Genomic DNA, 288,358 nt, shown 5'->3' with positions numbered 1-288,358 from the left:
AGCCGCCGTCAGGCCGGCTAACGGCAGTGCGGGGCTCTCACCCGCTAACAAACCTCCCCTCTTATCAAGCAGGGGCCGGATCTAAGCCGTACCGTATGTACAGCCCGTGCATGATCACCCAGGCGCTCTACTATCGGAAACTTACAGTAAGACAAAATAACCCAGCAATTGCGACTCCTCCGGAAAAGGGGACGCATTGCTCCCTCCTTATAGCTAGTGTCCCGTTGTGGCGTATTCCTGCTAACCTATTAAAGAGTTAGCACCGAAAGGACTTCAGTGGACGGTCTGAAGGGGAATTACGTCGGGAGGACAGGCTTTATAAGCCTAGCCTTCCGCGGTCGGCCCATGAAATGGGTTCGATAACGCTGGTTTAACAACGGATTGGAATGCAATTAAATCCGTCTTAAATTCACTAAAATAATAATAGACAAAACTTGAAAAATTAGATCCGAGATTAAAAAATAACCCTTTTAAAAACAAGCCCGATTAGAATGATCCAGCAGCAAGGGACTCTGTCCAGGTTCTGCGATGGAGTAGGGAGTAATAAACTCCTGCCAACATTGCATTCCATTCCATTCCATACTATCGGAATACGGATGAACGGAAGGCGTCCACAAATCCCGCCGCCCGTCACGCCAAGCCGTGCAGAGACCGTCAGTTGCTTCGTTTCTGTCCCGTCCGGCCGCTATTGAAGCTCTCATTTGCGATTGTAAGTGGCTATAAACGTCTAATTCGTCACAGCGGTCGTCTACGTCACAGTGTATTTCCAGTTAGTATATCTCTTATTTTTGTAATAATCTTCCAGAGGGTTCTATTCTCATTCATTATTGATTCTGTTTGTCCATAAGATTTTTAACATTTGCCTATCGAGTTATGTCTCAAATACTTCTAAATTTTTTTTTTAGTTTATATGTGTCTGTGCATAGCACTCTCTCTCTCTCTCTCTCTGTGTGTGTGTGTGTGTGTGCATTTTTATGTAACTGATTAATAAATAAATAAAAAAGTTGTATTAGACTTATTTCTTCGCAAAAATTGGATGATTTTTGAACGAGTTCAGAAATTGGATCGGATTTAGTTCAATGTTTTTCCTTTTATTAAAAATGGTTTCGTAGATATTTTTCATATTTTATATACAGATACGGTTGGGGTACCCGTACGTAGAAATACAATAAGAGAGGTTTTCTCTAAAGGCCGTTTCATCGCAAAAAAATGTATTCTGAAAACATTATAAATATCTATTATTTCTCTTAAACTAAATACCTTATACTACTTCTCTATACGATCGCCGCATGCATTAAGACATTTATCGTAGCGATACACCGGCTTCATTATACCGTCGTCGTATTCTTCCGCCGCCGGTCCATTTAGCCACTGATTAACTACATTTTTAAGTTCATCGTCACCCGCGCGAATCGCTTACCGCTCAAACATTCTTACAATTTCCCAAACGAATGGTAATCAGAAGGAAGTAAGTCCGGACTCTATGGTGGGATCGTAAATTTCCCGTCCAGATGTTCTCAGTAAATTACGTGTCAGACCCGCAAGATGTGGACATGCATTATCGTGCAGCAGGAAGACGCCGTCGGTCAGCCGCCCACGTCGCCGATTTTGAACGGCGTGCCATAACTTATGTAGAGTTTCGCAGTAGGCTTCTGCATTTATTGTCGTTCCACGCGGCATGAAATCGATCACTTTTATGCCAAACCGATCCCAAAAGACTGTGGCCATCATTTTAGTACAAATGTCTGTGGCTTGACCTTTGTCGGTCTCTGTCTCTTTTCCTGTTTAGCCTCCGGTAACTACCGTTAAGATAATTCTTCAGTGGATGAACGAGGATGATATGTACGAGTGTAAATCAAGTCTTGTAACATTCTCAGTTCGACCGTTCCTGAGATGTGTGGTTAATTGAAACCCGCCGCCAAAGAACACCGGTATCCACGATCTAGTATTCAAATCCGTGTAAAAATATCTGGCTTTACTAGGACTTGAACGCTGGAACTCTCGACTTCCAAATGATCTGATTTGGAACCAGACCTTTGTCGGTCTGGTTGGTGATTAAGGATGACGCCATTCGCTTGACTGTCGTTTTCTCCTTGGCACGTAATACGAAATCCACGTTTCAATGCCGGTAACAATCGAATTAAGAAACTCGTCGCCTTTTTCTGCGTAGCGTATCTTAAATTCCAAAGCAGAGATTCCATTAGGATTTTTTTGTGATGTTTAACGTCCAGCAGTAATCGGCTAGCATGTTACCATTCCGTTTCCATTTATAGCAGCTTTTCATCACCAAATTGTCTCGGTGGAAACGTTCACTGTGTTCGTCACTTACGTCTCCGAGGTTGACCGGGGAAAACTCCAGATGCGAGTGGAGGAAATGTATTTTCAAAGACATATTACATCCCACAGCTCTGTACGAAGCAACAAGTTGATTAACAATATTGTGGTTATTGTCGAATTTTTATTTGCCGAGAAGAGTTTTGCAAACGTCTTTAAATGAAGCCCAAGCTGCACATTCTACATTATTTAACATCGAGTTAAATACATCATCTTTGACAGATTCTTTTATTTGAGAAATTTTTAATTTATAAAATTCATTATTTAAAAAAATCATTTAAACAAAAAAAATCAAGTAAAAAAACACTACTTTTTACGTAACATTACTTTCTAAAATCTAAACGTACTGTAAAATATCGTTCATTGCAATCTGCAATTAGGCCTGTGCCTCGCTGTGAAATTATTCAATTTCCTGAGCCACCTGTGAATGTATATTTTGAAAGCGGCGATGAAGAATCAGGCAGTACTGAAGAAGACAACAATGATTTTGATTTTGAATTACCTTCCGATACCGCATCTCATATCACAAGGTAAATTAAACGACTCGGTTAGGGACTTAAACTTATCAAAAAATCAAGCTGAATTGTTAGGATCAAAACCGCAAGGTTGGAATCTACTTCAAAAAAATACTAATATTTAGGGTTTTCGAAACTGACAAAAAGAATTTTTTCAATAGTTTATCGATGAAAATAATTCGGTTTACTGGATAAACATTGATGAGCTTATGTCACATTTAGGACAAGTGCGATTTCATTCCGTTCCATTCCATCATTAAGGCTATAAGATAGAAATCGATACGAGTCTATAAATCGATACGATATTTTATTCTAGAGTCAAAGATCAACAATATAAAGAACGATTGACAGCTGACGTCATGTTATAAGAAACGGGATTCCCCATGACGTCATCAGCGGTATATATAATAAAATACAATAGGTAAAACCTCATGGAGCATCTCAAGCATATGTTTTACGACGAATGTTTGTCACTAAATCAACTGTTTCAACATGTAAATTTAACGTGAACAGACATTCATTATTGAAAGCAACCGTTCTTTAATATATTCGAATAAACCCGTGAAAAAACACGTCCAGATTCAATCGTCAATTTCTTAGTTGGTTCTTTGCTGTAATTTTGGACGCATCTCAAAGCCGAGTTTTGCTATATATTTTGCAGTAAAACCATTCTTTCAGCGTGTAAATTTAACTACAAATAGACCTAGAAAAAGCTTTCGATAACGTAGACTGGAATAAAATGTTCAGCATTTTAAAAAAATTAGGGTTCAAATACAGAGATAGAAGAACAATTGCTAACATGTACAGGAACCAAACAGCAACAATAACAATTGAAGAACATAAGAAAGAAGCCCTAATAAGAAAGGGAGTCCGACAAGGATGTTCCCTATAGCCGTTACTTTTTAATCTTTACATGGAACTAGCAGTTAATGATGTTAAAGAACAATTTAGATTCGGAGTAACAGTACAAGGTGAAAAGATAAAGATGCTACGATTTGCTGATTATAGTAATTCTAGCCGAGAGTAAAACGGATTTAGAAGAAACAATGAACGGCATAGATGAAGTCCTACGCAAAAACTATCGCATGAAAATAAACAAGAACAAAACAAAAGTAATGAAATGTAGTAGAAATAACAAAGATGGACCACTGAATGTGACATTAGGAGGAGAAAAGATTATGGAGGTAGAAGAATTTTGTTATTTGGGAAGTAAAATTACTAAAGATGGACGAAGCAGGAGCGATATAAAATGCCGAATAGCACAAGCTAAACGAGCCTTCAGTAAGAAATATAATTTGTTTACATCAAAAATGAATTTAAATGTCAGGAAAAGATTTTTGAAAGTGTATGTTTGGAGTGTCGCTTTATATGGAAGTGAAACTTGGACGATCGGAGTATCTGAGAAGAAAAGATTAGAAGCTTTTGAAATGCGGTGCTATAGGAGAATGTTAAAAATCAGATGGGTGGATAAAGTGACAAATGAAGAGGTATTGCGGCAAATAGATGAAGAAAGTAGCATTTGGAAAAATATAGTTAAAAGAAGAGACAGACTTATAGGCCACATACTAAGGCATCCTGGAATAGTCGCTTTAATATTGGAAGGACAGGTAGAAAGGAAAAATTGTGTAGGCAGGCCACGTTTGGAGTATGTAAAACAAATTGTTGAGGATGTAGGATGTAGAGGGTATACTGAAATGAAACGACTAGCACTAGATAGGGAATCTTGGAAAGCTGCATCAAACCAGTCAAATGACTGAAGACAAAAAAAAAAAGGAGGAAATTGAAGTATAACATTGAAATATGTGAAGATGAATGTAAAGAATATTTATGTATAAAAATCATTCTACTCTTTGAGTAAAATTTAGAGAAATGGAACTTAAGGTGATCGTATCTCTCCACGACCCTGAGTTACTGTGCTAAAATGAATTGGCATCAATGCTCCATATACAAAACCATTCTCACAGATTTCATCCAAATCCCTCCCTCCGATTTAAAGATATCAACAAAAAAAAAGTAAAACAAATGAAATAAAAAAAAAAAACATTTATACATGTGTATGTAAATCTTTCTGAGAATTTTGAATGCTAAAATTATAGATATTTTTTTTTGTTTTTGAAATGTCGTGATCTGCCAAAACTCCGAGAAGTAACATTTAACCAGATTATCAAACATTCACATGCATTGTATAATGCAACACCAAATGCTGTTATTATTAGTTGTAATAATGTTATGACTCGTATGCTATTATAGGTAAACAGTTCAAGTATATAGCCAGGAAATGAAAAATATTAAAAAATGTAGATATACTATCTGTCAAAGCCAAGCCTGCTCTTAACTGGAGCGAGCAGAATACCTTACACTTTAACAATCGTTACCACAAATATATTGCTATTTCAGCAATCAAACAGGTTAAAAACGTGTCTGACAGTGATATCATTTTTTTTTTTTCCCACCGGGTTGGTCTAGTGGTTAACGCATCTTCCCAAATCAGCTGATTTGGAAGCCGAGAGTTCCAGCATTCCTAGCAGTCCTAGTAAAGCCAGTTATTTTTAATACTAGATCGTGGATACCGGTGTTCTTTGGCGGTCGGGTTTCAATTAACCACACATCTCAGGAATTGTCGAACTGAGAATGTACAAGACTACACTTAATTTACACTCACGCATATCATCCTTTGAAGAATTATCTAAACGGTAGTTACCGGAGGCTAAACAGGAAAAGAAAAGCGATATCATTTTATTAAAAACAAACTCCACATCATTTCAGTATAATCACGCATTTTATATAACTATATTAATGTGATGTTAACTGTTTGAATAGAAAATAACACTTTCTTGAATATATCAGTAATGCTCGGCGACTGTTCAATTTGTTTACCGTGATTTTATTATGACAGTGGGTCACTCGGGAACAACATATGAAATATATTTTTTTTTTTTATCTACGATACGTAGTTTAGTAAGGAATACAGTTTTGGAATGAAATTCGTTAATTTACTTGACTTGACACGGAAAAGTCAGTATTCTGACCGATCTTATTTTGTTACTAATGATTTCCTCGGTGAAGGTGTACTTTAGTACAACCAATAGAAAGGAAAAAATGTGCCAAATGCCGAACTGAAGGAGGTAGTATTAGTTGCAGTAGTTAAAGAAACCCGATTGTTCTACCCATCCGTACAATTGACCCTACTTATCTCACTTGTACAACGTTTACTATCGAATGATCCTTCAGCACCTTATGCAGGACAAAAACTTGGTTACAGTCAGCAATGACAGAAAATCGGCTTGTCGGTCTTTGCATGATAAGTGTGCATAAAAAGAGTGTTCTGGAAGCTAAAAATAAATTTGAGAAAGAAATTTTGTCAGGATTAACACAGAACTCTCATAGGCCAGTGCTGAGTTATGATTTAGATAGTTTCGAATAGCATTCCAATTATTACTTTTGGCGTTTTAAGATGTTCAAATAAAACCATTTTTTAACAAAAAACATTTTCATATTTTCCCCCTGGAGAAAATCCTGGCTACTGCTTATGTTATTATTCAACTACACTTGCCATCCTGTTCCCGGAGGTTTATTTTTTATAAATAAAGTAATAGTATCAGATGTTTTGTAAACAGTGAATGAGGATGTCTTGAAAAGATTCGTGTATTAAATGAGATAGAAAATAATATAACAAGTTACTACATAAATCTAATTTTATGGTAGTATTAAAGTAATATTTTAAACCCTTATTTATTAAGAACAAATTTTATTCTGTTTTAATTTCAAATATCAAAGTACCGACTAATGTTTAATAGTACTAATTCTAGTTGGATTTCATTTTCTCTCTCTACTTTCTTTGATAACTTTATCTCGCAACCGTATTTAATAAACATACTGCTACATTTAGCGTTTGGTTAAGTAGTTTATATTCAGTTTATGTAGTTCTAAAATTCTTCATGAAGCCGAAACCAGTCCTCAGCCGATTCCTTAGTATCTAGAAAAAAAGCATATATTTGAGGTGGTCAAAACATTAAATAAATAATGCATAAGATTTTTGAATGAGCTTGTATTGTGGTCAACGTGAGAACTTCTCAATCTAGTGTTCAGCCAGCCTGTTAGATCCAAACCAAGGACACTATGAGGATCAGCTTGAGTTGATGTATCCTGGTTTTTGGGATTTGATCAGTACATCTTTGACTATGGATCTATCCGTGACTCTTTAACATACTTTGTAGTTGTAGTATCTCAAACTAGGACTGTAGGGTCCTTAATTAAACACACATTACTTACATATATATATATATATATATATATATATATATATATATATATATATATATATATAGTGTGTGTGTGTATTTTATAAACACAACTTTGTTGTATGCAGTCATAAATTATTACATCAAATGCACCGATTGTTTAAAGAATGTATTTATTTATTTTATTAATTCCCATGACCGTTATTTTTTTTAGGTGCCTTATTTAATAACTTAATTTATGTTTATGTAAATATCCTTTAATTATTTATTTCTAATATATAAAACTATTCAGTTGTAGGTATTTTTAAACAAAAATATTTTACAATACAAAATATTAAACTTCACCGTCAGTGGTTATCAGTTTAAAGAATCTACATCTTCAAACCCTGAATGTATTGGTCTTAGGTACTGTTTGCAACATCAAAATATTCACGCATATGTAAGTTCTGAAATATCTAATTAGTGGTTCTTTATGGTTAATAGCATTACAAAAAAAGTTTTGCTTGTAATGATTTACAGTGTATATTTTGTGTAAAAGTATTTAAATATATTGTGTGTAAAAAGTTTACCGTTTATTAAACTATTTTATTTATATAGTCACCTATATATGAAAATGGTCAAAATTAAAAAAAAAAAACACAAAACCTTTTTATTTTCCCCATAACTTTAACATTTGTCTATCCTGATGTATATTTGTTCAGTCCAAAAATTTATTTGTCGAATAAAGTTAAAAAGCTGCTGTAATATCTTAGCTAAAGCCTGCAGCTGTTTTAATTTTTTATTTTATTTTATAAAAATTATTTACTTTGGAAAAAACCATTATTAATTTTTAAGATTATTAAATTTGAAGCTATATTCAAATAAATAATATTTCAAATTGACCCGACCGTTTAACCACTTATTAATTACTGAACGGTTATACTCGTGGCAGTAGCAGGGTCCAAATTGCTGGAATATAAGTTGTAAATGTTGTAGATGAGGAAAAGAAAAACTTTCCGATATATCGAGGTAAATGTTCATAAAAGAAAAAATGAAGTAATCTCACCAATGTCACTTGTCACACATTAATTTTCAAACTGTCCTGATGCGCTCAGCATTGTAATGGGGGTTTTCTGAACCCCAGAATCTGATGTTTTATTTACCTTTAAAAGTAAATGAAAAGTAGCCTCGTAAGATCGAGTTATTTCAATTAAGATAATTGTCATCATCAAACAATCAAACAGAATTCTTACAATTAATCCTATCTTGTTGTGCGATCGGTGGCACTATTTGACAAGAACAAATTTTAAAAGGTTCCTTAACACATTATGAGTAATTGAACGAGGAATGTTTAATTCAGGTGCTGCTTGTTGCGTTGACTTGTGTCGACTGTATAAGTCCTTAAATAATAATGAAATAATAAGTACTTCTTATGCTAATTCAACTTTTTTCCCTTCAAACCTTTCATATGTTCGACAGTTTCCAATGCTATTCACAGGCCGTAATTGTGGTGATCTTTAAATCACGTTTTGTAGTTACATTGAACCACAGTGTCCTATTGTTTCAAAAAACCAGTCGATACATTTTCAAATTTTCTTTAATCCATTGTCACTCGATAAACATTGATGTAGATATAGTAGCGTATTAATTAGAATTTGGTCGGTAAAGTTTAGTACTTTTTCATTCCTCCATTTATGTGGTATTACAATAAAATTATTGATTTTATTTGTGACTATTAAGAATTGTAATAAAATATATGTTGCGAGTAAATTGCAATTTACTCACAACATAGGTACCGATTTATCTATGCGGTATGAATTATAAATAAATTCTGGGAAAAGAAACAACTCCCGCAGTCCTTCAGAACTGTTATGGGAAACAAAAAATAACAAAACCAGTTGTATTAGTAAATATGCTGGAACAGGATAATAACAGAATAGCGTAGTGCATTAATGAATTCAATTCAAAGAAGATCGCATTAATGAATTCGAAAATAAAAGTACACGTAAGCAACTTAATATTTAAAAGGTTTACTATAACATGAATGATGCTACTTATACATCTATTGTGCACAATTCCTGTCAAAAAATTTAAGAGGCTCTTGATATCCATGTGCATGGTTTGGGAGCTGCTAAAGTAACAGATTTAGTATATCTCTCATATGCAATTCAGATGGTGGTTTGAATTATTCAAATAACAATTAAATAACCCATAATGACTTTTATCCAGATACATGGCAAGAAGGTCTTTCTTGTAGAACATGTAGGAAGAGATTAAGAAATTATAGCTCCAAAAGAAAGTATTGATAACGGATCGTTTAGTATGTTTTTTGTCAGTGATTGTTTATCAGTGAATAGAACAGTGTTTGCCTGATCGATAAATTAAAACTGCAGTTAAGTGGCAAGGACAGTGCTGATAAGTCATAACGGATGCTAGGGTATATAATAAGGGAGGTTTTAAAGAGGATACTGAAGAGAACTGAAAGTGGTCGTGGAAAAAGGAATTAACTATTTAATGAAGGTCAACTGGTGGATGAAGAGGAAGGAAGTATAAATATTCAATGATAGCATTTAATATTACGATGTACTTTTTGTATTACTTGCCTGAAAGTTAAAGATTATATTCCCTTTTTAAATTATTGAAGATTTTTATACTCACTAATACATGTGAAACATGTGAATTTAGAGTGGTTTATGCAGTGTTTTCAAGAAAATAACACTTTGTGAGAGCCAGAATATTAGAAATCACATATACTATAGAGCGCAAAAAGGAATTTTTAACAAATTATAAATAAGGATATGTTTTTCCTGATGTTTTTTTGTGTAACTTTTAAATGCGATAATGAATTTTAATGAATTAAAATTAATAACTATAAATATTATGTTTTATCAACCTGGTTTACGTAATCAGCAATTGGAAGTCAGAAAAAGATGGAAAGGAAATACGTACAGGTACATTAAATGTAGAAACATTTTTGCAAACAAAGAAGTTAGAAAATTTTAAAAGAGCGATGAACGTAAACATAGAAGTAATGGAACTGGAGTAAATAAAGTGAAATGAGAAAGGATGAAGTTATTAGAAGATGATGTTACAATTCAGGAAGTAAAAAAGTAGAAGTGATGTAGGAATAATTCTAAAAAAAAGAAATTTAGTTTACTAGGATAGTTTTTACTAATGATAGGAAAAGTGCAGTCAGAATGAGAATAAACCCAGGAACCTGCTTTCAATAAAAGTTTATATACCAACTAATCAATATGAAGATGGTACAATTGAAGTACTGTATTAAGAGAAAGAGAAAATTATGGAAGAGTAATATAAATATTGTTATAGAATAATAATATGGAAACTGGTGCTGTAAGGCACCCAAACGTACTTTGGAGGGATGAACAAGCGAAAGGAAACAACTGAGAACATGTAATGAAAGTGGAGGAAGGATAATAAATACTACAAAATATACTAATAATAATGGTAATAATATAAGGCTAGTAAAAAACCTACAAAAGAAGGCTGGAGATTTCAAAATCTCCAACTTCTTTGGTAGTTTTTTAGAAATCTGCTGGAGATGAAAACAGATAAAAAACTGACTATTTATTTTCAGAAGAGAAATTGAGAAATGCAATGAATCAGATATGTAGACTGCCAGGTGCTTTTATTGATAGTGATCATAACAGTGCATTCAAAAAGTCACTCTATATTTTAGAATCATGTGGTGCATTCTGGTCTTTTTATGTTAGGTTGGTTGCCCGTGGTTCATTGGGTATTGCTCAGTGATAAACTAAGACATTAGATGTGATTTATTGAATATTCCTTTTTTCATTTTGTGTTGTTTCGTTTATCAGAATCAACAGTTGTGAGAAAAGAAATGATTCTTTTAATATAGGAATACGCTTTTCACGAAAGACACTGAACATGCCTTTCAAGAAGGTGACAAGTATACTGAATTAGTGAAGCGCAATTTTTCTGAAAAGTTTTCAGATACTTGCTGTTCCTAAATGCAATGGATTTCAAACTCTTATCGAAAAATTTCGAACAACAGGCTCTGCTGAAGATGCTGATCAAAGTGGAAGACCACCTAAATTAACAAACAGATATTTCAGATGCTATGGCAGAAAGTCCATCAAAGCTAATGCGTAAGTTAGCGAAGCAGCAAGATATCAGACATGCTAACACACATAAAGGTGTAAGAAAAGATGTGAAACTCTTTTCCTACAAAGTAATGTGTATTCAAGAACTGAAACCAACAGATCATGCCAAAAGACTAAATTATTGTAAATAGTTTAAACATTTTATTGACCAAAATTGCATAGGTATACTGAAGGTTAGGTTTTTTACAGAAAGAGAGGTTTCAACTGGGAGGATATATTAAATTACAAAATATACAACTGTGGTTGACTACTAACCTCTTATGAATTGCATGAACAATCTTTATATGACGCAAAAATTGCAGACTGGTGTGATGTGAACAGAATGCGCATTGCGAGTTCAATTGTTTTTGAAGATACAGTTGATAGTGGTCATTATTGAACTGTTTTAATAACTTTCATTAATCAGTTAACAGAAGTGGAAATTAATCATGGCTATCCCAACAAGATAGTGCCACAGCTAAGAGGTCAATGATTTTTTATGAAATATCATTGGTAAACAAACCATTTTGAGGGGTTTTTGGCCTGCACAATTGCCTAGTCAGACTACCCCATATTACTTTCTATGGAGGCAGTAAAAATAACAGTGTATCGCAACAGAACACACACAATTGACAAACTAAAAACTACAATAACAGCATACGAGACATTCCAGTACATCAGTTAGTTAATGTGTAGGAAAACAAACTGAAACATGTGCAACGTTGTATTAATGTTTGAAGAGGTCATTTTCAACACCTTTTATAAACTATTTCAGTTATTGTAATATCCATTACTTTAAAATAATGAAATAAACATGCAAAGTAATAATTAAGAAAGTTTGTTTATTACACTCCCATAATTCCAGTGCACAGTAACTTGACAAATGTACTGTAATTATGGAAGTAGTAATAAAAGTAATATTAAAGGGAGTTAGTTAAAAGAGCTGAGAAATTAACTAAATGGAGGGTGGAAATGGTATCACAGATTCAATTAACTCTCTCTTTCTCTTCTGTTTAGCCTCTGGAACCATTGCAAGGTGGTTCCACCTTATTACAGTGGAACCACCTATATATATCCTGAGTCAGGATATATCATCCTGATTCATTTATATCAGGATGATATATATGAATGTAAATGAAGTGTAGTTTGCAGTCTTAGGTCGACCCTTCCTGAGATGTGGTTAATTAAAACCCAACCACCAAAGAACACTTGTATCCACAATCTAGTATTCAAATCCATACAAAAGTAACCGAGTTTACTAGGATTTAAATTTAACACTCTTAACTTTGAAATCAGCTGATTTGTGACAAGTTAACCACTAGACCAGCCTCTCTCTTTTTTCCCGTTTAGCCTCCGGTAACTACCGTTTAGATAATACTTCAGAGGATGAATGAGGATGATATGTATGAGTGTAAATGAAGTGTAGTCTTGTACATTCTCAGTTCGACCATTCCTGAGATGTGCGGTTAATTGAAACCCAACCACCAAAGAACACCGGTATCCACGATCTAGTATTCAAATCCGTGTAAAAATAACTGGCTTTACTAGGACTTGAATGCTGGAACTCTCGGCTTCCAAATCAGCTGATTTGGGAAGACGCGTTCACCACTAGACCAGGTGGGTTACTAGACCAGCCTGGTGGGCTACATTCAATTAACTACTCTTCATCATATTAACTCACATGTATATCTGATCTGTTTAAGGAACATTACAATACTTTCTTCATTGATTCATTGAATTAATTAAAATAAAAGAAAATAATGTATGTCTTTTATTATTATAATATAACTTTACATACAATTATTCAGCAATAGAATAATGAACGCTATGCTCTTTTATGTTGTAACGTTCCTTTCATTTGAAAAGCTGAAAAAGAAATAGTGCCAATGCAACGTTTATCAAATTCACTGTGCACTTCTATGCATACAAACGTAAATATAACAGTTGTGTTTACAAAGATGAATCAGTACAAATAAATCGTATTTCTAACGGAATTTATTAAAAAATAAACAATTGGGCACTTTTAGATTAAGCAGCAGTTTTAACAACAGACAAATAATTTAATGGCTTTTATTTGCACAAAGTATTTTTAGATATATTACAATAACGGTTTTAAAATGCTACATTAAAATGAATGAAAGTAAATAAGTTCTATAACATCCACTTTGGGCAAGGAATTTGTCCTGTAGTAGCCCCTTTAAATAACACCTGTATAACAGTTCTTTAGCTAACCTTTTTCCTTTTGTATACTGACATTGTACTTGCAGATTTAAATTTCTGACTTCTAATATCAGACAAAATTTTCAGTTACTTAAATGATGAAATTTTCAAAATTTACAACATTTAAAAATTTTTATTTCATCTGTAGTTTTGTGAAAAATATAATTTAACTTTTGTGAGGGAGCTGTTTATAATTGTAGCCCAAGTAAATGTTATTCTTAAAAGACCAAAAAAAGAAAATTAGGAAAAAAATTATAATTAAATGGATATAAAAATAAAGACAGGAAAATATTTATTTCAAACTGAATAGTTTTGGATTTCACAAACTTTAGTCCAGGAGAGTAATATTCCACACCTTATAAATAGTAAACTTTGTTGCTATTTTAACAGCTATGGATGATATAAGAAAAAGATTGAAGCAAAAAGATAAGGAAGAAATACCATCTTGAACATTACTTGCTACTGGCTTCATAATATGGACACTGTGAAAATCAAGGGGTACTGGACATCTGGAATATAGAAATTAGTACAAATATATTCAAGCTAATAGTGTATACAAATTGGTGCAATGTAAAAGGAATGCATATATTTGGATACAGTCATTACAGAAAGTAGAAGGTTTAAGGGGCAAGAATACAAAAGATGAGCCATTTCAAACATTCTTTATAAGAGTTGTTGTAGCACAGATACGTGCCTTTAGATTTCTAACTGCCTGTAAATCATACTAGTCACTGATCTTGACATAAAAATTAGGAACATAGGTTCAAATAAGTAGTAAAGATAGAAGTAAGCTACAAATGTCAAAATAAAGTTTTTGATGCGTGTAACAGGGAAAACTTGCAACCAAATGACTGCTACTTTGTTTTGTTTCAAATCATGATCCCCATTGGTGACATAAACACAGTAAGAATAATTTAATAAATATTTCATGGAAACTGATTCAGCATTCATAGAGAGTGGCAGCGATAAACAGAAATACAATACGATTACATTTAACTCCTCAAGGTGTAATCGATTTAAGAGTTATTAATTACATTATTATTTTTTTTTTTTTTAAGGTTTTTAGGGGCATCGACTACTTTGGTCATTAGTGACACTGAATCACTCCTTGACTCGACATTTCCTGTACTATTTCTTCTTCTGTACAGTTTAGAAGATCGCGGCAAACAACAACTCCTCTGCATGTGTTAAGGGTGCTATGCGGTTACATAGATACAGCAAATTCACCGATCTTCTTCAATGCCTGGACTTTCTGGCATTGACTGTCGTTAATAGTTTCGACGTGCAATCCATTAAAAGTCTTCCGGATTTCTTTAACGGGACCATCAGCACAATTAGCAATCTCTCTAGCGATTAAGAATGGACTGACCTTTTGGAAGTTTCCATTCTCCTTTAATTAAAAATCTTAGTTTGGGAACATTGTTTCCAAACAACAAGTTTCTCAATTCTCTACTGATTCTGTCAGCATCTTTCTTGATTTTATCTGACTCCTTACTCTTTTTCCTCTTTGCTTGAGGCGAATCGAAGGTTTCTAAACGAGGGTATTTACGTGCACCCTCTGCCACGATTGGTGTTCAAGTGTATTCATTTGAAATTATCCTTTCTGTAGCAAGGCTAGCCGCTGGGGTACACACCCACTCCAGGGCTACTAACCTTGGAGATCAGATCCGGTAACATAAGAAACAAAAAGAAACATAAGAAAGTAACATAAGAAACAAAAATAAATTTGAAATTATCTTTAATTAAAATAAAAGATAATAGGTCTCATGCGTTAAGTAGAAATATAATCTAACCTAACTTAACCTACACTCGCTTCACTTGCTAGTCAATGTTAGCGAGCATAACAAGTGTAGGCTAAGTTTGGTGGGTCTTATAATAATAAATATATATGTATATTTATTTGGTTATTTCATAACCGAACATGGACAGATATTTATAGTGTTGGTCATATAACCCATGATACCCAAGATAATTGCTTATCATTATAAAATCTTGAGAAATAAATGAATATATCTGCAATAATGACAAATATTAGTACAAAAGATAATTGGCATTTATTTCTAGAATTTTCTAGAGAATCATAGAAGAAAGAAATTGAATGTTGTAGATCTGAAAATGTGTGAATGTCTAGTAATATTTGGTTCAACAATTTTGTTTAAAAAAAGATTCTGATTTTTCTAGCGGGGAAAGACAATTTTTATAATCTGAAAAGAAAGATAAAATAACAAATTATACAAAATTAAAACTTCAACTATGATTAATTTTATGTAGCAATAATTCCAAATAATTCATTAACCTAATGAACAAGACACCCACATTCTCAAGGGCTACATTAGGCAACATTCCACTGGATCTGGTGTTCATGATCAGTTACTAGCATTTCTAAACTTATTTACCTTTTTTACTGTGTAAAATAAAATGTAAATAAAGTATACTAACTAAAAAAGAATGAGTGTATTTTAAATATGATATAGAACTGCACATTACTGTTGTTTTCCTAATTAAAAAGGAATTAAAATACATTTTTCTCTTTTAATACAGTTTTTAAAAAAATATTTCCTATTTCAGGAATAATAATTATAATATTCAATCCATAAAACAGTAAAATTAAGATAGTTCCTGTGAGATAGTCATTATATAAAGATATTTGTACTTATTTTCAGTAGGCCATTAATGGTAGCCAAAAGAAAAACAGACCTATTCAATACACATAAATTATATTTACTATTTATACAAATAATGTATCTTAGATGTAATATAAAAATTAGGCAATTCCTATAAAATTATAGAAAACATGAAAGACATTTTATACTCCTATCCTTTATAAAATTCATTTTAGTTCATACATAAAATTGATAAATTATTTTTATACAAAAATTTCTCCATATTGATGTATCACATCAAATAAAAAATAAAAAAATCAAATCACCCTTCTTTTTTTGATTAGAACAAATTTTGTAAACTGGAAGTTTATTATTTAACTAGAATAGATTTTAAATTTAAAAACGTCATTAAAAACGAGATTACATTTAAAAAAAGTTGATCATATAAATTCTAGCAACGTGTTATTAAAAACCATGTTGAAATTTTAATTTAGTTTTCATCAAACAATAAATGAAAAAATAAATATTTAATTTTAAACCGATATATTAAAAAAAAAAACTATGTTGCATACAATAAAATAAATGTTCCTCACTTTAAAATAATGTCCTAGACTGTGTGGTTTTTCCTTTCTAGACAATTGTTCAGTTATCAAACAAACGACACGCATAAAGGTAAGCTATTTTGACGAGACTGAGAGATGTCTCTTAACTGGCACGACGTTATAAGATTTACAAACAAGTTTATTACTTTTCTGTGTTTCTGATTGGTCGGTGATATTAGAGGAGTTTACTTGCTCGAGACTCGAGCGACTCGTTTGAGGGATTTGGTGCGAGTTTAAAATAATTCAAAAATAATTTAATTACTTTTCGGTGTTTCTGAGTGGTTATTAGTATTACAATGAGTGGTTATTAGTTATTAGTATTACAATTGTTTACTCGCTCTAACAACTCCCTCGTGACTAAACCCCTTGTTTAAAATATAAATTTGAATTTGAAATATATACTTTAAAATAAAAATTAGAATCTAATTTCAATATGATTTTATTTACTTTTTACCTACATTAAAATATTATTTAATAAAAACATTACGTCATCAGAATTGCTAATCTAGTTAAAAATTAACAAATTTGTTTTTTGAATAGTAATTTACAGAACTGAACTTTCGTTTTATACACCGATATTTATATTTTCAATTAGAAAAAGTAAGAAAGAAAATTTAATAAAGAGAATAATTTATGTTCTCTAAGACGGAAAACGGTATTATTTGATCAATTAATATCAATTAAAATTGGTAAATATAAAATGAATTTGGTTATAAATTATTTTCCAGACATAATATTTTATTTTTTTTTTTTTTTATTTTAATTGAATACCTTAGAATATATTATTCATAAAATACACTTTATTAAAACATTTGAAGAAATTCGAAAAATTCAAATTCGCTTAGTATGGTTTTAGCAGTCAGCTGTTGATCGCTGTTGAAAGATAAAGTTAAAACCGTGCGTAAATATTTATTTGATTTACTGATAATCTTTTTTTTATTGTAATGGGACAGTTTTTAATTTATTTAATAATACGTGTGCATGTGAGTAATAATACGTGCACTCGCGTACGCCAACTTTTAAAATAATATAAAACGAGGATTGATTTATTTCTTCCTTACAAAGCTGAACAATACAGTAAAACAGTTAAAAAGATTAAACGAGTGTCTATTGAGTCACGTCTGTCTGTCTATCTCCCACTTATTCGTTTGTCATTTTACCCCCTCCCCTCCAACATTATGTTTTTTATTGTAAGCTGTGGTGTGTGTATCTTATTTGTTATAGCACGTACTCATTTTTGTCCTTGAACATTAACTAAACGGCATTTTTTGTTTTAAATATTACCATCAAAACAACACAGATTTTATTTTATACTCTTGACCATAGGATAAGACATGTTTTTTTTCTGTAATTATAAAAGTAAAATTAACAACTATACTGCAGCTGCCTTTCTTTTTTTGTTTTTATCCCTCTCACATACAAACATACACACACACAGAGAGAGAGAGAGAGAGAGAGCAACAGATCAAAAGACTTTGCTTTAAAGGAAACACAGAAGCGACTGTAGTTGTAAAAATTGATAATCTATTCGATAATTTACAATAGAAAATAAATGTAATTCACATAAAAAAATTATGCTACCATATTTTTATAAAAAAAACTATTCTTCTGGAAACAAATTGTAGCCTGTATACGTATCCTTGAATATATTGTTACATTTGATACGTGCATATATTAATCTGCACATATCAAAAAATCAATCAATTTTTTTTTTAATTACAATTTAGATAATGTTTTCGGATATGTGTTTTTATACTTATTAGTACATTTATTAATTTTTGCTTTATCACTGACGATCGTATAATAATGGAAAAACGCATCCCGCATCTACTTTTACAAACCCTACTACGGAGAACTTGAAAATAGCGGATTTACCAAGAATTTATAGAAATCGCTATTGCTACTGTTATTGCAGTACTGCTACTGCTCAGATTTTCTAAGAGAATGTCGGTGGGTGAAAGGAAACAAACTTTTCTGTACGATTTGGAGTCTCCTGAAAACAATTCTGCAACGTTTATATACAGTTATAAGATTTTTTCATCCGCTCTACCATACGAAAATTTAAACCAATTTTTATGATACTTGATGGGGGTGATGTAAACCTGTTGGAAATAGATCCCTAATGATTTTCAGGCGAATCGGTTATCATAAACCGGAGTTAGAGGAACCAAAATTGGTTTTTGGGTACGTTTTTAAATATTTTCAAGGTTTTCACGTTGTAATTTGAAGGGTAATTTGTTATATAGAAAGGCAGAATTAGATTTCTGTAAGCACTACGTAGTGCGAAATAATATTGTACGATTCATATTCAAAATATATGATTGAAGCAAAAACGGTTTGTTTAAAGAAAAACAAACCAACATACTTGACATTTATAGACCTAGAAAAGGCTTTCGATAACGTAGACTGGAATAAAAGGATCAGTATTTTTAAAAAATTAGGGTTCAAATACAGAGATAGAAGAACAATTGCTAACATTTACAGGAACCAAACAGCAACAGTAATAATTGAAGAACATAAGAAAGAAGCCGTAATAAGAAAGGGAGTCCGACAAGGATGTTCCCTATCTCCGTTACTTTTTAATTTTTACATGGAACTAGCAGTTAATGATGTTAAAGAACAATTTAGATTCGGAGTAACAGTACAAGGTAAAAAGATAAAGATGATACGATTTTGTGATATAGTAATTCTAGCTGAGAGTAAAAATGATTTAGAAGGAACAATGAACGGCATGGATGAAGTCCTACGCAAGAACTACCGCATGAAAATAAACAAGAACAAAACGAAAGTAACAAGATGTAGTAGAAATAACGAATATAGACCACTGTATGTGAAAATAGGAACAGAAAAGATTATGGAGGTAGAAGAATTTTGTTATTTGGAAAGTAGAATTACTAAAAACGGACGAAGCAGGAGTGATATAAAATGCAGTATAGCACAGGCGAAACGAGCCTTCAGTCAGAAATATAATTTGTTTACATCAAAAATTAATTTAAACATCAGGAAAACATTTTTGAAAGTATATGTTTGAAGCGTAGCTTTATATGGAAGTGAAACTTGGACGATTGAAGTATCTGAGAAGAAAAGATTAGAAGCTTTAGAAATGCGATCCTATAAGAGAATGTTAAAAATCAGATGGGTGGATAAAGTGACAAATGAAGAGGTGTTGCGGCAAATTGATGAAGAAAGAAGCATTTGGAAAAATATAGCTAAAAGAAGAGACAGACATATAGGCCACATATTAAGGCATCCTGGAATAGTCGCTTTAATATTGGAGGGACAGGTAGAAGGAAAACATTGTGTAGGCAGGCTACGTTTAGAATATGTAAAACAAATTGTTAGGGATATAGGATGTAGAGGGTAAAACGAAATGAAACGACTAGCACTAGATAGGGAATTTTGGAGAGCTACATCAAACCAGTCTTTTTATAAAATTTTTTATAAAAATAAAAAAAAATGTTTGAAGCCAAAATCAAATTTTTCCAAGCACTGTCATATGCTAGTATCGCTATAATATTTTAATTTCATAATAATCCAAAATGTGATCTGATATGAAGAAAAGGGGTTAGTGTCAACAAAAAAAACAGTTTTGAAATTTTAATCGTTTTGAGATAATTTCATAATTTTCTTTTTTGTGAACATAGCTCCAAAACCACGTAACGGTATCAAAACAGGTTGATGGCAAGTAGCAGTATTAAGCAATTGATGCAGTCAAACTCAACAATTATGTAAGCGATCGTAGAAAATTAAGCTTTAAGTACGATGAAAGTCTTTACGTGATTTAAAACTTCATAGCTTAAAATCGATGGGATTTAAAAGCAGGAATATATCCAACATTATTTCTAAACAGTTTTTTCTGATATCTTTAAAACCTGTTTATGAAAATATTTTTTATGTATATTTAGGTTCGGCCTGATTTTCAACAACATTGAAAAAGGGGCGTTACATTACCCATACTGCAGGGTGTCCCATATAAAACGCAACCCATCAATCACTCATCTATGAAATTTCAAAAGTCAAGCTTACTCCCTTACTCGTTACTGAAATGTACTCGTCCAACATCTGAACATCGCGGCGACGCAATAGAAAACTACCGACAGTAATAACAATGCAATCATAACGTTCAGTGTATTGCTAGACACAAGATGGTGTTTTCGCTAGATGAACGTGTTTTCATTGTTGAGTCGTACTTCAGTACGAAATCAGCGATTGCAATGCAAGATTTGTTTCGCCATAAGTACCCGGATAAACCGGCTCCTAACAAAACATCAGTATTAAGGTTAGTTGGAAAATTGAGAGAAACCGGTTCTGTTAATAACAAGGAACACAAAAGATCTGCGTCAGTGTTGAATACAGATACAGTCGCTGAAATCAAAGACCGATTACTCGACTCGCCAAATAAATCGATCAGACGTTTGTCTGCTGAAATTAATTTGTCTAAATCAACCGTTCATCGGGCGACCAAACAATTACGACCTTATCGCATTCAAACGGTTCATCGACTTCTTGAGCCCGACAAAGAAAAACGGCTACAATATTGTCAACGGTTCCGTCGATTTCTGCGTGAGGGAATTAATGTTATGGATTCGTTATTTTTCATAGATGAAACACGGTTTCATTCGGATGGCTACGTAAACAGCCAAAACAGTATAATTTGGAGCGCTGAAAATCCCCACGTTTATGACGAAAAACAATTACACACGCAGAAGTCGGGCGTGTGTGCGCGATATCGCGGAAGAAAATAATCGGTCCTATTTTTTTTCGAGTACACCATTAATGCAGAACGATATCAGGATATTTTATTTCAGTTCATCGCACTCTAGGAAAAGGAAGACAGACACTGCTGGCTACAACATGACGGTGCGACATCGCACTACGCAGGTTCAACTTCTGATTTCGTCGAGGAATTCTTTGGTAATCGTGTTATCGGTCGAGGCTTGTGGCCACCAAGATCTCCAGATTTGACTGCGGCGGATTTTTTTCTACGGGGTTACCTCAAAGAAAAAGCCTACAGCAACAAACCACTAACACTTGAACGATTGAAAGTCTATATTGAACAAGCTGTATTAAATATCCGGCCACAAACTTTGAAAAAAGTTGCAAGAAACGCTGTAAAAAGAATTGAAGCTTGTATTCAAGAAGATGGCAGCCACTTCCAACATTTACTCTAAATGTAAGGTAATGGATGGTAATAATAAAAATTACATTTACATTTACACATGCCTTTTTATTATGTCAATACCTACCAATATAAGGTTGGGTTGCGTTTTATATGGGAAACCCTGTATATTAGTTGAAAATCTCTCAATGAAGGCTTATTAATGCAGTTAAGTAAAGCCCAAAATCCAAAAACTTTGAATTTTTTGGCCACTTTTGGTCCGGTCGATTGCAATAAAAATGGGAGGTGCACAACTAGATGTTACAACAGTCCTAAATTTAAAATTTCAACATACTACGGCTAATCGTTTTGAGTTATGCGAGATAACAAACATCTTACAAAAAATCTGATCTGGGCACCACATGACTTCCTTGTACGCTTACTAAATCACATATGCACATTTTTTTTTTTTTTTTAATGAAAAGTACATAAGTTTTTATTTCATTCATAACTGCTGATATATTTTTTTATTACTATTATTGAATTATTATTTATCGTAGTTTTTTTTTTACAATCAGAGGTTAATAATTATTATAAATCAAAATATTTAAATTAAAAAAAAGTTAAAATATATATACATACATATATATATATATATATATATATATATATATATGAAGTGGGATTCATCCCGATGTGCTTTCCCCTTGTAAGATCCAAATATGTCATTAATAAAAAATTTATTTGACTATAACTGTGGAACCAATAAAAGTTAGTACCACTTATGATATATCGTTGAAAGGCTCTCAATGAGGGCTTATTACTGGTTCAGTCGATTGCAATCAAAAGTGAAATTGCGCAACTAGATATTACAACAGTCCTAAATCCAAAATTTCAACATCCTACGGCTAACCGTTTTTGAGTTATGCGAAATAAATACATATGAACAGACGTCACGCGGTAACTAGTCAAAATGGATTCAGGGATGATCAAAATAGATATTTCCGTTAAAATCTGAAAACCGAAATTTTTCGCTATCACAATACTACCTCTACTTCGTACAAGGAAGTAAAAAAAGGAAAAATGTGGTACCCACTTACCGAAAAAGGACCTATATTTCAACTTAACATACTACAAACTTAACGAACGCTCGCTTTGCACGCTAACCTTGACTAATTAACAGTAATGATTTGATTATCATAAATAATTGCAATATTTACAGAATTTATTATTTAAATACTGAAAACATTGCTGTTAATTAGTCAAGGTTAACAAGTGAAGTTTGCCTAGGTTAACTTTGGTTAGATTAGGGGTCCGATACTACCGGGTGTCAAATGGGCAGAGTCCCGTCTGTCAAGCTAATTTGCATTCATATAAAAAAAAACCAGTAAAAGAACTTTGGTTAGATTATATTTATAAAATAAATACATATAAATGGTTATATTGTATTATTTCTCCAACCTGGTTGTTAATATTTCGTGTTATTTTGAGTTATTTCCAGGGGAAAAACTTGGAAACGTTTTTTTTTTGGGGGGGGGGGAGGGGAATAAACGAAAAAGTACCTAAAAAATGAATAATACTTCTTTTACTGGTGTTTCAAATTTGTCTATCTCCGCCTTTGTTTTCTAAGATTTCTTCACGTTTTTAAAAAGTTATTTACAACAATTTACTAATTCGTAACCGCATTTAAAAATCTTTGTTGACGCATCATTAACTTTTTAGCTGTCTGAATGAGATTTTAACTGTAAACTGCTTACCTTGGTACTGTTAATTCTTAAGCCTTCGCCTTTTTAAGGGAAGAATAGAATTTAGAAAAATAGAATAAATCGTGAAATTTCCGAACATAATCTTCACCAAAAATCGTGCTGCGATTACATGTAGGAAATCGTGGCAGTCCTCTTGCATCTGTAAGAGAAAAAATAAAACGGTCTAATATGATCAGTAACATTGTAAAGTGTTACTAAAAGTAAGTATTTCATTGTAACTTAAAAAATTACAAAAGTAAATTGGCACTTGCGCACTTTCGGTGGTACCGCAGTTTGAAAAAAATTTCAAATCGATAATTAATCGAATCTAGACCTATTTTAACATTTGAATGTATTTAAAATCTATTCAGATATTAAAAACCAATAACCTATACTCTAATTTTTGTTTAAATACACAAAAAAATATTACTCTGTTAATTAATCAAGGTTAGCGAGCAAAGCGAGCGTAGGTTAAATTTGGTTAAATTATGAGTATATTTGTATAATAAATAAATGGAAATGGTAATATCGGGTGATATAAATAATAACAAAAACGTTTACCGCTTATAATTATAGATACAAATTAACCAACTTACGATACGCATTAAGCACGACTAATTAATGATTAGTCGTGTAGGAACCCCATTTACGGGCGCCTAAGCAGTGTCGGGCTCGCTAACAGGTTCCCCCAGTTACAAACAAGGGCGCATGATGAAAGTAACAAAGTGTCGCACACCTAGCGTTGCGCAGTGGCTCGTCCCAAAATCCTTTTCCCGCCATGATGTTTAAATTCGTTTATGCGGTTGGCGCAGAAACAGAAGCAATACATCAATGTAATTAAAGGCAGAATTATCAAAAATAAACAAACTTTTGAAACAAAAAAATATAAAATTTATTGACGTATATGAAAATTGGCGTCGAAATGTGGATTTTTACTCTAATATTTATAAATAGGAAGTGCCAAACTCACGTGTGCGTGTACACGCACTTCCAAATAAATATGGAGTGTAGGTTTTTTTGTTTATTTTGTAAAAAAATTTAATTGACTGTATGTGGAGTCGAGAATTATGATCTGAATGATTAATTTCGTTTATTTCTTAACAATATAATAATTTTTCTTAATAAACAATTTACCTTGAATTAATTATTAATGTACTATTAGATACAGAGCGGTTCACAAGATAATTAACTTTAATTATTTTAATTCAGTGTTATAGTCATGAGTCATAGTCAAAAAGTGTTATAGTCATGATACCAAAGAAAGCAGAGGCAGATAAATGTGAAGAATACAGAACAATTAGTTTAACTAGTCGTGCATCAAAAATCTCAACTAGAATTCTATACAGAAGAATTGAGAGGAGAGTGGAAGAAGTGTTAGGAGAAGACCAATTTGGTTTCAGGAAAAGTATAGGGACAAGGGAAGCAATTTTAGGCCTCAGATCAATAGTAAAAGGAAGATTAAAGAAAAACAAACCGACATACTTGGCGTTTATAGACCTAGAAAAAGCATTCGATAACGTAGACTGGAATAAAATCTTCAGCATTTAAAAAAAAATTAGGGTTCAAATACAGAGATAGAAGAACAATTGCTAACATGTACAGGAACCAAACAGCAACAGTAACAATTGAAGAACATAAGAAAGAAGCCGTAATAAGAAAGGGAGTCCGACAAGGACGTTCCCTATCTCCGTTACTTTTTAATTTTTACATGGAACTAGCAGTTAATGATGTTAAAGAACAATTTAGATTCGGAGTAACAGTACAAGGTGAAAAGATAAAGATGCTACGATTTGCTGATGATATAGTAATTCTAGCCGAGAGTAAAAAGGACTTAGAAGAAACAATGAACGGCATAGATGAAGTCCTACGCAAGAACTACCGCATGAAAATAAACAAGAACATAACAAAAGTAATGAAATGTAGTAAAAATAACAAAGATGGACCGCTGAATGTGAAAATAGGAGGAGAAAAGATTATGGAGGTAGAAGAATTTTGTTATTTGGGAAGTAGAATTACTAAAGATGGACGAAGCAGGAGCGATATAAAATGCCGAATAGCACAAGCTAAACGAGCCTTCAGTAAGAAATATAATTTGTTTACATCAAAAATTAATTTAAATGTCAGGAAAAGATTTTTGAAATGCGGTGCTATAGGAGAATGTTATAAAATCAGATGGGTGGATAAAGTGACAAATGAAGATGTGTTGCGGCAAATAGATGAAGAAAGAAGCATTTGGAAAAATATAGTTAAAAGAAGAGACAGACTTATAGGCCACATACTAAGGCATCCTGGAATAGTCGCTTTAATATTGGAAGGACAGGAGAAGGAAAAAATTGTGTAGGCAGGCCACGTTTGGAATATGTAAAACAAATTGTTAGGGATGTAGGATGTAGAGGGTATACTGAAATGAAACGACTAGCATTAGATAGGGAATATTGGAGAGCTGCATCAAACCAGTCAAATGACTGAAGACAAAAAAAAAATTTAATTCAAAATGAAAATATAATGGAAACATTTTATATGAAATAGAAAATAAAATAGTTTTTATTAACATAAAAACCAAAACCGACCCTTTTGCAATTGTTCTTTTTATTGCACGCGTTTAAAATGGTTTACCTAGAAAATCCCTTGCATTTCATTTGACTCATTAGAAAAATATGTTTATCGAATATAAAATTATTTTTCACTAAACAACTTTTTATTTTATTTTTATTTCAGTATTATAAAGTAATATTCATTTTGGTATCCGTAAAAAAATAAGTAATATCTCATTTTCCCGTGTAAATTAGATTATTAAAAGCAATTTCTTTCAAAAATTGTTTTGCGATAATAATTTTAATTAAACTAAAAAATCATCAAATTCCGAAGATCGACCAAAATATATAATATCGGATCTTTAGTTATAACATTTTGAAATAAGTTATCTCCCATTTAGTTGATTTTCCATTTTAACAGCATTAAATAGTTTCACATAATAAATGGAAAATAATATTAGTAAAAAAAATATTTTATGAGCATAAAAAAAAATTATCGGTGATTCGATACCGAACCCCATGAATAGCAAAAGGAGTCGTTACCATAGAGCCACACACGCTACAAGAAGAGTAAGTGTCAGTTGCACTTCATAAGATGTCCCCTGTTTGTTTGTTTAGGTTTTCATTCACTATTTTGAATTTTATCTTAATTAACAATCAATTTCAATACTCTTAAGAATCAATAGACTTGTATAAAATATTTATTTTTATTAAGGATTATTAAAAAAAAATTTGTTATTATTTTTAATAAATATTACAACTTTATCAGTACCAAATAATACTAATTCATATTGAAAGTGAATAATCATAAGTAAATATTCGATTGTTAGCTCGTTTAATCATTATCATGTATTTAAAATTTTGTAAAATTTGTGTACAACTAAAAACTTTTGTCCCAAAATCCCTTACTTATATGTTCAAATAACCCGGTAGAATATACGCATGCGCGCCGAATACTGTGCGCAATGCTACACCTTGTTACATTCATCATGCAAGGGCGTATGTATTCCTGCGCACTACCGACTAACCTCCACCTAGGGCGGAACATGTACTCACGTCTCAGGTTGCCGAGCATCTCTCTACGCTCTATGGAGAATCGCGCGGAAAAACAATACATGTTGGGTGGTCTCTTCCACCTAGCACTCCGGACAATTTTCAGACAGATCAAGCAAAACAGAATAAAACTTTGTAAACCTCATAGTGAAAATTGAATTCTTACATAAAGTTACCGACCCGCCATGCAAATCCTAACTTTAGCTTTAAATATGGTTAAAGTTTGTGCGATCCACTTCTCAGTAAGAAATAACATTGCTAATTACATAAATATTATTCCCTTTAATAGTAACATTTTCTGTTGTACATTATGTAAAATGTTTGAACCGTCTAATTACGTAGCAAATTTTCATGAGATGACTAAACCGATTTCATTTACAAGCGAGTCTGTTTTAATAAAATGCTAATCTTGTATCATCGTTATCATTTATTACCTTTATGTATATCTTGTCTAAAATATAATACTATGTTTTGTGATTACTTGAAAAGGTAAAAAAATATACTAAAATGGGCTACCAGAACTTTGTTTTGTACCGGTAAATGTGATTCGTGTAAATTGTTTAGTAAATTAAATATTCTGATGTTTCCATGCATATATTTATGAATATATAACATTTGCTAAGAAATAAACGTTATTTTAATAAAAATTAAAAAGTAAAAATTGTAATTATCTGGTAACAGATTTCTCCCTTTGCGCGCAGCATGTACGTGTACGTGTGAATTCTTGCATTACTGATGAAGACATGTACACGTATAGTTCTATCAAGATGAAACATTACATTTGATTAAATAATAGAAAGCTTCATCACTCTCTTGTGTTTTGAAGGTAGAATTTTATTTAATTTATTGAAAATACATCATTTGCGCTAATTTAAAAAAAATAATAAGATTGTGATTAAAACAAATTGTTTAATGATAAATAAAAATTTAAATAAAATAAATAATTTAAATAAATAAAATATTTTTTTTATAGTAATAAATATTTTAATAAATACAAAAAAATACTTCAATAGCCGATGACAAATATGATAATTTATAAAATTGTATGGATCATACGCTGATGGAGGAGTATTTTGTAAAGAAAAATTTTAGAGGTAATTATTTTTTATTTTTTGTGGTAGCTGCATGACGTGTCAAGTTAAAAGATTTGTCAGTCGATGACTAATGCGAAGATGGTGTGAGTCACGAGAGGGGGGTGGTGAACAGAACGGCCAGCTGTCTTCCTTCGCGTCTATTGTCGGACAATTCAAATATAACCCTTAACATAACGGTCATTATTGGTATGAGAGTTAATAATTATGTAGTCCTTTTTTCTTATATATACATCTGACATAATTAAATTAAATAAAGATTAGTCCATTATTTTATAGGAATTACATTTTATTAAAATAATAATTAATTTCCTTTAATTTTAATAGGTATAATAAAAATATTACGATAACGTTTATCCGTTTTGTAAAGTAATATATAAACAAACATTATAATATTAAATAAACAGATCAAATTTTTCCAATTTTATTTACAATACGACCTCGTAATATCCTACACGTGCATTTTAACGAGCGAGAAATATGAAGTGGATGAAATTAAAATAACGAAATTTAATATTTCACAAGAGAATAAAATTAAATACAAAATACTGTAAGAATTTAGTATGAAAACTTATTTAGAGAACACAATTATAAAAATAGGAGTCGCTCTTGAAAAATAAATGTAACATCGCAAAGCATCATCCCCTCTTTTAAACCTCAGTCTACCTCAAACAGCGTGAGAATTCTCTCTCTCTCCCTCTCTCCTTCTCTCTTGGGTGCATATGGGCGCGCGAAAATTTTGAGGGGTAGAAACATCATGAAATTCCTTACCGAAGATGCACTGTAGTAATAATTTCGTTATCGGACCTAACTTCTCAAGGGTGCTTTCAATTTCCAACCTCCAGCATATTTATAACTACCTAATCATAGTTCTTTTAAATATTATAAGGAATAAATATAGACAAATCAAACTAAATTTTAATCTCTGATATATTTTTTATGTACGATTCTATGAAATTATTTCATAAAATAACAAAAATTATATTTTTCACTGTGAGAGGAGAGTAATCCCATCTCAATTTTTTAAACGTTCAAATTCATCGTCGCATCGTGTAATTTTTTTTTTATATTTTAATTTATGCAATTAAATATATATATTTATACACAAGATGATTTAGGAGGAAACAGAAATAGTTTGGGAACCGATACGAGAGCTTGAAATTAAGAAGAAAGGTTCGTACAAACATATATCCGAAAAAACAGTTTGTTATCGAGTTACGGCTAGTGAATTCGCTAAGGAGAATTAGGAAGAAGCCGTTTTCCGTTAGATTCTTTACTTAGCTAATATATGTTGTCGCGTAACAATGTACTAACCTACGGAAACGGAAATGATGTTCAGTCGTACAAATGACACCTTCACTTCTTTCACCGCAGCGAAGGCTGTATATCTACAGAAGGCTGTAGTTCTATTCGTAATGAATATCCGAGTATCACTATTAAAAAAATCTTAAGTGGAAGATCCTGGGTTCGGCTTTCATATCATAATCAAATTTCAAAAAAACAATCGCATTTGTAATATTTATAAAACACGTCGTTTGGAATCAATTTGGTCTCCAAACAGTTAAATTTATTTAAACCTACTTAAAAAAAAAAAAAAAACATATTGAAGAACCAAGGTTCGATATTATCGGCTTCGACACATCTTACATCCACGCTGCTTATACGTGTATTTAAAATATAAAATAAATAAATAAAAATTTTTTAAAATAAATAAATAAAAATTTTTAAAATAAATAAATAAAAATTTATAAAAAAAATAAATAAAAATTAAGAAAATAAATAAATAAATAAAAAGCCGGTGTATGAGAAAGAAATGAATCGAACGGTTTATTTTATTCAGCGTTATAACTCGTAAATAATTATTATAGTTAAAATGTGTTTTACGCAGTGGTGTACGGGACGGCATTGTAGTTTAACCTTGAACTCAGTTCAAGGTTAAACGTGTCATGTCAAGGCGGGAATTGTAGACAGCGCGTCGGCGAGCAGTTATGTCGAAGATTGCAGTATGATTTAAAAAGTTATCTCTCACTAAATTAAACGAATATTTATAACTAGTATTTTTTTTTTTTTTTATTAATTTATTTTACTCGTATTGACAACATACAAAGTATAGATTTTTTTTTTCATTTACTCAGGGCATCCGTTATGTATTGCTTCACAGGATGAGATCAAATGGCAATTTTGTAGTGTGTGAAAATGACATACCTAACCGGGATTCGAACCCGGGACCTCCGGATAAAAGGCCGAGACACGATCACTCGCGCTACGGAGGCCGACAAACGTCAGTTACTATCACGCATTTTTTTACATTGTTTTTTTTTATTTTTATTTTTTCATGTTATGAATTTTGATAATAAATGCCAAGCGTAACCGGAAATCGAACCTAGAATTATTTAATGTATAAAAAGAACGGAATTCAGACGAACTTCAGATGCAACGCCACCCTCACTGTTTTAACAATAAATACGAGTAAGAGTTACATTAAAAATATTGTGTGTGCGCGCGCCCTCCAAAAACTTAACAAAATACTTTTTGTACATCACAGATCCATTCTTTGATTTCACCGACCCAAAAAATGTACGGGAAGAATACTTTTTTTAGAGAAAATTTACTGCATTAGAAATTGTCAGGTCAATTGACATGCTTAACTAACAATCAACGAATAATACATATTGAAATGGCAGCAGGACTCAATTTTCTGGTTATTTTTTATTACTACCGTTCTGGTTGACAAAACAATGTACATTTCATTTTACTTAATCAGATTAAATGTATCACGAAATTGACTTATATCCAAAAGGTTCTGGATCCGAATTCAGTTAATTTTTACGTACGAAAATATTAAACTACCTCAGTGTCATATTTAAAAAAGAAATCTGATGTGGACACAACGTGACTTCCTTTCACGTCTATTAAATTACATATACACATTTTTTGCTGCATTTTATTTAAACTTATTTCGTTTGAAAGTGAGATACGATCCTCTAATTCTTTAATAAAGAATTTTTTGATTTTTTTTCATATATATATATTTTTTGTTATTATTGAATTATTTATTGTAATTTTTTTTTATTTATAATCACTGTGTTAATAATCACAATCATAGTGGTTAATAATTATTAATAAATCAATATATTTAAATAAAAAGAAATTAAAAAAAGGGAGATGAAGTCTGATTCGAACCGATGTGCCTTCCCCTTGTAAGATCCAAATATGTCACTAATTAAACCTTTATTTAACTATAACTCTGGAACCAATAAAAATAAGTACCACTTATGATATGTCATTGAAAAGCTCTCAATGAGGGCTTATTATTACAGTTAAGAAAATGTCCAAAATCCAAATTTCTTTGGATTTTGGGCTTTTTTGGACACTTTCGGTTCAGTTGTTTGCAATCAAAAGGGTAAGTGCACATCTAGATGTTACAACAGTCCTAAATCCAAAATCTCAACATCCTACGGCTAATCGTTTTTGAGTTATGCGAGATATATATGTACGTTCAGACGTCACGACGAAACTAGTCAAAATGGATTCAGGGACGGTCAAAATGGATATTTCCGTTGAAATCTGAAAACTGAAATTTTTCGTGATTACAATACTTCCTTTACTTTGTACAAGGAAGTAAACAGGTCTGAAATACTCCTTACCTGCGCATGCGTTCCCGCGCTCGTATGAGGTAAAAAAGGCAGTAACATTATTTTTTGTTTAAGATGCAGTCTAAGACAATTAGTTACCGTCCTAACTTCGCACGGGGTTGCTCTATGTTCAACCCTGCGGCACATTTATGCCTAATCATACCTTGGATAGATATAGAGATAAAAAATAATACGATTAAGTACAATTTATTTTTTTTTTTATTTCAAATGAAAATAATAAAAAATGTATAAAATATAATTTTTGAAGATGCTAATAAAATGATATGCATCAGTCTCCATAAAATGCTATTGACAGAGGCATCATTAATTTTGAAAGTTTAATTCATTTTTAGTAAAATGCCTATAAAACCTTTATGACTTCCAAATTACTTTCCTATAATTTTTATTTTTATTAAGGAGCAGCCTACGGGGATAAATACAGAAAAAACATTTGTGAACGGAACAGTAGAGGAATCGATAAGTATTTTAATTAACCGGTTTGCTGATTAGCTTTATTTTTCGATCGAGACGGGTAGAGAGCGGTATACGTAGATATAGCTAAAAATTGTAAATTATACATGTACATTAATATAAATCATTTTTAATGAATACGATTAGGATTCGAATCTGATATCCTTGGATTAATAACCCAAGCTGTGCAACTACACACAAAAATAATTTTTTTTAAATGGCAAACTCCAGACATCGTATTTAATCACTTTTAATGCACGAGATTCAATTAATTATAATATTTAATTAGGTGCCCCAATTAACCGCACTCCTAATTCTCATTTGTCCGAATACTAGAGTTGTTTTCTATTCCTAAGTAATTGTAATTATCTAAAAAGAAAGCTATTTTTATTAACCAAAATTTCGTTTAAATGTTTGGATGGAAGTAATTATTTTGGAAATAAATATATATTTTATAATCGATTATTCATACCTTCCCGATTCGTTTAATTTTAAAGCAATGACCTGAACATTATAATATTAATTCACTTATTTCTAGAAAATAGTTCATTATCTGATTCAGAAATGCAGTACCTTAAAATTTATTTATTATAGTATACCCTTTATTAGTGATCCTACGCTTTCTACAGACTTTATTATAATAACACAATGACTTTGAGTAGTTAATGAACACAAGCTGAATTCGAACCCAGGATCCGGTCTCTAATTTTCTTTTTGCGAAAAACATACCTTCTTTTTTAATCGAAAATTATTCTTTAATTTATTTTTTTTTAAATAAAAATAATTTATTTCTAACATCGGAATTTCAGTATTCTGCAAATCTCCCTTCAGCGATCTAGTCTTTTTTATACCCATTTATTATTAAAAAAAAAAAAAAGTTAAATTTTATTTCTGCGTAGTTAATGAGATCCAATGTGATAAATAGCCGCAAAAAAAGAACACAAGCTGGGAATCGAACTGAAAACAAGGTCTCCAATCCTCTGTTGAAATTACGTACTTTTTAAATTTATAACTCCTGTGAAAGTATTTACTTACGCGTAATTATTTATATAGATCTTGATTTGTTGAGGAAAGGCAAACCTATGCTTGGAATCAAACCGAGAACCTTCAGTATTTTAGTCGGTTTTCTAGCAATTGAACTACCACTGTAATCGTCCTTTTCGCTTAAATTTGTTTTTAAGGGGAAAAATCGTTTTTAGTAATAAAAAATTAAACATATAGAATTTTATTTAGAAAATAAGAGTACATCGATAAATTTTGCTACTTAAATTTTTTTAATTTCAGTGCTCCTTTGATCAGCTAAAGAAACATCGTTTTTTGTAATTTCTTTATTTCGCGTCGTTTATTATTGTAAGTAATGAATGAGATGAAATGGTAATCATATAAAAATGCCTAACCCAAGTTCAGAATCGAACTTCAGTACAGGACCTTCAGTACATCAGTCGATCGTTATAGAACCCAACTACTAATGTGATTTTTTTCTGTTAGATTCATTTAAAAAATCATAACGAACAATGTATAATAAAAAAAATTTCAGTCTACATAGATTTAAATTTAATTTACACCATTATAATTATACCATTATAATTTACACAATTAGTTTATACTGGATAATCTCAAGATCTAACAGGCCGATCACACAGAATCCTTCATAATTTTAGATTTTCTATAAAACCTAATAGTGCGGTCAGAATGCCTCAAAATGAAAAACAGTTTTTTCATATATATTTGCGATGTATAATTCCTTCTTAAACACATAATTAACTAGATGAATCACGGCTGATAAGAAGAATTATTGAACCCGTGTCTGGAATCAAACCAGAACCTTCGACATGTTAGCAGGTTGTTTGATCCAGTCACCTACTGAAGCGATTTTTTTGTGCCTTATAATACACTTTAAAAGGAAAATTCAATTAAAAAAATTATAGGTAAATATTTTTTAAATGTTACGAATAAAATTTTAAATATTTTAACGCTCGTTCCGAATATTTTAAAGGAAAAATTAATCTTCGTATAATTTACGAGTAATTTCTGTTTACATTATTACTTATGAGTAGTTATGAGATATTTTGTGACTGATAAGGAATGCCGAATGATGCTGGGATTCCAACCCAGAATTAGCGGTATATCAGTCGATTAATTTACCAACCGAACGATCTAAGGAAGGTCATTAAATTTTTCTTAAAAATCATTTTCTTCTAAAAAAATATCGATATACATTTTCAACAATTTTATGATTTTCTTTTTAATTCTTAAAAACAGATAAATTAAATATGGAAAATGATACAATATAAAAACTCATAATGAATTATTTGTTGTATATATCTCATTGTACAAATGAGTGTAAACTGGGTTCTAACATTTTTAATGTAATAAATATTTTAAAATTAGAATATTTGAGTAGACATTAATTCAGTATGTACAATGACATGCAGTTTATTTATTGTGTGTAAAGAACGGAATAAATACGGTTTTCGGATGTAATATTGCACTTAATAAAATCTTGGGAGTCTGAAATTTTATTTAAGGTAGCTTGAATTACATTTACGTTATATTGAAGTATGTTTCTTTTCAGTAATTCTAATCTTTTTACTAAAGAATTTCTGTTAAAAAGATTATTTAATTTACTCGTATATTATTTGAATAATACAAACAAAGGATAAAACAAATGCAAATTATAGTATAAAAAATTGTAATAATATTAAAAATATAAAATAAAACTCACCTTAATCAGTAATAACAAATATCTCAATAGAAATATGCAAATTCGACGACGTTACAAGTGGGATTAGTTTAGGTTAAACAACTGTTACATCGAAGCACTAATTGTACTGCGTATAAGTAATCTACCATGACTTCCCGCCGACAAGTACAACAGTGTTGCCGGATTTCATTAATTTTTTCTCTCATGATGCTTCGCCTCACTACGGCAACGATCGTCAGCGACAGACTTCTTCCACCGCTACTTTTATACAACAAAATTATCATGAAAAATTATTCCATTTAAAATTTGGTTCGCAAACTGTTTCAATCACCATCAGTTTTTTTTTTTTTTTTACATTAGACCATCCATTATACGTTGTCTAATATTAAATTATTTTTACTTTATTTTACGAAGTAAAAGAAGTATTGTAATTGCGATACGTTTCGGTTTTCAGATTTCAACGTACATATCCATTTTAACCATCCCTGAATCCATTTTGACTAGTTTCGTCGTGGCGTATGTATGTGCGATTGTATATCACATAACTCAAAAACGATTAGCCATAGGATGTTGAAATTTTGTATTTAGCACTGTTGTAACATCTAGTTGTGCACCTCCCTTTTTGATTGCAATCGAAATTAAAAATAAAATTTTAATTAATAAAATATTTTGATCTTAAAGGGAAGGCACATCGGTTTCAATCAGACTTCATCTCCATTTGTTTATTTTACCTTTTTTTTTTTAAATTTAAATATATTGATTTAATATATAATTAACCCGTGATTGTAAAAAAAAATTACAATACATAATAATTCAGTGATAATAAATAAAAAGTGACAAAAATAATTAGTGAAATAAAATGTTACTTTAAAAAAGTATAAATATAATTTAATAAGAATTACATACGATATATATACATGTATACGTATACGTATATATACACATTACTTGTATTTGTATATGTAATAGATGTTGATGAAACATCTGATTATTTAATATTAATTGAAAATTATAATTTAAAATCGTATTATTTTTTGGATTTTCTAGTTTAATTTCTGTTTAATTATTCTGGAATTTTCTGTTTAATTTTATCCACATTAAAGTTAACTACAGAGTGACTGAAAAATAGTCCCACACAAGAACAACATATACACTGAGGCATACGTGTCCGATCTTTAATAAATTGCAAATAATTCTAATTTTTTAGTTCATTACTCTTATATTATCGGACAATATTCTCCTTAAGTCGGAGTTGATCATCATTTCGTTTAATTGTTTTTTGTTGCCAATCATTTAATCTTGCTTTCGTTTTATATAATTTTTCCGCTCTTAATTAGCGTACACGTTCTCTATTTTTCAAATTTTCTCTCTATATTCATCATCCCTCTTAATATTTTTATTCTTTCCTTGTCTTAACATTTTCTTCCTCTTCATATTTACCATCTCTCAATCTTTTTTTTTTTTTTATTGTTTCTTTAGTTTTAACATTTTCTTCCTCTTTATATCTTTCATCTTCTCCTAATTTTTGTTATTCTTCCCGTATTCTAAACATTTTCTTCCCCTTCATATTCATTTTCTTCCTCTTTTTTTGAGATATATTTCTTCATGTTATCTTTCTTTTTCCTGTATGATTATTTCTTTTTCATTTTTTATTATTCAGCAAATAATTCAATAATAAAATGTGAATATTTTACACAGCTAGGTCGAAATTAACATTTGTAACCGGTATACAGGAGTTCACTAAACGGAATAGTTTAATTATTATTAACTTTTGTTTATACGACACAACAGAAATCTAAAACTTTTGTTAATCAGCAACTCACGAAGATACGAATAACACTGATGTAGTAATACGAATAATAAAAGGAATTTTACTCTGTCCTACTATTTCATGTAAGATTGTTGAATTAATAATTGTATGAATATTTGATGTGAATAAAAACGAATATTTCAGCAATTGTGTAACACTTCATTAATAAATTAGAGGATCGTACTCACTTTCAAATGAAATAACTTTATATGAAGTGCAGCAAAAAATGTGTATATGCAATTTAATAGGCGTACAAGGAAGTCATGCGGTGTCCACGTCAGATTTTTTAAATTTATTATTAATTCTGCACAAATTATAATTATATAAAATATTAAAGAGAATAAATTTTCACTTAAACTATAAATGGATGTATTATTATTATTATTATTACAGCCAACCATACACAAAGAACTTAAAACGAAATTTTCAATTTTTTTTAAATTACATCTTTACTTTCTTTTTCCTGTTTAGCCTCCGGTAACTACTGTTTAGATAATTCTTCAGAGGATGATATGTATGAGTGTAAATGAAGTGTAGTCTTGTACAGTCTCAGTTCGACCATTCCTGAAATGTGTAGTTAATTGAAACCAACCACCAAAGAACACCGGTATCCACGATCTAGTATTCAAATCCGTGTAAAAATAGCTGGCTTTACTAGGACTTGAACGCTGTAACTCTCGACTTCCAAATCAGCTTAAATTAAATCAGTTTAAATTACATCTAATAATCAGTTTATATACGTAATCAAGGTCAAAATATAGTACATGTAAATACAGACCCGCAATTGTATATATGCGCGCGCATATACAATTGTGTAATTATTACTCTATTTGTTTAAATATCAAATCAGGGATTAAAAAAAATATATATTAATTTTTTTAGATGTAACATGACCTCCACGCTGTTACAGAGGTAGCTTCTTACTTGCCAGACTAAAAGTTTCGAATTCGTTACCCGGTTAGGATCTGGAAAATTTTGTAACAACGCAGTCCTTTATGACTTTAATAGTCATCAGTAGAAAAAGGTAAATAACAGAGCCACCCCACCCACATTTTTTATGACAGATTATAGAAACCAGGAATGGTATGTAAGGAGGTAATAATTAGTATTATATCTAAATTTCAGTTATATCTAGTCGACCTCCATATTTTACGGTTAAGCCCGTCTATAATATTCAAATCAAATGTATGTTGTACGCGCGTACATACACTCACAGATCTATTTATTAATGCACTTTATTATACATGTAAAGCCTAATTTAACTTTATTTAGATCTTTTAAAATATATTTCGTTGTTTTTAAATAATACTTGGCTCTCAATGAATGAAACAATTTAATCCAAAAATTATATTGAAAGTCATTAAGCGACATGGAATTAAATTTTGTCGGATCTCGGATTTTGTTGGGGTTTTTTTAATCTATTTTGTCACCTCCGTAATAGAACAACCGAATCATATACTGAGAGTTTTGGGTTCGATTCTTGGCTTGGACGCTAGCTCATATGTTAAATGCTTATTTGGGTATTGTCAATTAAAAAACGTTAATCATAGTCTGAAGAGTTTTACTCAGCTTGGAGAAAGGTCGCAGCTTCGTAGCATAATATGGTTACGCGAGTATCATTTTAGAAAAAAAAACATTGTTCATAACGATTGACTGCGTCAACTAAGAAATTGACGCACAGAATTACTTGCGTAATGCTTCTGTTTCAGATCGCTTATATTCATATAAATACTAGAAACGGACTCGATTTATTCCTCACACAGTTAAATTTTACTTACGTAAGAATCATCTGTAAATAATTTGATAATAAAAAAATTGTAAAAAGAACCACGCTGGAAGTCTGGGGCTCGTTTTTCAATTTAGACGTAATCTTATAAATCTACAGGTTAACCAGTCTGCCGGCCTCCGAGGCGCGAGTGGTAGCGTCTCGGCCTTTCACCCGGAGGTCCCGGGTTCGAATCCCGGTCAGGCATGGCATTTTTCACACACGCTACAAAAAAAAAAGGTTAACTAGCCTCATTGTCGGCCTCCGTGGCGCGAGTGGTAGCGTCTCCGCCTTTCATCTGGACGTCCCGGGTTCGAATCCCGGTCAGGCATGCCGTTTTAACACACGCTACAAATAATTCGTTTCATCCTCTAAAGCAATACCTGACGGTAGTCCCGGAGGTTAAACAAAAAAAAATAAAAAGGTTAATCAGATTAAAAAAACTGAAGATACTGGGTTCCGCTTTGAATTAGATGGTTTTTCTTAATCTGCACATAAAAATAATTCTTAAGGCGACAACAAATTCAAAAATAAATAAAAACCATCAGACGGTTAAAAGTGAAAGTACAGTGTAAAGTTGCATGTTTTATTTTATATTTTTGTCTTTATTTAATTTGTTTTATAAGATAACAGTCAATCCTGCTATTGCGTAAGGGATCTATAAAAGTGATAGACTGTTAACCTTGAACGTCGTAGTGAGGAATGTTTACAAAATAACTGTGTCAGCAACGACACGCTGGCTAAACAACACGGCAACAACTTTTATTTTCATCACGTATTATTAAAACAAATATTCTTTATGTATTTTATCTTAAATAATTTAATAATTTGAACTAGCAGACTCGCATGCTTCACTATGCTAGATTTGAGTAAATATAGATTAAATTGAACACAATTGAAAGTTAGATTAAAGCATTAATAAAATGACCATTATGGAACTTCACAAAATTTAACCTTTCCATTTTATCCTTTTCCCCTTCCCTTCCCCATTTTCATTTTATCACGTTGTTTTTCCATTTGCCCCGTTTATCTTTCCCTTATTTCCCTCCCCTTCCTCTTTCTACTTTTCTTTTACTCCTTTCAATTTTCTTTTCCCGTTGTCCCCTTTTTTTGATTTTTTCCTTTTCCGATTTTTCCCTGTTTCCCTTTTCCTATTCTTCTCTTTCTTCCTTTTTCCCCGCGCTTAAATCGGTCCAGTAGCTTTTTTAGTCTATAGCGGACATACATATCGGAAACACTGAAATGGAATCGTAAAATATTTAGTACAGCGTAAACGATGGTAGATTGTCATTATTTAAGTAATCTTTTTACTACAGAATAAATTAAATACGGATAGGTTTTGTTTACTGAGAAATTTAACATTTTGTTTTTCAACAAATTTTGAAGAAGTTTCAGAACCAATTAATTTTTTTTTTTTTTTTTTAGTTCCCGATTCATCGAGGATATTTACTTATTATGTGAAATTATATATTTTCAAATAAGGTTATAAAGAGTTCCTAGACTACAAAATCATTAAACGCTACTTAATTCCAGTCAAGGTGGCAGTTAACAGCTTGTAAACTTGTAAAGCAACAAAGTTAAGTATACCTGATTATTTTTTTAATAGTCATAATTTCTTTTCCTCAGAAAACCATTAAAATTTATTTAAGATAATCCAATTCTAATTGAAGATTAAAAGCGAACCAAATCGAACTGTTAGTTTTAAATCCTATTATTTTTTTGTTTTTGTGTGATAAAATTATTAATTACATTTAAAAAATACATTATATTAAAAATAGTTTTAATATAAAAACTATTACCTTGAAAATTAAAACTAATTAATTCAGATTAATAAGGAAATATTAGTAAAAAAAAACCTAACAGTATAAAATAAAAAAATAGCTGAATGTGATAGTTATTGTGTACAGGGAATGGAACAGATAGCGGCGTAGTTGCTGTATGTATTCGATTAACTCGTCCATCCACCTGGTTCGCGCCGAATTCGTCAAAACAACTACGTGTATCAAAATGTGTATTATATTGATGAAAAATTATACTTTTTATAATATTATTAGCTTATTCCATTATATAAAGCGATGTAATGAAAATAAACAAAACTTACATAGTAATATTTTTTTCTGGTAACTTAATCTAAGTATTATTAATCATTAACGTTGTCGAATCAGTAGTAATATTGTTACTTGATTATTTATAATTAGCGTTTTCAGAAGTATTTTATATGAATCTAAACAACCCTTTAGAAAAGAATTCTACATGTGAACTAGGTAAGTTCTTTCAATAATAATATTTTATATTAAGACAAGTAGTACGCAAGTAAATAATGTGATTTGCATGTATGTATTATTATTTTTAGCTTCAACTAATATATTTTAATTCTTGTTATTTTAATTTAAATAAAATAAAATTTATATAATTACTTTATAAAAATACACAATAAAAATAATTTGCTTTCAAGTAAGTACCAACCACTAGAAGAGGGATTGCTGATTCATTTGTAGATTTGAATTGCTGAATATTTGATTGTAATATTTTTTATAGTATTAAGTTAATATTTTATAGCAGTAGAGCTTAAAAAGACTTTCTAAGGTGAAAATATGTTTTCTATTCATAGCCTGAGTATAAATTCCCCCTTTTGGATATATTATTATGTATAATAATGTTTCATGTGTTTTTTCATTACATGTAATTTTTTTTTTTAAACTGAAAATTTTCATTATTACATCTATATATATATGTCAGCGATTTTTTCATGTATCCTCTTCATATTCTTCTAAATGCAGTTCATTTAAAATTTTTCACATGACAGAATATATTCAACAAATATCCACTTCTCTTACAATCCTCACTCAAATAAGAATATTATATATTTCCATTTCCTTTACTCATCTGTCTTTCTTCTGCTCATTCTTTTCTTGGGTTTTTTTACAATTCTGTGTTATTATGAAATTTCTTTTAATTGGATATTGGATAAAACTTTTCTTATTGAGTATTTTAATCCCTCCTTCCATTTAAAGACCGAAATCACTTAATTTAAGAAAATTACACTTGTTATTGTAACTATTTAATTCTTTTTCTTTCCTTTTTTTCTTTTATAACATTTAGATATTAAAAACAAGTAAAATATCTTATGAATAAAATTTACACATTTAACTTGAAAAACTATGCAACCTAGAATACTGAATTTTGCATTCTTATATAAAATGACAAATGATTGTATACAACTATATTACACATTTATTTAGTGTTCACAAGTATGACAACTCTTAATTAAATTTTTACTCCTTAAACAGAGAAAAATAAGATTTAGTTATTGCTTTTCCTCAAAACAATTCAGAATAAGACCACCACACTTTGAAGCACTCAAGGGGCATATGATTTAATCAAAAAACTTTAATGGGAAGGGTAGGGTTATAATGCCTCATTTTAAAGAGCATTAAAAAAATAATAAAAATATGGCCATAAAATCATAAGGCTAGAGCAATTCTAATCAAAATGGCAGCCATTTAATGTTTTTCAAAAGTGGCCTACAGTATAATCTATTTCTGTGGTATGAAACCACCGCTTATTATGTTTATAAGCTACTATTGAAACTAGCTGTGAAAGGTATTAAATAGCCTCCATTTTGGTGAGAGTTGTATGATCATTTTTTATGTCAAAACTTTTGTTTTTCGATGCTCTTTAAAATGGTGTGTCATAACCCTTTTTCTTTACATTAAACTTTTTTCAATTATCCCCATTGTGGGTAGAGATGTGGTTTATGAAAATTTATTTAAAGTTTTATTATAATTTATGAACATATGTAATATATTTATTGTGTTTGTGTGTGTGTGTGTGTGTGTGTGTGTGTGTGCCCATGTGTGCACATTATAAACACACAATAAATGTTTCTGAGTGCGTCTGTATGTAATTAAAAGCAGCCTACATATTTATATGTAATAAAAGCAACTATTCTGTCCCTCCACCCAGAAAACACATCATAATTGAAACTGCACATTGATATAGTTGCTATCCATTTTAAGATCAGAATGTATATTTAAACATTTCTACCAGTGTAACTTCCTTCTTTTACTAAATAATTTTCTTCATGAAAATCTTTTTCTTTTCTTATTTTTTTTGCTTGTGATTGGACCTCCTAAGGATCTCGCATCCTGTCCTGACCTCTTTCTTTTATAAAATTCTTTCGTTCTTTCCTTTAATTTCTCTCTCCTTCTTAGGTTCTTCCATTATTTCCTTTTCTGTTTCTTTGAAAGTTTAGATTTATCTACTAGTTTTATTTGTCAAAAATTATTTCATTGGAAATATTTAATAATTTTAGAACTTTTTCAATTTCTTTGAACTAGCTTATTTTGGATTTTTCATAAAGTAATTTTTTTCTTTTACTAGATTTTCCTAAGAAATTTTTTAGGCCTTCTTAACTGCTTAAGACTTCAGGCAAAGCTATTGCTTTTTAATGTCTTAATTTTTGATTTTTTGGATAAGGATGTTTTATTGTAACTGTTTCTTTAAAATGATAAGCCGCTTCCATTTATTGTTTTGGCTTTTATTCCTTCTTTTTTAAAAAAGTCTCTTATAAAGTTAAAAAAGTTTACATAGTCTTATAAAATTATCAAACTTCATTTTACATGAGTGACTTTTTGACATTGTGTCAAGAAATCACTAGAACAATTTTCTTTTTAACTAATACACTTTAAAATGCTATTGTAAGTGCTAATTGAAATTTAGTCATGCTTTGTTACAGTTTGAGTCTTAAGTCATTCCCTAATAGTTTTAGACTAATTTAAACAATAAGAAATGATAAATTATTTTAAAACAAATAAAACATATTGAAATAATACTTTCTTCACCTACCTAACTTTACTTCACCTAATTTGATTAGATCATATTTAATTAAAAAACAAAAAAATTATTCTGTTATTTATGATGATAAAAAACTCATGAAATTAATTATACAGAATTTATTTGACAGAATTATAATAGTACTTCTGAAATAATAGCAATAAAAAGGATAAGTTGAATTACAAAAATAATATAGTAGAAACATCAGGTTGGATTTATATATAAATCATTTGTACTCCAATTTTAATGTTAATACTCAAATAGATTAGTCAACAGTATAAGTAGGATAAATAAACAAACTATCAACAATAAACAAACTGGAATCATTAATAAAACTATTAGCACAATATTTTGATCGGTTTAAAAACCAAACGTTGAGTGACTACATCAATCAACTTAAACTATTTGGAGTAGATGTATTAGAATTAATTACTAAATATGTTCAGTTGAAGTTTGATGAATGTAAACAGTTTCTTAATGCTACATTTGAAAGCCATCCTATTGTAAAAAATGCTATCGAAAGATTTCTTAATATAATTTCCAGTTGTAACATTTATTACAAGACAAAATGGTTTGGTAATAATTGAGGCACATCAGAAATATTGAAAGAAAGCTTACACCAGTTGTTTGATGGCATTAGTAAAATATTAGTAACATCTATAAATAACAGAAGAAGAATCATCTTTTCATATATCACCTGATTATAATTCTGTCAGTTCACTCAAGAGTTGCTTTTGTTATTAAGAAAAGTAGTACGCAAGTAAATAATGTGATTTGCATGTATGTTAATATTAATTACAAAGTTAGGTTTGGTAAGCACTAATTTGGGAATTTAATGAACTAAATGTTTATCATTTGCACATTTTTAGATTGGAATTTGTTTAATAGCTTTCCTAATTTTGATTAACTACCTGATTATCAATTCTCTCGCTGCTTCTAAAAATTATACAGCTACATCAGTTAATATAAAAACAAGAATGATGGTAAAGGTGTTAAAGATTCATTGACTATATTAATCTGTTTGAACCAATGAATTAGTATTAGTATAATGGAACCAGGGCAGTTTTGTTATTCGACAAACATTTTTGGCCTAGAGTATGCATATAATCATAATTTATTTTATATAAAATCAATTAAAATAGATTTATCAATAAAAAAGCAGATTGGTAATTGATGTTGTCAAGCTCTTAATGAAAAACTATTAATAAACCATAGTGTGCAGTATACTTTATTTTACGTAGAAGACATCTTACGTAATTAACAGTATCATTGTTGAAATTCTGCATTGGCAATATTATGTACTTTCAACATCATGACCCTCGAAGGAGATGACACCCAACGATCCCGGTCATCACACCACCCCCTCCATTCCTAGCCATAGGTTGATTTACTGGAGGTCATCTTTTAAACCCTCTAAACTTGATAACAACACACAGTCATCAGTTTGGCTTCTGTCAGGATGCTACCGATGCAAATGTCTTGGCAGACATTTTGATCAGTGTATTTACACAATCTACTATCACCTTAATATGTCCTCTTCCAACCACATTAGTGTAACTTACAACCCACAACTATAAAACTAACCGATTTGTGAAGGTGCAACCCCCGTGCCATCATCTAACATCGAAGGTTTCATATTAAAACTTTCCATAAACAGAATTTGTTTGCATGTTCTACCGGTTGTAGAAATATTTTATAGCCGACAATTGTGGGTATTTAATCAGTGTTTTTATTACACAAAAAGTGAAGATTCAGCAACATATATGTACAATTAATCTAAAGCAAAAAAGGAGACAAACGAGACAACATCATTTCTGCTACTTTTTACTGAAAATGTTTTAGACTCCAGTCTAAAAACTGTTTTCATATTCAATCACTGTTTTCAAATCGATAACACTGTGAAACTGAGAAAGGAAAAATAAATGGGAAAAGAGAAAAAATTAATGGTTTTTTTTAAGAAAGGCAACCTTTGTTTCTTTCTTTGTAGTCAAATCAGCCATCTCTTTTTTAAATGCATATACATTTCCATAATTAATAACTTTTATAGTAATGAATAAATTACTTTTTAATTTTTTCAGTGACTGGTTGGTGAAGATGTTTTATCAGTTTTAAAAGTAAAAAATAATAAGTCCCTGTTCCAGTCGTTTCTGAACACCTTAATGAAATAAAATCCAGGTAAAACATTTGATATTACATTGAAAGACAAAATAGTGCATTTTTTATTACTATCCAACATTATAACAAACATAATCTTTACTTTCTAAAAATTTCAAAGTTATTATTATTTTTCATATTTTTGTTGAGATACTTTATGAAAATAATTTTTTTTTTTAGATCTGTACAATTTAATTCTTTAATATTGTAATTAAATTTTAGTCTTTTTACTGAATTTCTTTAATTTAGATTTTTCAGATAATCTAATTTTGCTAATTTTTCAGGAGAGCATTTTTGTGGTTAGATTTTCTAATAAAAATCAACCGATAATATTCATTTTTGATTTAATAATAATAAAGTTTTAACTGTTGTTTTTTTTTTTTTTTTTATCTCTTAGTGCAGAAATATACACTATTTCAGTATGATAATCGAAAAAAAAAAATTATGGCCTAACCTCAAACTTTACTAAGGAACAACATGATAAGTCCAAGACTTTTAAGGTTCTTTTTGTGCATTATGCTTGCTTATCTTCATAGCATAGTTCAGGTAACATAAAGCAGCCAGGTTGCAGTTGTTCTCCTTCATATATTTCTCTAGGTAAATTTCTGGAAATAACAATTTCTACCAGGATTTTTTCGTTTTCTTCTTTTGGTTTTTGAATTTCTTCAGCTGAAAATTCATTTCTTGGCCTACCTCTTTTTGCTATTAGTTCACATCTGTGGGGTGATGGGAGTACTGGAGCTGTAAACCACGGTCCACTGTATGTATTTCTGAATGATATCAATACTGAATGGTCTTCAGGTACTTTTAACTCCTTAATAGGCCTTGAACGATATGAGTTTCTAAGACTCGTACTGTTTGTTAAAGTAATTATATTCTGATGTAATCCAATTACTTCATATAGCGATGGTTAGTGACAAGCTGTATGAAAAACTTCAAACTTCATACCACTCTTCTGGTACTTCAGTTCTTGTTTTCCGATTCACTGAACCAATGTCTTTGTCACACGCTAAATAGGAGTATCCTCTTTTAGGAAATATGATCTTCACCACTTTGAATCTTTTTACAATATGAATAAGATGGTGTGACACATTCTGATTACAGACGTTTTCATTTTGTCCTCCACTTGAGTCAAAAATATTTCTAATTCTCCGATGGATGGTTCAAGTACATTATTAACGAAATGATGAATGAATGAGCATATTTCATCACTTCTTTTCTTTCCTGACATTTCAGGGTTCATGTAAAAATAGCTTGAGCTATCAGGTAAGACACGAATATTAAAAATAAAAAGCAAAAACTGATGTCTGTAATATACATCATTCGTAAATATATTAGAACAATTAAAGTTTTTGCTGAAATTATACAAATAGCTTCTTTATTTCTGTTTTCACTTTTCCTCACAGAATTTTTTTAAATGCATTTTTCTTTTATGAAATACCTTTGGTTTTTTTAAATGTAGTTGGTGTTGTATTTCAAGTATATAGATTTACTGTAAAACCGGTTAAAAATCTAATTTTAAAAATTTTAATATTTAAAGGCCAATCTCCTTTGAGTAGTTTCAATTAACTGGTTTTTGGTTTCAATTTTCAAAGTTTCAGCTATGTGAACCTGTAGAATCTTTTCTTTAGCTTTGTAAGCATCACAGTAACTGCACATATCTGCCAGTGCATTTACATTGTCTGCCATTTATCTGTCTGCCAGTGCATTTACATTGTTGACATCCCAATGAGGCCTGACTTATTACTGTGAGATATAATCAGTTAAAGGGTCAAAAGACGACCTCTGTTACAGCCCATTTTACCATCACGAGGAGGGGTTGGTGTGGCGATTGGAATCGTCACAAGGGGGTGTCTTCCCCTATGGGGGTTGGGCTGGTCCCTGTATCCTAGTCCACTGGACTGGCCTAGTGGTTAACTCGTCATTGCAAATCAGCTGATTTCAAAGTCGAGAATTCTAAGGTTCAAATCCTAGTAAATGCAATTACTTTTATTACAGATTTGAATACTACATCGAGTATCCCAGTGTTCTTTGGTGGTTGGGTTTCAATTAACCATACATCTCAGGAACAGTTGACCTGAGACTGTAAAAGACTACACTTCATTCACATTCATACATATCATCCTCTTAAGTAATATCTTATGGTGGTTCCAGAGGCTAAACAGAAAATGAAAGGTCCCTGTATCCTGGGGCTTTTAAGTGTTTTAAAAATATTCTGTTTGAATTTGGTACTTGCGATAGGTGAATGATGTGAACATGTTTAGAAAGAAAATAAATGCAGTGTATTTTAATATATTATTGAAATACTTATTTTAGCTACTTAAAAAAATTATGATCTAAAAATATATAAACATGAACAAAATAAAGAATTGTGATACTACTTCACTAAACATAATTAGCTTTATTGTAGTAAATTTTGAAACAGTCAAGTGTACACAAAGCTACTGCACACTCAGAACACCACTAAGTAGTTTCCTTTCTTCTAGCTTTCCCTAAGGCTGCCCTTGTTTATTCAGACCAGACTTTACACACCTTTGCAGGGTGCACTTTCTTTTCAGCTTGGGGTATATTCTAAGTGAAGTGATGACCTGTAAGTCTTTGTTTTTACTGCTGTTGATGTGGATTCCTGTGCAAGAACTCCTGCCTTTTATCTTAAAGCCATTCCAATGAATATAATACATTTTTTCTAAATGACATTTATGACTCAAGGGTAATGGTTGTGATTCCAACTATAAAATAAAGGCATTGGCAATAGACATCATAAATAAATGGAAAAATAATTTTCTCCACTATATCATTTGCTTACATTTGAATGGTTAACATGAAATAATCTGGTCATTTCTATACACCAGTTTTATTTTTATTATAATTAATAATTATATCAGGTTTTTTGTTTTTGAAATCAAAAATTAACATATGTCCCCAAAAGAGCACAGACTTACTTCACTTTCAGTTATTCTGTGTACTGAAGATAAGGATAATACTGTGTCTTCCCATTTGACATACAGAAGATGATTTCTTATCATGTAAACATACTTTTAGTTTTTTTTTTTTACTAACTTTAATTTTGGCAGTTTTTTCAGATAGGACATCCAGCTTTAGTATGTCACTACCATTAAAAATCAAACAGCTGGTGAACTATAAAACCGGTCTGTGAATGTATGTCCCTTGTCAAGATAATCAGAAAGAAGTCTTTGGAAAAGAGAAATTATAGAATTTTTGTTATTTTTACCCGAGTAAATTTCAAATTGAAATTTACTTCCGCTACAACCACAAACAATAAGTAGTTTTATGCCATAAACACGAAATCTTATCCTGCCTCTAAATCCACGTACCCCTTCATCAACTGTCAAATTTTCCCTTTGTGAAAAGCATACTGAATAATTAGATATCAAATGGTTAAAAAAGACCTTGGTTCAGAGATTATTACTTGGTGTTCTTATTGTTTTGGGATCGTGAATATCCATACTTGAACAGAAAACGATATAACTTAGCAATAAAATATACACCAATATTTATTATTTTTACTTACGAAAAAATATATCGTTAATAATTACCTTGTTTACAACAAATTCAACACGGCACTACACAAAAATAAATCATAATTACCTTGTTTACAACAAATTCAACACGGCACAAACAGCACTTCTAACCCCAACACGAAAACAACACCAGTGCTCGAGACTTTATACTCGATATTTTTTTTAAAAATATCAGTCAGAGTGTGCGATAAAACAAACGAATCAATCCAATCCAAATAAACTAAAGAACGAACCGATGAAGCCTAACACCAAATGCAATCCGTACGAAATTAAATACGAATGCCCGTGGATTTCATGTGCTCCGATCACTACGAAAATGAGTACAACTTTACGCCGATAAACAACAATATTATATACTGATAAAAGAGTTACGTACGATAGGCCATCCTGTATTGATCACATTTTTGATCAATTTTACATAAACACACAATATTTCTAATGCTGTCATTCTGACACATTTTAATGATCATAGGGCTTTTGCCATAGCTATTTTTAAGGACTTAACTCAAAATAATTAGTAAAGGATTTTAAGGAGGTCCTGGATTAAGATCATATTTACAAGAATATAACTGGAGGGAAATTCTTGATAATGATGATTTTCAGTTTAATAACGTTTTAGATATTATATTAAGGTATATTAATCAATCAAAATCTGTTATTTATTTTAAGGCATGGATAAAATTGGGCTGTACATTACCAGTTCTCAAAGAGATGGGTTGTATAATGTATGGCATAAAAATTCTCACAGCCACAAAATTAAGACTGAATAGAATAAGTTGAATAAGTAGCGTGAATTATGGCAGCTAAACAACATTTTAAAAATTAAATTTTGTATAAAAAAAAGATATGTTTGTCTCTTTCAATATCTCTTTCAGTTATAAAAAAAGTAGCTTCAAAGGTATGATGGTGTACGGTCCGGCAACTCGACTAACACACCCATTGCCACTCTTATTGTGCGTATGACATGGCTGGTTACATTAAACTCCAGTTACTTAAAAAATAAAATGAAAATTGATAAATGAAATATGGTCTCCTTATGGTGTTTGTAGATAATGCTGAGAACCATACAAAATACTTTTTTACTCTCCGAAGGGAGGGTGCACCAGCTAAAACTACATTTTTAAGATGGGGCTGACTATCCTGAAACCCATATACTTCACATCACTCAAAGTTTCAAGTCCTGTGTTGACAAAACTGATGCTCTGAAGAAATTACAATGAGCTGATGATTTTTATAAATTGTTATTAAGCAGTATTATTTTCACAAGCACAGGGATAATGAATACAATGTGGATCTAGACGGTGGCTAGATGGGAATGTCTGTATTTAAATAAACACAAATGCTACCTTCCACGTTGCACTGAGTAGTTGACCCTCCACCTCTCAGTAGTTGATCAATGTGTCTTTTTAGGGAATATCCATCACCATCAACCTTAACTATGTAGTGAAGTTTTCCAAGGTTCTGGACTACAGTTCTGAGTCCCATACTGGTTTGCCTGTGGAGGGGTACCATTATTATAAACAATATTTATTTATTATAGTATAATGAACAACTACAAAAGGAACATTGAAATGCATACTGATAAAAACTGTCCATTCTTGATACCTCGTCGGCTTACATCAATATTGTTTGATCGTTGGGATACAACAGTCTTCCATTCTTATTGAAAAGGTACACTGAAAAATACATTTACATTTGATTATACATTGAAGAGTATTGAATTTAGATACATGTTTACCGATTTAAATCGTTAAAGTATAACAAGGATACATTGTAATGTTGAAGTCTTGTTGGCAGTTTATATTCCCCTTTCTGATCGTCTCAAAATAAGTTTTTGCTGCACTACCGGTTGCTCTTGAGGTTCCCGCATGGCCTTTGAAGGTATAAAGTGAAACACCTTTGGAGGATCTCTTCTTGGTTCGTCATATGTATTTGGTGACAAAGCAAATGTCACTGTTTTCTTTGGTTTAGAATCGATAGACACATATAAGTAGAGATCAATGTGTCGCTTCAGGAAATACCGTCACCATCAACGTTAACCGTGTAGTGACGTTTTCCAGCTTCTGGACTACAGTTCCGAGTCTCTACATTGATTTGCCAGTAGAGGGGTACCACCTTGCTTGTACTTGATTTCCCACACTTAGCTGATGCACACTGGAATGATGTTGGAAGGTGAAGGTGTATGTGATGGTGTCAGTTTCAGGTCTAATTTAATATGTAATATTTATTTTATTTATTATTCTGATGGAGATTTACCAGATGAGACAGGTGTAGATATATAATATATTAAGATTTCTTAAATTTTCTCTTGATTGGGTAGTTTAGATAAAGTCATTGCCTGTATTATTTGCTTAAAACTATGTATATTGCATTCAGTGAGCTCATTGGTAGCAGGATGATCTGGTGCTATAAACATTTGGTGTATATCAATATACGCAAACAATGTATCAAGAATGGGAGTGATGATTTAGACAGTTTTTATCAATATGCATTTCAAAGTTCCTTTGTAACTGTTCATTATATTATAATACATAAATATTGTTTATCATTTGAAAACACGTGTGTTTATTTAAGTAGACACATAACAATTGGCGACGAGGATGAGAAACAACAGGAAGGGTGAGTGAAGCGAACTCTTATCAGGTAGTTATTGATAAAACTGTTAACCATTGAAAAATAATTTTTTTTTTAACATAATATTATGTAGACTACAGGCAAAGAATCTTATAAGTTCATTTTTTGTTTTTTTCTTTCATTTTACTTATGGAATTCATTGCCATGTAATGGTAAAACAATATAGGGATAAAACTTTGTAAATCACAATATATGCAATGTTTTAAGGTTAGTATACAGGGAAAGACCTTATATGTCCATTCTGAACAAGGGAGGATTCTTTACAGGCCCATATGTTGACAGTCCAATGATTTGAGTGTATTGGTTTTATGAATTCACTGGCTACTTTTATTCTTTCTTGCTTTTACAATATAAAAATGGCTATATTAGTCTATTTTAACCTATTTAATAGAAACTTCAATATAATTTCTGATATCCACGTAATGTGGATATCAGAAATTATATTGAAGTTTCTTATTAAGAAACCCTTAATAAGTCTAATAAGTAAAAATGACTACTAAAATTTGATATCAAATAATAATAATAAATACCCTTTATACAGTTTAAATTTTGAAGGGGTGAAATATATAGATTTTTTAAAATTATTATTATTATTATTATTATTATTATTACATAAGCTACCATACTCACCATAACTTGAGTAAGAACTGTTAAGCTTTCCTTCTTTTTTATTATTTTAAAAAAATTTTAATCTTTTGAAAGTTTGAGCTTGTTTTCTCTGGTGAGGGGCTTATACGAATATGCAATTATATAAGAACAAACTACAGTAAACATTTCAAAATTTGATTCTGAACAAAGTTATGAATTTTCAAAATATGCACAAATCATGTGCATTTATGCCATTATCAGCCTCTCTGAAATTGTTACTCGCACACACATACTCACTCATACATGCACCACACACACACACACACACACACACGCACACACACACACACACACACACACACACACACACACACACACACACACACACACACACACACACACTCATCCTAAAGTGACTCGTATGTGTCTGATCCTTTAGTGCCTGGAATAGCCTGGTGAGTTGGGTCCTCTTCATCCTTGAGTCGGTGTTTTCTCTGTACTTGCTTGTCCCCAGGGGGGGGGGGGGACTGGTTCTTCTTTGCTGACAAAACCTTCTGAAAATACACTGCATTAAAACATCAAAGCTAAATATTTTGTGGTACTTACGTATTAACGCCACCGCAGCAGAAGTTGCGCTAATGCGCCAATAAAGAGCAATCTTTTGGATTCCTTATTGCCTTGTTGTTTGCTGATTTTTTATGCAATTTTTTAGTGCTACAAAGATGCGAATTTGGGATTTGCCAAAAACAGAACAAGATGCAATTTTATTTTTTCAGGAGCAAAATATTTTACCAAAAAAACGAAACTTTATTTTGGTAAACATAAGTTTTGGAAATGTAATTTAAGACTGTGTGATCAGCAAGTGGGACTTAGAAAAGACAACTGGTTAGGTTAGCTGTAGCTGCGGTGGCATTAATACGAAGTACATATTTTGTTATCAGTTTTTACAAAAGGTTTATCATAATTTTTATTTCATATTAAACTGTTTAGAATACAAGAAAGAAAATATACTCGTATGATAAGTTACAATTCATATTATACAATTAAAAAGCCATGTACTACTAATTTTCTGTTAGATTAAATGACATATATAGAGTTTATCATTTGTAAAAAAAATAACCAAAATTAAGTTTAAGAAAATTATTAATTATGTTATAGCCCAGTCAGGGTTTGTCACCTGAACCCCTGACACATTTGTTATTCTCATGGTGGTGAGAATATTAAATGTTTTATAGATATTCATTAAAGAAAAAAGAATTAGTCATTTTATTTCATTATATTTCTTTGCCATGATGACAGACAGTTAATGAAGTAAGAACTAATTTTTGTTTCTTTAATGAATATCTTTAATTCACAACTTCATCCCCGAGGAAGCTAGGGCCTGTACCTACGGCTTAAAACCATTCTGTTATTACTCGAATGTATTCTGAAATTTGAAAGCAATCAGTCAGTTAGTTCTTGCATGATGCTGTTGCAAACAAACTTTGCATTGCTGTTGCAGATTCACAAACTTTTGCATTTAGATATCAGATGAACCCTAAACATATTTAATAAAATAAAATATGGAATTATAAAAATATTATTGCCCTGAAAATATAAAATAAGTAGCCCGAATTAAATCTTTAAAATACTTTTTTACTTCATGTAAAGTATTCTCTTTTTATTTTTAGTTTTGCTGAAAATATCAATAAAAAAATTCTACATAAATTGTATTTTATTTAAAATTATAACCTGAAAAATGAAAAATAATCAACACAATATGTATTGAATTACAGCTAGCGAAAAATTTCCTTCAGTGAAATGAAGGTTTTATGGCGTTATATATGGGGTAAGCTTGGTGGTTTCTTATGTTTCATAAACTGAAAAATTAAATAAAATGGGTCCCAGAACTTAATCTCTCATAGTTTCATGATATCCTATGTAAAAAAAAAAATTTGATGGCAAAACACATTTTTTTTTAGCTTTTATGTGCAATAACTAATATATGATTGTAGAAAATTTAATTCTGAGAAGACTGATTTAATAAAGTCTATGAAAAATAACTCTCTCAGACATTCCTACACTCCTCTTATTCCTCATATGTCCCTCTCAGACTTCATTAAATTTTATTATGTTTATTTAAATTTGATATTTTTATGTTTGCTGTTGCTTTTTAAATAAAATATACATTAGTTTTTATTACATTCTTGGTATAGTAGCTGTAGTTAAGTTTTTTTTAAAATATAATTTATGATATTTAATTTATGTTTTAGACGATAATGCAAAACATTTTTCACCAAAAAAGAAAAAAAATTGTGAACACCTGTTTTATGTGTGAATTCTCTAACATACCTTGTAAACAGATCATCTTTACTGGAAATAGACAAAAGTGTGTTGAATATAAAAAAAAAACTTAATAAACTTAACTTATACACTTGTTATGTTACAAATATTTTTATGAATGTTTGGTACATGTAAACATGTGACTTAACACTTCATTTGCATGTTCTTACACATGTCCTTTTGAGTTAAAGTCTCAAGGACAACCCTGAAAAGAGGCAGGAATTGATCTAAGGGAAGACTGTTTCTTTCATGGGCAATTTTATGTATCATACTGTAGGGTCAGCTCACCCAGTAGTCTATTCAGAAAGATTAGTAATATAATTTACAAAGAAGTAATAAAATCTTCCCAGAATCTGCCCTAAACAGCACTGATACAATAATATGCTTATTCATTTGCATGTACGCATATGCTAACAACTGTACACCTACCATCCATTGTATGTGTCTATGTATACATTTTCTTTTTCCTAGAATATTTTTTTCAACGTGTGCACATTTTGTACTAATAGTATTCATCTCTTTTTAAAATACTTTGTACTTTTGAATAATTACACAATTTTTGTAATTAAATAAAAAAAAGCTTACTTGTTGAGAAATTAATCTTTGTATTTATATTAAAATTCTGATTAAGCATTTCATGAGCGAAATAAATAATCAGAATCAGCCGCGACAGGATATGCTAGTATATATGGGTTAGAGTATAGTATTTAGCATATGAAATCATTATTACTGGTATCTATTTCTGGAATAGTTATTCTAATTAATGTTTATTGCGTTGAAGCCTTTGTTTTGTATAATCTTCTTTAGTCTTGCATTAATTACGTTAGAATGAACATTTAATGTAAAGCCTAACATCATTGGTATGATGTTATATTAAGGTTTAATGTTATCTTAAAGCCTTGAACTTGGTTTATTGGATCTGACCTAAGTTTTGTTCCCATTCTGTTACGGAAAGATTATCTATATGTAAAAGAATTAATTTGTAAAATAATAAATTAACGTTTGTTTTTTTCAAAAATATTACTAATTTAGAAATAATTGGCACAGTCAGTAGGACGTCTTCAAGGAGAATTAAGGAACATAATACTTGGTTGGTATCTACTGTTCACCAAGGAAACAAGCACAACAGAAATAAAATAATATTATCTACGGAGTGCAGTGAATAACTATATATTATTCAAAACAGTAATTTTTATATTGTGTGTTATATATTCCGAGTAAGTTCATTCCCGACATTTTAGACAATCTAGCAAGAGCCCAATATTTTAGTACACTGGATCTCACCTTGGGATTTCGTCAGGTAGTGATGGATCTGAGTAACATAGAGAAAATGGCGTTCTCTATTGAAATAGAACACTACAAATTTTTTAGGATGCCATTCAAATTAAAAAGTAGCCCACAACCTTCCAACGAATAATGAATATTATTCAACTAGTTGAATAATATTATTCAACTTGATATTATTCAACTAGTTTAGAACATATATTAGACTTAACTTTTTGATGGACTTAAATCTGCTAACTTCAAAATTCAGTTAGATGAAGCACAATTTCTACTAAAATAGATAGCTTATTTAAGACACTTTGATCGCTGATGGAGTTAGCCCAATCCAGATAAGGTCAGTGTAATTAAACATTATCCAAACCAAGGACCACCAAAGAAATATAAGGTTTTTTGTTTTATTAGGATACTACAGAAGATTTATAAAAAGTTTTGCTAATGTAATGATACTGCTTACGAAATCTTTAAAAAAGAGCGCAAAAATAAATATTGAGGACCCAAATTATATAAAATGTTTTGAAATGTGTAAAAATATTTTATCAAATGAACTGGTCTCTGATATCCAGATTTTACAAAAGAATTCAACCTTTCAACAGATGCCAAAAGTTTTGCTATTGGAGCTGCATTGAGTGAGTATAAAAATGGTACAGATCTACCCATCATGTATTCAAGTTGGACCATCAGTGGAACTGAAATAGATAACTCCACCATAATAAAAAAAGGAATTACTTGCAGTAGTTTGGGCAACAAACCATCTTTACAGAAGAAGATTTAAGATATTCTCCGATCGTAAAACTTTACAACGGCAATTTTTTCTTAAGGAACCAAACTCCAGACTTTTAAGGTGGCAGTTAAATTTATAAGAGTCTGATTATGAAATAGTTTACAGAAAAGTAAAGAAAAATCAAAATGCTGATGCGTTATCAAGAATATAATTAAATATAAATGAAAAAAACAGAGCTTTGAAACCACGCCAGAAGGTACAAATGTACCCAATATACACCCCTCCTCTATCCCTACAATGCTCCATGTGAATTTTCCATTGTTCGAAACAGTGCTGGAAGTCTTCTGCGAGTTCTTTCATGACGTGTGCCGCTTTTTCTTTCACAGCTTCAGCGATCTGAAATCTTGTTCCTTTTAATGCAGATATGACATTGGGGAACAGATAAAAGTCACGTGATGCCAGGTCAGGCGAATAAGGTGGATGGTCTAACACTGGGATGTTATACTTGGCTAGAAATGTCTTGACAGATAATACAGTGTGAACCAGTGTGTTGTCCTGATGAAGAACCCATGACTTGTTCTTCCACAATTCGGGCCGTTTTTTTCTTATTTTTTCACGGAGTTGAGCAAGGACCTCAAAGTAGTAATGGTGATCATTGTCGCTCTGATTTTTAAGCAATTTTCATTGGCATATACTGTTTTTAATAAAAGATAAATTTCAGTAGTGGTTTTTCCAATTTTATATGAAATTTTATGACAATTCTTTATTCTAATAAAACACTTATTTCTTCAGCAAAACAAAAAAAACAGATGTTATCCAAACGAAGGCCACAAGACTAATATGTCCACAATCAAAAGAGAAAGCTTCATGCTACACAGCTGTCAGTTGTACAAATTTGGCGCATGTGCAGCTCTTCTGTAACAGCATGTCTTGTTATTTAATAGCCACACCCCATGCAGTTTGTATTTTGATTTTTTCTTGTTCCAGGAAAATTGTAATTAAATCCTGTTAACTAGGTTTAACCAAATTAGAAGCCTCTTGCCATACATTTATTCATTATTATAGTTTGGATAAATTATTTAATCATTTAGAAAAATGTTAATAAATGAAGTTAGAAATAGTTTTGTTAAGTGTTGAAATAAAAGAGGAATTGTTTCAATTCTCTGTTCAATTGTTAAATTCTTTATTGGTAATTTAGATGTATATGATGAGAAAAATTGTTAGAACAAATAAAATGTAAACAAGATGATATTGTAAGTCAGTACTCTGTACAGGCATTATAAATGAATTTATTGGGTATGACATTTACCCACAGAATTTTCTATAAATTTAAAAATATTAGATTTACATAAAATTAATTTAAATAATTTGTCACCTGTTAGAAATCAAAAAAATTATTACTAGTGAAATATCTATTAAAATTTTTTTATTGTATTTAATTATGGTAATTATTATTTATGTATTGTGTTGTAGAATATTTAAACAAACCTCACCTGAGGCTGCTGATCAGCTGTTCCCGGATTCTTTATTTGTGGATGAAATATAATATTTAGCATATGTAAGCATTATTACTGGTATGTGATACTGGAATAGCAGTTTTTCTAAGAATTGTTTATTATAGATGACGCCTTTTTTCGTATCTAATCTTCAGTTTTGAACTTGCTATGTTAGAATGAACATTTAATGCAAAGTCGTACTCACATCATTAGAATTAACATCCAGTGTTAATTCTTTTTCTTTCAGCAAATCAAGTCTTGAACTTGGTTTGCTGGAAGACATATTTGACTGAAGACTTGTACTTATTCTCTTGTACAAAGAATATCTATATCTATAAGTAAATTAATTTGTAAAGTAATAAATACGTTTTTTTTTTTTTAAATATTCATTACTAAATATAATTATATACACACATAAATATAAAATAATTATCTTATAATAATTATACACCTCTATCTCTATTGTGTTTATATTGTATTGGAGTTTATTTTAAATATCTCTCCAAATTATGAATTCATGCCTTCTACTTTCAAAATGATATAATGAGTGTGAATGTTTATTTTTTTAACCATAATTTTCTAATGATGCTATGATAGAGAATTTATGGATATTTAATTGTTACTTTAATTTTTAACTTTGTATATTTCAGTTTAACCCACCAGGTTAGTTTATTGGCTAACTAAATCAGCTGATTTTCAAAGTCAAGAGTTCTAACGTTCAAATCCTGGTAAAGGCAGTTGCTTTTATATGGATTTCAATCTAGACTGTGGATACAGGTGTTCTTTGGTGTGTAGGGTTTCAATCAATCGCATGTCTCAAGAGCAATCGACCTGACTCTGTTTCAGAAGTATGTTTACAGTTACATTTAACACTTGCAGCTGCTAGTCTAGCAAGCTGGTAGCAGCAGTTTTATTTGCCTATACACGCGCATGTGCACGCGCACACACACACACCCAGATCTGGCAGAAAACTGGATAAACTAATATATATATATATATATATATTTCAATTTTTTTTTATTACTATTTTTACTCACAATGTAAAATTTTTTACTTGTGTTGAAATGAAGTAGTTAAGATTTTGCCCTTGATAATTGCAGCTTTAGTTAATGATTTAGTCAAAATACTGAAAACTTTGTACTAGATCAAAAATAACAATTTTAAAACAGTTATTTTTTATAGAAAAAAAGAACTTTAAAATTTTGATTTGGATCCATTTTTGTGGTAGACATTTTTTAGATAAAGTAATTTATGGAAAATATCAAATCACTCTTATCATTATAGAAGAATAGATGAATGTAACAGATCATCCTTTAACGTCAAAAAAGAAGTTATCTGTAATGATCTAAAATATTTTTTTTAAATCCATTCAGTTGTATATCTTTGGATATAAAATTAATGAACATACTATTAGCTTCTTTTTGGCTAAAACAGAATAAACTTTGCTACATTAATAATGTTAATATTAATAATTTAATTTATTTGACCAACCGTTCAATGCGATGCAGATTGGATTTATTTTCCCAAAAGCAGAGAAAAATAAATGAAGCACAAGAAAAGCAATTAATTAAATTTAAAATCATTACATTTTTGGGGAAAATGTGATTTCATAAAATATAAAAACATGTTGAACGAACGATGTAGTGGGCATGCTGGCTTCCAAGTCAGCTGAGCTGGTCTTAGGTTTAGTTTTTGGTGAGGGTCTGATATTTTTTCACCTATCGTTTCCTTCACCATATATTTCATTTAAATATGTATAATTTTAATATTATATAACACAATTTCTTACTGAACATTGTGCTTTTCAAGGTAGGTTGGTCAGATTTGGTTTGATTAATTCAGGCTTGTGTCTGGAGTGTAGGGCCATTGATGATGTGCTGCATGTTATATATGTCTGTGCCAGGTACGAAGCTGAACATATCAAAGTACCTAGAGACCATGCAAGCATCAATTCTGGTTTTGATCTGCAAGTTAATTGGAAAACTGAAAGGAAATGGAACGTAGTTGCTGGCTGCCTGAGATTCTTAGCCCTGTGGAGGATGACCAAGGGGTCTGATGCTGTTATAAGTGTATAGATATAATAGCAACCCAGTTGGCAAGGGACCTGCCTGCGTGCTTACATTGTTCAGATAGATGTTTCGGCATCGATCTCTGATTAGCTGAGATATTTACTGTTAGGATGAGAACGGATGTGCGGAGAATGGAGCTGCAGTGTAGGTGGGTGTAGGCATAGACCGCACTCCCAAAAGCAGACCAGAACAGAGAAAGATGGGAGGTTATGTTTTCATTAGAGATTTATTAAATTTGTGAATCTGTTTCTTGATTTTTAAGTAAATCAAGAAAATTTTGAGTAAATTGAATTGTAGGATAAAATTGTCGTTTATGTTATTAACATTTGTTTTGTTCATATGAGGATAATATTCTTGTTTAAAGACTTGATTGAGTAATGATCTGAGTGCATAGCGTAATTGAACTAATACTTGTATTTTATTTTACTAGCTGCCTAATAAGTTCAATTTGATGAATTTCTAAACCATTGATATTTAGATTATTTGTAATTTAAAGAAAAAATAATAATATTACAATTATAAAAAATTTTTGAAAACGTGTTTTATACGTTTTAGTCATACTTTAATCAAATTATCATACATTGCAAGAGTTTCATTAGGATTGATAAGATATATTTCTTGATGTGCTTTAGTTATTGTATCTAATAATTTACAATTTTATTTTTTCCTTTTGCAGCAGAGTTGCCCAAAAATATTACATCTCTGGTATTCATTTAATTAAATTTTCATTAACTTAGGAAAAATCATATTTACAATTGTTTGTATTACTAGAATATAAATATTTGGAGTACATTTTATTACTAGATTTACCTTTCTTGGCCTGTCATTTTTGATTTTCCTAATTCTAATTTTTGTTTTAACAAATATTTTACTTTTGGTATTATTGTAACTAACTTTTAATAAATGTTCAAATTCTCTTATATTTTCTAATTTCGGTTCCAGTGGCAGTTGATTAACATAATATTTGGAAACTTTTTGTATTTCATTAAATAACTCTCTAGTTGATATATAATGTCGGGGAGCAGCATTCCTAATTTAAAAAATGTCAAAGAATCCTCAATATCTTGAACTAAACTTAAAAGTATTTAATTGATTAAGGGAATCTCTTAATTTTTCTAATTCAATAAAATCATTAAAAATTTTATTTTTTAACAGCATATTATGTAATTCTATAAAATAACTGTTGTTTTAATTAATTCATTTATAATATCTGTACCGAGTACCGACTTAACAATATCATTTGTTTAGGGTGTTTTTTTTAGAATGATAGAACTTTGAATTGAAATAAAACACATAACAAGATAACTTTAAAGCCAATTGTGTTTTTATCTTAGATAACTTTCAGATATTTAATTTTTTTAAATAAATTCTGGCATATGTCCACCATGACTAGCTTTGATGAACCAGATTCTATCAGTCCAATTTTGAACCATTTTTTCAAGTAACTGGTGACTTATTTCATTAATAACAAGAATTATGTTTACTTTCAAAGTGTCAATTGTTGCTGGTTTATCAGTATAAACCAGAGACTTCACATCCCAAAGAAAATAATCCACCGGTGTTAGATTCACTGGACCATTTCGTGAAATAATTTTGTCTGTAAATTGTTATTTCAATAAATCGATTGTTTCAGTAGCAGTATGAGGTGTGGCACCATCCTGTTGAAACCAAAACTGTTGCAGGTCGATGTCATGCAGATTGGGAAACAAATAATCAATTATCATTAATCTGTAATGATCTCCTTTGACAATAAGATGCGATCTGACCTCATCTTTAAAGAAATAAGGATCGATGATGCCTTCGGTATACCCACACTGTACAGTGCATTTTTCAGGATCCAATGGGAACTTGTAAATTTCCTGAAGATAGGTCTTACTCCATATATGGTAATTGTGCTTGTTGACATAACCATTTAACCAGAAATGATCTCTGACTCTAATCAGAATTTTTTGATAAAAAAGTGGATCAGTTTCCCATTGATTTAAGCACCATTTACCAAAGCAAAAATGTAAAGCAAACAATGTAAAATCTTACATGTAGTGGATGGACAAAGTCCAAGTTGTAGAGAACGGTGTTGAATTGACACATTTTAGATCTTCTTCAACTCTAATACTGACAGTACCAATATTTTCATCTGTATGCACAGATCTTTGTCTTGTTGGTTTTTCATTGAGTAGAGTAAATGTTTTTTGAAATTTATCTATAGTTCGATAAGCGCTTCTTAAATCTTTACTGATTTTATCAGCATCTTTTCTCATGTTATCACTCTCCTTACTTTTTTTCCTCTTCGCTTGTGGCGAATCGGCGGTTTCTAAACGAGGGTGTTTACGTGCACCCTCTGCCACGTTTGATTGTTCAATATTCATGAACAGTGGATCCCTTCTGTAGCAAGGCTAGCCGCCGGAGTACACCCCCACTCCAGGGCTACTAACCTTGGAGGTCCGATCCGGTACTCCGGTGGAACCGGCATATGTCCTGGCAGAGAGCGGATGCGCAGTCTCTGCACTGACTCCAGGCTCCTACTCACCGAAGCTTTCAGAGCTCCCATGCACCGACATACATGGGCACCATTGCTACATGCTTGCCATCGCAGGGGGCATGTGGACAACGGAAGGGTCTCCGTTACACCTGCAATAACATTGACCCTGGCCGCCACATCACCAGCTCTAAATATGGTGTGAGTCCATTTCCAAATCGTTTATTTGTCCATGTCCTACAGGTGGCCGAAAAATCCAGTCCGTCTGGTGATCTGAAGTTAGAAACAGGTCAAAAGTAAAAAAGCAAAACCGAGGAATTTACTCGGAACCCAGTTAGCCAGCTATGCGTATTGTACATAAGTACAGCTGTTGCCGCCCTGGACGTGGAACGTAGATGTTGTGTTCCGGACGTGGGGATTACCTAACTCAGGAGTTATTATTATTATTATTATTATTATTACTCTGCCAAAAAAAGGGATGTTATCCTCGCTGCCGCTGGTGAGTTGGTGGTAGCTGAGAAATTCAACTCCAGGGCGGTAGACTGGGATATGGCGCATACCAACTCCAGAGGGAAATACATTCTGGACATGGTGGCACGTACTGGACTCGTGATTCTCAGTACAGGGAACACGACGACGTTTCGCTGCCCAGGATATTTGGAAACCATTCCTGATATTTCCCTCGCCTCCGAAGAGCTGGTCACGCTCGATCAGGACTGGAGAGTTCTCGAGGATTATAGCGGTAGCAACCACCAATATATCTCATTTAGAGCCCTAGATGGTACACGAGAGCGCCCGGGGCCCCCACGGCTGGTGAAAAATAATAACGTCAACAAAATCGACGAGAATAAATTCAACAGAAAGATCTCCTCAGGGGTGGTAGCCCCTGAAAACTTCACCAACGGGGAGGACGGGGGGGCCGAAGCACCAGAAGCGACCCGTGTACTGGTGGACACCGGAGATTGCGGGGTTCCGCCGAGAGTGTCTTCGACTAAGACGAGTTGCGCAACGTGCGAGGAATCGCATAGACGCGAACGCCAGGTCAGCCGAGTATAAGACGGCAAAGGTTCGGCTCCGTCGAGCCATCAATGTGAGCAAGGCACGCTGCTGGAGCGAACTGACGGAGACCGTGGATGCAGACCCTTGGGGGCTAGGTTACAAGATAGTAACTCGGCGATTGGGGATTTCGCGGTCACCAGCTCCACTAGACGAGGCTAAAGCGGAACACGTCGTTAAGATGTTGTTCCCGGCCCACTCGGTCCGTGCCGAGCGGGCCTTCAGCGACATGGGCGACTTCCCGCTCTTCTCGATGGAGGAACTGGAAGGAGTCCTACGATCGCTGAAAAGCAAAAAAGCCTCTGGTCCCGACGGTATACCGGCCGAGGTACTCAAACTAGTGGGGCGCTGCAGCCACCGTCTTCTACTAGATATCTATAATGCATGTCTGAAGGCTGAGTCTTTTAGCGCCAGGTGGAAGACCGCGCGTCTTGTGCTAATTCCCAAGGGAAAGCAAAACCCAGAGTCGCCGTCCTCCTACCTCCTCCTACCGCCCATTGTGTATGCTTGACACAGCTGGGAAGGTATTGGAGAAGCTGTTAAAAGACCGGTTACGGCGATGAATCAGGTAGGTGGCCTGTCACCTAACCAGTACGGTTTCCGGCAGGGTCGGTCGACCCTAGACGCAATTCAGAAGGTTGTTGAGGCAGTGCGGCGAGCAGAGGACCACAATCATTTTTTGCGACGTGTTGGACGTAACGTTACGTTGGACGTAAAAAACGCGTTCAACTCCGCACGGTGGAGCGTAATGATTCGGGCCCTGGAGCATTCATTCCATGTGCCTCAATACCTTCTCAGAATGGTAGACGCATACCTGAGGAACCGCGGTCTCATTTACGAGACCGCAGCAGGCTGGCGTAGGACTACGATCACGTCAGGGGCGGCGCAGGGGTCGATTCTCGGCCCCGACCTTTGGAACGCCGTCTCCGATGGCTTGCTGAGGCTGGAGATGCCTAAAGAATCTGCCTTGGTCGGGTACGCTGACGACGTTGCGCTACTTGTCGCAGACCGGGACGTGGAATGCGCGCCCAACTGAGGCTCAGTCGAGCCATGCACAGAGTGGGTGCCTGGTTGGACGATCATGGATTGTCTCTAGCCCTCAGCAAAACGGAGATCGTGGTTCTCACAAAGAAGCGTATCGACAGCCTTCTCTCTCTGCGGGTCGGAGTAGAGGTTGTCGAAACTAAGCCGGCCACAAAGTACCTCGATATGATGATCGACTAGAAACTCAGCTTTGCTGAGCAGCTTCGTACAGCCGCCGACAAAGCTGCGAGAGCCGTAACTGCTCTCAGCCGGCTTATGGCGAATGTCGGCGGACCGAAGGCCAGCAGACGGCGATTGCTGATGTCCACGGTGCATTCCATCCTGTTATACGGGTGGGAAGTGTGAGCCAAGGCATTAAGAGTTGCGAGAAACCGGAAGCGGCTCTCGCAGGTGCAACGCAACGCAGCCTTGCGAGTCGCTTCCGCGTATCGGACGGTCTCCGAGCCTGCATTACTTGTGGTCGCCGGCGTCATACCCGTTGCTACTTTAGCAAGGGAGCGCCAGGCGATCTACAGGAGGCCACGGGCAGGCGAAGACCGGGTGACCGTTGCCAACGAGGAACGCACTCGCACGTTCCTCGCACGGCAAGAGACTTGGGACCACGAAACCAGAGGACGATGGACCGCATAGCTTATCACTCTGGTTTCCGCGCTTACCTCCATGTCATAGGGAAAGCGCCGTCCCCCGACTGCCTGTATTGCCCCGGTGTACGGGACGACGCTGAGCACACCTTTTTCAAATGTGCTCGGTGGGCGGCAGATCGAGGGACACTAGAGGTGGATACCGGAGCACTGAGTCCCCACAACGCGGTTGCGATGATGCTCCGTGACCTGAGTAGCTGGGAAAGTGTAGCCCGATTCGTCGGCAACATTCTCAGGGCCAAAAAGGTTGACCTGGATAGTCCTGAAAATTAGGTAGCACCTAATCAGGCTAGTATAGGACTCGACCAGAAGTAATGTGTTAAACGGTTCCGGGTCGAGTCCTGGTAGAAAGGGGGTGGTTTTAGTCGGTAGTCTGCTGATAGTGATTGGATAATACCATCAGCGGGAGCCCGACACTCAGTGCGTAAATGCATTTCCACCTCATTCCTCAAAAAAAAAAAAAAATTATTATTATTATTATTATTATTATTATTATTATTACTGGTCGACCTGAGACTATGCAAGAATATACTTCATTTACATTCAATCATATTATCTCCATCAATTCTCTGAAATAATACTTTATAGTGGTTCCAGAGGCTAAACAGAAATAAATATTCTCCAAGGAAATTTCCAACTCCAAGCGATCAGAAAAAAACCACCCGATTGAAAATTCCTAAAAACCTATAACATTAAAGGCAATGCAAATGGATTATAAATGATACTACTTCACATAAGGTGCACTAATTGTTACCTTACCACTATCAATTATGACCCCAATCTACATTTCATTATCACCAAATTATGGTCGGTATCAATGACTGCTCCAGGGTAAGTTTTGCAGTCGAGTTGATTTCTAAATCTTTGCTTAACCATGATATAATCTATCTGATACCTTCCAGTATCGCCTGGCTTTTTCCAAGTGTATATTCTTCTATTATGATTTTTAAATTGGGTGTTGGCAATTACTAAATTATACTTCGTGCAAAATTCTATGTTGGTCCCCTCTTTCATTCCTTTTGCCCAGCCCGTATTCACCCACTATATTTCCTTCCTTGCCTTTTCCAATGCTTGCATTCCAATCTCCAACTATTATTAAATTTTCATCTCCTTTACGTGTTTAATTGCTTCATCAATCTCTTCGTATACACACTCTACCTCATCATCATCATCATGGGCGCTTGTAGGCATATAGACGTTAACAATCGTTGTCGGTTTAGGTGAGTTAATTACTCTAAAATCACCTGACCAAAAGTCGCCTTCCTCTTCCCACCGAACCTCACTAATTCCTACTATATCCACATTTGTCCTACCCATTTCCCTTTTTAAATTTTCTAGCCTACCAACCTTTTTCAAGCTTCTAACATTCCACGCCTCCGACTCGTAGAATGTTATTTTTTAATTTTCTGGTGACCCCTTCCTTAGTAGTCCCCACCCGGAGATCCGAACGGGGGACTATTTTACCTCCGGAATATTTTACCAAGGAAAGCGCCTCCATTATTGCTATGTGAAAATGCAGAGAGCCACATTTTCTTGGAAAAAAAGCAGCTGTAGTTTTCCATTGCTTTCAGCTGCGCAGTACTCAGAGGACTGAGTGATGTTGATACGGCCGTTTAAGTCGTCCTGATTCACGCCCCTAACAACTACTGAAAGAGCTGCTGCCCTCTTTCTGGAATCATTCCTTAGTCTGGCTCTCAACAGATACCTCTCCGATATGGTTGCACCTTCGGTCGAGCTACTCTGTATCCCTGAGCACTCAAGCCCCCTCACCAACGGCAAGGTCTCATGATTCATAGAGGAGGAAAGGTATATTAATAAGAAAAGAATTTTGTTTATTATTAGAACTGGTATTTATTACTGCTACAGTTTAACATTAATGTTTTAAAATTTAAATATTTACATTCATTACATAAAGTGTATTAATTTTATTACAGATACTTGTAATTTTATAAGATAAATTCAGATGAATTTGTCTAAATATTTAGGAACAATTCTGTAGCATTTTATAAATATGTTCGCATCGGCCTAGTCTGCATGGTTTATATTAAGCCTAACTTATTTGCAGTGTTACTCAAAACTTTTTATGTTCATAAATAAATACAAATGTTGCTGTGGCAAATAATGTCGTGTTTTACTTATAAACTGTTATTGACCTTACCATGTTTTAAAAAAATAAGCCTCTATGTACATCATATATATATATAATTTTTTTTTTTTTTTGCCTAATGCAAAAAATACTCTTAAGCTAATAAATATGTTCTGAGCTCAAAGATCTTAAAAAAATTAAAGTTTTTGCTTTGTAGTTCAATTCTTTTTAGCGATAGTATATGTTGACTTGTTCAAAATCCTTTACATAATTCCTTCTTTGCTGCATAACTCAGATAATTGTGACTCGCATAGTTTTCTTAAGGGTTCATTGATAACTAAGATCGCCAAACCTATGAAATATTTTTTTTACAGAAGAAAAAAATAAAAAAACTGATATCAAAAATAAATTTATCTATTATAAACATTATTTTACGTGTTTTCACTCTGTCCACGAAGAAATTTTCTACTTATCATACAGAGCAGCCTAGACTTAATTATCTGATGAAAAAAGTATTGGTCTTTCAATACCTCCTCTGGCTTTGGGACATTAGAATTTGGATGGTTTCAAATCAAAGTTGTGTACAGCTGTGAAACAACTATGAATTTTAGGCCTTTTATTATCACAAAATTAACCCATGCGGCCTGTCTACAATTAACGTTTCTTGTGTGCTCATAAGGTTCTACAGTATTTTACCAAATTAGTCATTCCTCTCTTATGTAGACATTCTGTGTGGTTGTCCATGTGTTTGCATCTTAAAAAAATAGTAAGTGAGCGTGACTTTTTGTGTTGAGGGAACTGTTTTGAATTTTCTTACTTCTGCACAATCATGATCACATTTCATTGGACCCAGTTGCTTTCAGCCCAAACAAACACTGCCGTAAGCAACTTTCAGATGCCTGCGCAATTTCATGATCATTTACAATATTTAACTCATATAAATTCTATCATTGGTTGTTGCTATTTATGCAACCCTGGTTGATCTTGTAATGAATGACATTTATGCCGCATCAAAATGTGTACTTACATCTTAAAAGTAGACTATTCAGGTTACTAAATTCAGATTAGAACTTGTTTGTGTTCCATTACTCAGATAACATTGTTGGAATTGTCAGTTATCAGACATCTTTCATATTTTAGTATAGTTTAAACATAAAAGAAAAAGTTTGTTTTTAAAAAGTTACATTTTTTGATCAATCTGAATCGATCTAAAAAATAAAATGAGTTTTATACTGTGTTATATATAACTTTTTTTACACATAAAAAATATCCGTTTTTGCCTGTTGTGTAGCAAGTGTTATTCCATTATCTCCATAAAAAATTTGAAAAAGTTTTCTAATTGTGTTTTAATATGGCAACTACTTTTTTAAAAATTATTTCAGCTCTTAGTAAAGATAGAAATTTTTGCACTGATAAAAAAATTGTTTTGATATCACCACTGTACATAAATAATTTAATTATTTCAATTAGCAACAGGATAGACAAAGGGTTATAAAGTCAAGAAAAATTGCCATTAAAACTGCTCAGAATCGTAGTCTATGAGAAAAAATATGTGTCATTTCACTGACACACAATGAAACAGCTTGTAAGTAATCAAGTACAGACTCCTATACTATACTCTGTATATTCATGTCAAGCAGCTATACTTTTTACTAACAAATAGTTGAAACTGTTTTATGTAGTTCAGTGCAAAATAATATGCTATTCAAGAGGCTTAAAAGGATGTTTTTTTTTATGGTTACAGTATTGAAACAATTATCAGAAAAAATTGTTAAATATTTGAGCAATGGTGAAAACCTTGTTCTTAGATGTACCTAAACATTAATTTTTAGTATGGCTCTTAAGAAAATTGTTCTCTTAAATAGTAGCATTAATGAGAAACAGAATTGTACTAGATAATTTTTAGTCTTAATTTCTTCAAAGTTTCTTTAAATAACTTGAAACTCACTATAACAATGCTGAAAAGAATAAATTTCTAATACAGTACAAAACACATTTTTCTTATTAACACATTCACTGCTAGATCGCACTGATTTTTGTTTTAATAGATTGTATTTATAACACTAACATATATAGCTGGGTTTTTTTTTTAAGAATGAGTTTCATAGCCTTGAAAATATATATGTTGACACCATGTATGCATTGTCAGGAAGCAGCTTATAAACGACTATGTAACCTGCTCATTACATTGCTTCTTGGCATATATTTTTCCATTTGTTCTTGGATATTATTCAATGGTTATTAAAATCTACGGTTTAATATTCTGTCAGAGCAATGTTCGGCAGACTTCTTAGGTTATAATTTTCCAAAAAAAAGTTTATATATTTAAGTTGAATTTTTTACTCTTAGTAACAGTTTCTGATTTGCAATAAAAATTACAAAAATATTAGAATATAAATGTTAATTAATTTTCATTATTTAAAATATATATATGCTTTCCATTAGTTATGAGGAGATAGCTTTTATTAGAGCATGTAATTGTGATTACATAAATTCCAGTTCATGAAAATTAGAAAAATTGACAAAAATTATATTAACAAATAAAGTTTGTCACAAGTAGCTTGTTTGTTTATTGTAGAATGATAAAATAATTTCCTGTATTGCAAGTTATTTTTCAGCTTGTCAAAAAAAAATAAAGCCTTTAGGAAAAATTTTTAAAATGCTTTGTTATTTTAAAATAGTTAAATTCTAAGAAATGATCACACATTACGTATATTTAACCTTTTCAGGATTAACGTACTGTAAACCCTAATTCATGCTCAGACTAGGTTATTTTATCATCAGCTTGTTCATTGATATTATTTCAATTATTTATTATTTAAATTTAAATTATTTCACTCATTACATAAATTCCGTTATTTGTCCACACAGCAAGAAGGAATAAATTATGTACATGAATGCGATGAATCGACCAGGTTTACTTTACTAACAGAGTTCAGCAAAACTTGTTGTACAAAACCCAGTTTTAGAATGCTGATAACGTGATTTTATTCTATTTCCAGCTCTTAGCTGCAACCTATGGGCAATGCAAATAGTTCATTTTAAAACCAATATAAGTGAAAGAATTTTATTAGTCGCTTCAACACTGATAACAACAATAAAGTTCTAAAATGAGTTTATGCGACCATAGTCTGTGCAGACAGTTTACTGCAGTTGCATAAGCACCCAGTCGTGAAAAGGTTAAATTATAAAACATATTTTGAAAGAAATAGTTGTTAAAAGTAGAGTTGAAAGAAGTAGTTATTAATTTAATATATGTACCAGTTCATCAGATTCAATTTTGTCTAGTTTTCTTTTGCACAAACTGCTGGTTTCAGAAGTGGTGAAAGACTGCAGTTCAATTATGAAACAAATAAAAATCAAAAAACTAAAGTGTTACAATATTGATTTTACAGAATTATAAGAATTTCTAGATGCTAATAATACCATGTTCCATTTTTTAATTAAATTAAATTTAAATGTTTTTAATTATAAAAGTTCTCAAATCTAAAGAAAGCTGAACCAATTATAATTTTCATTTCAATATCAAATGAAAATTTAAATAAAATAAGCATAAAAATGAAGATGTATAATTCTTTACAAAAATTTTCTTCAAGATAAAACGAAAAGTTGTAAATTGTAAATTAGGGCCTAAAAATAAAAATAGGATTAAAAAATTCTACTAAGCTGATTTTCTGTAAAACAATCTACAAGAAGTTCTAAAAAATACTATGTATGTTGAACAAAGCTGTATGAGTATAAAACCACAAAAATGTAAAAACAAACAACACAACCAAACCAAACAATCGTTTTTCCATAATAATACACAGTCACAAGACCCTTGGATTTTGAAAAAGAATAGGAGAGGATAAAAAAATGCCATATCTTTTATGCATAACCAATATCACTCATGTAAATTATAAATAAACCAACTACATAATATCTGTAATTTAGTTATTAAACTATTTATAACAGTTTATAACTTCAGTCCACATCTATGATGCTATCTTGGTGTCATCAACAGTGAATGTGTTAATTGGTTTGAAAAAAAAATGTTACTTGATGTGTAATGCACCGCTAGATTGGTAGCAACTAAAGTAATTGGCGTTTCAGTTACTAAGAACAGAAGAGCATGCACACTTATTACGTAACACTGTATACCCCAGACCTATAATCTTCAATACATTCCATGAAATGTTAAAATTAGACTATGGAAAAGTAACAAAACAGATTTTTTGTTTAAATTTTAATTTCTAAATTTATGGGTATTTTGAAACTATTTTTTTTTTGTGGTATCTGGTTCTTGATAATTTTGTTAATAATTTTTTTTTTTTCATTATGCAATTGAAATGCATTGGATAATAGTAGTGTTTTATAAATCTGGAGAGCTGGCAATTCTATAGTTCATTATATAAATTCAAAAGAAGGCATTATAACATTACAAGTTTTTTTTTTTTTTTTTATAAAAATATTACACTAAATCTTTTGTTATAAGGTGGAGCTTAGATTCAGGCCTATATAGTATTTAAAAAAAAAAAAAATATATATATATATATAGTAGTAATTGTTCTCTAATATGTGATTAGCAGATACATGTGTGTATCTACTAATTATAAATATTAATATCTGTTCAAAATTCAATAAGTACTTTCATGCAGAACTATATTTATTTTTGTTTTAACAGATGATATATGTATAATTTTTTTTTACAGACTCAGAGAGTTTTATTCGAATGTTTATTAACTGCAATTTTATAGTTATAGGAGGATAAAAGTTTAAAAGATAAATTAAATCAAATTGAGAACTGATATTTTTTTTTATAATTGGCTAATAATGTGGTAAGGGCACCAATTGCTGTTTATATAATTTACTTTCAAATTTTTATTTATGTTATAAAATTGTACTCTCTAGCAAATGATAAGTCTCCTAATTAATTATAATATTCTATTACATTATAATTATATAGCTTTACAGTTTGATTATTTTGTTTACTTATCTTAAAAGTGTGTATACATTTTTTATAAAAATTAGATTCTTAAGGATTAAAAAAAAAATATTTTTTACATTTGTACAAATTAAAATTAATTTAGTTTGTAATGGTAATGTTGTGAAAAGAGAAAAAATATGTGTGCTTAATTCAGTATTAGTAATTATTGTAAGGTTTTATTTTTTCATGTATTTTTTTATTGCAATGTTATGTATAGATGTAGATGTGAACATCCTTCCTGTTTTTTTTTTTATTATTATCAATAGTGTATGTGTTAGATGTTGATCTCAGAATTGTTCAGTGAACAATATAATTGTCTAAAATCCTTGCTAGGTTATGTAAAACATCCAGAAAGCATTAATTATGATTGATTTGAATGGTTGAAAATAATTTTGAGTTGTTTACTCAAATTATGATTCTTTAATATAAACTCAGGGATATATTTATTCCGATTTTAATTACTCTGGACATATGTTTTAAAATAGATTAGTAATACAGTCTTATTACAGACAACTAATTTACATTATTTGACATATATCTGTCAGTATGTCTATTACTTTTTCATTCTTCAAGCACTTTTCCAAATAATGAATTGTCACTTTCCGTTGTGCAAAAATATGTTTTGAATAACTATTTTTGTGTGTGTACACTTGTCAACACTTATGCACTATGTACACGTAATCATTTAGTTCTAAACGATCTAATCATGCTTACTTTAAAATTTTGATTGGCAGTTATATTAAAAAAAAAAAAAGTAATTTATTGGTTGTTCTTTTCCTTTTATCGTTGGTATTACAAATATAATGAACTACTAACTGTTATTTTTTTACATTCCAAAAAAAATATTAAAAATATTTTCATAAAAAAAAGAATGAATAATGACTTACAACCAAATTGAGGACGTCACACTAAAAAGGTGTTTAAATCAAAATGGCCTTTCAAGAAAAATGAATTTTAAGTTTTTAAAAGCGTTTGACAAATTTAATCTTGATTAAGTAAATTATATATTAATACAGTTGTACGGTACAAAATAAACAATATAATTATTAAATAAAACAGAAAAAAGTATCAGCAAAAATAACAATATCCCTCATACGCCATTTTTAAGGTGAAACAAGAATTTATTCAGAAAAATCTTGGAAATATAAAATGTAATATTATTTTACTGTTAGTCACACAGAAAACTGATTACATTATTAAAAATTAGATTATTAACATTCACACTAGTCTATATAATTAAAACAGAATTCAAACTAGTTCTTAGTTTCTTCACTAATAAAATCATATAAATATAATATCTTTAACTTTAGCCAAATTTAGTGTAACTTCTTTCATTTGTACAGATTCTATATTTTTTACCTCAGAAGACAACATATGTTTCTTCCAAAAAGTAAATGGAATAAAACCACAATAGTGTGATTTAAAGCACTGATTGTATCAGAAGGCTGTCGATACAGCCTTATAATAATATCTGTCGATACTTTTGTATTTGAAATTTACATCCTTTAGCAACAGGTTTCTTAAAATAGTAAGGAAGCAGGTTCTGCGACCATTCTTTTAAAATAAATTTGTCCTAGAACACTCTGAAAGGCTCAGAGTTCACACGGCACATAGCTGTTACTTCAAGGTACTCCTTTGCTGTTTAAATGCACAAAAGCTTCTTCAACTTCATTGAATAAAGGCCAAAATTGCAGTCACACTGACAAAATAACTAAGGCCTCATTCGGGAAATATGTCTAATATTGATACATTATAAACCTTTGAAAACCAAGACCAAAACCATAGAAATTAAAAATTTTTGTTCTTATCCCCATCTACGTCAAAGAAAAATACAGTATTTTTAAATGAATTAGACTTAATTCAATTGATACACAAAAAATGATATCAGGATTTTTCTTACCTTCAGTTTCAAAAAAAGTGTATGTAAAACTTTCTCAATTTTCACTGTGAATGTCCACATTACAAACATTAAACCACAGTAATCGTTTGTAGAACTGAGCTGTGCAGTAAAGCTTTGGAAGTGGTAAATTTTATTTGAAGTTGAATTCAGTAATAATAAATCTGATCCTCTTGTTTTGCTTAAATTAATTTTTTCTTCTTTAAGTTCATGATAAGCATTAAAACAGTATTTGGTGAAAATTGTATTGAGTTTTACGTGGATCATTTTTATCAGCCTGAAGTATAAACTCAGATTTACAGCAGTAATCATAAACATCAGCACATGGCTTATGAAAACTGTAGGTGCCAGCACTCTATAAAAAAACTTATACTTCTTGTATGTAATACTAACATTAGACCCTGTCTTTGCTTTATAATAATCTTGAAATGAAATTTACAGGGACTTAACTCTTACATTTGAATTATCAAAATACATCAGTCCTGACTTTGCCCAAGTGTAGTGCAACTCAGAATGCGGTATGCTTTTCAAATATTCCTTAACAAGCTCCCAGACTCTGGACTCAATAATGCGAGGTTGATTTGAATGTTTGCCCCCTTTTGTCATCAAATGATTCTCCCATTAACAGTTGATTCTAAACAGTATGCAGATATTTTTCTGATATCTGTAATATACTTAAAAGAAAATTACGACATACATTACTTTATTGCCCATCGCTTGCAGGCACTAAATATTTACATATGTTAACTCATTTCTTTAAAGGTTCGTACAAATTTTACGTTATGTTTAATCAGACAACTTGCAAAGAATAAATTTTATTCAGCTTTGATGCCTATATCCCAAAATCATTTGAACATTTTTGATCATCAGTAGAAGTAGTTTTGTAACAAAAACTTGCACAACACTTTTGTACTGGTTTAAATGTCTCCTTGCATGATTATCTCCTTCAATAGTTACATAAGATTCACGTTTATTTCTATTCACTTTCTTTTTCCACTTTGATTTATCCACTGATTTTTCCTACCCTTGTTCGTGTTACTTTCCATTGTTTAACAAACTTTACTAGCAGACTGATAACATTACTAAACAACTCAGAGAAGTTGCAACAACATAAAGCTTACAATCTTATAGATTATAACAGGTTTCATTTTCCATAGAGGTTATGAAAAAGTGCTCACAAAAAGGGGGCATGACATCTGTTATTAAAATGTAAATCTAGCCATATTATATGAAATGCATAAATTCAGAATATTGAATCACATTAAAAAGGGCATTTAACACTATATGCCCTTTTACTGTGACGTCCTCAATTTAGATATTTTTTTAAATTGTGAATCATTCCAAATGAACTGAAGATTGATTATATGAACGAATATGCCATTTGGTATATGGCAATTATGCCTATGATATGTTTAGGCTTAGCCTTGTAATTATAAATTTAAAAAAAAATTATTATATAATAAATAGACTAGCTGTACCCGCCACACTTCGCTGTGGCACATTGTGGTTGCATGGATGAGAAATGAGAAACAAAACAAATCATACGTTTTATAGAAGTTTAATTTTACAATACTTGTGGATATACAATATTTTTTTTGTTTTCCACTGTCTGCGTAGATATAAAGGCTATCTGGTTTTCCGACTCGGGAACACGCTACATACAGTTGTCCATGAGAGAAGCAATCCGCATCTAAATCTAAACCACACAATTCTTAAGATTGACTGTGATTGCAAATGCTAATCAAATTGGGAATTGAAATGGTGTATCGGTCGGGATCATGGGTATTCGAGGAATGAGGACATCTTCACCTTTGAAGGGCCCCGTTAAAATCGTTGCTTCCACTACATTATTCATCAATTTCTTAACTGCAAGTCGCGTGCCGTTGCAGAGTTTTGGCTGATTAATATTCTGCAACAGGATAATTGACACACCTGTTTTCAATTTTAATATGTGTGGTGGCATCCCTGGCAGATCAATTGAGTTTAAAAATTCCGTTGGATAATTAACTACTTCATCTGCTTCCACAACGGTGTCTATCGACTTACATGTAATTTCCTCTCTTTGAATGCTGGATTGAATAACATTATTAAGTTGATAGACATCTTTATTCTTTGCGGTAAAGATAGCTCGTTCACTGAGCCAATCGTGATTTCTATGATTAATTTGAATATCAGGAAATGATATTCATCTAGACATCTCATCGACTGGCAGCTGTCCGTTTCCAATGTGAAAATACTCAGATACTCAAATACTTCCAAAATACTGTCGTGAAAATACCTCAGCTGATGGATCATTCTGCAACTGGACACGCATATTCGTAGTCAACTGCAATTTACGTATGTGTCGTCACAGTGTTGAATATTGCAGGCAATGTTTGCCTAAAATCTCCTGCGAGCAATATCAAAGCATTGATATTGCAATATCAAAGCAATGGTTGAACGTTTCCCCAAATCTCGTAACGATCGATCAAGAGCTTCAAGCGATTTTTTATGTGCCATCCTGCATTCATCCCAAACAATGAGTTTACATTTTTGTAATACTTTTCCCATACCGGATGCTTTGGAAATATTGCACGTGGGAGTCTCGATGATTTGCATGTTTAATGGCAACTTCAGAGCTGAATGCGCAGTCCTTCCACCTGGTAACAATGTCGCAGCTATCCCAGAAGAAGCAAGAGCTAAGGCTATGTCATTTTTTGAACAAACCGTTGCTAGAATCAATCTAATGAGGAATGTTTTCCCAGTTCCTCCTGGCGCATCCAAGAAGAAGGTCCCCCCAACTCTATCATTTATCATTTCCATTATGCGATCGTAAATGCCTTTCTGTTCACGTGTTAATTTGGGAATGTTTGATTGGACATATGACTGAAGATCACCAATGTTGTAACTCTGTTTACGGCATAAATCCACATCAAATGAAGCAATCGCAGCTCGGGTGGGTGCTGGAATTCCCAATTGACTAAGAACTTTATTTGCAATAGCTAACTAAGCACTTGTCTTCAATATTTATCAATGCTTCGTTGTAAATGCCTTCTATAAATTCCATGGTCATATTGGCATTTTCTAGGCGTACTCTATGCAAAATATCCTCAGCCATATGCAATCGATATCTTTCCCATAACTCTGTGGGAGATGAAGGGAAGCAAGCGGTCAATATAATTGTGAATTTGGGTTGGATGTGCAGTGTTGCACGCGTTATTGATACATATAACCCACTGTTGGTCGTTTTCTAATAAATTCAGAGCTTGGTGAAAGGTGCAGCTCAATCACGACACGATTACATAAAAGTACCTCGATTAAAGTGAATATTTAATTCAGATTGTATAATAATCTGAATCAGATGCAAGTGGATACGTTTTGTTTTTTTTTGTTAATTATTATTTCACATGTGACTGCGGTTGTCGTTAGCTAGTATGGCGAGTGTTCCCCTCGCTGCTGGCAGATGGTGCGGTCACTGGTACACAGCTGACTGTTAAAAGAACTGTTTTCTCGCGGTTGCGGGTATGTGAGTGATGCGAAAAATAGTTATAAACAATCTTTGATGCGGGTTATATATCGTGCTAAGATTTGAGCTCAATCGGTGCAGAACATTTTGAGTTTTTGAAGCGTACACAAACGAACATAACATTTTTATATATAAAGGTTTATACATATATTTCCTAACTAGTGTTATAAGGTATAACAAAGAAATTAATTATTAATAGAAGTACATCATTTACAGTAAAACAATCATGAGGACTGTTTTCAACTGTTTGTTAAGAACATTTTACACACAGAAATAACTCTTAAAAATAATAATAAGAGGAGGTTATCTACCGCCTCTCGACGGGTTTACTAGGCTCGCCTAGTAAACCCGTCCTGACTTCGGTGCACCACATCCTTGCGAATTGTATCTGTTATGTGACATTGCATCGCAAGTTTAAACTAGGGGCTAACATGCAAACTATTCTAGGAGATAATGAGATGTTATCTTGTGTTTTACAGTGTGTTAAGGCTATTTGTTTATATTTAAATATATAAATTACTGTAGTGTGTTTCATCTATTCAAACCATTTGCTATGAAACAGATGGTAATTTTATTATTTTAAGATATATAATGTTCTTATTTCTTTTTATTCTTTGTGTTTTTATTTCGCTTTTAGCATACATTACAGGCTTTTTACTTTGAAGATGTATTTTTGCATTTCTGGGTGTTTATTTTTTCATTAGTTTTTAATTGTCCTTTTTATTTTAACATTTATTTTTTATAACAAATATACCATGTTCATGCAATGATAACACAAAAGTGTTTTTCTCCCAGAAAAACAAAAAAAAATTCTACAGTGAATCATTCCACCTTTTAGCCCAACCTTCAATTAAACATTTAAAAAGGATTTTTGGTTACTTTTAGTTTAGCATCTTTACAGATAGATTTTTCCATTTGTTTTATCCAAGTGCAGTCCTGAACTCTTTTTCTTCATTGAAAACAAAGGAAATATACTACAATTGTAACCATTTCATTTTTGACTTAAGGATTGTGGATTTAGGGTTTAATTGAATTGAAATGTAATTTTACTAGATTTTATCTTACAGAAGGCTTTTCAAATTTTATTGAGTGACAATGTAACCGAGCAAATAATTGTTTATTGTCCAATAATCAAAACAAAAATAACATTTTTTTGTTCTATAAATTAATACTCCTCATTAGTTAATGTTTCCAAAAATAAATGTGCTTATGGTCAAATGAATATTTTTTTTTTTTTTTTTGTTCACAGATATAGTATTGTACAGGTATTAGAACATGAAAAAAATTGTGATCACAAAAGATTTTGGTTTTCAGATTTCAACGAAAATATCCATTTTGACTAGTTTCGGTCTATGTAGTCTTACAAATGTATCTCACATAACTCAAAAGCGATTAGCTATAGGCTGTTGAAATTTTGGATTTAGTACTGATGTAACATCTAGTTGTCCAAAAATTTGGATTTTGGACTTTTTCTTAACTGCGGTTAATAAGCCCTCATCGAGAGCTTTTCAACAATATATCTTAAGTGTTACTTGTTTTCATTGGTTTCAGAGTTATAGCCAAATTTTTCTTAATAATTAAATATTTTAATCTTACAAGGGGAAGGCATGTTGGTTTCAATTCGAACTCATATTATTTTTTTTTCATTTAAATATATTGATTTATTAATAATCCATATTAATTAACCAGTGATTGTAAAAAAAAAAGTAGAATAAATAATAATTTAATAATAGTAAAAAAAAAAATCAGAAGTTATTGGTGAAATAAAAATTTTATGTACTTTTCATAATGTGTATCTGTAATTTAATAGGAATACAAGGAAGTCATGTAGTGTCCACATCAGATTTGTTAATAATTGAATAAAATCTGTACAGAATAAAGTAACAGTTTTGTAGGCGTAATGGAAAAATATTTGATTAACATTTATAAAGAACTCATCAAAAGATTAATTTTATTTAATCTTTTAATTAAATCTGTGCGAGGACTTTTAAACGAATAAGTAATTTATTAGGAAAGGTTTTTTCTTCAATTAAAAGTCCTGGTAGCCTTACAATTTCTTTCACTCCATAACTAAAATTTGTTTTCACTTTTTTCCCCCTTTTGACATTATTTATAAAAACAAGCACATATAAAAAAGTTCAAGAAAGTATCGAGTCATCTAAAAAAAGGTTCAATAAGACTTCTTGATCAGCTTGTTGCATTGATTTTTTTTAATGAGGCTATAATTTTTGTAATTATAAATGTGTAAAGTATGTTTTTTTTAATCTGCTATCAGCCTTTATGATTTAAATTTATCCTCTACAAAACTATGACTAGACCAAGATAACTGACAACTCATTTTTTAAAAAACTTGATGTTTTAAACAGTTAATGTGTAATAAATTATTACTACAAGTTAAGCAGTTAATTTTTGTTATTATTTCCATGTATAAAATATGTCAATTCATAATATAGATAAAACGGTCAAAACTAAAGAATGATTGTGTACGTTTTTCAGATGCAGTTAAGATATGTGTATATTTTTCTATTAGTAGTGGTAACTTTATTCAATTTACAGTAAAAATTAATATCCCGTGACATGAATACTTACATACTAAAAAATATTAATGGAAGATTTTAAGTAGACAAAACTTAAAAGATTGCTTTTTAATTTCTAGAGAAATTTTTGTTACAGCATATATTAAAGCTTATAAATGAAAATTTGTTAATTGGTAACACACTACTTTTATTATTGATAAAAATTATGTAATCATAGCTTCTTGGAATCAGGAAGGCATGATCACATCATGAAACATGACCTGTACTATATATAAGTTTCCTGGTTAATCCTCAAAGTATCACAATAATGTTGCTGTTTTATTCTGCACTTTCTGTGTGAAGAAATTGTTATTTTTTACTTTATCATAACCATGTTTATGTTGATCAACTTCCTGTTTTCATTTTTACGGGCATAAATCAGACCCTGCTTTGTCCATTGTGAGATACGCTTCCTTGATATCTAGTAGGAGTAGTTACTTGTACTGAGTAAATGGCAAAATAACATGTTTTGTCTGCAGGAGTTAGCATTCAACCCCCTGTGAATAATTTTAATTTCACTATTAATTCATAATAAAAAATTTATTAAAATTAGATCTCCCATTACTGAGTGATGTACAAATAAATTTACTTCACAGCTAACATAAACAAATTTGTTAATTATAGTAAAGAATTTTATTATTATTATTATTATAAAGTACCTAAATAGAGATAAAAAAAAAAGCTGACAACACAGTTGTACAACTGTGGGTTGTTTCTGATGTATGACTTAAATACACAACTTAATTTAAAATATTTAATTCAATGATTCTAACTAATTCGCATGGGTGTGATGGTACTTATGGCGACAGTCGACACTAACTAATGTAATTACACATCTTACATTGAAAAAATTTTGCTTGTACAGTTGGCAGATTGGTGGTTGTAAGGCTTAATGCACCAGGACCGAGTCAAGTTTGAGACCTGGCCAGACCGAGTTACTTTTTTACACTTTAAATATTATTCATTTATATAATTCTACTACTTATCTGTGATGTCACAATGTAGCAGTAGGTTATACCAAGTTTTAGGGTAGGAGTGTGATTTTGCAAAAAAACTGTTGCAAATATTGTTATTTTTTAATTGTTAACAAATGTGCCTAAGAAATATATGACATTAATCAGGTGAAATCTTGAAATACTGAGGGTGACCTTGCTCTACAGCTTCACCAAATTTAAGCTAAAAATTTAAGTTAATTTAAGTTAAAAAATTATTAGACAAATTTAAGTTAAAAATTTATTGGCATCAATGCCCCATATGTAGAAGTAATCTGACCAAGTTTGGTCAAAATCAATCCAGTAGTTCTGAAGATATAAGCTGATTTAGAGGCCAACACTGAACACATGAACGTTAAAAATCTGGAAAATTTCTATCCAGCCTTTTGGTTTGCATCAAAATGTCAAGATCTGCTAAAAACCGCATATGCCCAAATTGGACCAATCATCCTAGTACGTTATTAGTAATAAGTAATCGTAGTACTTTTTTATACATTCCAATCTTTATACTATTTCTAGTGTTAAAAATATTGTTAGTGATGATACATCCAGAATGAATAGGAGAAATTTGTCTAGTGAACTGAATTTAAACAAACTTCATTTATCATCAAATCACACCTAGAGAGTTGTAACTTGGACTTATTCCCACGACAGGTGACCTCCAAGACAGTCAGCCATGAAAGGTCTTTTAAGGAATACTCCACCAGCTGAACCAAGAAACACCAGAGTTAAGAGAAGGCAGCATTCAGGATACGGTGGGCTGTCACTTAGAAGATAACATGCGATTGGAATTTCCCAACGCTACACACACATGAACAAAAAAAATACAAAGTCCAAAATCAGATCAAAGCAAATCACCTCCATTTCCACACACAATGTAAACTTGCTCATGCAGACTGGAAAACTAAAAATAATAACTGGCCTAATGGACCAACACATATTAATCAATATTTATAGGCAAGTCTATTAAATGGATTTCCCACAGAAAGTCTTATTATTTTTTTATTTCTTCTCCATTTTCATTGTTAATGTTATTTTCATGTGCAATATATTTTAAAGCATAGGAATTGATTAAATTTGGACTCTGTTTTCAGTATTTTTTTTTTTTGCTTGTTTTTACCCTTTTTGGAAAGAAATCATAAAAATGCAAAAACAGATATAACTTGAAAAACTACTGAACAAAGTTTTATGAATTTGGACTCATTTTAAATCCCTAAAAAGTACTACAAAATTTGATATGCATAACATTATAACTTTCTCCTTCATCAAATTATATAATTTATAAAAAGAATAAAAAATCATTAAATAATACTGATTTGGACAAACAGTGGCCCCTCAAATCTACAAAGTAACTTATTATACCAAAAAAATTTATTATAATATTATAAACAAGTATTCAAAGTTTCAAACTTGGGTTAATAGTTTTTGGGATATATCATATTTTACCTTTTAAAAAGTGAAAAATCCAATCTTCAGAAAACTGCATCATAACTTTTAGATCATTTATTTACTATTAAATACTTATATTTTGCACTTTCTCATTATATCTCCCACATGATAAAACATTATTATAAATTACTAAATATGTTTTATGAATATGCCTTATATAGAAATCCTAACTATACAAAATATATACTTACAAATTTTATGAAGGTTTTTAGGTAATGTTTCCTAAATTTTCCTCCTGTTCTAGCTGAGCAACTTTTAGTTTTTTCTGTAGGTATCTTATTTTAAATACTTATTATGTGCTTTAGGTAATTGTAATCTCTTCTTTTCAGATTGGTTGTGCTGTTGTAGCTATACTCACATGCAGCTTTATATAAACCAGTTTGTAACCTTATTTTTTAAGTTAGTACAGTTCTTGGACACTTGGTTCAGATGACATTATGTAACACTTTACTGGCATTTTACATTTTACTAGTCGCACATCTTTTTAGGATAGAATCTGAGCTCTTAATATAAAGGTAGAATTCTTCTTAGAGTTTTCTTTGTTAGAGCAGTTTTTAACATATCTTTATGCGATTTAGAGATTTCATTTTTCATTATCGCTCGTCGAAAGAAACACCAAGTATCTTCTCCTGTAGGATATTTTCTATGATTTGATTATTCATCACTGGACTGACAGCGAGAAAGAGTGGCAAATACTGCCTTTTTCATGTCACCAAAATTAACATTGTGTTTTTGAATACTATTGCGATAGCAGGCAGTTAATACTTTTTATGACAATTTCCATGCGTTCTTCATTCCATAACATTTCTATAACATACCCAGTCTGTTCCATGACCGGTACTGCGATCAAGATTAACTATCGCAGACTCGTTAGTCTTCGGCTGTTTGGGTAATGCGTCCAACATTAAGACTCCTCGAAAATCGGCTATATTTAGTTTTCTCGCGTACCACATCAGTTCTGTATTCGATAGCGGACGCATTAGTATTCCCTTTATTGGAGACGACGACGACGGTTTTTTTTTTACCACCCATCCCCGATCCGGTCAAAGGGCCTGCTTAAGGTATAATCCCTGTCTTGCAGTGCCCGCTTTTCTTTTCACAATTTCAAGACGTTTTATATTATTCCTTTTTGATCGTCTTCTTCTTACTCTTACACCACCAAATTTTGCTTTTAACTTCATCGCGTTTGTAACCGCCAATGCAGTAGCCTTTTCTGCGATATTCGAATCCTTAGCTTTACCTCTTTTCCAAGCGCTATCGGCTAATTTACGATCTGCTGCCGCTCTGTTTTCGTTATCACGGTACGTAGCGTATGCGATATCGTGTTCTTTACAAGCAGCGTCCAAATTTTTTTACACCGGGATCGCCTCTTTTAATTAGTTCCCGGTCCGCAGTACTGATATCCCGGAATATGTAACTCTATCGGCAATAAATCGATCCCTTTGTTTACAACCTTACCCACCACCTTTTTATGCTTTATCACCAATATAAGATGCTAACACCCCTACAGTTAGAGTTGGTAACAGTTCACTGCCTCGTTTAAGACTGGCTATTCGTTTAGATCTTCTCAACATACCCTTTTGAACAGGACGTTTTGATCTCCTCACTCTTGCCATGTTGGACAGACAATGAACTTGTTTACAACATTACACTATCTTACATTGGATCCGTGTTCGGTGGTCGTACCATATTTTTATTCACATCATCCTCCTTTGTATCTTTACTATTTAGATCTGTGTTTGCAGAATCGCATTGGTTATGTCTGTCAGTGGTTAATACATACATAAGCATTTTTTTTATCAAAGTGTCTGTTAGCGTCGATGTCAATGTTTAATAGAAATCTGTAAAACTTAAATAGCATGTCATCGACATATCCGTCAGTCGCGAGATCGGTCGGTTTTACAGGTGTCTTGCCCTTAAGTAATTTTTGTTGATGTAATTCCATATAATCCACGTTGGACTTTGTAGCGAGATCGGAGCTATTCTTAGGTATGCCAGCGTTAGTGATAACGCAACCTCTAGCGTCAACTATCTTCTTCTTTTCATCGAAAAGGTTTGTTCGTAAATAGTTGACAGTAACGACGTCTGTCGTTTCAATAGGATCACCGACTTTACATAGTCGCTTATTTGAAATAGAGAGTGCATTGTCATCTGATGGTTAAGTATTTATTATTGAAATCGACATACTTTACGAACGTTTTCTTAATAATATCAATATATCCTTTAGTCGCAAGATCAGTCGACTGTACAGGCATCTTGGCGTTCGTCATAACATTTAGTTTGATATCCACAATACCGTTTTTGCTCGACAAAATCCCATCTGTCATTTTAAACAATAATTTTCGTTGATTTGACCCCACATTGTCTACATATTACTTTGTAGTGAGATCCGTGCTATTAATTGGTGCACCACCATTTGCGATAACGCATCCTCTTGCGTTAGTTATCTCATTTTTATCGAAAAGGTTTTTCGGTAAATAGTTGACAATAACGACGTCTGTTTTTTCAATTGGTTCACCAATATCGCATAATCGCCTGTTTGAAAAGGAGAGTGCGTTGGCGTCCATCGGTGAGACTGATGGTAAGTATTTATTATTTAATTCGCTTTGCTTTTGTACATTTTCTTAACGTAACCAAATGTTGTACCATCGTCATTATCAACAAGCGATCCGACATTGCACAAAGGTCGTTTTTGAAATCGAAATTCCCGTCGTTGGTTTTGTCGAACATTTCAACAATTCGAGTTGGGTGGTAGCGCGTGCACCTCCAACGCGAGAACGTCTGAACTTGTCGATACTCATCTTCTGACTGTTTAAAATAAAACGTTTCCTCTACCACCCTCCTTTATGTATCTGCCTTCTTGCAGTTCTTCTATGATCGAAACTACTTTATATACTGATATAATAGAATATTGATGTAATAAAATTCAAGGATGGGAATCCAGGAGGAGCAAAAAAGAAAAGTTTTGCCCCATCTCTTTATGGGGATTAAGATCAAATACTTTTTTTTTTTTTTTTTTTTTTTCTTACTTAACCACCCCGGGGGTAACTGGCATCACCTTGCGGCATTACCTCACGTTACACCCGTAGTGACGTGGAAGCAGACTCCACCCCTAGCTCGGCTTGTTCAGGCCCCCATCGGGGTCCTCCGTGCATCCTCGAGTCACCCAAACCATCCGCTTGTGGACGGTCCCAGTGGCTCTCCGCAGGGATGCTACCCATCCCGTCCTTAACCTACCAGGGTCCGGGCACGCGTTTCACATGCCCTTCCCCTTGCAGCGCGCCCTCTCATACCGTCAGGGTCCTTCGTGCCATCATGAGAAGCAGCCCGACCCACCAGCTCTTGCGTGCTGGCAAGCCCGACTTAAAATATTAAAATTGTTAATAAAAATACAGAGGTTTTTTAATATTTTATTTTTTTATATCGTATTCTGTGAAATGGAAAATGATTTTTTAAAACGCTATGTTTTTTAGTCAAGTAACCAGAAGCTGGTAAAGCCATTCGCATCACACATACAATAAGAGTGCACATGCACGCATACACACACACACATACCAAAAATCAAGTAGATATCAGAAAAATTCAAAAAATAATAAATTACATTTAACTCAATTTGAACTTTTAAACTCAAAATTTAAAAGAATTCTTTCTTAGTGCTCACTTACACTGTAAGAAAGACGTGTATACAAATTTTCTTCATTTCAAATTAATCTTCATTAGTGATTTTTGGAAGTTTTTTATAAATGATTCTCATGCTATTTTATATTTATAGATAGATATATTTGGATACAGTTTTTAATATTCTTTCTCGATTAATTACTTCTACTATACTCTTAACTTAATGAATTACCTTTGTAACAATGTCTTAAACTTGTAGTTTTAATTTGCTATGCATTAATAATAGCAAGTCTAAAATGTAATGAATGTTTTGCACACTATATAGTTCAATGTCCTAAATCTCAGGGTATAAGAGTCGCAGTGGGTCAGGCCGAACATTATTTGACAGCTGGCAGTTGAAGCTACTAGATGTGCAAAAAATGTTGCAATTCTTATACTTGTATGTAAGGTATTGCGCGATGAAAATCAGTGTACGTTCAGCAAAACCGATGAACATCTTACAATTTTATTTCGATAAAGATGCAAATGCTACGCAGGACCGTGAAGAAACTTCTGCTGTTTATGGGCAAGATGTCTTCAAAAACAAAAGCCAAGAGATTGTTCAGTCGCTTTTGTTTTGGAAATTTTGATGTTCAAGATGCTCCTTGCAGTGGAAGACCAGCCACAAAATCACAGAGAAAGTAAATGATATTCTGGCAAAGTCTAACCATGCAAGCCTTCATGACATTGCCAGTGGCCTAACACCCATCACCAAACACTGTTAGTCCATTCAGAGAAAGCCGGTTACAAAAAGAAGCTTGACATTTGGGTGTCACATGATCTGACTGAGAAAACTTTACTCAATTGAATTTCTATCTGTGAAACTCTACTGAAACATAACAAAACTGAGCCATTTCTGAAGCCGGATGATCATCAGTGATGAAAAGTGGATAACCTAAGAAAAGTGGATCACAATATTTTTCACAATGGTGAAAAATATTGTGACTGAAGCAAGGAGGAACTCCATAGTCTGTGACAAAGCCCACACTGACGGCCAGGAAGATGTTGTATTAGGTGTAACGGGAGGGGCATCGTGTATCACAAGCTGCTGCTGCTGCCAAGCAGTATGATAGACTCAAACCTGTACTGTTGGCATTTAATGTGACTGCACTTAGCAATTAAAAACAAAACGGCCAGAATTAGTAAACAGAAAGGATGTCATACAACACACTGATAACCGCCAGAAGGCGCGATATCTTTAACAACAATTGCAAGAACTTGACTGGGAGGTTTTGATGCATCCATCATATAGCCGGAACCTAGCACCGTTAACATATCACTTGTTTCAGTCTCTGCAATAACTCCCTGAATGGTGATAAATTAGTTTCAAAATAGGACAAATAAACATGTACCTCAATTTTGAGAACGGAAAACTTAGTAGTTCTATAGTATAGGACTTATGGTGTTGACAGAAAAATGATAGAAGGTTATAAAAAATATGGTCTAGGTAGTCTCAAAATGTTATTTTTCAATAACAATAAATGTATTCTACTTTTTAGACAATCGGATATAAAGGAAATATGAATCATGTAATATGCAAATTATTACAAAGCTTTATTAACAGAATGTACATATATAATAAAAATGGTACCAAATGATCTTATTTATAAACTAATTATACAATAATTGTGTATACAATAATGTAAAACAAAACTAGCCACAAACTGACCCTATAACACAGACAACTTATACCAATCTGTAAACTTATTTGACTTTTAATAAATATTTTATTAAAATATTTTGAATAAATATTTTATTACAAAAGTTACAAGTGAATTTCTTTCCACCAGTATGAATAAAGAGATGAGATTTTAAATTACTCTTTAAACTAAATGTTTTTTTATAAAAATTGCAAGTGAACTTCTGTAACCAGTATTTAAATTATTCTTTTGTCTAAATGATTTCTTACAAAAATTACAAGTGAATTTCTTCTAACCAGTATGAATAGCGAGATGAGTTTTTAAATTTCTCTTTTGTCTAAATGATTTCTTACAAAAATTACAACTGAATTTCTTCTCAGCAGTATGAATAGTGAGATGAGTGTTTAAATTACTCTTTCGACTAAATGATTTCTTACAAAAATTTCAAGTGAATTTTTTTCACTAGTATGAATAGTGAGATGAATTTTTAAATTATTCTTTTGACTAAATGATTTCTTACAAAATTTACAAGTGAATATCTTCTCAGCAGTATGAATAGTGAGATGTTTTTTTAAATTACCCTTTAGACTAAATGATTTCTTACAAAAATTACAAGTGTATTTCTTCTCACCAGTATGAATAGTGAGATGAGTTTTTAAATTACTCTTTCGACTAAATGATTTCTTACAAAAATTACAAGTGAATTTCTTCTCACCAGTATGAATAGTGAGATGAGTTTTTAAATTACTCTTTTGATTAAATGATTTCTTACAAAAATTACAAGTGAATTTTTTTTCACCAGTATGAATAGTGAGATGAGTGTTTAAATTACTCTTTTGACTAAATGATTTCTTACAAAATTTACAAGTGAATATCTTCTCAGCAGTATGAATAGTGAGATGTTTTTTTAAATTACTCTTTCGACTAAATGATTTCTTACAAAAATTACAAGTGAATTTCTTCTCGAATTTCTTCTCACCAGTATGAATAGTGAGATGAGTTTTTAAATTACTCTTTCGACTAAATGATTTCTTACAAAAATTACAAGTGAATTTTTTTTCACTAGTATGAATAGTGAGATGAATTTTTAAATTATTCTTTTGACTAAATGATTTCTTACAAAATTTACAAGTGAATATCTTCTCAGCAGTATGAATAGTGAGATGTTTTTTTAAATTACCCTTTAGACTAAATGATATCTTACAAAAATTACAAGTGAATTTTTTTTCACCAGTATGAATAGTGAGATGAGTGTTTAAATTACTCTTTTGACTAAATGATTTCTTACAAAAATGACAAGTGAATTTCTTCTCACCAGTATGAATAGTGAGATGAGTTTTTAAATTACTCTTTTGATTAAATGATTTCTTACAAAAATTACAAGTGAATTTTTTTTCACCAGTATGAATAGTGAGATGAGTTTTTAAATTACTCTTTCGACTAAATGATTTCTTACAAAAATTACAAGTGAATTTTTTTTCACTAGTATGAATAGTGAGATGAATTTTTAAATTATTCTTTTGACTAAATGATTTCTTACAAAATTTACAAGTGAATATCTTCTCAGCAGTATGAATAGTGAGATGTTTTTTTAAATTACCCTTTAGACTAAATGATATCTTACAAAAATTACAAGTGAATTTTTTTTCACCAGTATGAATAGTGAGATGAGTGTTTAAATTACTCTTTTGACTAAATGATTTCTTACAAAAATGACAAGTGAATTTCTTCTCACCAGTATGAATAGTGAGATGAGTTTTTAAATTACTCTTTTGATTAAATGATTTCTTACAAAAATTACAAGTGAATTTTTTTTCACCAGTATGAATAGTGAGATGAGTTTTTAAATTACTCTTTCGACTAAATGATTTCTTACAAAAATTACAAGTGAATTTTTTTTCACTAGTATGAATAGTGAGATGAATTTTTAAATTATTCTTTTGACTAAATGATTTCTTACAAAATTTACAAGTGAATTTCTTCTCAGCAGTATGAATAGTGAGATGTTTTTTTAAATTACCCTTTAGACTAAATGATTTCTTACAAAAATTACAAGTGAATTTCTTCTCACCAGTATGAATAGAGATATGATCTTTTAAATGACTGCTATGATTAAAAGTTTTTTTACAAAAATTACAAGTGAATTTTTTCTTATCTGTATTAGTATCGATATGAGTTTTTAAATTACTGCGTCGAATAAACGTTTTTTTTGAATAATTACATTTTAATTTTTTTTTCACAACATGAATAGATAAGTGTGACTCTAAAGTAGAACTCTGAGTGAAAGACTCCTGACAAAAAACACGTGTGTGAGTAGGAAGATGAGACGATATGACATTCCTTTCTTTAACTGGTTTTTCTGTAATTGGCAAGCACTTTTCTTTAAAAGATAAACTGTTGAAATCATCATATTCTTCATCGATGACATTATCACATATGCACTTATATTTTAATTTATTGCAAACCACACAATTTGATGTCTGTAAACTCTTTTCTGTAATTTTTTTCTCCACATCATCAATAACTTCTTCAATAAGATCCTAGAAAAAAAACGTAGCTGTTGAGTTAAAAATCTATCAGAAAAATTTGTTATTATTATAATGCCAACTACAGATTGACAACTTATACTCTAATATTAAATTTCTTATGTTCATATTTAAGCAAGCACAATATGTATGTTCAAAATAGCAAAAATAAAAATTTCATTAGTATAAGCAGTTAAAAAACAGAGGACAAAATGTAACACAGTAAATGTAGTTTAGTTCTGTTAATAGTAACTAAAACTAGAAGCCTGGCAATAAATGTAGAAATTTTCCAATCTGTGAAGTGGTAAGTACTTGATGAAGACGTATCGACTATTATGTGATGTAGTCTTAACAAATCCGTGCAAAGAAAACAAATCCGTTAGCTTAACAGAAAACAACTGCAACAAGGGAATTTGTAATAAACTCAGTCTTGTCCCATATAAAGTGATTCAAAAGTTATTGGCCAGAGACTGTGCAAAGTGAATTCAATACTGGGAATGATTTCAACAGTTTCTAGTAGATGTTTGTGAGCTGCCAACAATTTAAGCACAAATTTAATTTATAGTACCATTAAAATATGAATTCAATTCTCTGTGAAAAGAAACTCTACGAAATTAACCGTGTTTTGAGAAAGCTGATGGCATCCATGGCTTCAAAAAGGCAAGTTTATTTTGCAAAAAAATTGTGATGTATCAATATATTCAATTTTCAGATTTATATCATGCAATAGTCATATTACATTGAATAATCATTTTATTATAATTACAGATTATAATTTAATACATATGAAAAAAAGATTCTAATCAATGAGTACTGAAAAACCCTAGAGAAATGGCATAAAACCACATTGAAAATCCCAAGGAACCCTCAGAAAACTCATAAATACCACACTAAAAACTATACATGAAGTACAGATCCTGGAAGAGTAGCCTCATGGCTGTTATCAAAGACCAATAGGAATGGTATTCAGAAGTACCATATTTCTTACGTTTATTCATTTCCATGTTTTACGGATGTTTTAACAGCAATAATGCAACATGATATATGTTGGAAGGTAAGCACTTTGTTATGTTACAGAATTTGTTATGGCTGTGCCACATTTACAGTACAATAAGAGACACAATGAAGTAGTTTCTCTGAGGACAACAATGTTCTTCATAAAACTGGTTTCTGTGAATAGATTATAAATTTACTTGCAAGAATATATCAGCTGCATTTCAGTAGGTTTGTTGTCTGATGGGGAACAGTATATTTTGGCACTATAAAGAAAGAAACAAGCCTTATATAAAACCTCGCACGGAATGTTTATTCTTTATGAAAAGCCATGAGTTTTCAGGAGTGACGTTTGACTTGTCAATTGTACAATCCTACACATACTGTTTTATCATTTCACATACAGTTTGGTATCACTTTTTTAAGCTTTTAATCAAAATATCTAGTGTTAAACAAGAATGCTAAATATTAGGTAAACCATCAAAAAGTAAATGAAAATATCTTACTTGTCTAGATGTTGTCGGTTTATCATATGTCATAGCAACAGGAGCAATCAAATGTTCTGTTCGCTCTGTTTCATGCTTGATTTCTTGTTTAATATTGGAAGTTAATGGATCTTCATCAAAAAATGAACTATCAGTTTGTGCATCCATACTCTGCAGCAAAACATATAGTAATAATAATTATTTATTATCTTCATATAATTAACTTCTATTAAAAATATATCTATTTTTCTTACAATGATAAAATAAATTGATTTTCATAGAAATAAATCGTCCGTGTGAGTACATCTATAATAATATTCATCTGGAACCTTTCATCAAATAATCACACATGATAGTGCCAGAAAAGAGAAATATTAGAGGCACTGGCAGTAAATTAATAGATCAATAGAAAAAATGTTTGCACAATCTAAATTGTTTGGTAAAAGAAATAAGTTGCTGGTACAAATATAAAGAAACACATCAACCTTGTTTGGAAACAAAATTGCAGTGACATAGAATAAGGATTATTGAAAGCTACAACAAAGTTTCTCGTAACTGAACATGCTTCATAAAGGCAAGGATAGATACTCTTTTAAAACATTTATATACAATGTTAAATGTCGGTATAAAATGAATGTTTAAGGCATGAGGCATCTGCTCACTGTATTTTATTTGTTACGTTGTTGTACAAAATTTTTATCTACCATAAAATGTTAGATGCAATTTATTAAACAAAGCTATTTATTTAACCCCTTATACTCCACTAATAAATGTTTTTTACACTATAAATCAAAATATCTCATGTCAGACATTAATGCTAAATCATACGTGGGCTATTACAGTAAATAAAAATATCTTTACGAATAGAAAAATTGAAAATTCTTAAAAATATGTTTTCTGTTTTAATGGGCAAGGAGTTATTCTTGCCCACGGATTGTATTCCAAAACTGAATCACCAGTTTGTGCATCCATAATCTACAAAAAAAAGTAATAATAATATTTTAATATAATAATATGACAATGTAAGAGTGGTTAATAAAATATTACTGAAATGTAACATCTGACGAGTCAAGAGCTTGAACCTAACTGTAATGTCAAAGATCCTTTAAGACATGTTATGGAATCAGAGCACGTTCAAAAGCGTCTACCTGTGTTGGTTATGTATGGAAATGACTTGCTATAAAAAAAATCTATGCTTATAACAAATATGACATGACACCAGAGTCATTCAGTATAACTGAATGTTCAGTGAATTTCTATATCTCCAAAAAATAGACATGAGTAAGCAATAACAGTAGAGTTCATTGTTTTTTATTACCTTTTATTTCTGCAAAAGAAAGGTTTTCACTGAGTACATAGACTTAGATGCTATATTAAACAATGATTATTACAGGTTTTGCAAGTATTAATGGAAGGCTATTCAATTATAAAAAAGAAGAAAAATTAATTTTTATAAACGCAAAAAAATTATAGACAAAAAAATAATTAAAGTGGAAAACACCAGTAACATAAAATAAAGCAGTCTTCCATATGTTCATAAAAATATAGAGTCAATAGAGGGTGTCCTAAACTGACCGTTTTCACAACTTCCTCACACAACCATCTTGGACTAGTAAATGACAGACTTGACAATATAAAGCAACATTTCAATGGTTACCGCGTTTTTAACACAAGCTTACTTCTCAACTTGCCTAATATCATTGATAAGCTTCTTTCTCTTTTCATTAATCTGACATAGTAACATTTGATGTGAAAACATGTAAAACTGCAGCCTCTGATAAGCCATTATACACCATTAATAAACACATTACTGATATTTGCAAGAAAATTTCAAGAGAAGCATACGATTAACTAAAAATCTAAATTTATTACAGTGTTTCTGGTAAAGCAAGACTGCATTAATTTTCTGTGGTACAAAGAAGCCATTGTGGAAAAGTTAAAAATTACTGTAAAAATAATTTTAATGACTACCAAACACCATCTGACAGAACACATTTCATATATATGTTACAGAGGGTGTCAACAGATGACAACACATGAAAGGAATGCATATCAGTTTTACTACTGTGCTATTGGGGTGTTTGTAATCATACATCACAGTCCAAAATATATATAAAAACAATGAAATAAGGTGGTAAGTTAGCAACCACCATAGATCCTTCTGTAACGAACAGTCACCTGGGGAACCACTGAGTTCCTTGTAGCAGCTAAATTATTTTATAATACTGGTTAGAGAAAACTTCAAAAAAGATACATCCAAAATACTGCTTAAAATTTTCTATACCTTCTTTTTCAACAATGTACAAACACAAGTGAATCGATTTATAAGAGATTATATGTTAATTAGTTACATCCTATAAATATTTTATTGCATCCTACATCCTTTATAGACTTCTTAATAGATAATTGGATCTAAGAATAGTTAAAAAATGTGTACGTCAATTAAAACATGTATAACACTGAAGTGTATTCACTACATGCTCTATGTGCACTTAACACTTACTGAATACAAAGTTTTCCATTTACTGAATTTTCTGCTACTCTTGTTTAATGTATTTGACCAATCAGTTTTATGTGAGTGTTCGAGGTGAAAGTCCGGACTGTTTTCTGATTGAAAAGAGAAAAAAAGCCTCATAAGTTTAAGAGGGCCATCATTAATTTATTGCCAAGCTATGAAGAATCCAAAAACTGAAAAACACCTATTTTTCTTATAGTTACAAAATAAATTGATTTTCACAGAAGTAACTCATCTGCGAGTGCTTTGGTAATAGTATGCAACTGGGATCTTTCAGGATTTATCAGTCCTGATAGTCCAGAGCACAGTGTAGGCATTGACATTAATTAATGTATCAATAAAAAGTTGTTTGCACCAACATAAAATCTAATTAGTTTGGTTAACCACACCGGTTATATGTGTAAATGTAAAAAGACACACCAATCTTGTTTAAAAAAAAAATGCAGTAACATAGAAAAAGGATTATTGACAATAATAGCAAAACTTCTCTTAACTAACATGCTTCATAAAATGAGGCTTTGTTTGTAGTGGCTTCAGCTCATTGTATTTTCTTTGTTGCGTATTGTTGTACAAAATGTTTATCTACTGTAAATTCTTAAGTGCAATCTGTTCTTCAAACCTTCCTATACTTTGTTAATAACTTTTTTTGCGCTATAAATCAAAATATCTTAAGCCATAAATTAAAATATCTTAATAAATGGAAAATGTTATGTGGACTATAAACATTAAATAAAAATATCATCATGAATAGAATAATTAAGAATTCTTACAATAACTAGGTTTATGTTTTTAACTTAAAGAAAGATAAAGAAGAAAATTGCTTACTTGTTTAAATATTGTCAGATCATCATCAGTCTTGGCAACATGTACAAACAAATATTCTTGCTGCCCTGTTTCATGGATGTTTTCTTTTTTAATGGGCAAGGATAATGGATTTTCTTCCAAAACTGAATCACCAGTTTGTGCATCCTTACTCTGCAAAAATTATCACGTAATATTAATATTTTATTACAAAAGTGTGACTTAAAGTAAGCATGTTAAATGAAACAAGTGATGATTTAACACATGTTAAATCAAATGTAACATAACAGATGATGTTACACTTCATGTAACATCTGATGAAGTCAAGAGCTTGGAACTAACTATATTTTTAAAGATAATTTAAGACATGTTATGTACAAAAGTGGGTTTTAAAGCAGTAACCTGTGTCGGGTAAGTATGGAAATGACTTGTTATACAAATAATCTAAAAAATAAAAGTTCTCACTGAGTAAATAGACTCTGATGCCAAAATAAACACGGATTGTTGCATGTTTTGTAAGTATAAATGGAAGCCAATTCAGTTGTATAAAAGAAGAAAATTTAATTTTTACAGAATCAAAAATTTACATATGAAAAATGATAATTAATGAGTTAAGGTGACAGTAACAAAGAATAAGGCTGTCTTCCATGATCTATTAGCAGAACTGGCGTCAAAAGGGAGTGTCCTAACCTGACCATTGTTATAAGTCTAACACTCAACCATCTTGGACTGAAAAATGCCAGAATTGATACTTAGCGATTAGCATAATATGACATATAACATTTCAATTTATACTGTATTTTTAACACAAGCATACTACTCGACTATTCTAATTAACAAACGTCTTTCTCTTTTAATTAACTGACATAGTAACATTTAACACGAAAACTTGTAAAACTGCCATCTCTAATAAGCCCTTATTCTCCATTAATAACATATCAATGTTATACTATATTTTTAACACTAGCATTCTATTCGGCTACTCTAATTGACAAGCGTATTTCCCTTTTAATTAACTGACATAGTAACATTGGACATGAAAACTTGTAAAACTGCAGCCTCTCATAAGCCCTTATGCACCATTAATAAACACATTACTGATTTTTTGGATGAAAATTTCAAGAGAAGCATACCATTAACTAAACTTCTAAATTTATTACACTGTTTCTGGTAATGCCTGACTACATTAACTTTCTGCGGTATACAGAAGCAATTGTGGAAAAGTTAAAAATTTAACAGAAAAATATCAGAATATCTTTTCTTATAGAAAGTTTACGAGAACTTTCTACAACTATCTTTCAGAGAACTGAACAATCACGACCAGTATATCAAATTTAATCAAAGATATAATTTATAGGTGGGATATGATTTTAATTGAAAAAACAGAAGCACATCAAAATCTGCCTATTTCCAAGTATATGTTTAATGTTTTTATTAACCTTGTTTCAGAATACTTCAAAGTATTTCGCCTCCAGAATAATACTGAATATATATATATTATATATATATATTAAAGGAAATTAAAATTCTTTGTTTGACGTTTTCATGGTCAATTAATATAATTTTGGATCTTCAGTATATAATTCTTTCAAGTTTTCAGAAAGTTAAATATTATCTCTTGTCAAATTTTTAATAAATTCTGGTTTCAACATAATCAAAAATACAACTAATGTAGAAAAAACATACATCATCCAACAATCTTACAACATTGTCACTTTCAAAACCACAAACAAAAGACATAAAATCTGAGTATGATTAGTTTCCAGATTCATATAAGAAATACAAGATTAATAAATAAGAAATTAAATTAGAATAAAAGTTTATTAATCTACAATACAAAAAAAGGGTACTAAAACAGTTGGTGTACACCTACCCAGGAGTATGCAAACACATAAAAAAGTAACAAAAACACTAATACTATCAATTCATAGAAACTGGGCACATACAGTCAAAGATATTAATGACAAACTTACAAGAAAAAAAAACTTTTTTCTTTTAGCAACTAAAACCCAACACCCAGTTACAATTATGTAAGAGAGACAAATTTTTTTAAGATCATGAAAAGTGATAATTAAGTCTGATCATGATTCTATGTTGGAATCTTCTGTATGAAAGATAGAAATGCAACTTAAAGATAGAAATGGGTTTCACAGACTTATCAACAAACAAGCACAGCACAGATCAAATATATTACTCAACCACACACTGTAGTATTTCCTAAATATTTTAAGACTGATGTCATTAATAGCAGCACAACTAGAGACTCAACTACTGCCAGCATATGCAACTCCCTCCAGAAAGTTGAGCGAATTGTATCCTCCCAACACTAAGGCTCCCAAAAGGCGCATTCCTGCTAGGTTGGAAGACTCTAGAAGCGAAAGGACTTCAGGAGAAGGAATGAAATGGAATCATGCCAAGAGAAAGAAGCTCATATGCAGCTAGTCTCCCTTGGCCAGCCCGGTCAAATAATTTCTCGCTGGTCTAAAGGATTGGAATGCAGCAAATAATTCTGTCCATAAATAAAACAAAATAAATACAACCACACTACTTGTAAATAAATAATTACCGCCCGATAAAAGAAAGACACAGCAGCAAGGGAGTTTTGTTCAGGTTCTGCGATTAGTATGGAGATACAAATTCTTCTTCTATCCTTGCATTCCATTCCAACTCAACTAATGAGGGAGCTCAATAATTAATTACGAAAAGATTTACAAAATTTCTGCATAAAGTAATCATTAAAAGTTAAATAATTTTTAAAAAGTGTTACCACATATTATCATGGCGACTAGCAAATCAAGTGTTAATTGAGTGCTGATTCAGGCAACATCCTGAAGTTATATTCTTATAACTTCTGGAAATTAAAATGTATGAAGGTAACTTTACCAACAACGAAAGCCAAATTTAATAAACTGTTTGCCAGCTGCATTATTATTATTGTTCATTAATTTATATAGCAACAACAGGTTAGAAATCCAATAACAGTTATTGATGAATAATAATAATTAATATTTCAATATGAAGAATGCCATATCTGACCAGGACTCAAACATGGAACTGTGGATGAAAGACGAGAGATGCTACCACTCTACCATGAAGGTGATATTTAGTATTTAAAAAAAATAGTTTTCTTCTGTTGGGAAGAATGGCAAATGAGTTGAGTTCAAAAATATGAGAAATACAAATATCAGAATCTAAAAGTTCCCATACATATTTTTCCTTTCAAATTTAAATAACAAAAACAAATATTTATACAAATTGTATATATGTAAGAACAATTTTTATAACATGAAATTATTGTGATTTAAAATGAATATCTGACACTGTGCAGCTTTGTTAGTTACATACATAATTTCAAGGATAATAATTGTTTGTGATTCCACATAATTTAATCTTAAATAACTGTATGAGCAACTACTACTACTAGTGTTAATATTCTCTTTAAAAAAGTAATTTAAATTGCAAATGATAATTCTTTGTTTTGAAAAAAAACAGTCTTCAGATCATATAACAAGTACAAGATTAAGAAATAAGAAATGAAATGTGAATAAAAGTTTATTAATCTACAAAACAAAGAAGCGGTACTTTAAAAACTCTACAATTAAATAATGAATAAAGTTCACAGAGAAATGAATATAAATGTACTTAATTTATTAAATTACACCACCTGTAATGTTAATTAACTTCGATAGAGAATGTAACATGTATAACAATGAATCAAAATAGTATTTGTAATTACTGTATAAATCAAAATGTACATTTAATACTGAGCAAATATACACCATCAATAAACATTAAATTAGTGAATAAAGTCAACTGGTTAGAGTTAATAACTTAAACAAAGATTTACAAATGTTGTATTTTAGACGTAGAAAAATGTTTTAATATTACAGAAAAACTAAAGAATATAGAAAAATCAAATCACAATTTTTATTTCTGCCTTTTTCTCTTTAAGTATATTACGAAAACTTGATAATGTATGTAAAATTCCCTTCACATCTCCCACCTGCAAATTAAGCTCAATGGTGGAACAGCCATCTCTAAGCCCTCAAACATGCATAGTTTTCATTTAGACATTTCCTTACCTTCCTTACCTTCTAGGGTCTATCATTTTCTTCTACTTTAAGGAAATAAATCCTACTTTATTTACTGATAATGATAGCCAGTTTTCATTTGTCATCCTTTGCAGAGTTTATAACTGGCTACTACAATTTAAAGTTCGATGCAATAAAAGTATGTTCAGAGTTGGGAATGAGTTATAGTGTAGTGATTATAATGGTAACGGGGAAAAAATTTATCCACAATTTTATATGTTTCAAGAAGACACCAAACAGTCAATATAATTTGAACAAATTTTATATAAGGTAGTGTAACACTAAATATGACAATTATTTTTATTATTATTGATAACAAGTAAAATTATGAACTTGAAGGAAAGATTAAATGCTAAATTTACTTTATTTTGGTATTGTGACTCAAAATATTTAATATGAACTTTAGCAAGTACGATAAAATGAAGGAAAGGTACTCAGGAAGTTTTTTTATTATTTTGGGATAATACAGATGAGAGTAAGAAAGAAGTAATGGAGATTGCCAAGAGAAATGTACTGGCCCAGATGTAGTAGCACATAAAGAGTGCTGATTACTTGAACTGGTAAAATCCTCTGAAAACCAGAGAATGAAATAATAAAGAGAGAATGGCAGGATTAACAAAAGGAAACTACTGTTCCATTGTAGTGGTGGGATGTTGTGAGAGAGCTCATACAAATGCTGAATGTTAGGAAGGTAGATGCATTTTTTAAAGGAGTCAGAAAATCTAATTTTACTTATAAGCTCTTTGACCATTAGGGCTATTGTGCAGCCACAGGGCAGAAAAGGAGTCCCTGGATCGGTCTGCAGGCATCCTGCTAACAGATACCAGAAATTCTCAAACTTACAATCTCAACATCATCAGTAGGAAGAACATAACATAACTATAGAATAGATCATGGAACAGAAGGGTTGATAGATAAAGAAACAAGGTGAGTGGTGACAATAAATAATCTCCCAATCAGGGTAGATCACATTAATTTGTTATCTTGTGTGGACCCACTGGAAAAAAACCATGAAAGAAATGGAGGTAGCTGATAATACAAGATCACAGATGAAATGTGATTTGAAGACCCATGGAAATATCATGAGATGGATGAAATGATATATATATATATAGAAAAAAAAAGAAGTTGCAAATTGTACTATAACAAAATAATCTAAAAGCCAGCATGCTAACCACTACTCCAACTGATTGGAAATTTATATTAAATAAGTAATACTTGAGAAATTAAATTAATTTAAGTAGGTTGCTGCTTTTCTTAAGTCTTTGTTAGTGGTTTAAAATCAAAGAAAAGAAATACATATTAATGTTCAGTAGAATTAGAAAAAGAATTGCAAGTCATTATATTGCAAGAAACAACAATAGTAATAAAGTTGTGTCCTAGTAATAAATGGGTATTGAAAAAAGAAGGATCTGAAAGCGATAAAAACAGCAGAATGACGCTGTCTAACCTCAAAGTAAACGAGAATGGTGCATCTTTATACCTTAGGTATATTATGAATCACAGCAAAAAAGAAAAAAAAAACAGAAACAAATATTGTAAATCAGTAAATTAATGCATTTAATTTATGCCTTTAAAAAAACAATCAATACATACACTGCCTCAATTCAGTACAGCAACATTAGGTTCTTTATATTCTATCAATAAATTTAAAAAAAATAATAATAAAAAGTTTTTAGCTATTTTCTGAACAGATAAACACGTCATAAATAACATGAAAAATTTAAGGAAATTGTTATCGCAAAAAAATAAAATTGTTTGTTAGGTACATTATTTTATTACAATGATAAGATAAATTTGTTTTATATATTACAATACGGTTAATAATAAGAGCTTAACTTAGAATATTATGAATAACAGTTTGATAAATAGAACATAAGTTAAACTTCCATATCAAAGAAAAAAAAATTATGAAAAATATAAAATGCAAAACATAAGATACCACATAAACATTAGCGTAACTGAAAAAACAGCAAAGGTATTACTAAAAGTTACTTTTCTCTTTTACCTAGAAATGTTTCAGGCTCTATTAATACATTTTGATGAGGATTTTAAAAGTACAAAGTACAAAATTATAAAAGATATTCTAAATGTTGCCTACCAGGAAACCTACTAACATTTTGTTAATACACATAAAAAGTAATAAGTTAGAATATATCAACAGAATACAACAAAGTAACAGGAGTGTTTTGTAGCTCCTAAAAAATATCCAAAAATACTAGTGCAGAGTTAATGAATTACCATCGTCTGTGTTAGCTCATATTTACCAGTAAAATAATATAAAATATTTAAATTCAAATGAATGCATCAAATATAGAAATTTTGATTTTTAAAATCAAATTTTTTTACACATCAACCTGATGTGTAGATTTATCTCATACCATCCTAACTTCAAACTTTTATGACTACCTTTTACAAAAGACATATCATCTTCAATGTAGTGTAGTTTCCATCAGAATGGGGCAACAGCTCACACTACCAGAACATTCATGGCAATTGTTCAAGATATGTTTCCAGTCCACAAAATTTCCCAAGGGTAAGATAATCCACAGATGGCACATACTCCATATCTCTCTTTTTCTGTTTCGCCTCTGGACCACCATAAAGTATTACTTCGAGGAAGAATGAGAATGATATGTATGAATATAAATGAAGTGTAGTCTTGTACAGTCTCAGGTCGACCATTCCTGAGATGTATGGTTAATTGAAATTCAACCACCAAAGAACACCGGTATCCATGATCTAGTACTCAAATCCATATAAAAAACTGCCTTTACTAGGACTTGAACCTTAGAACTCTTGACTTTGAAACCAACTGATCTGCAATGATGAGTTCACCACTAGACCAACCTGGTGGGATTGGGGGCATGCTTATCCAGATGAAAGCACTGCATCAATGCATTATGAAAGCATCATTGATCAATAATCAATGATTTTGCATCTCTAAACTTTTAATATATGATCAAAATAAAAATCTTTTTTTCTGTAATAAACAGAAATCAAAGAATAGAAATAGAGTTTATAAAGCAACAACCATGCCATCCCTGAGATTGTGCGGTTGTAAAAGTATAAACTGAATTATACATTGTTTGGCCAGACCTTTACTAGAGGTTTTATTTCTATTAAGAAATGTTTATTATATCTTGCCTTATTTATTTAAATTATGCAAATATCAGTTTATAGTATACTAAATCAATTCAATACGAACATAAAACATGAATAATACATAAAAGTCTAAATTCATTGTTTTACATAATTTTTATAAGGTAATTTACAATTGGTGCTTGATGTATTTTTTTCTTAGAAAACGAAATATATTATTTTTTTTTTAATAACAGCTAAATTTTTTAATTAGCTAAATTTTCAATTATAGTTTATTTCATTTTGCTGACTAATGCAAAACATACTATACTTCAACATTTCACTTGCACATAAATGAAAAAAGAATTATTCATTCTATAAATGTAATTATAATTAAATTTTTATAAATATTGTAGTAATCTTGAAAATTATCATACATACAATAATACTAGTAATCTTTCATTATATGATGTAATTCATATATGATGTAATTTAATTCATTATATGATGTAATTTCAGTATATGATGCAAATGTAATTGTTTTTTTCCAATCAGTTATAAAATGCAATGTAAATTACCTGAACAGTAAAGCAAATGCATTATTACATTTTTAGTTATATATGTTGTAGGCAAATTGAAAAAATCAGGTTTATGCAATGCACCTGGCAATTTGTAAATTATAATTTTAATCTAACCAAACTTAATCTATGTTAGCTAACCTTTGTTCTCTAGTTAAGTTAGCAAGCAAAGTGAGTGTAGTTTGGTTAGATTATATTTCTAATTATAAGCAATAATGCAGATATATTATATTTCATTTTCCATTTAGCCGAGCACATTGCAATAAGCCTGATTTTTCAATTTGGCCATTTGGGTTTGTGTACTGGGATGCTCTTAAAACATATACTGTAAGGTTCATCCAATTTTCACAATTCAAACAGGGAATGTGATAGTGCATTGAGGCTAACTATTATATACATTAGGTATGCTGTAGATCAACCAGATCGTGGCTATTTGGAAACCATATCAGATGAGAACCAACCAGACTGATTGCTTTAAAATTTGTAGGATACATTCTTGTTATCCCGAGCAAGGTTTTAAGTCATAGACCAAGACCATAGACTCCTTAGAGGTGTAGTTTTGAAGTAAAAATATTTATTAAAGAAAAAAAAAAGATTAATCCTTTTACTTCATTATTATATTATTTCTGTCACCATCGCAATAGAAATAATATGAATTTTTTTGGCATCAAAGGTACATGAACTTTAGTTTCTTTTTCAGGTTTTTATGAAGTCTGAATACTTTAATTGTTATTTATCAGTATTATTCTCCTAACCATGAGGGTAACGAACAGGGTGGGGATCCAGGAGGATCTGTCCCTTACTAGATGGGAGTGGCGAGCAAGGCAAGCTCTGTAACCCTGGGTTGGCTCCAGGGCTCACTTGGGCTGACCTAGGCCATGGGGGTCTAAGTGGCTCCATCTCTTGGCTAGACTAGTGTTCATATATATAATTAATTTAAAAGTAATATACATATTAATTTGAAATTTAAACTTTTTGTAAAAAATACACTTTACTGAATTGAATAATAAAACATTTCTAAAAAACTAACTTCAGAACATTTTCAGTTATCTTTGTTTTCAATCAAGGATACTGTACTTTATTTGTTTTTTAGTTTATGTGAGGTTTTGCTAACCAAACCCCACAAACATTGACAACAACCTTGATATTCTACACATGCACAAAATTTTACTTCTTAACAGACTTGAACATTAGGAAATATACAAACATATAGCAATTTTTATACTAAATGAACAGATCCATTCTAAATTCAACACACTTTAATAGGGCCTGCCTAATAAAAAAGAAGAAAAGTCAGCAGTAACATCAGTAAAAATTCACGAGCATTTTACCCCATTTATACAGGAAATAGACCCACCTACCATGCTGAGTCTGTATTCCTTTGAGTAGTACATGGGATTTGGTTATTCTGCTTTGTGGTCCATTCTCGACACCAGGCGTCAGTTAAGTCAAATCCGTCCTCTGTGACACCAATTGCTGTTTTGATAGGTGGCTTTCTAGACCGAAGGCGACCCCGATTGGCATCCTCAATGTCCTCATGTATTGGCAGGTTTTGATTATCCATAATCTTCTTGTGCTCTCTTACAAGAGCGTTCATACGGCGCAGGTTCGGGGGTGGTATGTGGCTCAATACCGAGAGCCATTCCACGGGAGTAGACCTGATAACCCCGGCAATCATTCTCATAGTGTCATTAAGTTGATCATCAATTCTATGAAAATAAGGGCTGTTAAGCAGCCGAGAAGACCAGGCTCCAAGCCGATGTGCGCAAAGTGGAAGCCGATGCTCCCCACGTCATTCCACAGAGCTTATGTATGATGTTGTTTCTCGCTCTCAATTTCCCTACAGCTTTCATTAGGTGCTCCTTAAATGAAAGCGTTCTATCAAGTGTCACCTAGGTATTTCGGTGTGCTATTGTGAAAGAGCCACGTATCCTCAAATAGAATTTTAAGCTCCCTATTAGCAAACTTGTTACTCAGATGGAAGCATGACACCTCTGTTTTACTAGCATTCGGTTGGAGGCGCCATCTCCAGAAGTACCTCCCCAGTTTCTCCAGGTCAGCCATCAGGACCTCCTCCGACTCTTCAAATGATCTACATTTTATTGTTAGCACCCAGTCATCGGCGTAGCCATGCTTTTTTAGATCTCGACTCTGGCATGTCCGCAACATAGAGGCTGAAAAGGAGAGGCGCAAGTACCGACCCTTGTGGCAGGCCATTCTTGAGTTTCCTAGGTGAGCTTATATCGGATCCCATGATAACAGAACATTTTGTCGTTCAACATGTTATTAAGGAGGAGAACTGTTAGTTTGCATGGGATTACACCGAGGAACTTAGAAATCATGCCTTCTATCCAGACAGTGTCGTAAGCAGCTGATAAATCAACGAACGCAGCAGAGGTTTTAAGATTTCTTTGGAACCCCGCTTCAATGTACGTTGTGAGCGAGAGAACCTGGTCGGTGCAACTTCGTTTTGGCCTAAAACCTGCTTGTTCAATCGGTATAACATCATATATCCTCTGACAGATTCTGTTGTAGATAAGCCTTTCTAGTAATTTACATGTCACTGATAGCAATGCTATAGACCTATAGCTCTTAGGTAAGTTTGCTGGTTTCCCCTGTTTCAAAATGGCTACTACTTTCGATCGCTTGAACTCTCTAGGCACGCTACAGGTCTGCATTATGTCAGTGAAGAATCTGGCCAGCCAAAGTTTTGCGTATTTTCCGCAGTTTAATAAAAATTCCGGATTGATACCATCGAACCCTGGTGCTTTCCCTGGAGCAACACCTTTGAGCGCCGACTCAATCTCTTCAAGCGTAAAAGGGCGAGCATACTCAGTCTCTCCTGCCTTCCTCCTCAAGTTCCTTAGTTCGCGTTTTATCTAAACTGTGTGCGCCCTGTCTCTTGGTGCTCTGGATGTTGCCACTATGTGGGATGCCACGGTGTTTGGGAGACACCTGCTTTTGGTCTCTGAATAGGAGATCCGCTTCCTAATTTTCCTAACAGAGTCCATGCACGACGACTCGAAGCCTGAAAGTTCAGGCTTCCCACCGTTTCCGACCATTTCTGTTGTCTTGCAGCATCGAGGCTATGGAGAAGCTCGTCTGCCACCTCTTAATCGCCCGTCTCGAGGAAGCTTCGGTAGAGAACTTCGCTATTTTGGGACCACCCTGGGATATATTCTCTGCGAAACCCTCTAGGGATGCACTTCTTAGCGGTACTTGTTACCGCTCCAATAAATCTGCTATAGTTTTTGCCTATCGGTGGTTTCCAGCCTAGGCATTTATCCAGATTCCTAGAAAAATTTTCCCAATTAGCCTTTTTGAAGTTCCATCTAGGGCGGGGTACAGAGATCACGAGAGAAATCCGACTACCTGCCTCTATAATAACTGGACGGTGCTGGCTGTGGGGAAAGTTGCAGAGATCTTTTCGGGTGACTAGCAGCGGCTGACTTGTGCTGTCATTCGAGGTGAAACATAGATCCGGGTTATACTCCCGCCTCCAAGCCGCTGATTTAAAAGTAAATCGGTCTTTAGCATCAAAGACAAGACCAAAATTCTCATCCTCAGCCCATCTCACCAGAGCCTCACCGTTCGCATCACAATCCTTATATTTCCATTGCTCTTGGTGGCTATTAAAATCACCAAGTAGACCGCAGGATGAGGTCGTATTTGGATTACCGACGTTGGCTATGATACAGCTGGTGGTTTATAGATATTGGACACTGTTATACCTCCGATTTTAACTACAACATTATGAATCTCTTCATTTTTTCATTTGTAGAACGTCGTAATGTGTGCTATTAAGTTCTTGTTCGACGTAAAGCATCATAGCCACATAAAAAACCTTTTCTAATTCCGTATGCTGTTCTGTTCAATGGCGGCTCGGAGCTAAAATTAGTTGGGGGGTGCTACACAAGAAAATGTTTTGCTGAGCCTTTTCAAGGCCACAGTTAAAGTTTTCTGTAAAATAAAAGAACCGAAAAAATGAATCGATACAATAGCTGGAGGCAGGATGATTTTCACATTAAAAAATATGGTACACGGTTTGTGACATTGCACTTAAAAACTGTATTCGGTTCAACCGAAAAAATAATATATGTCAATACAGATAATATTTTTTAGTATTATTATAACTTAATAAAATGTCCGCTTAAAAACTCTATACTCCAATGTTACTTAATTTAAATTTTTATGTACACAGAAACAAATACATAATTAGTTTTTACTAATTATCTTCTCTTTCGCCCTTCCAGCGTGTTTTTTGAACAGATTTGGCAAAGAGCCTTTTGCTTCCGTCATCTTTTGATCACTACTGAAAAAAAAAACAACTAAACCACTTTTATATTCTTTCCACCGACTAAACTAGAAAAGGGAACGAACAAGGAACGTTCCATACACACACGGAGTAAGAAAAATGTACCTTCCACCAGCACGCCAGGGTCGGCACTGCGGGAGTGACAGTGCCTTTTCCCTCGCAGCCTCGCGTGCAGCTTCCTATGTGCACATTCGCAGAACAGCTAACACCACGCCGTTGGAAATGTGAAGCGCACAGTTCCATACTAAGATTTTAGTAGCTTTTTCATAAACTGGGGGATGGGTAGTGGCATTAAGCTTAAGGATTATATATTGTACAAGTATAAAGAAAGAATTAAAGAAAAAAGGACTCATATTAAATGTTATCGATAATATCAAGTTTAAATATGGGATGCTGCAGTTCCAGTGCCTATACGCGACCCGCCACTGGTTTTGTTGTATCGTCTTCGTCTACATGCCATTCTTCTTCTTCGTCTTCCTCATTAGGTTGCTTTTCTCTTGTTAAAACTTCAATAATATCATCGTCGTTAATAATTTCGTTCTCTCGTCACTGCATATACATTCGTTCACGTCATTCGTATCTAATAACGCTGTACTTTCCATGTTTAGCTCCCTCAAATCGTTTAAAATTTCCAATATCTTCAGGATCAGGATTATACGTCTCATCCGCATCACTACTGCTACACGCGCCATGAATTTCTGTAGACGTTTCCAGCCCTTACTTATTGTCGCGGATAATATTTCATTCCGGCAACGGCTACGTTGTAAACTGCGTCACTAATTTTAATTTTTTAAATTAAATTAGGCAAAGTTACATTAGCGTCTTCTTTTTCTTCTACAATTAAAGATAAAAATCTCTTCCGGTACCGCCTCTTTAATAATTCTATAACCCCTTGATCAAGAGGTCAACGGTGTTACACTAGGCAATAGAAACTGAGCCTTAAAGTTATTTCTGCAAGCTCGTCGTAAGAAAGATGACACAAAGTATCGATCGTCTAGGAATAGCATAGCTTTTTAGGTAAATTTAATTTTCTTATTTGTCGTTTTACTTTAGAAACGAATTCGTGATGAAACCATTCTTTAAATAACGAAGAACTCATCCGTGCATTTTTTTGTGCTGTATAATACACTGGTAACGTCTTTTTATTAATGTTTTTCAGCGCTCTCGGATTTTTAGACTATCCTACTAAAAAAGTGGTAATTTACGAGTACCACTTGCATTACAGCAGGCAGCTATCCGGTCTTTTGATTTCTTATATCCTGGAGCAACGTGTTCATCACGAACGGCCATCGTTTTATTGGGCAGCAACTTATATAAAGTCCCGCCTCATTGACTTTTTTTTCTTCATCTATGAATTCTTTTTTATGAGTTCATAAATTTTTCTGCTGCGGCGTGGTCTGCAGATAATTTTTCACCAAATTTGACCAACAATTTATGTTTTACCAACGATGTAACCATCCTTCACTTGCTGTAAAGTAGTACTGCTGCTGCCAGAACCGTTCGGTGAAACGATTTTTCCATTCAGAATAATAATGGCTTTTTCTTTTAACAGAGGTCCACCGATAGATGTTCCTTTTTCTTGAAGGAACCGCATCCAAAGCGCCTCGTCTAGTAAATCTAAGACAAGTTTATTAAGGTGCACCTCGACTGAAGAGCCACTTGACTGGCCTTGCTGCGTGCAATAAGCTTCGATCTGTTAACGGGTTTTACCAGATCTTTAACCGTTGTTTCACCAACACCTAAACCTAATGCCACTGATTTTACCGATTGACCTTTATCTAATTGTTCTAACGCTTTCAGTTTAATTTCAATCGAAACTACCACACGTTTTCTTTCACAACTCATAACTGCAAGTACAAATAAAAAGTAAACTGTACGGAATTTTAAAGGTTACCTGAAACTAAAAAAATTGCAGCTATCGGTACGTAAGAAACATTACATTATACTGAGTAGATACAAAAATAGACGAAAATAAAAAGGAATCTTAAAAATTACTGTACTGTACTGAATTTAAACTAAAATTTAATGTACGCGTACTAAATAACCTACGCACTGTAAGTCCGTTACTTAAAAGACGGTTATTTTTCGCAATCGCTATAATATGTACGTACTGTATAATATAACTTTTCACTATATAGACGCCACTTTACATCATACCATTCAAAACTACACCGATGTGATGATTTATGCAAGATTATAACGCAGTTATGTTATCATCATACTGAAAAGGTTTTTAAATAAAACCGCTTAACGCTGTGCTTCTCAAACTTTTCCGAGTCGCGGCGCCCTTTTTCAATTAAAATTTTTCCATGGCGCCCTATCCTAAGTATGACTATTCGTAAGTAAGAAGTAAAAATAAATAAAATTCGTGTATGTTCATTATTTTTTTCTTTATTAACATTAAATTAATAATTAATATAAATGTCTCGGTTCAATTAATTATGAAGCTTTTACAATATTTCGCGGCGCCCTGTGAAGAGACCACGGCTGTCCGGGGCGCCGCGGCGCACAGTTTGGGAATCACTGGGTTAATGTATCGATGTTGTGAAATTAATGCGAGAGTTAACAGCGTAAATTGTCTGTTTATGTTTAGGCTAGCTGAGGAAATATACGAGTCAGACACGATGTCATACAGTAGTGTATAAAGTCTACTTGTGTACCGCATTTTACATTTCATAAAAATGTTTCCTCTGCATGCAGGTCTAATTATTATCCCGCATAACCAATACAGTACTGTACTTGTGTAGGAGCTAATTACATTAAATCATACAAATAAAATTATAAAAAATAAGTTGGAAAATTAATTATTTTATAAAAAATTAGAGGGTCGTTAAACAGCAATTTTAAAGGGTTCGACGGTTAACCCGAAAAGTCGGTTAAACGGGGGACGGATAACAGGGGGACTACTGTATATATCATCTATAACCAAGATGATCTGAGATATAAGTATGAAGGTAGTGAGAAAAATACGTGGAAGTATAATGCAAATATCGCCTAGACATTCATCAGTCAATAATGATATCGTTCCTGGAAATAGTAACTATTATATTTTCTCTTACGTACTGGCTAAACCTTCCGCAAACAAGTCGATCGTGAAAGGTTATTGTGAATGTCGAATTGTCGACCGATCGACAAGTCGACTTTCAGTCGGAAATGAATGTCTGCTGCTTACAAAATCACTAATTTATTTATTTTTTAATTTTAGTATTATGATCTCGGATATGCTGTACACGTATTTTTAATGTATTTAACAAAGTAAATAGGAAGAATGAAAGTTAAAAAAAAATACAACCCCTTACCAGGAATCGAACCAGAGACATATAATTTAAAAGTAGTACGCTAATAATACTGTAATAACTAGCTGACCTTCAATTCTTACTTCTGTTATAGACCCGTACCGATCATTTATACGTTACAGATTTCTCATCCTATCTGTACGGTTGCTGACCGTGGAAGGTGGTCCGGTCCGGATCGATGAATTGCAACTATAAATGCCTCCCGCTGTTAGACATTGGTTTTAAGGTAAGGTAAAAGTCGAAAGGTCAAAGAATGATGTTAAATTTATATTTTATAAATAATTTTTTGGCAACATACATTATAAAAAGAGTTTTATTTCGACATCTTTCAGCCGATTGGCAAATATGATGCGATACCCTATCTAAAATAAAATACTATGTTTTGTGATTATTTGAAAAAGTAAAAAAAAAAATACTAAAATGTACAATTTTATTTTATTTATTGTAAATATATTATTTACGCTATATTTTTAAAAAAATTCAGATTAAGTTTAAAACGATATGTTTAATGATAAATTAATAAAATATTTTTTTATAGTAGTAAATGTTTTAATAAATAAAAAAGTTGTTCAATAGCCGATGATAAATACAATTGGTAAAATTGTATCGATATACGCTGAAAGAGGACTATTTTGTAAAGAGGAATTTTAGAGGTAATAATTTTTTCGTTTCATTTTTTTTAGTAGCTGGACACATAAGAGATTTGTCAGTCGGTGACTAATGCGACGATGTTGTGGGGGTGAGAGAGGGGTTACAAAGGCAGGTGGCTTCCTTCGCTGTGATTGGCTACCGTAGGCCAGTACTACATCACGCGATACAATTTAAATACAACCGTGTAACGGTCAATATTGCTATGCGGGAAACATTGTTAGTAGTCCTATTTCTTATGTAGACATTCGGTATAATTAAATTAAATTAAGATTAGTCTATTATTTTATACTAATAACATTTTATAAAAATTATAATTAATCTCCTTTAATTTTAATAAACATATTAAAAATATTACGATAGTTTATCCGTTTTGTAAAGTAAAATTTTAATATTAAATAATAACAGATAAATTTTTCCGGTTTTATTTACAATACGACCTCGTAATATCCTACACGTATATTTTAAGGAATATGAGGTTGATGAAATTAATGAGATATTTAAAAATTAAGCCAAATTCTTAAACTATATCTTACTACATTAAACTATATCGACTGGTCGGCCAGTTTTTAATACGATAGAATGTTATAAACTAATTTATAAAATGAAATAAAGCATTAAAGGATAAAAAAAGTAATCGGTAAAACTTGTAATTAACTCGATTAAATTTAAGGTTCTAATACATAGAAGTAAGACGGCCAGATAAATACAACATTGCGTTAGACGCTATAAAAAACCTACATTCCTACATTTATGTAATCCTTTTATGTTTATAACTACAAAAAATATAATGTTATTTAATACTTCAACAAGTATCGAGACAACTAAATAGTGTGCCGACTGACCTCGTTAGGTGGGATCTTTCGTCCGGAAGGTCAGGGTTCGAATCTCAGGCGCGGTTGGAATTTTTAATTTAATTTAATATAATGTATATTATAGAATCGTTGAATTATTTATCAAAATATGAGTTTATATTGTAGCGTGTAAAGCATGTGTTTATTGAAGGCTGTTCTAACGCTCTACGATTAGTCTGTCGGCGAGAAACCGGCGACAGAAGGGCGGTGTTGTCTCCATAATAAAGCGGCTACCAACGGTTAATAATCGTCGCATATTATGTTTGTTAATTCTTCTTATATATATTAATATCTAATACGTTTTTTTATTTTTTTATTTGAATCGACAATATACCGACATCCAGTTCATTTACTTTTATTTTTAAATTTTAATAAAACGTATAAAAAAGCCAATTCTGACCGGAATTCGAACCCGGTAGTACCTAGTACTACATTTTAACTACAGTAAAAAATTTTTTTTTTTTTTTTTTTACTGTTTACGCTCGTAAATACAAGTAATAACATTATAATTTATCACTCTGATAACATTTAAATATTTTAAAATGTGAGATTTAATATTTCACTAGCGAATAAAATGAAATACAAAATACTGTAAAAATTTAGTAAGAAAACGTATACTTATTTAGAGAACACAATTATAAAAGTAAGAGTCGCTCTTGGAAAGTAAATGTAACATCACAGTCAGTATCATCACCCCTTGTCTTAAACAGTAGTCTACCTCAGACAGCGCGAGAATTCTCTCGCTCATGCTCTCACTCTCTCTTTGGTGCGTGTGGGTGCCCGCAAATTTTGAGGGGTCGAAAGATCATTTAATTCCTTACTAAAAATGCACTGCAGCAATAATTTCGTTATCGGACCTTCAGCATATTTATACCGATCATAGTTCTGTTAAATATTATAAGGAATAAATATAGCCAAATCAAACTTAATTTTAATCTGACATATTTTTTATGAACCGTGTACCGATTGTTTGAAATTATTTCATAAAATAAAAAAAATTATATTTCTCACTGCGACAGGAGAGCAATCCCATCTAGATATTTCTAAACGTTCAAGTTCATCGACGCATTGAATTTATAAACTTTATTCAAACTTTTAGTTAAGAAAATATCTTCCCGTAAATGATGTTTTTAAAAACAATAAAAAATATAAACTATAGATTTTATATTTTAATTTATGTAATTATATATACATATACCTACACAAAATGATATAGGAAGAAAGTGAAAAAACTTGGGAACCGATTCCAGAGCTTGAAATTAAGAAGTTCTACAAACTTATGTCCGAAAACAATTTGTTATAGAGTTACGGCTGGCGAATTCGCTAAGGAGAATTAGGAAGAAGCAGTTTCACGTAACTACCCTTTTGAAAACGGAAATGAAGTTCAGTCGTACAAATGACAACTTTACTTCTTTCACCGCAGGGAAGGGTGTATATACCTGTACAACAATTCCAGCCGCGGAGTAATTCGTTGGTTGTGTATACATTAAATAACTGCCGGGTAACCAAGTATCTTACTTGAGATTTACATTGAATTAATCATTCATTATATTGTTGCAATAGTTTCATACTTTTAATTAAGTTCACATTTTTAATTGTATATTAAATATGCTGCCTAGCTAGAACAGACGTAGAACTTACTAATGTTATTTCTTCAACATTTTAAAGGAAATTAAGATTCATACATTAATAATTTTAACAATAATTAAGTTCGTTCATTAACAATTAAGAAAAAAATGACAGATGTTTACATTTAAACAAGCGGACAAATGAATCGTACTTTATTTATGACTAATCATGTCTCTGATAAATATAACAATAAAAAATAATACAATTTATTATTTTTTAATTTCTGAAATTAAAAAAATGATAATAATAAAAAATTTATAAAAGACAATTTTATAAGATGCCAAAAAAATCATATACACCGGGCCCCATAAAATATTATTGGAGGAGACAATCATTAATTTTTAAAGTTTAATTCACTTTTAATAAAATGCCTACAAAGATTTTATGACTTCCAAATTACTTTCCTGTAATCTTTATTTTTATGAAGGAACAGCCTGAGAGTGTAAATGCAGAAAAACGATTTTGTGAGCGGAACAGTCGAGGAATCGATAATTATTTAAATTAACGGGTTGGCCAATTAGCTTTATTTTTGTTACGAGTTAATAATTAATAAATGAATAAAATACAATGAAAAAATTTCAGCCTATAACTAGCCCAAATATAAAACAGAATAATAGCATTTCCTGAATGATGCTGAGGAAACACGTACGACGGAGAGAGTAGTAGCGTCAATGGAAAGTTCTGGGTTTATTCCCAGCAAGATTTGGTATTTCTCATATCCTACAAATCTCGAATGAAGGAGAATGAAGGAGTGATAAGTTAAATGTTAGCACATTACGCCATTATTTACCATCGGCTGTGAAATTACATAACTAATAACTTCGTTATAAATACAAACTTGTTTAAATCTGAGTCTTGGTTAAACAAGCGATTTTTTTTTCAGCATTTTAATAATTATTTTTCTCTCAGATTTCTCACCGCGTTTAAGTCACATAATGTTTGAGGTATGGAGATCCGAATATTAGACAATTTAATAAACATTAATCTCAGATTATGTTTAATTTGAATTATAATTAATTTCTGAATTTTGTTGCAAGAAGATCTCTCTGATAATTCGAGTACTTAAATCAAGCAATGATTAATGTAAATTTTACGGATAAATAAAATATGTAGGTCCGGTTAATCAGGAGATCGGATGTATAAGATCAGTGATCATTTTACTAACTGTATTATACAAATTAAAAAATTACCATAAACAAAAACGTTATTTAAGATTTATCAAAGTTCTCTTAGATTTGTCATCGCTTTTAAGTCGCAAAATGTTTGAGATATGGAGGTCCAAATAATCGACGTTTTAATAAACATTAATCTCAGATTATATTTAATTTGAATCACAAATTATTTCTGAATTTTGTTACAAGAAAATCTCTCTGATAATTCGAGTACTTAAATCAAGCAATGATTTATGTAAATTTTACGGATAAATAAAATATGTAGGTCCGGTTAATCAGGAGATCGGATATATAAGATCAGTGATCATTTTACTAACTGTATTATACAAATTAAAAAATTACCATAAACAAAAACGTTATTTAAGATTTATCAAAGTTCTCTTAGATTTGTCATCGCTTTTAAGTCGCAAAATGTTTGAGATATGGAGGTCCAAATAATCGACGTTTTAATAAACATTAATCTCAGATTATATTTAATTTGAATCACAAATTATTTCTGAATTTTGTTACAAGAAAATCTCTCTGATAATTCGAGTACTTAAATCAAGCAATGATTTATGTAAATTTTACGGATAAATAAAATATGTAGGTCCGGTTAATCAGGAGATCGGATATATAAGATCAGTGATCATTTTACTAACTGTATTATACAAATTAAAAAATTACCATAAACAAAAACGTTATTTAAGATTTATCAAAGTTCTCTTAGATTTGTCATCGCTTTTAAGTCGCAAAATGTTTGAGATATGGAGGTCCAAATAATCGACGTTTTAATAAACATTAATCTCAGATTATATTTAATTTGAATCACAAATTATTTCTGAATTTTGTTACAAGAAAATCTCTCTGATAATTCGAGTACTTAAATCAAGCAATGATTTATGTAAATTTTACGGATAAATAAAATATGTAGGTCCGGTTAATCAACAGATCGGATATATAAGATCAGTGATCATTTTACTAACTGTATTATACAAATTAAAAAATTAACATAAACAAAAAAGTTATTAAGTATGATTTTTTTAAACTTTTTAACACTACTACATAAACGACAAAATCATTAATAGTACAACCATATTGTTGAATGAGAATTTAAGACTGACTTTTTTTTTTTTTTTCATCTTCCTTACTGGTTGCAAGATTTATTATGTAAAGGTATTGAATAAGTCAAACGCAACGGAGTAAAATAAGAGATGCCGATTTTGGCGGGTGAAGAGTCAACAGGGAAGAAAAAAATCAGTATAAATGGCAACATAGCATTTGTCAATCACAAAATGTTAGAATTGTTTCATATACAAGCTCCCTCCCTATTAAGAATAGTATTCTGTGTATAGTAACCGAAGCGCGCGAGCACAATTTTAATTATATATAAATACTGAAATATACTGTTCTATATAAATATAATTTTTTTTTCTCACTCAAAATTTGTTATAGCAAAGCCTTTGTAATTACAAAAATTAAATCAGATAAAATTTTCAAATTTTTGAGAGAGAGCACTATTTAAAAAATACACTATTCAAAAAATATCACTATTTACAAATATTCACTATTTCCTTCGCTATTTAAAAATATTTTCTTGAGTGACAGAACAATGATAAGTTCGTCAAACTACCTATCCTCTTAAATCTATTCATTTATGAATATTTAACGACACGAATGAGATCGGTGAACAAACGGTAAGCTACTTGGGAATCGAACTAAGGAGCTCCAGTAAATCAGAGTATATTTTTGATAACGATACCGATGCAAATTTTTTCTTGCGTAGCACGTTTCATTCTCGTTACCCGACTTAAAACTTGTTAATATATCTAAAATGAAATATTAAATTCGATACTTAAAAACTCTCTTTTTCCTCGTGAAATACATTTTGCTTATATGAGACAGTTAATTTGATACACAATATATTTTACTTTCCTTCTTAATTAATGGTCGAATAACCTAATATATAACGTGATTCGTTTTATTTATTTTTTCGACACAGTTTCACTGCTATTTAGATACATTATTAAGATAAATAATTATTAATTTATTTCGTAAAAATAAACAAGTGTAAACTGGATTCTAACATTTTTAATTAATAAATATTTTTAAAATGGAATATTGAGTAGATACTAATTTAGTAAATACAATGACAGTAATTGTGTGTAAATAACGAACAGAATAAAGACGGTTTATCGGGTGTTACATCGCACTCAATAATCTCAAAGGGGAGGTTTAATAAAATATTTTGTGTATGTGTTTATGTGAAATTTTATTTAAGGTGTATTTACATTATACTGAAGTGCTTTCTTGTTCAGTAATTCTAATCTTTATACGAAAGAATTTTTGTTAAAAATATTGCTTAATTTACTCGTATTTTATTTGAATAATATAAACAAAGAATAAAATAACTGCAAATAATTGTTTAAAAAATTCTAATATTAGAAAAGCAAATAAAACTTACCTTAATCAGTAATAAGGAATATACCAATAGAGATGTACAATGGATGCGTTGATTACGTTAGGTTAAAGAACACTGTTGGCTAGAGGCTTTAAAGGTACGGTGAATTGAGTAATTATGTCCGACAGTTTCCCGCCAATAATGCCTGTAACAACTGCCTGTATTTCTTTAGTTTACCATCATGACGTTTGTCTTCCTTCCCCCCCCCCACCCACTACTCTAACGACCATCGCCCGTAAGACACAACAACCACACTTTTAAACAACAAAATTATTCCATCTAAAATTTAGTTCGCAAACTGCTTCTTTCACCCTCAATTTTTTTAACTAGACCATCCATTATGCGTTGTCTAATACTAAATTACTGTTGTTATTTTTAAAATTTATTATCAATCTTGCGGAACTTATATTAATGAGAATAAATTTTCACTTACACTATAAATGTACGTATTACTCTAACAGCCAACCAGACACAAAGGGGTTATAATGAGATTTTCACTTATTATTTAATTACACCTAATTATCAGTTTATATAAGTAATCAAATACATGTAAATACGGACCCTCACCCACGCGTACATTTTTTATTATTAACTATTACTGTATTTGTCTAAATATGAAATCAGGGATTAAAAAAAAATAGTATTATTTTTTTTAGATGTAACGTGACCTCTACAATATTAGAGAGGTAGTTGCTTACCTGCTAGACTAAATGTTCCGGATTCGTTACTCGGTTAGGATCTGGAAAATTTATAATAGCGCATTCTCTAATTACTTTAATAGTTATCAGCTCAAAAAGAAAAATAACAAAGCCACATCTGTTATGACAGATTATAAAAACTACAAATGGTACGTAAAGAGGTAATGATTAGTATTATATCTAAATTTCAAAGTTATCATATCTAGCCGATTTCGGTACTTTACTGTTAAGCCCGTCTGCAATATCAAAATCAAATGGATATTGTACACCCACAGATCTATTTATTAATACACTTTATTACACGTGTAAATCCTAATTTAATTTTATTTAGATCTTTTAAAATATATTTCGTCGTTCTTAAATAATACTTGGCTCTCGATGAATGAAACAATCCAAAAAATAAACTGAAAGTTCATTAAATAATATGGAATTAGATTTAGTCGGATTTCGGATTTTGTAATCTATTTTGTCATCTCCGTAACAGAAAAACCGAATGATATACTGAGGGTTTTGGGTCCGATTCTTGGCTTGAACGATAGCTGACATGTTTAATGTTTTTCTGGGTATTATCAATTAAAAAAAACGTTACCCTTAGGCTGAAAATCTAAGAGTATTTCTCAGCTTGGCGAAAGTTCGTAGCGTATTATGCTTATCCGGCTATCAGTTTTATTCATCACATTAAGACCGTGTAAATGAAAATAAAAAAAGTTAAAAAAATTCAATAAAGTCGAATTCGAACCGATGTGCCTTCCCCTTGTAAGATCCAAATATTTCATTAATTAAAATTTATTTTGGCTATAATTCTGGAACCGATGAAAATAAATATCACTTATGACATATCGTTGAAAATCTCTCATCGAGGGCTTATTACTGCAGTTAAGAAAAATTTTTAAATTCAAATTTTTTTGGACTTTATTGGTTCAGTCGATTGCAATCAAAAGGAGAGGTGCACAACTAGATGTTACAACAGTCCTAAATCCAAAATTTCAACATCCTATGGCTAATCGTATTTGATTTATGCGAGATACATACATATGTACGTACAGACGTCACGCCGAACTAGTCAAAACGGATATTTCTGTTGAAATTTGAAAACAGGAATTTTTCGTGATCACAATACTTTCTTTATTTCGTACAAGGAAGTAAAAAAGCCTAACAATTTAAATAAAAAGATGGCTTCTTAACAAAGATAGAGTGAAAAAAAAATTACTAACTGATAACTTTGCTCATAATTTTGATTGTGAGAGGGAGTGTACGAAGAAATGGCACAAGATAGCGTTAGTTGCTATGAGTGCATTCGACCTCTCCTCCTTCGACTTGGTTCGTCAAAACAACTGGTGTGTCAAACTATTTGCTACGTTGATAAAAAATTATATTTGATTATAATATTATTAGCTCCTTTCATTATATACGGCGATTATAGTGAAAATAAACAAAACTTATATAGCATATTATGTGATATTTTCTTTCTGATAACTTATTAATCTAATGTAAGTGTTATTTACGATTAACGTTGTCAAATACAGTAATAATATGTATTTCTTTACGATATGTAGTACCGTGTTTAAAACCGTATCAAATTTTGTTTACTATCAAATTTTATGTGAATCTAAACGACGAATTCTACATGTAACTAGGTAAGTTCTTTGAATAACAGTATTTTGTATTAAGAAAAATATTACGCTATTAAATATTGCGATTAAGTACAAGTATTAGCAGGAATTATGGTAGTTTAATGAACTAAACGTTTTATTTTTGCTCGATTTGTAAGGCTTTAAAAAATAATTTTTTTTAACTTAGCCAAACATATTTTTATTCCTGTTATTTTAATTTAAATTAAATAAAATTTATTATAGATTATTTTATAAAAACGATTTGCTTTCAAAAAAGTACCGATAACTAGAAGACGGTTGCGGATTCTTTGGTAGACTAAACTTTTTATTTCTATTTATATGTGCTCTAATAATTGCTGCTTATTAATTATTTCGTGTATCAATATTTATTGAAGTTCTAATCTAACTTTTTTAAAAGTTACGTTTCTGTTAATAACGAAATCTTTTGCCTGTCTGCATTTCGTGATTAATAAATTAGGTATCTATTTTAGAAAGGTATCGTTCAGTACGAAATAGTTTACAAATTTTTGGCACTTTTTTTAACTTATATTAATGTATTCTGCAGATCAAAACGGTCGGATTTTATTTTAGATGGTCAGATTTATTATTAATTTTTTTATTCGACAAAAAATTTTAGCCGATATTTTTGTTGTGATTTCTTTTTATTAATCGTGATAACTTACGATGTACAATATAATAAATGAAAGCGACTTTTAAAATTAACCTGTATGTATTAGCTGAAGAACATCGCCAACGGTACATGAACGGGTAATGGTAAGGCTTTCAGTTATTTAATTTTATCTAATATTCAATTTATATATATATAATTTCAACAGCACATGATATCGTGATGATTGCACGTATACATAAAAGCACATTCGCCTGCGTGTTTTTATAATCCTTTTTACTTCCTTCCACGAAGTAAAGTATTGAGATCGCAAAAAATTTCGGTTTTCAGATTTCAACGGAAATATCCATTTTGAACATCCCTGAATCCATTTTGATAGTTTCGGCGTGACGTCTGTACAAATACGTACCTACGTATTACGACTCAAAAACGATTATGTACGACTCAAAACGTAGCATGTTGATACAGGACTGTTGTAAAATCTAGTTGTGCGCCTTCCTTTTTGACTGCAATCGACTGAACCAAAAGTATTCAACAAAGTCCAAAATCCAAAAACATTTTGATTTTGGACTTTTTCTTAACTGCAGTAATAAGCCCTCAACGATATATCGTAAGAGATTTTCAACTGTAATAATCATAAGGAATACTTATTTTCAGTGGTTCCATAGTTATAGCCAAATAAAATTTTAATTAATGAAATATTTGGAGCTTATAAAGGAAGGCACATAGGTTTGAATAAGACTTCATCTCCTTTTGTTTAAAAATTTTTTTTTTTAATTATAATTATTTTTTTAATAATTATTAACCCGTGATTGTAAAAAAAAAATACAATAAATAATTATTCAATAATAAAAAAAAATCACAAGTTATTACTGAAATAAAATTTTAAGTACTTTTAAAAATGTGTATGTGTAATTTAATAGGCACCATTACACATGTGTATATGTAACAGATTTGGTGAAACATCTGATTTCTTAATACTAATTGAAAATTATAATTTAGAATCGTATTATTTTTGGATTTTCTATTTCAATTTCTGTTTAATTTTATTTAATTATTCTGAATTTCCGTTTAATTTTATCTACATTAAAGTTAACTACAGCGACTGAAAAATAGACTCTCACAAGAACAACATAGAAACTGAAGCATACATGCCCGATCTTTAATAAATTGCAAAATATTTTCTTATATTTTAGTTCATTACTCCTCTGATACTGTCAGACAATATTCTCTCTTAGTCGGAGTCGATCATTTCGTTTATTTGTTTTTTGTTGCCGATCATTTAATCGCTCTTTGGTTTGATATAATTCTTCTGATCTTAATTTGCGTATACGTTCTCTAGTTTTCAAATTTTTTCCATTTTTATTCATCATCCGATTTTTTAAAATTATGTAGAACTCCATTTCTTTCCGTTTCCAAATACCTCTCAGATACGCAGTATAAAGCTATTCCCGTACTGAAATATCACCCGGTATATAGAAAAGAACATGTCCTGAATGATCGACTGATTCATTAACGTCCAGTAAAAGTACTGAAAAACGGATGAAATTTTGAATTTTGTTCTTCTTACGGTGTTCCATTTCAGTAAAATGAATTTCTTTAAATTCCCAGTATATAGAGTTAAAACGGAGTAACAATGAAACTTAGTATTTTTTTTTTTTATTTTTAGTAACAAATGAAGATATCAACTTGGTCTTTGGCGTATGTAATTCTCATTTAAATATTTAAAAACAAGTTTCTTCATTTTTTGAAAATCAGCCATAAAAGTAATAAGAAAAGTAAAAAAAGCATATTTGAGCAATCCTTGCAAATTTTCCCCCTTTCCGACTAAATTAAACGAGATACCTATTCGCTAGATTGGGGCTTACAAAATACTCTTTCAGATATATATCGAAAAAACAGTTTCGGGATTTTTTAAGGGGTGCAACGGCTTACAATATATACGAAATTTTTTCTAAAATATTTGTTTTATAAAGATTGATTATTGAAATTGATAGATTAATTTGTACGGGTGTTTAATAATGTTACTTTCTTTATCATTAAATTCAATATTAGCAGTGTTGAGTAAGTCCGCTCAAAACTTATGTTCCCAATTAATTGCATTATTACGAATTATATTGTTATTATGTTTTGTATTTTCATTCATTACACCGCTATTCATAACAGATAACAATCTCTTGTTCATCTAATTAACAAATGATTGTTAAATATATATTTAATTAACATATGTTCCTGAAGATGGAAACAATATTTACCGAAAATGCTAGAATATAATCTCGACTAATAATTGTTGTTAAGCGGAAATTATAATTTATAGAAACCTTTTATAAACTAATATAATATGCTTAATACTAATATATAATATTAGTAATATAATTACTAATTAATATGCCGACTATTTTGAAACCCGCATTCTTCAGCTCGTTTAAAGTTTCGGGTCATGTGCTGACCAAACTGTTGCTGGGAAGAAATTACAAAACACTGATATTTCTTACAAATTGTGTAGGCTTTTTTTCAAATTAAATAAAATTAAATTAAAATTATCATCGGTGGCTAATCGATTCTTTTCGACTACGATTAAAGAAGACTGTATAAACTGTATCAACTGTATAAATGAAGGACACAAAGAACGATCTAATTTTGTCTGACATATTTCGGAAATAAAAATTAAGATAGTTCCATCATTATAACGAGCATAGTTACTCGATAATTGTCCGATTCCCGGCAAGTTCTGACATTTTTTCATTTATCATTTTATCTTAATGATAAATGATAATTATATCATATATTTAATCTTCATCGTTAAATATATAGCTTCTAGGAAGTTTTTAGTAGTATAATAAAAATAATTTAAACATATTTTTCACTCGTATTCCAGTTCATGCGGTGAACGTGTTGTTTACTACTACTTTGACCTTGCGCCAAAGTGCAAATGATGTTTTGCGTTTTTAGTAGTACGTAAGTCCCAAGCAACCTTTCAATCTCTCCCTGTTTCTGTCTGTCAGTGGGTGTGAGTGAAATATTTTTAATAAATTACATCCTAGCAGTTTTTTTTTTGTCTTCAGTCATTTGACTGGTTTGATGAAGCTCTCCAAGATTCCCTATCTAGTGCTAGTCGTTTCATTTCAGTATACCCTCTACATCCTACATCCCTAACAATTTGTTTACATATTCCAAACGTGGCCTGCCTACATAATTTTTTCCTTCAACCTGCTCTTCCAATATTAAAGCGACTATTCCAGGATGCCTTAGTATGTGGCCTATAAGTCTGTCTCTTCTTTTAACTATATTTTTCCAAACGCTTCTTTCTTCATCTATTTGCCGCAATACCTCTTCATTTGTCATTTTATCCGCCCGTCTGATTTTTATCATTCTCCTATAGCACCGCATTTCAAAAGCTTCTAATCTTTTCTTCTCAGATACTCCGATCGTCCAAGCTTCACTTCCATATAAAGCGACACTCCAAACGTATACTTTCAGAAATTTTTTCCTGACATTTAAATTCATTTTTGATGTAAACAAATTATATTTCTTACTGAAGGCTCGTTTCGCTTGTGCTATTCGGCATTTTATATCGCTCCTGCTTCGTCCATCTTTAGTAATTCTACTTTCCAAATAACAAAATTCTTCTACCTCCATAATCTTTTCTCCTCCTATTTTCACATTCAGCGGTCCACTTTGTTATTTCTACTACATTTCATTACTTTTGTATTGTCCTTGTTTATTTTCATGCGATAGTTCTTGCGTAGGACTTCATCTATGCCGTATATTGTTTCTTCTAAATCCTTTTTACTCTCGGCTAGAATTACTATATCATCAGCAAATCGTAGCATCTTTATCTTTTCACCTTGTACTGTTACTCCGAATCTAAATTGTTCTAGCAGTAAACATAATTATTTATAAAAAATTTAATTTTCTACTTACCGGTTTATGTATTCCTCGACGTTGTTTACATTCGCAGGATGCGAATATTTTTTTGGAAATACATTGAGTAAATTGAAATACATAGTAGAAAGCATTACTAGTTAAATTATAAAAATTTTAGCGAGGTATGTTTATCGCCTAGTAACTTGATAAACGTAATACAAAATTATATGCAGCTATTATTCTTTGATGTTAATTTTGAATATTTTTTTAATTTAATTTCAACAAAAACTTTCCGGTGTATATATATATATATATTATTTACATATTTATATACATACTTTATATATACATATATATATATATATGTATATATATATATATATATATATATATATATATATATATATATATATATATATAGATATATATATATAAGAAATATATATATATATATAGTATATATATATATATATAATATATATATATATATATATATTATATATATATAAGGGATATATATATATATATATATAATATATATATATATATATATATATCCCTTATATATATATAATATATATATATATATATTATATATATATATATACTATATATATATATATATCTCTTATATATATATATATATATTATATATATATATAAGGGATATATATATATATATATATATATATATATATATATATATATATATATATATTATTTACACATTTATATACATATTTTATATATATATAATTTCTTCACGAAAGTGAAGATAAAAGAAAATCGAAATTTCAGTGAAAAAATAGTAATCATTTTTACAGTATAACACACACACACACACACACACACACACACACACACACACACACACACACACACACACACACACATATTATTATTATTATTATTATTATTTTATTTTTAATAGTTATTATTTTCAAAAGTATTATAGTAAATCATTTTTATCATGTTAAAGTAGTTTGCACATTATTTGAATTTCGTAATCTTTATTAAATATTTTATAATTTATCATTATAAATTATAATCTTGATAACAAAAAATAAATTAAAAATAATTTGATACATGTTATTACTTTACTTGTTTGATGGTGTCGGCATGTCAAGCGTAATCACAAATAATGTCCTACATTACAAATAACGATGCGTCAGCAGTTTGTACGTGATTCGCAATACTGTATTTATTATTTTGTTACGGCTCTAAAATGGTTACTGATGTAAGAAATATTTATTTTCTTTGTGTTATTGGTTTACTACTTTAAACAGCGTTTTTGAACCTTTCAGTATTTGCGACCCAAATTTCAATCATAATTTTCATCGCCCCTCTCATACAATAAATATGTATTTTGAGTATTTTGACATGAAAGCTACACACGACCTTAATTACAAACCTTACAAATTGCCAAGAATAAGTAAGTTTACTGATATTTGCCGACTCCGATCCGCCCGCTGCATTGACAAAACCAGAATCGATGCCTCTCTGTTGCTCTCAGTCATACGTCCGCCATATTGGATATTTTCGCGACTTCGCGATAAGTTCCGATTCGTCTCGAAAATTCTGGAACGTCTGCGCAAACGTGTATAAATGCTGCACCTCGTTCGATTCCAGCCGGTCTCGGTCGAGTCGATCCTTATATCGCTATTCGAATGCGTATGTTGTAATTTGCGAATTAATTGCGATTAACGATATAAAATATTCACGGCGGTAAATTTATACAGAATCACGGATAAATTTTTAAGCGGGTGTAAGCGAGCATTAGACGATATTGAAGCATCAACAGGTGCACAGAGGAGGGTGGTTCTGAAAATAAAATCAAAAAATATTCTCAAGAAATCTTAAATTTTGGATTTACTAGTACTGAAGTAAATAAAAAAGAAAAGCCGTGCGTGTCATTTGCTCAAATGGTTTTCAGCAGTTAGCATGACACCTAATAAACTTAAACGACATTTGGAAACGCTTCATAGCGAGTACGGTAACAAACCCCGAGAATTATTCGGATTAAAATTAAAATCATGAAAGACAATATCGTTGTAAAAAATACCTTGTGAAAAAAAGCCGTACTTGCCTCTTACAAAGTTTCATGTAAAGCCTCACACCATCGGTGAAAACTTACAATCGCAGTCCATACCTCTATCAAATTACTCTGTTGCCCGTCGAATCGGCGATGTAGCTGAAGATGTACAGCATCAGCTTTTCGGGAAGTCGCGTGACTAAACGTTTTTCAATTCAGCTTGATGAGACAACAGATAGCGATAAATAGCAGAAAGTATTTCGTCGACTATGTTGCGATTTTGTGATGGTATGTCAACGGTAGAAGAACACCTTTAATGCAAACCGATAGAACTCGAAGCAACAGCGCTCGCATTATTTGCTATTTTAAATGATATTATAAACGAGGCAAACGTAGAGTAGAAAAATTGCGTCGGAATATGCACCGATGGTGCTCCTTCAGTGTCTCTAAGATTCCAAAGCGCTTACGAAACAAAATCTCCACAGCGTGTCTGGATATATTGAATGATCCGCAGAGAAGCTCTGGTTTCCAAAGAAATGATTCGCGGTCTGAATATTGTGTATTGTGCTAACCCCTAAAATCAAGAATCTTTTCTGCACTTCGTAAAGACACGGTCGCAGTACATTCACAGCGTTACTATCTCATTGCGGGTCAATATGTTTATCACACGGGAAATTTTTTCAACGTGTTTATGAATTAAGAGATAAAATGACTATTTTTGTAGAAGAGGAAAACCGACCGGAAGCCGAGAAGTTTCGAGATGGTTTATTTACGATGGAACTGACCTACTCGGTCGATATATTTGAGAAATTAAATACCTTGAATCTTCAGTTCCACGGAGGAAATACACATATGTTTGGTACGAGTGATAAATTTAATGTTTTTGTAGAAAATTGGAATAGCGGAGCAGAAATTTAAAGTAAAAAGATCTAGAAATATTTGTAAATGCGAATGAACGTGTTAAAACTTACAGGGCCGAAGAAAAAAATTTAAAAGTTGTTTTTTTAACCGTTGAAAATCATTTAGCGGTGCCGACAAAGAATTTTAAAAAGTTTTTCTTGCCGATGAAAACTCGATAGCAAGTTACGAGTAGCTTAGGTTTCCGTTCCAAAATACTACCTAAGGGCTTTCAAATGCCGAAGAAATCTTCATAGTCTTCGTAGAAAGTGGCGTAAGCAAAAGACAATCTATTAAAAATCGCTGTTTGAATTTTGTTAGGGGTAGATGGATTTTGTACAAAAAACAAGAGCGTTTCGTGTACGGTTACCGTTTTCAACATCCTACCTTAGCGAAACCGGATTTTCTGCGGTGGCTGCTTTGAAGGCAAAATATAAATCTCGGCTAAATATAGAAAAAGAATATAGAAAAAAGAAGAGTGTTTGTTTCGAATATTAAACCTTCCTTTAAAAAACTTAACTCTGCCAGACGGGCCCAAGGGAGTCGCTAATAATTATTAAACTAGTTATAAATGTATTATATCAGTGTAAATGTATATTTTATTATTTATTATGTAAGAATGTATTTTATTTTGCTTTCCTTTCGGCAAATTAATACATTTTTTTAATAATATTTTCTTTTCGATATGCTCGCGCTCTTATTTAATGTTATCAGGCCCCCCTACGAAGCGCGCTCCACAGCTTGAGAAACAATGCAATAAACCGCTTCCGTTTCGAAATGCAAGTTAGGTCAACGGTTAAAAATTCGTTGTTGTATTATGTTCGGGATAAGGGCTATCCTAGCTGCTGTTTGTAGCAGTGAGTTTTACTGCAACGTGTGTGATTGCATTAGTGCAGTAATATACCGGGCGAGTCGATTTGTTACTCCTTACCGGTATTTTTTTAATACGTTATTGTCTATCGCGGTTTGTCAGCATCGATATAACCTAAAATATAGCTGCCGTGTAATTAATTAATAAATAACCTCGATTCAGTCGGTGCGAAACGAAACCATCAGATAAAAAATGAATTATTTTTACAGTATTTATTGTTATTTACTTTTATTAGGCTATTAACTCAAATTACAAGATAATGGTTATTGATTGTACTGAAAAGCGGCCTATGAACGACAGACCGCTTTTTCACATATTAATATCGATTAACCAAAACGATCTTAAAAGTAATTCAATCATTTGGACTTAATATTGTAAGTCCAAATCTTTTACGTAATGTACACAACGGAAATGTTACTATTAATGAGAATAATATTCACGTAATTAGCAATTTTTGTCTTCCTGAGCGGTGGATCGCGCAAATTTTATCCGTATTTTAAGTTAGGATTTGTTTGGTGCGGTTCGTAACTTTACGTAATAATTCAGTTTCCACGAGGAGGTTTAAAAAGGTTTATTCTATTTTGTGTTCTTTATATTTTGTTATTAATGCACGTCTAATTTGCTACATTCAGTAGAACGTAGAGAAGATACTATAAACTAATTTATTTACTCTCAAACCTGTAAAACTGTATACCTATGTTTCAAGCGATAAGACTAATTTTTAACGATATCACTAAGTAAGCGATCGTATAAAATTCATGAAAAAATGTTTTTCTGAGTATTTTTGTAAAAAATGTTTGGAAAAATTTATTCTGTTCTCTGATAAATTATAAAATTAATATTTTTATCTGAGATAATTTAAAGTAATGATTTATTTTCATGGAAAAATAAATAATAATAATAATAATAATAATGGTTAAAAATTAATCTGGATAAAAACAAATTAATAAATAACAAAAGAAAATTGATATTTTAACATGCCAACGAAATTATAAACACCACTTCCCTATGTACGTTATCTGACTGAGGAACACGGTTAAAAAAAAATGACTTAGGACCTATGATTAAAAAAGAATTTCCTAAATACATTTTTTATTCTGATAAATTTATTAAACTGAAATGGCAGATGTGCTCCTCTGCGGATAAAAAAAAACTGTCTAGCATTTGTGTGGATTCCCATAGATTTACAATAAAAGTTGAATTTTATTCAGACAGATTCCAGTTCAATTCTCTATTCTTGGCGATAAATAAATTACTTTTTAAATTACGAATAATGTATTATAGATTTCATTAGTATCAGCGGTTCGGTAGCGAATCTAGCTGCAGGACATGATGTCATCGATGTAATATTTATATAAAAAATTTAATATTTATATTATCGTTCGATAATTTTTTGGCGTATTTCTCACAATGTGATCGTTTAAGATTTCAGAGTCGATTTTCGGTTGACGTTCATCGTTTATCGGGTTTATCATTTGGGTAATATATTTGCAAGGTTTCTTTGCGTTACCTTATACGTTCAGAGATTTATTATTAAAATACTCAATTTTTTATTTTGAAATTACATTATTCGAAATAAATGTATTTTTTATAGTTCTTTTTCATTCTGATATTAAACGGTTGTTTAATTTTTTTGGTAAACCTACTGTCTTTCTTTCCTGTGCGTGGGGTTGTCCATTTTTAAGCGGTTGCTTTTTACGGGATATCATAAATGTATAAGCGTAATCTCTTATGTATTCTGTCAGTGTGGTAGTGAAAGTTTTCACCGAGTCGGCTATATTATCCGAGTTATTAGAATAAATGCTGATCTATATTTCTTGTTCTAAATTTTCATAATTAAGTTTAGTTACGTTAGTGATGGTCGAATTACTTTTAAGCTTGTTTGGTTTGTCGACATTAGTATGCACTGAAGTGGAAAAGCGATCTGTTTTTTCCGTTTTCAAAACGGTATTTATGTTGTTACTTTTAAGGAAAATACGGTCGATACATGAAATATTTTCAATTTGAACCGTATTGTGTTTATTTATCTAGGATTTAAAACCATTTATATGTAAGGCGGTTAAATATTCATTTGTCGGTTTATTGTCGTCTAAAATATTTATATTCATATCTTGAACAAGAATTTTTATTTATAAATAAATACGACGTGTGACAGTGGTTTTACTAGTAAGTTTTATAAAAGGGATAAGCTAAATCAAAGACAGTTATATTCAGTTTGTTGAATTGACTAGCGTATTATTAACAACCGAAATGGAATTGGAATGGTGGGGGAGAGGTGAAATAGAAAAGAGAGGGAATTTCGTGAGTATATATATATATATATATATATGGTTTTAAAGGAGAAGCGACGATGATGTAGTCTCACGTAAAGATGTGTACAAATTAATAGTTATTTTTTATTTTTTAATAAATGTAAGAATTTTGAAGTTTATTTAAACCAAAATATTTCAAAATGTGGCAGATTTTAACTACGCATTTAAACGAAACAAAATGTTAACAGCAATAAATATTTACTACTATTCAAATGCAAACCTTAATCGTTGGAATCTAAATAAATTTAAATAAAATTAATTATTAATTAGCTTTAAAAATAACTAATTTATTGCTTTATTGATTTTTTTTTCTATTTCGTTTATTTTTCTAAAATATTTAATTCTTTTGTTTTGTAATTTTGAACATATTGTTTCGTTTAATACTGATTAAAATCTATCGCATTTTCAAATATTTTTTTTAATAAACTTCCAAATTCTTTTGTTTGCGTTATGTTTCTGTGCAGTTTATTCGTACTGTTTTACTCGAAATCAAATTCTCTACAGATTTTGTTTAAAACCTTAATGTGTTTATCCCCGTTTAACAATGTTATTTTAAACCAAACGTAAAATAGTGTTTTTTTTTTCAACTACAATCTTTTGTTTTATTACACCAAATTTCTCAAAAACACAGTTTCTCAAAAAATACAATTCTAAGACCTACGTTTTTCAATTTTTCAGGTCAGATTTCATATAAAACTACAACTTCTCCCTTAATTTGGATGCCAGTATTACAGTCTAGCTTAATTTTAGGAATGGAATGGAATGCAAAGTTGGCAGGAGTCTATTACTCCCTACTTTATCGCAGAACCTGGACAGAGTCCCTTGCTGCTGGATCATTCTAATCGGGCTTGTTTTTTTTTTTAAAAGGTTATTTTTTTTAATCTCGGATCTAATTTTTCAAGTTTTGTCTATTATTATTTTAGTGAATTTAAGACGGATTTAATTGCATTCCAATCCGTTGTTAAACCAGCGTTATCGAACCCATTTCATGGGCCGACCGCGGAAGGCTAGGCTTATAAAGCCTGTCCTTCCGACGTAATTCCCCTTCAGACCGTCCACTGAAGTCCTTTCGGTGCTAACTCTTTAATAGGCTTGCAGGAATACGCCACAACGGGGCACTAGCTATAAGGAGGGAGCAATGCGTCCCCTTTTCCGGAGGAGTCGCAATTGCTGGGTTATTTTGTCTTATTGTAAGTTTTGAAATAGGAGAGGTTGTGTAGAAGCTCTTCATCCGCTTCTGGTATGGCTGCCCTTCAGGACGCATCTCTGCTGGGCTCTGTTCCGGACTCCAGTCCGTGATGTTGAGGCGAGTGGTTGGTCTTCCTTCTTCTACTTCCGAAGACCTCTTCGTTCTGCCCTTAATTTTATGGAAGGCACAGAAAGCAGGGCGAAATCTTTCGCCAACCGACATTCGTTAACGAAGCGTTTCCGAACATATATTAGTATAAATTTTATTTTCACCGGTATTTCACGTCCTAAATATTTGTTATATACTTGGTGAATCACTCTGTATTAAACAGATAACCGATATGTGGAATGCTAGAACCACGTTGAATGTTTTCCTTTAAATACAATATTCTGGAAGTGTATTTTTCTTAATTTGAGACCGGTAAGCCGAGTTGTTTTGTGCCTACAGTGTTAGAACAAGTCCTGAAAGTTTGTTATATTTTTCGTGAATATCTGTACATTCCTGTCTTTTTAATTTCTCTAACGTTTATTTTCTTCTGCTACTTTTTCGATTAAATTTCCTGATATCTCAAAAAGTAAAGAAAATTCAATTTCAATCCCACACTCACCGTGTAACCGAAACTAGAACCGTAATTTTCTTCGAAAATTCTGTAAAAAATGGATGTGTTTGAAATCCAAATTAATTATTTAAATACAAACGCGTGAAATAATGTTAAAATATAATGTACATTAAATATAAAAGATTACTACAAAATGATTTAAAATTTCGGTATTAAAGATTACTTTGAGCGCATCTTTTAGTACACATTGAACGGGAAACAGATAAATCGTGTTTTTTGTTGTTTTTTTAATTAATATTATCTAAAAATTCATTAACGTTCCCGTAAAAAAAGTCTCTTATTCTATTTTAAATACATCGGTTGGAAGATTTTTCAAATGATTTGGAAATTTATTAAAACGATACCATAAGAAGATCCTTTTATCGTAAATATAGTATCGAGTTATAAACGAAAACAGTTCCGTTGTCCGGTTTTGTAAAGGTAGATATTGTTATTTTTAAAAGTATAAGTGACCACTTTTTTTAACAAAAATTAGTCGTTCATAAAGATTGCAGAAAAAAATTAGCTATATGGATTAACAGATTTAAAAAATCCAAAACTCAGTTTTCGATCCTTCGATTAGCATCTTTTCTCATCGTAAAATTTTATAAGTCGATTGTTCTGACTCCTTTATTTTTTCTAAATGTATTTAACACTTGAATTAATAATTAAGAGCGTTCTGTACCTACCCGTTCAGAAAAAGAAAACACGTCAGACGGACTTTTTAATATTATGATGGAGATATTAAAATATTTCCAAACTTTTTTAACCGATTTGGGTGAAATAAAATTGATTTTGCAATGAAATTATTGGGTTATTAGATTTGATTTCTAAATTGTATTAAATTTATCTTGAAATTATTAATTTACTATCAAACTTAACAAAGTTTGCGAATAATTTTCGTTAGATATGAAAAAAATCAAAATTTTAAAAAGAAAGTTTAACAATATAGACTTTAAAAAATGTATTTTTGAGAACCGCAGAGTTGAACATTTATAAAACTAAAAGAGGCTTCACAAAAAAAGAGCTAAGAAACAACCTTAAAGTATCACATAAATGAAAGAAAGCCACCGGTTTAAACATTTTTTTTAAAGTTTAGAAGAAACTAAAAACCAAAGGAGACAAAGTACAAAAGAAAACTTAAAACAGCTGATCCGACTATAATGTAAACGAAAACTAAAATAAGTAAAAGAAACATAAAACCAGAAACGGCAGAACGATAACGATAGCGGAAGGCTGGGATTAAGTGACATTCGAGGCTTAACGCAGGTACCGAGTCGACCGGTTGATCGAGTTCGAAACCGGGGCACACCAAGTTACTTTTTTACACTTTAAGTATTATTCATTTATTTAATTCTACCGCTCACCTGTGTCGTCAAAACATAGCAGAAGACTAAAACAGAATTTTTTGGAGGTTGGTGTGGATTTTTGAAAAAAAAATTTTTTTTTTTAAATATTATTTTTTAATCGTTAACAATTATTTTTAACAATCATATGACCTTAATTAGGCGAAAACTCCAGATACTGAAAGTGACCTAGCTCTACAGCCGCGACTCCTACGGAGCACAGTTGAAAGTCCATTGTCAGCTAAATATTAGTTGATATTTTGTGCGGACTCGGCATGCTGATATGTTTGACGCGATGAATAAGGCGACAGGAAACATTTCAGTCCTCACATTTCTTAGTAAATGCGGCACGGAATGTTTGTTATTCTTGAGGATGACTACCAGTTATAGAAGTAACTCGTGATTCATGTCAGGTCATCTAAAAAATTTATGCTTTTATGGAATTTAATCATACATACGAATGCGTAATCATATTTGCTGTACAATGTTACATCAAATATTATTGGAAACGTCAACGATCGATATTTTATGAAACAACATGGCATTTACAATCGGTATTAGTAATATTTATTAAATTAAGAAAAACTGACTACGTATGTTTTGAAAATTCAGTTGTGATGAATACAAAGATTTTTTCAAAAATGTAATTTTCGGTCGTTCAGTAAAGTTTTAAAAATTTTATATATATACTCAGCATCAGGAATGCTAAATATAATATTCCACGCAATGTAACATCTTTTACATTAAATACGGGCAGTACATGTCTACCGATGAAGTACCTATCTTCTAATTTAAAAAATTTAACATTTTTTGGTTTTTATAAATTTTTGAGTATTTACCGTCCTGAAGAGTATTTTCTGTAAAATACACATAAATACTTTTTAGTATCTGTAAATACTTAAAAAGGAAGCGAATAATAGCTTTTTTCTTCTTTTAATTACTACAAAAATTTTAACAGATCGATCTAAAAAGTAGAATCAAGTGCTGAGCGTTGTAAAATGGATGAGTCATGCGTAATCGCAAATTTACATAGAGCGTAGATCCTTTCGGCGCTAGCAGATATAAAGAATATCTTTGCTTCAAACAAAATCGGTTGAATATCTATGTAATCGGTTTCTGTCTGAGGTAAATAAAGGAAAGGGTGAAGGATTAAATTGTTATCAGAAGATGAAAATATTTCTTGATCCGGGGTTTCAAAGCGGCATCAGCAAAGATTGTGGCTTACATAGAACTGTCGTCTGTAAAACAGTCGACTATGTTCTGCAAAGGTTAACGGAAAAAGCTCCCGATTGGATCCATTTTCCGCGAACTGCCGCTGAAATCGACGCGAAACAAAAATAGAATACGCTGTTCAAAATGCCTTGTATAATCGTTCTAGTTGATTTCACCGACGTAAAAATAAAAAGTCCGACTAATTATTTATCAAGTTTTTGATAGCCGCCTTACTTTGGTCAAACACATGAAAGAATTAAAAACAAAATGTTCCAAACTTTTAGATATGCCGCGAGTTCTTAGCAACACTAATTGGGGAGCCGATCGGTCATGTACGATACGTTTTTATTATTCCTTATTTCGGTATCCTTTATATTACGGTTGTGTCGCCTACTCTTCAGCGCGTCATACCGTGTTTAAAATGCCGGATGCTGTACCTCATGCTTTCCTTCGGCTTGCCAAAAATGCATTTAGATCCAGCCCTGTCGCAAGCTTACTTGCTGACTGTGGTGAGCTATCACTTTGGGATAAACGGGACCAGCTTTTGGTTTCTTATTTTTCCTGCCTCAAGAACAGCCAAATCACCCGGCTTTTGACACGATTCTTTGGGAATCAACCTTACAAATTTTACGTTTGACCTTACGATTTACAATAAACAATCAACACCACCTAACGTCTTCCAGCAAACGTTTCATTATATGCTCTCCAAGATAAACCCTGACGCAATAGCTATACTGTGAATATCATTAACCCTAAGTACCGAATTATCCTTATTTGTAGCGAGTCGTGAAGTGAGTGCACTCCAAACTTTAGAAAATGTTTACTCTAAACATCCCTTGGTCGTTGAAATCTATAACGCAATCGGTGAGTCGAACCATCGCAACAAACAAAGAAGTTTCTGTTGGGATTCCTTGGTACGTGGGAATGAACGTGCAGATTCCGCTACTAAAGACGCATGCAATTAACCTCCCTTTACCACTCGTGCTGCTGCTTCTGACTTTATTAATTGTATAAAACAGTCTCTTCGAGCAAAGCGGCAAGGAGACTGGACGGCTACCGTTGGTAACTAACTCCGGCACATTAAGGATTCTGTGTTGCCATAGGACTCTGCAGAAAAATCGTCCTGAGGAAGTGGTCCTCTGCCGATTGCGGATAGGACATACGAGAGTTTCTCACGGTTATCTGATATCAGCAGTAAACGCACCGATATGCATACGATGCAACTGCCTCATGACTGTGCGCCAGATCCTTGTGGATTATATCCGTTATGCGACCTTGCGTCGTAAATTTAAATCGCCCAGGAACATTCGTCGAATCCCGGGTAACGATAAAGAAGTTGTGGACCGGGTATTTTTATTACTTAGAAGTTTGGTATATTAGATACCTTTTAATACTGTTACGAATTTCGTTAAAAATTTTTATTTTTTTGTTATCCGAGAAGGAGCCTTTTACAATCCTCTTTGTTTGTTAAATTTATTATTTTTATTTTTGGTTTATATATATATATATATATGAGTTGTTCTTTTTTTATATTATTTACCTTTAAATTTTATCCCGGATAGTAGTTTAAATTAATTTTTTAGTAAAAAAAAAATAAATGCTGATAAGTTTGGAGTATATCAATGACCAAAGAAGTTTTATAATAACCATTTTAAAACGGTTACTTTTTAATTAAAAAAAAAAAAGAGTTAAAATAGTTTGAAATGTGATAATTAGGATACATTTTTGTTGTTAGCGTACAACTTTTTTTCTAGATAAAGTAAATCATGTAGAATATCAAATCATAATAGTAGAGTGATGATTTTCTGCCTTCGACACCGAAATAATTTTTTTTTTTTTTAATTTATCCGTTATAATCTAAAATATATATTTTAAATACATTCACTTGTGTATATATACAGTATTTGGATATAAAATTAATGAACATAATATTAATTTTTTTTTGGCTAAAGTAGATTAATTTTTACTAAAAGAAATTAAAATTCAGTATTTAATGTATTGTAATATATTTCGTATGATGCAGACTGGATTTATTTTCCCGAAAGTAGAGAAGAAATAAAAGAAGCACAAGAAAAGGAATTAACTTATTTTAAAATCCATACGCTTATAAGGAGAGTGTACAATTTATACTCGTGCAAATTAGTGAAATTTTGAAATTGACGTTCTGTGTTAGGGTTATTGTTGTAATTTTAATCAAAAAGAAATAACCCGTGTCATATTTCGCTTCAGTGACACATTTTGAAATATTCCGTTCACGGACGCAAATTGGAAAAACTAGTGCATCAACTTCATTACTTATAAAATAAAATAACTTTGAAAAAAGTTGAAACATTAAATTCATTTAAAGTAAAAAGATATGGTAATCGAATATTTAATGTTTTTAAATATTTCTGTTTGGAGAGTAAAAATATAAAGTGAATGCGCATCCAGAGAGAAAACGAATTTCTCATACAAACAGACGCCCTTTAACATTAGAGTATGCGATTCATTTACATAAGTCATTTAGTAAAATAATGACAGCCAACTTATATTCGTAATTCCTAATTCATTCTGAGTTACGGGACGATACGATGTCACGTAGTTATATAATTACCAAAAGGTAAAATATTTCATTATACAATAGCAATATTTTGAGAACATTATATTTTCCTGCACGATCTCATTTATATGCTGGCAGGGGCGAAAATCTTATAAAAATCAATTACTTTTATAGATATTATACATTAGATGGTAGGATACATAGATATTCATACACATCTTTTTAAAATTCATCAGTGTAATAAAAGAAAAATTTTGTAGCTACGAAGAACTGCCACGGTTTACGTTGAAAAATGTATTAATTATTTGTTTTGATTATTCCAATTTGTATTGAGAATGTAATTGTTTTACATCAATACACCTTCCCGAGTAAACGATGTAATTAGCTGCTTACTGTCGTCATAAAAGAATATGCTATTGTATTTAGTCGATCTATTGAACCTCCTCTGTACAACGATCAACAAATTTCTGACAATGTTTTCTAGCATTTATATAATTCATATTATTTACTCAATTTTTTTAAAAACTGTACATAATTCAATATATTAAATTTTTTAACATATATTTCTTTCTAGAAGTTTATAATTTTAAATATTCATACTGTCATATACTTTTGCTGAAATTGTTATCGGATATATTTATTTGAATTAATAGTGTAAACTGATAAGGCATTAATCCGCTTTGGGAGATAGTGTCTGCTAATAATCTTGAGTTAATATTGAAGTAGAATTATGGCCTTTGCGCTGAGATCCAGGGCGTTTTTTCAACTCTGTTGGCTTAACTTTATTAATAATAAGCACGTCACAGAAGTATGCGGTAGTTATTATTCGTTGATTTTTTTAGATGATCGACAAAAAACGAGGTGTTTGCATACCAAAAGATTGTCATCATGATTTCTTCTTCCGATGTTCGGTTTCGGAAATTTTTGCCCCGTGAATTCTTACGCTTTTACTTTATGCTGTCTTCTTGATTCCCGTTCATAATGATGAATTCATGTCTCGTCACACGTTAGACTGCAGTGCAAAAAACAGCTGTACTGTTGTTTCAGTTCCGTGCTCGTGCGAAGTCTTGTCTCCTTATGACATACACAGCACAGAAATAAGGAAATAAGGACTGTCAAAGTTTGGATGACAATGAAGTAAGTATATTATTCAGATTACTCTAGTCACGGTAACATGTGTTATATGCACAAATGAAGCGCATTCACTCATTACTTTACTTGCATTTATAGATCGTGCAAAAACAATCAAACCAACTTATAAAACCTTTCGGATGAAGTTTTGTATTATATAATTTTCATTGGATTACATGTGATGTTATCCATGATAATTAAAAGTGAGAGTTATACGTCGAACAATTTCTTTAAATACAGAGAAAGAAGATATTTTGCCTGAATTTTTTTTACATAATTTCTCCCTCCTTCTCTCTCTCTCAACCATGTTTTGCCACTTTCCATCCTCTATTATATGACATTATAAATGGTATCATTTCACATGTATCAATAGCCACAGGTATTGATAATTTTTTGTTAGGAAGTTACATGGGATATGATTTAATAGTCTATTAAATCAACATGGTCTGTTAATTTAATGTTTAATTTTATGTGTTTTTTTATATTGTATTCACAATGTTTCACTAAACTAAGTTTATCCTTTTTTGAGTATACACAGAACTGAGATTGTTTATAATAGTACTTGTGACTTTTTCTATGATGTGGCTAGCTAATATTACCTGTATATCACTGTAAAAGAGATTTTGGTCTTTATTGTTCATTGTTTGATACTACATCCTGTTTGCCTAATGTAGAACTTTAAACTGTTGCTATAGCTTGGTTTATACTTATTACAGAGGAACTGCAGTAATATATTATAGAAAATTATATATTTTAGTTAAACTGTGCTAAATTCTGTATGGGATGGCTGGTTTTTTTAGTCAAATCTATACTATTAGTGTTCTGTAACGTAAAATACATAGTAAAACTGTAAAAAGTCAGTAGTTCTGTCTAACTGAAATTTAGAATCAGTATTTTAATTAAAATATTTACAGATAACTTTTTGAGTAAACGATTAAATAGGCTATATATAATATTAGATAATATAATAAATGATTGTAAAAATATCTGAAGATATTGGAAATAAATTCATTATTATTTTATTTTTGTTATATTTTTATTATTATTATTATTATTATTATTATTATTATTATTATTATTATTATTATTATTATTATTATTATTATTAATAACTTTTTGGATAAAAAATTAAAGCTTAAATTAAAATAAGCATAATTTAAAACTTAAATTTGTAACAACATCCAATTCTTTTAAACTTACAAAGGAGGATTTTTGAACTTACTCGCAGATATATTTTAAACAGGAAAAAATTTAAGCAAATGTAGTCTGAAATAAATGTTATATAAAAAAATCTTTTGAAATTTTGTTTGGAGTTCTTCTTTTTGATCATAGTCAAAAATTGATGATGAAATAAATGTCAAATAATACAGCTAGTCATTAATGTTAAAAAAATAATTTTACAAAAATGTTTAAAATTAAAAGACCAGTAAAACATTTATTGGTCTTTTATAATATACTTACTTCTATGGGAGTAGTGTTTCCATCTTTCACTTGTAAAGTTCTAGATTATGTTAGTCAGTCCGTACCTGAGGAGAATAATCCAGTGTTATCTCTCCAAAAGGTCAGCAGTGGGTAATATCGTCAAAGGAGAGGTACAGATCAGAATGAGCTGCGGTGTTCCACAGGGCTATCAAAGAAATTATTGATTGATCAATAATGACTGATATTCACTGATGATTTGGAACTTGTTGATGTAACAGTCAATGGGGGCAGTGATGTAAACTAGGAAGAAGGTGGTAAATATTATTGTCTCATGCCTGCCGGAAGTTGGGCTTCAGTTTTCGCCCAAGAAGATCTGAATGTCATATTCTCGTTGGCATACGCTGACCCCAATTTCATTTAGTCAGTACCACAGTAGTCCACCCTACCCCTGCAGTGAACGGGTGTGGATAGATAAGAATGCCAAGTTTCAGAGATATGTAACAGAAGTGTTGGTTAAGACTGAAAAACTGTAGCTGTCATCGGTCAGATAATGACCAATATCGGGATCGCAGGACATCGAAACAGAGGGTCTTGTCTCAGGTGGTGCTCTCACAGGTTTTGTACAGAACACCAGTCTCATTGATCACACTGGATAGGAGGATAGCCCCTCCTATGAAATGGTTGGAAGTTATTAACTCCAGTTGCTGTGGAAAACTTTTAAGTGCTCATTGTATTTCTTTTTTGAAGCTGCATTCTGTTTCACTAACAGCTAATTGAGCTTTGAGAAAAGCTCAATGTATGATTAATAAAAAGTAGTCATATGTATTAAATAACACTAACTGGTCAACAAAATCTAATTTTTTGTTTTTAAATGAGAGAGTGAATCAGTTCATGACTGATTCTTATAGTACATTTTATGTTGATTTCAGATATGTTAATACATTTTTTCTATTGGGCTCAGTTTTTTCGTAATCAAAATTTCTTTTGAAACAAAAGGTGTATGGTGAACATAGTATGACAATAAATTACATGCATATTGTGCTTATCTAAAATCTATTTCTTTTGGATTTTTACTGTAATTTGCTGTAGGTAGATCCCTCTTTAGATTCAAACAATTGTCCGCTAACATTTTTTGTTTCCATTTTCCCTGGTATCGTGTTTCAATTGTAGATATCAACTGGTGAAAGTGTTCTCATTGTTCATACTGATAAAAAAAATCCAGTTTATCAATGGAAAAAATCTAAATGGGAATGTAAGAAATGGATTTTGAGTGACATGCTACAGCCAAGTTCTTCGTAGCTTTGAAGGAGTTCACTCACAAGTTCTCTGTAGTTACTGATCTTATGATTTCCAAGGAAGTTGTTTACCACATTTTGAAATTATTTCCATGCAGTAACCTCCACCAAGTCATTCAAACATTCTTCAAACACCAGATCACTCATTAGTTTTCTTATTTGTGGTCCAACAAATGTACCTTTCTTTATTTTATCATCGCTTATATTAGGGAATTTGTTTTGTAGAAACTGAAACCCTGCATCATTATGATCCATTGCTTTAACAAAATTTTTGAATAAACCTAGCTTAATATGTAGTGACGGAAGATGAAATTTTTCTGGTTTTACTAATGCCTGACTAACAATATTCTTCCTACAGTCAGTACCTCTCTCTTTGGCTTATAATACTCTTTTATGTAATGGATTTTCCTATCCCTGCTATCCCACTTGCACAAAAAGCTACAGAACTTAGTGTATCTAAGTAAAACTGCTATTGCTTTCAGATCTTCACAAATATGCCATAAATATTTCTCATACTGAATCCTGCTCAATAGAAGTTTCGTATTTTCACAAGACTCCTTTATGTGAGCAGCATATGCTAATGGTATTGATAGGTATTTATTTCCAATGTGAAGTAGAACAGCTTAGTTTTAAGCTGTGATGAGTCAATAAAAAGCTGTCATTCGTCAGGATGGTGCATATCTCCCAAAGCTTCCAGTAAAGAGTCCACATCATTATATTCAGTGTATTAAGTTTGCATACTGAGAGAAGAAATGTTCAAATTCTGACCGTTTGTCATGGAAAGCAGTTATTTTAGTGTTTGGTTGTAAAAGATGCCATTAATTCAGTCTTGATGCCAATATTTCTGCTTGATTCTTTGATAAATTAAGATTACGAACCAGATCATTTAATTCTAACTGATTAATTAAATGGGACTCAGTAAATCTATTTTCTAAAAAGTTTGGAACTCTTTCTTCATTGCCTAATAAGTCAGCACAAGATCTAAGTTTCATGATTCTGGTGGTACTGGAATTGGAAGCTCTTGGCTATATGGCACTGGCCGCATGGCAGAGGGAATTACAGGGTATTTAACAGTACATCTAGTTTTAGCTGCTATTCCAGATATCTTTATTACACAAAAATAACAGTCTGTGGTGTGATCCTTCGGTTCTCTCCAAACCATTGGAATGCAAATGGCATGTGACGAGATCCATTTAGCCAACCGGTCCACAATGTTACCAAAGGAAGCACAGCAAATATGAGGAGCCCAAGATTTATCTGATCAACTAATTTACATCCAAAGTACAGTTCATACAACTTTTTTATCAGTGAAGTTATATTTCTTTCCGAGACTTCAACATTACCTCACCACAGAGTAGCAGAAATTGTTTGGATGATTAATGCAACTACAAGGCATTATTATATTATATAATAATAAATTATAATAAATAATATTGTTTAAAAATTAACACTTTATAAACGCACTAATTTAATAAACATACACTCTGGTGAACAAAATATACCTGCAAATTCAAAAGCCAGTACGTAGCTGCATGTTACACACGAGAACTCTCATTTGAATGAGAATTAAAAATATTTTTCTAGTCTGTATGACAATTTACAAGTAAATATAAAATAACTAATGAGCAGATATGTTTATTGTAAGATGAAAATAGGAAAATGAGTCACATTCTTGTTCATTTAATTTAGTGTGTAAATAATAAACATAACTAATGTCCAACAAATCAATGTGACAACAATTAAGGTACTGCAATAAATAAACAAAAGCTATTTAGTTGACAAATATTATAATAAAATGCTATGCTTTGGAGTTCAGGCATAATATACTACCTGAAAATAAGATTGGTAATTACAAAAAAATTAAGCCTGATAGAAAAATTCTGATTATATATATAAGAATCAGTTATTCACTCTCATCTAACAAAATCATTGTTGATCAGTGTAATCTAATATGCAACAATTTATTACTTGCCACTGTTTGTATGTGAGTATTGATGTGTTTGTTACACAGGTTTAGGTGAGGGGTGTTGAGAGATTTGCCCTGAGTGAGGCAGAACTACCATAACCACTACCTAATTTAATGATTGCTGATCTAATTAAATGCCAATCTCTGTGATGGAGTGGTAGCATCTTGGTTTTTCATCCGGAGGTCCCAGGTTTGAATCCCAGTTAGACATAACATTTTTCATATGCTACAATATTCCATTTCCATATCCCACGCCCAAGCGTCAAGCTTATGTGGCAATATCACCACGTCCAGAAAAAAAAAGAATTAGTCACTCATGAATGTTTTTGTTATGATTGATCAACAGCGGGATAATAGAAATATTATATTATATAATTACGATTAGTAAACTGATTAATTCTATATAAATTCAACAGTTGCAAAAGATAAAAATTTTAAGCAGACAATCATGTAACTGAAAAGTGGAGGAAATCAAAGAAAATAACCTTGTAGATGATGAGATATTAAGTTACCATGACAGTAGTAAGTAATTATAGTTTATTAATTATGTATATTTATGTAAAATGCAGCAGATTGGAGTAACATTTTGGTAATGATAATCTATAATATATTGTACAATCTATAAATATGAGAAAAAGTTATATTATTTAGTGATATCAGATTACATAAATCCTAATAGCAAGAGCATATAATCTGGTCTTATATAGTCTGTTGAGTTGTACATTTTGATACCTCCATGTGCCACCTAATTCTAGGGATGGGTGTGGCCTTCCCTTAAGAATGCCTAATATTTTCTTGGATGATTCCTAAGTATCTGGAAGAAAAGGAATGAGGTTATCTGTGATATATTTAAGCTAGTTAATGCAAAATCATTAATATGCTTTCTCAGTCATACGTAAATCAAACAATCTCTCAAGGAATTGTAAGTGAGATAAGCGAGGGGATTTGGAGCAAACCTGTGTTTATCTTTTTATCCCTTTGGGTTTGTTTACTGTTCTTTCAGTCCTTTAGCGAGTAGGTTTTCTTTTTCTCACTATTCAACCCTTTCCTTCAACTTTGAATTCTTCTGTTTCAGGGTGTTTTTTGGATCTTAGTTTCACGGCTAGGAGATAAATTAAAAGGATAAGGTGTATCTCTATTATGTTTATCTTGGCATTTGAGATAAGTATACTCGGGAATGCACGTATTAGTAGAATGCACAAGATAAGCTTTATCTGGATAAGCTTTATCGGACTTACTTCTAGCCGAGTGGCAGGAGGCCTGGAACATCTCACCTACTGGTGTATGGACTAGTAAATTAATTCCGAGAATTGATGCAGAGAGGACTGGGTGAGGTAGCTCCTTTCTGGACATGGCGAATTTGAAGCCTACCTGCATCGATTTGGCAGGAGAGCGTCTCCTCTATGCAGGTACTGCGATCTTGAGGATATCGTTGAGCACACCATCTACCATTGCCAGCGGTGGGATGTGGGCATTGATTAACCTTTTGTAAATTAATTACATTAGTTTTAATATATAATAAAATTATATAAACACAGAATTGAATAATGAATTGGTTCAATTGTAGGTAAAAAAACAGAAAGATCCCGGCCTGGAACTTTAACCGTAGCAATTAAAATTAGTATGAAGCTATATTAACTGACAAAAAAAGATTTATTGTATAATAAATCAAATAATTTGAAAAATATACAATCAAATACACCTTCAATGTGTATGTATAGATTTCATATATTATACATATTAGTATAATAAAATATTTATATAATATAATTAACAAATTGAAAATCAATAAAGCTCTAAATCTTCAATCGACAACAGTCAAAAGGTTTTCACTTCTATGGATTTAAATTCCTTTGGTAAGTGATTAAATATTTTTGGACTTAAAAAAAGAATAACATTTAAATAACTCAATCCTTGTCCTAGGAGCAACTTCACTATCCGCTTGCCGTGAAGTCTTCTAACCAAAGTACCAAGGATCCTATCCTGTTTACAACCTTCATAATACGTCATTGGTATTCTATAGAAATACATATGATGCAGTGGCAAGATCTTAAGTTTCTGAATAATGGGAAGGATTCATGCATCTACTTTTACCCCAATATTATACGTACTGCTTGCTTCTGAGCAATATAAACAGATCTTAAAACACTGTAGTAAACTCCAACCCATACTTTAACCTTGACTCTTAAAAAGCGATAATACAGTGATATTATACTCTATATTAGTTGTAAGAGCACTAAATCTCACAAACTTACACAAAAAAGTAATTTACTGACCTGGAACTTCTTCAAAAGGGGCACTATCATATCAATCACCAAAAATTTCAGCACCTGTTTTCCTTACACGATAATATAGTAGCCCATACTATGATGATAGAAATTCTTTGTTGAATTTATCAAACACCATCACAATCCTTAAACCATTATATTACAAGTATATCTCTGAAGTGTAGTTTTCTACAGTCTCAGGTCAACAGTTCCTGAGATGTGTGCTTAATTGAAACCCAACCACCAAAGAACACCAGTATCCAAGAACCGTAGAACTCTTGACTTAGAAATCAGCTGATTTGCAATGACGAGTTAACCATTACACCAGCTCGATGAGCTTAACTTACACTTTATTCATTGTAAAGTGTAATCTGTAGTATAAAAATTTTTTGAAAATTTCTTCCTAATTTGTAAATTGTACAATTTTTTTTAATAAAAATACTTCTTTAAATTAATACGTTCTTTCTTTACTTTAATCATGTTCATCACAAACTCTTATATAACTTACTTCTAAAATATAAACCTGACTATAAAACTGTAACATAGTTGAGCTAGCCTCCTCTATGAATCATGAGACCTTGCTGTTGGTGAGGGGGCTTGAGTGCTCAGGGATACAGAGTAGCTGGACCGAAGGTGCAACCATATCGGAGAGGTATCTGTTGAGAGCCAGACTAAGGAATGATTCCTGAAAGAGGGCAGCAGTTCTTTCAGTAGTTGTTAGGGGCGTGAGTCAGAATGACTTAAACGGCCATATCAACATCACTCAGTCCTCTGAGTACTGCGCAGCTGAAAGCAATGGAAAACTACAGCTGCTTTTTTTTCCACGAAAATGTAGCTCTCTGCATTTTCAAATAGTAATGATGGAGGCGCCTTCCTTGGTAAAATATTCCGTAGGTAAACTAGTTCCCCGTTCGGATCTCCGGGTGGGGACTACTAAGGAAGAGGGTCATCAGAAAATTAAAAAATAGCATTCTACGAGTCGGAGCATGGAATGTTAGAAGTTTAAAAAAGGTTGGTAGGCTAGAAAATTTAAAAAGGGAAATGGATAGGATAAATGTGGATGTAGTAGGAATTAGTGAGGTTCGGTGGGAAGAGGAAGGCGACTTTTGGTCAGATGATTATAGAATAATTAACTCGGCTTCAAATAATGGGCAGGCAGGAGTAGGATTCATAATGAACAAGAAGATAGGGAAGAGAGTAGAGTATTTCAAAACGCATAGCGATAGAATCATTGTAATAAGGATAAAATCAAAACCTAAACCGACAACGATTGTTAACGTCTATATGCCTACAAGCGCCCATGATGATGATGAGGTAGAGTATGTATACGAAGAGATTGATGAAGCAATTAAAACACATAAAAGGAGATGAAAATTTAATAATAGTTGGAGATTGGAATGCAAGCATTGGAAAAGGCAAGGAAGGAAATATAGTGGGTGAATACGGGCTGGGCAAAAGGAATGAAAGAGGGGACCGACTTATAGAGTTTTGCACGAAGTATAATTTAGTAATTGCCAACACCCAATTTAAAAATCATAATAGAAGAATATACCCTTGGAAAAAGCCAGGCGATACTGCAAGGTATCAGATAGATTATATCATGGTTAAGCAAAGATTTAGAAATCAACTCGTTGACTGCAAAACTTACCCAGGAGCAGACATTGATAGCGACCATAATTTGGTGTTAATGAAATGTAGATTGGGGTTTAAAAACCTGAAGAAAAGGTGTGAGATGAATCGGTGGAATTTAGAGAAGCTTGAGGAAGAGGAGGTAAAGAAGATTTTTGAGGAGGACATCGCAAGAGGTCTGAGTAAAAAAGATAAGGTAGAAAATGTAGAAGAAGAATGGGAGAATGTTAAAAAGGAAATTCTTAAATCAGCAGAAGCAAACTTAGGCGGAATAAAGAGAACTGGTAGAAAACCTTGGGTTTCAGACGATATATTGCAGCTGATGGATGAACGTAGGAAATATAAGAATGCTAGTGATGAAGAAAGTAAAAGGAACTATCGGCAATTAAGAAATGCTATAAACAGGAAGTGCAAACTGGCGAAAGAAGAGTGGATTAAAGAAAAGTGTTCAGAAGTAGAAAGAGAAATGAACATTGGTAAAATAGATGGAGCATACAGGAAAGTTAAGGAAACTTTTGGGGTACATAAATTAAAATCTAATAATGTGTTAAACAAAGATGGTACACCAATATATAATACGAAAGGTAAAGTCGATAGATGGGTGGAATATATTGAAGAGTTATACGGAGGAAATGAATTAGAAAATGGTGTTATAGAGGAAGAAGAGCAAGTTGAGGAGGATGAAATGGGAGAAACAATACTGAGATCTGAATTTAAGAGAGCATTAAAAGATTTAAATGGCAGAAAGGCTCCTGCAATAGACAGAATACCTGTAGAATTACTGCGCAGTGCAGGTGAGGAAGCGATTGATAAATTATACAAACTGGTGTGTAATATTTATGAAAAAGGGGAATTTCCGTCAGACTTCAAAAAAAGTGTTATAGTCATGATACCAAAGAAAGCAGGGGTAGATAAATGTGAAGAATACAGAACAATTAGTTTAACTAGTCATGCATCAAAAATCTTAACTAGAATTCTATACAGAAGAATTGAGAGGAGAGTGGAAGAAGTGTTAGGAGAAGACCAATTTGGTTTAAGGAAAAGTATAGGGACAAGGGAAGCAATTTTAGGCCTCAGATTAATAGTAGAAGGAAGATTAAAGAAAAACAAACCAACATACTTGGCGTTTATAGACCTAAAAAAGGCATTCGATAACGTAGACTGGAATAAAATGTTCAGCATTTTAAAAAATTAGGGTTAAAATACAGAGATAGAAGAGCAATTGCTAACATGTACAGGAATCAACAGCAACAGTAATAATTGAAGAACATAAGAAAGAAGCCGTAATAAGAAAGGGAGTCCGACAAGGATGTTCCCTATCTCCGTTACTTTTTAATCTTTACATGGAACTAGCAGTTAATGATGTTAAAGAACAATTTAGATTCGGTGTAACAGCACAAGGTGAAAAGATAAAGATGCTACGATTTGCTGATGATATAGTAATTCTAGCCGAGAGTAAAAAGGATTTAGAAGAAACAATATACGGCATAGATGAAGTCCTACGCAAGAACTATCGCATGAAAATAAACAAGAACAAAACAAAAGTAATGAAATGTAGTAGAAATAACAAAGATGGACCGCTGAATGTGAAAATAGGAGGAGAAAAGATTATGGAGGTAGAAGAATTTTGTTATTTGGGAAGTAGAATTACTAAAGATGGACGAAGCAGGAGCGATATAAAATACCGAATAGCACAAGCTAAACGAGCCTTCAGCATGAAATATAATTTGTTTACATCAAAAATTAATTTAAATGTCAGGAAAAGATTTTTGAAAGTATATGTTTGGAGTGTCGCTTTATATGGAAGTGAAACTTGGACGATCGGAGTATCTGAGAAGAAAAGATTAGAAGCTTTTGAAATGTGGTGCTATAGGAGAATGTTAAAAATCAGATGGGTGGATAAAGTGACAAATGAAGAGGTATTGCGGCAAATAGATGAAGAAAGAAGCGTTTGGAAAAATTTAGCCAAAAGAAGAGACAGACTTATAGGCCACATACTAAGGCATCCTGGAATAGTCGCTTTAATATTGGAAGGACAGGTAGAAGGGAAAAATTGTGTAGGCAGGCCACGTTTGGAATATGTAAAACAAATTGTTAGGGATGTAGGATGTAGAGGGTATACTGAAATGAAACGACTAGCACTAGAAAGGGAATCTTGGAGAGCTGCATCAAGCCAGTCAAATGACTGAAGACAAAAAAAAAAAAGTTGAGCTAGTTCATATCAACATGCCGAGGCTGTAGACATACTAGTTAGTTGAAGATTTAGGATTATGTAAAATAAAATAATTATAGCAACATCACAAAATTTTTTTTTCTAGCACCATAACTATTTTCTAATATATCACTACACTGATAAAAAAGGAATTCTTACACAATTTAGCTGGATAGATCAAGGGAAACCACGGTAAAATTTTGATCAAAGCAGCAAGATTTTGTATCAGTCTGACAATAATTTGAGCTCATTTTTCTATTAAAACAGCAGAAATATATATAATATATAAACATTAACAACTAACAGTTTCGGATTAAGGTAATAAAATACACAAAAAACAATTATTTAAATATTTAATAATATTTGATTGTTTCAAATATAATAAAGTTCATTAAGCCACGGAAAGTAAAACTAACTGTTCTGGCATTTACCCTATTGGACCAAGGGAAACCGTGGAAAAACCTTGGTCAGAACAGCTTACAATGTTTTATGTCTATAATATGCTGCAGTATTAAAGGCATATTTTACTATTGGTGATACATTCACTGTATATTATTTATACATTTAATTAGCTTTTAAACAATAAAATTTGCTGAATTTTAATTGTTACTTCTTGAATATCATACATCCTTTAAATCCTGTAAAAAAAATAATAAAATATTAAGAAGAATCATTTAATAAAGTTCTGTATTATGATAGGCGTCAGCCTATCATAATACTACACACAAATTCGACAAGAAAGATAAAATGGATTTAAATGACAGATAAAAGGATGCTAGGTCTTGGCAAGATTAGAACTAGGGGTCACAAAAGAAAAAATAACAAACATCTAATTCAAATCCATTTAAAAAAAAACAAAATTTACTTTTAATCAAACATATATTAACATCATTCAATTTGGGACTGTCTTGCATTGATAAATACAAGATTGAATGATTAAGAGTAATTCAGTTTTGTAACTCAGCTAATTTATTAAGAGACAGTAAAAATCAAACAAATTCCACTTAACATTTTATTATAATCGTTTTAGCTGCACTTAAAAAAACTTGTTTTTGTGAAAAATAGAGTTGAAAATTTACAACAGGAATGTAAAATAAATAATCATTTTCTTGGTAATAAATACAGAATTTGCATGTTGACATTAGTTTCTTTTTTGAGCTTAGTGAACTCTAAACAAAAAATAAATCTTTGACGTCATAGAAGGTGATAGAATGAATTTAAATAATAAAAATGAAAGTCAAAGAAAAATAAAGAAAAGTCACCACTATTGTGATGTTATCTATCTTAAGTATAATATGTAGTCAAATAGTTTATTTAGTCCGCATTATGTCAGTTCATATAATATGTTGCATTTGTCAAAGTCAAATTTAGTGCATTTTTAAACTCCATTCTGTTCCATCATATTTGCAATTACAATAAAATGCTATATGTTAAATTTCCTGTTATGGTTAATATCTTTGTTCATTAATTTTGAACCTGTAATAGGTGATTTACAAAGTTTGATCCTGATGTTAAAACTGTAATGTTTTTTAAACAAATGGTCCTGTTTTAACATTTATTGCCAACACACTGACAAAATATCAAAAGGGGATTTATGTTCAACTTGTTTCTGATTTTTTTTTTTTTTTACTGTAGGCAAAACAAATTTTCCCCTCGTCATAAAACATTATTATTTATCAGTTTTTCAAAATAAAACAGAATAACTTAATTTAAAATTAAAATAATAATTAAAAATAAAAATTGGAATTGAGGTAAAAGTAGGTGAATTAAAATCTATTTTTTATGCTGAATCTTAAAACTGAAAGCAGTTTCATCACCCTCAGATTTTTAGTTATGACCTTTCAAAATGGAATCCCATTATCGCTGTCATGATACTGAGAAAATATACTTTGAAACAGTTTGAAACTCAAAAGTGGAATTGTTCAAATATAAAGAAATGTATTCACAAGAAAGAACAACTTTTAGATTCAAGACGGTTGGACAAATGTTGAAAAAGTTTAGATTTGTCATGTATCTGTGAAAAAAGACCAGTGTCATCTGTACACCAGTTATAAATACAACTAAAGAGGATTATAATAATTACATAAAAAATAAAAGGGATGCTAGGAAAGAGAAGGAACAAGATAATTGAGTAATGAAGGGGTTAATGTGTTCACAATGGATTTAGGAAAAGTGCTTATGGAACCAAACCTTAAAATTTCAGCTATTTATTACAAACAAACTCTGTGTGGATAATTTTACATTTTATAGTTACAAAAAAAGGACTGCTACTTATGACATGAATCAGAAGGTGGTATCATCTCCCAAGAATTTTCTTTTGTTGTTTGCAATTTTATTTTTTAAAAGACTTGTGTAAAATCAGGTGAAACCGTCATCTTATTTACTGATGGTTGCCCCTATCAGTATAGGAATTTGACATTATCTAATGTTTTTTTATTCATCAGAGTCAAAAGCTGAATATTGTAATTATTCAAAAATTTTGTGGGAAAGGTCAGGATTAAATTATGTATTGTCTATTTGGCCAGGATGTAGTGCAGGAGATCCAAACATAACTGATATCAGATCTATGAGATACAGTTCTGATGGAATTTATTATAAATTAAAATATGTGAGTGGAAACCTCTTCCTAGGCATTTCAGCAAATTTGGAGAAGAAAATACAAAGTTTCTGAAAGCATTATACTCACAAGACTAGAAAAATTATGAACAAAAGTACAACCATCTTTCAACAGTTTAAATTGTTCATTCCAACCGATTACAATTCATTTTATGACAGCTTAAATCATGAGTAATAATTATATTCAAGGAGTTCAAATTCTCATATTTTTGCAAGTTCTGCTACCTCTGTTTTTAGTATTTTTTCTATTATTCTTTTCTTTAATTTTTATAATTTTTTTTATTTTGTTTAATCGAAGTTTTTGATGTGCGTTTGGTATATTAACTTTGGTACGAACAGTGAAGTTAAGAAGAAATGTTTAAAAAGTTATTATACGAGTATGCAATTTTCTTCTTTATAAAACTTGTAATTTTTAACAATAAAAAATTTTACTGTTATTATGATCTTTTATTGGCTAAATTTCCTTCAGCATTTGAAAAAACTGTTATGTCTGCTTTAGGTGCCATTGCAAAATCTGCTAAGTTTTATTTACAAAGAAAATATGGCTACTATCATGGTTTTATAATATTTGAGACCACTACAACTTAATAATATTTGAAAAATTATGAATTAATAATGAGGATAACTTTTAGCTTCCTAGTGAAACAATTTAGCAGGTTTTGACTGCCAGCCAACATTATGAAAAATAAAAAAATTATACAATAAATATATATATATATATATATATATATATATGTAATTTAAATATATATATGTATATAATTCCAGTACTGAACAGGAAAACTTACACACACTCATAATATCATTCAGAATAGAAAACATAACTTCAAATAAAAATGACAAATTATTAAAATACATGTTTTAATGTAATAGATATAGAATTTAATACCAATTGAAGCTGTGGATAATGTGAAAACCAATCATTGGAAATTATTATGGTAAATATTGAAAAAAAAGGAAAATGCATGTCGTATGGAAAGTATTTCATCAGCCTTAAAATAAGCCCATATTGGACATTCTAGCCCAAAAATGTCAGAAGAAAATTGCTTTTAATGATTCAAATAGTTGTTCTCCTTTACCCAACCAAAAAAAACTTATTGGTTTCTCACATCAGAATGAAATGTTATGAAAATCATTACTGTGTTGCATTACAGAAGTAGATTTTACACATGTTTTTGTACAATTCAAATGAATGACTATGATATAGTTTCATACTACTTAAACATTTAAATGTAAAGCAACATTTTATATTATTGTATCATTATCCACCGATAAATCTCAACAGTTCAAAAATTTTGTTAACTCTGATGATCTATAGGAACCAGTTTATTTTATACGGCTAATGCTATTTAAATTTGGCCTTACTTCAAACCCTTCATTTTCCAGGATGGTATTCTTCGAGACATTTTAAATGTCGTTTGACCATCAGGTTATATTCAGTGGTTTTCCATCTTATTCATGACTAAAAATTGAGAAACAATGTTTACTCTTATTAATGTGTTAGACTGAAGTCTATAAACCTGACAGATGAGATAAAAGGAAGACCTTATCACAAATACAAACAATAACAGTGGATAAATCTAATATATAAATTTCAATTCTCAAAGTATAAGAATGACTGAATCTACTGATTCTATTTCAACTGTACTTTTTGGCATTTAGCTGGGTCATTTTTCATGGAGTAAAGCCATAAAAACAAATAAAATCCTTCTATAATAATTTTCATAGTTATTTTTACAAAATTATTTAGTTGTAAACTGACAAAACAATGCATAAATATGCAACAACTTTTAATTTTTGTCTTAATTATTTTTATTTTTAGTTTTACATCTTTATGAAATTTTTTTTTCGTTAAGCTTTAAAAACTTTCATGTCTGCTAGCCATCAAATGACATTTTCTGAAGGTCAAAAGAATATTAAGGTTTAACTACTAGCTTGAGTGATAAGAATTTTGATGAAATCATCTATGTTACATTTCAGAAGAATGAAAATATTTTATGAATTGTTTTCATTCTAAAAAAAAAAAATTATGTTTTCAGTCTGAACTTGTCTGCAAATTAGAATAAAACATAGATGGATGGCTTTTAAGGTAAACAATATTCAGTTAAGATAAGAAAAATAGCAAATCAATTTATGTTGTAACAGGCTTATTACTTGAGATGCCATCTATCCAGAGGATGTTTTTGATATGAAAAAGAGATTGGAAAATTTTAATCTATAGGATGAAAAATGGAATGTCTTTTTTAATCTATAGGATGAAAAATGGAATGTCTTGGAACAAACTTAGACAAGATTTTGCTGAAATTATGTAAAACATGACTTTACCTTGATATTCAGTAAACACTTTCACAAGGAAATATAAACAACTGACAAAAATATCACAGTAGGTAAAAAAAAAGATGATTAGCAAAGTAAATAGATGTAGCAAATTTTTGAGGCAATGACAATAATTCATTCTCTCACACCTGAGTGAAGGAAGTCCATATTAGCTGTGATTACCTCGATTTATCATGCAGGTATAGAAATCTACATCAAATAATAATTAAGAGACACGAATGAGAATGAACAATATTGAAACGCAATTATTTCAACAAGATATCAATCTAATAACCTTTTTCATGGAAACATAGTTAATCATTGCCCTGAAATACATACTCTTACAAGTTAAATCTATTTCGTTATTTTAAGAATAAATACTTATAATTCTGTTTGAATATCTACACTTACGTAAAGTATTATTGCAGTATGATGTAAGTATAAGTATTTGCCCATTTCTTGGTTTACTGCAATTCTCAATTCCTTTCCGTTCTGTACGAATCTTTTAATCTTGATTTATTTACTATATCCTACATCCTCAGATTTCTGTTTTATATAATTATTTACCTTCATCTGCAGTTTTTACTTTATACACTTCTCACCATCATCAAATTAACTAAAATCTTTTGCCATTCTTTAACAAAATCTTTATATAACAAACTACCAGTACTTGCAAAGTGTTTCAACAACCTTTCACAGTCCGTTTTCACACCAGATGAAGGTTTATCTCCCATTTTTCTACTTATAAATCACTTATAGTACCAAGAATGTAAAAAAAATTAATATCTGCAAAACAAAAGTAATCACTAATATATTACATTGTAAAGTTACATCAGTGAGAAACAATAAATATTTTATACAAATCAATACTTAATCTTATATTTACATTGCATATAATATAACATAATGGATAAATAGCCTCCATAAATAACTAAACAACTTACCATCATTTCTCTGAAATGACAAAGAAAAAATCATGGGAAACTGATGAATGTGAAGCTTTCTTATAAAATATTCATATGGATATTAGTTTCATGAAAGTTCTCTTGTTGATACAAAACCACTACATTCATAAATAAGTAATGAACAGAAGATATTATTGCATTAGTATTAAATGTAATCACCAGACTATATGAAGATCCAACGTGATAATGCTGTGGATCCGAACCTACCAAGGTAAAGTGTTTACAGGATATTTATGTTTAAGGATATTTATCTTAAGTTGTTAAATGTTTTAAAATTTAGTATTGATATGAAGTTTTAAAAAATAAATACAGTATTCTAAATTAAATTTTTTTGAAGATTCTTAAGAACAAAAAAGTCAGCTTCCTCATATTAAGTTCTAGTATGTTTACTTTTAAATTAATCTTGTAGGCATTTTAATAAACTGCCAGTGTTATATTTCCATTCAGACAATAAAATAACTGGCAAGTAAAACAACTGAGAAGAGAGCTGCTATAGTCTACTTACAAAATGACACAGAATTCATTTTGTTCTTATGCACATTTTTATTTTATAATCCAATTGGTAAGTATAACTAAAATAATTATGACAATCAATGATTTAACTTAATTGTGAATCTCTATATATGTTATATTTTTAATATAAAGGGCTTAATTAGTTTCCAAAATCAAAGTGTCATCATTTCAAGGGGAAAATCGAATTAATGTAATGATAAAATTACTTTTCTCTGGCTTTGTTCCCCAATATTTTTCATCACGTCAAAAAAAAAGTGTTAGATAAAAAACATCTCTTTGGCGAAGACTCATGTTTTTTCTGTGATCTAGTTTTTCTAACCTTACTTTATGTAGCTGTATCAACCAGCCGCCTGCTGTTCGATTTATTTAGTTTTGTTACTACGAGAATGGCTTCCAGCGAGGGGAAACCAGAAATGCAACAAATAGACTTATCAAAATTAAATATTCAGCAGTTAAATCAATTGAAACAACAGCTTGATCAGGTAGATAATATATGATAAAAAGTTTTATTATTTATTTGTGTTATAAATATTTTATTACAAGATGAATAATTATTCATTTTTTGACATATCTTTAAATCTTCTATCCTCAGTTTTCTAAATTGTGTGTTTTGTTCGTGTTTTCGTAAAACTAAACGGTTTATTATTGATTTTCCCTCCCTCCTACTTTGCGAGAGCTATTTTTCTCCTTCACTTTATAGGCAAAAAAAAAATCAAAATTAAAAGAACAGTTTCTTTAGTCAGAACTGTGTTAGCAACTGACATGTAATAAATATTAACCAGAAAATAGCCAACTTGAACACATTTGATTATTCTTATTAAAGGAATAGAAGTTGTGATATTTGATTATTGGTTTGATGTTATGATTTTCTGTTAACTGTGAGCTAATTATTCTGAAAAAAAAAAAACAGTTAGAAAAACTATATACAGTTTGCACTTGGTGCTATAGGTTGCCCAAATTACTTTTTTTGGGGGTCTTGTTTCGTTCCTACAGTAGCTCTTTTTAGGTAGGACAGTAGTAGTTTGTATTAGTTAAGTTGGTTACAAAAAACTTATTGTGCAATTGAAGAATAGGCCGGCCATACGCTATTTGTTCTATTCCTTTAATATGTTTTTTGCTTTTTTAGATTTTATTTTGGTGTATTCCACTCTATGTGGTATTTCTAGTTTTAAAAAATTGTGAATTCAAGCAAAAAATACTTGATTTCGACGTCTGGGATAAGTAGGGTTAAGGAATTGAAACTTGAAATTCTAAATATTCATCATTTAATTGCAAAATCACAAGGAAAATTTAAAAATTTAAAAACAAAATTAAAAAGAAGTCTTGTCAGTTGTTGAATGCAAAAGAGCCTAACTCTTCTGGTTTCTGATAAATTTGGTAGTTTTTTACCATATTCAGAGTGCTATGTATTTTGAGGGTTATTGTTCTTGATTATATTGTATTATTTATGTTGTATTAGTAACCATATCATCCAAGATAATCGCGTTTTTCACTATCAAATACATATCATACTGATTAAACGGAATTATAAATAACCCATCATGAATAATTGTAAAAAGAAAGAGAATTTATTGTTTTAATGTTGACTGTGAAAAACAATTTTGTTTTATTGATTTTAAACCCAAATGTATCTGAATTTTGTGTAATAATAGTGTGGGGCCCCCAATAACTTTTGAATTTATTTTGTGCCCTTACTGACCAAATGATTGCCAACCTCTGATCTAGAACATAATACCACATGAGTCCGTGCACTTCAACTTCAGTTAACAAATTACATTAAAGAACACCATCCTGCTATAAAACAATCTATTTCTCTGATCGGGCTAATATATAAAAAGAATTTTTTAAATGTCAGCTATCACAAAACAGATTTTGGACTTGATGTAGAATGGCAATTTTTGCATTGTATCATGAGAGAAATACCTGTGATGGCATAGGGTGTGAAGTGATAAATGATGCCATCTGGGTTGGTCTAGTGGTGAACATGTCTTCCCAAATCAGCTGATTTGAAAGTTGAGAGTTCCAGTGTTCAAGTCCTAATAAAGTCAGTTATTTTTTCACGGATTTGAATACTAGATCATGGATACCGGTGTTCTTTGGTGACTGGGTTTCAATTAACCACACATCTCAGGAATGGTTGAACTGAGACTGTACAAGACTACACTTCTTTTACAGTCATACATATCATCCTCATTCATTCTCTGAAGTATTATCTGAATGTTAATTACCAGAGGCTAAACAGGAAAAGGATTTTCAAAAGTTTTATTGCATCCCTATTTTTAATTTTGATGATGTTTGGTGTATGATAACTACCCATCTTGCAGTGGCAAAATAATATTTCTTTATATTTAAAAAAATTTTTCTTGAGTAATAGACTATTTTCTAACTTGCCAACAAGTAAAAACAGCCATTTTCATCACGTTTTCCATGAACTGTAGCATTCTTAGTTTACATCAAAAAGGGCTTTTTGAAAAGAGTAAAGTAAATGTTTAAAATATTTCATTTTCAACACAAGATTTCTTCATTTCTGATTGTTGTTCTGTAGTAGAAACATTTGGAGCTGACATTTGTGATAATTCAATTTTTGAATTGTTCACCTCTGAAATAGAATATGACGTAGATTTCAGAATGATTTTTTTTAGTTTAGTGTGTTTTCAATAACAGTATGAATTAGCAGTGAAGTTGGCACATCATTTTTAGAGATATTTTCCAAAGATGAAACTTCAAATTTAGAATCAGATTTTCAGATTTTATCCATGTGACATTTACATAAAACATTCAAAGTCTGGTTTGCACAAGAAAGTTCTCTCATCAAAACAATTTTAGCTGCTTGCCATTTAGGTTTCATTATATTTTTATAATCTTTAACAAAAAATTTCTTACCTTTCTTGGATAAACTTGCTTATTTCCTTTGAAAAACTAACCTCACGAACACTGTTTACTACCAGTAGTTTCAACTGCAATGTACTTCGAAAATATCAATTTTGCTGCCTCATCCTCAATATGTAATTTATTGACTGTAGAATTCAATAAATACTAATTTAATATGTGTGTGATATGTGTTAATATCTTAAATAATTGCTTTTAATAATAATATGTTGTACAAAGTGCTTAAGTATGTGTGTATATATCAAAACATTGACATAATCCAATTGACAATCATAATAATAAATGCTATACATATGCACATACTTATTGGTATCTCCTCCTCTATGAATCATGAGACCTTGCCGTTGGTGAGGGGGCTTGAGTGCTCAGGGATACAGAGTAGCTGGACCGAAGGTGCAACCATATCGGAGAGGTATCTGTTGAGAGCCAGACTAAGGAATGATTCCTGAAAGAGGGCAGCAGCTCTTTCAGTAGTTGTTAGGGGCGTGAGTCAGGACGACTTAAACGGCCGTATCAACATCACTCAGTCCTCTGAGTACTGCGCAGCTGAAAGCAATGGAAAACTACAGCTGCTTTTTTTCCAAGAAAATGTGGCTCTGCATTTTCACATATACAATAATGGAGGCGCCTTCCTTGGTAAAATATTCCGGAGGTAAAATAGTCCCCCGTTCGGATCTCCGGGTGGGGACTACTAAGGAAGGGGTCACCAGAAAATTAAAAAATAACATTCTACGAGTCGGAGCGTGGAATGTTAGAAGCTTAAAAAAGGTTGGTAGGCTAGAGAATTTAAAAAGGGAAATGGATAGGGTAAACGTGGATATAGTAGGAATTAGTGAGGTTCGGTGGGAAGAGGAAGGCGACTTTTGGTCGGGTGACTTTAGAGTAATTAACTCAGCGTCAAATAATGGGCAGGCAGGAGTAGGTTTCGTGATGAACAAGAAAATAGGGAGGAGAGTGGAGTATTTCAAGACGCATAGCGATAGAGTCATTGTAATAAGGATAAATTCAAAACCTAAACCGACAACGATTGTTAACGTCTATATGCCTACAAGCGCCCATGATGATGATGAGGTAGAATGTGTATACGAAGAGATTGATGAAGCAATTAAACACGTAAAAGGAGATGAAAATTTAATAATAGTTGGAGATTGGAATGCAAGCATTGGAAAAGGCAAGGAAGGAAATATAGTGGGTGAATACGGGCTGGGCAAAAGGAATGAAAGAGGGGACCGACTTATAGAGTTTTGCACGAAGTATAATTTAGTAATTGCCAACACCCAATTTAAAAATCATAATAGAAGAATATACACTTGGAAAAAGCCAGGCGATACTGGAAGGTATCAGATAGATTATATCATGGTTAAGCAAAGATTTAGAAATCAACTCGTTGACTGCAAAACTTACCCTGGAGCAGACATTGATAGCGACCATAATTTGGTGATAATGAAATGTAGATTGGGGCTTAAAAACCTGAAGAAAAGGTGTCAGATGAATCGGTGGAATTTAGAGAAGCTTGCGGAAGAGGAGGTAAAGAAGATTTTTGAGGAGGACATCGCTAGAGGTCTGAGTAAAAAAGATAAGATAGAAAATGTAGAAGAAGAATGGGAGAATGTTAAAAAGGAAATTCTTAAATCAGCAGAAGCGAACTTAGGCGGAATAAAGAGAACTGGTAGAAAACCTTGGGTTTCAGACGATATATTGCAGCTGATGGATGAACGTAGAAAATATAAGAATGCTAGTGATGAAGAAAGTAAAAGGAACTATCGGCAATTAAGAAATGCTATAAACAGGAAGTGCAAACTGGCGAAAGAAGAGTGGATTAAAGAAAAGTGTTCAGAAGTGGAAAGAGAAATGAACATTGGTAAAATAGACGGAGCATACAGGAAAGTTAAGGAAAATTTTGGGGTACATAAATTAAAATCTAATAATGTGTTAAACAAAGATGGTACACCTATATATAATACGAAAGGTAAAGTCGATAGATGGGTGGAATATATTGAAGAGTTATACGGAGGAAATGAATTAGAAAATGGTTTTATAGAGGAAGAAGAGGAAGTTGAGGAGGATGAAATGGGAGAAACAATACTGAGATCTGAATTTAAGAGAGCATTAAAAGATTTAAATGGCAGAAAGGCTCCTGGAATAGACGGAATACCTGTAGAATTACTGCGCAGTGCAGGGGAGGAGGCGATTGATAGATTATACAAACTGGTGTGTAATATTTATGAAAAAGGGGAATTTCCGTCAGACTTCAAAAAAAGTGTTATAGTAATGATACCAAAGAAATCAGGGGCAGATAAATGTGAAGAATACAGAACAATTAGTTTAACTAGTCATGCATCAAAAATCTTAACTAGAATTCTATACAGAAGAATTGAGAGGAGAGTGGAGGAAGTGTTAGGAGAAGACCAATTTGGTTTCAGGAAAAGTATAGGGACACGGGAAGCAATTTTAGGCCTCAGATTAATAGTAGAAGGAAGATTAAAGAAAAACAAACCAACATACTTGGCGTTTATAGACCTAGAAAAGGCATTCGATAACGTAGACTGGAATAAAATGTTCAGCATTTTAAAAAAATTAGGGTTCAAATACAGAGATAGAAGAACAATTGCTAACATGTACAGGAACCAAACAGCAACAGTAGCAATTGAAGAACATAAGAAAGAAGCCATAATAAGAAAGGGAGTCCGACAAGGATGTTCTCTATCTCCGTTACTTTTTAATCTTTACATGGAACTAGCAGTTAATGATGTTAAAGAACAATTTAGATTCGGAGTAACAGTACAAGGTGAAAAGATAAAGATGCTACGATTTGCTGATGATATAGTAATTCTAGCCGAGAATAAAAAGGATTTAGAAGAAACAATGAACGGCATAGATGAAGTCCTACGCAAGAACTATTGCATGAAAATAAACAAGAACAAAACAAAAGTAATGAAATGTAGTAGAAATAACAAAGATGGACCACTGAATGTGAAAATAGGAGGAGAAAAGATTATGGAGGTAGAAGAATTTTGTTATTTGGGAAGTAGAATTACTAAAGATGGACGAAGCAGGAGCGATATAAAATGCCGAATAGCACAAGCTAAACGAGCCTTCAGTAAGAAATATAAGCTGTTTACATCAAAAATTAATTTAAATGTCAGGAAAAGATTTTTGAAAGTGTATGTTTGGAGTGTCGCTTTATATGGAAGTGAAACTTGGACAATCGGAGTATCTGAGAAGAAAAGGTTAGAAGCTTTTGAAATGTGGTGCTATAGGAGAATGTTAAAAATCAGATGGGTGGATAAAGTGACAAATGAGGAGGTATTGCGGCAAATAGATGAAGAAAGAACCATCTGGAAAAATATAGTTAAAAGAAGAGACAGACTTATAGGCCACATACTAAGGCATCCTGGAATAGTCGCTTTAATTTTGGAAGGACAGGTAGAAGGGAAAAATTGTGTAGGCAGGCCACGTTTGGAATATGTAAAACAAATTGTTAGGGATGTAGGATGTAGAGGGTATACTGAAATGAAACGACTAGCACTAGATAGGGAATCTTGGAGAGCTGCATCAAACCAGTCAAGTGACTGAAGACAAAAAAAAAAAAAAATTGGTATCTAGCAGGTGTGGCATTTTGGTGCAAAATACAAATTCAATATATTACATTAACTTTACTGATTAGATTATAGATCATGTTAGTTATCACCTCACATCCTTATACACCTGCTGTTGCAAATAAGAAACCAAATATTAAATAATTCCCTCAAATGTTCAACAAGCATTGTAAGTATTGTATTTTTGGCAACCCTTTTAGCCAATTTGGTATTTTTAAATATAAATTGGGAATATTGTATCTGAATTATGTTAAAACTTCTAAGCCTAGAAGTTTTAACATAACTTCTAGGCTTTTTTTTTTACTAAATGTGTTTTTAAGATGAAGTAGTTTATTCAGCCTAGAAGTTATGTTAAATACTTATTTTTTTAAATATTAGAAGAATGTTTTGATTGATCATAAAAAAGTTTTAGTTTAGATGATGTAGACTAAATTGTATGATGATATACCACTATTAAAAACAAAAATATAACCAAATTTAGTTCGACTTCTTATTTTAAATATATTTGTTCCTAAGATATTGCCTATTTTTGTAATTCTGTATTTTTCTATTTGAATATATTCCATGGGCTTTGGTTTCAATAATTCCTGACTAACAGCTTGTTTTGTAATTGTTATATAAAAATAGTCTTTGTTTCATAAAACTACTTATTTACTTATTTAGGAGACTAAATAGTGAATACCAACCTGTTTGTTAATCTATAGAAGATTAATTGTGGTAAATTTAATTTTATCTTGTTTGATGATCTTTACTGGAACTTATGTTATAATAATTTTTTTTTTTTTTTAGGAGCTTATTTCTTTCAAGATTCACTTCAATCTTTAAAAATGGCCCAAAATAAACTTCAGGACTAAAGAAGTTTTGGAAAAAGTCACTCCAGAATCAAAAGGATCTGATGTTATGGTACCATTAACAGGATCTGTATCCTTTATTGTTCATAGTTTTATTTGAGTTAATTAAGGTATAGTCTTTGCAGCAAGATAGGTCGGTGATTCTTTATACTTATTCACAGTTGAAACCAGGTACAGTAGTGTGTAAATTGTTTGAACAGAATGTTATTTAATAAAAAGTAATTTTATTTAGAAAAAAGATCATAACTGTACAATTTGTGAATATCTAGTTTTTAATATCTCCTTTATTTGTAATGATTTCTTTTGGTGAGTTATTGAGTTAAATTCATTTATTAGTTTTTTCTATTAATTTTATGAATATATTTGTTCGAGACTTCACATTCACGATATGGCATTGATTCAACAAGTGTAGTACACTTTTTCTTTTCAATCTTTTCATCATGAAACTATACTGATGCTTTAATGAGGTCAATTTTTGTTGTATAATTCATTTTTGAGAATTGATTTTTGACTTGCCCAAAGATTTTCAATTTAGTTTAAGTCTAGGGAGTTACCTGGCCACAGGAGCACTTTAGGGTGAATCCATTGTCATGCGTGTGATATTTTCACAAGGATTTGCTCTTTCTAGAATTAAATAACAATAATTAACAACTTTCAGAAATTTGAAGAACATGAGAAGTCAATAGTATAAATATATTCACTTAATTTTTTTAAAGTTATTCCTTTTAAATTGTCCTGATATCCTAAGTACACTGTTTTGTCATGGGTGTGACAAAAACTGGACAGCTCACTCCATTTGCATTTTTACTGTTGTAAAAATCTGTGAATTTAATGGATTTTAATCTGTTAACTAGTAATAATGTGAAAAATCATTCTACAGTGATCATGTTCCATGGAAAGAATACTAACTAACTGTCCAAAATAAATACGAGAGGTTTTTAAATAAAAGAGGTTCTTTTCTGTCATGGGTATGACATATTTTTGTCACGGGTGTGACACTGTTCGATTTTAACAACAATGTTTGTTATTTTCAGGAGTTGCTGAGAGTTATTTATTAATATGTTTGATTAAATGAATAAAAACTGCTAAATAGGTGTAGTTATATTTAATTTTGTGAAATATAACATAGATCTAGTTTAAAAACTACAGAAACATCAATCTACATTATACTGTGACAGATCCATACAGACTGTTATGGTGGAAGCAGCCCTTAATGTACCTCCCCTGAAGCCCTGAATGATGGTTCAGGTAGCTTCATAACAATATCACTTGCAGACACAAGACTGTTGTCCTTTTGTTGTGGAAAGAAGAAAATCCAAGAATCTCTTTTCTTCCGTAAGAAATCTATTTGATAATCATAGTTTCTTTTCCCACAATTTGGCCAACAAAGTATTTCTTTGATCTCATACCTGCAAATTTAAGCAGAACAAAGTCATTGATTTCTAATTTGCATGTGTAAAATGTATTAGATTCTCCTTGATCTGAATTATTAGAATTCAGTTTTGTTCTAGATTCAGTATTTGAATCTGTGTAGATGTCCATCTTGCTGTTGAAAATTTGGCGTCTTTCAAATTTTGAGCTACTATTTTGCCGAGCAACTAAACTGTCAGAGTCTTTAAACATGCTTTTACTGCAGAGTTGGGATTGGCCTTACATTTTCCCACCTCTTTTCCAGCATTTCCCTACTTTTGGTTATTTTTTCTGATAATACAAAAACAACTTGAACTCTTTCAACAAATTTAGCACGTGCAAAGAAATCTTCAGCAGAATTCACAGTAAATTCCCTTGTCCTTATGTCATTCCACACCAATCTATGCACCCGCCAATTCCATCTACTGCCCTCTTTCCATGCGATGTTTTTTTTTTTTTTTTGTCTTCAGTCATTTGACTGGCTTGATGCAGCTCTCCAAGATTCCCTGTCTAGTGCTAGTTGTTTCATTTCAGTATACCCTCTACATTCTACATCCCTAACAATTTGTTTTACATATTCCAAACGTGGCCTGCCTACACAATTTTTCCCTTCTACCTGTCCTTCCAATATTAAAGCAACTATTCCGGGATGCCTTAGTATGTGGCCTATAAGTCTGTCTCTTCTTTTAACTATATTTTACCATATGCTTCTTTCTTCATCTATTTGTCGCAATACCTCTTCATTTGTCACTTTATCCACCCATCTGATTTTTAACATTCTCCTATAGCACCACATTTCAAAAGCTTCTAATCTTTTCTTCTCAGATACTCCGATTGTCCAAGTTTCACTTCTATATAAAGCAACATTCCAAACATATACTTTCAAAAATCTTTTCCTGACATTTAAATTAATTTTTGATGTAAACAAATTATATTTCTTACTGAAGGCTCGTTTTGCTTGTGCAATTCAGCATTTTATATCGCTCCTGCTTCGTCCATCTTTAGTAATTTTACTTCCCAAATAACAAAATTCTTCTACCTCCATAATCTTTTCTCCTCCTATTTTCACATTCAGTGGTCCATCTTTGTTATTTCTACTACATTTCATTACTTTTGTTTTGTTCTTGTTTATTTTCATGCGATAGTTCTTGCGTAGGACTTCATCTATGCCGTTCATTATTTCTTCTAAATCCTTTTTACTCTCGGCTAGAATTACTATATCATCAGCAAATCGTAGCATCTTTATCTTTTCACCTTTTACTGTTACTCCGAATCTAAATTGTTCTTTAACATCATTAACTGCAAGTTCCATGTAAAGATTAAAAAGTAACGGAGATAGGGAACATCCTTGTCAGACTCCCTTTCTTATAACGGCTTCTTTCTTATGTTCTTCAATTATTACTGTTGCTGTTTGGTTCCTGTACATGTTAGCAATTGTTCTTCTATCTCCGTATTTGAACCCTAATTTTTTTAAAATGCTGAACATTTTATTCCAGTCTACGTTATCGAATGCCTTTTTTAGGTCTATAAACGCCAAGTATGTTGGTTTGTTTTTCTTTAATCTTCCTTCTACTATTAATCTGAGGCCTAAAATTGCTTCCCTTGCCCCTATACTTTTCTTGAAACCAAAATTGGTCTTCTCCTAACACTTCCTCCACTCTCCTCTAAATTCTTCTGTATAGAATTCTAGTTAAGATTTTTGATGCATGACTAGTTAAACTAATTGTTCTGTATTCTTCACATTTATCTGCCCCTGCTTTCTTTGGTATCATTACTATAACACTTTTTTTGAAGTCTGACGGAAATTCTCCTTTTTCATAAATATTATACACCAGTTTGTATAATCTATCAATCGCTTCCTCACCTGCACTGCACAGTAATTCTACAGGTATTCCGTCTATTCCAGGAGCCTTTCTGCCATTTAAATCTTTTAATGCTCTCTTAAATTCAGATCTCAGTATTGTTTCTCCCATTTCATCCTCCTCAACTTCCTCTTCTTCCTCTATAACACCATTTTCTAATTCATTTCCTCCGTATAACTCTTCAATATATTCCACCCATCTATCGACTTTACCTTTCGTATTATATGTTGGTGTACCATCTTTGTTTAACACATTAATAGATTTTAATTTATGTACCCCAAAATTTTCCTTAACTTTCCTGTATGCTCCGTCTATTTTACCAATGTTCATTTCTCTTTCCACTTCTGAACACTTTTCTTTAATTCACTCTTCTTTCGCCAGTTTGCACTTCCTGTTTATAGCATTTCTTAATTGCCGATAGTTCCTTTTACTTTCTTCATCACTAGCATTCTTATATTTTCTACGTTCATCCATCAGCTGCAATATATCGTCTGAAACCCAAGGTTTTCTACCAGTTCTCTTTATTCCGCCTAAGTTTGCTTCTGCTGATTTAAGAATTTCCTTTTTAACATTCTCCCATTCTTCTTCTACATTTTCTACCTTATCTTTTTTACTCAGACCTCTTGCGATGTTCTCCTCAAAAATCTTCTTTACCTCCTCTTCCTCAAGCTTCTCTAAATTCCAACGATTCATCTGACACCTTTTCTTCAGGTTTTTAAACCCCAGTCTACATTTCATTATCACCAAATTATGGTCCATGCGATGTAGAAAAGAGTATCCATTGTCTTTGTTTACGCCATTGCGTAAAGTAGCTTTTAATCCAATAAATTCAAAGTTAGGGTTGGATCTTGTAGTTGTTACAGGCTTGGTAAATCTATTGTGCACTTCCATAGGGGTTGTCATAGAATAGATTGTTTTGGTGTATTGTTTTCGTTTTCGACTCGTGGCGCCAGTCTGACTGACTGTTGTGTCATCTTTAGTGTCAGTGTATTCATATCACGCATTATTTATTGCTATTTCTTTCCCACATGTTTTTCTCTAATCGTTCTCATACTAACACTTTCACACACACACACACACTCCTATCCATTGCCTAGTTTGCTTCCCCTACTTCTCACCACGCCACCTTTTGTTCATTCCAGTTCAGACTTTTGCGATGTTTGAATGCACAGGCTGGTCCTCCGGCCTGGAGGACCAGCCTGCGATTAGCTTTTGCTTCTCTCTCTATCACAGAATAGATCAGACATTTATGATGTGTTATTGCCTGCGATTTCGCTCTCGTCTCTTTTTCTCTCGTTTAGTGTGTTAATTACTCTCGTCGCCTTTGTGCATTCATAAACGGTGCAGCATTCTCGGTCGCCATATTTTCTTGTTGTTTCTACTCGTCAGTGTTTTGTGAATTTACAAATTTCTATGTTCGCTTTGCCTTGTTTCTTTGATACGTTAATTTTCAAATTCAGTAGATAACCTCTAGTATTGAAAGTGGTTTAGTAACTACAAACCAGCCAATTTTATAGATGCAGAATCTCTCCAAGCTGGTTATTACAATTTTGAGATGCTCCGTATTATTCAATTTCTAGTAACAAAATGTTACCTCTGTTATTTTGGATACGCCATTGTAGACTACGCCAAGGATAGTCTGTATGTATGTATGTATGTGTACTTTAATTTCACGAGTTCATTTTTTACAAATATTTATATGTGATTAAGGCAAATTCAAATTATTCATCATTTATTATATTAAACAGTTATGTTTTTAGTAAAATTAGTGAAATACACAACTAATTATACATTAGGAATTTGAATTTCAAGATTGGCTTATAAAACCATTTCTTCATTCAAGTGTAGTCACAAAGGTGGCTTAGATAACGGTTGTGTTATTATTTTTCATGTATAACATATTTTATGTGCTATTAATGCCAACTATTGTTATTATAAAATTGACTTGTAATTAAATAGTACCTCAGGATTATAAAAGAATATGTATGACACAAACATTATTGAACATGAATGTGTTGGTTGATAACATTTTAGCAACTTCCAGGAATGTTTTCTATTGTACTTCATTGACTCTTGTAACTGCAGAACCTCTTGATTTCATTTGGAAAATAACAATTTTAATGAGACAGTTATAGTCATTTGACAATAATTATTTATAATTTTGTTTCTTTGTTTTATTTAAGTACTAAAACTTGTTATTTGAGCTTCTTCTATTCTACATAATTTATAATGTGTTAGATTATTGCTGTTGTTAATATTTGTAATCAGTGTTAAATATTGTTTTGCTCTTTCAAGTATTATATTATTTTTACAAATTAGAAAAAAAGAAGTCATTAACATGAGAATGGCTAAGAAACTTAAATATTTTCAAGAAAGCTTGCTTACTTAATGAACTATTTATATGATTACTTATTACAATTTGTTTATATTGTAATTAACTCTATCATTTAATTTAATGTAATTTGTTAATCGCAGAGATTAATTCTTATTTATTCATGAACTGAATTCATATTACTTTTCTTAAATTAATCTAAAGAAAATAACTCCTGAAGTGAAGTTATGATTTTGGACTTCTGTGTAATTAATATTGTGATTTGTTCTAGTAATATTTATTGCTTTTGTATTCCATCTTTTAGTTTGAATAATAATGCATTTAGTTATTTAAACTGTTTTTAGACTCGTATTTAATGCAAAAGATTTTCAAAATAATTATTTGAAAAATGTATATTTATGTATTTATCTTTTAATATTATAATTGATTTGTTGATTCAGCTGATATTCCTTGTACAGAATTAAGTTAAGTTTATTTCATAATTTCATTTAATTTTTTTAAGGTTATGATTTAATTGAAAAGGTTAAATTGTTTTTTTTAAATTAAAGTCCAATTTCTTTTGGCAAAAACGAGCTATCTCATTTTATTATTTTGTTAATTTTACCCAACAGTTTCTTTCCACACCAACATTGGAATGCATTAAGCACAGATTAGTGAGTTTGAATTTATTTTTAAATTGATCTGCGCAGCCATCTGAAAACTCAGTTAATTTTCTGAAGTGCTGGAAATAATTTCCCTCAGGAACACCCAGACAGACACATTTGTCATGTGTCACATTGTCACTTACAATTACAAAAAAAGCGAGTCTCATTTTTAATCCAGGTACAGCGTGTAAATAATTTTACTTGTGCTGAGACCAAGTATCTCTGTATCTTGTCCTGATAGGTCGCAACATAATTTTCAGCCAAGTCGATTTGCATAGTTATGTGGTCCTCATCAGTATTTGTTTTATACTCTTGAAATGATTTAGCTTGCATCTTTCTCACACATGAATGAACTTTGAATTTTAACAATTGGACTTTTAATTCATAAATGGCATCCTCTAGTGAACCTTCAAATTCCAAGAGTTTTGGACAATTGTCACATTCACCCTACTGTTTCCAAGTTTGAATAGAGATTACATTCAGAAGGAAGCAAGACATTAATATCACAGATACACGAATCACACATACCAGTCATGCAGTTTTCATTCAAAATATCACAACAAACAGTTCTTAGTAATTCTCCACTGCTTGGAGGAAAGGTTGCAACCGTTTTTTAGGGATTCAATAATGAAACAGATTACAATGATGCAAATGCATACATTGTGAGGGTTCTGTGAACTTAAAAAACATAATTTTGAACAAAGTTCATTGAGCTTTAATCGTTTTATTTTAATTTCTGGAAACTCCATTTGAAACAAGCTGAATGCTTCTTTGACTGTTTTTGTCATACGTCTCTTCTGGAAGGAAGAACGTTTACCTGTTTTAGGATCCTTTATTGAACATCTTTGATGCCAGGAGCCTGGTGACTCAAATCATCACGACAATAAAACTGTATTACTGTTTGTTGAGTGGTTTCATTCAGGGAAATCCGTCTTTATTGATAACTTTTCTCCTTGAAAAGATCTTTTTTGACTTCAGGTGTATCACATACCAGCTTTCTTATTACTGCTAAATTTTTCTCAGAACTGTGTAGTAATGATCCTATCACATTTTTTACAGTCTTGCCTAGTGACTGTGGACATCGATATGAACCTAGTTTTAGTGCTTATTTCTAGCCTTTTCTTCTTATTTTCTTTGCCTACATCTTCTCTTTCTTTCTGCATCTCTTAAACACTTTAATTTTAACTTGCTGATAGTACTAGAATTAATTTCCTTTATCTTCTCTTGCCCTTCTCCCGTTCCTTTACTAAATGCACTTTCTTCATCTTCCTTTTAGCTTTTGCCTTAATTTCCTCATCTGGATTGTAGAACTCATTTTGCCTAAAAAGTGTATAATAAGTTAATAACCTTTCAGAAGAGGCTGAAATGATTTACTTTATGATCCAATTCTTATATGGTAAGGTATACTGTATCACCAAAAATTATTATGTAACTGGATTCAGATTTATTTTTCTGTTAAAATCCTCATTAAATAAAGAAAAATCTTTAATAAAATCAGACTTAGGTTAGTGTACAAATATTCTGTAAATGTATAAAATTGCTGGTATTAATTATTTTATTTTAATTGGGGTGATAGAGATTTTTATGGAATGATAACATAGAAGTGTCATGGTTATGACATAAATAATATATTAATTTTCTTGTAAATATTGATTTTGTAACAAGTAACTAATACATGATATAATGCCTATCCACATAACCTCACTTTCATAAAAGCATATTTAATATTTATCTTACTCAAAGTAGATATAATTTACTTTATTGTCTTTTGCTGTGATGGGTGTGACACTGATACCTGCAATTCTATACATTATGTATTTTATTAAATATTTACCCCCAACTGGATGTTACTGTAGTTTCCAGTATTACTAAACTTACTAATAATTATTACTAAATATTTTCAATGTTACTAAACTTTCATCTAAGCAAAAAATCAGCTGTCTGAAGTAAGCTGATAAAGAACTTGTTTCCAACTTTATTATAAAATATGTAACACTACTCTTGGAATGATTCATTAATTTGAATACCACAAAATAATATTAAAATTTAAATTTAAAATATAATTCTTGTCAGGACAATTAAATATAGCTCATAAACAACAATAATAAAGAGTACTCTTTTATCTTAGAACATTTTTATTTTTTTGTAGTCAGGTTCACTTTTACATGGATTCAACCTTTAATATTTTGTTCTTTGAAAACTTTTTCCAATTTTTTTGGCTGTATGGCCTGGCACCAGATCCTATTAGAAGACTCTGTAGCCTTTTGGGAATTTATTTTGAAGTTGTGTCCATAACCCCTTAACTTCAGAATTTTAAAGTATCCAGCACCATAACATCAACTGGAAGTAATGAACAAAGACCTTTAGATCTTGTTCCTTACTTACCTTCAAAGCACAGGGCCTTCAAATGTGAAACAACCCCAAAACTTTTGAATCCATCGATTCATCAGTTTTAAAATATTTTTCCATTTTTAATGTATGATGATGCATTACCAGAAATAATATTTTGATAACTGATGAGGAATCCATTATTTCTTTATGCACTCTTTATTTAAATTGCCAAGTTTGGATCGATCTTACCTTTAATTTGGGGTGGTCTTCATTGTTAGTTGTTAATTCCAATCAAAATTATTTTTTGTCTTCACTGTATATTCACCAAATTCTCCTCAAGCATTTTATCTTTTGATAATTTTAAAAAAAATAATCATCCATTATGTTTGTTAGTAACAATGAAAATATGCAAAATGTAAGAAAATATAAAAACCAACTTTGGTACCCATAACTATAGTAGGCTGCTCAACATTAACTAAATCGGATTAATTCCACATTAAAATGAGAATATTATAAAGCAGAACTGAATATCACAAAAATAAAAAATTGTGAAAATGAAATAGGGTTATTGATTACTGTTACTTGTTAATAGAAAATTAATAATTTTATATTTATGTTTTTGTTATGACCGTTTATGGTTAAAACAGTGTTTTTTTATAAATGTATGAAGTAGCATGTATTTTATTATTATGATTTTGTTTGGTGATATACCGTATTTAAAATTCTCTGTTTACTTAAATCAAATTTCATTTTCATTGCAGTTTCTTGTTTTAGGTGTCAGTATGAGAAACTGACATAGTATAACAGTACTGGTGTTACCAAACTCTTAACAGACTATGCCACTAGTGTGTTGATTTTACCGGAATAGTGGGAAATACTGGTTCAGCTGGTTGTGTTACTTATATAAGAGAAAGTGTTTTGCTGAAGGGGAGATAAGAATACTGATACTGTAATCAGCATATGTCCTATTCATATATGCTTCAATTGTGGGTAGTTTGTTTTTCTGAGAACATGATGTGGAAAGCCATTAATGATTAAAAAATTAACCATTTACAAAGTAGCATTGTTTGTTCCAATGCCAAAAGAGAAAAGTTGCAGCAAAGAAAAACATTTTAAATTTAATTATATTAAAAAAAAAAAATATTTAAAAATGAGAATAATATGTTGATAGCAGTTAAATTGAATTGTCTATGCCTAGTTAATTGCACAGGACAAAAATATATTCACGTAAATTTTGTGCTACCATCATTGTAGCTATGTGGTATTATATTTGTTTTATACTTCTGTTAAAAGGTTACTTTACTCTATGCTTAGTGTTACATGCTTTGAGCCCTAAAATTCTTTTCCCTAACAGAGACTAGAAATATTACGCTTTTGTACATAACTTATGCAGTATATCATCCCTATTATATATTTTTATGTCATCGTGACTGAACTTAATATGTTAATTTTTTTTTAAAGGAGCAGAAAAAAATGGGTGAAAAGTTACCAAAAACAGGTAAAGGATGAATTATTTTAATTAAATTTGAATGCCAATGTTATATATGCACATGAGTTCAATTAATGGCAAGTGTCTTATAAATTATTGATCTGAGATGGTACAAAACTAACTGCTGAAATATATTAAAAAAAATCTGTTATGAGACTGAATATATGCATATAAAAAAAAAGTAGTATTAATAAAAATCATTGATCTCTAATTACAATTTGCAAACTGATTTCATGTAATTATTTGAATAAACAAAATATGAGTGAATTGTACTTATGAGAGATTACACCAAAAAATTGGGCTTCCAGTTATTGTAATGTAATTTAAAAAAATATCTACTCAGAAGTCATGTCTTGTTTTTTATCATAGTTTCTACAAAAAAAAAACTACAAAAAAATTCTTATTCTAAGTGTATTTTTTTTGTAAAAAAATTTATATTATAATTTAAATTTATTATTACTAGTTCTGTTTTCTGTACTTGTTTAATTATGTTAAGTGAATTAAAAGCTCTATTTTTCTTGAATAAGAAATTAAGATGTATGTACCTGGGACAATAGCAGACAGTGAAAATGTTATTATCGATGTTGGAACTGGTTACTATTTACAAAAGGTAATATAATAAAATAATACACTAAAATATAATACTATTGTTTATGGTATATTATATACATACTACTCAAAAAAGAAATCTTACTGGTGTTTGAGAAAAAAGAAAGTAAGGATACTTTTATAATAGTTTTCCTTCATTTAAAACATTCATTTTAACAGGGTTAATATAACAAGGTGTAATCTTAATTATTATTCATGAATGTTTTACCCCAACTTTGTGTATATATTCATATTAATTTTTCATAAATTTCTTCTTCTTTTTTAATTCTAGGAAAATTAAAAACAGATGTAATACATTTATTATAAATAAAATGTATATATAAAACTGTAGATAGGGAAGCTTGGAGAGCTGCATCAAACTAGTCAAATGACTGAAGACAAAAAAAAAAGACAAAATATATGTGTGTATGTTACATATTATTTTCCTTATATGCTAATGGGGTCGTTCAGTAATTAAAGAGACTAATTTATGACTGTATACAAATTATTATGTATTCAAAAATAATGAAACTAACACTACTTTTCAGCATAATCCTAGGTGACATTTGGGCACTTGTTTTCTTTTTCTGTATGCTTTCTTTATTCCAGTAGTAAAGAAGTTTTCACCTTTGTATTTGAACCATTCTTCTATTGCATTCTTTACTTGTTCATTATCATTGAATTTGGTGAAATATAAAAATTCTATATCTTTCCTTTGTCTTTTGAACTGTACAGAAATGAACATTATCATTCAGAAGAATTATGCCTTTTGAGAGAAAACCAGGATATTTCCTCCTTATTGTGGCTTTCACTTTATTTTCTAGCATGTCACACTATTATTCATTGATAATTGATAATTACATCTTGTTCTTCCAAGTTATTGCAAAAAAAAAGGCCTAGATAGTCCAAAAACACTGTTTGCATCACTTTACCTGCTGATATGTAGGTTTTTGAATTATTTTCCTGGTAGGTAAACTCAGATGTTTCCATCATAGTCTTAATGACTATCAGATATTCATAGTCTAACGTTTGGATTCCTGCTGAAAATTATGAATGCCAAGTTTCAACACAAGTTGTTTTGTGATTTAAAATGTATTACCTTCCGTTAAAAAAATCATCACTTAGTTCCTTATTAATGTAAATTTAGGTACCTTTTTTTATCTAAAGTGAACATCTTAGAACTCGCCTTGAACATGTTTTGTGTTAATTCAACTTATCTTTGTTAAGGGAATGAATAGTGTCAATACTTGCACTACATATTGTAGCAATTTAAATTTTTTTTATGTATCTACCCTTGTTAATAAGATCATTTTCCAAAGCATCAGTTGAAACTTCCACCAGCCTTCTGTTGTGATAAAAAACAGTGATGCTTGTTTTGCTATATTTAAACTGTCCAATCAGTTTATAATGATTAATATATTTTTTGACCTACTGTTGTAACATCTGCGAGTGAATTTTGGCCTGTTTTAAAATCTTATCACAGCACAATACATATTTTAAGCAGAGCCGACATTTTGAAATTAAAACAAAAGAGGCTATGATAATGGATATTTTTTTTGAACAGCTGATATTTCCTATATTAGGAATACCAACAAGTCTGGTAGTTTCAGTTATTTTATTAAATAACTTTAACACTGTTTAATTATTGAAAGACTGATATATATCAATAAATTTGTTAAAACTTAAATATTCTTATGTACACTGTTTCATTTATGATTAAATTTAATTTTAAAAACTGTATTTATTGATTTGTTTCTGTAGTTGTGAAAATTAAATTTTTCCACAAAGAACAAAAAAGTCTTATTTTTATAAACTGGTAATTTTATTGTCAAGAAAGAAAGATAAAATAAATTATATATAAACAATTTATGTTCTAGATCTTATCTTCTTCAATGCATTATCATATTTTCTGATCAATACTGATAAAAGATTACATAGTGTTGCATTAAAGCACATTCTCTTCTGAGTTGACATCTTATATTCACTTGTTTATAAAAGGAAACAATTCATAAATTCCAAAAGAAAAAAAGATAAGGGTGATATTAGAATGAAACAAATGAAAGAGGCATTTAATAATAGCTTCAGGAATGTCTTAAATTTTTTTATGAAATTAGTTAAAGTGTTAGCTCTTAAATAAATTACTCTGAGGGGGCAGTATATTGTAAATTTATAAAATAAATTATTTCAGAAACTTTCGAAGCCAACTGTATAAGTAGTGGTGAAAGATTACTCTAGTTTATATTATATTTTTCTCATATCAATGTATCATTTTTATTATTATTAGTTTATTTAATTTTTTACTATATATGTGTGTATTGATTTTTTTCTGTTCATCAGGATATTGATGGAGCAAAAGACTATTTCAAAAGGAAAGTTACTTTTGTTACCGAACAGATGGAAAAAATCCAAGCTGTGGGAATGGAGAAAAGTAAAATTAGAGAAGGTAATTTAATCTTAAATATTGTTTTTTTTATATCATTCTATTGAGTATATTACTTTTTGTTTGTATAAATTTAAATTTGTTTTTAATTATTCAGTTTATTTTTAGGTATTCATTCTAAATTCTACAAGAATTTTGTTGAGGAGGGATTATTTCCATTGCAGCATGAATATTTTCTTATTACTTTATTTTATCTAGTGTATTTTTGTGTTTTCACTAAAGAAGGTTGGAAGTCTTTAAGTGTGTGTGATAGTAACATATATTATGGGGGTTTTAATTTTTTTTTGTATGTGATTGCTGTTGCTCACAGTTTCCAATTTTTGTAGTCTATTGCCTATTCACCATTCACTCATTTTTGTAAGGCAGTTTCCAAAAATCATTCCACCTCCTAATAATTATAAGCCTGGCTGGCTTCAAATCTTTTCATGCTTAGATGTGTAATGCTACTAACTAAACTGAAAAGAAAATATCAAAATTAGATGTCAAAACTGACAGCAAGGCCAGACAGCAGGTGATAAGATAGTTATAGTCCGTGGTAGCATTATCTTTAGAGTCATAATTAAACAATCAGTTCTATCTTAAGCATTATGGAGAATACTTTGGATGTTAGCAAGACAACTATTTTTTTTTTTTTTAATATAATAGGTTAGAAAAGAGAAGTTGTAAAAAGAAATTTCTAGTTCAATGTTAAAGTACATTTCAAAGTACAAAACATGTTTAAAATTACTTTTCTATTGGTTTTGTTGGACCTGGCTTGACATGAATATTACTGTTTAGTGAATTGGACAACAATATGGTATTTGATTGGAGCAGTTATTTAGATAATATATATTGTATTATAATAGCATGAGAATGCATGTGCATTCTCTTTCCTTCGTGTTGAAGGAGAGAGAAAACTATTGAAAAGAGGAGTATAGTAAAAGCAGCAATGTAATTGAAAAGCACATTATTAAAGGTAGCTGGGTGTTTGGTGGATTGGTCATAAACAATGTTTCCTAGTGCTAGCTGTAACATGAGGTTGTAAAAGTGACTCCTGTTCTGAAATGTTGTAAGCTTGCAGGAATAGTTGTAATATGTGACTACTGGAAGAATTATAATTAACAGTCTTCAGTTCAAAGGATTTTCCCAACTTTATATTTTGTGATGCAGGAGTGCACGCACTTATACACACATTGAAATGTGATGGTAAAATTTTGAAGTGGAAATGTGATGCAATAAGGTAACAGCAAGCACTATCTCTATCCAATTAGTTAGTTTTTATATCCAGTATGCAAAATTCTAAAGAAAAGATTCTAAAATTGTTGTTAAGATTGGATACATTACTTATTCAGGACTGTTGGAGTAGATATTTAATGTAGTAGGCATGCATTATGCACAGCAACATGAAACATTGATCATGTTGATAATATTAATGCAAGTCGTATGACAGTCATATGTTTTGCATTACTTGTTTTTTATGGTTCCTTATATTTTAAAATTATGAGGCTAATATAAGCAAATAAGAACAAATTTGAAGGTGCGAGACTATAATTGTTCATCTCTTAGGCCTATCTCTTGCTTACCCAAACTACATCTTCATAAGTTCTTGACAGCATAATTTATTTCTTATGAAGTGTCCATATTTTTCATCTTTCTCTCTTTAATCTGTTTTGTTGACAATTAACCAGTTTAATAGTTTCCATTACTTACTTTTTAATTCTGTTTATTAATTTCTCACCAAGCATTCATTTTTAAGATTTTTGTCTCGGCTAATTTGATTTTCTTTTCCTTGGTTTTCTTTGTGAAGCATATTTCTAATACAGTTTAACTGTTCTTATTACTGACCTGTATGTTCTTTTTTCTTTGAACCATTTTCCGTTTAAGTTTTAGTCATGTCTGTATTCTGTGGATGATTTCCATTTACGTAGATATTAATATAAAAGCATAAAGAAAGCACTTAGTTCTTTGTTCTAGGTAGGTAATTCCCAAAGTGGTTGAATACCCATCTCAAATAATTTCCTACCTTGAGGTGTTAATTAATTAATTATACTCTGTAGTAGATATAATAGCAGTTGTATTATTGAAATCTTGCTGCTTTAGAAACAAGTTGTTATTCTAATTTGATAATTATCTTTATGTTGTGATGAATTTTGTAGTATTTAATTTTTTGTTGCGGCTGTAATAGATGTAATGGATACAAAACTTCAAGCTCAGCTTGCTGCTCAGAAGCAAGTACAAGCACAATAAATTTATTATTAATGGATTTTTTATTTATTTATCAAATATACTATTAATACTTGCACACTTATTGTCTTTTTTTATTATGATTTCATTTTGTTACAATTTACTATATTTCTTAATGATTCGTATTTATTAATAAATATATTTTTTAAATGTGCTGTTAATTTTTTTGTTTTCTTAATTATTGTGTTATTTTTTTTTTTAATTTACCATAATAAAATTGATGTTAAGGATTTTCATTTGTAACCTTCTCTCTTTATTATTGTGTTTAACTTATCCTTAAATATCTATTAATATTAATTTTTATTATTATTAATTTATCTCAAGAAGTTTGAACACTTGTCCATGGAATACAATATGGTTGGTAACTTTTATATTAATTTGAATTTGGAACTTTTTGTTGGGATGAAAGGAAGAGATATTGTCACATACTTTGATGGATTGGCAGTCTTGTTTTTTTTTTTTAACTGTAGTATATATATATATATAATAAAAAGAAGGAACTACGTGTTTAAAAGTAATTTACTTTTTGTTTTCTTATGTAGTTTTGAGCCTCTCACACATTCTCTCACCAAATTAATTAAACTTGGATATCTTGTATCCATCACCAACTTCATTTTCCTTTTTATGATATAATTGGTTATTATATTATAAGGTTCAGTTTTTTTAGATTTATTCATCAACATGGTTGTCTCTTCATATTCTGTATAGAAGCTTCTACTTTTCTTGTATGCTAATTGTTTTCATCTGCAATCTTTTTGCAAGTTTTTGTAGGTTGTTTTGTCAGTCTATTCCATTTCTTTTTAAAATACAATATTATGTTAACTATTTTACTTTAAATTTTTTTTTTATTGTCTGTTTCAGTACATATTAATTTCTGTAAGGGGAGTGTTTCTCCATACTAATGTTAGGAACATAATTTTAGTATACACGATTTTGCCATTCAACTTCTGTTAGTGTTTATCAGAACTTTTTTAAAGCATGTGGCCTGAAGATTTGAAAATATTAGTATAAATAATTTTTTTTTTATACAGCTTGTTCAAAGATTTAATAATTTTTAATATTTTATAAAATTTTTAGATATAGTTTAATCAAAAAATCGTCGTGTTGCACTTACTACCAATAATACATAAAAATAGTATCAAATTATCTGTAGTCATTTTTGAGATTATTATAGTGTATGTAATATCTGAAGGGAGGTCAGTAGTGCACGGTGGCATCCCCTCCACTTCGCTTAACATCACTTAGCGACTTCTCATAACAGCAGCCAAAGTAGTGTATTCCAAAAGTCACATCCATTAATTTGCAATCACTTGCAACATATCCATGATTAATCTTTTGTTCAAGATGTATATTATAAAGTTATTTATTTATTTCTTGATAGTATATGGTTTTTTTTCTTAAATAAGATTTTGTCATAAATAAACAGAAACAAAAGTGAAACAGAAACAAATGTAATACAAAAGTGTATGAAATGAGTTATTTATTTATTATAGGCCATAATAGTTATGATTTCCTTTGACAGGGCATAGTTATTTATGAAAATTATTTCTAAATAGTATATACGCACCAGTAACTAATATTCTTTTGAGATTTGTAGGCATACAAAACTATAAACTGAAAACATTAAATTGTACAAAAAAATACATAAATAAATAGTGTTAAAGAAATGTTAGTAAAAGTAATATAATTATAATCATTATTAAATTTATTATAAAAAAACTATGAATACTACCGAGTATTATATTACTAATATAATATATAGTAGCTCAAATAAATAAATTAATACAGTAGAATAAATACATAACAGATGAAATAATTAAATGAGAAATTTAAATAAATAATAGCAAAAAGAAATGAATGGTAGGATAAACACTAATAAAAAATATCAATGAAGCAATATCATTGGAGGGCTTACTTTTGTAGCAGCTGGTAGTAAGTGTTCTGCATGCAGGTTATAAGAGTAGTGTTGGCGAGGCAAGTAGAGACACCTTATAGGGAGGACCCACCTTCAGATTTTACATACACTGTAGGATATTCTTAATATCCTAAAAATATGAATTTTAATAAATTTCATAAAATAAAAGCAATTAATGAAAACATTAATTTTCCACAATCATAGTCATACATATAAGTTATTGTACATGATTATATTTATTACATAGGAATATAATAATAATAATAATAATATACTTTTAGTTTACTTCTGCATAATTTCTTCTCTGTGGTTTTTTTGTAATCCAATTTCTTTTTCTTCAGCATTTAGTCACTACACAATCATTACCATAAATGACTATCCAGGTTTTAGCTCTGTCTCTACAGTACCTTGTAATTACTTACGCTTCCTTTATTGAAACATGACACACCTGTCATAAACTCTCAGCTCTAAAAGTTTTGTTACCTATAAAAACATTCTCTGATTTTGAAATTTGTAATTTACTATTGAATTGCTAATGAGTATTTTGAATTTTTCCATGTGTACACTTTTGAAAAAGAATTGGATAAACCAGATTCTTTGAATTTAGTTTTATTTCTGCTATAATAAGTTTGGGAATGTTAAATTTGTATTTATGTGACCTCTTCATTCTTATATAAGATATTTTTATTTATATCAGGTGTTGGTTTAATTAAATAAAATGAATATTTTATTCTGGTCGATACATAATAATACATTATGTAAATCACATCAGAAATGGGTGGATATGTTATTACAGTTGTAAAAAAAGGGGGCTGCTCAAGGATTTGCTGGGACATATCGCAGGAAACTGTGGTAAAATCTTGATTAGAGCAGTATACTAAAATACACAATTATAATTTTAAAAATAGACATAATTAAAGCCCTTAAAATATTAAGATAGGAAATAATTTTAAGATAAATACATGAAGATACCAGATATAACACATTCACCATTCAGGAGGTGTCAGTAAAAGTAATTGAGCACATATTTATGGGATGCAAGAAATTCAGGGAGTTTAACATTTTTTAATTAGTACTATTTTATTCATTGAGTTTTCATTATAGGATGAAGAATTGTCGTCAAGTAACATAAAAAATTCATTATAGGACATAATTAATCCAAAGTATACCAGTGAGATTTTAAATCCAAGTTTTCTTGAGCAAATAACAGTGGTCATAACACTCAGTCATTTTAAAAAGAGAACAAATTTAATTGTATTTAAAAAAAAAAAAATTTAGTCTGGGATTGTAAGTATAGAGTAACCAAAATAATTATTTAAAACTGTGTTTGTATTTACCTTGTGTACTAACTTCAGGCTAATATCACATTAAAAATATTTTTTGTATAAAATGTACAGTGAACAAAATTCCAGCTTGATATATAACAACCCACCGGGTTGGTCTAGTGGTTAACGCGTCTTCCCAAATCAGCTGATTTGGAAGTCGAGAGTTACAGCGTTCAAGTCCTAGTAAAGCCAGATATTTTTACATGGATTTGAATACTAGATCGTGGATACCGGTGTTCTTTGGTGGTTGGGTTTCAATTAACCACACATCTCAGGAATGGTCGAACTGAGAATGTACAAGACTAACACTTCATTTACACTCATACATATCATTCTCATTCATCCTCTGAAGAATTATCTAAACGGTAGTTACCGGAGGCTAAACAGGAAAAAGAAAGAAAGAAAGCTTGATATATAACAGTTCTGGAGAAATAAATTTTTTTGTTAAAAATACAAAATTACTGATAATGCCAGTAAACTAAATGTTTCCGGTTATATATTGATATAAAGTTTAGTCTGTATTTCAATCGTGGCGGATCTTCCCCTTAATTCTTGAAATGGTTTTTGTAAATAATTTCAATGATGGGTGGGATTATGGAAAAGGGAAAATATGCAGAAACAAAGAGGTTAGCAAAGGATAGAACAAGGTGGTGAGCAGCAGCTGTGACAACCTGCTGTAATGGCAGAACACTATGAATGAATGAATGCATACAACTATTATACAGATTGAATAACTTTTTAAATGTATATTATAGAATTTAAATTTAGTTCTGTTATATGTTAAAAACTGAAAAACTTATGTAGAATTTTTGTACATGTGTATCTGTTTGTTTTACTGACTATATTGAGGATGTTTATTGGTTTTTTACATGTTGTATCACATTGCTTAGTACTTTTAAGGAATTCACCTTTGATATTAAGTTTGTACAAACAGTCTAGTTTTTTTATATTCTGAAAGGAACGTGTTATGGAAAAACCATGTATGTTTCTTAAGTAGAATTATTTTTTTTTTTATATTCTTTTTAGGATTCTTTCATAGTATATAAAAAAAAAACTTGTTTTCTTTTGATGTGGTAAAATTGTTTTTTAGTCATTGTAAGTAAAAATGTCAGGATTTACTTACAATGACTTACTACAAATGACTTTTTCATGGATAAAGTAAAATAGTAATAAAATTAATTGAATTGTTTTAAAACATTAGGTGTATTAAATTTTGAATTATTCTGCTATTGTATAAGATAATAAATTTAGTAATTAAAATAAAAATTAAAGTTCTCTCTCTTCATTTCATTTTGTTTTTTTAGTTTCGGGTGCTTTTTCATTTCTATCTAGATCTTGTGGATCTTTTTATATTGACGTTTTTTAATGTTAAGTTTTCCTTTTAATACCATTTTCATTTAATATGCATCTATCTCAAAGAGTTAGTTTTTCTTTTTCAGTTTGTTAGTTTATAATCTCATTTACCCTTGCTAAAACTGTTTCATTTGTTACTTAATACAAGGGCGGTTTGGAAAGTAACCTCCATTTGGCTATAAATAAAAAACATGTATAGATAAAAATATTTTATTATATACAGCTTTTAACTATTTTTCAACATAGTCGCCTCACCAATTTACAAATATCTTCTTCATAAAGTTCAGCCACTGGGTAACTAGCCATCCTTTCACAGCATTTTGAAGTTTCTCATCATAATCAAAGTGCTACGATGCAGGCTATTTCTTCATACGAGTGAAGAGATGAAAATTGCTTGGTGCCATGTCAGTTGTAAGAGAGAAGATCAAAAATGTACCATTGAAATTGATTCAAAAGTTCTTGAGTTCTTCAAGTACTCTGACGATGAGCATTATCATTCAAAAAAACAAGCCGAATGACAGTCTACAGTTTCACAGTAGACTGCTGAAGTAATCGTTGTCCATGTTCATAAATTCGACTAGAAGAACTCCCTTGGCATCCCAAAAAACTGTACCCATAACCTTCCTTGCTGACAAAGTTGGGCAGACTTTCTTTGGCTTGCATGGAAAATTGGTATGGCCCCAGGCCATCAGCTGTTGTTTCATTTCTGCATTCACGTAGGCCAACTAAGTTCATTTAGTTCTATTGATCCCTTTGAGCATTTTTGGAACCCACCGAGCACAGAACTTCTGGCAGCCAATTTATCAGTGACAGTCTCATACAAAACCGTACGAGAAATTTACAGAAATTGTTCGGAATGTTCAGAGGTGGTGAATCTTAGATTTTCATGCTCTTTTTTGTCGATTTCACTGACAAGATCATCACTCACAAAAGAAGGCCTACCACTCTTCTGTTTTTCATGGATATTTGTCCTTCCATTTTTAAAAAAATCAGACCCACTACCATACTACACCGTCACTCATATTGTTTGGGCCATACACAGTACACAACTTATGATGGATGTCTGCTGCCAAAACATTTTGTGCTTAAAGAAATCTTATGGGAGTACACAGCTCACTGACGCAGTTTGAAAGGTAGGTGAGGGATTCAGAGAGTATGCTGATGTGTCAATGGTGGTGCCACTAACACTACTACTTGCGCTATGCTACAACACAGGTTACTTTTTGAACTGCTCTTGTATTTCTAGGTCACTTATCAATTTTGTAATAAATTTCTTCATTTAATATACTATTCAAACTACCTGTTCTGCTGAACTTGACTTTTTTTTCTGCATAGTTCTATAAATAGTAGTAACGTAATAATTAAATAACCAATGAAATAGTTAGGATTGAATTGATTTTTAGTAGAATATTGATGTATCAGTAGTAAGGACAACTGTGCAACTCATCTTAACATCTAGAAATCATATAAATTTTCAAATTTCTTTCTTATTCCTGATACCCAAGGAAATAGTTAAAATACTGTAACTATAAAGGATATAAGTAAAAGAAAACAAAAAATAGAGCTTAAATTGATGTAACAATTGTTTTTAGTTGATCATAAATATGGACCTTCTCAATTCAACTTATACATATTTCTTTTCTTTTTTATAAGTTCAGGACTTGTTCTTCATAAAATGGGTTAATTTCAATCATTAATTTTTTGTTTTGTGTAGAAGGTTCTTCAGGTGATTCCATTATAAGTGTTTACTATGTAACTTAAGGACAAGGAATCAGTTTACAACGGATCTAAGGCAGAGCCCATTCATTTAGTTATATGGATTTCTTTAAGCATTTTTAGAACCCACTGAGCACAGAACTTCCGGTAACGTAATTAGTGACAGTGACCTAATTGACAGTCGCATACAAAACCATACGAGAAATTTGTGGGAATTATTCAGAAAGTTCAGAGATGGTGAATTTTTACTTGTTTTCAGGGTGGAGAGAATATCCTTACTTTAAATCCAAAATGGCAGTTTCCAACTTAACCCAGTTTCTATGTAAAGATTTTAAGTAGTTCAAGTATCTTTTTTGGTTTCATTTCACCTAAGCAGCCGTGGTGAGTGTTACAGTCTCATAACTGAAAGGTCTTAGGTTTAAGTTTTCGCTTTTACTTCAATTTTTTTCTTACTATTTATTAATGCAGATGATTTTTTATTGTATAGTATTTATAATAACAACAGTATTTATAAGAATCTGGAAAAAAATTCTATGAATTTAATGTTTGCTTGTTATTTTTTTGAGTATAACAATTATTTTTTAACCTAACAAACAGATTTTGTTTTATAAAACTTCAAAAAATGTAAATATATAAATCTGTTATAATTTTCATCTTGCATGTTACAATCAAAAATATTTATGTTTTGCTCTTTATATTTGTTTTTTATATTGATCAATCTACTGATTGTAACAGTGATACTGAAAATTGAAATAAACTGTTGTTTAAATTTGTTTTTTTGTTTTATAAAATAAAATCTGTTTGTTGTCTATTTATTCCTTCATTCTTTATGTGCATATCTCCATTACATCTTCATAAAGATTTTTAGGTTATTGATTGTAATATTCAAATAAAATAATTAACTAGTGCAGTTTTTACAGATGTTTATAAATATTTTTATAATAAATACTATATAATAAAAAGTCTGTGTTAAATGTATGAGGCTCGGCTGATAAATTTTGCACACAGGTGTGCTACATGGAAACAACAGGTACTATCGAGTTGGGCATGATAGCTAAAATCCCCCTCTACAAACCTGCGATAATGCATTGAAATCCGTTTACTGGTTTGTTTTCAGTAGTTGTTAAAATGGAGTCAAGTACGGCTAATATGTCAACACGGTTAAAACAGCGTGCAGTGATAAAATTTTTAAGAGCAGAAAATGTAAATCCTACAAATATGTTTCATCGTTTAAAAACTGTTTACAGTAGTGAAACTGTTGATAGGTGTGAATAGGTGAGTGTTGAAATTTCACAAATGTGAAGCTGGTAAATCAACAATTGAGAACACACCTCACAGCGGACGACCAGTTTCTGTGACTGACCAGAAACATTGAAAGGAGGTGAACGATTTGTTTCAAAGTTACTGGCGAATCACTCAGCAATGCATCGCTATTCAGTTAGGCATATCTAAAGAATGAGTTGGCCATTTTATCAAGTAACTGGGTTACCTTAAAATTTGTGCACAGTGGTTACCACACAAACTCTCTGATGGCACTCTGCAAGTTTGAGTCTATTCTGCCCACCATACTCACTGGATTTGGCTCCATGCGACTTCCACTTCTTTCCTCTTCTCAAAAGTAATTCACCACCGATGATGAGCTCAAGGAAGCTGTGGCCACTCTTGGATCCGAGAAAGACTGCAAGAATTTTTCAGTGATGGAATGCAAAAACTTGTCAACCATTGGACAAAATGTATCTATGTAAACTGGGATTATATTGAAAAATAAATATTATATTTTGTAGCTAAGGTATTATACTTCTATTCATTTTTTTATCTCACTCCAGTACCTCTTTTCATTCCCATCCTACGCATATATGTGCAAAATTTATCAGCCGAACCTTGTATACATGCAAGAAAAAAAATAAAAGTTAAAAAACTGACATGAAGACTTGAACCCGAGATCTTTTCATTATGAAACTGAAATGCTCCCTATTTGACTTCTACCGCTGAAGTGGTTGTTTATATACAAATAAGCCACTTGAATCACTTTTTAACTCATTTTTTTTTAAATAGGGTTTCCTCAGAAATGAGGCCAATTTTGATTTAAAGTAGGGATCTCCTCTCCTATCACCTTACAAAGGGGCATCAGTAAACTATATTGTAAGCTACCAATAGACCTACCAATATATGTACCTACCAATCGATTATTTTTTAAGTGCAGATCTATATTACAGAAATGAAATATTTTTAAATAAAACATTTTTTACTTAGACAATTTGTTGATATTTATTAATTTATTGCAGTAACAGAAAACTGATATCAAATAATAGCTAGGAGCAATAATGACAATTCTATGAATTCTTGACCAGGATTTGAATCCAAAACTTCTTACATGAAAGGCAAGGATACTTTCCATTCCATCACTGAGATCATTATGTTAATTTGGCCTCATCATTAGTTATTGGTACGTTCTTATAACTTGTATTCCCTAAGCTCATTCTAATGTTCAAATTATTTTCATAAGAAAATTCAATAAAATTTGGTGAAATACTAGATAAAAAAAGTATCTTATCTTACCTATCTTATATTACAAAGCCTATTCTAGTAGGAGTCTATTTTTGTTGTTTTTCTGTCTTCTTTAAGAATCAAGACATTGATTTTTCACCTTTTGTCTTTTAAGAAGAGCGGATAACTTTTTCAAAGAAGCATCATTGTTTGTAGACTTTGTATATTTTAAATAAAACTAAAACATACACAATAAACTTTTTAAAAAGCTGATGATAACTTTTAACAAAAACTAAAAATACCTACGCTTAATTAAATTTTTTTTTTTTAATTGCCACAAAATTAAAGGCAGTAAATAGAAATATGTAAATAAGTTTTTTATTTATTCTGATGGGTACATAATATATTATATAGATAACATCAGAATTAGGTTGATATGCTACTCCACAGATGAAAAAAGGAACTACCTCAAAGCATTTGCCTGGGTAGATCAAGGGTAACCATGGTAAAACCTTGATTTGAAGGGTACTAACAACTGTTACAAAGGTATCTAGCACGAGAGATTATCGATTCCTTTTTCCCAATAAACATTAACTCATCAGTCAGTAATTATCTAGGTTGTTTTGTCCTGAAAATATCTTTGTTCAATCAGGCACCCTATTCTATAGATTTATTTTACTGTGAATATATTCTATTCAAAATTAAAGTTATTATTGAAATTAAATATCTTATGTTTTATTTAGTGATTTTGAAATATCCAATGGAAATTCACATTAAGGCTTAAGGCTTTATCAGATAAATGAGTTACATAGGTAGTTTGATCATTGATATGTAATACCAGTGATTGATGCTTGTTGGGGATAGTATTTTGAATAAAATGGAGATAATTGATTGTTTTATTTTTTCCAAGACTTGTCTCATTATTTAATTGCCAGACCATATGTTGCTGCTCTTCTTCAAATGAGAGACTTATCCATGAAATATGAGAGTTTAATCTGAGGAGCGGTTAAAAAATTTTAAATTCTCAAAATTTATTTCTGCCTTGTTGATTTTGTATGAGTTAGATGGTAGTTAATACATTAATATTACCATATCATTATACTCTATGATACGTTTTACTGAAAAAGATTGATTACAAATTAATGACAGTTTTGTTATTATTATTATTACATTATTTTTCTAATATTATAGTAATTAGTATGTAATTTAAAGTTAGAAAAATAAATTATGGTTTGGTTATTAAAAATAAATAAAAAAAACTACGTATTTTATGGCTAATTATTTTCTATATTTTATTTTTTCTATTTATTTCTTTTACTTTGTTTTTCTAAATTCCATCATACTTCATCCTGTTGGGTTTGTTTTTTTTTATACACCTCCTGCTCATCTGTTGTACATCATAAAACTTATTAGTCCATCTTATTTCTTAACCTCTTCTTTTTTTTTAACTCCTCTCCTCCGTCCTTGTCTTTGTCTATTCATAGATTGCTTGGTGGAATTGCTTGCTTATACAGACATAAAACTTTTTTAAACATACACTTTCTCATCGAAACCTACCCTCCCACTTTAGCTTCTGGAGGCTGCAATCAACTTATAATTATTATATAAATCTAGAAACATATGCATGTATGTATGTATAAGTCTATGCATATAATCAGTAATAAAATTTACTTTAATTAAAACATTAAATTGTTGTATAAAAACACGGTTCTGTTGTAATTTTCTTTGCATTTCAAGGCTGTTTTGTAATTAAGAACTTAATAAAGTTTATTTCTTTATTTTGTTAATAAAATAAATGTTTTTATTTGTTTGTTAGTTATACTGTATTTTACTAACTAATGTAAGTTGATTGACTGAATGCAAACCTTTGTGATATAAACATTTTTTTATTTATATTTAATAAAGTTTTAGGGTTTTTCATTAGATTTGATGATTTGAATCGCTATCATAAAATATTTCTTTTGTTATGTCTATAAAAGTTAATCGTTAACGTGAAGGCAGATTAAAGGTTTTCTGTCTGGATTGGTTCAATGCGGTTTTGTAGCAGTTTCTTTTTATATATAATAAACTTAGAGGTATTAGTATATCTGTGAACTGAGTGCACATTGAACAAATCTAAAAGTAATATCTAGCTTTAATATCTTTAATATCTAGCTTTTAGCTTATCTAAAAGTAATTTAGAAGTTCCTCAAGTAGATTTTATGATAATCATATAATTAAAAATATTGGTAATCTGGATTTTGGTTAATCTAGACTGCAGAAGGAAATAAACATTTTGCAATAAAGTATTTAGACCTTATAGTTTTCTAAGTAAAAAAATTAATTACTACTTTTAAAAAATATATCTCAAATTATGTTAATGACATGGTACTATTGATTGATAGACGTCTGTGCTACTGATTCCTATCTTTCTTTGTTTTTATTATTAATTTATTTTGTGCTGAGTTCTTTTTGAGAGAATTTCCAGATGATTTAAACACCGTTCTGTTAAATTTTGTGTACTGTAATAGTTTATCAATACTAGCCCTATAAAAATCTAGCCTATTTATCTATTGAATATATTGAATATATTTATTTATCTATTGAATATATTTATCTGTTGAATATATTTATAATGAACAAAAATCTAATTATGCTCTCGCATAGGAATTGTAATACACTTTCAAGTATAGAAAACATGCAAATACTTGATAGCAATAAAAATAAATTTAAATTGCTTACTCCCAAGAAATTATGCTAAATAAAAAACAGAAAAGAAAATACTAGTAAAAACTGTATTTTCTAAAAGATTGGACCCACAATTTCTCACACCAACCCAGACTCCAATTTTTGTTTTGTGTAAAGATTTTTCTCGTAATTCATGACAGTTAATTGTTGACCACAGTTGTGTATTTTTTAAATTAATTTACCCTTCCAGATGAAACCGTGCTTCATCTGTTAAAAATATAATGTCAAAGATACCTATGGAATTTTGATCAATAAAATGTTTAAAATGTTGACAATAATTTAGTCTTTTGGCATAATCTGTAAGTTTCAGTTCTTAAACACACATTTCTTTATGGGGGAATAGTTTCAGTTCTTTTCTTTAAGATTTATGTGCGGTAGCAAGTCCGATATCTTACTGCTGTGCTAACTTACGTGTTGACTTTGAGGAACTTTTAGCCACAGCATTTGAAATATCAAGCAGCTTCTGTTCATTTAATTTAGGTGATTTTCCAGTTTGGGCCAGCATCTACAACATAGCCTATTGCCTGGAATCTTTTGATGAGAGTTGAACTGCATTGTAGAAAGAAATGGGAGTGTTTGGAAACTTTTCCGAAAACTTGTGCTTCACTAAATCAGTTAAAGATCATGTCTTCCAAAAGAAGCATTATATTTTTCATAACTATTGATTAAGATAAACAAAACGAAGCATGTTCAATCACAACTTAACAACTGATGTATTGGTTTATTGCTGAGAAACACAGAGCACCAACCTAAGCCCCACTCCCTGGTCTGAAGGATTGGAACGCAGCAAACAATACCATCCATAAATAAAACAAAATAAACATAATCACCTTTAAATAAATAATTATCCGCTCGATAAAAGAAAGATTAAGCAGCAAGGGGCTTTTTTCCAGGTTCTGCAATTTGTAGGGTGATTAGAATTCTCCTGCTGTCCTTGAATTCCATTCCTAACACCAAAAGACAGAATGCATCATTTAATTCTAAAGTGTACTCAGCAACTTTACAAATGCTCTGTATATATTCAAATTATGGTATTGAAATTAATAATTTCATTAACTTCTAAAGTTTTAATTGCAGGAAGTTAATTTATTTTGTATTAATGATCTGAGATGTTAAACATATTTTTCCATTATTTTAAATTTAATTTTCACAAAACATTCTGTTAAGGCAACAATCTTTGTGAATTACTAATCCTTTTTTTCCAAATGTGTTTTTTGCATCAATTAGTGAGCAATAAGCAATCTTCCCATGGTCCAGTGAGGTGAGAATGAGATGTAGTTTTGTATTCCTTGGGAACATCTGACCATTCCTGAGGTGTGTGGTTAATTGAATCTAACCATCAGAGTACAACCCACTGGGTTGGTCTAGTGGTGAATGCGTCTTCTCAAATCAGCTGATTTGGAAGTCGAGACTTCCAGTGTTCAAGTCCTAGTAAAGGCAGGTAGTTTTATATGGATTTGAATACTAAATCATGGATACTGGTGTTCTTTGGTGTTGGGTTTCAATTATCTTGGGAATGGTTGAACTGAGACTGTACAAGACTACACTTCATTTACACTTATACATATCATCCTCTGAAGTAATATCTGAACACCTAATTCCTGGAGGTTAAACAGGAAAAAGAAAGAACCATCAGGGTACACCAGAATCCGCTGTCTGATATTCAAATCCGTATACAAGCAACTAACTTTCAGTGTTATTTGAATCTCAGAACCTTTGACTTTGAAAAGCTACAGTTAAACAACTGATTTGTGACAAGTTAACCACTAGACTAACCCATTGGGCTAAGTACCAAATGTGGAAGAAAATACAAAGTATTAAGGAAAAAAATTTATTTTAAAATTGAAACTAAAATTAATGTAATTAGTGTTAAGTATATAATTTCTATGTTTTAGAAACATGCAGAAAGTTTGCCGTTGTACTTTGGTGGTTTTTTGAGTTCATCAGTTTTATCCTCCCCCTGCAGCCAGATCCGAAACCAAGCATGAACACGTCTCCAGGGGGTGCTATCGCCTCAAACTGCCTAGTTGAGAACTGACGTTTCTCCCAGACAGCCGGGACTCGGTCTTTAAATAGTCGCCATGCCTTTAATGAGGGGACCTCATGAGATTCTCTCACTGCGACTTCGGTCTTGATGCTACGCCTCAAATGAGGAATTCCAAAGGGATCCTCCACTGGGACAACGGTACTTTGGTGGTTGGGGTTCAATTAACCCCACGTCTAAGGAATTATCGGCCAGAATCTGTAAAAGATTACATACACTTCATTTACATGTCAAATATCATCCTTACCTCATTGGTCCGTGGGGAGGGGAGATTGCTTATTGTTCACTAACTGAATTTTTTTTTGTTGATTGCAACGTACACATTAGGAAAATAAAAAAGTAAAACTAGGTGTTCATTTGGATTGTTAAACAATTAACATGGAAGAAGAAATATAAATAAAATAATAAGTAAATAAATTAAATAAAGAAAAGGAATAATAATATAAATTATTTATTAATAAATAAGTAGTAGTTATAAATTACGTTAAACGAGTAACTTTTTAATTATCAGATATGAACATTCTAAAATTAGAGTTAAAGTAAAAGGTGTGGCAACAAAGTTGCAATAGCTTCCTGTATTGGTTATTTACTGCGAAAAAATAAATTATACAAGAAAACAGTTACTCAAGATTTCATTTTTTGGAGTGGGGATAATTTATGATGAATTTTGTTGTGAAATTATTATTTTTTGTATAAATAAACCAAGGCTTCAGAAATTAAAAAAAAAATGAGTAATTTTATTCTGCTCCTTCGCCTTTAAAATCATCTTCCAAGAAGATTTTTTGATTTTACTTACTTTACTTTGTTAAGTGGAAACAATTTTAAAAAATTCCACTAAAAAATGTTCAGCCAATAAAAATTTACTCAAAATTTATTTTTTTTGTGTTGTTGAGGGGAATTATGATGAAATTTTATTGTAATACAGGATGATTCAAAGAAACGGGAAATTTTGAAAGTTGTGTTGGTAGCTGTGGGCGATTGGTACCACTTGATAAGTGGCACTAATCGTCCTCTCTAACCTAACCTGCCATTTAGTTGTCATGGATCCTTGGAGTGGTCGTGACAGTGACAAGTGTGGAGGGAGCGCGTAGAGAATTTCACCATCATTTTAATCTGGGACGACACGACCGTGTTCCATCAGCACACGCAATTAAAACATGGATATCTAATTTTGAGGAAACTGGTTCGGCAATGAAAAAGAAACCTCCAGGCCGTGAGCGAACCGTCCGTACACTACAGAATGTTCAAGCTTTACAAGATGCTGTCACACGAAGTCCACATCGGTCATCAGCATCTCTTGTCTCTCAGCATCTTTACAATTGCAAGTACAAGTGTTCGAAGAATGCTAGTGAAGGACTTGCAATACCATCCACACAAGTTGCAGATCGTCCAGGAACTGAAACCAAACGATGCAGTTGTGCGAGCACAATTCTGTAATGTAATGTTTCAGAAGATAAATGATAACGAAGAGTTTGTTCACGAACTGTGGATATCAGACGAAGCGCATTTCCACCTCAGTGGATTTGTTAACAAGCAAAATTTCAGATACTGAGCACAAGAAATTCCTACGCAGCTACACCAGGGTCCGTTGCACAGCCAGAAAGTGACCGTGTGGTTTGCTATGTCATCTTACTGTGTTATAGGCCCTTATATTTTTGAGGATGACAACGGTCTTGCGATTACAGTGAACAATAAACAATAAAAAATGAGCTAACAAAATACAATACAGGAGCTTAAAATACTAACCATATGTTGAAATATGAAAAATCCTTTAATTAAAATTGAAAAGTTTTTTTAAAATGGTGGGTGATAGAAAGATTCTGAATTCATATTCCTTTTCAGCATCAAAATCAGATTAAAATAATGTATTGCATGTTAGGAAACAAAAATTATGTTTATCAATGATGTGTATAATTAATAAACACCACCATTCAACTCTTAAAAATAACAAGCTTTAAATAGATTTAATTTTAAATAGCTTTTCAAAGTAATATTATAACTTATGATGAATCTATGAATTGAAAAAGCTTATGATATAATGATTGATAAATTTATAGTAAATTATTTTGGTGTTCATAAATGGTTTTTATTAATCAATAATTATAATACACTATTTATTCAGCAGCGAGGCCTGCTGAAATTAGGTGTATCTTTCTTGGACAAATTTGTGCAAACTTTGTTCACAAATTCCTCTGAAACGGGAGTTTACTATTCCAAGTATTGCACAATTCAATTCTGGTATTACTAGTTACATTGATTACAGAGCTATATTGACTTTTATGAAATAATCGATTTATTAAATTACTTTCCAAATACATAAATTAAAAAAAAATTATTTGGTTTTTTTTGTGGTCATTAGTTTAGTAATGATTTAAAAACATATGTTCAAGTTAATGTCATAATGTTATCAACAACTGATTTGAAGTTTGGATCCTTCTTATTGCTCAAAAAATTTGATTACTATGTCTTTAAAGGCTTTCCAGGTTTCTTTTTCTGCAACTTACATTTGTTCCTCAAAATTACCATCTTTGAGAAGTTTTCTTATATCATGACCAGTAAAGACATCCTCTTTTAATGTGGTGATTGATAAGACTGGAAATTTGTCACAGATGTATTTAAAACATTTACCTTCTTTTGGTAAGGCTTTGACAAAATCGCTTGATCATGTCTAACTTGATATGCAGAGGAAGAAAGAAAACATTATTTGGATGTTTGAGAGCTTTTTGGAGCACATTTTTGGTTTCAGGTTCTAATAACGCTCTTTTTGGCCAATCTTTCCTTATCCAATGGTTTTCTCTGTCTCTGCTATCACATTCACACAAAAGACAAGAAAAATTTGTGTATCCTCCTTGCTGTCACAGGAGCAATGATATTATTTTGAGATCACTGCATCTAATCCACTTATGATTGACATTTAATTTTATCGACAACAAATTCAAAATTGTCGTAACCCTCTTTTAAATGGACAGAATGTCTGACAGGTATTCATGGTTACACATTCCCATTGTGAAGAAGGACAACTTTGAGGTTTCTTTTGGATGAACTTATGAAGTCTTCAATTGGTACTTTCATATGGAATGTTAAATCAGTCAAAAGTCCATGTACATCAGTACAGAAGACTAATTCTCCTTCTTCCAAAAAATATGGAACAAAATCCTTTTCTCTGTACCTGAACCATGAAAATGAGGTGCCAGCTGCTAGCAGGTTCCTCTCTTTAAGCCTTAAACCAAGCGATGTTTAATTTTCTTTGGTCAGATGTAAGTCTCAAACCAAATCATTTAGTTCAGACTGTGAATAAAGCTCTAGTCCACAGCTACCTCAGGGTTCGTACTCCTTGATGTTACCTTTATTTAAATCACTTCTGGAATCCGCCTATTTCAGGTAAATATTCTGGTGGAGTTTGCACTAGTATATCTGGATTATGCACTAGGAACTGAGCATAAAGCAGATGGCATATTTGGATAGTGATTCTTCTTTTACTTTTCAAATTGTAACTATGAACACCAGTTGAACAATCGCACCATGCATTGGGTGGATTTCATGGCTCTCGCCACACCATTGGAACTCCAAATCTGAACACTTCTTGTTCACCATCTAAATCCTTCAACAAATGTGTAGCAAAAGTAGTGGGTGCCCACGTTTTGTCTTGATCTCCTATTTTCACTCCGAAATATGTGAGGTACACTTGTCCATTGAAACTTGTTATAATATATTTTTTTTGCCTTTCCACCACAAATGTAAAAAAAAGAATCTGCAGATTTTTTGCGAACCTTTTGAAGCCATTCTGAAAACAGAAATTTTGATTTATGGCCTAAAAATATATTTTCCACTGACAAAAACGCATCTGATCACAGAGGACAGAAAAAACTCAATTTACCAGAAGACTTTTTATTTTTTTTATTTATTTTTTTTTTTTTTTAGGAGATGATGGTTGAAAAGGCACTGCTAGTAGTAGCACGGTGCATGAGTGGTGCAGAAAGCTGCTGGTAAACATCATATATCTTGTTAAGTCTTGTCACAAGCTGTTGACTTCATGCATTCACTGAGCAAGGGAGATCCAACTCTCCACCGTCATTTTCAACCCAACCCACCCACCACCCATCTCATCAGACTACTCAGCTGTTTAGCTATAAGTATGCATAGTGTAAGTAAAAAAGTGAATATATTATATTAATTTATTATAAAAAAATGTTTCATATCTATTTTATAGTATTACATATTTGCAATTTTTCAACTTTTTACAGCTTTTGAAATTCACAATTCGCAAAAAATCCTGATGTGATGGAAAAAAGTGAAGGTTTTTTCAGATTCAGCGCTAAAAAATAAGTAGGAATCGACTATTAAAGTTAAAAAACATTCCACAACCCAAATTTTGCAGGCTTGTGTTATTTAATGTTACTAATATAATTTGAAAATTATAATAAAAATTACATACATGAATCCAATTTGAAAATCTTATATATTTGTGATGTCTATAAATTTATGTATATTTTTCAAAAGTTTATCTTAAGTTGATCATTTCAATTCAAATTGAATACATAAATATCAAATGAATTAAAATCACTGGCACAGCCTGTTTATGGCATTAGACAACCCTAGTAGATAAATAAATAAAAACAAAATTAACAGGTAGTATATATAATGATATAAATTATAATTCTTTATTTTTTTTACAGCAATAATACAAACATACCTTTTACATTAATTTGAGTAATTACATAACATTAATTAAATGATAATTTTATAATAATGTCTTTTTTCGTACTTACAGCTTAGAATTCTTATCACCTAAAATTATTTATCTTACACATTAAAATATTTATGTAATAAGAAGAAAATATACTATTTGCAATCTGATATTTTGATACAAAGTAATATCATTTCAATAAACACTTCGGTTTTACATCTGCATTCTGTTATAATTTTTTATTTTATTTTAAAGAGCACCAAATTCAATATAAAAAAATATATCTAATGGATATTTTAATGTTGTTTCAGAAGCATTATTTCTTATTTTTGAAATACAGTATGAGAAAAGGTTCTCTTTCTTTAAATTTGAAGTAAGTTGAAAAATTGTAATAACTTATGTTATTTTCTTTGTTATTCATTATGTAGGCATATTTTCATATTTTTGCATATTTTCATATTAATGCTTCTTCAAATTGTAATAATTTTTAAATGGACGACAAGGTATTTTCAGCCTTATATGGCAGATTGAGATATATTCTCTGTTTAATTGAATAATACACAAGTAATATTGATGATTACCTAATCATAAAAAAATTTAAATATGGAGAACACAAAAGGTCCTTAGTTTGATAGTGGTAGTCTTCAAAAACCTTAAAAACTGGCATAGCTTTACTTTTATTTGTTAGCAGTCATTTGTGATACAATTGTTGTCATGGACAACAACAGCAGGTAATTTCATGTATAAAATGGTTTAAGCATAAACCATTAATATTATTAAGTTATGTAAATCAATGATTGTTACTCATGTAAAGGTGTAAAGTACATAAATAAATCACATTTTAATGTTTCTGATTTCAGCCAGATGAGGTTTTTGAAGTACTACCAATTTTATTAGGAAGTTACATATTTTATGCTGTTTTATGATTACACAGTACCATATATTATTATTCTTTTTTTTGGATTTGTTTTATATTTGCTGAAATATATCAACAGCTACTGTGTATTTATGTGGAAAATACGAGTATCAACATTGCTAAGGTGATTCTGATTCTGATGTTTATTAGTTTACATTATTGATTACTAGTGACATATTTAAATATGAATTTTTTTTCCTAATGGTATTCTTTATTGTAAAAATATTTTTTTTTTAAATTTTATATAGCACATTATATTTAATGCTTCTATAGCCATCTGAAATTTAATTATTTTCATATGAATTAATAGTTTTTAAAATTAAATCTGATATTCCTGTTTTGTATATGAGTGAGTATGTAGTGTATTTTTGAAGAATATTTTATGTACTTTTCTAATAAGTACCAAATTTTTTTTAGAACAGAAAAATTCTCATTTTCAGATATTTATATCATGTTTATAATCAAACCTAACTTATTCAATAAATGTGCCAGCATTTTAAAATGTTTCTGTGTAATATAAATGTGAAAGAAAATAAATTGTTTACTGTAATTTTAATTTCTTTTTATTTTACACAGAATTCACTAAATCAATGATTGTTACTCATGTAAAGGTGTAAAGTACATAAATAAATCACATTTTAATGTTTCTGATTTCAGCCAGATGAGGTTTTTGAAGTACTACCAATTTTATTAGGAAGTTACATATTTTATGCTGTTTTATGATTACACAGTACCGTATATTATTATTCTTTTTTTTGGATTTGTTTTATATTTGCTGAAATATATCAACAGCTACTGTGTATTTATGTGGAAAATACGAGTATCAACATTGCTAAGGTGATTCTGATTCTGATGTTTATTAGTTTACATTATTGATTACTAGTGACATATTTAAATATGAATTTTTTTTCCTAATGGTATTCTTTATTGTAAAAATATTTTTTTTTTAAATTTTATATAGCACATTATATTTAATGCTTCTATAGCCATCTGAAATTTAATTATTTTCATATGAATTAATAGTTTTTAAAATTAAATCTAATATTCCTGTTTTGTATATGAGTGAGTATGTAGTGTGTATTTTTGAAGAATATTTTATGTACTTTTCTAATAAGTACCAAATTTTTTTTAGAACAGAAAAATTCTCATTTTCATATATTTATATCATGTTTATAATCAAACCTAACTTATTCAATAAATGTGCCAGCATTTTAAAATGTTTCTGTGTAATATAAATGTGAAAGAAAATAAATTGTTTACTGTAATTTTAATTTCTTTTTATTTTACACAGAATTCACGTACTTGCCAAACATTATACTCCATATAAAATTAAAAATATGAGATATCAGATAAATTTTACCCTGGTACTTCTTAGTAATTAAAGTTTTGTTAGAGAAAGTGTAACATATTTACTTTGCTATTAAATAAGAAACTACTTAACATAATATTTTCAATAAAACTCTTTGTTCTCTGTACAAGACAGTATTCTACCTAGAAAAAAGAAGTGTTAGCAAGTATAAAAGTAAAAAAGCATGTTATTAATAAATAAAAAGTTACAAAAATAAATAATAAAATAGAATTATATGTTTACTTTTCTTTTATTATGATTGAATATTTAAAATATTGTGTTAATTTTTTTTTTTAGTCACAGAATAAAACTTCAGTTTCTGAGTAATTTAAAAAAAAATTGAATGTTTTATATTGTTTTCTTTTTTTTTGTGACAAGAATTTGTAATTATGTAAGGTAGATGGGTTCTAGATCTCAAACTTTAAATTGTATGTAAGTTGAGATTTTTTAATAAAAATTTGTATACATCAAAATAAGTTAAAATTAAATATCTAGATAAATAAGTTATACAGTTTTTTAAAATATAAAAATAGTACTGTAATATGAAAACAATAATGTTTAGAAAAGAATCTTTTTCTTAGTTCCTGATGTCTTTCAGTTCATGTGATATCCATTCTCATATATACTAGGGTTGGCAAGAAAGTAAAATCAGTTTTCACAAATAGTTAACTTTACGTTTGTTTTGAATGACTTCTGTCAATGTTATGATTTTTCTCTTTTGGCATTTTATAGCTGACAATTTTAGCTTAATTTAGAAGCAAATTGAGTGTAATTATGTTTAAACATTTGTTTAAACTAAACAAAATGTTTAGTTTATGGTCAATTATAGTATGGAGTGCAAAAATGGACATTTTAAATTTATTTTACTTTTTAAAGTAATCCATAAAGACTCACAAAGAGATATGTGAAGTTTATTGTGTTGAAAGCCTAACAGAACACACGTGTCAGAATTAGTTTAAAAAACTTCATTCTGGAGATTTTTCATTTAAAGATTCACTTTAAGATGATCAAATCTGGTCGATCTACAGAAGTCGATGAAGGCTAAATTAAGCCATATTTGAATCAGATTGTCATGTAACTGTGCAAGAGATTGCAGAGAGGTTAAATGTATCATACAAACTGAAAGTCACATCAAATGTCTTGGACTTAATAAGAATATCAATATTCGGGTTTCATACGAATTAAAAGAGATTCATTTAACACAGTGAAAAATCAATGAACAAATCCAATGAAGTCGACCCCTTTTTTCTAATTAATTATGACCAGTGATAAAAATGGATCATCTACAATAACATAAATCAAAAACAATCATTGTCCAAGTATGATGAACTAGTTCAAGCCAAATCAAAAACCGAATTTCATTAAAAAATCATCATATCGATTCCTGGGATTACAAAGGTGTTGTGTATTTTGACTGCTTCCAAGGAACCAAACAATAATTTGAGATATTTACTGTCAAAAACTAATGAAACTAATGAAAGAAGCAATCAAAGAAAAATGGTTCTGAAAGTTTTAAAGAAAAATCAGTGCAAAGCCTCAAACAGCTTTGACAACTCAAAGAAAGTTAGTGGAGCTTGGTCAGGAAGTAATGTCTTATCCCTCGTATAGCCCTGATCTTGGACTATCAGATTACAATTTTTATTTTGAAGTTTGCAAATTTCTTTGAATGGTACAATTTTCACTAATAATGATGACCCTTAATTTCACTCGATTCAGTTTTTTGCTTATATGGACCAGAAATTTTAAGAGACAGAATCATGAAGTTGAAAGAAAGATAACAAAAGGTTATTAGGCAAAATAGAAAATATATAATTGATAAAAGTTCATTCATTCTTTGTTTAAAAAAAATTGAGTTTTATTTTGCACTACAAAACCGAAATTACTTCTTGCCAACCCAATATAAATTTTTTATGCGTTGCTCTAAGAATTTATATAAAAAAATTAGTGGTTTCAAAATCGTTGGATTAAGATTTAAAATTTTTTCAGGGTTAGTCGCGTATTCATTAGCCTTTTTTATAGCATTATTTAGATTTTTTTTTGTTACTTAAAACTATCAGGCTATTTTTCTATGTTCATTATATTTCTGCATTTATTTATCTCCTTTTAGTTCCTTTCTATTTCTTTTATTTAATTTAATTTTTTTTGTCATGTGTTCTTTCCTTTCCAAAAGGGTTTATTTGCTTTTCATTGCTCATTTTTTCTTCTTTACTTTTGAGGTTTTACCACTCCACCTTTATATGTTATCCTTTAATTGCAGTATCTTTCTTAATATTACTTTTTTTTGTTTTAAAGTACTCAGTAATTCTGTTTTTATCTTTTGATTTTCTTAACTAGTATTGAATTTCTTCATTAGTGTCTATTGTCATGAAAAGCTATACTTTCTCAGTATTCTTTTGTAATCTTTATTTAAAAAAAAACAAACTAAGCTTGTTACAAACAGTTGTATATGTTTCTAATTTTATAGGCCTGAGAAAATCATTTATATATATATATTCTTTTATATTAAGAAAATAAAAAAGCTATCAAGTCTTGAAAGGATATTTTAAATGGTAATTTAACATAAAATTTGTAATTTCTATTTTTAGTATTTATGATTTTCAAATGAAGTCAATGATTGTAGGTTAAATAACAGAAAAAAATCATAACATTATCTTAAGAAACAATAATGAAAGAACAGTTTCATTGCAAAAAGTAACTGTTTGAGAATTAAAATCCCCAGTAGCAATACTGTTGATGAGAAATGGATTCAATTCATCAATATTGAAGAGACAAAGTCTTTAAATTAACAAACAGTGCAGCAATGGTATGAGGGACATTTTAAAGAATGACTTTCTTGTGACTGTCATAAGGTAATCAAAGACCAGTGATGTGATGAATAAATCATTAGATCGTCAAAAATAATTGAAAATATATTAAATCAAAAGGATATCTTATGAGAGTCAAACAATCGAATGAGTAGTTTATTTGAGTGTATGTTATTTAAGGTATTCTACTATAAAATAGATAAGAATATCCATGTAAATTTGTGAGATAATGGCAAATGATTTAAATAATTTTATAAATAATTTAATGCAGGTTAACAGAGTAAATACTTGTTTATTAACCTCTATTGCAACCGACTTGATATTTTTATTTTTCTTTGGTCTATTTCAATTTTTTTTATTTCTTTTGTTTTTTCATTATATTATCATTTTTTTTATTGTGCTTGGAACGTGTACTTTATGCTTCTTCATAAGTGATTGTTATTTTGAAGTTGTATTATTATGTTATGTAATCAGCTTAGATACAAATAAAATTGTGTACACTCTTGAGAATTCTATCTTATAGAAAAACAACAGTATTCAACTGAACCCATTAAGACCAATCTTTGTTTTGTACAAAATATTATTATTGTTATTAAAAGTATTAAGATGTCCATTATTGCTGTTATGTTTGATTATATGACCTTTTCAAACTAAATCTAATTTATTTTAGCAATTTAATATTCTTTTAGATTAATAAAATAATATGATTTACATAAATAAATTATATTTTATAAAAAAAATTTTTTTTAAATTATTTACCCTCTCTGGAAAAAACATTTCATCCACCTATCTTCTTCAGTTTCTAATTCTATAAAGTTAAAGTCTTCATCTAAAACAGGTTAAATGATTTTTAATTAAACACTTTATTTTAAAAAATTATGTGTTTATAATTAATGTCATAAATTAAAATATAACTGTAAGAATTAATATTACATTTAACAGAAAAAAAATTATTAAAATCTGTTTTAATATGTTATTTTTAAATATCTTATTAGCATAAAATATTATAATATGCATGTTTATATTAGCAATTCAACAACAGTCACTCTGTTTTCATTATTTATGTAATACGATTTTTAATCATATGATAGGCTTGAGTGGTTGATTCTCTATTATGATTTATTGTATAATACCTCTAATCATAAAATCACGCCATAAGTTCAACTCTACTTATATCATTTAATAATTATTGACTAAAACTTACAAAACTTCCCAACCAATTCTGTTTGAAGACTAAATAAAGGCTGAAGTGAGATTTCACTGGATAATGCATTCATTTATCTATCATTTATTTTAACCATTATTTATTTTTTTTTTTGTTATTTTCATCATGTGAATACATTAATGGATTTTTTTTAAGTGTATATCTGTTAATAAAATGTGCTGCAATGATTTAAGTAACATAAGTTTGTGCAATGCATAAAATAAATAAAAATAGTGATTGTTAGTAACAAAGAAAATTATAGTTAGAATATGAATTTTTAGATGAAATGTATCATGAAATTCTGTTATTTACCCGATACAACAACACAATAATTGCTTAGCTTTGTTTTTCTATTATCATGCAACTTAGAATAAAAATATGTGAAAATATTTTTTTTGTAAAAAGTAATTTAATGAACCAAAATTTAGTAAATTATTAATATTTTAAATATAATATTTATCTTAATTTCAAAATATATGATTAAACTCAAAAAAAAAAAGTGTGAACATTAACAATTAAACATTTATTTAAATTTGAAATCAAGACTTACAGCTTCAAAGAATACCTGATTGTTTAAGACCTTGTGATCAATGGTATTTAAGCAAGTCTTCAACAACTGAAAGCAAATCGTATTATGATGTTTAGCCATAAACTATTATTTCTTTACTCAGAAAACATGCTGGCACAGAAATCTGATGTTGCTGTTTACTTTATAGCAAAATAATATTCAAAAATTGGCACATTTGTACTTTTACAAGATTTAGACGTAATTTATATTTTTTAAAATATATGGTTCAGATGACTTTGGGTTTTCCTGTTCGCAGTACCTTATTTTTTAGTGATGAGTAAGGAATTTTTACATCATTTTTGATGGATGAACAAACATATAATCTACATCCAAGTAGCCCTAAAAGTTGAAGGCAGATTATTACTGGTTAAATTCAAGGATATTCATCCTCATCCTTTGTATTTTAATAATGTTACTGTTTTTGGGCAGTGATCACAAACTGTTAATGTTGAATCAAGTTGAAGCATCATTCAAACCAACTACACAAGGAATATAATACTTTAGAATTAACAGCTGTGTCTATCTCACCATCATTTAACATCAGCAATTATGTTCATTAAAATATCATGCTCTTTATCACTTATACTGCTCAGGCCTAAATGTAAAATCAGCCTCAATCAAAATGTAAATCAGCCTAAATGTAATATAATATAATATTTAAAGTATTTAATTTATCTATTTTGACATTTAATTTGATTATGCAATCTTTAATTTATTTATCTTCCAGTTTTAGATATGTTATTATATCATTATTGTAATATCTATATACTTTTATAAATTACATTTTTGTTTGATAAGTAGGGTTACTGTGTTTTACATAAAATAATACTGGACTTGTTGAATAATCGATTGGGTTTGTAAATTTCTTATAAAATAATGTACAATTTATTTTATTTTAAGTGATTTTACTGTCATGCCATTTTTTATTATTAGTTTTAAATTTTGTGATGCTGTTCTGATCAAGGTTTTCACTTGGTTTCCATTTTACAGGTAAGTTACAAGGCAGTTCCATTTTTTTTATTTCTGGAGTAGTATATGTATCAGTGTGTAACATCAAAGTAATATTTAACTGTTACATACTCGTTGGAGTAACATATTTATTTACCAAAATCTAATATAAAAACTGATCCTAAGCCATAATATTTTATGTGATTTAAACTACTTTTGTTTTAGTTAATTCAATTAATTTCTGAAAATATCATTTATAGCATATAATTTATTTTAAAAAAAGAGATGGAAATAATGAATTTAATGAAAAAAAGTTTAGAATCCAGAATTTTACTGAAATTAATCTTAAACTATGTCAACTTTTGTTTTATGAAAGGATCTAGAAATACTAATATATTAATTAATACTTAAGAGTAATAATGAATTAATCTAAAAATATGATTAATCAGTGTCTATTGAATGCTTATAAAAATGCTGATAATGAAAGTCTCTGATGTACTTATTAAATTAATAGTAACAAAGATTGTATATTTATTTCATTCAAAAGATAAAGCATCCAGTAAACTGCCTTGATCTCTAGTGATAATATATTTATTATGTTAATTTGATTAATTCTAATTCATGTCTTTTTTGTTCAATTTAATAGTTTAATTAATGTAATTCATGTCTAAAGGTTGGTATCATTTATCTAGAGCTGGAAATGTGATTTTCCCTGACTTTTGGGATATATGTCAGATAAGAATGAATCTTAGTAACAAAATGCTCTTCTTTTAAATTCAATTTATGTGTTATCTTAATGTAGTAGGCAAAACTTTCATTGTCTTTAGTAAATTTAGTAATTTTACAATAATTCTTTTTCTGTTCAAATTCTGTGGCCTGAAGGTAATTGTGTATGTTGCAATCTATTCAACTGAACAATAAGAAATCCCTCTCCATGGCCCAATGAGATGAGGCTATATGTATGACAAGAAATAAGGTGTAATTTTGTACAGACTCAGGCTGACCAATCCTGAGATTTGTGGTTAATTGAACCCCAACCACCAAAGCACACTGGTATTTACTAACTAGTATTCAAATCTGTATAAACGCAACTAACTAAGTAGCATTTGAACTTCAGAATCTTTGACACCAAAAATCAGCTGCTAAACAACTGGTTTGCGATGAGTTAACCACTAGACCAGCTTGGTCTAATTGTAAATTAATTAAATGACACAAAATTAATTCTTCCTATGAAATTGAAAATTCTTACATTTACTAGACAAATTTAAGTTTGTAAATTATAAGTAATTTATAATAAATTTAATTTATAATAAAATATTAATTTAGTACATTTACATAAAATTTACACACACATACACATAATTTAACACTATAAAAGTACACAAGTAACACAAATACACTTAACATAAACATAAATTCATCAACATATATTACACTAATAAAATCTGTCTTTTTAGTTTACATTTGTTACTATTTTAATGTTTATATTATAATCTTACATATTATGTACATACCCTTATACACATACATGCATACATGCCAATATTTTACAATAACTTTAAACCTAAAAATATAACAATACAGCAAATGAAATACATATAGTGAAAAGTGAAAAAAGTGAACTCTTCATGTAGTGAAGAATTTTGTCAGAAAATATCTTTATACCTAAAATAAATAAAGTATCTAGAAACTTTAGTAATGTGGAAACACCCAATATTAAACTACTGTTTTGTTTTGCAACTATTTAAAAGAAATAACACTTTTTCCCATTTTGATATAATAACACATTGTCATACAATTATTTCCCAAAATTCATAATCAGAATTCTCTTTAAATTAATTTTATATGAATATTACATCAAAATTTAATTTTTTAGAACATGGGAAATACATAAATTTAAATTTGTTATAAATTACAAAATAACAAAAATAGGTTGTGCTTAAAAATTATTTTAAAAAATTCTGTTTAATGAGAATGATGATTCTTCTTTACCGATATTAATGACTACTATGTGTCTACTTATCAGGCCCCCGATCCAGCTTTTTTGCTGCCCTGGGCAAAAATTATTTTCACCATCCTTTACATATTATTATTTTGAAACATAATTTTTGACAGCGAATTTTTGTAGATATTTTTAAAAAGTAAAAACATTATTTAAAATAAAATATATTTATATAAAAAATAATATCAAAAAATACAACACATATTTAAAATTTTCATTTCAATAAAGTATAACAGATAATATTCATAATTAAAACATGAAAGAAAATAAATTGGTTTTAAAAAATGTATGATTACAAATAATAATAAAAAAATCTTTTAATTGATTTGAATTCTAACACAATTTTCTCCTCACTTTTTCCTACAAAATCTCTTATAAGTTCTTTAAAACAAAACTCATTTTTGTAAATCATCAAAATAAACAATGACGGATTTGTTGTAATTTTCTGAATGTCCTTATTTCAAATTACATTTCCACCCATCGGTCATAAAAATAATAGTTTTTCCTGAAACTACATGCACGCAAAAAAATATATTTGCGAAATTGCACTTGAAAGCATCAATGTTTGTCGACAAAGACAGGTTTAAGCCCTTCAATTCATTTATTACCAATTTCAGGGATTCTATTCAAGCTCTCAGAATGCATGCTGCTCCCAAGTGATTTCATTTAACACATTGAAGGATGGTCTGTCTAACTTCCTAAGCATCTGCAGTATGTTGAAAATGTACAACATGTTCATGTTTTATAGTTTTTTATTTAGCTTGTTTTTTCTCTACTACTATTTTTGCTGTTATCTAAAATCTGCTGCTCTGGGCAAATGCCCAGTTTATCTATTATCTGATCTGGGCCTACTATTGATGTTGGCTGTTCAATGATCAGAATGATCATACAGTTTTAGATTGCAAGTAAACTTCAAACTGTTTTTGAGCATAACCTATTTTTTAAATTTATTTCAATAATTATTTTGCACATTTACTAATTTATATTTAAATTCATCATGCTAATGCTCAAATTTGAGTAAAATACTATTTTAATTTGTATTATTTAAAGAAAGAATTATTACATTTGAAATTTTATGAGTTTTTCTAATTAAATTTTGAAATGCTAATTAAATTTCTTCATTTGAAGTTTAGATGAAGACGCTGAATTTAATGATAAATTGCCAGTCACTTAATGCCATTTAGTAAATAGGGAACAGTTTTCAAGTTCATATCATGTTATTCTGTGTTAAACCACTTTATAAAAATGATGACTCTGCAGTAACTATACATAGAAGGTTATTCTGCAATAGAATCTGTGTGAATTCTATGAATCAATAATCTGTGTCACAATTGGCGAGGACCATCTACCATCCACCTTTCAAGCATTATTTAAAAAAAATAAAATGCCATGTCTTATTTAACAAAAAACTATTGAAACATTCATCTCAAAATAAAATCTTATTTAAAAATCAGTATTTTTAAATTTCTTACTTCATTGATGTACCCTGTACTTTAAATATTACAATACACTTATCTTTGTATACATAAACATTAAAATATTTTACAAAACTTTGACGTATTTTGCTTATACTAATTATATTAAGTATTAGATTAAAAGGCAATAACTTTTTTTTATAATTAATAAATATTTTGTGAAATACATGTAACTTTAAACATTTATTTTTTTTTTAATTTTCATGGTATTGTGGTTTGATATTTTGCATTATACTACTTACTTATTTATTCACAATTGGATAATCAAGAAGCTTCTACTACATTAGTTCTGTTTCATTTAGATAGAAATCAAGAAAAATGAGAATATTTATATGATGATAGTTAAAATTCATCCTTGAGTAAAAAAATTTTTTTTTTACTTTTTCTTTTTTTATTCCTACCAAAATATTTTATTTTTACTTAATGAGATGAATTCTATGTACCAGTCTGTATTTTTTATACACCAGCCTGCAGCTCTATTGAATGCGAAGTTGAGATGAGTAGTATCAATAATTAACAAATGATAAATAACAAATGATTGCTGGGTAGATTATTAACAAAATAGTAGTTTATAAAATTTATTTTTGTGTGAAAATGATAATATGTCCAATCATGAGTAACTAGCTTTGTATGCATGCTTTATCTACACTTACTGAATTCAGGCATGCATAAAAAACCCCCTCATCAAGCCAAAATTTGTGAGAACTGCACTAAAATAACTTTGACATGTACAATTTTCACCAAATTACAATTGACTCCATCTTTTCTCCTTTTGTTCATTCATTCTCAATCATTGATTGAATTATTAAAGTTATGAAAATCATTAAATATAATCTAAAATTCATTATGATCTAAAACTATTATTCATTATGTTTAGTTTTTTTAAATGTGTCTTATATAATTATGGCATGTAAAATTTTTTTTTTAGCATACATTTTTATTAAATATTGGTGGTGAAGAAAAAAAACAGAAAGTGGTGAAGGGTAAAGAACTGAACATTAGTTAGCAGCATATGTTTCTGAGAAGAGAAACGAACTGGTCAAAACTTGTAGTACATTGGAAAATATCTTGCCATTTTATGAAAATATAAAAATGAAGAAAAGAACTGTCTATTAATTTTTGTATTTAATGAATAACAAACCTTTAACACTGACATCCAAAACACCATGTACAAGTATATAAATCAAATAATCATGCTTCAGCAAAACATTTACCCAACATAAAAAGTGAAGAATAAGAAATATGAAAAATAGTTTTAGGGTAAAAACACGATCAATTTATTTGGAGCAATAAAATATTATACAATACAGCAATTTATAAAATTATAAAATAAAACTATGTAATAAGAAATTATTATTTTTTTAATTATCTTAATATAATTAAAAGATAAACCTAAAATATTAATAAGCTTTTTTAATATTATATCTTTTGAAAAGAAATAAATATTAAAATTAATTTCAATGTGTAAAATAATTTTTTGTCTGAAAAACTAAAAGAGAAAGTCCTTTTTATTTCCTCAGAAACATCTACTAAAGTTTTAAAATAAATATCACAAAAATTGCATAATTATTAAGGTGTTATTAAAATTGATACATCAATAATAAGTGACACAACAAATAAGTAAATATTTATATACACATATATGATCATGTTTCTGGCAAAATGGAGTGGAGCTTGAACTAAGACAATGAAAGAAATAATAAAATGGTTTGAAATGATTACCATATAATTATAGCTGACTTTGTAAATCTATTTTATGTTAATTAATTAATTATGTGTTTCTGTCTCAAAAGTCTGATGGCTCAAGTCTTGCTTATTAGTTACTGGGGCTTGTACGTTAACCTTTATTTTTTAAAAACCTAACCATTGAATCTTTCTGAAGTACATTTTTTTAAATCCTTCCCTTTTTTAAGTGGCTAAGAAACTTTTACTGCTGGAAGTGATATTTCAAATATCCCTAGTGATGCAGTGAAATCCATTGCCTTCATCTCCACGATTTTGCAGACCAATTTGAATAAGATTTGTAAAAGAAACAAATATTATGAAAGAAGAATTAGTTATGTAGAAAATAAAATAAGTTCATTGCAATCAACTTACACTAACAAGTTGGAATCACACTAACAAACAAAACATTTTTGGTAAAACATGTCATGATGCTGACAATGGTTGTCAATAAAGTATGCAATGCCGAGATGAAATGCTACATCTGCGGAACATCATTCGAGGATTTTAATAATTCAACAATGACAAAGCAGATAAATGAAGATTTTTTTAAATTTGGCTTATTGATACTCCATGCCAAAATAAGATTGTTTGAAGGATTGCTTTATCTTACATATACATTGCTAGTAATAAAATGGCAAATAAGAACTCAAAGTGATAAGCAAATCATTCAACAAAGAAAAATGGAGATACAAGAGGAATTTAAAACACAATTGGCTTTAATAGTACTGTTCCTAAAGCAGGACTTTGAAATAACAATGATGGAAACATGAGTAGAAGATCTTTTATGGATTGTGAGCTATCAGCGGCAATAACTGGCATAGATTATACATTATACATTGTCAAAAACCATTTTAGAGGCTATATCTAATGACCATAAAATAGACACTGATAAATTCAAAGCCTTTTGTTTAGGTATGGTGAAGTTGTATGTGAAATTATATTCATGAAGTCTTACTTTTTTTATACCTACTCTTCATAAAATATTAATCCATGGATCTATCATCATTGAAAAGCTTTATTACCCATAGCAATGATGTCAGAAGAGGCTGCTGTGCTGAGGCTAAAAAAAAACACTTTCGCTTGTACCATCAAGATTTTGCTTGTAAGTTCAGCAGAGAATTCTGCAATCTAGATGTTATATGTAGATTGTTGCTTAGCTCAGATCCAGTAATAACAGGCCTGCAACCTACTCCGAAAAAAAATGAAAAAACCGTTCCTCAAAGAAACTGTCAAAATGCTTCTTCCCATTGCTGATGCAATGAATATTAATATTGTTAAAATATATAAAACAATAAAATCATAGAAAGTATGATATCTATTCTTGAAGAGTTAAGCATTAACAGCGCATTTTGGATTTTGGATTAAACATGCTTTCAACATTTAATAAATTGACAGGATGTGGACAGCCATTATTTAATTAAGAGAGCCTGAAAAAGCTCTGTGTACAAATTCGTGTTTGCAAATACATTCATTAGGTATCACTGGTCAGTAGTTATGTAACAAAAAATAAATATGCAGTAACTGTATTTTGGCTTCTTAAAATTTCACAGTTTATTTTACTGAAAACTAATGGCATTAGTAAAGTATTAAGTGCCTTTACTTACAAACTTTATTCAGTTTTTATTACAGTGAGGGTTTTTCCATTATTGATATGATTTGAAATGATGGGTGAAAAACATTATACTGTTGCCAGGGTTTGAATCTGAGGTTAAATGAATTAGAGCCAGCATGTTCATCATACGAACATCTGGCTGGCTAGTTTGCATGCAGTCTGTCTGTAAACTGAGAGGATGAAACTGGCAACTATTTGTGATTTTACAAACAAAGATCATCAGGGGATTTCATATTTTAAAAACTTAACTTGACGAATTTATTTTGTCAGTGTGAAAAATTGAACTGAGTCTTCAAGTTCAATGTAACATTTAATTTTAACTATTGACAGTTTTTTACTGTTATTTTGTTCAGTATAATTAAATTATTATGTATGTACTTTAGTTCTGCTAACTTATTTTATTTTATCTAGTTTTATTGTTTTACACAAAAACAGGATTTATGTATATATATATATATAAATTCATACATGCAGTTAAATTATGACGATTAGATATAATGAATTTCATTGCTTTATGTAATTATAGTATCATACGTAGTTAATGCAGTACACAAAAAAGATAAGTAAAATGTTCATTGCATGTTCACTACCTTCATTGCATGTAAACATATAATTTTATTATATAAATGATTAAAACCCATGTATATAATATGCATGTTTAGCACTAAAAATATAATGATAACGGCTGATCATCAACCTGACCAGAATCAAAAATTAGTTCTGGCCATTCTTTAAAATGATGTACTATTCTCAAAAATAATAGCCTTACCATACCAGAATTACTGCTATGCCATGTAGCAAGATACCATTGCCTTCTTGACCAAGCCAAATAAATGATTTTACATTAGTCCCATCAAGCTCACCAAAGTGCAAATGATATATATTCACCACAGAGAATTGCTGTTTAGTGGATTTCATTACTGTCAAAGAAAGAACTTATGACTATTACTATTGATTCCTTTTGATGCTTTACATACAATACAGCCTCAAGAAAGACTGAGACAAATAGTTTAACGCAACGAATTAATGCATTATCTTTCTGTTTTGAAATAGTATGTTTTATACACTTTTCAAATTAGCAGTGGGAGTAAAACCGTATTACTCCACAGTAATAAAATAGATAATAAAGAAATAGTTATAATCTTTGAACTGAGTAATGATGTTTATATAATTTATTTTACCCCTTAAAAAAATAAATAAAAAATAATCATACTATGTAACATTATTAATCTACTTTTGCTTATAGATCTTTGTTGTATAATTTAAAAAAATTAAAAACAAAAAGTATCACTGTATTACATTTTCAAGAAAAATAATTTCTGAAGTGTTCATTTCTTATGAATAAATATGTACACGCTCTACATTAAAATTATCATATGTATAAAAGTAATTAATGTCTTTTGAGATTTATAAAACTATACTTTAATCTTAACTGAAAAGCAAAATAAATATTTAAAATAAAAAACCATATATAATTATATATATACATTTATGAATAAATATATTTTCTAAATCTATAATATTTTGTTACTTGTGCATACATGAAGTATATGTAAATATAGATGAAAAATGGTTATAAAATCATAAAGAAAACTTTTATGCAAAAATATTTATAGATTAATAATAAAATAAATTATTAGATGTAATATTTTGTTCTAATTAATGTTAAAAAAAATTTAATTAAGAAATTAACTAACTAACTACCATATTTATTCATATATAAGACCCCTCATTTCTCTGAAATATTCAAATAAAAAAATTAAGCGTTATCTAATTCGGTGTGTTCAATGAAGAAGAGATTAATGTCTTTGGTTAGCTATAGCTATCTTATTTACCTACTGTTTTGGTTGAAGTTTTGTATCGACAACAAAATAAAACACTAAGAAAAAAACAAATAATCAAATAATATCAGTCTTTTTTTTTTACAAAAAAAAATATTTTCCTTTGAAAATATTTCCTATTTCCTTTGAAAATAGAACTGTGGTAACTAAAATCATATATTTTATTGTGATGTAGTCAATATCTTAGATTGTAACCATTCAGCATATTGTTGAACTGCTGTTTTATTTGGGAAAGTATAATTAATAACAATATATGTTTTAGTCTATGTGTGTATGTATATATAAGACTCATCGACAGAACATACTATTGGAAGTCAGGATGTTAAGCTTACTAAAATGCAGATAATAATGAATCTTACAAATTATAGCATCTTTCTGTCCACTACTGGAACTAATTTTATAATGAATATAATTACTCTTAAAGAAAGTAACACTGACATGTGCAATTTTAAATATTGTTATTGCAGATAGTATTATATAACACAGACATAAGAAATATAACCCAGCAGGTTGGTCTAGTGGTGAACTCGTTATTGCATATCAATTGATTTTGAAGTCAAGCATTCTAAGATTCAAATCCTAGTAAGGCAGTCACTTTTATATAGATTTGAATACTAGACCGTGATACTGGTGTTCTTTGGGGTGGTTGGTTTCAATTAACCAGAGGCTGTACAAGATTACACTTCGTTTACATGTTTACATTCATACATATCATTCATTCATCATTCATCCTCTGAAGCAATACCGTACGGTGGTTTCGGAGGCTAAACAGAAAAAAGAGAGATGAAAGAAATATAAGGCAAACAGTGTAGAACAGTACTGTGAGATGTTTCTAGTCCTCAATCAGGTGTCTCCCCTCCACATGGCAAATACTTTCCAGTTATGATGGGGTTGGGGAAATAATATAGTCAGGGCTGATCCAAAGTGGTATGGCTGGCTTGTACATAAGAGTTGCTTCTCTGAAGGTTGGGGGGGGAAAACCTGTACATAAAATCAAGTGATCCTCAAGGTGTAATTTTGATGGGTCTAGACTGCAAAATACACTGCTGCTTTGTGCAGAATAAACAACAGGTTTAGAATGCATTGAATCTTAATTAAAGTCAAAATGTAATGAAAATGATTAAAAACAACCTTTATTGATGAACATCAGGCAGAGACATTCAAAGAAAGGTGAAGCCAGGGTCCTCTTTTTTCCTGTTTAGCCTCCAGAACCGCTGTAAGGTATTACTTCAGAGGATGATGTAAATAACTGTCTTATACTGCCTTATACAGTATCAGGTCGACCATTCTTGATATATGTAGTTAATTAAAACCCAACCACCAAAGAACATCGGTATCCATGATGTAGTAGTAACTAGGATTTGAACCTTTGAACTCTTGATTATGAAATCAGCTGATCTGTGATGACGAGTTAAATACTAGAGCAGTCCAGTGGGCTCAGGCCAGGGCCCTGCATGGGCTGTGCACCTAAGATGTGACATGAATTAATTTGATATCCTTTCAAATATTTCAGCCAAATTGTTGGTAAATAAAGTAGCTATGATCAGTCAGACATAAACATTTTTCATCTGACGAATTATAGAGGATATATAAATTATCCTCTAATGCACATTTTCTATACAGGCTATATATAAAAACTATTTAACATTAATCTATATTCACTTAAGGCCATTATTTACATTAGAATTCTTGGTGATATAATATTTGATAGTAAAAAAGGATTACATTAGTTGTAGACTTGTAATGTCCAGCAATATGAACTTTGCTCAGTTTAAAAATAAATCAATGATTTATCCAGATATCAAAATCATCATAAAACTAATAACTGCAAAAAATAATTAATAAATAAACTTCAATGATTTCATTGGCAAAAATTTACTTTGAAAACTTTAAATTAAATTACTAATAATTACTTTTATAATAGTATTTTTTTACAGAATACAAATTATATGCACACCTTTTCTTTTCTCAATTATTTTGCAATTACTTTTTTCATTTACCAGTCAAAGTCTGATTAAATACTAAGTAGAATAGCATAATTCATGTTAATTCTATACCGGAAACCTTCATTATTTTCAAATTGTGGACCTAGATAAAAATAGGGGGTCTTATAATTAGTAAAGATAGTTTCTTACATTTACATAATTATAGATATATTAAAAAGTTGAGGAAAAAAATAGAATTCTGAATTCTTAAATTATTATAAAAATTCTACACTACATAAACTTAATTAAAATCTGTAAAAGAGAAATGAACACACTGGGAATATTGAGGGACATCTGACAATTATATTACTAACATAGGTTTATAGTATCATGACAATAAATTTTTCTTTCTTTTTTTTTTTAATGAGTGTATTAGTTATATTTAATATTAAATTTACCGACCAATTATGGTCGGTTCATCAGCCATGGCTATTTCATCTGTAGGTGCTTTATTACCTTTACGTTTCTTTGAATACCAAAAGAATACGATGCCAGCCAATAAATTGCAAATGAAAACTAAACATGCTAGGTAAAATGAGTAGCCATAATAATAATCAGCTTTCTTTGGGTGTACCACTGGAAGATGCTCTTTCTCATAGACAATTGAACTCATTAAAACTTCTATGACCACCATTACTGATAAACCTAAAAATAATTTTTGAATTATTAATAATCTTTCATGACATTAACAAAGGTAGGTTAGGCTTAAGAACTATATATAACACTTTTTTAAAATTTATTTATTTACAAATTTTGATAATATTTACATATTAACAACCTCCATACAGGAATGGTTATGTCTATTTGTCTACCTTTTATTCAGTAAGTTCCAGATTTGAATCTGGGTTAGCTTGGCATTTTTCATATGCTATAAATTTTATTTTTTACCTTAAAAAAGAAATTAGGAGATTATGTTTACCAGAAAGATAAATAAAATATGTTGGAAATCTTAATGTTTCATCATTACTTTCATTAAAATAATAGTTAATTGTTTGTTGATACTACTAGTTAGTTAATTTGATATACCAGGTGAAGAATTTAAAACCAAACCAAATCGGCTCAAATTGCAGTTGTTTGAGTACTGTCTTTAATGATGCTAATGTTCCTGCTACTGCCATTATTAGTTGTGTATGTTACTACTCTTATCTATTATTGTCAGCTGTAAACTGTTCATGCATGTTCCATTCAATATAGTCTCTTTCTCTGCAGTTATCTTTTTTAAAATGCTTTATTTGATAGAGGAAAACAATGCTAATGAAAGCTTATGTGAATTCTGGATTCTTTCTAAAAACCCGTAAAAAATTATGGAAAAATTTCTAAATGCCAGTATCCCAGTAAAGATTAGCAGACATGATTTGGTTAAAAAATGCCATCTTGAGTTGGTTTCAAATGCAACAGAAAATAGGCAACCTTCCATCAGGTTCCAGAGACTACAACAGATTCTATAACGGAAAAAGAATTTCTGTGGATCTGAAAAAAATTCATATATAAGTTATCATAACAGAGGTGTAAAATACACATCTTGTTGTAAAGATTCTTCATGATTTAAATTTGAAACAATATCGTGAGCAACTTTGCAGTAACTTAAGAGAACAAACAAACCAAAATGTCTTAATGCGACTGACTTCCCAAAAACATTGTTGAAGGACAGATAGACCTGATGCTGTATTTAATTCAGATGAGGCATGATTTCTTTTATCTGGGCATGTTAATTTACAACACTAGGTATTTTATGACTGAAAATCTTCACCAGATGTTTGAGTGTCCAGTTCACAATGAGAAAATTGGTGTATGATATTAAAAGTGTGCTGCACAATTTTAAAACTGTGCTGTGAAAAAGAATGTGATATCTTCCTACAACATAGAGTAACAAGTCACAAACAAAGATTTACTAGCATGCATTCATGCGGTTTTTACAAGAGAACAAACTGTCAGGCGAGTGCTTTGGCATCCATGTTCTCCAAATTTGTCTAGTTGCAATTCTTTCCTTTGGGACTGTTTGAAGGATAGAGTTTAGGAATCAAATTCCCACACTCTCAATGAAATGAAGGTAAACATTAAATAAAGAGATCTGTAGATTTTTTGTTGAAAGGGTATTGACAATATTTTGCATTAGCTGACTCTCAATATGAACACTTGAGCACATAAAATATATTGCTTACTTTGAATTTTTTTTTAAATATGGTAAATATGTAAACTTTTGTAGATGCAAATACAGAATTTAATTTATGTTTTCATTTTTTCATTTAATTCATAAAATGTTACATGCCTACAATTTTGTTTAGTCTGTAGTGGTTCAATTTTAAGTTTCTCACCTGGTAAATATATATCAAGATTTTTGTACAAGTAAGGTTTAACTAATCTAAAATATAGTTTAAATGAATGCTGTAATGCCTGCTTAATTAGCACTTGTGTACTATCTATTTCCTGAAAAAAATAGAAACAGCTTTAATGATTTAGTTTTAAAGTTTCTTATAAGTGAATTGGAGAATAAACAAAAATTTAATTTAAGATATAATAATTATGTAAAAAGAGGATAGTTTTGGTGGGATAGTTAGTTAAGAAACATTCTGATTTACATTTAATTTGAGGTACAAACGAAAAATTCTAAAATCATCAATTAATTTACCAAATTTTATATTTTAATAAGTTGGTTACAAATATTTTTCACATTCTTCTCATTAAGCTACTTCTTCAACTTTCATTTGATGTCATTAAAGAGTATAAGACTGTATTATAACAGGAGTATTCATTAGCATGCAAATTAATCCGAACACAGATATTATTTAATAAAAGATAACTTTATTTAGAAAAAAATCATACCTGTAGAATTTGTGAATATCTAGTAATTAAAATTTCCTCTTATATTCTTAATCACTTCATGTACACAATTTGGCATCGAATCAACAAGCACACTACTCATTTTTTTAAAATTTCTTCATCATAAAATCATATCAATATTGTTGCTTAATGAGGGCAGTTTTTGTTGTACAATTCAGTTTTGAAAGACATTGTTTTTACTATTACTCAAAGATTTTCAATCTGGTTTATATCTGGCCAGTTGCCTGCCATGGAAACACTTTAATTTTGTTCTTTGATAAATTTGTCCGCTTTTTTGGCAGTATGGTATGATCTTACTGAAACATTCTGTTACCTTGTGAGAGTTTCTTTTTTGAAGTTGTATCACAACCTTTTCAACATACCATCTACTGGAAGTAATGAACAAGGACAATCAAATGTGAAACAATTCCAAGACATTTTTTTTCTGGGGAGGTTTAAGTGAAAGTTGTGTATGAGCCAATAATGTATTTTCATCTGATGCTTTTCTAATATATGGAACTCTTTGCTCCTAAACATATGAATGTAACTGCTTTTTAGCTAGCTGACAAGCTTTCCATCCAGCTGCAAAAGTCGTCATCTAACAGTTGTCATGTGTAAATCTGTTCCACTGGCTGCTAATTCTCAATTTGGTCTGCAGCAAATAATTTTGGGTCACGTTTACTTTTTCTTGCTAATAACCAATCCTGTGTTGGGAATAGTTTTTCTTTTACAGCCACATTTACATTTCCTTTGAGGTGAAAAGAAACCAATGTCTTTAAATCATTTTAAGATACTATTCACTATTCCAAGTGCAACACTACACTCAGTAGTTATTTGTAGTTGTGTCATATAGAAAGAGTTGATATGCTCAGAAGAAAAACAATTTTTTACACTTTCTTGGAGTTATGTCCATTATTTTAGACACACAGGACAAAAGTTATGAAAATATGATTTTTTAATAAAAAGTGGAATAAACTTACACAAAACACTATTTATAACATGAAAATTACTACTCATAAATAACCAAAGAAAAATAACCACAAATTACAGAGACAACTTTCAGAATGGGTGTGGTCAAGAAATGTAGCCACAACATAGAAATAAACAAAAAAATTCCCCACTTTATATTTTCGTAACATTAATATTTAAGTATATATTCAGCATGACGTATGCCAATTCACTTCTGTCAGAAACAGATCTAATAGTATATTTCATGCTATCATATTTGATGATTCTAAATGGATCTAAAAACTGTGGATTCTTTTTGTATAAAAATGTTAAAAGATTATAAATACCCAAAACTTTAGTCATTAAGAATTAAGTGACCTATATATAAAGGAAAAAATTAGTCTCTAAAGTGTAAAACGATATATTTTGAAACTTTACACCCTCTTAGATCTGTTTTGTTACATGATTTGAAATGTTGGGCCTTAATTAATGGGTCAGAAAAATTGATATTTGAAGCAGTTGAAATAGAATTATTGAAATATCTGACAGGTACAGTTTATGGGCCATTAACAGAATAGTAATATTCAGCAAGAAATTAATATATATATTGTGTTTGTTGGGATAATTTAATTCAGGTAGAAATAACATAATATGTTATGGATATAAGTTGTTTTTTTACCTCAAATAACCTTTACAGACTGGTGCAATAATATAATGTTATGTAATCCCATAAATGATGGAGTTTGTAAAATATTTAATCAGGGGTTTTAAAATGTCAGTAAAAAAAAAGAAGATTGTTCTTATTTGTAGTAAGGACACTTCCTGATACCTTATTTCTACTGTTTTTGATAATGAATAATAAACCATTTCTACAATTTTGTTATTCTACCAAGATACATTCATGAAATAGCTAATTATGACTATTTAATATGAAATTATTTAAGATATTATGACATTATTAAATATAAAAAAGATGGATATATAAAAACATGATATATACAATATAAAAACATGGAAATAATTTAAGACATTACAACAGCTCTATTATATTTATATTTGTCATACAGAGTCGGTATGGTCAGAAGAGAAACAATTAAAAATAATCTCAGATTAGACAGACAACTTGCATTATGGGTGTGTTCAAGCAGTGCAGCTACAACATAGAAATAAAAAATTCCTTGTATATGGATTAATTATTAGTACTGTATATTATTTATTATTATTATTATTTGTTAATTATTATTATGGATTTCCTGGCTGCTTTATTAGAAAACAGATTTAATTGGAATTCTCACATGATCAAATTGATTTCTTTTGGAACAACATCAAACTTCCTGTTTTCCTTTGAAGTGCTTTAATAAAATGTTAAACTTATCATTATTAAATATAATGAACATTATTTAATATTTATTATGTGAAGTTTAACATAAACTATTCGGGCTTCCTTAAAAAGTTTGAAGAAATTTTTAAGATACAAATATGGGCTGTCAGGTCATTATCTGGAGCCCATCAGTATGAATTACGTAAACCATATTTAGAAAATTAAAAATGTTTGTATTTATAGATGCGCAATCTTTGTTAAAAAGAATAGTCATTTAATCTTAAAATGTCAATCAAACCAGAGAAAATAAATTTTTTCATGTTAACTCAATATAATACTTCTGCTTTTGAGAAAAGGGCCTTATTCTGTTTCCATTACCATTTTTTAATAACTTACTTAACTACTTACAAAATTTTCCCACCATTATATTTAAAATATAATTAAAAGATTTTCTTTTACAGAAACATAACACGTGGTCGATGAATTTTCAAATACTAAATAAAAAATATAAAAACCTAAATCTGCATTCTGTTCAACTTGTAAATAAATATGAATCCAAATAATTTTCATAAATGACTTTTGAATTATGAAATATTTTATACTTATTTTTTATATTGAGTACCATCATGTATTTATGTTAAAATTTTTTCATGTGTTTAGATTTTAAATAATTAATATCTATTTTAAAATTATAATTGTGTATTTTGTGAAGGGCTGCTGTGATCCAAGTTTTTATCTCTATTTCCTATGATCCCGCCAGGTAAAGTCTTTGGCAGTTACTTTTTTTATCTATAGAATACTACACATATCTACCCATCTTAACATGATCTGTATAAAGTATTATGTACTGATCAAAATAAAAGATTTCTATTTATTTACTTAAGTAAGCTTATTACTGAGTAATTTTTAATTTTAAAATGATTATTATGCTAATTTTCATTTCACATTTAAAATATTATTCATTCATAAAATTTAAATGTAAAATTTTTGTAAAAAGAGTTTTTTAGAATTATTAGTTTTAAACCGGTTGAAATAATACTTACAAGTTATAAAATGAATACCACCAGCTAGTCGTTTAAACATGTACCTTGGATTGCGAAATGTATAGAATGAAAAGAAAAATCCCATCATTATTAATAATAAACTTATTACAGAGAATATCATTTCTGTCCTTGTATAATCTGTAAGTAGAATAAAGAAACATAAAAGATGAAAACAAAAACAACAATGCAACAATAATAGGAATAATATTTTGCAAGTAGTGGATTGCGGTATATTGTTACAAGTATTGCATCAAAATATATTAATTGAAATAATCTTTTTAATCAATAAATTTATTTATGTATCATAAAGTAAGAACGGTAATCATAAATAAAGAATGTCGAGTAAGAAGGATTTTATGGTCACTTTTAACAAAACAGTTCTTAGTTAAATGACTGTGGATACAATTCCTATTTCATTGTTGAAATATTTACTTGACATTTTCTGGCTGAAGACTTCATTGTAGAATTGCCAATAAAGCAATTTTTTCTATATCTTATTCAATATCATTTATTAATTGAGAAAATCTGGACTGCTTAAAATGCATTTACTCCTTAGATTATTACTAACAATTTCTAGCAATATAAAGTTAACTATGTAAGGCACACATTAATATTTTTCAACTTGAGTAATTTATATTGATAGATTTTTATGATATTCCATAAGTGTCCAGATAACTTTTTGGAAAAGAGTCCACTTGCACCTGCATCCAGTTAGTAAGTGTACCTGTAGATTATTACATTCCATTATCACCAGGCTAGGAAGTATTGTTAATTAGAACTTAAAAATAAAAATGGTAGTAATAGGTTAATTAATGCTCAGTAATTAAACCTTCCCTGAGATACTCTAGGCTGGGATACTGAAGGAAAAAGTTAACTACTTTGCCTGGGATCTTAAATCTGTTTATTATAATACATTTTTCTTTAACAAGAATTCCAATTTTTACTAACATCTTCATGGTATAACATGTTTACTTTTTATTCAGATTTTTAATTAAAGGTAATTACCACATTAATTTCATCCGATGGATTAGTGTATCATTCATCTGTTATACTGAAGTTATACTTTTGATCCGAGGTGTCAGCACTCGGAGTTAGATATATAGTACCTGTAATTGCTATCATATAAGTCCAACATCATTCTGTAGGAAAATTCATGTTGAATGAATAATTTTAAAATGAATCAATTTAATTTTTATCGTTTTAAGATTAACGTGAAAGTAACCATATTGGCTGGGTGATAATTTGGCCATATTATTGTATTAATTTTTCTTATTGCATACTTCTGTGTTGTTTCAGTAGCTACAGCACAACACCATAACTTTAAATTCACACTCTGTACATTTGAGTAATAATAGCGTTAGTAATAGATTAATGAAAAGTACTACATAATAACATTGCCTAATACAACTTTTGTTTGACTGTTGCTGTCAAGTAATATATATAATTGTTAATAAAAAGGTATTTAATTCCTATCTGTGCTATTTATTTCACTGTAAACTAGAGTTAACCTGTACTATATACAGGTTAAAGTGGTGTTTATATTTATTTACAAGTGGTGTTTACACCACCCATTGATTACCCATAATTCACAACCCACTGAATTACACATTTTTTCCAATAAGACTTCAGCCTTATTTTTAAAATAAATCAAGTTTTTCAGTTGAGATTATGAAGAGGTTCAGCCATTTGGATTTGAAGAAAATACCATGTCTATGAAAATTTCTCAGAGCAAAAAATGGTGTAGCCATTCATTAATTAATTGTTCCTTGGTATCCGGTCCAGTCAAGAAAAGGTTTGATTGAGGTAGTTTCTAAGTTGAAGAGCACAGTGAGGAGATGCCCTATTTTGCTGCCAAACATAGAATAGTTAAATGGTTTGGGATAATGATGTATGTTTGTGATAACAATAACAATATCTTACTCATGTAAAATTTTAAGATGTGAATTCTGTTTCAGTTGAAGAAATAAGATCTCAACATTTATTTTTTGTAATTCCACATTAAGAGTGATTACTTGATCATTCAATCTTAAAATATGCTTCATCAGACTTTATCACTGAGCTTAAGAAATGATGATTTATTTTACAATGAATAATTAATTTAATTCCTCATAAAACTCCAGCTTCCTAACAAAATCATCTTCATGAAGTAATGATGTATCAGTTGATTGCTAAACCAATATTTTCTACCTGTCATAGAATTTACATTTGCATGTTGGGGAAACTGCCTTGTAGCTGGCTATGTATTATATTCTTCCTTCCAACTTTGTACGTATAAATTAATAATTTCAATCCATTTAGATGTTTAGTTTAGATGTTCTTATGTTGCTGGTATGATAAAAAAAGGTGGTTGATTTAGTTTTGATGGTATGCTGTTACCCTCTGCTTTATTTCTAGACTATGATATAACTAGGTTTTTTGACATCTTCATTGGATATTTGATGAAAATTTATTTTGATTAAAGACGGAATTCTCTGATTTTGTAACAATCTTTGTTTGAATCTTTTTTTTTTGTATATCCCTTCCAGATTTATTGGAAGCTATGTATACAATGTTAATGAGATTATGGATATTTTAAGGAGTTACTGTTGTTTCTTGTTCAAGGTATTTCTAAAAGGCAATTAAAATTTATAAATTCTGCACTACACCTATCTGTTTTGTTTTTTCGTGAGTCAAGAAATTAAACATAATACACACTTACGTAAAATTGTATTATCCAACATAGGATTGCTCTTAATTATAGCATCACTTGGAAACATTTCAAACAATTTACATCTCCCTGAAACAAATAACATATCTTTATTTTAATTTATTTTTGGAAAAGACACAGAATTTAATTTGTATAAGTAGATGATAATTATTATCTTGGTATATTGTATCTTGATTATAATTTTATTATTTATAATGAACATTGCTTTAGGAATTTTAAACTGAAAAATCTGATCAAATTTCTTCTCTGATCTGAGAATTTCTCCAAATATTTACTTTGTAATTATTAAATTTTTTTAAAGTAATATGAACAGTTTTCTATTACAGTTTAAAATATATGTCCAAATCATACTCATATAATTCTCAATAAGGCAAGTTGTAAAAGAAAAGGTGGAAACAAGTTGGAAAGGAAAACTGTACTAGTTTTTATGGGTAGAATTCAGTTAAAATAAAAAAAAAAATATCTTTTATATAACTATGAAATTTGTTATAAAAATATATTTATAACATACATGTTGATTCTGCAATGTTCAAACAATTATAAAAGATTTGATAGAGTAAGCTGTAAAAACTAGCACTTGACAATGAATGAAAATAACATTTTTAATCACTCACCTAGGCTCTAATTTATTGAAATCTGATGGTAAAAATATTTTGTAATAACAAAAAATTCTTCCTGTGTGTTTTATTCTGCGAAGTAGAATGCTTTTAAGAGATTAAGCTTGATCATTGGAAGCAGCGCCTATATTTCCTATGTTTGGATGTACAATTTAAAATACAATTAAATGAATTGATAAGTTAAACAACTTTCTGTCACTTGAAAATATGCTTCCATAAGATTCTTTTAAGGAATATCTGATGATGCATGTTAAGAGATGGAAACGTATTCAGTATGTGGTCATATACTGTATTTTTTTTCTTTCTTATTTATGTTGTGTTCATTCATTCAGTATGTTGTTTCTGTTATACAACTTTGTTTATTTGTAAATCGCATATTGCTAAATCATGTTGAGTTTATGACTTTTACATGTTATGGTAAATATTTTTATATAGACAGGTTATGTGTCCTGTATCTATGAGTTGGGAAGGTTGGAAAATTCTGATGTTGAGTAGTGTGTGCATGTAATCTATGCACCTCTAGCTGAATGTGAAATTTGGTTTATTCAATTTTTTTTTTTATTTAGCACAATACCTACAATTTAATTTTGATACATTTTTTTTCACTTTTCCGACTATAACTCTACTACTGATGAAGTAGCATAATATAAAGGGAATGAATAGCCAAATTTTTTACATCAAGGTTTTTGGTAAACGTTAATTTTTCAAGACTACCAAAAAGAAAACACAAAAAATTGTAGAAATTTCTGTAACATGTATTTACATGGGTGTGTTGGTTTGTGATTTGATTAATATTTCCAGATTGGCTCGACAAAATTCTTCTAAAGACTCAAAAAAATTCTACTTGTGGGACATTGATGGCTAAATTGTGAAAAAATTAAAAAGAGGGAGGGGTAGTTTTTGACATTAATTTTGTATAGTGGTTGTAGAAAACCGAGCTTTGTTAAGATGAAAATACTTAATAAATTATTTAAAGTTCTAAAGTTTTAATTTAAGTTGATCAAATTTAGGGCTGGGGATATTCAATATTATTTTGATTTGCCAAATATTTTGAAAACTCATTGACTACAAATTTGAAATTTGCGTCAAATATTTGTGTATTTTATCCCAACTATGGCCTAATTTCTGATCCCATAGAACAAGGAGTATCACAGTTCCTGTATTTTTTTAACTGGTAAGCTATAATTTTCTTTTAGCCTTGTTGAATAACATTACACCACATCAATTCTGATTTGGTAGTAAATAATTACTCCATTAAATAATTAACTTTTAAGCACCAGAAAACAACACTGTTGAATGGAACCCATGCTTAAAATAACAATTTTTATAATTAATATTCAAGATTGAAGATCTTGCATTCATTTTAGGTCGACTTACTTCTTCTGGTAATGATGTAAACTTAAGGTGCTCTGATTGATAATCATTATAGGCTGTTTAATAATAATTGATTATTTTATTAAAATTATGTTGTATTGAAAGAAATTATTTCATGTTATTGTTTCTAAGTACACAATACTTTAGAGAATAGTAGAATAGTTAAAATGTAACATAAACTGTCACAATGTTTGTATCAGTTTGTTTAACACAGTTCCATTTATAATGTTTGTATCCATCAATCAAGTCAACTGTTTCTAAATAGTTTTTCTTATTTTTTATTTAAAATTCAAACATTTTAATTTATAGTTACTCAGCTCCATTCTTAGATTTTATTTATTTTGTACTGCAGTTATTCTTTTGTTGCTTGTATCTTTAAATTATGGCCAAAAATAATTTTAAGATGTAATAAAAGTTATATTTCTAACATACATAAACTAGCTTATAAGTCCATATCAATGCAACTTATTCAGGCATATACTCTCATATTTAAAAAAAAGAAGAGAAATGTGACAAAAAAATTATGAAAAAATGAAATATAAAATTATTAGTAGTTAATTTTAGACTATATATGTTTGAATAAAAAATATAATTTATTTTAGAATCAAAAAGTATATTGTAATAAGTTGATGATATTTTAAATAAGCTTTCTTTGGTTTTTGTTTAATATAAAACTAAGATTCCTCAGTTTTATGAATTCATAAAGTTGTATTAGATTGCTGTTGTAATAATTTAAGTTTTAATTGAAAACTGTTAATATAATTTATTGTGACAGATAATGAAATTTAAATAACAAAGAACTTGAAAAAGATTCATATTAACACAAAAGTTAAATTTAACAGCATCTAATCTGAAATAGAATACATTTTATATAAAATTTATGTGTACTTATTCTCCATTATTTTCTTCTTTAGTATGTAACATTAAATGCTATGATCAAAATAGTCTGTAAATACCAGCAGCATTTGATCTGAAAGGGCTCACCCATATAGAAATTGCATCCAACATTATTAAACTTTGAAATTTGGAAGAGTGAATCAAATAATGATTATAACGATTAATTAATTTATGTTCATATTTAATGATTTACCAGTATTAAAAATGATATTATTAAATTAATGATCATGATTACTTTATTATATATATATTTTTTTTAAATTTAAATGATATTAGGTGTATTTTTTTTTAACTTCAATGATTTAATTAATTAAAAATTTTCTGGCCATTGGCATTTTATCCTTTTTTCTCACCTTTCAATTTCCAGGATACTGTTTGTGGTCTTTGAAAATCTAGAGTGTCTTGTATGTTACAGAACTATCATGTATATGAGTTATGTACAACAATCCTCAGGCCTTCATAGTATTAATGTTTTTATTAACATATATATATATCCTCCTCTATGAATCATGAGACCTTGCCGTTGGTGAGGGGGCTTGAGTGCTCAGGGATACAGAGTAGCTGGACCGAAGGTGCAACCATATCGGAGAGGTATCTGTTGAGAGCCAGACTAAGGAATGATTCCTGAAAGAGGGCAGCAGCTCTTTCAGTAGTTGTTAGGGGCGCAAGTCACAATGACTTAAACGGCCATATCAACATCATTCAGTCCTCTGAGTACTGCGCAGCTGAAAGCAATGGAAAACTACAGCTGTTTTTTTTTCCAAGAAAATGTGGCTCTGCATTTTCAAAAGCAATAATGGAGGCGCCTTCCTTGGTAAAATATTCCGGAGGTAAAATAGTCCCCCGTTCGGGTGGGGACTACTAAGGAAGGGGTCACCAGAAAAGTAAAAAATAACATTCTACGAGTCGGAGCGTGGAATGTTAGAAGCTTAAAAAAGGTTGGTAGGCTAGAGAATTTAAAAAGGGAAATGGATAGGGTAAACGTGGATATAGTAGGAATTAGTGAGGTTCGGTGGGAAGAGGAAGGCGACTTTTGGTCGGGTGACTTTAGAGTAATTAACTCAGCGTCAAATAATGGGCAGGCAGGAGTAGGTTCGTGATGAACAAGAAAATAGGGAGGAGAGTGGAGTATTTCAAGACGCATAGCGATAGAGTCATTGTAATAAGGATAAATTCAAAACCTAAACCGACAACGATTGTTAACGTCTATATGCCTACAAGCGCCCATGATGATGATGAGGTAGAATGTGTATACGAAGAGATTGATGAAGCAATTAAACACGTAAAAGGAGATGAAAATTTAATAATAGTTGGAGATTGGAATGCAAGCATTGGAAAAGGCAAGGAAGGAAATATAGTGGGTGAATACGGGCTGGGCAAAAGGAATGAAAGAGGGGACCGACTTATAGAGTTTTGCACGAAGTATAATTTAGTAATTGCCAACACCCAATTTAAAAATCATAATAGAAGAATATACACTTGGAAAAAGCCAGGCGATACTGCAAGGTATCAGATAGATTATATCATGGTTAAGCAAAGATTTAGAAATCAACTCGTGGACTGCAAAACTTACCCTGGAGCAGACATTGATAGCGACCATAATTTGGTGATAATGAAATGTAGATTGGGGTTTAAAAACCTGAAGAAAAGGTGTCAGATGAATCGGTGGAATTTAGAGAAGCTTGAGGAAGAGGAGGTAAAGAAGATTTTTGAGGAGGACATCGCTAGAGGTCTGAGTAAAAAAGATAAGATAGAAAATGTAGAAGAAGAATGGGAGAATGTTAAAAAGGAAATTCTTAAATCAGCAGAAGCGAACTTAGGCGGAATAAAGAGAACTGGTAGAAAACCTTGGGTTTCAGACGATATATTGCAGCTGATGGATGAACGTAGAAAATATAAGAATGCTAGTGATGAAGAAAGTAAAAGGAACTATCGGCAATTAAGAAATGCTATAAACAGGAAGTGCAAACTGACGAAAGAAGAGTGGATTAAAGAAAAGTGTTCAGAAGTGGAAAGAGATATGAACATTGGTAAAATAGACGGAGCATACAGGAAAGTTAAGGAAAATTTTGGGGTACATAAATTAAAATCTAATAATGTGTTAAACAAAGATGGTACACCTATATATAATACGAAAGGTAAAGTCGATAGATGGGTGGAATATATTGAAGAGTTATACGGAGGAAATGAATTAGAAAATTTTCTGTACGATTTGGAGTCTCCTGAAAACAATTCTGCAACGTTTATATACAGTTATAAGATTTTTTCATCCGCTCTACCATACGAAAATTTAAACCAATTTTTATGATACTTGATGGGGGTGATGTAAACCTGTTGAAATAGATCCCTAATGATTTTCAGGCGAATCGGTTATCATAAACCGGAGTTAGAGGAACCAAAATTGGTTTTTGGGTACGTTTTTAAATATTTTCAAGGTTTTCACGTTGTAATTTGAAGGGTAATTTGTTATATAGAAAGGCAGAATTAGATTTCTGTAAGCACTACGTAGTGCGAAATAATATTGTACGATTCATATTCAAAATATATGATTGAAGCAAAAACGGTTTGTTTAAAGAAAAACAAACCAACATACTTGACATTTATAGACCTAGAAAAGGCTTTCGATAACGTAGACTGGAATAAAAGGATCAGTATTTTTAAAAAATTAGGGTTCAAATACAGAGATAGAAGAACAATTGCTAACATTTACAGGAACCAAACAGCAACAGTAATAATTGAAGAACATAAGAAAGAAGCCGTAATAAGAAAGGGAGTCCGACAAGGATGTTCCCTATCTCCGTTACTTTTTAATTTTTACATGGAACTAGCAGTTAATGATGTTAAAGAACAATTTAGATTCGGAGTAACAGTACAAGGTGAAAAGATAAAGATGCTACGATTTGCTGATGATATAGTAATTCTAGCCGAGAATAAAAAGGATTTAGAAGAAACAATGAACGGCATAGATGAAGTCCTACGCAAGAACTATCGCATGAAAATAAACAAGAACAAAACAAAAGTAATGAAATGTAGTAGAAATAACAAAGATGGACCGCTGAATGTGAAAATAGGAGGAGAAAAGATTATGGAGGTAGAAGAATTTTGTTATTTGGGAAGTAGAATTACTAAAGATGGACGAAGCACGAGCGATATAAAATGCCGAATAGCACAAACTAAACGAGCCTTCAGTAAGAAATATAAGTTGTTTACATCAAAAATTAATTTAAATGTCAGGAAAAGATTTTTGAAAGTGTATGTTTGGAGTGTCGCTTTATATGGAAGTGAAACTTGGACAATCGGAGTATCTGAGAAGAAAAGGTTAGAAGCTTTTGAAATGTGGTGCTATAGGAGAATGTTAAAAATCAGATGGGTGGATAAAGTGACAAATGAGGAGGTATTGCGGCAAATAGATGAAGAAAGAAGCATTTGGAAAAATATAGTTAAAAGAAGAGACAGACTTATAGGCCACATACTAAGGCATCCTGGAATAGTCGCTTTAATTTTGGAAGGAAAGGTAGAAGGGAAAAATTGTGTAGGATGTAGAGGGTATACTGAAATGAAACGACTAGCACTAAATAGGGAATCTTGGAGAGCTGCATCAAACCAGTCAAATGACTGAAGACAAAAAAAAAAAAAAATATATATATATATTTATTTATTTATTTATTAATAATGATTTATGAGGTTTGTCTCAAAAGTAAGTGTACTGATTTTCCTACAAACAGGTAATGTAAAACGTCCTTCATGTAGCTTGGCTCTACATGTATACTTGTTTTAACTGGATTGGTTCAGTCAGTCGCGTATTACTGCTGTTCGTGTGTAGTCATGTTTTATAACCTCATCGTGGTTGCGATGGAGGAAACATTGAACAACACTATACTATCAATTTTTAAGTGAAACTCAACAAGTCTGCTACAGAAATATTTGATTCTTTAACCAAAACTTATAGAGACGCCACTCTATCGAAAACTATGGTTTTTAAGTGGTACATAGCTTTCAAAGAGGGCGGAGAAAATATTGAAAACAACCCTCACTCTGGAAGATCAACCTTGCCAACAAACAATGAAAATATGGAAGTGATGTGAGCTGTGCATTATACACAAAGAATTTGCAACTTTAGGACAGACAGTTTGTAGTGTCTTTAACAAAGATGTCTTGAAAAGACTTTGAAAATGGGTCCAGCGAGTCTAAACAGACATTGCACATGATTCTAATTTTGCACAAGCACTTAAGAAACTGAAAATAAACAGATGTTACCATTTTCTAATTTAAAATTAATTTCTAAAGATTATAAAAACACTTTTGATATTTACAGAAAAGGAATGTACACTGATTTACACATAAATATAAAAGCGCGTGTACGCGCACGCACACGCACACACACACACACACACACACACACACACACACACACACACACACACACACACACACACACACACACACATAAAACTTCTTATTCTATTTCATCTACCAATCTTAATTTCAAATTCATAGTCTCATTTAGTCACCTCTGATGATCTGACCATATAAACCATGCATTTAAATTTTCAACATGTTTCTTGCAGTTAGTTTTCTTCCATTTTAATTTGATGTTCCTTGCATGATATTTATATAAAGAATACTACATTCATAAACATTCAAATAAATTTTTCAAAGTAAAAATACACACATTGTAGTAGAATGGCTAGAATATTGAACAAAACTAAATTTGTTTTAAATTTTTTATTACATTATGATTACTAATGTAATCATTGTAATTTGATTACTAATGTTAATTATGAAACTAAAAGAAATTAAAATTCATATCTCTGTGATAGCTGCAAGTTAATAAATTTTCATTGTAATGGCTCATAGCTTTCAAAAGACATGATTTAGCAATTTGGTTTAATTTTTTAATAAAATGTTTAGTGTGATAAAACATATAAATAACAAAAATATCATTTATGGAACTCAATCAAGTTCTTAAACAACTGAACAATGAGTAACCCCCCACCAGGCCAATGAGATGAGGATGATATGTATGGCATGTAAATGAAGGGTAGTTTTGTATAGACTCAAGGCAATCACTCTTGAGACATGTGGTTAATTGAACCCCATCCACCAAAGTACACTGGTATCCACTGTCTAATATTCAAATCCGTATAAAAGTGACCAAATGTAAACTAGAATTTGAACTTCAAAACCTTCAACTTTGAAAATCAACTGTTAAACAATTGATTTGTGACAATAAGTTTACTAGTGGATCAGGTCAGTGGACAAATTATTATTTTAACTTTCATTTCTAAATAAACCGATAAAGATATTATAACTAAGAATCCAGACAGGGAATTATCTACTTTTGTCACATCATTTTGCTTATAAAATTAATTTAATTGAAAAGTGTTGTTTCATATATAACTTATATCTTATCATTATCTTATATCTTATAACTTATTATCTTATACACTCCTCTACTTTACATGAACCAAGAACCTGGGTGATTAACCAGCTTTCAAAACCAACGTTGTTTTCTTGATATGAGTAAAATGCTGGGATATTTATTATGCAATAACAGCAATGGTATACATATTTTATAAAAGTTATTTTCAACTTTGCTCTATTATTTATTATATTTTATAAATTTATTTTACTTAAATTTAAATAAGCTTCATTTTTATATGAGGCTCGGCTAATAAATTTTGCACATACATAGCATGGACATGAAAAGAGGTATTGAAATAAAATAAAAAATAAGTAAAAGTACAATACCGTAGCTACAAAATGCAGTATTTATTTTTCAATATAATCCCCATTTACACTGCTAAACTTTTCCCAGCGTGTGACAAGTTTTTGCATTCTTTCACAGAAAAATTCTGGTGGTCTTTCTCAGATCCAAGTGACCACAGCTTCCTTCACCTCATCGTCGGTGGTGTAATGATTACTTTTGAGATCCCTCTTGAGATGAGGGAAGAAGTAGAAGTAGCACTGAGTCAAATCCGGCGAGTATGGTGGATGGGAATAGGCTCAAATTTCAGCTTGCGGAGAGTCATCAGAGAGTTCGTGCATTACTCATTGTGCATAGATTATACGGTAACCCAATTGCTCGATAATATGGCCTACTCGTTCTTTAGATATGCCTAACTGAATAGCGATGCATTGCTGGGTAACTCGCCAGTCACTTTGAAGCATTTGAAGTGCGTCGCCACACTTTAAATTGCCCACCTTCTTTCGATGTTTCTCGTCAGTCATAGACTGGTTGTCTGCTGCAAGGTGCATCCTCAATTGTCACTTTACCAGCTTCACTTTTGCTAAATTTCAACGCCCACCTATTCACAGTAGTACTCCTATCAACAGTTTCACTACTGTAAACTGCTTTTAAATGATGAAAAATATTCGATTCACATTTTCTGCCTTTAAAAATTTGATCACTGCACGCTGTTTTAACCGTGTTGACATATTGGCTGTGCTTGACTCCATTTTAATTGCTACTGAAAACAACTGGTGAATGGATTTCAAGAGATTATCACAGGTTTGTAGAGGGGAATTTTAGTTATCATGTGCTGCTACACCCAACTCGATAGTACCTTTAGTCTCCGTGTAGCATACTAGTGTGCAAAATTTATCAGCTGAGCCTTGTATATTATATTTAAAACCATATATATTATATATCAACATCATTTATTTTCCTGTACTATGTTAATTGACAATGTCCAACACAATAAGTTACAATGCAAAAGAGATGCCTCTTGGTTTGGAAATTTATAGCAGAAAAATGAATTTTATTAAAAAGTTGCAGCTGAGTTCAATGGCTTATTGCAGAAACCGTTGATAACATATAGAAAAAAATACAAAAGTTTTTTAAATGTAGCAAAATATACATACCTACAATGTATAAATAAATAATCCAAATTTTTTTTCTTCAGAAAATCAACTGCCACCTCTTAAAAGGAAGAAATATTAGTTTTTTGTTCTTTTGTTCTATCTCCCTAGAACTTAAATATTCTTCAAAAATTTTTTTATAGCTTATACTTCATATATATAGACTTATCAAAAAATATCTAAAATTTTTTTTTAAATTATCGACCCCGGATCTAAATTGCACAAATGTTTTTTTATTTATTTATTTTTCTTAGTTTAGTTTTTATTGAAGAGGATGTTTAGATTTAGGAAAAAATTCTTTACTAAAGCGAATTTGTTAAATTTAACCGATATATATATATATATATATATATATATATATATGAATATCTTTTAGAAAAATGTTTCTTAAAGTTTTCCCCATCTCTAAAAAATGTATTTCTATTTTTTTCTCTAATTCTTTTAATTTTAATTATTTAGAAACGGAAATTTCATATAATACCTTTTCCAGCTTTTTATTAAGATATCGGATAATGCAGAGCCTCGTTATTAACAATTATCAAGAATTTGCAATTTTTTTATACATATATGTAAACTGTTGTGTCTAAATTTTATTTTTCTTTATTTGTTTTTATTGTTTAAGAATAAGAAATAAGTATAAATACCTTATTCCTTTTAATAAATGGGTGTCAAGGAGAGGTTTTTCTTTCTCTACTTATCCATTAATGGACGTTTCCAACCACATTATCCCATTTATAACAGATCTCTTGCTGTGGGTGTATTGCTTCCTGCACAGTAAGGAACCCAGTCCATTATCTTATCCTTGTCTTTCGTATCCTTGGTATTGGGTCAATATTTAATTTTTAAAACATTTTAATATTATTTTCTTAATATAATGTACATTGCAATATTCTTCCTTAATTTTTAAGAGGATAACTTTTGATAGTTGTATAAAAATAACTTCAATACTGAAAAAACTTCATTATATAACTTCATACTTAAATAACTTCACTTACTATTATTATCTTAATATTTATCTCATGATGTGATTTGGAAATCGAGAAAATAAACTATTTTTTATTTTTTACGCTTTTAATGTAAATAAGCTTTTATAGCGTAATTTAAAATATATTAAATATTTTATTCTGACCATTACATAACAATTCTTAAATAGATCACGTCAGAAAATGGATAGGTTTGCTTCTCCACAGATGAAAATAAATTGTCTATTGCTTGGACGGATAAAACTTTGATAAAAAAAGCGTTACAAAACACATTTAAAGTATGTTTTTTTCTTTTTGAGGTGGAAGGGGCTAATGACCATAGCACTTGATGGCCCTAAAACTTCAAAAAAAATATATATAAAAAGATAAAAGACTGGCTAAGGTTATCCGAAATAATTATCTATTGATTTCTTCCAGGTAAGTTTTAATTTTGTTATAATTAGAAACTATGTTCTCTCTTAGTACCTCTCGTTTAACATAATTGATGGTATTTCTTGTTTACCACTAACTAGTTACTTCCTATCACTGTCGAGCTTAAAACTTAATGACTCATTTGGTAATAAATGGAAAATAATACGGATTTTATTTTCTATTCACTGTTCTCTTAACCTACACATTCAAATTCAGTTTCTGAAATTGTGCCAAGTAAATAAAAGAGCAGTACCATTTTTGACATTTTTTATAATATATAACTATCACTCCTAATTACCCTTGTCTAATTTAGGGTATATCTTAATTTTATCATTATTCAATTAATGGCAGTTAATTAGGAATGGTTTGTCTGATAATAAAAAAACTTGTATGTTTTGAAAAAACTTGATAAAGTGTTTGCAATAATGAAAAATCATTAATGTCCATTTCAATCAATAATGAAAAAAATGTTTAGATTTTTCTTTTGTGTATTTCACACTGGCATAAAGTTGAGATAAAAAATATACAGGGCAATTCTAAATGATGGACTCAATTTAGTAATTCTATATTTCCTGAATTATAAATTATATCTGACTGATCTATGTAGTAGTTGAGAGAGTAGGTCTGAAAGTTTAAAATAACATTGCTAGACTGCATGTATTTTTGTAAACAACCACTAGCATACTTGTACCACCATTACATGTCAGTTGTAAGGTTTTCTGTGTTCTTGAGTATGGTAAATCTGTCAGCAACTGCAGTGCAGCATACATCTCATCTCAGATTTAACTTTAGTAACTCAGTAACACAAGAGATTCTTCGTAACGTGTGGGACAAGTTCAGACTCCGCTTAGATGTGTGCTGTGCAGCCATAGGAAACCACATTGAACATTTATGAATTGAATCTGTAAACTTTATTATGAGCATTATCAGATGTAATTTCCTTCACATTTGTCATTACTTTGTAATTTGGAATACAAGAGTGAGTTATTCTGCACTTATCTTTGCCCCAGTTTATCAAGAGAAAATTTGAAAATGAAGTGAAGTAATTGTGTTAGTCAATCCTGGCCAACCCAAATTGCACCATGAGCTGCATTGATGACCTAAAATTTTCCAAGGACCACATAAATAAGAATAATTGCAATTTTTTTCAAAATCTGGCTTTATAACACAAATTTAGTGCTTATTGAGAATTTTTTTGTTTTGTAAGTGAATAATTTGAATGCAAGAGATAAACTGAAAGTGTTCTGTCAGTTATGGAAAGAAAATACCCACTGAACCAACAACAAAATATGTATTTGTATGATAATAAACATAAAATAAAAATAGTCACAAAAATCAAACAATATTTTGAATTTTATTTTAAATAAGAAACAAATATCAATGCGGGGGGGCTATTTCTTTCAGTATGATACTTGAGTTTCTTTTCGCTTACTTAATCTTTCTAAATTTAAAGTTGCATACTTTAACTGGTTTTCCTGAATTATGTTTGTTATTGACGCTTTATTTTTGTTTTTGTTACATTTTATTTCAGAAAAAAAGCTTCACATACGTATGTAGATTGAAAGGCACTAACTATTATTTTTGGTAAAACAACTGATTAAAAAAGGTTTTTTGCTATTATGTACTTGCCATAAAATTCTATTTTTGGAATTGTAGGATATATATTGGTTAGTTCACTACCACATTGTAGGTTGATTAATTCCATGTGTAGGGTTTCTGAAACTGTAAAAACATGAACACCAAATGGAGAGCTGAACATCGTGGATGTTTTCACATAATTTTCCAGCTCTGGAAAGCAACAATTAAAGGCTGTTATAAATTTTCTCATTTTGTAAGCAAATTTTGAATGATTACGTTGCCGTTCTTTAGCAATGGAAATGTTGTGCATTATGATTTTTTAATTGGTTCTCCAACAATAATAATTTAATTTGGAATGCTTTAATGAAATTACAAGCATCAGTAATTACATTATTCTGACCCTGAAACTCTCCATATTTAACTGATTCGATTTCTGTAATCTCTACCAAGAAACATACATCTTGCAACCACTCTTCATTTCTTAATTTGGCAACAGGCACATTCTCCTTAGTCTTAAAAAATTAAATTTCTTTCCATAACTCAAAAAATCATCTTAAACATTCTCATCTAACAGCGACTCAACTATCTAAAACTGGTAAAATAAATTCTACATTGCCAATTTAAGGCATAACTTAATTTCTCCTTCAAATTCACTGACAATCAACTTACAGCTGTAAAATGTAAAATGTAAGCCATTACCAGACAACATTTTTTATGGTTAGGATTGCATCTTCAACTTTTTTAGTATCATTCAAGCTTGCAGGATTTAACAATCTTTGTGTAACCTGTAACACCACAAATAAATACTGCGAGCTGTAAAATGTCTGAAATATTTGTGCTTTAATCTAAAGCTAAAGAATATGCTATAAAATCGTTTAATATTGTAAGGCAAATTTAAAACTATTTCTTATGAAATATCATTAATGCAGAAAGTTCTTGTTTTACATGACAGACTTATATTTGAATATCCTTTACAATGGCTTGCTTGTTTACTAATTCCCCTTCCAAAAATGGCTTCATTTTTTTTTTTCAATTGGTAATCTAACAGAATAACCTGCTTTAACAATATTTAAAAATGAAAGTTGTAACAATGAAATTAATGTACTTTGTTAGGCTTTTAATTTAGATTTAAGACTGGGAAGCTTTATTTTCTCACTTCCACATCAAATTTCAAATAGCTGCTATGTTTACTTTCATGATGTCATTTAACGTTGGATTCTTTAAAAGCAGCTACTATTCTTTACAAATTAAACATGATAATGTGGAATTATGCTTTATGAAGAAATAATCATCTTTCCAACAATCACCTAATTTTTTTTCATCTAGTTTTCTTTTCTTTGAATTCATGCTTCACAGCTAAAAAATAAATGAACTAATTAATAATATATCACTAAACAAATAAGTGCACCTAAACAAAGTCCCAAAAGGATTACCTTACCTCGCTTTGAAACACTTGTCTTATTTAAATAATATTAGTTCACTGCACATCTAGACTGTAGAGCTACATTACTCTAAACAGACTGCTATACACACGAATCTGAGAACAATGACAGACGAATCTTACAACTTGTCAAACCCTGTTGAAAGTGAGTAGTTAGAAAAATGACATGGGGCGAATTATGGTGTAAACATAAGTCCGTGCTCTGAGAAGCAGACTGAGAACTCAGCAGACATCATTAAGCGTGAAAAATATAAATCAGCAGAATCCATGCATTTCATATTCTTCATGTAATTATAGGAACTTAAAATACATTCTGAAATCTATTTGTAAAGGTAAATGTGGTGAGGGTAACTAAAGATTACTTTTTATGAAGCAAATTGAGCTACCAACTCAGTTGTAAAGGTAGTATTTTCTAATTTATGTTTATTTTTTCTTAACATTATTTTGTCTCGGAATATTAGCTCAGTTGTCTCTTCCTGAGACACTAAAGCCTTAAAAATTAAAACCACATGGATTATGAATTGAGCATAATTTTGAAAATGAATCAATGATTGGCTATCAGAAACTTGGAACGAAGAGTTAAAAGAAAAACTGAAAGAGTGGCTAATGATGAACCATCTGCTCGCAGATGGGTCAACAAGACAAAAAAAATAGCAGTCCAAGACTCCATAGCAACAAGACTCCATAGCAGTCCTTCAAGGCTCCTCTAATTACATATGCCCATCCATCTCAACATTATTTATGGTATATTTTAACATTATTCATCTGTGGTAAATATACCGTTGCAATATATTTTACAGTAAGTAGTGCATTACTGAAACTTTTGTTTACAAAGCTTCAAATGCCAATTGCTTTTCGTGCAGAAATTTAAGAGCAATTTCAGAAGAGATACAGAGTTCATTCTTTAAAAGACAGCCTCACTATTTCTGGAATTAGTGACATGTGGAAGTGAATCACATAAAACTCTTTAAAATGTTCAGTATAATCCCTCTATGGAAGTGGGAGTGTGCAATGAGCCCTGTAGATTTTTGGGATTGCTGTGAAGTTTTAAGTTCCACAAGATTGAGGATCTTTTTTTGTGGCTTTTTTAGGGTACTTCTCTGTGGCTTTGAGTAGAGAAAAATGACTTGTGGAAAAATAAGTTGTTGTGGAAGGGGAAAAGAAAGTGAAATGCTAATAACCATGGGTTACTTAGTCAATACTTGCTTAGTTGTACATTTAAAAATAAAAATCGAATATTATTACGAAACAAAACAATCATTAATCACACTTGAATAAATTTTTATAGTTGATTTGCGTCTGTGTTAACAGGTGTCTGATCATTTATAGTAATGCTAGTTCTGAATATAATACATTCAATATCACTTGTCATTGTTTACAGATTTAGACACTTTTATTTTTCTTATTAGTGTATATGTGTGTATCTGGTTACTTAATATGTTCAAATATGTCGCACATGCACACATGTACTGGCAAAAAATAAGCTGTATATTGATTCAGTTGTATTAAAAACCAGGAATTTACATCGTGATTAGTATAATTTACTGATATGTAATTGCTTGAAAATTTTTAATTTTCAAATTGTTAAATTCTTACATTTTGTCTATGAATAGACTAAGAGCAATTTGATCTACCTTTCTGTTATATTATTTTCTAAACGATAATTTATTTATTTTCTTAGTAAAAAAAAAAAAACCAAAAGCTCAGGTTATCTACTTGTATACCTTGGAGAAGACTCCAAGGTAGTGTTTATATTTTACAAATATATTTAGTAAGTGCTGTGATTATGATTAAAAGCACAAATTACCTTTGTACCATTTCTTTTATAAAACATATAAATGTTTTTAAAAATTTTTTGATAAACAAGTTTTGTAGAGATGTATTATTGACCGAGCAAGTTCAAAACAACACCCATTTTAACTCAACCTTTTGGCATTAGTTTGTTCTGAAACAGTTACAGTCAAGCGTGTTTTACAATTTTATGAAAGTAAAGTTACTTTTAGGTGGAACTATGTTTATGTAACAATTATTCATAAAATTGTAAGTTTTAAAAAAGTGGGTCAATATAACTGTAGGGAGAACTACAACTATTTATCATTTGTTGCAATCATCTGGTTGGTGTTTTTGTGTATATTATATGTTTTTATTTATTAATTTCATTATGTATTTTATTAAATAATGATAAGATATAGTTAAAAGTGTTTTGAAGAAGAAAAAATGTTAAGTGGGAGTTCCTCCTAGTCATAGTTTTTCCAGAGAGAACTATGCATACAGTGGTAGTAGTATATTAACATTTTTTTGGCTTGACATTCCAGAATCAATTTTATTTATTAAATAAAATACTTTACTGTTTTGTTTTAGAACAAAATTTATTTACGTAAAATGAACGAAGCCTATTGTTTACTAGTTACATTTAGGTTATTTTCTTCACATTCATATACAAATGAATCTATATGTTTATTGATTATTTGATTCCACTATATTGTATTGTATCGTTTTACCTAGTTCAGTTCAACATAATTTCAGTATATTGTATCAAGAATCCATCAATACTGAGTAAGGTGGCACACAGTTTTCTCTACTACTCTTGCTATTTGTAATTAGTAGGAAATACACTGCAGAAATTCTGCATAATAAAAGACTGCCAAAAAAGAAATTTCATTTTTTTTAAATTCCATATTCTATAAAATTAATCACATGAATTTTTTCAAAATCCAAAAATTTTCTTTTTCAGTTCTTTCTCCATTTCTGGAATATACCCAAGCCTGTTTTATAAAAAAAATCTTTCTTCAAGATTAGTAGGTTTATTTTACAAATAAATCTATATAAAGTATTATAATGTTGAAATCTGAATTACAATCAACATAAATTATAACATTAATCTCTTTTTTTAACTGGTTTGCTGGATTTCCCCATTCTTTTATTTTAGTGTCAATCTCTTGTTGCTCAGTCTCACCTTATATCTTACATTTTCTTTACCTTCCTATCAGGCTTGTCCATTGTTTTATAAACTTACTCAATATTTGTCTAAACCTCTAAACTACAAAGCTTCTGTTTGTTTTCTGGTTTTCCTGTTGTGAATGATTAGTGCCATAAAGTGTGCTATACTCCATATAAATATTTTTTCAGCATTCTGGTTTTAATTCCACAATCTGTATTTGATAGCACCAGATCTCTTTTCTGTTTAAAATATTTCAGGCCTTGTATAGGTTGCTTTTTTGATATTTTTTTTTTAGTACATTCTTTGTGTTTTATTACCTGAGTAACAAATTCTTCGACATCTGGTATAAAAGTTTCCTCTATATATAGTATTTAATCTCTCATTGGTTTCCTTCCTGTTTCATTACGGTATTTTTTTTTTTTTTTACATTCAGATTAACTTACATACACCCACTGCCACTGTTAGTATAATATCCATACCGTTCATTAATTTTTTTAACTTGCCTAAAATATCAATATTATTATGATTAGTATTTTTGTACTGATACCCGTTTGTGTAGGAACTGTCTAGACTGCAATTAAAAGAATTAGTACGACATTTAGACTTTTGTGCATTTGAGATATCAGTTTGCAATAAATAAGCATGTAACTTTGTTATATCCTGTTACCCAGCTATATTCCATCTGGTTTTTTATGTTGTCCTGATAAATTTATGGAAATATTAATCTTGTATATATTTTTCTTATGTTTATGTTGTGATATGTTTAAAATCCTACTATAAAATATCTTCATAATTATTTTTTTCGTAATCCTTGTTTTATATATTTTTAGACATTATCCGTAGTGGGTGGACTTCTTATGATCGTTTTACTTGGTCCTGGTGGTGTTTCAATGGATGAACATAAGAAGAAATGGTAGGTAGAATTTATTATTTGTGTGTATCAGATCAGAAAGAATTTAGAAGAGGGGAAAAAGAAAAATTATTTATATTTAAAAGGAACTGACTGTTAATTCTATTTATACTTAATATTTATTTAAGTTGTTCTGTTTCACATGTTGTAAGTGTTAAAAACATCAAGTACTTTATAATATATCTTTATTACATTGAAGAGCTGCAGAAGAAGAAAGATTGTGTGATACTTTCAGGTTTTAAGTGAACTTTTTTTGGAACAGTTTTTTATATATTTATATTAAAATATACATACACATGTAAAATGATTAAGTTTAATCGCATTAGTTTGTAACAAATTAACTGTTATCAATTTTATTTTGTAGAAAAAAAAATAGTATTTAACTTATCAAAATATTTAAATACGTATATATTTTCTTTAAAGGATATATATACTGCAAAAAGCATGAATAAGTTTTTATTTGAATGAAAAATATGTTTTATTTATATTTTTAATTGATTTTTTTTATAGTACATTTTTCTCAGTAAAAGTTTTTATTTGTTTACAAATGTATATAACTTGTTTTAATTATTACAAAAAAAATAATAAATAAAATATGATCAAGATTTGTTAAATAATTTTTACGCACAATTCTTTTTTTCCCTTTTTTTAAGAAATATAACTATACTGTCTATATTGTGATTAGTATTGACATTATTAAAAATATTGTAAACTGTGATTTTTTAAAGAAAAAGAATATTTAACATTGCAAAAAAAGATTCTCAGTTGAAATGTGAGTTTAATATATAATATTTCTCTTAATGGTTGTTCAGTTTATAATACTGTACTTAAAGTAAAAATGCCTTAATATTCTAACAGTTTATTTGTTTATTGATTTGTTTCTTTGTTTTACAAAAAAAAATTAAAAGTGAATGTATGAGGGACATTCGATAATTAAAGAGATAAATTGATGTAGAGAAAAAACGATTATTCAATGACAATGAAACTTACATTACTTTTCAGCATAGTCTCCAGAAACATTTAGATACTTATCCACCATTCTGTGAGCTTTCTGATTCTCACAGCGTAGAAGTCTTTACTAAGTTGTGTGAACCATTCGTGTTCCATTTTTTTGACTGCTTCATTGTCATCAAACATCTTGTCCTGTAAAACATTTTGAGCAGGCTGAACAAATGAAAATCAGATGGGGCGAGGTCTGGGCTGTAAGAGGATGTGACAACACCTCCCAACCCAACTTCTCAGATTTTTCTCCCTTTCTATGAGCGATGTGAAGGTGCGTGTTGTCATGCAAGACAGCACCTTTTGAGAGAGTACCCTGATGTTTTCACCCTATTGCGGGTCTCATGTTATGTTGTTCTTCTAAATAGTCATAGGTCTTGCGAGCCCCAGAAGACTCACTTTACTGGCTGACGCATGAGTTTTGAATTTTTTTTGTGGTCAAATCCGGATGTTTCCACTTAAGACTTTGCCATTTGGATTCAGGCTCAAAACGATGTATCCACATTTCTTCTTACATGGAAAGTCATACCTTCCACTTCAAACCATTCTTTGAGCTAAGAACAAATGCAAATCCAGGTGTCTTTTATGAGTGTTAGTCAACTGTCTTGAAACTCATCATATAATAATTCAACATGTGATGAATGATTGAATGCGTTGTTCCAACAATAATTTTACACAAACTAGCAATTTGGGAAATTTTGACTCGCTTGACTTGGCAAATAAGATCATTTATGCAATTTTGCAACGCAGCAGTCGAAAACTTCAACTGGTTGTCTTGGGCGATGATCTGTCACACTTGTTCTGCCTGAATTAAACTGTTCCACTCACTTGTACACGTTACAGCAGTTTAAACACTTTTTCCAACATTCTTGAGTAAATTTCTGCCTGTTTCATACCTGCTGATAGCAAAAGTTTTATCACTGAATGATAAAACAAGTTTCAATTGGAGCTGTTATTCTGAAATCAACAAAAGAGGTTATGTTAGATTAATTATGATCGAACAGCTGATTAAATGTATTCCAAGGTTGCCAACTTGACTCTCATTGTCACTGAGTGAACAGGTTTTTCTCATCAACTTGTCTTGTTAATTATAGAGTCCCTTGTAAAAACAGTACTTAGAAATCTCATTCAAATATTTATGAAAATATTTCTATCTACACACGTTCATTAAAGTCTGTCTAGTGGCATGTCTTAAGAATCATAATTTTTTAAACTATACTTTTGAATATTTTGATTCAAAAGTATTTTTAGTATTCAGTCTCTTAAGGATTGCTTACTGTAAGATTATGGCCAACTTATAAATTATAATTATGTTAATTTTTTTTTACAGAATAAATTATTGTAAAAATTATATATACATATATTTTTTTTTTAATGTAAAAATAACATGATTTATACAGAAATTCAGTGGTAGTGTACTGGGTGGAAGTATTACAAACTTATAATAATATTCTGTACTTATCACACTTTAAAAGTTTTTCATTATAGCTGCCAATAAAGAAACATGAAAGTATTAGTGTTTGTAGGGAAGAAGTAATTATGTATAAAAGACTAGTATAACATACTTAGTATTTGTTTTGCTGCAAGGACATTCTCTTGGGATCATAATTTTTATTTTAGTCATTGGGTCTATCCTGCAGTACATTGTTGCTGTAAGGTAAGTGTTTTGTATTAATGATAAGAGCAGTACTGTAATCAAATTAAATTAATTTAATTGTTGACTTGTCATACTTTACATTATTTTTTATATAGCCTGGTTTGAATCTTTGAGTCTGAATATTTGAATCATTGTGTCTAAAAAATATAAACTTTATAAAATAGAAATTAAATCATTAGATAATTGTTAGAAAACTACTGACAGATGAATTAAGTTAAGTATTAGAAAGTTAATGTTATAAGAAATCTACAATAGATATCAATCATATGATACTGATAAAAAATAAGTTTTATATTTTTATAGCATTAGGCCAGTTAAAGAAAAGTTAAATTAAGATTGATATAAAAATTTGAGAAGAGTCGTTCTTGGATGAAAAAAACTGCATTTGATCCAAGAATCAGTCCCATGCTAGTATAATGATGCTTAGGGGTTGACAATTAAAAATAACCAACTCACATAATTTTTTTATTGTGTGTGTATATATATAGATTAGCATTAAGCAAATTTATATATATATATATATATAAATTTGCTTTGACTATTTACACTTTACATTTAATATTGTATTTTTTGACAACCAGGTGGGTTTTAATTATATTATTTATAAAATACACATAATACTAATTATTAAGAGACTAATTTAGCAGATAAAGGAATCTGGAATTTATGGTGAAAACCAGATAATTTTATCAATCCCTCATCACAAATTAATAGTGTACCATATTTGTGAGTCATTTTTACTTCATTTGCACGTGTTTAATTAAGCCAACTCAATATTTATATTGAAAGCCACACTATATATATATATATATATATATATAGTATACATATATATAGTATATATATATATATATATTATATATATATTAATGTGTGTGTGTGCGCGTGCATAAACATTTACTAATGTTTATATAATCTACTTGGAAAACATGCCATATGATTATCAGGCAAACAATTATGATATTACATTGATTGAAACCCAACTTAACAGAGATCATTATTAAAATATGTTAATGACATAACTTGAAATATAATTGACTAATAAAATGATAAAAATCTTATGGTAAATTTATTATGTTACTTTGACAGTATATTTTTAATAAATTTATTTATTCTTAAATGCTATTCTTTATTATGTTATAGTTATTCATTGTTAAATTTTGTTTACTAATCTGTTGATTAAATCACTGAAATCTGTGATATTGAATTTTTATTTACTTTTTTGATTATTTTATTTGAATGAATATTATTCTTGTTTTAATTATTATAACAATTTACAATTTTTTTATTTCATAAATTTTTAAAGTATTATTTAAACATTAAGGATGAATTTATGTATAGATTGCAAAGATTGTCAATTTATATTAGAGGAGTGAGTAAGCTCAAATACCTCAGCCTAAAAGAATTTTTTATGTGTCTATTCTGATCCTTCAACCTTAGCTGTATGTCTTAAAAAGATGCAGAATCTCAATTAAACTGCACATCCATCAACTGGAAAGAGGATCTTTAACGGCAAATATCAAATTTGTTTATCAATGTTATATTGAAATATCAATGTTTATATTGAAACCCCCCTCACATTTTAGGAAAAGATGCCTAACAGCCTCATTGAATGTTTGCATAATTCTTCCAAAGTCTTCACTATAGAGTCAGAGTTATTTTTTAAAAAGATCTTCAATTTTTTTAAAGAAATTGTTCAGGTTTTCTGGAGGCTCCTGAATGAGAAAGTGGTAAACCTTTTGTAGGGTTTATGATTGTTTTATCAGAAACCCACTACTTAACTTAACTTCATTCTTCCCCAAAGATGTACTAACACCACATGCTAGCTTAGGTGTAAACTATGCTCTGCAAGTCATAAGATAAATGTGAAAATTTTCATGTTTTTTTATAATAATAGTACTGTTATTTTATTAAAACTAATTTTTTAATGTTATTTTAGGGAATATTAATTTTCTCTTTTCACTTGTTACTATTTAAGCAGTATCTAATTCCACTGTTTTCTTTCTTTTCTTTGTGGATGTAATCAGTTCAAGGCTGAATCTGTTAACTGAGCAGACCAATTGCAGATGTACTGTGAATGATTTGTCTTTATACAATGTAACAATTGGATTTTGGCCTCTAGTGTAATAATCAGTAATACAAGTTCTATACACTTGAGAGCTTGCCCGACTATGCATGGGTCATTTTAATGATATGTATTTTTAGTAGAATTCAGATATATTACAAGTAATTGATCAGCAATACTAATATTTTTTAACAATAAAAAATATTGATGTGGTATTGATTGATGAGATAATCAATCTCATACTTGATAATTTCAATTATCGTCTATCTATTTATTCACTTTAAATTACTCACAACCAACCCTTAATATTTTGGTAAAATTAAACAAAAGACAAAATGAGTAATATTGATCATTATAAATTGTGAACTATTTTTAGTTAAATAGAAGTCATCCAAGTATCTTTGATGTTTAGATCCCACTCATGTTTGATTCACAATTATAACTTTCATTAAATATTAAAAATAAGTAAATTATTTGTGTAGTAATTATATCTGAGAAAAAGTGGAAATAATGCTTCTCATCATTTATTGAACTATCATTAAATGATTATATTGGTCAGACATCACAATATAAACAAAATGAATACAGCCAACATTGTTTAAAATTTATTATATTAACTTAATATGTACATTTAATTTGTTTTTTTCTTTTTTTATATATATTCAAGTGCATAACTCCCTTTTTCTACCTTTTTATAAAAATATTTTTATTTTAAAATAAATATTTCAGTTAATAAATTTAGTGTACATAAACAGCAACAATTTATTGACATAAAAAAATTGTTTAACTATTATTTGTTATTTTGTAAATTATCTGGTCAAATTTTTTTATCAATTTACTTTATTTTTTTAGTTTAAGAGTTTTTAATGTGTATCTCATCGTCTGTTTCTAAATGAATATAATATTCACTTTATTGCAATAATGGTTATGGTTTGTTTATCTTTATACATAATTAAATATTTAAAACTTGATGTCATAAATTTGTATTAGAATATTAGTAGTAATTGTATAGATTTTAAAATTATCTGCCACTAGTGGTATGCAGTAGTTTATTTTATCTGGCATATATGTATTAGGGTGTGTATGTGTGCTCATTTCTTTTTTTATAATTATAGTTGCAGAAATAATTTATTAAGTTATAATGACCATATTCAAATATTAGTTACATAATGACAGTAATTAATTTTTTTTTTACAATTAAATAAAGGAATAATTACTTGATAATTACAATGTCAAATTATATTTTTTTATTAAAATTAATAAAAAAAACTCATCAGTGATAGTATGTTAGGAATATGGAGCGTTTCAGAAAAAGCCAAACTTCCAGAAATGATTCAGGGCACCAAAATTAGCAAAAAGTTTAATATCGACATAAGTCCTATTTTGCTTTGTTTTCCTTCTGGATACCATTTTGTGATTTTCAACAAAAAAATTAGGCAAATCTAAGACTAGTGTCTTTAGCCTGCAAAATAAAAATTTTTGACAATGTCAGCTTAGAAGATTTCAAAATGGCAGCCATCTTTAATTTTTTAATCTTCAGTATCTTTGTAATTATTTTTTTGGTTAAATAATTAAACATTTTATTTTGAACAAAAATTTTACACCTGTGCACTGTAATGCAAGTTGTTATTTTTTTGCCTGTTTTTATTTCCTCTACTAAATGTAATGAAATTATTAATAATTAATAGGAACCATTTTCATAATTGTTTTGTACACACTGACTTTATTTTAGCTTGTAGTGTAGTACGTTTTTCATTGAGTGTAAAATCTTTTCCACTTTTATTCCTCAGACATTAAATGCTTATATTATAAATAGCATTTATGTTATATAACCAATACTACTTTGTAGGAGGACACAAGATTTATAGATACAAGCCTTTATAATTTTGATTTTCAGCCAATATGTTGAAAAAAGATATTTACTAAAATTCTATTTTATGCTAGCAAAAACTTTTGTTAGCACAAATATTAATATAAAAATACAGTCATACTGAATTGGAAAAAAAAATTGAAAAACTCGTTTAGCCCTCAAGTTAGGATTAATTTTTTTTTAAACCATAATTCATAAACAATGTTTACAATAGAACTAATCAAAGTGTTAATGGTGTTAAAAGAATAATGCCAAATTCTTGAGCGTTGTGTTTTAAAATTAAGTTTGCAAATTCCCATTAAGATTTTTTTTGGTTTATTTTTAATCCATTAAAATTAGATTTACTTATTTCATTCTAACTTATTAATTTTTTCAATAGAAAAAGACGTATTTGTTGTAAAACAGTAACTTCAACAATTCCTTCTTATGGCTGTGATAGACATACAATCAAATATTAGTCTGAGTTGCTTTCTCTGATTGTAATATTTGTTATATAGTCAGTCCTATGATGAATAAATGTCTTTTGTAGGGTTGAACATCACATGTTTTTCAGTGTTGCCTGTCATATAGTACACAATAGTATATTTGGCTTGTGAAGGAAACCATTTGACTCCTCAGTTTCCCCTATAAGCCTGGCATAGAATATTTTTATTCTTGGGAATGGGTTTGCCAGACAAGTTACCTATTCATATTATGGTACATTTACATCGGCAAATATATGCTTACTTATAAAAAAATATTTTATTTTTATGAATAAATAACTTATTTGAAATAATTTTTTTTTTGAAAGCATGAATTTTCCATTTTTTCTTACATATTAACACTTGCAAACCACAGGAGCTTTGTTAAATAATTTGTGGATAGATTTGATTTTTATTTATGTTTTTAGATAAGTTCATAATGTGACTATGAGAAATATGTATTCATCAGGAAATAATTTGTATTCAAGATTAATAAATACAGTTTATCTAAAATTAATTTATTTAGTAATTAACTTTCAGTAATTGTATTTGCTATGGTTACAGCTAGTACTCCACCAACCTGTTACCTACATAAAGTTAACAATATTATTTAACTTTTAAATTTATTACTTATGGGTATATAAAAACCAATTTATTCAGCATGCCTTTACCCATTGGCGTCCTTATTGACCTGCATTATACTTATATGGCATCTTGAAGGTGTGTGATTATAATTATCACATGGGATGCCTTTTGTAGTTATTCAAATTTATATAATTAGATTATTTTGTAATTTATGTATAATTCATTTTTTTGCTGAAACTATGATGTATTTAATTATGTTTTTTTGTAATTATTATCATTAATTCTTTCTGAGTATCTAAATATTTGACTATTTAATAATTTATTGTTATAATTTAGTAAATGTTCATAATTTATCTTTTTTTTCTTTATTGTATTACAGTCATTTAGAATATAAATATTGCTTGCTGTAATTTACACACATTAATGTTATTAGGTGAAGACATTACAAAAATATTGTTTTACATATGCAATATACATTGGTATAAAATACATCCATAGAGTTCAAGCTATTTCTGTTGTAATCTAGGAAAATGGCTACTAAAAGTCTGCTTTTTTGTAAAATGATAGTTCTTGAAATTTTATTTTAACTTTAATTGTACCTTTTCTATTAAGTTTTGTACAATAAAGTTTCTCTTCAAAATTCTAATTAAATGTTTCTGAAGATAAAAAAAAACAATTTTTAATATTTTGATTTCACATTATGATGATCTGAATGTAATAAATACATAGGTGTTTATAAATGTATATAATTTAGTGACATCGATCAGAAAAGAAATGTAATATTATTTGTACATACCCTACTCTTGAGTTTGATACCCTACTCTTCCACAATAGATTTGTTGGTGGCATTGTTTACTTGCTTCAAAAAATAGTTGCATTTTAGCATCTTTTGGATTTGTTAAAGATAGTATTAAGTATATTTCACCTTTTTATACTGCGCAATTTACATTGAACAAAATGCATGGATTATTTTAATATTTAGTAAAATACTGTGGATTTGCTGACAGTCTGTGTGGTTTTGTGTATACCATGTACAAAATATGTTTACCAAATTTCATGTTGATAGCAAGAATATATATATATATATATATATATATACTCTTGTGTGATTATACTTAAATATATAATGTATAATTTTTTAACTCGGTTTTGTATATGTTAATTATTGAGTTTTATTCAGCAGAATTTTTTTGCTGTTTTAAATTTTTAGTTTGTTTAGTTCATAAATTGATTAATTTAAAATGTCCAGTATGTAATTGCAAATAAGTAAAATGTCAGGTGAAGTTAGATTATAAAATTACTTAAATACAATAATTTACATAATATTGATTCTCTTAATTGTATGCAATATAAACTTCTGTCAAAGATTCCTTCTGACAATTGTATATCTGCTTAATTAATTTCCTTACACTCAGAAACACAAATATACAGGGTAAAAAACTTTATAATATGTCTGGAAACACTATCTGCTATCCACCATTTTGTATTTTTTACATAGATATTTATTTCTCACAAATTATATCAGCTGAAATGTATACTATTAAGTACCTAGAGGTTTATTTATATAAAAATAATGAACTTGATCACAGTGGCCATATAAATGTTTTAATTGTTAATATCTTTGCAACGGCTGGTTTATTTAAATGTTGTACAAAAAATTTTAAGCGTTTCATGGCAAAAACAGACACCTTGTTTATTCAAAAACGTTCATAAAAAACAAGGTTATGGCAAAAATGATTGAAGTGTCACTTTAAATTAAAAAACTAGTTTTCATTTCTTAAATAAAATGAAATAATTCTACTTGATCTAAACTGGATTAATTTTATTAATTTTATCTTGCTGTAATAAATTAAAATTTAATAATTAAAAATATCACTATAAAAATAGATATTGACAATATAATTTGTCATTCTGTTGAAAAATGTAAATAACTTCTTTAAATTTTTGCTTACTCTAAAAAATAAAAGCAAGAATTTCTTGTGAAGAAACCAATTTAAATGTTATTATTTTCTGGTTATGAGCCCAGAGTTGTTGGGAACTTTTGATTATAATTTTAAATTTGATACCCCAATTAGATATTCTTTAGTTTTCCATTTGTCATCACAAATCAGTTGATTTCTAAGTCGATAGTTGACAAATAAGTCAATAGTACTAAGGTCCAAATCATAGTAAAGGCTATGATAAAATAGCCTTTACTATGTAAAGCCGTAAAATTTTTTACACAGATTTGAATACTAGGTCATGGATACCGGTGTTTTTTTCTCTAGTCAACCCGCCTTCCAAAGGCTGTACCTACTTTTCTAGCATAACTTAGCTTGTGAGGGGGATGCCAATACCTCTAACCACCACAATGGCCATACTGGGCCTAGCTACGTCATTTCCAGCACTGGGCTGCCGGGACTAGGTCTTCTGCATGCCTCGCCTCTAGTCATGGTCTCCCTGGAAGGGGATCCCCACCGGGTCTGGGGTATTTTCAGTTGCCGCTGCCTCTAACCATCTGAGTGGGCATGGCCATACCATTTCCAGCAGCACCGCCAGGACTAGGTCTTCTCCTTGCCTTGCCTCCAATGGGGGCCTTTGAAGGGAGTACCCCCACCGGGTGTATGGTCTTTTGCAATCCCCTGCCTTGCCCAATTACTCCTCTTCCCCTCCAGACTCTCTTCATCCACCATTTTCCTTGTATTATAGTCCTTCAAAAGCCTTCATTTTCAGAATATCACCAATCATGCCAGGGATCAAGGCCCAATTTCTAGGACCATGCAGCATAGCTGCTACGATATTGTCAGATATAACCTCACCAATTACCACAAGAACCTCCCTTCTATTCTCAGTCCACCTGGCGCAATAGAAGCTGGTGTGGTCTGCAGAGTCACTGTTCTTGCAATAGAAGCACACACTGATCTGACCTCTTCTACTTCCTCTCTGATATTTATTGAAACAGCCGTGGCTGGACAACAATTGTGTTGGCTCAAATGATAGTTCTCCATGTCTTGTCAGCCACAACTTCAACTCCGGGATTAGCCTCCAGGCTCACCTACCCACCTGTGACCAATACCATCTTGCCTGCCAGCTTTCCAGTAGCATCCCCTTTCTTTGGAGGTTGGGTTTCAATTAACCACACATCTCAGGAATGATCAGTCTGGTACTGTACAAGACTACACCTCAATTACATTCATAGATATCATCCTCTGAAGTAATACCTTATGTTGGTTCCAGAGACTAAACAGGAAAAGAAAGCTTATTTGATAATGTAAAGAGAGGCTGTGTAAAAGAGCAGAGAAGCTCTTTTACTCTAATATTTCACGTGAAATAACAGTTTAAATAAAGTACAGCAAGTGAAAATAATAATGTACATAAAACAGAGGTGAAAAAATTGTAGTTCACAAAGGGAGGAGTATGGGATAAATTCTGTCATTGTTTATTAAATTTAGTTTAAAATTGTTGACATAATTTGATGAGTGTGTTTTAATATTATTTGAATATAATAACTAGTATTGTTTGCTGTAACCATTAATAAATGCAATCAGTAGTTTAAGGAAGAAGGATATGTTTATTTAAATAATATTATTTAGTATCCATCTGATGTGTATATTAATACATTAATATCCATCCATTTTAGGTGTTTGGACTATAAAGCTTGTTGATGAAATATTTTATCTAATACAAATATTATTTGATATTTATTGAACTTTCAATTTGTGTGAATACACATTTCATTATTCCATAGAAAACATGAACAAAAATTTTGTTAAAAACTTATTTATATTGCATATTTTAGTATACTTTTTTTATAAGGTGTTATAGTGAATAGATAATTCTATCAAAACTTTCAATAACTGTTAAATTATGTTTTTGTACTAGAATATTTACCAAGAAACATAATTGTGTTTGTTAAATTGAATAACAAACGTTTTTTTTTTTTTTTTGTCTTCAGTCATTTGACTGGTTTGATGCAGCTCTCCAAGATTCCCTATCTAGTGCTAGTCGTTTCATTTCAGTATACCCTCTACATCCTACATCCCTAACAATTTGTTTTACATATTCCAAATGTGGCCTGCCTACACAATTTTTCCCTTCTACCTTTCCTTCCAAAATTAAAGCGACTATTCCAGGATGCCTTAGTATGTGGCCTATAAGTCTGTCTCTTCTTTTAACTATATTTTTCCAAATGCTTCTTTCTTCATCTATTTGCCGCAATACCTCCTCATTTGTCACTTTATCCATCCATCTGATTTTTAACGTTCTCCTATAGCACCACATTTCAAAAGCTTCTAACCTTTTCTTCTCAGATACTCCGATTGTCCAAGTTTCACTTCCATATAAAGCGACACTCCAAACATACACTTTCAAAAATCTTTTCCTGACATTTAAATTAATTTTTGGTGTAAACAACTTATATTTCTTACTGAAGGCTCGTTTAGCTTGTGCTATTCGGCATTTTATATCGCTCGTGCTTCGTCCATCTTTAGTAATTCTACTTCCCAAATAACAAAATTCTTCTACCTCCATAATCTTTTCTCCTCCTATTTTCACATTCAGTGGTCCATCTTTGTTATTTCTACTACATTTCATTACTTTTGTTTTGTTCTTGTTTATTTTCATGCGATAGTTCTTGCGTAGGACTTCATCTATGCCGTTCATTGTTTCTTCTAAATCCTTTTTATTCTCGGCTAGAATTACTATATCATCAGCAAATCGTAGCATCTTTATCTTTTCACCTTGTACTGTTACTCCGAATCTAAATTGTTCTTTAACATCATTAACTGCTAGTTCCATGTAAAGATTAAAAAGTAACGGAGATAGAGAACATCCTTGTCGGACTCCCTTTCTTATTATGGCTTCTTTCTTATGTTCTTCAATTGCTACTGTTGCTGTTTGGTTCCTGTACATGTTAGCAATTGTTCTTCTATCTCTGTATTTGAACCCTAATTTTTTTAAAATGCTGAACATTTTATTCCAGTCTACGTTATCGAATGCCTTTTCTAGGTCTATAAACGCCAAGTATGTTGGTTTGTTTTTCTTTAATCTTCCTTCTACTATTAATCTGAGGCCTAAAATTGCTTCCCTTGTCCCTATACTTTTCCTGAAACCAAATTGGTCTTCTCCTAACACTTCCTCCACTCTCCTCTCAATTCTTCTGTATAGAATTCTAGTTAAGATTTTTGATGCATGACTAGTTAAACTAATTGTTCTGTATTCTTCACATTTATCTGCCCCTGATTTCTTTGGTATCATTACTATAACACTTTTTTTGAAGTCTGACGGAAATTCCCCTTTTTCATAAATATTACACACCAGTTTGTATAATCTATCAATCGCCTCCTCCCCTGCACTGCGCAGTAATTCTACAGGTATTCCGTCTATTCCAGGAGCCTTTCTGCCATTTAAATCTTTTAATGCTCTCTTAAATTCAGATCTCAGTATTGTTTCTCCCATTTCATCCTCCTCAACTTCCTCTTCTTCCTCTATAAAACCATTTTCTAATTCATTTCCTCCGTATAACTCTTCAATATATTCCACCCATCTATCGACTTTACCTTTCGTATTATATATAGGTGTACCATCTTTGTTTAACACATTATTAGATTTTAATTTATGTACCCCAAAATTTTCCTTAACTTTCCTGTATGCTCCGTCTATTTTACCAATGTTCATATCTCTTTCCACTTCTGAACACTTTTCTTTAATCCACTCTTCTTTCGTCAGTTTGCACTTCCTGTTTATAGCATTTCTTAATTGCCGATAGTTCCTTTTGCTTTCTTCATCACTAGCATTCTTATATTTTCTACGTTCATCCATCAGCTGCAATATATCGTCTGAAACCCAAGGTTTTCTACCAGTTCTCTTTATTCCGCCTAAGTTCGCTTCTGCTGATTTAAGAATTTCCTTTTTAACATTCTCCCATTCTTCTTCTACATTTTCTATCTTATCTTTTTTACTCAGACCTCTAGCGATGTCCTCCTCAAAAATCTTCTTTACCTCCTCTTCCTCAAGCTTCTCTAAATTCCACCGATTCATCTGACACCTTTTCTTCAGGTTTTTAAACCCCAATCTACATTTCATTATCACCAAATTATGGTCGCTATCAATGTCTGCTCCAGGGTAAGTTTTGCAGTCCACGAGTTGATTTCTAAATCTTTGCTTAACCATGATATAATCTATCTGATACCTTGCAGTATCGCCTGGCTTTTTCCAAGTGTATATTCTTCTATTATGATTTTTAAATTGGGTGTTGGCAATTACTAAATTATACTTCGTGCAAAACTCTATAAGTCGGTCCCCTCTTTCATTCCTTTTGCCCAGCCCGTATTCACCCACTATATTTCCTTCCTTGCCTTTTCCAATGCTTGCATTCCAATCTCCAACTATTATTAAATTTTCATCTCCTTTTACGTGTTTAATTGCTTCATCAATCTCTTCGTATACACATTCTACCTCATCATCATCATGGGCGCTTGTAGGCATATAGACGTTAACAATCGTTGTCGGTTTAGGTTTTGAATTTATCCTTATTACAATGACTCTATCGCTATGCGTCTTGAAATACTCCACTCTCCTCCCTATTTTCTTGTTCATCACGAACCTACTCCTGCCTGCCCATTATTTGACGCTGAGTTAATTACTCTAAAGTCACCCGACCAAAAGTCGCCTTCCTCTTCCCACCGAACCTCACTAATTCCTACTATATCCACGTTTACCCTATCCATTTCCCTTTTTAAATTCTCTAGCCTACCAACCTTTTTTAAGCTTCTAACATTCCACGCTCCAACTCGTAGAATGTTATTTTTTAGTTTTCTGGTGACCCCTTCCTTAGTAGTCCCCACCCGGAGATCCGAACGGGGGACTATTTTACCTCCGGAATATTTTACCAAGGAAGGCGCCTCCATTATTGCTTTTCAAACAAACGTGTAATATATTAATAATATTTCATATAACTGTATGAGAATATATATAAAAATAAAAATATTACTGTTCTGATAAACCCACACCCTTCCTGTAAATATTTTAATGACACATTATAATTATGAAAAAACGTGACAAAATTAAAAACAAAGTTAGCGTTACAAAATATAATTGTAAATAGATTGTTTATTTTAACAAGATTATTTTAGTCTTATACATATTGTTATATGAGTTTATGACTGGACTACTTTCTGATATAATAATAAAGTTTCCTCATTAGATAAACATTACATTAGATTACATTTATATAAACATTACAATTACAAATTCATTTTAAAGACTGCATAAATTTATATAAACTCAGAATAGTTTTTAAATTTTCTTATATTTTATTGTTACTATCGAAAGTTTAAAAAAAATTGATTTTAACGTTAGTAATAAAAACCATCAAACCATTTAATTACTTATATATTTTTAATTCATAAAAAAGTTACTTTTAAAAATATTTCAGATAATTTTGTATGCATGTTATGTATTTAATCTGTGTTATAAAATGTATTTTTGATTAATTCATTTGACTTTTTACTATAGTGATTGTTATGTGATGAATTTCTTCTTAGAGAAAAAGAAATTATGATTGAAAGGAGCTTGAGAAAGAGTAAAATATAAGTTTCTCATGATGTTACTGTAAAATATTTTATTCCATTAAGTATTTTCATCAAAATGTAAGTGATTTGTTATAATATATATATTTATATATAAAATAAATGTAAATAAAGATTTAATTATTTTCCAGAACCATCCAGCTCTAGTTATTTATGTTTCCTCTAAATAACTAAGAATTTTATGTTAAATTGAGTGATCTAGAATTAGATCATTTTGGTACAGTAAATCTATTTATTTTAAAAGAGTGAATCAAATTTAAACGGTAATTTTACTATTATAACGTAACAAGCAGTTCCGAGCTGGATGACTGATTGGGGGATTAATATTTGGTATGTTAGAGAGGAGGAACTAACTTGGTTAGCTCCTCCACTCTGTTCTGTCATCAGAACTATCATGAGTGAGCAAGAGGTTCTGCCGTCTGTTGCATAATGTTTTAAACTAATGAAGCTGTTAAATCCGCTGAAATTTTAACTTGTTTAAAGACCAGACAATTTAAGGGTGGGCAAGAAAGTATAAAAAATTAAAGTCATGATCGATGTCCAAGATCCAAGTCTCACAGCTGACAACTTCCATGCCATTCAAGAGCTTATCAAAGATGATCACCAGATTCACTGTTGAAGAAATCGCATCATAAGTATCAAGTATCAGCTATGAGGTATCAGGTATCGCATCAGAGGTATCAGCTATGGGAATGCTCAATCCATTGTCGCTGATCATTTTGGCTTTAGAAAAATTAGTGCCCAGTAGGTTCCAAGGTTGCAAATGTGATGAAACATGGTCCATCATTATACTCTGTGGAGTTAAAAATGGTGAGTAAGGAGTGGCTAAGGAAGGATGAGGGCTGTTCAGTGAAGACCAAAACCTGACTGTCAGCTGAAAAGCTGGTAGCTGCTGAAGTCAACAAAAGCCGCCACCTACCGAAAATGTCATCCTTCTCCGTGACAACACCATAGGTTCATAGATTGCTGTGTCCAAAATATTAAAAAAAAAAAATTCCAACAATTACAATAGCCAAGTATATATAATGTTTATATAGGTATAATTAAAAATTTCAGTAAATTAGAAAAAATATAGTAAATTGTAAACAAGCAATAATTAAAAACTATTTTGATGTAAATAATACAAAGTAACATCAACAAAATATATTCAAGTGTATTCAGTTCCTGTAGTCATTATTCTTTATAAAATGAGGTTAGCATAAAGTAAACTTACACTCTATGATACTTCCTAATAGATTACAGTCTTATTATTTTATTACTATTTCAACAGCACTAAGAACTGATTAATTAATTAGCACTAAGTAATTAATTTATTTTATAGGTATGAAATAAATATTCGCTCAATATTCAAACTAATTTATTTTTAGTTTTAAAAATTTATTTCATAAACTACATTATATTTTTCTTCCCATAGATTTATTTCCAAATGTTAACATGCAAATACGTGCTGCCTGTTGACATAAATGAAAATCTTTAAACGGAGGAGCAAGTGTTTCATCTAACATTTGAAGAAGTTCAATAAATTTAATCAAAGCTTTGTTAATATCACCTTCTATCATAAATGAATGAGCTACCCGGAACATCGAGTCTGTATCCTGAAAAAAAAAGTTATCAACTTAATTTGAAGTAATTTATCAACTGAAATTTGTGATTACAAAGTATAGTGATTTTTTTCTATATTTTACTTTTAGATAATGATGCTTCTGGATTTCAGAAACCTTTCTTCAGGTCACTGATCTACATTATGGTGAGTACAGTAGTGACTACAGTATGTACCAAATTTTTTTAGTAAAGCAACACTTCTGTAATAGTGGTGAGGTAATATTATAATACATTTCCCTCTGTACTGTAATTGTGATGTGCTGATTTTTTCTCAATATTGTTTTTATACTTATATAATATAAAACATGAATAGAAGTAATAAAAATATACCTGTAAAGCTTTTAATCCTTTTAACAGATTCATATGTTGATTGCAGACTGGACAAAGTGCCATAAATTTTAATGTATCAGTCGGTACCTTAATTATATTTTTACATCCCTTTGTTTCACAACGGAATCTCATAATACTTTCATCCATTTCGCTGAATAAAGGCCAGTCTTCTTTACACGCTACACAATTACAGTTAAACCAATACTGTCTTTTTAATATATCCTGTCTTTCATTTTTTGGCGTTTGTGTAAAATTTGGTCCATAATTTTCAGCAACCATTTCTCCTTCAAATGTTGTCCTTATTGCTCTGCATATTACTGTTGTACCTTGGAAATATCTGAAATACAAATAGATTCACATACTTATATATTCAAGAAAATGAATCTTTATTAGACAGGTATATCAAAAAGAAAAATTTTCTTTACTGGAAGATAATTTATTGCATTAGCATTTCACATTTTTTTGTTGAAGAAACTATACAAACCAAAATTACTAGTCCGTTAATCAAAACGGGAAAGTAGAATCTTGGACTATCATGTTGCATATTAAATAAAATTTCTTCAACAAAAGATTAACTATTTGTTGATTGCCAGTAAAAACATGTAGTCACTTGATTGTAGTTTGAATGAAAAGTAAATTCATCTTCATAAAATAATTTACCAAATTTTGTAAAGGTTTTTTTTTATTGATGAATTAATTCACCACAGAAGCTTACAAAGAATTTTGTTTATGTAGGAATATGAAAATGGAAATTTGTAGCATTTTTTTTGGGAGGAGGGGCTATCAACTATTATGATCAATTAGCCCAAATGGAAATTGGTAGCGTATGCCATGCCTAACCAGAATTCAAACCCAGGATCTCTGGATGAAAGGCCAAGCACGACCACTCTCAGAGATTGGCAGAGAGATATGTATATATCAATATCCTCCATATTGTTATTTTATTTTGTACTAATTTTACTACTGTCAAGTATTTTCTTTATTATTTTTATGTATTAATATGTATTTTAACATTATATATGATGAGCTAAAGGTCAGTTTTCCTTGCATACAGATTTAAATTTTGAAACAGGTAGTGGATTTTATGGTTTTGCAATTGTGGTGATTAGCTGATGTAATTACTATTCAGTCCATTTTTGTATCTGTATTTTAAATATCGGTGTTTAAATACTCAAAACCAAAAATGGATTGTAATATTTCAATGTTAGTAGAAAAATAATGGGATGTTGCTGCTGTTCATAAACAATTTTATCCAAGATTTCCTTACTCTCTTTTATATCAACACGTCAACATTTGGATAAGCGGAATATAAAATATTAACATACTGGAAGTGTAGGTGATGTTCAGTGAACAAGCAGGCCTAGAATTAAAAAGAGGAGTGTAGGAACCTTATTGCTTCAATGAAAGTTTAATAGCATATATTAAGATATTACAAGATGTTAATTCCGAGCTGTTAAACACTGCTTAGAATTAGCAATAACAAATACAGATATTGTTTGACATTGTTTCTATGTTTAGAAAGTAGATGGGACATCTCCTCACTATCTTCTTCCAAGGTGAGAGTAATTAAATTATTCCTGAATGTCAAGGAACAAATTGATTGGCATCATGATCATGAAATTTGATGCCTTGTGATTTTCATTCAGGAGAATCATCAGTAACATTTTTTTTTCAATTTCAAATAACCTAAACCATCTCAAAATGTTGATTGAAAACTCAGTTTACTTTATATGAAAAAACTTTATGGGGAAAAATGTAATTCAATAGTTAAACACTTAATGAATGCATTAGGGCAAGAAGAAACTTGGAACATTCCTCTGATGTGTATTATACACTTAATTATAAAAACTTATTTTATGTTTAACTGTTTATTAGTAATAACTTGATTCTTTCAGGTAAATTGCTGAGGTAGTCCTTTTTTCAAGGGATTAACCCATTTGGAAGAATCTTAGGCAAGAGGTTACTATCGCAAGGGATAGATCATCGAATTAACTGTTTTTAATAGAATTTTTAACAAAAAAATCTACAGACTGTTTTAAAACTAAATACAGATTTCAGTTTTTAAACAATCATTAGTGAATGTAAAGGAATGTAGATACATTAATCATCTTAAACATGGAAGAGGCTCTTCCCATCTGCACCTATTCAAAAGTAAACTAGTGGAAATAAATTTTTCTTTTAGTAAAAGAGAAATTTTTAGATATTAGAATTATTAAGTTTGTAAAAGTTGTATGCCCATATTTCTCTTACTATTCAATAATCACTAATTTCAATAACTTTTTAATAAAACCTTGAGCCCTTTTTAATATTTATTCAATAAATTTGGCTCTTTAAAGTAATTAAAACTATGTTCACATACATATGGGTTGACAGAAAGAGATTACAATATAGAATATTTCAATTCTATTAAATAAACCACCTAGTACAGAATATTGAGATAAGACATACCTTACCTTAATTTTTCATAAAAGTACTTTCAAGGGATCCTGAATCCTCAGTCATGATTGAAATAATTCTGTTATTTCACAATAAAAATATTAAAATAATGAAAATTCTGTATTAATTTATAAGACCATCTCCCTCAAACACTTAAGATGATGTAATATTTTATTAATATATTTAATTTTATGTTTAAAAACAAAATTTGAATTTGATAAACCATCAGTGTTTGACGGAGATGGTCTTAACTGCAATAGATAGCAGCACTCGTGTAAATTAATAGACAATTTTTAGTATTTGTATTATGCATTAATAGAATTATTTCAATCAAGGCCGAGAAGGTGGATCCTGCAGTACTTTCATAAAAAATTAAGGTAAGATATGTAACATACATACATATTTCTCTCTAGTATGAGACATTCTAAATTTAAAGCTTTCTTGTTTAAGTGATTATGTTAGGCTTTTCTGACTGTTTAATAAAATAAAAACAAAGCAATTTTAATTCTGTTGAATTGAAATTCATTCAGAACTAAATTAAACTATAAGTAGACATATTAATACAAGACATCTACTTACCATCTGATCTTAATTTCATTTTTTCCTACAAAATGACAGCTATTTTATCAACCAGGCTAAAGAAAACATAGACTATTTTTTGTTTCTTAACTAACAATAAATCTATTTTATCTTATTTTTATGGCTTTTGAATTTATGGAATAATATAAAATATACCTAACAATAGCAGGATTACAAGAATGATTGAATAATGATAATGTAGGATATATAGCTCCACCAAGAAAAAGTGATGTAGCTTTGTCGATACCATCATCTTTTATATCTAATTCAGATACTTCATGTGCATTAAATTGCAAGAACTGTAAATTATGAAGCATTAATCCTCCAATGTACAGTTCATCATCTGATAATTGAGAATCTTTTTCTTCATTTGAATCTGTAAAAACAATTAAATTATTAATTTTTGCTAGTATAAAAATATTTTATTTAAAAATTGAATTTGGAAATGTTGCATTGTACAATGTCATTCGGACTTTACAAATGAATTGATAAAAAAAAATATCATTGCCTTAATTTTCTTACCTAATACATATAGAAAATAAATCTATTACTTTTTCAAGAAAAAATTGTTTTAAAACTTTCTCATACCTGCTTCCAATTTTAGCAATTTGTAAAAAAAAAATAAAAACATATTTGAATCTTTTTCTATAAAGATTTTCTGGGTTAATTTTTCTTTTGAAATATCCATAGAAATATTTTTATGATTTAATTATATTAGGAAAAACAGGGATAAAAATTATTTTAAATGATGATGTACATTTGAGTAGAAGTTGCTGGATAAGGATGTAAATTGCACGTAGCCAGTCTAATAGAGGACGATGAATTTGAACTATATCCATTGATTTGTGTCTGTAACTCTTCAGAGTTTCCAGTACCGCAGGCACTTGAGAATTGCATGTAATGGGAGATAAAATCTTCCCCGACAGGGAGTCTTATTCTTTAAGACTTTAAGGGTTAACATCATTTCCACAGGCTTAACCTCTGCAGCTTTTCTTCCCACTACACACAGAGCTGTAGAATACTGTACACATAATTTTATTTAGCATGGCCCATTGGTATGTATAATATAAAAATAATAGTTACTTACCACTTACCAACTAGTGTAATTAATTATGTTCTAGCGCTTTCAGAAGTTATTTTTCCATCATCAGAAGCATCTGATAAAATTTCCATAAATGTAACAATCAATTGTCAACTTATAAAATAAGTCATATATTTCATACAATAAAAGCTTCTCAATTGTTATGTCTGCAGTATTAAAGCAGTTAGGCCAACATACGAATCAATATTTAGTGTTTGAATAAAATATCGTTTTCAAAATTTGTTTGTTCATTTTTCAGTTTGTTGTTATTTAAGTAGATATGGAATTTTTCTTAGATTTTATAAAAGTCATTTGAGTATGCAAGGATATTAGTAAAATTATTTGGATCATAATCATGGCCGTGTTCCATGATATGTTAGGCAAAATTAGATCATTCTTTGTTTCCTTTAGTTATACAGTCGGTGTGTTCTTTAATTCTAATCGAAAAAGATTGATAGTCATACCAATGTATTCTAAACAGCATTTAGTGCATTTCAAACTACATACTCCTTGTTTTATCTAAATTGAATTTATTATTATGTTTTAATGTTCTAGAAGGATCTTTGTTATTTATGTAGTTTATTATTTTGTTGTATATGCTGTTTTTAATTCAAATGATTTAAAGATTTAATTGAATCTCCTATTATTTATATTATACTCAATTTTAATGTATTCATCTCTGTTATAATTATTAGCTTTATTGTATCATATATATATATATTTTATATTTTATTCTAGTATATAATTTATTTATTAGGTTTTCGTGTATCCATTATTTACAGCAATATATTTAATATAATTCATTGTGTTATTATATCTTAAGTATTTTATCACTCTAATAAATTAATGCATTAAATGTTGCCATTTTATGATTCAAGGTACCAGATGAGAATCATCTGGTACCTTGGTTACAGATGAAATGATTCTCATCTGGTACCTTGGGTTGTCCAATTACTATTGCTGGATATGTGCTTCTGTTTTGTGTTGTTACTCCTGTTGCTGTTATTGAATCTCCTGTTGTTTCTGCTGTTATTATTTCTGCGTTGTTGGTTATTTTCATGTCTTTTTTTGTTATTCCTGTTCCTCCTGGTATTAATAAAATCCGTATTCTGATTTGTTTGTCATTTGGTCTGTATGTGTAATTGTGATTTAGTTGTTCAAATATTATTTCTTTTTTCATACTGTTTTTTGTTCTATTTCTTCTAATCTTACAATGTCTATTCCTTTTTCAAAAATAGATTGTTTTCTGTCATGTGCCATGTTGGCCCTGTCCATGTCCAATTTTTTATTTCATACGTCACTGGTGTTCTATCAAACGTTCCTATTATTAAATTTTGGCTTGTTTCGAAGTCGTATGTGTTGTAGTTTGTTGATCCTCCCTGTAGTAATCTTTGTCTGCATACTGAATATACTTCTATTTCTATTTCTCCTTTTATCCATGACACTCCATAACTTATATTATTTGGTGCTTTCATTATTTGTATTGTGTAGTTGTTTGCTATACTGTCTTCATTCCATTCTGATGTCCAGAAGTTTGCAAATTGATATAGTATTGGTATTGGGTTTTGTTTTTATGAAAAATCGATGTCTATATAGTGACTGTTTTATTATGTTGTAATATTCTTTTGATCCCTTGTTTCATATATTGTTTTTAGTCATTGGGAATTTATGTCCATATCCATCTTTGGCTCATTTTCCTTATGTTCCTGTTGCTCCACTGTTACTTTATCTCTCTTGAATCGTTTGTTGCTTGTTGTTGATTCGGTTTCCATTTGTTCAACTTCCATAATTCTTCTGTTTCTTTTTTAATTTTTTGTACTTCTATTATTTCTTCTTGGTATGTTTCTATTAGGTTATCTTCTAATGTGTGCTGTTCGTCTTCTTTTATTATACTGCTTAAAATATCTTCTATGAAGTATATATATATATTAATGCGATGTGGATTGGATTTATTACTCCTGGTGGTTTTTCTATTGTGTTTGCTTTTATGAATTTGTCTATTGAATATGAATCTTTTCTGTGTTCTATTGTTTTTTTTAAATTAAATATTTTTATTCTCTGGTTTATTTGTATTTCGTCATTTCCTTCTACGTTTGCTGTTATTTTGTTTTCTGTTATGTATATTGGTAGTCGTTTTATTCCCTCCTTGTCCTTGTGTTTGATATCTGTTTTTATTGTTTTCCCTTCTAGTAGTAATTTCCATGTTGCCACGTTTATTGGTGTTATTATTGGTTCTTCAAAGAGACCTCCTGTTGGTGGTTGGTATAAGTGGAATCCACTGTTATCTCTTTTTCTTGGAATTTCTTCCGGCATTGTTGGTCCTAATATGTTGTCTATTATCATGCTTTTTCCTGCATTTGTATGTCCTTCTAATACTAAACCATTTATTTTTTTATATCTTTTAAATTTTATTATTTCACATCATGCTAGTAGTTCTGTTACCTCTATTTGATTTTCTTTTGTCATATGTATTATCCATTTTGCTCGGTCTATGTCTTGGTTTTCTAGTGTGTATTCTTCTGTGTATTGTTTGTATACATTTACTAATATTTTTAATAAACTAAATTCTTTTATTGTTTTTATTTTTTCATGTTTTTTTTTTAATATTTTTTGTATGTAACTTTCTACATTTAATCCATATTCTTTTATAAGTTGTTTTTTTGTGCCTTTGTCTATTGTTGTATCCCATTCTGTTACAATTTCTATGTTGTGTTTGTCTATTAGGTATTCTATGCTGTCTATGTATTCTATGTTTCTTATGTATCTATTGTTTCTATTAATTTTTCTAGTTCTTTTGATTGTTTTCTTAGTTGATTGGAAAGTTTAGTACCATATTTAGTCCATGACTGTCCACTGTTGCGGATACAATATAACGAATGATTTAAAATTTTTAATTTTTTGTGTTGTGATACATATTTCTGCCAGTCCTGCGTCGTTAACTTGAAGATATTTACCAATTCTTTCTCTTGCTCTTCCTGCATTACCTCCTTGTTCATCTCAGATGTAGATGATGTGCATGTGGTCTCTATGGTCGAATGTTGCAAAGTTTGGTTGTTGTTTGAACAGCTTGCTACTGGTTGTTGTCCAATTTGGTCTTTGGTTTGATTTGTGTATGATAAATGTGTATCCGCATCTTTTATTTTTGCTAGTTGTTGGTCCATCATTGCTTGGCCCTCCATCTCTTTCATCTGGTTCTGTATTTGATTCTCTTCTTTGTCTTTTATTTTCAGTTTTAATTTTTTCCCTACTATTGCCTTTTATCTTTCTGATGTTCTCTTTACTGTTGGAATAAATATTTTACTCACTAAACTGATGTAGAAAATGACAAGCTTTGGTTTAGTATATAATGCATTGTTTTATTAAAAGGTTTTATTGAGAAATTATTGTTGTCTTCAGGTGCATTTTTTTATTTGACAGATTATAGTCTACTTATATTCTAGTATGCATGATATAGCAAAATTTTATTTAAATATGACTGCTTTTCTATTAAAAAATGTAAAGTATAAAAAGTACTTTTACCTGAGTTGATAAAGAATCCAGCAGTTTTAAGACATTTAAATAAAAATACAGCCATATGAGTACGTTGTAAAAAATCTTCTACAGATCTCTGTGACTCATTTCTTTCTAGGTAATAGACACTGCGATAATCATTGTCATCAAAATTGTTTTTTTCCAAATGAACATTTTCCTGTAGTGGAAGTAAACATTTTCATTTAATTACAATAAAAAGGTTGATTTATCTAAATAGTATTTTTTCTCCAGGATAGCTGATAACATACATACAGTGAATCAAAAGTATGGAAACCCCTCAACAACTTTAAAACTGTTTCAGATAGAATACTGTAACTTTCAGGATAAGATATTGATCAAATAGAATTTCAATCCCTTCTTGGGGGTTGTCATTCAAATATTTTAAATGGTAACACGCTTTGTGTGATGCATTATTTAAAAGTCCCTTTAAAACAAGAAAAATGGTATAAATAAATGAAATAATGTCTGTACCAAAATGGTGGCGGGATAAATTTTGGATTTTGAAAAAAATTACATTGATAATTTAAGGAGCTGTTATCACAAATAAATAAATTTATGAAAACTTGGTTGAATGGATATTATCAAATAAATTTATTTTAAAAAAGAAGATTATTTATTAAGCATAAAATTTGCTTATTTACCTATATTTCATCTTATAATTGTTCAAAACATCCTCCTTCTGTTGTTTGACAGTGTAGTACCAGTTGGTTGTAAAAGGATGATACTGCATTATTCAATGATCCCTAGTGATATTTTATGCTGATTCTCAAATCCTGTTTTGTAAATCATTGATACAAGGGTCATTCAATAAGTCCTTAGAAAAAGGTAGAAAAACAAATTATTTTGTGTAGATTTTTTCTGTTTTTCAACATAATCTCCTTTTAACTCTATGCACTTTTCCAAGTGTTTCTCCAACTTTTTAACCATCCAAAAAGTAGGATTTTGGAAGGTCCTCAAAATAAGCATCTGTTTGGGTGATGATTGCCTTGTTTGATGTTAACCGTTGTCCACTGAGCCATTTTTTTAAGTTTGGAAATTAAAAAAAAAATCACTGGAGGCTAAATCCGGTGAATACAGTAGTTGTTGTAATAATTCAAACTTTTAATTTCATAATTTTGGCCATTGAAACTGAACAGGTTTACACCCGTGGATTGTCTTAATGGAAGAAGATCTTTTTCTTTTTCAAATGAGGACTTTTTCTTGATTTCTTCAACAGGTGCAATAACAACGCATAATACTCTCCAGTTATTGTTTGTCCTTTTTACCAGTAATCAGTGTAGATGATATCGCCTGCATCCCAAAAAAACCATGCCCATCACCTTGTCGGCTGATTTCACAAACCGCTTTTTTGTTCGCTTTTAAAAACCCACCGTTTTGACATTTTATTTGTCTCTGGAGTATAGTAGTGTATCCATGTTTCATCCACAGTTATGTATCAACACTGCAACTCATCAGAATTGCAACGGAAAAGCGCCAAAACAGCCTCAGTATCGACTACACAATTGTGTTTATTCTCCACTGAGAGCAAACCCATCATGCTGAAATTTTTTCACACCTAATTTTTTGTGCCTTTTATTAATTAAAAACATTGTACCTTGCGATATGCCTGTGGTCTCAACTATTTTGCGCACTTTAATTTGTTGATCACTCAAAACCATATCATAAATTTAGTTAATCATTTTTGAGGGTGGTCACTTCCACTGGACGTCCCGAATTAGGTTCGTCTTTTGTGGATTTATGGCCACTTTTAAACTCATTTACCCAACTGCAAACAGTTGCAAACACAGGAGCAGATGTGCCATGAACTTCATCCAACTCAGCTTTGATCTCTTTTGGTGTTAAACCTTTTAAATATGAGTGTTTAATTACCACTCAAAACTCACTTTTTTACATTTTTCTAAATAAACAATAGCTTGTTGCTTCAATCGACTATGGCAATGTAACCTCATGATGGATACAGCTGAAACTTTAACTGTACTCTAGCGACAAATGACACTTACTAAAAGTAAACTGTTTTATGAGCACCATACTATGAGCACCATACTATGAGCGCCATCTCTTGGATTTTCTAAGGACTTATTGGACGACCCTCATAGCTTGGGGCTTATTATGTTAAAACAATACTTTTTAAGTGGCCCCATAGAAAGAAATCTAATCTAAGGTTACATGTCAAATGATCTCATTGACAATTCTATTTGACTCCTTCAGCCAATTAATCTTCCAGGAAAAGATGCATTTAAAATTTCACATACCTGAAGTGAGGTGGAGTGTACCATTTTTTTGAAACCAAATGTTTTGCCAACAACATTTTTTATGTTTTGAATGATACAGTTGAGAAGAAAATCTTCATATTTCACTCCATTTAAATTTCCATCAATAAATATGGGCCCTATCAATCATCCATCAAACAATACCTGCCTGTATATTTACTTTGACTGGATACTATGTATGTGCTTGTCGATACCAGTATGGATTAATATCAGTCCTGTATTGACAATTATGGCAATTAAAAAATTAGGGCTTCATCACTAAAAACTTTGTTGTTTAATAAATTAGAATCTGCACAAACATTGTTCATAATAATTTCACAGAACTCAAATCTTCGATCTTAGTCATCTTCATTAAGTTCTTGCACCAGACAAATTTTGAAGAGTTTGAAATTTTCACTTTTTAATCTTTAAATCACTGAACTTTGGTTAATGTTATATTTTCCTGTTGCTGTTCAAGTTGAGGAATGAGGATTCTCAATAAATTCTTGCATAATCTCTATTTATGGCAGATTTAGACCTCTCTGGTTTTCCCCTATTATTAATGTTCCCTGTTTCTTAAAAGTGTTTGATAGTTTTGACACTTACCTTTTGAAAGAATGCTTCGATTATTAAATGTCGCATTGAACAATTCACAAACTTAATTATACAACCTAACTCTATCACCAAAGCCCCTCATCATTAAAAGTGTGAACCTCTCTTCTTCACTAAGTGACATTTTGATACCAATGTTAGCAGATAGCATAAAAAAATTAATTAAGGAAAAAACAATTACAAAGAAGTTGAACAAGATGTAAATAACAAGAGTGGCTTACAAATGTGGTAAAGATAGACAAAATCAATTAGCCAGCCGATCACAATAAATTCTCATAAGGAACCGACAGTGTAGTAATGAAACACTTTAAAAGGAATATTATTATTACATAACAATGAAATAAGCTTCATTTTTTCAACAATAGTAAAAGACAATAATTGATCAGCATGATTTGGTGACAATATTTTTATTTATTTACTCATTAAATTAGAAGAAAAACAATTTTCTGTGTTGAAAAATAACAATTTTTTAATATTTTAAAATTCAGTTTAATGTTTTTTTATTTAATTTTATTATTTGAATTTACTAAATTAAATAATTTTCAAAATCCAGATTTTACCCCACCACCAGTTTGGGTACAGGCATTGTACCTACTGTTTATTTGTACATTTTTCTTGTTTTAAAGAGACCTTTAAAATGATATATCACACAAAGAGTTTTACCGTTTAAAATATTTGAGTTTCCTGGGCCACACCGCAAGAAGGGGCTGAAATATAATTTCTTGTGAAAAGTTAAAGTAATTGGCTGATACCTTATCCTGAAAGTTACAGTATTTTACGTGTTCCACGTAAAAGTTGTTGAGGGATTTTCATACATCTGACTCTCTCTGTATAAATATATTTATACAAATATAACAAAGGAAAAGATATTACATGGAATAATTAGACTTACAACCTTCTACAGGTATCCAAAATATAGGAATACACTGAAAGAAAATAAAGTTTTTTTTTGTCATTAGTTGCTTGGCTCATTTGATGCAGCAATTTTTTAATCCTAACATGATCAATTTATTCATCTTAAATCATCATGTGATCTATAATGAATTAAAAATATCCATTTTGACTAGTTTTGGTGTGACACCTGTACGTACATATGTATATATATAGATAACTACATACATATCTCGCATAACTAAAAAATGATTGGCTGTAGGATGTTGAAATTTTGGATTTAGGACTGTTGTAACATCTAATTGTGCACCTCCCATGATTGCAATTGACTGAACTAACAGTATCCAAATTTTTTGGATTTTGGACTTTTTTTTAATGCAGTAATAAGCCCTCATTGAGAGCTTTTCAACGATATACCTTATGTGGTACTTATTTTCATTGGTTCCAGATATATAGCCAAATAAAATTGTAATTAATGAAATATTTGGATAAGAGTAAGGAACATCGGTTCGAATCAGATTTCATCTCCTTTTTTTATTAAATTTAAATATATTGATTGTATTAATGAAATAAAATTTTATGTATTTTCATTTTTTTTAAATGTGTTAATGTAATTTGGTATCCACATCAGATTTGGTGAAACATCTGATTACTCATTGTTTTCATTTTGTTGATGGTTACACCATAATAATTTGAAAATCTGATGTGGACACTACATGACTTCCTTGTATGCCTATTAAATTACATATCCACATTTTTTGCTGCACTTCTTATGGTGATCGCAGGTGTGAAATCGACAGACTTGATTGCATCTGAGAGACAACAGTGTTATGTTGCTAAGAAGTCAGGTGAATTAACTTTGGAGAAAATAAAGAGTAGAACAGCATGGTGTCACCATGTGGCAAGCCAGACAGACAGAATGTGGGCATTATATGCATGATCTTTCCCTGATGTTGTTGATTTGTGGGACACCTCTTGGGTACACCTGAACAAGTATGTGACACAATTTATTTTTGGGCATGGCGCTTTTCAGGACAGACTTTAAAAATTCAACCTGGTGGACTCTGGTACGTGTCCACAATTCGGATTGTTGGACGATGCTTGTCATGTGATATATGAATATACTACATATGACTTAATGCACACAGGGACTATCTGTCGGCTTGATATTATCGGGTCGACACTTGATCACTGTGTTAATTGGAAAATCCGGGCCGAATGGTTGAGCGTAGAAAGTTTTATTATGTGTTTGACGAAAGAAAGGACCATGGAAGAGGTGTGATGTTCTGCTTGGACTTTCCTTCTTTGTGTTTATGTTTGGTTTTATTGTTATTTTTTTTTATGGTTTGTTTTTTTGTAAACTTTTCTTTGTAAAGTGTTTATGCTTTTGTTTAATTATAGATTTGTTTGTTTTTCGTTAGTTATGTTTTATGTTACTGTGTTATCTTACATTATTTATTTTTATTGTTATGTTTTGTTAGTGTTTTTGTGTTGCATTTTATGATTAGTTGTGTATCAAACTCATTTTTACTTTTCAGGTAGGTAAGGTTCAGTTTCTTCGTTCTTAGAAAGTCATTCATTCTTGTTTGAGACTTAGTTAGATGTGTTTAGTTTTGAGTGTATGTTAGTTACTAGGACACCAATGGGAATGTAGCTCGTGGCATTTGCATCAGTAGCATCCTGGATGAGGCTTGACTGAAAGATGTCATTGCCGAGGTACTGCAGATGACCTCTGGTAAAGCTCATTAGAGCTAGGTACGGAGGGGATAGCGTGGTGACCGAAGCCATCTCATGGAGGGAGTCTTCCCCTACAGGGTCAGGATACACTTCACTTAAACTTATTTCATTTGAAAGTGAGATACAACCCTCCAATTCTTTAATAAAGTGGACAGTTAGACAATTGGTGAAATATTAGTTTTTTTTTTTATTAACATCAAATATTTATACAATCACTAATTCAACAATCTTACATGAAATATTAGGATAGAGAAAAAGTCTCTTTATTACTTCTACTACTAGATCAGTATTATTCGTATCTTCATACGTTATCAATTAAATAAAAGTTAATAATAATTAAACTATTCCATTTAGTGAACTTCTGTATACCGATTACAAATGTTAATTTCAATCTTAGATGTAAATTATTCAGTTTTTATTATTAAATTATTTGGTGAATAATCAAAAATGAAAAAGAAACAATCAAACAGGAAAAAGAAAAATATCATGAAGAAATATATCTCAAAAAAACACAAGAAGAATAAAAAAATTAAGAGAAGATAATAAATATAAAGAAGAAGAAAATGTTGCAAACCAAAAAAAAATAAGTAGAAGAAACAGTTGCAAACAAAGAAAGAATAAAAACAATAAGAGGATCATAAATATAAAGCGGAAGAGAATGTTAAAACCAAAGAAATAATAAAAAGATTAAGAGAAGATGATAAATATAAAGAGGAAGAAAATGTTAAGACCAAGGAAAGAATAAAAAGATTAAGAGACGATGATGAATATAAAGAGAGAGAAAATTTCAAAACTAGAGAACGTGTATACAAATTAAGATCAGAAGAATTATATCAAACCAACGAGCAATTAAATTATTGGCAATAAAAAACAAATAAATGAAATGATGATCAACTGCAATTTAGGGAGAATATTCTCCGACAATATCAGAGGAGTAATGAACAAGACACAAAAAGACAAGAATTTTTTTGCAATTTAATAAAGATCGGACATTATGCCTAAGTATATATGTTGTTCTTTTCTATTTTTCAGTCACTCTGTAGTTAACTTTAGAAAATCCAGAAATATACGATTCTAGAGTATAATAATCGGATATTTCACGAAATCTATTACATATACATATATGTAATAATGCTTATTAAATTACATTACACATTTTTAAAAGTACATAAAATTTTATTTCACTAATAACTTCTGAATTTTTTTTTATTGTTATAATTGAATAATTATTTGCAGTAAAAATAAATTTAACTAAAAAAAAAAAGTTAAAAAAAAAGGATTAAAAAAATCTGATTCCAACCGATGGGCCTTCCCTTGTAAGATACAAATATTTCATTAATTAAAATGTTATTTGGCTATAACTCAGGAACCAATGAAAATAAGTACCACTTATGATATATTGTTGAAAAGCTCTCAATGAGGGCTTATTACTGCAGTTAAGAAAAAGTCCAAAATCCAAAAAAATTGGATACTGTTAGTTCAGTCAATTGCAATCATGGGAGGTGCACAACTAGATGTTACAAAGTCTAAATCTAAAATTTAAACATCCTACGCCTAATCGTTTTTGAGTTATGCTAGATATATACATTCATTGGTATGTACGTACAGACGTCATGCCAAAACTAGTCAAAATGGATTCAGGGATGGTCAAAATGGATATTTCCATTGAAATCTGAGAACTGAAATTTTTCACGATCACAACTTGCTTTACTTCATACAAGGAAGTAAAAAACTTAGTATTAGACAGATATAGGACATACATTTATTTATTAGAGTATTTATAAGAGTTTATTTATATGAGTAATAAAGGAACTTTTACGCTATCCCAATATCTCAGGTAAGATTGTCTGTCTACTTTATTAAAGAATTGGTGGATTGCGCATCTCACTTTCAAATGAAATAAGTTTAAATGAAGTGCAGCAAAAAATGTGTATATGCAATTTAATAGGCATACAAGGAAATCATGTGGTGTCCACATCAGATTTTTTCATTTTGATCATACTGAATTGTCAAATTCTAACTGCTTGGATCTGTTTAAAAATGCAACTGGATTCTAAAGTTTAAAACTTTATCTGAAAAGGAAACTTTTTTAGATTTATGAAAAAATGTACAAATCTTAAGATTAATTCTTAAACCTTCATCATGGAGTTTTGTGTTCATTTACCAATCTTTTTCTTCTTTTGTGCTTGGGAAAATTACATTATCTTTATTAAAAGCTCAGTATTTCAGTAACTTTTTTCTTTGTATTTTATTTTTTCTAATGATCAAAAAATTTTAATTCTGTACTTCTGAAAGTCAGAAAATTTCACTAAGTGGATAACAAAATAGGTGAAACATTCTGTTCAGCACCACAGTCACACAGAGCATCCTTGCCTTCAATAATAAATGCTAACTTCTTAAAATTTGCCATAATTTGACTATACATTACTTCCAGAAAATATTTTGTCTTTTAGTAGAACACTAATCCACTCATTTTATCTCCCCTGTTTTTGATGTAACTGATTGTAATTAGCCCATTGTTTGTATGAAAGAATTTCTTTATTTGACACAAAATATGATGTACTCATTTTTATGTAAATGATGTCATTACTCTATCAGTTTTTGACTCTTTATGCTGCATTTGATTCAGGTGAATTGGAAAGCACTTATCACTTGTTGCAACAACTGCCATTTAAAGCAACTTATCATAGCCATTAGTTTTAAGATCAGTGATGATTCTACAAGTTTTAATTATGGTAGAAACAACACATCTCTCATATTTGGATGTAAACAAAATAAACAATGCACATTTAATACTGGGTCCTGCATCTAGCTCAGTGACCCATTAATACTATTCCTTATTGCATTATTTCTGACACTTTGTTTCACTAACTGTGAAATAAAATATTAATGCCAGAAATGATATACAGCCTCAACAGCAGTATCATTTTAAAAATATGTCTTGTCCAGAAAAATTTAAGTTTTATTTATGTAAGTTCATGTTTCTTAACACATAATTTTTTGAACTGTCATTGCTGAAGTCCGGAGGTGAAAAGACCAAACCTGAGCTTTGCCATAGACAAAGTCTCAACTTTGTTTGAGGGTTCAGACAAAGTTGGTTTTTTTATCTTATTATACAGTTAGGTGTAGTAAAATTTCTTTTAATGTTCTCTGAATACGTTAAAAATCACCACATTAAATAATAAATCCTAAGCCTTCAGAATAGGTAAAATAACTTGTTTTCATTGGTTGTTTAATATATGTGTCAATAACACATATATTAAACAGAGTAAAATTTGTCAGTAAGAATGAATTATATAAGGGATTTCACTTGACTGGTTACATGCATATGATGATTGTATACATTGTACTTTTTTCTATTATTATTGCAATGATAATTTAGAGTTTACTGATTTTATCAGACAGCACCAACATATGACCTTGATTTGGCATTAAAATTGAGTGTTAATTTTATCAGTGGTAATTTTTTCTTTTGAAGGTGTTTTTACATGATGTAGAAAAGATTACTGTAATGGGTACATTTTTGTATTCTGGTTTCTTTGGTTCAGTTAAGCAACTATATTTTAATCATTAAAAATTTTCAATTAAGTACTTGCATTTCCAAAATGTTCTTTGAGTGTTTCTTTATCACTTTATGAAAATGCATATTTGTTTTACCCCACCTTATATTTTCTATATTGAGATATATTTGATTTACCTGCTTTAGAGAAGATTTTATCTCTTTAAAATATTCTAAGTTTTTTTGTGTAAACATCCTTAATGCCATATGGCATGTAATTGAAGCACCAGATGCCCATAAAGTCGGTAGTATTGAACATTCAAAAACATGATGAGATGTCATAGCTACATTTTGACACATCTTACTGCAGAATGCCACATTACTGCACTTTGGACATGGATAGGGTGATATTAATCTGAAACATAATAAAATTCATTAACAACATCGAAAAGCTTATTATTGAAATTGAAAATACTTCTTGTACTGCTTTGTGTATGTATGAATAATGTTGTAATGGAAAAGTGTGAAAATGCGGCTTGACATGAGTCTTAAGTCACAAATAACATAACCATTCTCAAGAGTAACAAACAATCCATGCGAGAATTACTATGGAAATTAAGGAGTGAGGTAATTTTTAACTTCCTTCTTCAGCAAGCCAAACATCTAGTGTGCCAAGCCCATTGAAAAGTAAATGTTATACAGTCATTTCTTTGTCACCTTTATTTCATTCATCACAGTGACCGGAATGTGTAATTATAATCATTACTATTGGGAAAAGCAACTCTGACGTGGGATTCATGTACTTAATGTGTTTTATAAATGTCAACAACCAAGACCAATGTGAACAAGAAAGACTGGAACATGTAAAGCAACCTCTTAATGTACTTCTAATAAATATTATAAAACAGTGTCTTATGCACAATTCAGAAGGTAACAATGATAGTGATATAATCACTAACTAGTTGAATTGCCTGTGGTTCTCTGGGTGACAGTACTTATTTATTTCCTGTAAGGAACACCATTGATCAAAATTTCAATAATGTTAACAATTTTTTTTACTTTTATTCGTGTGCCTTGAAATTTTTTATTAATATAAGGGTATTTTAAATCATTAAAAAATTATTTTTTTAAGAGGGGGAGAGAGACTGTTGAAAATTTTTCTATGAATCTTGTGACATTTTGTTCATTTTTAAAACCATGAAATTTTCCCTGTAGTACATCTTTAGCAAGTAAATAAAGAAATAATAAAAGTAATCATATTTTTTCTAAAAGAAGGGACAAACTAATCAAGACATTTTTATATTTTTTTAGTAATTTTGATTCAAGTTCTGTTTTTTAAACTGTTGAAATAAGTTAAAATTCATCTTGTGAGTGTAAATTAAAACTGTATAATTTTATGAATATGAATGAGCTGTCTTTTTTAAATCAAAAAATAATTTCTATAACAGTTTTAATCCTTTCATTTTTGTTCCCAAAAATATTTAATTATAATACAACTAATCTGAACAGATTAAAGATAAGACTTTCTGACAGAACATTCAAAGGTCAAAGGTCTGTTCAAAATTTCAAAAACTTCAATATTGTGAAAATTTTACAGGCTTAAATCATTGATAAGTTAATTTTTTATTTTAAATATATCTTGTACTAGTTGAAATTAGACAGTTAAGATGATTCCAAATACGATTAGATAAGATTTTCCAGCAAGTTTTGTTAAAAAACATTTTTGCCATTCAACTTGTATAATACTCAGATGAACAGACACAAATCAAGATAATTTATTTAGTTTGCCGTGAAGTACAAAGTATGAAAAGAAGAATATTTTGAACAATATAGAAACAAAATTTCACAAATTCCTTCTTTAAAATGAAATACTACCCAACATTCTTGATTTTGACATATTTTAGCTGTAAGCAGATAAATAGTTCTAAAATTAGTGCTTCAAGGAGTTTTAAAAATATTTAAATTTCAAATAACCAATTTAAGTTATTATTGCCACATAGTAATTACAATTAATGACTTTAATTATATTTTTTTCACTAATAATTGGGCATTAAATTAGCAGCTATCAATTTTTACTATAATTGTGTAAAATATAGATGTAATTTTACACAGAAGTATTTCTTTTGGAAAGCTCTTAAGGATAAAGTATACTTGAATCCTATTTGTATTTGGAAATTCTGAGATATTCCACTCCCACTAAAACCACCTTTCTGTACTTCAGATAGAGTGGAAGGTAAATTCACTAGATTCTACTCATTCTAATTACATAGCACTAAACATGTGTAATGTGTATTACATTACAGATTTTAGTACATAACACTAAAACTCTATGACAATCCTTTCTTCTGCTACATATGTTAGAGGGATTGTATGAACCACTATATATAATGAAATTACAGCTGTAATGATATTACTGTCTATATGAAGGAACTCACTGAATCACTTATTCAGGGTATCAATTCTTTTCTGTTATCTGAAAGAAAATCCTAGGTTACAGTTCCCAAAAAAAAAAATATATATATTTTCTATAAAAACTTTATTGATTTTATCTGCTTTAGTTCTTGTCCTGTAAATATGTTTTTTCTAAAGAACAAATTCTAAAACATTCTTTCATTTTAGACAATGGTCATTAACTCATTTGTGATTTTAAATTTATTTTCATTTTAATTATGGAATTTTTCTTTTTCAGCAAATAATTTTTTTTTTTAAATTCATCCTCATTAAATTACTTTCTTTAAAAAAAGAATTATTTAATATAGGGAGGAGAAAGAAATCACTGTTCAACATTTTTAATTATTCAAGCAAAGTTTTTTTTCAAATTTAATGTTGTTAATTTTTTCATGCTATTATTTTTTCATTAATAATTATTATTGTTAAGCCTTATTGTTTATCATTGTTATTATTACCCATTAAAAATATAAGCATTTGAAGAAAATTACACCAAAAATTCATAACATTGAGGATCTACACCGAATCTAAATTGTTCTTTAACATCATTAACTGCTAGTTCCATGTAAAGATTAAAAAGTAATGGAGATAGGGAACATCCTTGTCGGACTCCCTTTCTTATGTTCTTCAATTATTACTGTTGCTGTTTGGTTCCAGTACATGTTAGCAATTGTTCTTCTATCTCTGTATTTGAACTCTAATTTTTTTTAAATGCTGAACATTTTATTCCAGTCTACGTTATCGAATGCCTTTTCTAGGTCTATAAACGCCAAGTATAATGGTTTGTTTTTCTTTAATCTTCCTTCTACTATTAATCTGAGGCCTAAAATTGCTTCCCTTGTCCCTATACTTTTCCTGAAACCAAATTGGTCTTCTTCTAACACTTCTTCCACTCTCCTCTCAATTCTTCTGTATAGAATTCTAGTTAAGATTTTTGATGCATGACTAGTTAAACTAATTGTTCTGTATTCTTCACATTTATCTGCGCCTGCTTTCTTTGGTATCATGACTATAACACATTTTTTGAAGTCTGACGGAAATTCCCCTTTTTCATAAATATTACACACCAGTTTGTATAATCTATCAATCACTTCCTCACCTGCACTGCACAGTAATTCTAAGGAATTCCGTCTATTCCAGGAGCCTTTCTGCCATTTAAATCTTTTAATGCTCTCTTAAATTCAGATCTCAGTATTGTTTCTCCCATTTCATCCTTCTCAACTTCCTCTTCTTCCTCTATAACACTATTTTCTAATTCATTTCCTCCGTATAACTCTTCAATATATTCCACCCATCTATCGACTTTACCTTTCATATTATATATTGGTGTACCATCTTCGTTTAACACATTATTAGATTTTAATTTACGTACCCCAAAATTTTCCTTTACTTTCCTGTATGCTCCGTCTATTTTACCAATGTTCATTTCTCTTTCCACTTCTGAACACTTTTCTTTAATCCACTCTTCTTTCGCCAGTTTGCACTTCCTGTTTATAGCATTTCTTAATTCCTTTTACTTTCTTCATCACTAGCATTCTTATATTTTCTACGTTCATCCATCAGCTGCAATATATCGTCTGAAACCCAAGGTTTTTCTACCAGTTCTCTTTATTCTGCCTAAGTTTGCTTCTGCTGATTTAAGAATTTCCCTTTTAACATTCTCCCATTCTTCTTCTACATTTTCTACCTTATCTTTTTTACCCAGACCTCTTGCGATGTCCTCCTCAAAAATCTTCTTTACCACCTCTTCCTCAAGCTTCTCTAAATTCCACCGATTCTTTTCTTCAGGTTTTTAAACCCCAATCTACATTTCATTATCACCAAATTATGGTCGCTATCAATAGTATTATCGCTCCAGGGTGAGTTTTTCAGTCAACGAGTTGATTTCTAAATCTTTGCTTAACCATGATATAATCTATCTGATACCTTGCAGTATCGCCTGGCTTTTTCCAAGTGTATATTCTTCTATTATGATTTTTAAATTGGGTGTTGGCAATTACTAAATTATACTTCATACAAAACTCTATAAGTCGGTCCCCTCTTTCATTCCTTTTGCCCAGCCCGTATTCACCCACTATATTTCCTTCCTTGCCTTTTCCAATGCTTGCATTCCAATCTCCAACTATTATTAAATTTTCATCTCCTTTTACGTGTTTAATTGCTTCATCAATCTCTTCGTATACACACTCTACCTCATCATCATCATGGGCGCTTGTAGGCATATAGACGTTAACAATCGTTGTCGGTTTAGGTTTTGATTTTATCCTTATTAAAACTGTAATTATAAAAAGTTTAAAAAATACTCCAATTATTTGTAACTTTTATTATTTTTTATCTCTTTTGCTTATTGTTATAAGAAATAAGCTGTGCTGGTGTGTTTTGTTTTTGCAAAAAAAGCCTGACCTTTCATTAAAATTCTAAGTAAAATATAAAATTATTTTTTACATGAATTTATACATATAAAAAATCCAATTACAATAGATATTTTTTGGAAAGGACTCATTTCAGCCGTTGGATCCACTAATGATTACATTTCAAGATGACAGTCAGTATAGTTTTTGTTTAGGTGAATTGCTTTGGTGAAGTTCATACAAGTAATAGTAGTGTTAAGTAGTGTGAAGAAAACTATTAAAAAAGAAATGAATAATAATCAGCTTTAGATCAGGTTCATCTTGTGTTATGTGTATGCAAGCATATACATTCACTAAAAAACACACACACATCTCTTTGTCTATAAAATGTTATAGTAATAATAATATAATGTGATTACCATCTTTAACAGGATTTTTTGATAACATAGCAAGCATAATCTGCACATCTTTCTGCCATTTCTGTCGTCTTTCCAAAGGTAATTTTGCATCATCTAAAGTTGTTAGTGTACAACGAAATGCTTCTATTGCTGATTTATGTTGTTTTAATGCCAGTAAACATCTTGCTTTCCTATAAATAAAAGTGTTTTATTTAGATTGTACAACTTATTAATCACAAATTTTATAACCAAAAATTAATTAATTAAGTGTTAGATAATATCTTGCAATTTTTCTTATGTTGAATTTTTGTTAAAGAAAATTTCAAAAGCTGTTAAATCATATCTATCTGAAACACTTTCAACAATTTGAAAGATTGAGAACAATTTTTCTGCACTTGATAAAGATACTTCCTTTAATATGCTATTGATGTGCAATCAGTAGCCATTAATAAATGCCAACAGTAAGAAAATATCTATTTGTGGAGGAGTCTTACACCCAGTGTTCTTTTTTTGTTAACTTTGGTATAGATTTCACTAATTTGCTATTTGTGGTTTGTCCAAGGTATTATGGAATTCAGAGGCACAGAACCCCTGAAACTAATAATATTTTAAATGGCATAAACTGCAATGATCATTGTTAAATAAAAATTTCAAGTTCATATTATGAATTACACCCAGCATCCATAATTAAAGCTTCTTCTTTCTTTGTCTATTTAGCCTCCAGAACCACTATAAAGTACTCCTTCAGAGGATGAATGAGGGTGATATGTATGAATGTAAAAGAAATGTAGTCTTGGCAGTCTCAGGTCGATCATTCTTAACCCATCAGGTTGGTCTAGTAGTGAACACGTCTTCCCAAATCAGCTGATTTGGAAGTCGAGAGTTCCAGTGTTCAAGTCCTAGTAAAGTCAGTTATTTTTACATGGATTTGAATACTAGATACTGGTGTATCTAGTATCTACTAGATATGTAGATATGTATCATCTACTTGTGTAGAGACTTGTAAATACTGGTGTTCTTTGGTGGTTGGGTTTCAATTAACCACACATCTTAGAAATGGTTGAACTGAGACTGTATAAGGCTACACTTCATTTACACTCATACATATCACCCTCATTCATCCTCTGAAGTATTATCTGAAAGGTAATTACCGGAGGCTAAACAGGAAAAAGAAAGTTTTGACAATTTGTGTAAACTTTTATCAGAAATAAATATATGCAAATTTTGCCAAGGCCCTCTAAAAATTATTTGTTGCTGAAGTAAAAACTTTTATGGTTTAGCTATTTTTAGGAACACCAGTAATGTTAATGACGTAAGATGTGCTAATTGGACTGACTATTTCCACTTGTCATCTACTAATGAAGGACCTATTCAAGGTTTGTGTCACAGACTGATGATATATAGTGTAAATACGTACAGGCTCGGCTCATTTAGCCTGTGCTCATATGACAATAAACATATATACCCACCAAAAGCAGTAATGCAGGAAATTAAACCAATATTTGAAGATCTTCCAAATCCAGTCCTGCTGCAAAAGTATCTGAGGGAGTGTTTGGACAATATTATTTAGTCAAGGATACCAAAAAATATGTTTGTATGTAGGAATACTCTGGAATTTGGCGTTAATGAGGCTATGAGCTCCTACAATGCTGGGAATATGACAAAATGTTTAATGTTTGAAAAGGTAGGGTTAAATCCTGGGTAGAACTGTGTCAAAGTTTCCAAACATTTTGATGAAACTTGCATCAGGGAGGCTGATAAGGATATATAAGAAATTAATAAATGCAAAGTCTTAAGCAGAAAAGAAAAAAGCTGGAACACTTTGAGGAGTAGGAGGATTCGGACAACCCATCTTATAGTGCTGGTAGGCACTGACACTTTGTTCATTCTCAGGTGGGTCCCCAGTACAATCTTTAAAGTTGATTTCCCAAAAATCTTGTATTTTAATTTTTAGGTACACTTTTCTCAACAACCAGAAATGATATTTGAACAATTCTTTTTACATTTTAAAAAAAACATCTCTTTAACACTACAGAAAGTTAATTTTCAAAGAACACATTACAAAATTTAAAAATTGATAATTTCTCTTTTGACGCACAGGAAAACCTCAAGTAATTATGGTAAAATTTAAAAAAATGTGAAATAATGATACTAAAGTAAAAAACCAAATCCATAGTGTTGAACAAAACCCTGAAAAAATGAAGTAAAAAAATTCTATACCTTTATCTTCTCTGGTTTTCTGTAAAAGTGCACCAAAACAGACAAAATTAACATTATATGTTTAGGACTGTGCAAATGCCCTTATCTGTCACTAGAATAAAATATTTTCCTGACGTTTGTGTTAAATAACCATTGAAGAATGACTCTTTCTTTTTTTTTGCTTTTCTTAAAGAGTCTGTTCACTAAACTACTCAGTTGATGAATTCTACAAACACGTAAGAAACTGATGCCATTAAATCTTCAAGTAACTTCACTTTTCTATGATTTGACATAATCACCCATGCAAAAGATGTTTCAATTTGCAAGATAGTATCAATAAGCTTTAAAATGAGACCAACTTTATCACCTTAATAGTTACCAAAGTTATGTTGACCTAGCACTACTTTTTTTTTGAGGATGATATGTATGAGTGTAAGTGTAGTCTTGAACAATCTCAGGTGACCATTCCTGAGATGTGTGGTTAATTGAAACCCAACCACCAAAGAACACCAGTATCCATGATCTAGTATTCAAATTCCGATAAAAATAATTGCCTTTACAAGGATTTGAACCTTAGAACCCTCAACTTGAAATCAGGTGATTTGCGAAGATGTGTTCACCATTAGACCAACCCGATAGGTTAACTTGATGGGTCTGACCTACTACTACTGCAAGTAAAAATTTTCCATTTTCTAATAAATTTGAAGGGCTCTAAAAACGAAACAGTTAATGATCGAGATCTGGAATTCAGTATTTTCGCATAACTCTATCAGTAGTTAATTCATACCACCAATTTTCTAGAAAATCCTAGTTGGACAGGTTGTGGACATTGTTGATTTAACATGGAATGACCCATATAGAACATATTCATTATGTGTTTTTTTGTTATTTAATTTGAAATTTAAGTTAGTTTCCAAAAATGTTAACTGCTACAGTTGTATACTAATGATCTCTTAAAATTATTTTAATGTACCATACTGACTTGTATTTATTATTTAAATAACCAATTTCTTTTCTTTGTAGCTAACTTGTGATAGTAATTGCATAAGATTTCAGTAAACTAGACATTTGAACATGGCAGTTCAGATAAACTTTATATGTACTGTAATTTAAACATGAATGTTTGAAATTTGTACACATTAATTATTTTTTAAATATAGAATTATGTAAAAAAACAAACTAACCGGTCGTACACTTTATAGTATAACGAAGAAGGGTAACCAGATTCAAAAGCTGCATTGATGTTGTCAAGCGCCTTTTGATGTTCTCCAATATGATAAAATACAGCAAACCTGTTAGCTAATACTATTGCCAGTTCCTGTAATGATTCTGTATTAAAATAAAACTCAAATTGTAAATTATTAAAACAATATTAACAGTATAGGTAATCACTATTAACACCTATTGTTAACTGAATGCTACTAACTTAAAAAGTCTTTGCAGTTAAAAATAAGTATACAACTGCATAAGTAATGCAGTTAAAACATCTACAGTCCTGTAAGTAACAACCTGCAACATTAGTGATTATTCACATATCAATATGTAAAAAATATGTTGACTTTACTATTTTCAAACTGGTTCATTTGCATATTAGAAATAGTACAAAAATTAAGATAAACAACTTTCCAAAAAAATTAAAAGAATTTCAACTTTAAGAAAAAGTTTTACAACTTTTTAAAAAAACATTACTAATTGAATAAAAGATGTCAAAAGAGATTGTTATTTCATAATAATTAAAAAAATTATGAAAACCCAGCGGATAGTAGAATTTATTTTGAACATCTGTGTTCACCTCAGGAGAATTTAAAAAATTCAAAATTAATTCTAACATGACGTACTTTTTTTATTTTATTTAAATCCATAAATTGTAAAATTAAAAATCAAAAGGATGAATCATTGACCACTGTTACACTGAACGACAGTTTACATTAAGCAACTCCTGTAATTATTGTCACATTTAATGATACTTTACTGAAATTAAATAAAAAACACTTAAATTTACTTGAATATTAACAGTGATTTCACTATAATTTTAAAAACTTATAACTAATATAAAATAAAAAATTAAGATTAATTAAAAATTAAAGATAATCTTAATTTTTTTTTTCGATAACGATTTTTTTAACGTAAACTGTGAACAAACATAAGTAAAAACAATACACAGAAAGAGCTAAATACTCACCACCATTATCTTGAGGACATTTTAATACTGATTTTGAATATTTGAATAATGCATTACTGTAATCATTAGCTTGAAATGCTTTATTTCCATCAGTTTTAAGTTGTTTAGCAACATTTAAATTTTTATCATTGGTTAATTTTGATATTTGATTAGATCTTACAAATGGATTAATACAAACAAATTTAAATTTATCTTCATTATTATTTAACAAAGAGAAGTTATTTAAATCATTTTCTTCAAGTGAACTACATAACTGTAGATGTTGTTTTTTAAAAAATCCACCAATATTATTTTCTAATGTATTCAACATTTTTCTAATGAACACTACTAGTACAAAAATACGAGAGAACCATGTGCTTAGTATACTGTATGTGTATGAAACACTAGCATAGTATATGAAGTTAGATTTATTTTTAGAACATTTACTGTGTCATTGTAGGGATCTATTAATAGATCAGAATGCAACCATTACCAGTCACGTGCATTTTCAAGATAATATGTAGCTATAATATTTTTTATTTTTTTTTTTTAAATATCTAAAACATCTACATTTATTGATTACAGTCAGTCTGTGTTGTGATCAATCTTCTTGTTCATCTTATCTAATCCTGGGTTCAGGTCCTAAAAGGTATCTGGCTGTTTTCCATTAACAAAAAAAAAAGAAGTTAAATTATCTATTAATAAAGTAACCACCAGTAGCAGTCAATTTTTTTATATTATTCAGTTTTTAAGTAGACAGTATAATTTTATTATAATAAATCTAGTTCAGTCTAATAAGTACCTACTGTTTTTTTTTCAGTGAATAACATTTTTTTTAGTTGTATTGTAAGTTAAATTCTTTCACAATACACTATTTAAACAAACAGAACCTTAATCATACTATAACTATTAATAATCATGTAACCATTAATCATATAAAAACAACTAATCTTAGAACAACTAACCAGACTAAATTTAATAAATGTAATGTTTTAAAAGCCTACAACATGTTTTCAGTTGCTTCTGTGTGTATTTGATCTGCCATTCTCACCCTAGTGTCAATTATTACTACTGATAGCAGTTATTATTTTTTTTAATTTAGGCAGATACATGTTTAAAATGTGGTCAAAAAGTGTATTGCATATGAACTATTTTCAGTTTATTTAGTAATTGCATTACAGTTTCTTGGTAGATTTCCGCATTAAGTGTTTTCAAAGAAAATGAAGCCAGTTAGTTATTCTTCACCTTTCTTTCTTTTTCCTGTTTAGCCTTCGATAACTACCGTTCAGATAATACTAAAGAGGATGAATGATGATGATATGTATAAATGTAAATGAAGTGTGGTCTCGTACATTCTTCACACATTCAGTTATTTTTCACCTTGAAATTGCATACCACACATAAATTTTCTGTTGGTGTAGAGGTTGTGAATGGATGATGTGAGGATTTTTGGAGCTCCAGTAACAATCATTCTGATTATTAACATAACTATTGTACATAGTTATTAACTTAAATGAAACAAAGTCTCTAATGTAAAAAATACATATCCAACACTAACGCTCTCCTGAACAAACTGATTAAACCACTGACAATAGTGAAGCCTAGCAGCATGATCATCTGCAAATAAAAAGCTTCTTGGAACAAAAGAAAAGATTTAATTGTTAAATAATTTTCCTCAATAAAAATTCTTTCTTCATGTTAAAAACCATGTCTTCTTAATAACAAACACAGATAACTATAAATAGCTAACTGTTCACAAAAAATAAATAAAAACTTATATAGGCTGATTATAAAACAACAATACATAATGGTACCAATCTGTTCATCGAAAATTATTGTATTGACTTTTCTAAAAATATTTTGCTTGGGTTGTGTTTTAAAACCAACACCCACTAAATGTTGCTTTCTTTATTATTGATTACAATACTTATCAATAAATAAATAGAAAACTAATAAAAAATGACAAAAAATTTTAAATCCCTCACCAAAAGTCAAAAATTATATTTAATTCTGTTGATCATGCACATACCAATAAGCACTTTCTAAAAATTAAAACTACTTTATACAATAATTCAGGATAAATATAATTAAACACCACCTTTGATATTACAATCGTCGCAAAACTGGTTCAGGGTCAACAGTGAATTCAACACTTAACACATTGCAGACACCTGAATATGCCTGAATACAAGGTTGAAAGCATCTTACCATATGGGCCAACTATCAATGTATGCTTAGATTGTTTGGGCAATACTATGAATGAACACAGTCAATAATTCTGGTCATATTTCATATGTAAAAGAACAATTGATTGCATCACCAAGCTGAATGCTCTCTGAATGTTGCATTGTTGCAATGTTACATTGGCCATAGCTCCAAATTTGCTGCCAATTATTAAATGCTCAATGAAATGATTATTCTCTTTTGTTAAGTATGGTTAAATGATAGGAAATTTTACACCGTTTAGTCAGAACATATGAAAGTGCCAACCTAAAATTACTCCAGCCAGTTTCACTGATTATTTCATAATTCATACTTAAACAGGCAAATATATACGTACTCAAATATCTGTTTTACTTAAATTTTAAACCAGCCACTTAAATATACATTAATTTGTTTTAATTATATGTAGCTTTTGCCAGTGCATATTACCTTCTAGCTATTGAATAACCTTAAACTAAAGATGCTTTTACACCTAATTATGCTCATCTGCATCTAAAGGCCGGACTGAATCTTCCTAATTCAGCCCATTAACAAATGTTATATAAATGAGTTTATAATACAAATTTGATTTATGAGATTAATGAATGATTTCTTTCATTTTGTCACATATTATTGGATAATGCTTTGAATTGAGACAAAAGCATGCTAGTAAATCAATAAAAATTTACTTTTTATTTATCAAGTCAAATAACCGTAACAGTTAATGACGATCTGATATGAGTCACAATATGCTCCTGAAAATGGCACAACTATTCTTAAGAATAACAAACATCATATTGATTACAAAATAAATATAAAGGGCTACACTCTCATCTGGCTAAACGCTGAAACAGAAGAGCTGATGGATGATGTTTATTGGTTGCATTCCTGGTAGTTGTTTTTTTAAGGAGGGTGTGCAAAAGCTCTTCTTAAGAAAATTCAG

General features: G+C 30.3%; 4 protein-coding genes and 1 long non-coding RNA gene across 18 annotated transcripts; 1 reads left to right on the top strand and 4 right to left on the bottom strand.

Moving 5' to 3' along the window:
- Positions 1-6,583: 6,583 nt before the first annotated feature.
- LOC142331445 (uncharacterized) lies at positions 6,584-35,096 on the bottom strand. The gene is made up of 3 exons (XR_012757996.1): positions 34,971-35,096; positions 23,474-23,621; positions 6,584-6,825 (listed from the first exon to the last, which is right to left on the bottom strand). It is a non-coding gene; the product is annotated as an uncharacterized LOC142331445 (long non-coding RNA).
- Positions 35,097-88,113: 53,017 nt separating this feature from the next.
- Positions 88,114-95,645, bottom strand: LOC142330940 (uncharacterized). Its single transcript, XM_075376407.1, has 4 exons — positions 95,499-95,645; positions 92,180-92,329; positions 89,175-90,695; positions 88,114-89,000 (listed from the first exon to the last, which is right to left on the bottom strand). Exons 2-4 carry the CDS (start codon positions 92,324-92,326, stop codon positions 88,560-88,562), a joined length of 2,109 nt encoding a protein of 702 aa, XP_075232522.1. The 5' UTR covers positions 92,327-92,329; positions 95,499-95,645; the 3' UTR covers positions 88,114-88,559.
- A 23,945-nt stretch (positions 95,646-119,590) lies between these two features.
- LOC142331012 (putative prefoldin subunit 5) lies at positions 119,591-241,949 on the top strand. 14 transcript variants are annotated; one of them, XM_075376574.1, is made up of 10 exons: positions 156,027-156,194; positions 162,990-163,121; positions 173,655-173,729; positions 176,045-176,150; positions 195,859-196,081; positions 196,936-196,997; positions 197,485-197,664; positions 198,198-198,377; positions 234,923-235,040; positions 241,825-241,949. In XM_075376574.1, the coding sequence occupies exons 2-5, from the start codon at positions 163,101-163,103 to the stop codon at positions 195,870-195,872; spliced, it is 216 nt and encodes a 71-aa protein (XP_075232689.1). In that variant the 5' UTR covers positions 156,027-156,194; positions 162,990-163,100; the 3' UTR covers positions 195,873-196,081; positions 196,936-196,997; positions 197,485-197,664; positions 198,198-198,377; positions 234,923-235,040; positions 241,825-241,949. The 14 variants fall into 14 exon arrangements, with proteins under 14 accessions (XP_075232682.1, XP_075232689.1, XP_075232688.1 ...); XM_075376573.1 differs by lacking the exon at positions 196,936-196,997; XM_075376572.1 differs by having other exon boundaries at positions 196,936-197,664.
- LOC142331627 (uncharacterized) lies at positions 202,448-223,954 on the bottom strand. The gene is made up of 4 exons (XM_075377654.1): positions 223,883-223,954; positions 221,185-221,322; positions 215,509-215,697; positions 202,448-202,521 (listed from the first exon to the last, which is right to left on the bottom strand). The coding sequence occupies exons 1-4, from the start codon at positions 223,938-223,940 to the stop codon at positions 202,448-202,450; spliced, it is 459 nt and encodes a 152-aa protein (XP_075233769.1). The 5' UTR covers positions 223,941-223,954.
- Positions 241,950-258,333: 16,384 nt separating the features above from the next.
- On the bottom strand, positions 258,334-285,629 carry LOC142330939 (protein-lysine N-methyltransferase SMYD4-like). The gene is made up of 9 exons (XM_075376406.1): positions 285,235-285,629; positions 284,237-284,381; positions 280,875-281,044; positions 280,636-280,729; positions 275,855-276,071; positions 266,657-266,825; positions 262,213-262,432; positions 259,042-259,378; positions 258,334-258,704 (listed from the first exon to the last, which is right to left on the bottom strand). Exons 1-9 carry the CDS (start codon positions 285,542-285,544, stop codon positions 258,504-258,506), a joined length of 1,863 nt encoding a protein of 620 aa, XP_075232521.1. The 5' UTR covers positions 285,545-285,629; the 3' UTR covers positions 258,334-258,503.
- Between the last annotated feature and the right edge of the window lie 2,729 nt (positions 285,630-288,358).

The sequence above is a fragment of the Lycorma delicatula genome, chromosome 10, assembly GCF_047948215.1.
Source record: "Lycorma delicatula isolate Av1 chromosome 10, ASM4794821v1, whole genome shotgun sequence".
Classification (NCBI taxonomy): domain Eukaryota; kingdom Metazoa; phylum Arthropoda; class Insecta; order Hemiptera; family Fulgoridae; genus Lycorma; species Lycorma delicatula.
This window is presented reverse-complemented; position numbering and strand designations above follow the sequence as displayed.

Bases quoted from the DNA above. Each gene is read 5' to 3' on its own strand.
- LOC142330940 (XM_075376407.1), bottom strand. From the start codon at position 92,326: ATGGATGCACAAACTGATAGTTCATTTTTTGATGAAGATCCATTAACT. The intron at 90,696-92,179 runs GTAAGATATTTT...TTTTTTTTCTAG, and splicing joins AACCGACAACATCTAGACAA to GATCTTATTGAAGAAGTTAT. The intron at 89,001-89,174 runs CGAAAGAGTAAT...TGTAAGAAATCA, and splicing joins TTTGTAAGAAATCATTTAGT to TTTAGTCAAAAGAGTAATTT.
- LOC142331012 (XM_075376567.1), top strand. From the start codon at position 163,101: ATGGTACCATTAACAGGATCT. The intron at 173,730-176,044 runs GTAATATAATAA...TCTGTTCATCAG, and splicing joins CTGGTTACTATTTACAAAAG to GATATTGATGGAGCAAAAGA. The intron at 176,151-176,255 runs GTAATTTAATCT...GTTTATTTTTAG, and splicing joins GAAAAGTAAAATTAGAGAAG to GTATTCATTCTAAATTCTAC.
- LOC142331627 (XM_075377654.1), bottom strand. From the start codon at position 223,940: ATGTTTCCAAGTGATGCTATAATTAAGAGCAATCCTATGTTGGATAAT. The intron at 221,323-223,882 runs GTAAGTGTGTAT...TTCTACTTACAG, and splicing joins GTTGGATAATACAATTTTAC to ATTATACAAGGACAGAAATG. The intron at 215,698-221,184 runs GTAAGTATTATT...AATTATTTTTAG, and splicing joins TGGTATTCATTTTATAACTT to GTTTATCAGTAATGGTGGTC.
- LOC142330939 (XM_075376406.1), bottom strand. From the start codon at position 285,544: ATGTTGAATACATTAGAAAATAATATTGGTGGATTTTTTAAAAAACAA. The intron at 281,045-284,236 runs GTTAGTTTGTTT...TTTTATTTATAG, and splicing joins TACTATAAAGTGTACGACCG to GAAAGCAAGATGTTTACTGG. The intron at 262,433-266,656 runs GTAAAAGTACTT...TTGTTTTTACAG, and splicing joins TGGATTCTTTATCAACTCAG to ATTCAAATGAAGAAAAAGAT.